The following is a 243,416-nucleotide window of genomic DNA, read 5'->3' as shown; positions in this document are numbered from 1 at the left end:
TTACTAAGACCTTGAAAATAGTAGGGGAAGAGAATTTAATGGTTTAAATCAAACTGGTTTAAAGCCACCCTAGACTTTCTACGGAGTGGGATCTGACGGCGAAGACTTAAGTCTTCTGTAATTTAAGAAAGAAGTATTAAAAATTAAAAGTCCACTTCCTTTGGGACAAAAACCCCACATATCTTTGATGCATTGGTAGAGGAAACAGTAGGTCTAATCTGGCTAAAATGTCCTTACCTTTTATTCATTCATTCATACATTCTTTCCAATCTATACTTATTGAATGCTGATTAAATGCTGGGGATTTTTTTTTTTTTTTTTTTTTTTTTTTTTTTTGGCTGCACCGCGTCTTAGCTGCGGCCCTCAGGATCTTCCTTGCCGTGTGCGGGATCTAGTTCCCTCACCAGGGATCGAACCCAGCATGAAATCTTAACCACTGGACCACAAGGGAAGTCTCTTAAATGCTCGGGATTTATTAACAGATGTTTAAATAAGATGGGATTCTTGACCATCATGAGTTACAGTTCAGGGGTAAATTAGGAAAGACAAGCATGTATTCAAATAAATGTAATAAAGAGTAGTGGATCTCTCTCTTTTTTAAATGCTCGTACTGTGTAAATAAAACGTCCAAGGGCTCACCGCTGGGGTGAAACATACCTCTGTAAAATTTGGATCGTGATATCCACTTTGCAGGACTGTAATCATGAAGCAGGTTAGTCTCATTCACATGCCAGATTATTTCTCATCTTTGTACTCCCATGACCTTTAGCACAGGGATTTGCATCTTTTAACTCAATAAGTATCTACTGAAATGAGTTGAACCATGGGCCTAAATCTGCTCTAGATGGTTTTGCATTTAGCGGATTCTAACTACAATGTTTCTCCTTACCTTTCTGATGCTATAGAAAGCTTTCAAGAAAGAAGATGTGGTATATATACACGATGGAATGTTACTCAGACATAACGAAGAATGGAATAATGCCATTTGCAGTAACATGGATGGACCTAGAGATGATCATACTAAGTGACGTAAGCCAGACAGGGAAAGACAAACATCATATGATATTGCTTATATGTGGAATCTAAAAAAAAAAAAAAAAAAATGATACAAAGGAACTTATGTACAAAACAGAAATAGAATCAGACATAGAAAACAAATTTACAGTTACAAAAGGGAAAAGGGAGGAGAAGGATAAATTAGGAGTTTGAGATTAGCAGATACACACTACTATATATAAAATAGATAAACAACAAGGTCCTACTGTATAGCACAGGGGACTATACTCAATGTCTTGTAATAGCCTATAAGGGAAAAGATCTGAAAAAGAAGTTACACATATATGTGTGTATGTGTGTGTGTGTGTGTGTGTGTGTGAGAATCACTTTGCTGTACACCCGAAACTAACAGAACATTGTAACTCAACTGTACTTCAATTTTTAAAACTAAATAAATTAAATAAATAAAAAATAAGTCAAGGAGGAAACCTGGAGGGTAGCAGACTAGGGAATTTTCAAACTCAGACCATCATCTACTTTAGAGATCCTATATGGGCTTGGAATAGTACCAATAATCACTTATTGCCTATAAATCAGCTCCTTTTAACACACGAGGAATCTAAGAGCTGAGACCAGATCCCAGGCATCCTGACTCAACCTCTACAATTATTGCATGGCCCCCTCTGTGAAAGTTTTTTTGTGTGCATTTAACATGACATTCTAAGACAGCTATTTTCCTTGAACTCTTGATAGGTCTGTCAGTTTCCTCCAGGGGATCCTACCTAGCTAGATTTTAATCACTTTGAATTGTGGCCTCAGCTATAAAAGTCTTAGCTGAGCTTTTAATGGCCAAGATTTAAGTAAATTTAACAGATACACCAGTGGGTGTTCCAATTACATACAGCATTAAGGGCTTTATGTGAGGCTTAAAAAATATTTACTATTAAAAGAGAAATAAAGTCCACTTGCTGTGCAATTAACCAGCAGGGAAGATCTCAGTGTCCTGGAAAAGTTTCATATAAAAAGGAAGCTAGAAAAATGAAAAGTCAGATTCAACACACTCCAAAGGAAGCTTGGGATTTGGGGACTCTTTGCTCTCAAACAGGTAAAATGCTTTGTATTTCTACCACTTTTTTTAGACTGCATGCTACTGTCCGTCTATGGGGCATTTTATAAGAGCTAAGGCCAGGTATGGTGTCTAAAGAAACCTTGACCTTCCTGATCCTTGTCACCTCCAGCCACAGAGATCCAGACTTTGGGGAATCGCAGCAGCTCATCAACCAATATTTGATTTTGTCTTTGGCCTCTACCCCACCAGTGAAAACTCCTTTGTGAGAATTCCACATGGAATTCAATAATTCAAGGCTGCCTTGGCCACGGAGGCAGCTGGTGTGGAACTCCGTGCTTTGAAAAGCGTGGACTCCTCTCTCACACTCACAGATGGTCCAGCCCGCGGCAATGTGTGGAAGACCAGAGGACAGATACTCAGCAAAACATAATTAGCACCACACAGGGTAGCCATTTAATGTCAAGCAACTTATATTAGCCAGAGACTCCTAGTAGGAGCCCCTTTTCAGAGCAGATGGCCCGATTCTCTTTATCTCAGGAATGAAACCAACCACGGGGCGGGGCTGGGGAATATGAAGATAAAAAGTGAATTTGATAAAGGCGGAATCCTGAGGTTTGAATAACCAAATAAATAATACACATTAAAATAGTTCAGTTCTAAACAGCACTCAACATGTGAGTTTAAAGGAGTGATTTTTGTCTCCAGTGGCTAGGAAACTCAAGGCAAGCAAAGTGCCTGCATGTGAAAACCGTAGATGACTCCCACGTCTGTATTCTGCCGGGTTAGTGGCACCAGTGTTAGGCTTTTCACCAAAGGAGTCTTTGCTCAACCCAGTCTGAGTCTATTTTTATGGTCGCATTGATGTTCCTTAGAATGGAGCCGATTCCAAAACTTCTAGCTGGACTTATTCTGCTGACTCTCTGTGTGGTGGGCTGCTCCGGCCAGCACTGGTCCTACGGGTTGCGCCCCGGGGGAAAGAGAAATGCTGAAAATGTGCTTGATTCTTTCCAAGAGGTAAGTTTCTCTCAGCTTCAAAATGAGACATGGCTTATGTGATCCAACTGAACGATGCCAACATCCTGCGTGCGTCCTACAGTGCTACCTAGGTATTCCGGGGGAGATAAGGCACTTCCAAAGTCAAGTCCCATTCCTGCTTTCAATTCAGACAGGGACTAACGGGACAAAGACCAGGAATAATTCCTAGACGAACAAGCGCAAAGGGGTGTGTCGTACTCTGAGGATATAGATTTGCCAAAGGAATTAGAAACAAATGGATGGAGCCAAGGTCTCTAGTACAAGATGATTCTTTGGGATTTGGAAAGAAAATCTTAGAACTCTGCCTATTTTTTTTTTTTCGTAATTTCATGTTTTAAAAATATCTGTGATGTTAGGTCAGCAGTACATTTTTATAACATAAATAAGTATCCTTATCAAGGGTGCATGCTCTACAATTTTTTTTTTTTAAGATTTAATTTTATTTATTTTTGGCTGCGTTGGGTCTTCATTGCTGCATGTGGGCTTTCTCTAGTGGCAGCGAGCGGGGGCTGCTCTTTGTTGCGGTGCGTGGGCTTCCCGTTGCGGTGGCTTCTCTTGTTGAGGAGCACGGGCTCTAGGTGTGCGGGCTTCAGTCGCTGTGGTGCACGGGCTCAGTAGTTGTGGCGCACGAGCTTAGTTGCTCCGCGGCATGTGGGATCTTCCCGGACCAGGGCTCGAACCCATGTGCCCTGCGTTGGCAGGCGGATTCTCAACCACTGCGCCACCAGGGAAGTGCCTACAATTTCTTTTTAATGATATGGGCACTCAAGAAAAGAAGTTGGAGGCCCCTAGAGGAGAGGAGTTAGCAAGCTCAAGGAGACAAAATACATTCTGGAAAATATGCTGGAGTTGATTCCATAGAAATTAGTTTTCAGTTCTAGGACCAGAACTCACACAGGTACTTGGGGTTTTTTATCTACAAAATGTGACTTCTTGGGGCCATGTGCGGCTCACATGAGTGAAGCCATATATCTTGGCTGCTTTAATCCAAAAAAAGTTAGTGGATTAATGAAAGACAGCTGTTATTGTTTTTTAAGTTAATGGAAAACGAACCAGGCCCTAAAGGATGAATGATTCAGGGCTGGACACTCAATACAGAGCTGAGAATGGGAAACATAGCTAGAGAAACTTAAAACCATTTAGCTTTCACTGAAAAGAAATATCTCATTTTGGAGAAATAATAAAGATAATTTAGTATGAAACAAAGAAGCCCAGAATCTGACATTCCCTCTCCACAGACTATATGTGAAGCAACACTCTTCTAACTAGGACATATTTAGTAAAAACTAGAAAATAAGATCAGCCTTAGTCATAACTATAAGCTCTTGTATTTTTTTGTATACCATCCTGTCATGAGGCTTGAAGCGCTTCATTCTCATCAACTGTAGGTAGAAAAATATTCTCTCTCCTTATTACAGCCCATTTCCTCCAGAACTGCACACCAATCCGTACAAGTGTCTGACAGCATTTCTATGATCTTTTAAAGTCTCCATCCCAATTCTCAGCTTTCTCAGTCCCACAACCCCCTTGACTTCACTTCCCCCACACAGTCTTTGGTGGAAATGGAAAATACCATTTCACTTCTGTATCTCCATCTCCAAGAATCACATTCTTTTTTTTTTTGCAGATAGCCAAAGAGCTTGATCAACCAGCAGAACCCCAGCGCTTTGAGTGCACCATACACCAGCGCCATTCTCCACTCAGGGACCTGAAAGGAGCTCTGGTGAGTTACAGTGTTAATAACATGGAGCTTTAGAGATGGATGGGCCCTGGGTACCACCACTTTGGTCATCCACTGAGGACAACCATCTCTAGCTCCTGCAGGGCTTACCTTTCCGACTGCCTGAATTCCTCCTGTACTGGGCCCTTGCCATTCCATCATAACACCCCTTTTCAGTGGTTAGACAGTACTAACGATTGGAACCCTTTTTCTTTCTTTCTTAAATTGAAATCTCTTTGCAACCTTTATCTACTAATCTCAGCTCTAGCCTATGGGATGACTGACAAAACAAGTTTCTTACCACTGCTACATGTCAGTTCTTCAAGTACGTTCATCAAGCTCTCTAGACTATTCTTCTCTAGGCTAATCCACACCTCTCCACTGGATTCTTCAACAGTTCTTGGTATAACACGGTTCTCCCTGGGAAATGTAGAAATCAAAAATGGTGCTCTAATTAATTTTCTTCCTCTTTGGAATAAAAACTCCCAAACTAGTAAATTGATAATTCAGAGCCACAGATTTGACTTCCAGTTTTCTGACTGGACAATACTAATTTTCCAAATTCCCACCCAAAATGGAACTCTACTAACCCAATGTAGGTTTTTGATTTTTAAAAATGTATAAAGAGAACTGAATATAGAAATTGAAACCTGAATTCAGTCCACTTATTTGCAGCAGTTAGAAGGCATTACAGTTAATTTTCAGCTATGTCCAGGAGCAGAAAAAGCCTGAATACGTCATATATGAAGATGAGCAAATAGTTTTTATTTTCTCCATTGACTTCAATTTCTACACCCATAGGACAGAGAAAAAGTGGACATATTTATTTCCTTTCTTTTTCTAATCTTGTTTACCTCATGATAAAACTAATAGCAAGCAGTGAAATTATCCAAACATGACATTAGAAAGACAGAATTGAGGCAAAGACTGGATTCATAACAGATGGATGGGGACTTCCCTGGTGGTCCAGTGGTAAAGAATCCGACTTCCAATGCAGAGGACGTGGGTTCAATCCCTGGTTGGGGAACTAAGATCCCACATGCCTCAGGGCAACTAAGCCCGCGTGTCACAACTATTGAGCTCGCTCGCCTCAACTAGAGCCCGCGTGCCGCAAACTACAGAGCCTATGTGCTCTGGAGCCTGCGCGCCACAACTAGAGAGAGAAAACCCACACACCACAACTAGAGAGAAGCCCACGCGCTGCAACGAAGGTCCCATATGCCACAACTAAGACCCGACGCAGCCATTAAAAAAGAAAAAAAACACACACAGACAAAAGGATCAGACCTTTCTTTCACCTGTCCTCACATCCTACCTTTAACCTATTAATGTAGATATTATGCTTATTAAATGACTTATAAAGACACGATCTAGCTCTCTAGCACTCTCTAGTGTGCAAAAACAAATGGATCTATTCTTTCTATATCAATATTTTAGAAATAAAAATGTTCAAACATAATGAAACTCAGCTCAGAAAATCAACCTTGATATATTTGCTACTCACATATTTTTCAGGAAAGTCTGATCAAAGAGGAAACTGGGCAGAAGATGTAAATCCACTGGACCAGAAAAAATGACAACACAAGTGTAATTCTGACTTTGAAATCTGTGACCCATTTAATATCTGTAAATTGTGTGAATTTCAGAAACTCTTACGCCAGGTTGCACGTGATGAAGTGCTGTGTTGGGAATAAAGTGGCATAAATGTGAAGTCTTTCTCTAACTCAGAACTCTGGTCGGGGTGGCACACTGTAAGCCCCCAAAGGGGGTCCCCCAAGTGTGTTGACAGGGGGCAGAGGACAGGAGAGATAACACAAAGGTGCCGTTATTGTTGACGAAAGGAATCTCATGGTTCACTTCCACCACCACCAACCTGCACCCTGAACCCACAGGACAATTGGTCCCTGGCCACTACTGAGTCAGTCCAGTTTTCTATGGGGTGGTAGCTTTCTCTTTAACCATACCCTACAGAAGCAAGATGGGGCCATGGCCAAAGCTTCCCCTCCAGATTGTCTCTAATCTCTTTGAGAGTCAACCGGAACCTGAGAGAGGCCTTGGGGAAAGGAGGCCTCGTCCAATGCTCCTTCCGGCTCCACGTGGTCCCTCCAAGTTCATCAGAGCGAGCGGTGCACAAGGTCCAAGGCCTAAAAATTATAGCATTCACCTGTCTGAGCTTTTTGGTATTTCTCTTAAGAAACATATGGATTGTAGTCAGTTGAAGACGGGATTCAGGCATTCCTGTGTCCCCTGGTCATGCAGCACGGCCACCACTCATTCTCCGGAATGGGCTAGATAGATGCATAAATATTTTCGTTAATGCTTGTATCGGCCTCGGAAAGTAGATATTGTCTTCCCTTTAAGGTGAGGAAACCAGAGCTCCGAGAGTTTACGAGACCCACCCGGTTCTGCCGGGTTCCAAGGTCCGTCAGTGCTCCTGTACAGCACTATGATGAGCAGCCAATGAGCTTGGACTTGGAAGCCAAGTTATTTGGTTACTGGGGCTCATATGTCAACTTAGTTTTCCTGGTGGCCATTTCTCCATGAGGTCCCAGACACTATGACACTAGGTTTCTCATTTATTCTCATAATTCCCCAGCGGCTATGAGGCCATTTGAAAAACCCAAATTTCAGATAACTTGCCTGATGTCACAGCAACAAATTGTGCCTCTATTCACATGGCAAAGATCTAAGCCTTTTTCCCCCTCTTTTAATCAAACAGATGGAGCCTTCTTCCACCCCTTCAAAAAAGGGCAGGACTTGGGCTTCCCTGGTAGCACAGTGGTTGAGAGTCCGCCTGCCAATGCAGGGGACACGGGTTCGCGCCCCGGTCCGGGAGGATCCCACATGCCGCGGAGCGGCTGGGCCCCTGAGCCATGGCCGCTGAGCCTGCGCGTCCGGAGCCTGTGCTCCGCAACGGGAGAGGCCACAACAGTGAGAGGCCCGCGTACCGCAAAAAAAAAAAAAAAGGCAGGACTTGCGCTAAGGAATCTTGAACAGGGGTCAGAAACATTCCACAGGGGAGAAAAACCCTTACTTTTAAAAACATATATTTACTACCGTACAACAGTAGATTTCCCAAGTATCTCCTATTGAGGAATCTCTAAAACGGAATCAAAGAACTACCTCAATTCCATTTTAATAAAATTAGGCAGTGATGGGGTTTACAATCTACCTTATGTTTCTTTATGGAACAAAAGGCAAACCTGCATTATTTCATTAATCAATACTTACAAGGCAGAATAAGGGGCTTGAAGTCGCCAATCACTCAGGAACTATTTTTGCTTTTATAAAAACCATCTTTGGGGCTTCCCTGGTGGCGCAGTGGTTGAGAATCCGCCTGCCGATGCAGGGGAAGCGGGTTCGTGTCCCGGTCCGGGAAGATCCCACGTGCCGCGGAGCGGCTGGGCCCGTGAGCCGTGGCCGCTGAGCCTGAGCGTCCGGAGCCTGTGCTCCGCAACGGGAGAAGCCGCGACAGTGAGAGGCCCGCGTATCGCAAAAAAAAAAAATCTTTGCGTTAGTTAACACATTACAAGAGGAAGGCCACACACCCATTTATTTAATACATCCTGTTGGGAACATCAGCTTTCCTTCACCAGAGCGTGTCTTTGGGACAATTCCTTCGGAGGAAGCTGTGGGCCTCTCGGACTGGTGAGTAAAGATGATGTTCATCCAGCTCCCCGATGCTGAAGTTAGAGGCTTGCGATGAACGTGTTGAGTATTTGACTCTCAAATGGCCCAAGTGACTAAAGGGAAGGAGAGAAAATGACCACTTTATTAAAATTATAAACACTTCCCTGAATCTGAATAACTTCTAAGTAGTCCAAAACCTTTCAAAATAAAAAATGGGGAAACATAGCTTCAAAAAAAGCCTGCAGGGCTTCCCTGGTGGCCAGTGGTTGGGAGTCCGCCTGCCGATGCAGGGGACGCGGGTTCGTGCCCCGGTCCGGGAGGATCCCACGTGCCGCGGAGCGGCTGGGCCCGTGAGCCGTGGCCGCTGAGCCTGCGCGTCCGGAGCCTGCACTCCGCAACGGGAGAGGCCACAACGGTGAGAGGCCCGCGTACCACCAAAAAAAAAAAAAAAAAAAGCCTGCAGCCTTTCAAAATAAAGGATGGGGAAACATATCAAATGATACATTTTAATGAGACGAGTTCTCAAACATACCTGGCTTTGAATGATCAAGTAACAGAGAGAATGGCTTGAAGACAGACCGTTTTTAGCAAAAGTTTGAGAAGTTGTAGTGTCCTCGAGGTGACTGGAAAAAAAGCTAAGAATCACTGCACAAGATACCAGCACGTACACATCCTGACAGTGGAAGATGCCCTAAAGGAGTATTTCTCAATGGGGACCCTAGATTCAAAAACATTCCCCAGGTGTGTTGACTCAGAGTCTCCGGGGGCCCAAGCCATCTGCATTTTTCATAAGCATTCTGGTGATTGTTATGTACACAGACAGTGGAGCATCATTGCTCTGAAAGGCAATAAATTGCGTGTTTTAAAGTACTAGGACACGTTCTTTAAAAAAAAAAAAAAAAAAAAATCTATGCATCAACCCAGGACTTAAGACAGTGGTGCTATTCTAACCGGAGTGAGGCTGCCCGCTCTTTCCAATCTGACTCATCACCAGCAGGGAGTTTAAGAAAAGCACCTTGAACACTGATTTGCTAAAGCTGTTATTTCGTCTAAGGCAATGGTTCTCAACCTTGGCCTGACATTGGGATAACATGGAGAGATTGAAAAGAAATACTAATGCTTGGGTCCCCCTCCCTTCCCTCAGAAATTCTGATCTAGTTGGTCTAGGGTGTGGCCCTTCCCGGGTTCAACCTACTTTGTTGAACTTGGTTTGAGAATCCACTCCCATCCTTTCAATGTAACTTATTTGATATACCTTTTAACCTCTTTATTTCCCTTTACCTCTGCCTAATTATCTGTGGTGAATGAGTGAAGAAATAGGACTTATTTTATACTTACTTATTTAATACTAATTGTATTAAATAAATTGTTGTAAACTGTCAGCTCAGATGCCAAGGGATGAATGGGGTGTGGGTGGAGGTGAAGTAAAAACCAAATAGTTCGCGGTTCTTATTGCTTCCAGGCAAAGATGACTCTATGACCCTACAGAACTAGTTTAAACAAATAGGACCAGTAATGAAATGAGACCAGAAGAGATGGTGGGTGTGATGTGTCAATAAGGAAAAGTCCAGGAATGAGTTCATTTCATTAATATAAGGGTAATAATCAACTAAATACACAATAACCTTTAAAATACAGTTCCATTTTTAATTTAAAAAATAAATAACAGCAAATGTGAACAAAATTTTTCTACTTCAACACACATCTTCTTAACTGTTCATGTTTGAAACCCGACGAGTTTACAAAATCAAGGCAACTGAGCTTTTGACAAAGTTTGGGTGAACAACTCACAAAATTTCACTACTGGATGTATCTGGGCAGCATAAAAAGGAGACGAGCCTTGGCTGGATTGCAGGAATCAGCCTGAAGTCATCAACTTGAAAGGAAAACTTTTTCCTTTTGTAGATTAGAACTGATGGTTCCACTCTCAACCCACCCAAAGAGCAACTTACCTTTTCCAGTTTAATTTTACAATCCTACTTAGTCATGGAGTATGGACCTAAAAGCCCTTGAAGAGAAACTTAGTTTTCTTCTGACTCTCTTTTTCATTCACTTAGAATAAAAGCTAGGGCTGGAAGGATTCTATAAATCATGTAACCTCAAATATGTATGATTTCATGAGGAAACTGAGGTCCAGGGACTGACTACAAATTGACCTTCCAGAAGGTACACCCTTCACAGTCTTGTTTTGTGTTGATGGTGGGGGTTTTCTCCCCTTTTCATTATAGCTGAGAAGTGAGAGGGAGGGAAGTATATATTGAAGGGCCTTCTAAATACCTTTTATAAAATGACAGCATGGACACGAGGGAAACTTCTGTGGGGCTGGGAGTATATAGCCTGTGGATCTGAGAGGTGGTGACATGGGTAGACACTACTGTAAAAGTGCATCCACCTGTACACTAAGATTTATGCCCTTGACTGTATGTAAGTTATGTCTCGATTTTTTTTGGGGGGGGGAGCTGCTCCATGTGGCTTGCGGGATATCTTAGTTCCCTGACCAGGGATCGAACCTGTGCCCCCTGCAGTGGAAGCACAGAGTCTTAACCACTGGACCGCCAGGGAAGTCCCAGTTATGTTTTAATTTGAAAACAAGAAATCACCCCACGATCTGGGGGCAAGCAGAGGGGCAGGACCCTTGAAGCTTGGGAAGAGTTAGCAAAGAGAGATTGTTATCTCAGATCCTGCTTTATCGCTGGTTTTGTCTTAGGGATCTGAGGGTGGCAGTTGTTTTTAAGGGGTCTCTCTGACAGGGGAAAATGACTGTAATTCTGGAATCAAGGCGTGAAGGTGGAGGAGAGGGAGGGAACCCATGGCCCAGGAGCCTGATTTAGGGTTTCCCTCTCCTCTAACCCCACTCTCTTGCCAATCCAACGGCACACCGCAGTCCTCATATCCCGGGGCTGTTCCCTTAGAACACACTGGACCGCCACAGCCTGGGAGACTAGGAAGGTGTCTGGCATTCAGTAAGAGCTTAATATATGTTGAATGAAAACAATTCTTGAAAAAAAAAAAATCTCAAAGCAAGACAAGTCACCAGGACAGAGAGAGAGGAAAAAAACAGGATTAAAAAAAAAAAATCCCATAAACCAACATCCACAAAGGTTGTGACAATTTGGGGGTCACTTCAATACTTCACAGTTCTTATCAAGCAATATAAAGACCAGTTGTTTCTTTTTTTATGCCCTGCCCCTCATCTCTCCTACGTTTAAGGTAATCCTAAGGCATTTCTTTGCAGTTTTCCTCTTTGACTTCAGGACAGACATTCCTTAGGATCTTCTGTCAAATATAACTCTTTCTGAACTAATAGTTTCCCAAAGGAGATGAACTGTCCAGTGTCCCCTGTGACCTACTATTCACAACATTACCTGGAATCCTTTGTACTCACGCAGGAGAGAGCTAGGATTTCCATGGATGTGGAAAGGGAATCCTATGGGAAAATGTTACGTTAAAAAAGGGAAGAGATTTGGGCACCGGTGTAGCCGATGTCCCCAGCCTCTGACCAAAGACCAGGCTCACAACTTATCCCTACAGCTCGGAAGGGACAGGCTTCAGGTTTGTTTCTTCTGTGACCTAGTGTACGTCCTTCTGTTTTAACGGCAGCCTGGAAAGCAGGGTGAAGCCCACGAACCCCCTCCAGCCGGCCTGCCCAGCAACTTCTCAGAAGCTGCTCCAGGCACCATGTCAGCCCTGCACACTCTGTCCCTTCCTGCTCTTTTCTTGCCACTTAAAATCTCCTCCAGGTCTTTTTTTTTTTTTGGCCGAGCTGCGCGGCATGTGGGATCTCAGTTCCCCGAGCAGGGATCGAACCCACACCCCCTGCACTGGAAGCATGGAGTCTTAAACCACTGGACTGGCAGGGAGGTCCCCCCCTCTCCAGGTCTTAATAACACTTTGTCTCTAGTCATACATAATTATATAGGAGGCCACCTTTTGGAAAGGAACTGTTGTGTGCAGAACTAACCTGCACCCACCTTCCAAATTATCTTTGAAAAAAAAGGAACATCAATCATGCTCGTGGAGAGTTCCAGATCTTACCCAGGCCCAGCAGAGACAAGAAAGGCACATTTCGTGAGGACTTACTTCATGTATTCGGTCTCACTTGAACCCCAAGGCAGCTTGCATGGTAGGGATGGTCCCCATTTTGAAAGGTGAAGACATGAAAACTCAAGACAATTTCAAATAATTTGAGGGAGTTTGCAAAGCTGAGAGAGGACATAGCTGGGTTGATTCAAACCCCAACGGGTGACTTCCAGAGCCTGGGTTTCTTCCCATTTCATCACACGCTCCACTGCGTGGCGCGAAGGAAAGAATGCAGCACTTTTAAATATGCACACTCATGTCTTGAGTAACCCTGGACACATCTCAGAGGTTTGGACTTCCCTGACCCTGTGATGAATTCACATGGCTCTCCTAAAAGGGGTGAAACAGACACACGAAGATGCAGGCAAGCAAACCCAAACTTTCAGAGGTGAAATCTCTGTCTCTTTCTTGTCTGCCTCGAAGGAAAGGGGACCTGGCCAGGCTGTGGAAGAGCCCCCGGTGAGCATACCCACAGGTTGACCCAGGGCATCCACAGTCAAAAAGGTTTCTATTTTGCCATAAACACCCAAACAGTATAGAAACATCTGGGACATTTCCACTGTTGTTCCAACTAGGGGTAGGGATTGAAGAATTTGTCAGGGTTGATTTCTAGAGATGTTATCTGGATATAACCTCAATGAGCAAGCTGGGTTATTAGAAAGAATCTGTAGTAGGATTTTCTGTATTTAGCCTCAATTTCCTTATCTACAAAATGAGGGGGCGGAGGGTGTCTGTATGAGCTTTAAGGCCCTTCCAGCTCAAAAGGTCTTTAACTTTGTGTGGCTGTTTGTGTATCTATCTGGTGGTAATACTTGATCCTCTGAAGCACCCCATTTTCTCTTCTGAAAAGAGGATTGACATGAGTACCATGAACATGTCATCATATTAATTCCACAATCAAGAGGAATAAATAATCAAAGCGAGATATTGCACTGTATTCTCCAGGGTAAAATCAGGTTGCAGACAGGGGCTGCCGAGCCATTCCCAACGGGATCTGGAAGAGAAGCAGTTCAATCCGGACTTCTAAGTCCCTTATATCCAGTGATTTGAGCTCAGAGGAGGTAACAGGACAAGAAACTATGTGCAAAAAAACAGAGCCTCGGGCTTCCCTGGTGGCGCAGTGGTTGAGAGTCTGCCTGCCGATGCAGGGGACACGGGTTCGTGCCCCGGTCCGGGAGGATCCCACATGCTGCGCGCGGAGCTGCTGGGCCCGTCCGTGAGCCATGGCTGCTATGCCTGCGCGTCCGGAGCCTGCGCTCCGCAACGGGAGAGGCCACAATAGTGAGAGGCCCGCGTACTGCAAAAAAAAAAAAAAAAAAAAAAAAAAAAGAGCCTCAGGAGTCCATGGTAGGAAGGAGTGACTGCCATGCAGTTAGGACCCTTAGTCGGGAGTGTGAGGGAACTCCTGGCGCGGGGCGGGGGGAAGGAGGGCAGCTTTTCCATGTCACAGGTGGGTGGGGGGACACAGGTGCTCAGGGCTCACGACCGAGTCCATGTTCTTTCGCTAATGATAGCCATTCATACTTGAAAGCAGCCAATCTCCATTAAAAAGATGTTCTTTTCCACAGAGGAGACACAGGAGACCTCAGAAAGATAGATGATTCCGGCTACCAAAGTACTTGATGTTGGGCTCTTCCAGTATGTTGTAAGGAACAAGGTATGTATGTCCACGTGAGAAAACTACGTCTTAAGCACAGCTTTTCAGAAGCAAAGCAAGAAATTCCTCCAAGGAATAGGTTACTGGGGTTTTCCCACCACCACTGAAGAACTTATCCAGGCTTTCGCAGAGCCCAGTGGCACTGTGCCGGAGGCTGAAATGTAATAAATGGTGAGGGAGAAACACGGGGCACGGCCGGGATTCCTCGTGCACCAGAGGAGACATGGCGTGGCCTCGGGCATCGATCAAAGAGAAGCTTTCTGAAGAATGAAACCAGTTTTGAGCTGGTGAACCTCAATCCCAGACGAGGAGAGGAGGTCGGCAGGGGACCCACGCAATGGGGGACACTGACTCCCCGAGGCCAGCTCCCAGGCATCAGTTCCAGAGAGAGGGCAAGATCCTTACTGGGATCCAGGTTCAGAAGAAAGGATGCCCGACTTCCGAACTTTTGGAGGTGGAGGGGGCGGGGCTTTGGCTTCTCTTCGGACAGGCAGTGGGGCTGCAATCTGGTGGAGCAGACATTCGAAAGGAGAAATGAGTCTTACCTTTCCTCCTAATTCTGCCTTCTACTCCACATTTCCCACATTCTGCGTTAGCTTCTCACTGATCTGAGTTTATCTACACAGCCCTTTGCAAGGAGAAAAGGGAAATTAGACTGATTTAATCTCCCTCTTTCCCTTGCATTAATCAGATATACACTAACACTGCTATATCCCCAATACTTGGCGTGGATATATATATAGTAGGGACTCAATAAATTTGTGTTGAATGAATGAAGGAAACCCATCGGAGGCCCCTTCCAGAATGACTGTGACTCACTCAGAAGGAGTAAACTCCTCAGGTGTGAACGGGAACTCCCTTCTTTTGAAATTTTTTTTTTTTTTTTTTTTTTTTGGTATGCGGGCCTCTCACTGTTGTGGCCTCTCCCGTTGCGGAGCACAGGCTCCGGACGCGCAGGCGCAGCGGCCACGGCTCACGGGCCCAGCCGCTCCGCGGCATGTGGGATCTTCCCGAACCGGGGCACGAACCCGTGTCCCCTGCATTCGCAGGCGGATTCTTAACCACTGCGCCACCAGGGAAGCCCGAGAACTCCCTTCTTATTTCACTCTCCCCGGGGCCCGGGGTGAGGTACCTTCGATCTGATGAAAGGTCTCCTTGCATATTGTTCCTTCCCACTGAAAATTCCCCTCTCTTTACGGTTTCAGGAACGAACCAAGAATCGATTAGAGGGACAAATTGATGGGGAAACCTGCCTACTAAAAATCTTAGGAAATCCAACGCTGCATCCCCCGGAATGGCAGGCTCTCGCTGGCCCCAACGTCTGCCGCCACCCCCCTACCTCTGTGGAGCTCCTCTGGCTGCTCTCGTAGGGCTTGCTTTTGGGTGGAGGGGGAGGTGGGACTGTAGCCATCATCAGCCCGTCTGTCTGCAAAGATGGCGAGCCTGGAAATGACACAAAGAAGATGAAGGCCGAGAGAAAAATTCACCAAGGGATCTCATGACACTTCTGCCGGCCGCGGTAACACCTAAACCCACTTGGTCAAGCAAATCACTACGGTCACATTCTACAGTTTCTGTGGAGAGAATGAAGAAGGCCTCTTGCGCCTTGGGACAGATGTAGCACCTTTCATTTATCGGAAAGCTTCACCAGAAGTTCTTAAGCAACAATCTCACTCTTTTGTTGAAGGTTCTTACTCTTAAGCTGAAGATGAGAATATTTTCTAGAACTTAGGGTATTACTTTGTTCTCTGATATATCCCAAGTGCTTAGAAAAAGCATCTATCACATACTAGGTAGTCAATAAATATTGGTTAAATTGAACTGTCACAGCTTTATCATTTAAAGGGTGCAATATCCACTTCCTCCAGGAAAACTTGTCTGATCATCTGACACTCGGCTGACTACCGTCTCCCGTTTGATGCGAAGATCTACCCCTCCATCATTCCTTTGTACTAAGCGGTCCTTGTAATTCTTCTCAGGCTTTCTGTGTTGCCGAGTCCCCAAGCCTGACTGTAAGTAGTCTATTGAATGGGTCTATTTCTTGTCCTTATTTTAGACCCTTCTCCATATAAAGTACACAGCTATCTGCCCAACAGTTCCAAAGTTACTCCCTTCCTATCTAGTCCTAGTCCAGATCTACCTCATTTATACCATCACAGTTGGAAAAGGGGCAGTGAAACCCCGTGGCTCCCTGTGTAGAAAACTTTCATGAGTCTCAGCAACTTAAGGATTCCTTGCCAAACCCTAATCTAATTGAATTATACCCACTACCACTGAACTGCACCTACTTGACGACACTCTCATACACCTTGTGGCTATCTTGGTTAAAAATGGCCCCGATTCATAAACATACACCATCCTCTAGTAAAAGGAAGAGAAGGGGTGTCTACAGCGAGACTTACTGAGGGTCCTGGTTGCTTTAGGAGTGAGCGGGGGTGGGCTCAGGGGTGTTGACTGAGGCGGAGAAGAGCCATGAAACGGTGTCAGCCGATTGTCCGACAGCTGCAGACTCTTTGGCCTTTGTGCTTTTCTGCCCGGGCTCTAGCAGCGGGGGTGGGGAGAAACACAGCAAAACATTCTCACAGAGAGGCACGCTGGGCTCATCCATGCTCAGCACAACCTTATCAGCAGAGAAGAAACTGTTAAAGGGCAAAATTCCAGGAGCCCTTTCTAAGCTTACCGCACTGGCACGCTGGGGGCACCAGGGCAGAGACAGCAACAGGGAATTACCGGACCATAGACAATTTTCTGGCCGGCCACAGACTTGATTTTAATCACAGTTGGGCTGTGCCATTTAGGTTGGGGATGAGCTACCCTGATTCTCAGGGAGAGCTGATCCTGCCACACTTAACAACCTGATGTGGCTTACGGAAGAATCAAGTACCTTTTATTTTTTTAAGCTAAAAGAAGGGAAGTGACAATGTTTGGATGGGGTCCTGGACCACAGTGGAGAGAACCACACCTCCAACCATTAATCCACAGGTCTATACTGTGGGTAAATCTCACGCCGTTATTGATTTAGAGGCTCCGATCTCTGTACGTGTTTTTCTTAGCACCATCTGAGATCTGACCCTACCCCAGGCTGCTGCGTCCTGAGAAAGCATGCTAGGCTTCCGTCTGGTGACTCGCAGCTGTGAAGTAAACGGTGAGAGGCCTGGCTCCAGAGAAAGCAATGGCAAACTGGCAAATCTACGGTGTTTGTTTTTACCATCAGATCAGGTTCTGATGCTTTCTCTGCGATGACCTGGGACTTGCTCAGACTCCGGTCTTTTCTCTTGAACTTGCTCATCCGGTTCTCACTGTCCTCTTTGAGGGACAGATCTTCCACTCTGGCCCCTGACGAGGCCCTGCGCTCCAAAAGGGGCTCCAGGATGGACCTATCAGGGGTGGGGGAGGGAAGGATTGGGAGTTTGGGATTAGCAGAGGCAAGCTAGTAAATATAGGATAGATAAACAACAAGGTTCTACTGTATAGCACAGGGAACTATATTCAATATCCTGGGATAGACCATAATGGAAAAGAATATGAAAAAGAATAGATATATGTATAACTGAGTCACTTTGCTATACAGCAGAAATTAACACAACATTGTAAATCAACTATACTTCAACAAATTTTTTTGAAAAAGGATTGACCTATCAGCCATGAACAAGGACAAAAGTCAGAAAACACTGATCACCTGACAGTCAAAATGGATATATGTACAACGGATTCACTTTGCTGTAGGCCTGAAACTAACACAACATTATAAATCAAGTATACCCCAATAAAAATTCAAACAAACAAACAAACAAACAAAAAACTGACTCCAAAAAGACCAGGGGACATGACTCCACAGCCGAACCTTGACCTGTAGCATTGTTCTCAGGTTGTAATCTGGATAGCTCAAGGTCTACGTGTACAGAAATGAGGCCGTCCAAGTATGGAAAGAAAATACTAGTGAACATTTATCTTATCTCAGGAAGACAAGGTCTTATTAAACTTAGAAGTAAAGACAGAGTTCACACAGTAAAAGATGAATAGGCAGCTTTATGTAGTGGATAACAGCACATTCTCTGGAGCCCTACAGCCTGGGTTCAAATCCTACCTACACTGACTTGCTGGGTGATCTTGGGCAGATAACCTTTCATACCTCAGTTTCCTTCTATGTGAAATGGGGATAATAATAGCACCTACCTTATAGGGTGATCACAGAACGCTTACAACAGGGCCTAGCATACAGGAGTACTCCTCAAGTGTTTCTTAATTGCAGTGATAGATTTTCAAGCACCACAGTGAAAATGGATTCATTCAAAGATCATAATTAGATGTTAATACATAGAGGAGAAGAGTTTGATGAGAAACAGGAGAGTCTCAAACTATCTCCCCATAAATTGCTTATTAATTAAAAAGGGAAAAATAGTAAGTACTATTTTAAAAATAGAAAAGAAAATGGACCAAATCTTAACCACAGGATCAATTAAATCACTAATAAGGGACAAACGGGTAATGTGCTTCCAGATATGATACCTGAAAAGGACATATCACACAGAAATGTATCACCTGAATCCTAAGCACAAGGAAACGTCAGACAAACCCAAACGAAAAAAAATTCTATAAAATAACTGGCCCATAGTCTTCAAAAATGTCATTATGAAAGACAAGGAAAGGCTAAGGAAATGATTTCAAATGAAAGAATAGAGAGAAATGGCTAAATACAATATGTGATCCTGATTGGATCCTGTACCAGAAATTGCTACAAGACATTACTGGGTCAACTGACAAAACTGGAATATGGGTTGTAGCTTTAAGTATTGGGTCAATGTCACATTTCCTGAATGTACAGGCTGTACTGAATGTAGTACGTGGTTACGATAAGACAATCTGCTTGCTCCACAGCCATGGTGTATGCAGCCCACTCTCAAATGGTAGACTGGGGGTTGGCGGGAGAGATAGAGAGGAATGATGTGGCAAAATGTAAAAACAAGGGGGGAGGGGTTAAAAACCTACCTTTGTGATGTATAGATTGCTTATAGCTTCTAAATGGGTATTTAATAAGTTCTGGTTTAATTAAAACTTGGTAGATTTTACTCCATAAAAATGAAAAGTTTGGGGCTTCCCTGGTGGCGCGGTGGTTGGGAATCCGCCTGCCGATGCAGGGGACACGGGTTCGTGCCCCGGTCTGGGAGGATCCCACGTGCCGCGGAGCGGCTGGGCCCGTGAGCCATGGCCGCTGAGCCTGCGCGTCCGGAGCCTGTGCTCCGCAGCGGGAGAGGCCGCAACAGTGAGAGGCCCGCGTACCACAAAAAAAAAAAAAAAAATGAAAAGTTTGGAGGGATAGGTCGGCAGAGCACAGAGGATTTTTAGGGCAGTTAAATTATTCTATATGATACTACAATGGTGAATATATTTACCAAAACTCACAACGTACAACACCACGAGTGAACCCTAACTGTAAACTATGGACTTTGGGTGACTGTGATGTGTCAATGTAGGTTCATCAAGTGTAACAAATGTATCACTTTGGTGCTGGATGCTTATGGTAGGGGAGGCTGGGCGTGTCCAGGGCAGAGGTACATGGGAACTCTCTGTACTTTCTGGTCATTCTTGCTGTGAACCTAAAATTGCTCTAAGAAATAAAGCCTATTTTTTTCTCTCTTTTTTTTTTTTTTTTTTAGAAAAAGCTTTGATATGAAATAAGACAAGAGAAAAACAGCTATCAGCTTTTAGTATTTAAAAATTAAAAGCTTCTGTTCAGCAGAAAGCATCATTTGTAAACTAAAACTATTGGCTGTACATATTTTAGATGGCAAATATCATTAATGTATAAGAAACTTTTACAAATCAAAAAGAAAAAAATATGAGTAGCTCAATTTTTACAAACTGTCAAAGGAAATAAACGGGTATTTCACGAAAAAAGAAATCCAAATAATTTTTTAAAAACTTAGTATCACTAATTATTAAATATGTAAATATTAAAATGAGATCACTAGAGGAGGCAGAGTTTAGTTTACATTTTATTATGGAAAATTTTGAACATTAAAAAGTGGAGAGAAAATAATAAATTTTTCTTTTTTTTGGCTGCACTGTGTGCCATGCGGGATTTTAGTTCCCCGACCAGGGATCAACCCTGCGCCCCTTGCAGTGGAAGCACGGAGTCCTAAGCACTGGACCGCCAGGGAAGTCCCTGAGAGAATATAATAAATCTTATGTGTACATTACTCAGTATCAACAGTGATCAACTCATGGCCAATCTTATTTCTTTTTCTTTTTTTTTTTTGTGGTGGTATGCGGGCCTCTCACTGCTGTGGCCCCTCCTGCTGCAGAGCACAGGCTCCGGACGCGCAGGCCCAGCGGCCATGGCCCACGGGCCCAGCCGCTCCGCGGCACGTGGGATCCTCCCGGACCGGGACACGAACCCGTGTCCCCTGCAACGGCAGGCGGACTCCCAACCACTGCGCCACCAGGGAAGCCCAATCTTATTTCTTACATATACCCAGTCATAGTCCTCACCCCTCACTGGGTTATTTGGAAGTGATTCCTAGGTATCACATCTCATCTATAAATATTTCGGTGCATATCTCTACAAGGCAAGGATTCATCTTCATAACAAAACTATACTCCCATCATCATTCCTAAAAAAGTGAATAATTCTCTAATTTCATCAAACATCCAATCAGTGTTCAAATTTCCTGTCTCATAATTTTTTTGGCAAGTGATTTGTTTGAATCGGGATCTAAACAAGATTCACTCATTGTATTTGGCTGATATACTTCTTAAGTCATTTTAAGCTTTTTAATACTTTAGGTCTCACTTTCTACAAAATATTTTGCCCTCTTTCATGAAGATACAGGATGAGAAAGTACCAGGAAAGTCTGGTTAAAGAACCACTGGAGCCACAATGGAAGATGCTTCCAGACTACAATTCTTCTTTCTTATTGCAAATTATTCTCTCCTTTTCTGAATTATCTTTTATTATTATTACTTTTTTTAAAGATTACATGCCTGAATTTGCAATATTTTGCTATTTTCCAATTATTAGTATATTTAAGGGGAAGCCACTCGCTATTATTTGTCTTAAATCTGCACTAATTAAGAAAATCATAGAACTAAATTCCAAAACAGACGCTTATTATTCTTAAAACCAACCAAGCCAAATCAAACAAAAAGAATCACTTCAGGGGCTTCCCTGGTGGCGCAGTGGTTGAGAGTCCACCTGCTGATGCAGGGGACATGGGTTTGTGCCCCGGTCCGGGAGGATCCCACATGCTGCGAAGCGGCTAGACCCATGAGCCATGGATGCTGAGCCTGCGTGTCCAGAGCCTATGCTCCGCAACCGGAGAGGCCACAACAGTGAGAGGCCCACGTACCGCTAAAAAAAAAAAAAAAAAAAAAAAAAAAAAAAAAGTGATAATTAAAAACTAATAATAAAATTACATAGCAATATGGAAAATGTTTATAACAAAAAGACAAAGAGGAAAAGCAAATTACCAAACTAAATCTGTGCTATAATTGCAGCTGTGTAAAGATATCTATGTCAATGGTAAAGGATAGATAAATAATTTAGAAAATAATAAATATTTGAGGGCTTACCTGGTGGCGCAGTGGTTAAGAATCTGCCTGCCAATGCACGGGACATGGGTACAAGCTCTGGTCTGGGAAGATCCCACATGCCACAGAGCAGCTAAGCCCATGCACCACAACTGCTGAGCCTGTGCTCTAGAGCCCATGAGCCACAACTACTGAGCCCACATGCCACAACTACTGAAGCTCGCATGCCTAGAGCCCATGCTCCGTAACAAGAGAAGCCACCGCAGTGAGAAGCCCTCACACCTCAACAAAGAGTAGCCCCCGCTCGCTGCATCTAGAGAAAGCCTGCATGCAGCAGTGAAGACCCAATGTAGCCAATCAATCAATCAATAAATAAAATATTTGATTTCCAGGTAGAAGGCCATTTGGACAGGTTACTTTTGTGATATGATTATTATAATATGGAATTACGAAATTATAAATAAGTGTTAAGTCAACTGACTTAACTTATATTCAACATTAAAACACACAGTGATGCTAAATACTCTTCATGTATATAAAATTAAGCAATAGGTCACAAAGTGGTACATGCCATGCTTTTCCACTTGAACACAATTATGAATTCACTTCTTTAAAATATTTTAAATGTGAACATATGGAAAGGAACTTCATGTGCCTGGCAAGAAGGCTCAACATCAAAAAGCCCTAAATTCGGGCTTCCCTGGTGGCGCAGTGGTTGAGAGTCCGCCTGCCGATGCAGGGGACACGGGTTCGTGCCCCGGTCCGGGAAGATCCCACGTGCCGCGGAGCGGCTGGGCCCGTGAGCCATGGCCGCTAGGCCTGTGCGTCCGGAGCCTGTGCTCCGCAACGGGAGAGGCCACAGCAGTGAGAGGCCCGCATACCGCAAAAAAAAAAAAAAAAAAAAAAAAAAAAAAAAAAAAAAAAGCCCTAAACTCAATCCATAAATTTAATATATCCCAATAAAAATAACAGGATTCCAGACAAGTTAATATGAAAATAAGCTATGTAAAACTAGCCAGACAAATTCTGAAAAAAAATTACTAGAAATTTTAAAACCTTTAAAATCTATAGTAATTAAAACTGCATTAGAACAAGTGCATGAACCACACAGGTAGATCTAAGAAATGGGGGAAGAGTCTACAAACAGACTAAAGAACATATTGGAATTTGATTTTTTTATAAGGCTGACATTTCAAATCAGTAGAGAAAAGATGGTTTGCTCACTAAATGTTATAGGGAGAACTGGGTAGCCAAGTAGGGAAAAAAAATTGGCTCTATGCCTTACACTTTATACCAAAATAAATTGCAAAGAATCACAGATTTTATTATAAATACTGAAAACCTAAAATTAGTCTTTTTGTAGTCTTAAAGTGAGGAAGGCCTTTATGATATAAAATCCAGAAGCCATAAAATCAAATATTAACTTATTTGACTGCATAAAAAAATCAGCATAACTAAATAAAAAATTAGAAGCAAAGTCAGAAGACAAAGGAAAAATTGGAAATATTTCAACTCATATCACAAAGGGTCAATATCCAACAAAAAAATGTACACAAAATATCTGACCACAGTTCACAGAAAATACATACAAGCTAAACAAATGAAAAGATGCTCAACCTCACACAAAACAAGAGGGATGAAAGAAAACCAATATGCAACCAAACAAAAGCCCTAGGCCAAGAAAATATTTTCCACCTATCAGACTGGTAAAAATTAAAAGGCCTGGTAATACACAATTTGGTGGCAAGATGTGGGTGAACTGGCACCCTTGTGTGTTGCTGATGGGACTGTAAATGGTGTACAATCTCCATGAAAGTCAGTTTAGAAATAATTTTGAAAACTGCAGCTACATATGTTTGACAGAGCAATTTCACTTCTGGACTTTTTCTCATATTGATATACTTGAATATTAACAAAATAATATATTTTTAAGGTTACTCATTGCTATCACTACTGTGATAGTAAGAGGCTGAAATCAAACAAATGTCCATCAACAGACAATGATGGAGTGTATCACGTGTAGGGAAATCATGAGATGTCTACAACTCAAAGGAAAGAAGAGGCTCTCGCAGTTCTGAAATGGAATGATTTTCAAGATCTAGTCAGTGAAAAAAGCAAGGCAGGACTTCCCTGGTGGCGCAGTGGTTAAGAATCCGCCTGCCAATGCAGCAGACACGGGTTCGTGCCCTGGTCTGGGAAGATCCCACATGCCGCGGAGCAACTAAGCCCGTGCGCCACAACTACTGAGCCTGCGCTCTAGAACCCATAAGCCACAACTACTGAGCCCGTGTTCCACAACTACGGAAGCCCACATGCCTAGAGCCTGTGTTCTGAAACAAGAGAAGCCACCACAATGAGAAGCCCGCGCACCGCAACAAAGAGTAGCTTCCGTTCACCAACGCAGCCAAAGATAAATAAATAAATAAACTAAGTTTTTAAAAAGCAAGGCAAAGAGTATTATATGCTGTTGTTTATAAATAAAAAACGTGTGATGAAGGATATATATTTAAGAACTGCTTCTGTACAGATAAAGAGCTGCTGGAAAGGCAACACGGACATGAAGCTGAATGCTAACATCACTGGCCTCTGGAGAGTGGTACTGATGAGCTGGGAGTTGGGCGCTGACAGGAGACCTCTCATGACATGTCCTTTTGTACCTTTGAAATTTCATATGTGATTACATTGCCTACTCATAAAATAAACTTAAAAATTACTTTTAAAAATTGAAACCGAAAAAGTCAAGCGATAACTACAAATTATTCTGAAACAAACAAGTAGGATATGATTGGCTGGGTCACAGGGTGTGATGGCATTATGGGTGATTTTTTTTTTCCGTTTTTCATAACTGTTGCTACTATCACGTAAGTAATGATATGCCTCATGACGAAGACGATGAGAAAGACCCAAAAACTAACAACCCAGGTACTGTGAATTATTTCCCTTACGAAGATAATGCAGCCACACTGACCAAGTCTCACTTTGGGGACCAAAGGCAAACATTAGGAAGCAGTTACCTCACCCCTCCTGGCAATTAAAGATCGAAGCCTTACCCATCAGATCCTGGTCTGGAAGGAGCATTATCAGATGAGTTAGAAGAGCTGGAGATCACCGAGGAAGTCACCGAGGTGATGGACAATCTCCGCAGTGTGGACGACATGATGTAGGGGAGCACCATAGACCCTGTGCGGTTTTGCTTCCTCTCCGTCAAGTTGGGCGGCTAAAGGAGACACGACCGCTCATGGTTAGCTGGCCGGGAATTCAGCCCCTAGAAACGGGCACAGCCCCTGTTGGTTTGTGGCGAGTGCCCACCTGTACTGGCGTTGGCACCCCATTCTGATGGGTTGGTGCCTGTGTTACGTCGGTTGTTAAATATTGCAAATACTTGTATTCTTTTTTTGTAGTTCGAAAGATTTTACTGACATTTTGTTTATTATAATAGGACATACAAGATATTTTGTAACTGCGTATCACAACATCCTGACATTTAAGCATCTAGGTTGTGAGTGCATTTTCTGTATATTAAGCAACTCTCCATTTTTAAAAAATTTCTTCGATTGAAGTATAGTTCATTTACAATGCTGTTTTAGTTTCTGCTGTACAGCAAAGTGATTCAGTTAAATATATATATATTTATTCCTTTTCACATTCTTTTCCATAATGGTTTATCACAGGATATTGAATATAGTTCCCTGTGCTCTACAGTAGGACCTTGTTGTTTATCCATCCCATATATACTAGTTTACACCTGCTAATCCCAAACTCCCAATCCATCCGTGTCCCCCAATCCATCCCTCCCCCACCCCTCTTATATTCTTAGTTATAAACACAACTTCGGTTAAGCCTACCTTGTTTCTAAAACTAGAGAAAAATTCACCCTAACTTTCTGCCAGCCTCATGAGAGACGGAAACCGAGATGTTCATTACTCATCAATAAAATAGCAAACCCCTCTGTCTGCTTCTCCAGCTTAGCTTCCACCGGCCATTTAAAAAACGGAATACTGGCCTAATGGAAAAGTTTTAGATTGAAACTGGACACCTGATGCTTATCCTGGTGAATCTTAGGAAATAAAGGAATACGAATATACTCTCATAAGAAATGTCTCCAGTAGGTCACCATATCAAATCCAAATGGTAATTAATATTGGCCTGGGTCTCATAAAAACTAAACTCATTGAGTGAAAGCCAAGTCTTTGCCATCTAGGAACTTGTGTAAAAGACAAATGTTCCTAAAAGAAAAGTCTTAACTGGCAACAGGTTAGGAGGTAAATTCGTAGGAAAGCATGACTGAACACTCGGGTGACTGAGAGAGATGATCAAAAAGATACTAGGGAGAAAAATGTAGCAGAGATGGAGGTATGGGAATAGGGGACAGGAATACGTGAAAAGAAAGGCAGAGCTTTGATTTGGAGGAAAGAGGATTTTTGAAAATCTGGGGTTCAAGAACACAACATTTGGGCTTCCCTGGTGGCGCAGTGGTTGAGAATCCACCTGCCGATGCAGGGGACGCGGGTTCGTGCCCCGGTCCGGGAAGATCCCACGTGCCGCGGAGCGGCTGGGCCCGTGAGCCATGGCCGCTGCGCCTGCGCGTCCGGAGCCTGTGCTCCGCAACGGGAGAGGCCGCGACAGTGAGAGGCCCGCGTACCGCAAAAAAAAAAAAAAAAAAAAAAAAGAACACAACATTTGAAGAGAGCAGGATGAACTCATGTTCAAAAGAGCGGCTAAATGAAGCTGGAACCAAGCACACCATCAACTGTGGGAGAGAAGAGGCTGAACCATGTATCGCTCCACCCAACTTCTTGGGAGGAAAAAAAGAAAACTGTAGCTGGGAGAAATGTTACAACTGTCCAAAAAAAATCATGACATCAGCTACATGCATTGTCAAATGTAATTCACAATTCTCTGTCCCCTTCGAAGGTGTGTTGAGTATGAACATTTCACCAAAATAAAAAAATAAAGATTAGGACAAACTGTAGGAGTTGGGCTAGACAGCACAGGGATAACCGGTGTCTGGGATTAGGAAACCCCGATTTCTAGTAGTGTGGTTTTCACAGTGTGGTGCCTAGCCCCGCAGCACTACCCGCTGGCACGTTAGAAATGCAAATTCTTGGGGCCCATCCCAGACCAAGTGAATCAGAAACCCTAAGGCTGTGGCCCAGCAATCTGTTTTCACGAGGCTTCCAGGTGGTCCTGACGGTCATTCAAGTTTAAGAGCCGCTCTCCAGCGCAACAGTTGAAGGTTAACAAGGGCGGACCACGCCTTCTCCGAACTGCCCCAGTGTTTGCATGTCATTCCTCGGCTACTTTAACTCATTTGGCATCTGAAAAACGGATCCATATCATAAACGGTAGAAGAGACTAGAAAAAGCTCATAGGTTGTTGAGACAAAGCCTACCAGTGTTATAACCCCATAGAGCTTTTCCACTTTCTCCTTGAGTTCCCGGAAGCAAGAAGACAACCGGTTGTGCAGTGGCTTCAGCTGCTCTGTCAGCTTCTCCCCGTGGATGCGGATTCCCTCTGTCAGCAGAGGCATCTGGGAAGAAGGGCATGAAACGAATAGGATATTGTTTAGGAAGAGGGAGAGTCCAGATTTGGATGCTGGGGAAGCATGGAAGGAGGGGGATGGACAGGTAAACCGGTAGACACAGCATGTTTCAAACGGAAGATACTGCTTCTCGGTGTGAAGCTTGGGAACTGGATGCTCTTGGGTCAAAGGTGCAGAGGAATCTGCACACGGGGGATACAAGTAACCAGGGGAAGGGCTGACAGGCAAGGCAAGTCCACACGAGCCTGGGGGCCTTTCTAGGCAGGAGTAGCTGATAAGTTTCACCTTGGACTGAGCTGTATGGCTGCGTTTCCTCCCACTGTGCACAGAAGCAGTGAGAAAGAGAGAGCAACTGAGGCCGACATCTCTCATCTGGAAACACAAGCCAGCAAACCGATTTGGGGACTTTAATCTCCCCTCTAAGAAGACCCCACCCAACACTGTGCAGTCTAATGGAATGTTCTTCCTATGTTGCTTCGCCACATAAATAGGTAGGTTGTGATTCCAAGGGTTAAAAAAAAATGCAACCCTAAACGTGCGCTTGGAGATGGATGCCCTAGAGAACATCTTGGTGTTGTGTGCGGTGGCCGCCCACAGAGCCAGGAGAGCTGTCCAGCCACACCTCCCCCGGACATACCTGCAACGCTATCAGTCGCTTTAGCAGCTCGATCTTCTCCTGGTCTTCAGGATGCTCCTGCAAGTACTTTTCCGTAAAAAAAGCCTAAAAGCAAAGCATTGGCAAGTATTGATTAGAACACATTCCTATCTGTGTATCTGACCCTAAGAGGAAGGGGAGGGAAGCCTAGAAGGGCGAAACACATCTTCTGTTCTGTCTGATGAACCAGGAATGATTAAGTAAACATTCGTTCCTTGCCTGGGAAGCCCTTAAACCACTGGAGTGGACAATTCAAACAGGAAAGAGTTATTCTGTAGTCTTCCTGGAATCATGCAATTCCCAGCAAGAGTACGTTCTCAACTGCTACACACACACAAATCAAATCAGCAGCAGCAGCAGCAGAGCAGAATGTCATTCATTAAATAACTTCCCCAAAGAGCTAAGAAAAGGCCAAATGGCACTATCAAAAGGTTATTCATTAGAGTAAGTGCCTAGATCTTATAAAGGAAAGAGCAAAAAATTAATAGGCCGAAGATGTGGCTGAGAGTTTTCCTGTCCAGCATTTTATAGGCTGTATCACGATTCCTGAAGATTCATACTGGCACTTTCTTACTAATCTCCAAAAGGCTATTTTGAGGACAACATGAGAAATGCTATAGATGTGAAAGTCTTTTGAAAATATTAAATGCAGGTTGAATTTATTATGCCATGTCAAGACCATGTCACCCACAACATCAATAAACATTCGTGGAAAGGTCCTATAACAGGGACATAAAACTCAAACTCAAACTATAAATAGAGGTGTTCCATAGGAGACCATTTTAAAGACAGAATTCATTAGGAAAGAAAAACTAAAGTCTGTAGTGAACATTTGAGCTCCAACAGAGTTCAAAACGGGAGTTATCTATTTTCTCCCTTTACCATAACCATCATTTCTGAGAGTGCTTTTGAGGACCAGCCTTCAAAGTTCCCCTTCACTCTTTTGCTTCACTAGTAGGAAAACCACCCCATTACATGAAACCCAAGAGTTCCTGAAACTACAGGATACAGTTATAAAAGGGATCAGCCCATTTTGTGTGGAAAACAGAATATGTGCAAACTCTTTACTTTGTGGGAAGATGTTATGGGTTAAACTGTGTCCCCCGCTACCCCAAATTCAGAGGTTGAAGTCCTAAGCCCTGGGACCTCAGAATGTGACCTTAGATGGACACAGACTTATTGCGGAGGTAATTAGTTAAGATGAGGTCACATGAGAGTAGGATGGACCCCTAATCCAATCTGACCGGTGTCCGTGCAAAAAGGGGATATGAGGAGACAGACACATGTGCACAGAGAGAACATCATGCGAAGAGCCAAGGAGAAGACAGTCATCTACAAGGCAAGGGATACCAAAGGTTGCCAGCAACCCAAAGAAGCCAGGAGAGAGGCAGGGAGCAGACTCTCCCTCAGAGGCCTCAGAGGGAATCAACGCTGCTGACACCGTGATTTCAGACTACTGGACCCCAGAACTGTGAGACAATCAATTCCTATTGTTTTAAGCCACGCTCTCTGTGGTACTTTGTTATGGCAGCCCTAGAAAACGAGTACAACAGAGAATATAAATATATGGAATCTGGGCTTCCCTGGTGGCGCAGTGGTTGAGAGTCCGCCTGCCGATGCAGGGGACGCAGGTTCGTGCCCCGGTCCGGGAGGATCCCGCGTGCCGCGGAGCAACAAAGCCCATGAGCCACAACTACTGCGCCTGCGCGTCTGGAGCCCGTGCTCCGCAACAAGAGAGGCCACGATAGTGAGAGGCCTGCGCACCACGATGAAGAGTGGCCCCTGCTTGCCCCAACTAGAGAAAGCCCGCACACAGGAATGGAGACCCAACACAGCCAAAAATAAATAAATTAATTAATTTAAAAACAAAAAACCCCTTTAGTGACATTCTCATTATCTACAAAAAAGAGCTTTAAAAATATATATATATGGAATCCATGCGTGCATCACACAAAGGAAACAGGACAGCACGTTTACAGAGCAGCTCATTCTGGCAGATTCCTATTTAGAGGGACTGTCAAGATAAATGAAAACAAAGGATTTGCTTAAATCTTCAGCCACCTTTACCTTTCAAAATACACACAGTTTAAATTTGAAAGTTAAAAAAATTTTTTGACCTCTGATAAAACGCACTGAAATTCCCAAAGCATCAGTTGCGTCAGGGCACATCAGAGCAGAGTCCCCTGAAATTAGTTTTTCTAGCAGACTCCTGCCTCCCAACAGAATGGGCTGATGAATTGCTGCACGCAGCTCCTGTGTTCCGATCACTCTGGCACCGATTAAAGAGCTGCCTTAAAACAGGTCGCCTGTATCAAGTAGGTAATGATGGATTCCCCACCTGATTGCAATAGTTCAAGGTGATCAACGAGTTTACCTTTTTCTTATGTTTAGAAATGTACAGTCATACATATTAAAAGTAAAAACTAACAGTTTTTAAAAGTTGCTGAAATAAATTTGTTTATATATCCTTCCTTTCCTTCCTTCTTTTTTCATTTTAATTAGAAGATGGTCACACTGGAAAAAACTTCATATAAAATTATATAATAGTCACAGATATTGGCATATATAAATCAGAGTTTAGGAGCATTCTGGAAAAAAAAAAAAAAAAAAAAGAATACTTGGAAAGACACATCAAAATTAGTACCAGATAGCTTATAGGAAAAAACACACACTGAAATCATTATAGCATGAAAAAAGTATTGTATTCTGGGCCCTAGTATTGAATTCCATTATAACACTAGAAATTATTACTGAAACCTAACATGGGCAAACGAGAGTTCCTCTGGTGCTTTGCCAGCTGCTGAGACTAAGAAGACTAAAAAAGGTTGAGAGGTTGAAGAGACGACAGAAGCAAGAAGATCACTGTAGCACGGGTAAGCCCCACTCATCAACAACGCTCAAACCGGGACATCCCTGGTGGTCCAGTGGCTGAGACTCCGTGCTTCCAAGGCAGGGGGTGCGGGTTCGATCCCTGGTTGGGGAACTAAGATCCCTCATGCCAAAAAAAATTAAAAAAGAACACTCAAATCACACATTCTGTTCCAAGTAGACAGGAAGAAAACCGACCCTGATCAAGCCACCACTACATGGCAGGCGTTGTATGATGTTCCCCATATACAGGAGGTCTCCCCTAAGCCCCACATCTCTCCTGTCAGTTATGTATTTTCCTTACTTTTTTCAAATATGAAAACTGGAGCTCAGAGAGATTAAGTATGTCACCCGAGAGCACACAGTGGCCAATGGGAAGCCAGAACTGGGTCATAAGAGAGACTGATTCTGAAGCCCCTGCTCTTCCCAGGACATTGTGTACAAATGGAAATAAGAGAATCAGCCCAGTTAACCTCTCTCATCTTCCCCATCCATCTCCTTTTCTTCCCAATCACTCTCCATGTTACTCAACAGGGGTGTCACTTGTTTATTTATACTCAAGAAGAGGACCCCCAAATGATTTAGCCACTGAAAACATACCTAGCAATTAAAAATCCTGCTTCGGGCTTCCCTGGTGGCGCAGTGGTTGAGAGTCCGCCTGCCGATGCAGGGGACACGGGTTCGTGCCCCGGTCCGGGAGGATCCCACATGCCGCGGAGCGGCTGGGCCCATGAGCCATGGCCGCTGAGCCTGCGCGTCCGGAGCCTGTGCTCCGCAAAGGGACAGGCCATGGCAGTGAGAGGCCCACGTACCACCAAAAAAAAAATAAAAAATAAAAAAATAAAAATAAAAATCCTGCTTCTATTGATTATATGTAACCAAATTCTACTGAATGCATTACCTCCACTTTAAGTGATGCTACCTCCAAACCCTGTGTGTGCAATGGAGTCCCATGTGATGAGCATTCCATTCATGTTTTTCCAGAGCAACAGATACGACACTTAGCTGAATTAATTTAATTGCAGAGCCAGGGCCAGCGTTTGTCCATACAACCAATGGCACACCGTGTCAGGGTTCCAAATAGAGCATGGCTCTGTGTTTCCCACAGATGCTGCTTCCCTTCCAGGGCATCCTCAGGTCTGGGGTCCACTTGTATGCTTTCTACCTTCCAGGGGAGAGAGGGAGTGGGAAGGGAATTCACAGCTGCTGAATCAACCAGAGGTCTATCAGATCGATCTTTTGGTGACTCTACCAACCAGACAGTGGCCTAACCCTGGCTGGGTGGCTGATGGGGTCTAGCAGCTATGAGGTCAGGGAGAAGCCTGTCCTTAATTTCATTTGCCATTCGCCAAGAGGGGAGAATGAAAATCTCTCAGAGAAGTTGTAAGAAACGAATTCACCAGCTGCCACCGGAGGAGGCAGGAGGGACACGCCAGACCTGGTGGCCCCGTGGGGTTCCCGGGACGCAGCCCACCTTCTCGTAGTTGGAGTAACCCCCCATGACAGCCGGGTCCACGATGCCACTAAGCAGCATGGAGAGGGGATGCACGGAGAGGGACCGGTCCCAGGCGTGCTGCTGGACACAGCTGCTGATCTTCTCATTGGTGAGCTCCATGGTTTCAATGGCGTTCTCCAGAGGGCTGATTTCCTCCTGTGACAGAGAGCACGGCAGAGGAGAGACGCTGAGCTCCACAGCCAAGACTGGAAAAAGCCTAGGTCTTCCCCTCAAAAGGCATACAGTTCCCACCAAGCTATGGAGGAGTGATGTTTTACTTGTCAAAGTCGTGTTTTCTTTTTGGCCGTACCGAGCGGCACGTGGGATCTTAGTTCCCCGACCGGGGATAGAACCTGTGTCCCCTGCAGTGGAAGCGTGGAGTCCTACCCACTGGACCGCCAGGCAAGTCCCGGGGTCGTGTTTATTAGTAAGGATAGCACACTTATTTGAAAATGGTGTTGGTAAGCTGCTAAATAAGCTATTTAAAATCTCAGAAAGTACAAGGATGATTTAAAAATTGGAGCTATGGTAATGATTATTTCTTGGAGCACAGTGTCTATGGAAATTTTGAGAAGATAAAATTGGAGCTGTAATAATGATTGTTTCTTAGTCAAATCTTCCTTACATATTTTTGAGAAGATCAATGACAATAGAGGGGCAATATATCTGACCCAAGACACCTCTGCACACCAAAAATGTTTACTGGTAAGAGGTTTGATGCTCCTTCCGTGAGAAAAGGTAAGTGATCTTGGAAGTCACACGTTCAGACCATATATTAAGTCTCCTTAGTATGGGTTCTACCATTTACGGAAGTCAGAAATAATAGGATGTATTAGAATATTCAAGCTGGATTTTGAATGCGAATGAAATAAGATGCAATGCAGGTTCAGAGAGAGCTCCTCCTGTGGAAATGTCTTCCAAACCAGATTCAAGAAAAATTGTGTCCTTCTTCATTTTACCCTGATCAACCAGCATGATCTCCTACTCCAGACTAGATTCCAAAAGCCTCTGTGCAGGGCTTCCCTGGTGGCGCAGTGGTTGAGAGTCCGCCTGCCGATGCAGGGGACACGGGTTTGTGCCCCGGTCCGGGAGGATCCCACATGCCGCGGAGCGGCTGGGCCCGTGAGCCATGGCCACCGAGCCTGCGCGTCCGGAGCCTGTGCTCCGCAACGGGAGGGGCCACAGCAGTGAGAGGCCCGCGTAACGCCAAAAAAAAAAAAAAGCCTCTGTCCAAAATCATATTCATACTTGAAGAATAATAATTTATCACTAGTGGTATGGAACACATCAAACTTTAGATTTGTTCAAGACATATTTCTTGATTACTTATTTTAGGCAAGTAGTGTGCTATGCACCATTGTTACAAAAGTGATTAAGATATAATTCATGGCTGGGCAGAGCATACGGTTTTCACAGGGTCAGGGTGGGGAGGTTTCAAGATATGTAAGCATGGTAGGTAACTCTTTAGAAATAAGCCAAGGTTGTGACAGGGCACAGAGAAAGGGCATCTAACCCAGCTTGGGAGTTTCAGAGATGGCTTCCTGGAGAAGCTGGTACCTAAACTAAATCTCAATAGGAGTTAGGTTGAGAAGTGGTCAGAGGGCATGCCGGGCAGAGAAAATGACCTAATGTCAGAGAAGGTTGATATAGCATGGAATGAGCAATTTAGTTCCAGTAGATTCCATAGAAGATGAAGTGGAAGAGCTTAGTCACACAGACCCTGTACGCATGTGCTAGGAGCATGGGCTTTCTAGTCTAGGCGCTGGGGGGGCCACAGCAAGGTTTTAAGCATGAGAATGATACAGCCAGGCTTTCACTATGGAATTCACACTCTGAGGCAGAGAGGAAAATGGACCTAAGAAGCCAATGCAGGGAGGCCAATCGGGAGGCTTTTTCAATGGCATCAACCAGAGATGAATGAGGGACTAGAAACAGGGTACCTCAGTAGGAGGGCTGGGGGAAAAAAAACTACAACAGATTTAATAAATATTAAAGAGGTAAAACAAACAGCTTTGGGGAGTGATGAAGATGGAAGGGTCTCGGATGAATGGTGATGTGACTAGCTGAAAATAAGAGGAAATGTTCTTGGAGAGAAGAACGTGATTGATAGGAAACTCATAGGAGGAATTCCAAAAATGTTTTTGGGCACTGGCTGGATCCTTGAGGAGACAACACCCATTTGGTCATAAAAGAGCCATTCACTGGGAGTAATCTTTAGGGTTGATGTTGTAACATCAGTTTTACAAAGGAGTTCTATTCTACAAGCATGTCTTTTATTTCTCTTTTGGAAAATAAAGTGGGCCAGAGGAGCTAGTGAGAAATGGTGGGGGGATTTAACAAAGGCTCTCATTCTGTTTGGAGACAGAAAGATTTTTTTCTGAGTTCCACTTTCAAATGACTTACTGTTGAAATCTGTTTGACTTCAAACCACTTGAGAATCCCAGGGAAGGTATAGGCAGTCGTATACGTGGTCCTTTCAATCCACATGGTCTGGTGGAAGGAAGGAAAGTAGGAAATGTTGGTCAGTTCCCAGGCAAAACAGCAAAACTTCCAGGTTTATGAGATCCTCTTTTTAAAATTTTTTAAAATAAATAACAATTAAAATTATTTCATATCAGAGCATAGTTGATTGTTAGTTTCAGGTGTACAGCAACGTGATTCAGTTATACATAATGTACCTATTCTTTTCCAAATTCTTTTCCCATTTAGGTTATTACAGAATATTGAGCAGAGTTCCCTGTGCTGTACAGTAGGTCCTTGTTGGTTATCTAGAGATTTTATTTTCAATGCCTCCTTAGTGAATGGGCCATACTTTCTCCCAAACTTTAAGGATTCTAAGTGTTTAAAGCAGAAAGGAATTATCTATTGGGGCTCCCTCGCCCTTTTTGATGGGAAATTTGAGGTCCAGAGAGGTGTGACATGCTCAAATCAAGGTCATGGTGGTGGCAGGCCCAGGAGTGGAGCTCAGTTCCTGGATCACTAGTCTAGAGTTTTCCACTGAGACAATAGTCTGCTGACTAGGTAATAAGCACACGGAAACTCTATCTCCAGGGCTGCCATCATTTCTGCTGTAGATGCTGGTTGAATGGAAGGCCTCCATTTTGGATGTCAGTTTCATCTTGTTTTAGAGGATCAACGTGGTGGACTCACAGCAAACTCATTGTCGGGATCCTTTTCTCCTTTCCGGAATGGCCGAGAATATCTGAACTGCTGTACTTCATTGGCTCTGTAGTAGCTGGGAAAGACACAGCCATATGCTTTCATTTCTTTCTTACAACAAGCACTGCTCCAACAAAACCTGAGACACATCTTACACGGACTGAGTCTTATCCACTAAACTACCTCAAAACTGACATAGTCTCCACAATGAAGGCTGGAGATGATGCAGAATTTGATTTTTTTAAACTTTTTTGGCCATGCCACGTGGCATGCAGGATCTTAGTTCCCCAACCAGGGATTGAACCTGTGCCCCCCTGCAGTGGGAACATGAAGTCTGAACCACTGGACTGGCAGGGAAGTCCCCAGAATTAGATTTTATTGCACATCTTAGTTTTATTATTGATGAATCTATCTCACAGCTCACAACTTTGAAAGGCATATGGATTTATGTCCACGTTTGTGATCTCATTTGTATAGTTTTCTAACAGTTTTATCAATCCTACTAGCATTTTAGCTTCTCAGGAGAAGGAATTCAATCATAGGGGAACTCACTGATTGAAGGCAAGGTGAGGTCAGTCGCTACTGGCCAGTGAATCCTTCTGAGTGGAGAAAAGAACTAGGGGATCTGAAACCTAAGAGTGAAATTCTCAATTTCCTTCCCTCTTCTTAAAAAAAAAAAGAAATCTCCAAATCCCTTGAGTTACCAAGCTCGCATCTTATACTGGAAATGGAAGGGACAGTTGTTACAGTCTGAATATTTGTTCCCCCAAATTCATATATTGAAATCCTAATGCCCAATGTGATGGTGTTAAGAGGTGGGCTTTTGGGGTGGAGATTAGCTCATGATGGTGGAGCCCTCATGAACGTGGTTAGTGCCCTTATTAAAAAAGAGACCCCGGGCTTCCCTGGTGGTGCAGCAGTTGAGAGTCTGCCTGCCGATGCAGGGGACGCAGGTTCGTGACCCGGTCTGGGAGGATCCCACATGCCGCGGAGCGGCTGGGCCCGTGAGCCATGGCCGCTGGGCCTGCGCGTCCAGAGCCTGCGCTCCGCAACGGGAGAGGCCACAACAGTGAGAGGCCCGCGTACCGCAAAAAAAAAAAAAAAAGAGACCCCACAGAACTCTCTCACCCCTCCCACCATGTGAGGACACAGTGAGACCACCTACGAACCAGGAAGTAGACCCTCACCAGACAATGAATCTGCCAGTGCCTTGATCTTGGACTTCCCAGCCTACAGAAATGTGAGAAATAAGTTTCTGTTGTTTATAAGCCACCCAGTGTATGATCTTCTGTTACAGCAGACCAAACGGATGAGGACAACAGGAAGTCTTCCAAACTGTAATGAATTTTGATAGACTTCTATGTAAAGAAGTGTGTGAGACACATGGTTTAAAAAACAAACAAACAAAAACCCCACTTACTTTAAGATCTGCTCTGGAACTGGTTTATCTTTGTAGCTGGGCGGCAGGCTCATCACTGGCTTTACGGTGAAACACTGCATGTCTGAGGAGCTTGTTAAGGAAGGAAAAGGGCTGGGCCACTAAGCTGTCACAGCAAAAAGGACCACCTGTTCCTCCTGCTTTACCGACGGAAATGGTACCCACACCGATCATTCCTTGGAACCAAATGCCAGGACTGCATTGAAAATGGGGTTCCCTCAGATAGTGGCAAAATGCCTTATTAAGTCATAATCTTGGGACATTTTTTGGTCAGACACGTGGCAAACAACCTCGTCTTAGGGAAACAGATGTTAATGAAATTTCAGGAAAACAGGTGACTAGAAATTGTCTCTGAAAATCATTTCTTTTGGACAAGCATCCCTCTGAATTAGCCAGATTCCAGAGCCCTGGCAATAGGAATTTCTTGTTATCTTTGGATACCATTTGTTTATCAAGCACCAGAGCCAGGCACTGTAATAGGTGCTTTGAATATGTTATCTCCAATAAAGACAACAATTTCCTGGTGGATGTTATTAATCCCCTTTACAGATGAAGGATCTGAGGGTCTGAGAAAGCCCAGATCACACAACTGATAAATGAAGTCAGACGTCAAACCCAGCTCAGGGGTAAGGTCTCCCTCTCTAACTTAATGATCTGATCTTAGGCATGACTTTTTTTTGCCTTTACCAACAATGCTTCCAAATCTATAGCATTGAAACTAGAATTTAAGGCACAGGGTCTAGACCTAACATTCACTCCCAGTATTTCTCAACGTGAAGAGTGCCATCCACTGGCACCAGAATCATCCGGAGACTTACTCAAAATGCAGAATTAGAATTCACAGCTGCTAAATTAGAATATCTCCATGGTGATTCTTAAGTATAATAAAATCTGAGAACCACTGGGCCATGCCTTAAGCTATTACAGCTTACAAAACGTTTTCACATAAATGATCTTTTAAATTTGATCTTCACAGAAATGCTATTAGATGTTTGGGAGAAACAGAGCTCCCCTCACACTTTATAGATGAGAAAACCTAGGCCTGGAGAAATTAAGCAAACTGCCAAGGTAAAATGGCTATGCGGACGTGACTCCGGCACTCCTGTTTCTACATCCAATTTATGAAGACCTCTTTTCGTTCCCATCCCAAGGAGGCCCCGCAAGCATTTTCTGAATTCCTACAAGTGAAACAATTTTTCCCAGAAAACCTTTCTTTTCCAAGCATCCACTGTGTTAAGAGGCCACTACACTCTCCTCTGAAAGGCAGGTCTGCCTGCTGATCTACTGATTGCTGTGTATCTTTCTATAGCTACTGACCATTCTATAATAATTAATACATATTGAACTTTTATTATGTATTTACCAGGCACTGTTCCTAGTATTTTAAAGATACTCAATCTTTGCAAGAACTCCAAGGGGAAGAATGATCATTGTCCCCACTTTACAGGTGAGAAAACTGAGGAACAGAGAAATTAAATGAGTTGCCCAAAGTGACACAGTAAGTGACAGCACTGGAACTGGAACCCGGGCAATGTGTTCCGGAGTCCTTTTTCTTATTTACCTACCATGCCACACCAGCTCTGTCTTACCAATCTCTTTTAGGATACTGTTTACTTCTATAACATCTTTATTTTTTAAAAAGCATGCGATTGGTTTTTCGATGACATTATATGTTACCAAAAAAGAGCTACACATCTTTATCCAGGATCCAGAATGCAGAACAGGAAGTCTATTCGCCTCAGGCCCCGCTTGTGGCTATAACACACATCCCATCATATTCAACATTTGCTTCTCATCTCTCTCCTTTAGTTACGTCACAGCCCTGAGCTAAGGACATTAGGTTCCCGAAGCTTTTACACACAATGGGGCACTGAGTCAGGACGGTTAAATGAGTCTGAGGCCAGGACCTATCGGCGCGCAGGGATGGGATGGAACGCCTCAGCTTCTCTGGCTGGGCTGGGGCTGCTGCAGGTTCAACAGCCCCTGAGCCATGACCCCAGGATGAGGATACGCTGCTTGGGGGAGGACTTGATGTCCTCTCCTGGGGGCGTGGTGCTGGTCATCTTCTCGGCGTTGGGAAACTGGGTCAGCAGCCGCAGGCTGAAGTCTTCTCGCCTCTCGTACTCCTTCCCCCGGTAGATGAAGATCTTGTTCTGCAGGTCAGGAGGGCAAGGGAAAGCATTAAATATGAAGAGTGGAGGGACAGCTGGGGAGCCTGGTCCCGAGGAAGCCGCTGTCCTCCCCAGACCAAGTGCAATACCCCCCACCGTGTTCCCACTGAGCACCTGCTAGGCGCTCCACGGTAGCCATCGTATCTGAAAGAGCTCACAGCTTATCTGGGGAGTTAAGTCACAGGCATGAAAATGCTTCATGCAGTGTTTCTCAGAGTATGGCCCAAGGATGACAACTGGTGTGCAAATAGCCTACACCGATCTACAAGGAGATAAGGAGTTTGCACCCTAATGGAAATCCAGGATGTTACCAGGCATGCTGTTTAGTTTAGCTGATACTTTTCATGGCAAGAAGTTCTCAATGAAGGAAGGAAGTACATTCATTTACTTTGAGGTGCAAGCTCCTTTCTCATCATGATCCAGTAACAGTTAGGGAACCAGCGCTCTGAGCAGCACTGCCTAGAGAACTCGAAAGTACCAAGCGAATCAACACAACAGGTGAGACAGGAACAGAGAACAGGATTAATCTACAGCTGTCCCAAGCCAATCCTGGAGGTCACCGTGGATGGCCACATTGAAGTCTCATAGAAAATAACTGCCCTCAATACTGTTTTCTCCATTCCAAACTGCAGCTTTTTCTCTTTAATAACATTAAGAAAGTTGGATGTTTTGAAAAGAAATTTTCTAGGCCCCAGGCATGGAAGAAATTCACCTCACAGCTGTTGCAAGTTCAAATGTAGCCATGTTTTGAAGGTTCCTGCTCCTCTGATGGTCACTCAGATGAGTACTTAGTATTTAAGGCCCACACGTGATCCATTTTTAACTAAAATCTGGGCCCATATTGTCCTGTAAAATGTTTTTTTTTAAATCACTTGTCTATTCACACAACCAATATGTATCGAGCAAATGAGATATGCCAGACGCGAGGGACAGAACAGTAACTCTGCTCTGGCGGAGAGAAATAGAAAACAAGTAAACAAATGAGCAAGTAAGAGAATTGAGATAATTTAAGTACCTTGAAGGCAATATACCTTCTATGCTCAACACGGAGGGCAGTGAAAATTGCCAGATCTTTTGGAATTGATGATAAAATGTTTCCAAGCTGGGAAAGATTTAGGTGGCTGACACATGCATTATGCAATTTCATCATTCAGGCAAAACTGTGGCAGGTTAAGGGATCGGGGTATAAGAAAGCATTAAGTGTACGATGTGGACCATAACTGTGGAAGGAACCAGACAAGCAGAACAGCACAAAGCAGCTCAACCTGAAGGAAAGGGTTTCCAGGAGGACACGAGACTTGATTGGATGTAGATGGATGGATAGGGTCAGGAGAGGAAAGGAGAGGCGAGGTGAGGACAGCCAGGCACGGAAATGAAAAGAAGGAGAAGGCCCAAGGCAGAAAGTACGGAGTGCAGGTAGAAGAAACACGCTTGGATGAGCCGGAATCTGAAAGGCCTGGAAAGGCAGGTCAATGGTCCAAAGGTCTGGACATTCACTGGAGGTTCTAGAAGGAGGGAGCAATGGGATGAAGGAGGAAGTGTAGTCAACCTAATCTATCCAACTGTAGGGATCCCTGGCAAAACGCTGTGCGGGAAGGAGGAGCTACAGGGACTGGTGTTTGAGTCTCTGGTGTTTGGTAAAGAGCAAAGGAAGGGGAGAGTCGGTGAGGATTCTGAGGTAACGGCCCTGGAGCAGGAAGAACAGTGATGCCGCTGACAAAAACAGAAGAGACGGACGTCTGCTTGGGGTCAGGGGAGAGGATATAATTTTATACTTTCTAAGTCTGGGGAAATAGTCCGTAACATGCAAGGGCATTTAGGTTACGTAATTCACGTGGATTCTCTACTTTTCAGTACACGCTGACAACACATAACATCTACAAACTCCTGTACAGTTTATAAAGCATTCCCATCTGCTATTCATTTCATTCTCAAACCAGCCCTGCAATTTCCCTCAGTTCAAGGTCAGAAAACCAAGACTTGGTGGTCATGTGATTTGGCCAAAATCACAGTCACTCAGCAGATGATCTAGACCCCAATTTTTCAACTTCACTGAACCACTGATTATCTTCCGGTTCATAACCATCATTCCATGTGACACAATAATCACATGTAACGAGTGTGGTAGCTGTCAGTATCTTATCATGAACGATAGCAAATTTAAGACCAGAACCTACTGCAGACCCTCTACTCTTATTACTCCAGTCTCCCTTGGCCACCTTATCTACAACCAGTGTTAACGACACGTAAATTACCCAACTTTTATCTCCGGCCTAGAACTTTCCTTTGCGTTCCAGACCCAGAGAGCAAATTGTTGACTCACATTTTTTGGATGTTCCAAACCTACCTCACATAGAGTATGTCTAAAACCAAACAACCTATAAAGATCCCCAAGGCCCTCTGCAATCTGGTACCCACAGCTCTCTGAGCCCGTTCTCTAGCTGCCCTTTTGTTCATGCATCTCCAGCCTCATGGCTTTTGAACCTGCTGTTCTCACTGCCTGGCCCCCTCTTGAGAGCTGCCTGGCTTATTCCCTCACGTCCTTCAGGGTTTGGCTCAGGTGTCATTGTCTTACCGAAGTCTTTCCTATTCACTCCGTTTAAAATTGCAACTCCATCCTCACCACATGCCTCTCCATTCACCTCCCCTGACACATTTTTCTCTAGGATACTTGCTGAGTGTCTACCCTGTAGGAGGCGCTGTTCTAGGCCATCTGACACACTCACTATTTTACTTATTTATCTTAGTATTTATTTATTTATTTGTCTCTCCAAGCCAGAACAGAAGCTCTACAATTGCAGGGATTCGGGTTTGTTTTAGACTCTGCCCCCAGGCCTATATTACAGCAAAGTCCATAAATATGGGTCTGCGGTAGGTTCTGGTCTTAAATTTGCTATCATTCATAAGATATTGATAAGAGCTCAATAAATATTTATTCAGTGAGTGGATTCATCCTCTCCTCCATGATTCTGTCCTTTCCCAGTGTCGCCATCTTAGTGGATGGCTCCACTGCCCCATCAATTATGCAGACCAGAGAGCGAGGAATCATCCTTAGCACCTCCCTCTTGCTCATTGCCATATCCCATCAATCATCAAATACTGTTACTTCATCTCCATCACACTAAGCTTTCCCTTCCTCTCTAAAGCCACCTCCCTAGGCCAACCTGTCATCTCTTCGCTGAACATCTGCCACGGTCTCTAGGGGCTTATCTACACGCACGTCCCACCCATTCTCCGTTCCAAAGCCAGATGACCTTGCCAACACAGAAAAATCTACCACGGCTCCCCAGCTCCCTCTCTTCCCACAGCACTTGTCTTTCACTCCCAGCCCCTACCATACCCTTGCCTGCTGTTTCCTCTTCCTGGAACGCCTTTTCCTATCCCCTTAACCTTCTTGACTCCCAGTTCACCTTTCAAATCCCAGCTGAAGCAGAAGTTCCCTGGGAAGTCTTTCCCGATTCTTAAAAAATTCAGGTATAACTGACACACAGTAAAAATCTACCCCTTTTAGTGTAAAATTCTGCAAGTTTTGACAAACATAACCATGACCACAATTAAGATATAGCACAGTTTCATCACCACTTAAAATCTCCCCGCGTCTCTTTGCAGCCCAACCTTCGCCCCACCGGCTCCAGTGACCAGATCCAATAACCACAGACCTGCTCTCCATCCCTATGGTAAGTGTTGGCTTGGCCAGAATGTCATATCAATAAAATCACAGAGTATGTAGCCTTTAAGGTCTAACTGCTTTTACTCAGCACAATACATCTGAGATTCGTCCCTGTGGTTATGTGTATCGGGAGTTTATTCCTTTTTTTTCCTGAGTAGTTTTCCACTGCATGGCTGGCTGTCCCACAACTATGCCTATCCCTTCACCAGCTGAGGGAGATGTGAGCTGTAGCCAATCTTTAGTGATTATAAGTAACAGTGCTATAAACAATCACGTACAACTTTTATGTGAACACAGGTTTTAATTTTGCTTGGGTAAATACTCCTTGCTTAACCAACTCATCTAGCACAGAATTCCTGTCTCGGTCAGTTTCGATTTCATATTTGTTTGTGCGACTATTTAATTAACAACTCACCCATTAGGTTGTAAAATCCATGAGAGCAAGGACCACATCTGATTATTACAGCACTGTATCGCTAATGCCTGGCACACAGTAGGCCCTAAGCAAACAGTTATGGAATGAATGAATAAACTACTTCCTTACTAGGCGCCGTAAAGGAATGTATTTTCCTTTCCACTTTTTTCTTTCTTTCTCTTTTAATTAGGGGAAGGAAGATGGATAATATATATTTAAACATAGCTCGGCACTAAAAGAGGCTTCTTTTCTGTGGGAGAAAATAAGAGGGCTTTTTTTTTTGAGGGCGGGGGTTGCTTTTTCGATTGTGAAATCAGTATTACATTCTAAACAATGTTGAGAAAGAAGATAAACATGGTCCTTCTCATTATTCCAACAAAACTGTTTTTATTTTTGTGAACCTTTTGCAGTCTTGTCCTGGGGATATTTGTTTTCAAACTAGCTCTAGCTGGAAATAAAATAAACAATTAGATACATCAATCCACACACCCCCACCCCCCCACCCCCCGGCTGACCCTCAGCAGCAGACCAGCTGAGGGAATGGTTTTGTTTTTCCCTTTTTCATTCCACCTGGGAGAAGTCATTTTACAAAAGAGCTGCCAGAATACCAGAGGCGACCGGGGGTGAAGAGACCAGCCGCTCAGGAAGCGGTTTCCCTCCCTAACCTCCCACAGTGAGAACAGGGGTCTCCAGCTGCTAACACACTAGACCCATCTGGAAAAGAAATGAAGACCTTCCCTCCTGCAGACTGCAGGGCTTAATGGCTGGGGAGACCACCCTCAGGCTTCTTACCCGTAGGAAAGAAGGAAAGCCCTGTCCATAGTAGCCAACAGCAAAGTATTCAGGCTGAGGCCTCATTGCCTTAATGATGTTCTCATAAAATGAGGCTCTTTTTTTCTGGAAAACAAAACAAGACATTCCATAGGGAGGTTACAAGGGCACGGCTGAAAAAAAAAAAAAAAAAAAAAAAAGCTCAGACTATTTGCTTTGTTGTTTCTCACGTAACAGAGAGAAATGAAAGGTCTTTATAAAATATCTTGTGGGCCAAAGAATTATCCTTTCCCTGGATGGGCGGTTTTGGACCTGCATCTACGAATGCCCCGGGAGGGTCTGGGAATCCTTGCAGTTACATGTATTAGGACAGATGTGTGTGCATTCACCTGTGGAGGGAGGGACGGTTTAGCTTTCACCAGTTTCTTGAAGTACTTTCAGGACCCCTTAAAGGTTAAGAAGCACTTTCTGAGATTCAGGTGGGTGGCTGCACTGGAACAGAGACATATGAGGAAAGAAAGAGAACTTTCCAGTTCATGCAGGTGGTTTCGATTGAAGGCCTCGGTTCAGCTACAGGTGCCCAGAAGGTGGTGGTGGTGTTCTATTTTTCAAATCTGGTATCACCCCTATCTTTTTTTTTCGTAATTGAATTTTTATTTTATTTATTTATTTTTATACAGCAGGTTCTTATTAGTCATCCATTATATACATATTAGTGGATACATGTCAGTCCCAATCTCCCAATTCATCCCACCCCCGCCCGCCACTTTCCCCTCTTAGTGTCCATCTGTTTGTTCTCTACATCTGCGTCTCTATTTCTGCCTTGCAAACCGGTTCATCTGTACCATTTTTCTAGGTTCCACATAGATGTGTTAACATGCGATATTTGTTTTCCTCTTTCTGACTTACTTCACTCTGTATGACAGTCTCTAGATCCATCCACATCTCTACAAATGACCCAATTTCCTTCCTTTTTATGGCTAATATTCCATTGTATATATTGGTACCACCCCTATCTTTAATGCTTCCTGTGGGGAGAGGGTTCCCAAGCAGGGCATAGAGCCTCAGCCTTAAAGGAAGCAAAATAGGTAGCCAGACCTGGGGGGCTTTGACAGCTGGCCTCCCACAATGGTCAGCACCAAGGTGATCACTACATTACCTCAGTGAAGCTTTCTATCACAATGTTTTCTTGGAGAGGTGACTTTTTACATTGCTCATGCCTCAGCTCAATTTAGTTTGTGAAAATTGATCTGAGACTTTTTGCATGATGGCAGGAGCTGATACCATACAGGGGCAAATTCTTTTCGCAGTGATCTTGACAACTATCTCCTCCAATTATTACATGACAATGGGTGACCTGACCTTTTGTGACTCCTCCACTGAAAATGACCCAATGTAATATTGTGTTGGCCTCCCACTGGGCATGGAAAAGGTTATTTTTGTTTCGCTTTACTGTTTTGAAATAGGTGATCTGTGCCAAGAGCCAGGTGTAATACACAAGGTCAGGATGACTCTAAGAGCTGAGAAGTGCAGGGACATTCAGAGCAGGAGGAAGGCAAAATTGGAGAATCAAGATGAAAAACAATAAAAAACAAAACAAAACAAAAAGACAAAAACAAAAAAACACAGAAAAAGTAGAGCAGTTCAGGGACATTTGGAGCAGGAGGAAGGCAAAATTGGAGAATCAAGATAAAGGACAATAAGAAACAATAGAAAACAAACACAAAAACAAACTAAAAACAAAAATTTTTTTAAACAAAAAAAAAAGATTTAAAATTGGAAAATAAAGATAAAAAACAGAGCTCAAAGATGAGCAGTTCATTCATTCAGCAGAGCCCTGAGGATGTGGACCACAGGACAAGTAATTCTGATGAACAAATGGTCAGAAAACATCTGGAACGTGGAAAGGCTTCCTGGAAGGCGGAGTAACTGAGAGGGGAAAGGGGTGCTGGGCCTGGGATATGGAGGGTCCACAGAGGAGCAAAAGGCACAGAGGAGAGAGGGCTGTAGACAGGGATCCTGAGCCCCCTATCAAAGATAATCTGGAAAAATAGCGGTAACGGCTTTTAGACCTCATTTCTCTTCATTTTTATTCTAAGCAAGGTGTACTTTTCCATTGTAAAGAACATCAATTATCTTTTTTAAACTTACAAAACCATTTTCACAAACACTACGAATAGCACCCCTGCCAGAGCCTTGATGTCTTCTGACCCAGACTCACCAGGAGATCACCCAGGCCCTCGTAGTCGAATACTTTGCTCTCATAATTCTCAGCCAACTCTTTGCTCAGCTTGATTGCCTTCTCCCACATCTTCAGAAAAAGAAAAGGAGGGTTACTAGTGGAGAACAAAGCAGTCATTGATCCAGTTGCAAGAGCCACTGGAGAGTCACTGGGCAATGACTAGGGAGTCAGGTGGGTTGAGTTTCTGCGGACACTCGCAATGTACCTCACGGCTTGGATCAACTAACCCTGTTTTCTGACATCAAAAATCTACTGTACCTTAGCCGCTTTGCCAGGGGGCATTTTCTGTTAATTGTGTTTGTAAGAACATGAAGAACACCACGTGTCCTCAAACAAAGCAATGCTGAGTTTAAAGGGCAATGAACTAAAGACCATGGAAAGTGGAGTGGTACCAGTTCCAAAGACCTAGTCTTTGAGAGCATGAAAGTCTTGCTGGAGGGGAAAGGAAGTTGGTGTGGGCTCTTGTTCTGGTTTTGAGATGTGTGTGTGTGTTCCTTCTGAGTCAGGTTGTTTGGGAGGAGCGGAGGTATGAAAGAGAGTCTGATCGTACTGTTGTGTGGAATTTGGGAAACGATTTCTCCAAGTTAGGGCACTGATTTCCTATTTCTAACTAAACTATCTACATAGTCAACGAGAGCTTCAGGAAATGCCTTACAGCATTTATGAACAGGTAAGTTACAGCCAAAGGCACATATCTGGCATCTGAGGCTAGCATCTCAGACTGATGAAACTCTGTTCATTTTGGTATTTCATAAAATGTCTCTTAGCTGGATACTATTAATAACGCAACATCTGGAAATTTCCTACTTCAGTCTTGTTAACCACATGCTGAGTTCCACTGTTTCTGGCTGCCGAAGGAACATGTGTACAGTTCACATACAGTTGTAAAAACATTTTAAAATTAAATAATCTAATATCATTTGCCAGATTTGTCCCTTCTGAAATTTCTGGCCCTGGTTCATGGAAAATTCTTTGAAATGTGCCACATGGGCCTCAGCTGGGCCTGGTGCAGGAGACCAGTCAACACCACCATGGGGCCCAGTTCACTCCTCATTCACCAAATGCTAACTCAACGAAAGAGAAAGGAAGACAGACTAGCACAGAGGTTCTCAAAGTGTGGTCCCTGGTCCCTGGGAGTCCCCAGGACCCTTTTGAGGGGTCCATGGGGTCAAAACCATCTTCTTAATAATACTAATATTATTTGCCTAAAATTTTTCAATGCTCATTCTCTCATAAGTCTACAGTGGAGTTTCCCAGGGGCTATAGGATGTGTAATGTCACACCACATTGGATGTAGAAGCGGATATTCGAATCCTGCTGTTTCTATGGAGCCAGATGATAAAGAGATTTGCAAAAATGTCAAACAATGCCACTCCTATTGCTCACTTTTTGGAAAATATGGTCATTGTTCATAAATAGATATGACTTATATTAACAGGTAATAAGTTTGTTATTATTAAAAGAACAAGCAAGTAAATATTTTAAAATTTTGTTTTAATTTCTAAGACTAGAAATTAATAGCCATCAATAGACATAATCCATGTGAACAACAGCTCTTGGCGGTCCTCAACAATTTTAAGAGGGTAAAGGGATGCAGAGGCTAAAAAGTCTGAGCAAATATACTTGCTCTCTGGGCCTCAAATTCTTCCTCAGTAAAATAGAGATAATATCTACCTTATAGGATTATAGGGAGAATTAAATTAGAAAAGCAGCTTGAAAATCACCCAGAACAGTAACTTGCACTAAATCGATGGTAGCTATTTTATCGTGATGATTATTTATTTAATCAACAGGTTCCACTGGTAAAACAGGAATGGTGGCTGGAAGTGGCAGGCCCTTGAAAAGAGTCAAATCTGGAATCTGTTTTGTTTCAATAGCACACACTTTTTTTTTTCTCCCCCTACCCTTTCTATGCTTTTCTTCAATTTTAAATTTAAAAGTCTTCCAGCTGGAATGCTTTCTGCAGCTAATCACAGATTCCATGACTTGGTGGCCCAGTTTACATGTTTATTTTACTTTCTCTTCCTCATAGGCATTTAAGTTGCCTGTTACCTATAGCCTAAGGTGTCAGGCAGGCAGTGACCTGGGGATGGGATGTGCCCCAGGTGTTAGCTAACAACCTCTAAAGAATGCACTGGAGCTGGAGGAATCAGGCTCCCTGACTTCAGACTATACTACAAGGCTACAGTAATCAAGACAGTATGGTACTGGCACAGAAACAGAAATATAGATCAATGGAACAGGACAGAAAGCCCAGAGATAAATCCACACACATATGGTCACCTTATCTTTGATAAAGGAGGGAAGGATATACAGTGGAGAAAAGACAGCCTCTTCAATAAGTGGTGCTGGGAAAACTGGACAGCTACCTGTAAAAGTATGAAATTAGAACACTCCCTAACACCACACACAAAAATAAACTCAAAATGGGTTAAAGACCTAAATGTAAGGCCAGACACTATCAAACTCTTAGAGGAAAACATAGGCAGAACACTCTATGACATAAAGCACAGCAAGATCCTTTTTGACCCATCTCCTAGAGAAATAGAAATAAAAACAAAAATAAACAAATGGGACCTAATGAAATTTAAAAGCTTTTGCACAGCAAAGGATACCATAAACAAGACCAAACGACAACCCTCAGAATGGGAGAAAATAATTGCAAATGAAGCAACTGACAAAGGATTAATCTCCAAAATTTATAAGCAACTCATGCAGCTCAATAACAAAAAAACAACCCAATCCAACAATGGGCAGAAGAACTAATTAGATATTTCTCCAAAGAAGATATATAGATTGCCAACAAACACATGAAAGAATGCTCATCATTAATCATTAGAGAAATGCAAATCAAAACTACAATGAGATATCATCTCACACCAGTCAGAATGGCCATCATCAGAAACTCTAGAAACAATAAATGCTGGAGAGGATGTGCAGAAAAGGGAACACTCTTGCACTGCTGGTGGGAATGTAAATTGATACAGCCACTATGGAGAACAGTATGGAGGTTCCTTAAAAAACTAAATAGAACTACCATACGACCCTGAAATCCTACTACTGGGCATATACCCTGAGAAAACCATAATTCAAAAAGAGTCATGTACCAAAATGTTCATTGCAGCTCTATTTATGATAGCCAGGACATGGAAGCAACCTAAGTGTCCATCAACAGATGAATGGATAAAGAAGATGTGGCACATATACACAATGGAATATGACTCAGCCAAAAAAAAAAATGAAACTGAGTTATTTGTAATGAGGTGGATAGACCTAGAGTCTGTCATACAGAGTGAAGTAAGTCTGAAGGAGAAAAACAAATACCATATGCTAACACATATATATGTAATCTAAGAAAAAAAATGTCATGAAGAGATTAGTGATAGGATGGGAATAAAACACAGACCTACTAGAGCATGGACTTGAGGATATGGGGAGGGGGAAGGGTAAGATGTGACGAAGTGAGAGAGTGGCAGGGACATATATACACTACCAAATGTAAATTAGATAGCTAGTGGGAAGCAGCCACATAGCACAGGGAGATTACCTCTGTGCTCTGTGACCACCTAGAGGGGTGGGAGGGAGGGTGACGCAAGAGGGAAGAGATACGGGAACAAAAAAAAAAAAAGAATGCACTGAAAAGGATTATACTAGCTCCTGGCCCTTAGCAAACTTTAAAAGGTACCATTACGGTTACAGAGAGTGAGGCCCTGGGCTGCCCACCGCAGTCTCCCTTGGGTTATGTGTCCTCAAGATAACTGATCGCTATTTATTGCCTTTCTTACCTTAATTAATCTATTCATTTTCTCTCCCATTACAAATATCAGAATTCAAAGATCCACATGGGAAAAGTAAAGTGTAAGTTATGAGTCACTGTTGCGTAATAAAGAACTTGTCTGGTCTTTGTCCTGAGATCCTGGGAGGCAGCTTCTTAACTCCTGGAATTTCCTCAGGGACAAGAGTGTCATTGTTCTTCATGGTGGACCTCTCAGACCACATGGGAGTTGATACTAACGGGGTGACTCATAGTGGGCAGGACAGTCTTAGGATGGGGGCTCGCCTCTGCCAGAACCACCAGCCATTTGATTCGAGGGTTGGAGCCTTGAACTATACAGTATCAGCCAGACCTCCAGGGAAGAGATGGGGGCTGGAGATGGAGTTTATTCATGTGGTTTATGATTCAATCAGTCCAGCCAATATAACGACACCCCAGTAAAAACCCTGCACACAGGACTTCCCTGGCGGTCCACTGGTTAGACTCTACGCTTCCACTGCAAGGGGCGTGGGTTCGATCCCTGGTAGGGGAACTAAGATCCCGCATGCCGTGTGGTGCGGCAAAAAAAAAAAAAATTAAAAACCCTGCACACAGAGCTCAAATGAGCTTCCTGGTTGGTGAGCACATCAGATTGTCAAGAGTGTGATGTGTCTGAATCCACGGGGAGAGGACACAGAAGCCAGGCACGTGGGACCCTCCTAGACCTTGCCCTGTGTATTTCTTCATCTGGCTGGTTCTGATTTGTATCCTTTATGATAAAACTGTAATCGTTAAGAACAGCATTTTACCAAGTTTTGTTGGTTGTTCTAGTATAGTATCAAACCTGAGGGGGGCGGAAACCATAGGCACTCCCTCCCCAGATTTATAGTCAATTGGTGGCCTGGGGATCCCTGAACTTGCAGCCGGTGTCTGAAGTTTGGGCTGTCTTGTAGGGGTCTCTGCGCTAACTCTGGCTGGTGAAGATCAGAACTGCAATGTATAAGTATTGCGGTCATTTCCTCCTTTGCCTTCATACAAAAACAAACCACCCAACACTCACCTTGCCTTTGTCAAAATACGATATGATTTCTTGATACAGCTTCTCTTTAAGCTCTTGCTGGGTATACACATAGTAAGTGTCCCTCTGAAGCAAATGGGGTACACAGGGCTTGTCAGACCACTGAAAAAACACACAAAAGCAACACAAGAGATTGCTGCAACCCATCAATTCATTTAAAGGAGATGAATGTAACAAATATTCAGCTGCAAAAATTCGCAGAAATATTTGTATATATCTTTGACTCAATCATGTATTTTTGATGATTTATTAAACACAAAAGTTGCACACGCATATACATATACACGCCAGCTTCAAAACAAGTGTATGCCAAATGGACACTCAAGGTGTTCCCATGAAGGTCAGGAATGAGGTGAGACTGCCAACCATCATGACTGGTTGTACTGGTTACCACTCAGTACAGATAAAAGAGGGAAATCAGAAGTATAAAAATGCAAAAAAAGGGGGGTAAAACTATCATGTGAAAGCAACGATTGTATTCTTCATAATCAATCCATTCACAAAGGGTGCCAACTGAAAACCTACCACAAATAATGAGAGAATTAAGTAGTGGGGTCAAAATTAACATATTTGGAAATAAATTAGAGATAGATTTCATATAAATAATAACCGTGCTGAAGATAACAGAAGAAAAATGACCCCTACAAGAATAAACCCCAAACGATCAGTTACCGAGGCACAGCAATGTGAATATACTTAATGCCACTAAATTATACACTTACAAATGCCTAGGATGGTACGTTTAATTTTATATGTATTTAACCATAATTAAAATAAAAAGAAAAGATATCTAGGGATCAACATAGCAAGGAATATGCAAGACTTCTACACAGAAAATGTTAATACGCCACAGGAGGGCACAAGAGCAGACCTGAACAAATGGAAAGTCACACCATGCTTTTGGATAAGAAAATGCTATTTTATAAACATGGAAATTCTCCCCTAAATTAATTTTTAAATTTCATGATTCCAAAGTCCATGTGAAAAAATAAACAAAAAGGAATAAGGTGGAAAACTCTGAAAAAGAAGAGGAATGAAGAGAAACTACTAGGTCATAAAACATACTGATAATTGAAACAGTGTGGTCCTGGTGCGAGAACTGACAGAGACCCACGCAAAATATGTAAAATCTAGAAAGAGGTTCCCCCCGACCCTCCATACAGTGATTTAGTACATGATCAAGATGGGATCTCATACCAATGATGAAAATGTGGACTATACTTAATGAGCAGCATCCCTACTGAGTAGCTCTATGGGGAAAAAGTAGCATCCACACCTCATACCTTATGCCAGGATAGGAGAGCTGAATTTTCTGAGCAGCACAAACGAAAAGACCTACAGTCACTGACACTGGTTTCTTTCGGATCGTCCCACAGTCAACAAGCCCTCCTCCCTAACCCATATACAATAAGCTTTCTGGTGGCCCAGTCTTGAGTATGAACTGTGAATGGTGGACTTAGGGGAAGTGATGAAGCAGAGGACTCCAGTTTTTAATTCCAAAGCTTAGAACAATATACATGTATTATTTAGGTATAAAATAAAATTTAAATTATACAAGAAAATTAATTGCTAGGGACCAGAATGGAGGCAGGGAGATGTAGTAGGAGGCTAAAATCGATAACTTGGACCAAGATGGTAGCAATGGAGATAAAGAAAAGTGGATAGGGTGAGGCTATCAAAGAGACAGCTGCACCCCCGTGTTCACTGCAGCATTATTCACACTAGCCAAGATACAACCTAAGTGTCCATCAATGGATGAATGAATAAAAATGTGGTATATACATACAATGGAAAATTATTCAGCCATGAGAAAGAAGGAAATCCTGCCACCTGCAACACCAAGGATCGACCTTAAGAGCATTATTCAAAGTGAAGTAAGTTAGACGAGAAAGACAAACACTGTACGATCTCACTTATATGTGGCATCTGAAAACCTCTGGGCTTCCCTGGTGGCGCAGTGGTTGAGAGTCCGCCTGCTGATGCGGGGGACGCGGGTTCGTGCCCCGGTCCGGGAAGATCCCACATGCCGCGGAGCGGCTGGGCCCGTGAGCCATGGCCGTTGAGCCTGCGCGTCCGGAGCCTGTGCTCCGCAGGGGGAGGGGCCACTGCAGTGAGAGGCCCGCGTACAGCAAAAAAAAAAAAAAAAATTAAAAAAAAAAAAGAAAACCTCTGACTTGTAAAAACAGAGACTAGAACGGTGGTTACCAGGGGCTGTGGGGTGGGGGAATAGGAGGAAGAATGTTTAAGGGTATAAACTTAAAACTAGTAGATAAATAAGCCCTGGAGGACTTCCCTGGTGGTGCAGTGGTTAAGAATCCGCCTGCCAATGCAGGGCACACGGGTTTGAGCCCTGGTCCGGGAAGATCCCACATGCCATGGAGCAACTAAGCCTGTGAGCCACAACTACTGAGCCTGTGCTCTAGAGCCCGCAACCCACAACTACTGAGCCTGCGTGCCACAGCTACTGAAGCCCGCGCTCCAAGAGCCTGTGCTCCGCAACAGGAGAAGCCCCCACTCACCACAACTAGAGAGAGCCCACGCGCAGCAACGAAGACCCAGTGCAGCCAAAAATAAATACATAAATTCATTTTCTAAATAAATAAATAAATAAGCAAGCAAGCAAGCCCTGGAGATCTAATGCTATAGCACAAACTTTCTCAATTAAAAAAAAGAAAGAAAAGTGGATGGGGTGAGGGAGGGTTTTGGACAGAGGGTCCCCGATTCTTGTTTGTTGCTAATGTGGGAGAGGTGAGTAAAAGATGATGACGACCAGTATCTTTTATTAGATGCCAGTGCCCTTTAGTGAAATGGGGAGAAAGGAGAGGAAGGCACGGACCCAGGAGGACAGTGGAGGGAACAGCTTCTGTTACTGTCACGCTAAGTTTGAGTTGTCTGTTACTCATTCAGAGATTGAGGTTGACAGAACAGTAAGTTGGAGGAGTCGTCAGAGCTGGAAATAATTATTTGGGATTGATGATGTAGAGTTGTATTTATATACATGGCACAATATAATTTCCTCAGTGAGACAGTATAAATAGGATAGTACTTCTACAGTTCTATATTTACTTACAGCTCACTTCTCTACAGTTTTACACAAATTGATTGACGTGGTTTTTCTCCTTTTTAAAAATAAATAAATTTATTCACTTAATTTTAATTAATTTAATTATTTAATTTAATTAATAATGGCTGCATTCGGTCTTCATTTCTGCACGGGCTTTCTCTAGTTGCGGCAAGCAGGGGCTACTCTTCGTTGAGGTACGCAGGCTTCTCACTGCGGTGGCTTCTCTTGTTGCAGAGTACGTGCTCTAGGCTCACTCGTGGGCTTCAGTAGTTGCAGCATGCAAGCTCTGTAGTTGTGGCTCGTGGGCTCTAGAGCGCAGGCTCAGTAGTTGTGGTGCACGGGCTTAGTTTTTCCACGGCATGTGGGATCTTCCCGGACCAGGGCTCGAACCCGTGTCCCCTGCGTTGGTGCATTCTTACCCACTGCACCACCAGGGAAGTCCCTGTTTTTTCAATTAGAGTTTCAGTATTAGCAGCCTGTAAGTTGTGCTCTGCTTCCTCAGGATTTTTAAATAAATGATATGCACCCATATGTTCAAAGCAGCACTATTTACAATAGCCAAGACACGGAAACAACCTAAATGTCCATTGACAGATGAATGAATGAAGAAGATGTGGTACATATGTCGTGGAATATTACTCAGCCATAAAAAAGAATGAAATAATGCCATTTGCAGCAACATGGATGGACCTAGAGGTGATCATACTAAGTGAAGCAAGTCAGGAAGAGAAAGACAAATACCATATGACATCACTTACATGTGGAATCTAAAATATGACACAAATGAACATATCTACGAAACAGAAACAGACTCACACAGAGAGAACAGACTTGTGGTTACCAAGGGGGAGAGGGAGGGGGGATGGTGGATTGGGACTTTGGGACTAGAATGGATAAACAACAAGGTCCTACTGTAGAGCACAGGGAGCTATGTTTAATATCCTGTGGCAAACCATAATGGAAAATATGAAAAAGAATGTGTATATATATATGTACAACTGAATTTGCTGTACAGCAGAAATTAACACAACACTATCAGTCAACTATACTTCAAAATAAAATAAATTTAAAAGTAAGTAAGTAAATAAGTAAATAAATAAATAATAATGGAAATTTTCCCAACCTTGGTCTAAAAACTAGCTGTGCCTATTTAGAAGGTATAAAAACATTCTTGGATAAAAGGGTCCTCCTTGAGTAGGGAACATTCCCATCACAATCATACAGGGTGCGGTCCCAAAGGGCTGGATGGCTGACATACCGCATACCTGGTCCACTTACCTGCAGGAGTTCAGCGTGGAGGAGGAGTGTGTAGGCAGCTTCGGTGTAGTTCTCACAGTCCCGGTGTAAATCCCGCAGCTTGTACAAGTATCTGGTCAGAACGGGAGAAAGGAGGCATTCTGCTGCCAGGGAGTTGATGGGACATTTGGCTAATTACGCTGCCAGGCGGCAGGAATAGTTACTTCCTATTCCTTAAGTCTTTGTGCTGTTTCCTGCCTGTGTGTCTTTCCTACTCTACCTATGCTACTTTGTACTCTTCGTTTAAGGCAGTGATGTTTAAAACAAATTTTTAACGTCACAGACCCCTTTGGGAAGCTCATGAGAGCTAAGGAATGTTTCCCCAGGAAAATGCACATAGTTTACATCCAAGTTGGTTTCACGTTCAGGGCTTCCTGCACGCCGGGCTAAGAGTCCTTGACAGAGGGTGAATTTCACGTCTTTCCTGTGCTGTTTTCCCTGGTTACCTGGCCACAGCCCTCTATCCTTTCCTGGAATCCCGAAAGGATCCTCCCTCTACACTTCCTCGTATTGTACTTACTTGTGTATCTGCCTAAAAAGCGTTTACCCTTTTAGGAAGAAGGGAGCATATCACATACTTTCTGGTGTCTCTCGAAGCAGCAAGCACGGTGTTGGGGCTTACTGTTTTCAGTTATTGGAGAAATAAATCATAAAGCCCTGACATAAACAGCAAAAGCAGAAATTTCTTTCAGCTTACCTTATGTAGATGTCCTCTCTCTTCTTTTCTTTGTAAAAATTCTACAAAAAAAGTCACAAAATACCAACACAGAGCCATTATTGATGAGCTTGCCACAAAAAGGGACAAACCACTGCTTGCACTTTTCAAGTGTCACCTTTCCAAAGACTTTCTTCTTTCCCTTTAACAAATACTCCCAACAAAATAAGGAAGTGACAATTTACAAAGCAGAAAAGTTGAATTCTTTTAGGACCATGCTTCTGGGAAATGTGACGGAACCTTCTAGGTGAATAGACAGCTGGGTCATAGCCAAGTCACCTGATATTCTGTTTTCTCAGGGAATCAGAGGTGGTAGGTTCTTGATTTATATGAAGAGGAGTGTATGGCAGCCTAAACATCTGAGGTCTCTGGTCCCAGTTACAACTGTCTAAGGAAAGGCAAGACCACAGGGTTCTACCACCTAGAGGATTTCATGGACTAATTCTCTACTCATGGTATATTGTTTTCAATGCATTTTCGTCTGTGTCGAATAATCCCAACAATAAAGCAACCACATAAAAACAAACAAGACAGAGAAACAGGCTGAGGATGCCCTTCGGCAAGAGAGTTGAGTCAAGAGCTTATGTTGCATTTTCCATCCCTGTTTCCACATTTATCCTCGAGGTCTGAGGCAGCTGGCGTCTGAGAGTTCAAAGCTGAGTTAGCCAACAGCCATCAAAGCCATTCCAATTAGACTCAGCAGGACGCGGACTCTGGAAAGGTGGTCCCAGGGGACCTTTGTGTCTGCCGGATCTACTTAGAGCTACGCCATGGGGTGCAGGGGCGGCCGGGCACTGCCCTCTCGCCATCCCAGGGGCGTGGCACGTACCAGCACGTTAACGGTACAGCTCATGCGGTTTTCCTTGCTCTCGTCATGCATGATAATGGTTCTGTAGTCCAGGAGATTCTCTAAGAGGCTGCTGACCAGGAGCGCGAATACTTCTCCGGAGCTGGAGAGGTATTTATGTTTCCGGCAATGTTCTAGAAGCCTGTGGGGCAGAGATGGAGACAAATGCCCATGTCCCACCCGGTGACTCCAGCACCGCCTATGAGCGCTGTCCATGGTCCTGGCAGCAGGTGGCGCCAGACTAGGAGACATACACCCTTCTTGTAACTCCAGTCTATGCTAGCCTGGGTCCTTCACTTACAAGGCTCCTCGCTGTTACTCAAGTTCTACGTTTTCTTTAGGTCTGTAGCTCAAGCCCTATCATCCCTGAGGATCCCAGTCCAGTATGCCCTTCTTAGAATTTCTATTTCTATTTGTTTTTGTCTTCTGTCAATACCACAGAAATGAGAACCTTTGCCCAAAAGATTTGTGTGTGCTATCCAATAGCTCTACTCATTTGAAAGGACCATCTTTTCTCCACCTTCATTCTCCCTAAGGCCTAGTACTTCAGGGCATCCTGAGGGAACTCTGGAGAATCTTGGACTGATGCCCAGCCTAGAGGAACCTAGGAACCTACTGCACTTCTAAACATGTGGCTCTTTGGATAAAAGTGGGAGACACAAGAGAGAGGAGATATGGGATATATGTATATGTATAGCTGATTCACTCTGTTATAAAGCAGACACTAACACACCACTGTAAAGCAGTTATACTCCAATAAAGACGTTTAAAAATAGTGTTATTTTCAGGAAAAAATGCACAGTTGTAAATAGGTAGATGGGGGTTAAACTTTTTGGTCTAAATCCTCTCCGTCTGGACCCAAATAGAGCAAAGCTTCTATAGGAGCTTCTCAGATTAGACAATTAGAAGAAAACCTTGGGAACAGGCGAAAAAAATGGGTTCAAAGCATTAGTCCAGACTCTAAAATTATTCTTGAGCACTGGAAATTTGTGCCGTCATATCTTTCTGCATTCGTGATCCGAGAAGAATGAAGGAAAAATAAGATCTGTATGTGAAAAGTCAACTGTAGGATTTTTTTTTAAGTGTAGTTTTATTATCACTTGTAAATGTGTGTGTTTGTATGTGTGTGTAACACCTGCACTTCATTCCCGTATGAGATCAGGACTGCAGAAGTGATACACTGAAAGGTCTGAATCTCAAACGGGCAGACCAAATGGATACAGGATGGAAAGATCAACAAACGATCTTATCCATTACAAACAAAATAAGACGGACTTCTAGTTCTTTAAAATACAGACGAGTCATCAGTTCCATTTCTGAGTACCCCGTGGGCTAGTTCCTCAAAAAAATCTTTGAAAAATGAAAAACAAGAGTTGGGAGTGTGCCCACCCTCAGCTCAGTCTAGTGCCCGCCACGTCCATGAAGCAGGTAAATCCTAGAAAGACTTAGGCACGTACCCAATCAACAGGTGACAGAGTTGGCCAATATCATAAAAGTTCAGAGAACACAAGAAATGAACAGTCTAGGGTAGTTACAACCCAGGATGCTGGGAAGATCCTGCAGATGTTAACAGTAACAAACACCAGAGCAGCCAACATTTGTCCAGCCTGAGCTCTGTGACAGACACTGTGTTAATGCATCATCTCATTTAATCCTCACCAGAATACAGATCTTATCATTGTAGATAACGAAAAAAAAAAAAAAAAAAAGAGGTGCTGTATAGGTTAGAGCATCTGTCCAAAGTCAAAATCCTAGTATGTGGAGAAAGCGGGATTTGAAGCACAATCTCTCTCTCCAACATCTAAGTGTTTTTAACCACTCTTGTTATACTGTCATTCCATACATGCAAAGAAGAGTACGAGGGACAGAGGGTGCCAGGCAAAGGTCTGTCAGGCTATGGATGGGGAACAGTAGGATAATGTGAGCTCAGGGAGGGAATGAATGCGTTGGCTTGGGGTGTGGGGAGGGCAGTGAAAAGGGCTGGAGCTGTACCTGGTGTTCTCAGACATCCTTCACAGGGTATAAGGCATTTTTAAACGTAAGGTGGACCTTGAAATGTTTTTCCCTTCTCCTTTAAATTACTGCTTCGAAGCCATAATTAGAAGTGCCAGCACTTTTGTTAAAGTTCAGCATTTCAAACACTGGGCAAAATGCCACTACTCTGTCCATCTCCCTCTCTCCTCCGTCTGCTGTGTTCTTGAGGGCCGGGCTGGCCAGGAAAACATGAACATTTGACTCACAGCAGATAAACAAATGTCAGCAGTGGATGGTGTAAACTCCATGAACCCCCCCAGCCCCTGAGAACCATTCATGGTGGTGACCCCCGGGGATACTGAGACCACTCGACTGGTCTGTAAGGGCAGCAGAAGCCTGTTTTTCTCCATCGCTAAATGATGCAATCAACGTGAGATTTTGTTTCTGCAATACTCACAGTTTTTCCAGAAGGACCTTGTATTGTTCATCTCCTCTTCCCCCTTCCACCTCTTGGTCCAGCTTCGTGATCAACTCATTCTCAAACTGAAAGCAGAGGCAGAATTTCACAGGAGAATGCCACATTCTCAGAAGAGGACACGAAAGACATCCAGCCAACTTTTCTAGATTTGACCCAACCCCTTTACTGAATTGTAAACTCATTCCAACATACATAGAGGAAGACCCCACTTCACATCATCCATTAGTATCAAAACTTTCTAAAAGCAGCCTCGTGCTACTCTGTCCTTTGCTTTATATTTCCGGGAAAAAACTACCCCAAACGTTATGATCCAATCACAACTGTGCATGCAAAAATAGCTTAAAGATTCTAATTTTCCATTTTATTTTTGGTTCTTGTCGAAGTCTTGACAATGGGTTTGCTTTTACAGAGCTTCAAAGCTGCAAAATCTTCCATTCAATACTAATATACTGTATAGATAAGGAAATTGAAGCATAGGAAAAATATATCAGGCAGACTAAGGTCTCAAAGCTAAAGACCCGGGCTTCCCTGGTGGCGCAGTGGTTGAGAGTCCGCCTGCCGATGCAGGGGACACGGGTTCGTGCCCCGGTCCGGGAAGATCCCACATGCCGCGGAGCGGCTGGGCCCGTGAGCCATGGCCGCTGAGCCTGTGCGTCTGGAGCCTGTGCTCCGCAACGGGAGAGGCCACAACAGTGAGAGGCCCGCGTACCACCAAAAAAAAAAAAAAAAAAAAAAAAAAAAAAAAGCTAAAGACCCCTGCACCATTCCCTCAATCCACTGCAATATTTGCAAGAGATAGGATTAAACTGCATGAAGTCAAATTTTAATTATCCAGAGATAAGAGTGCTTCTTTAGGAAACATACGCAGCAGAAAAGGCTGCTCCTAGGGCCTTGGTTGGAATATCTGATCCTATGCCTAATTGCTTTACAAAACAAAATGCAAAAAAAGAAGTTTCTAGATCACCTTTGATTTGTTTTATTCAGGCTACTGCTTCTCTATATAGAAAGAAAATAAATAAGAGTTGACTCTACGTGCATTAGTAAGATGACAGGTCCACCACTCCTTACCATATGGAAATTGCCATTTCCACTGAAATTGAACTCACACTGCATCATATCAAAGAAAATGGGGATGGTGGCTTTCCGGAGCTCTACTTCGGGGGTCAGTGTGACCTCCAGAATGGGACCCACCATGGATGGGATGAATTTGATTTTGTGGGGACCTGAAATGAAAGTAAGTGAGGACATGAAAATAATAATCTCACCGGAAGTAAAGCGCTACAATCTTCCTCCACAGGGCCCATAAGAAAAGAAAAAGTTTACGTGGGTAAATCAATTCAGACGTGAGTGACTAAATATTGTTTTCTGATAACATGTGATGTCATAAGAGACCGACAAGTCAACTTGTACTTCCAGACACACAGAGAAATCAATCTCGGGATACTTGGAATTAAAATGGAAAAGAATTCATCGTGGGATGCGTGTCGCCCAGGAGTGGTGTGTGGGCCTGTTTGGGTTATACACTCACCCAGGTTATACCACATGTCCCGGATCCTAAAGCCGATTTCCTTTCTCATGTCCCCGTATCTAGGAAGAAGATCATAAACCAGGAGAAAGATGTGCAGTGGAAACGAGAACACATAATACAATGATGAGGGAAGTAGAAGAGCCTGTGTTCCTCTAGGTCACAATTAAGGTAGGTCTTGAGGCAAAATCACATTAAGAGAAGCGGTCGAGGGACTTCCCTGGTGGTCCAGGGGTTAAGACTTGTGCTTCCACTGCAAGGGGTGAGGGTTCAATCCCTGGTCAGGGAACTAAGATCCCACAAGGAGATGTGGTCAATACCTAAAAAAGCCCCCAAGAACTGAGCCACATAGAGGTGAGGGGACTTTCACAGCAGGAGGAAGACCAAAGTAAGTGTCAAAAAATCACTGAGAAAATGAGATTAATAAACTTTATTGAAGAGGGAAGAGTGAGAAAACAATCTGGTTGCTCTTATGCAAAAAAATAAAACACCACAAACACTAAAGAAAAGGAAGATGAATGAGGGATGAGTTAAACAGAAATGTGGCCGGCCTTTATATACTTATATTTGAGTCACACTTATCCACACCAGGACGCTCTTCAAAGCACTTACATTGGGAATCTCTAGACATACATTCTCAGTGGGGGTGATAGTGTCCCTGAAGGGGTGAAAATTGGTCCATGGGTGCAAAAAAAAGCTTCCTGTTTTTATATATAAAGTACAGATATACATTTAGTGCATAAACTGATATATGGTGTATCTGTGGTATTAATATTTCATGGGGGGTGTGATTAGAAAAACATTTTCTAAAAAGGTTCCTTACAGGAGTTGACAATGGAGGAAAAAATAATAGAGAAGCATTGATCTAGACAGTGATTCTTGGGCAGAGGTGAATCAGAGTCACTTGAAAATCTCTTAAAGAATACATATGCCTAGGGCTGCCCGACACCATATACCATATCAGAGGCTGGAGGCTTAGAAAATAGAAATAGGGTGGGTCAAAAGTAGATGCTGTAAATGTTCCCAAGGAGTTAGAATATGGACTTATGACCTACCCTGCCAGCACGGTTCTATGTTTTCTACTTATGATACTATTGCACCAAACATTTTTTTTTTTCAAATTCTTGCTTTGGAAGTGTCTTCAGAAGCCAGTATAAAAATCATATTGAAAAATTTTTCTTACTATTCCTATTTAACAAATGTACCTAAGCTAATTTTATTATTATTATATAAGCATATGTGGTCCATGTCTGGCCCATAATAGATAATAAATGATAACTATTCTTATTGCTTATTAATACTACTGTTGATGCTTTTACTAAAAATCAGAGAAGTCTTGAAAAACAATTCATTTACATTCCTATAAGCTTAATATAAATGTTTTTATTTCCTAAGGTTTATCTTTGTCCATATGCATACATATTTTTACATGGATTGTACTTACAGTCACACTTTCCTTTGACCAAAACCAGAATCATTAATCCTAACTAGCCACTTTATTTATCAGACTTGGTGTCAACTCATTTCACTTATGGTCATTTAACCAAAATCAAATACATCCTTGAATGAAGTTATGTCATTTAAAGTATTCTAAAGAATAAGATTAGGGTGTCCATCTTAAAAATCAAATATCTTGGGCTTCCCTGGTGGCGCAGGGGTTGAGAGTCCGCCTGCCGCTGCAGGAGACACGGGTTCGTGCCCTGGTCCGGGAAGATCCCACATGCCGCGGAGCGGCTGGGCCCGTGAGCCATGGCCACTGAGCCTGTACGTCCGGAGCCTGGGCTCTGCTACAGGAGAGGCCACAACAGTGAGAGGCCCGCGTCCCGCCAAAAAAAAAAAAAAAAAAAATCAAATATCTCTTGATACCCACCCCACAAGGAAATCTACAAAACAGGTTTTACTTTTATCTTTAAAAGTGCAATCACTAAATTTCAATCACTTAGCCACCAATCTTAGTATTTTAGGGAGGAGCTAGAGGGATGCTAAATAATTTGCCTAGAGTCCCAGACATGCTAGCAGGGGAACAGAACTAAAATTCACAGCTTTCAAATGATAAATTTCTCAAGTTCTATTTAACTACACAGCCTTTGAGTTCCCAGGCTCTCAATGAACTTCGAAACAGACTTGAGGTAAAAGCAATGAAAGTCTTCCCTAAATCTCTCATCACTCTTGCACACAGGTCTATTTTGAATTCTGAGCCAGGAATCTGGAGGGTGTTTTTAGGTGATGTGTTACTCTTGGCTTCTCTGCTAAAGTGACTGAAACTGGGAGGCAGACCAATGGTGCCAAAGGAGTTTGCTCTGTGAAGCATGAGACAGAGGCACTATGCCTGCAATTTGGACAAGCTGCCAGCAGATGGCAGCTGTTCCTGGTGATGGGAGGACTGGCTGGCTTCAGTGCCTCTTTATGTAGAGATTCTATAATAGAATGTGATGGTTGATTTGAAAATGAATGGGCCCCTGAGAAGAGATGTGAATCTGGGGAAATCTGAGGTCTATTAAATGATTATTTTAAGACCTATCTCACTAACAACACGGGTAGCCACTGAACAGTAATTTCTGTGATACCAAAACTCCTGCTCCATATAGAAATGGAAGAATCGCCTTCCCAATCATAAGCAAGTTTAAGAGGACACTTACTTTTTTACAATTTTGTTGCGCTTGGCTTGCGAAAAGGTTTCAAGCTGAAGGGACTCATGGGTGAGAAAAGCAACTGCCAAATGGAAGTAATTGTTCCAGAGCTGTTCAAAATTAATGGTGTGGGTGAAAAGAAACAGAAAATAACATTAATATGGGTCATAATAAAACAGTGCCGCATGGTACAAATGCACTCGCCAGAAATTAATGGGAAAAAAATCCAAAATAAAATCCACGGGACTTCCTTTTCTCTCCTGTGTTTCAATTATTCATCTCTGAAAGTTTTAATGCTTTATTAATATCAAGCTTTTAAAAATAATCTAAACTATTATATTTGTCTTTACTCCTGGGATAAAGGAAAAATTGTTGCCAAGAAGTGTACCTATTTATAGTAAGTAGTTTGGCAATACTTATCAAAAGCCCTGAAAATCTGCCAAATTTCTGACTAGTAAATACTTTAGGACTTTATCCTGGTAACATATTTACGGGTATTTAAAAAAATATTTAAAACAAGGAATGCCCTCACACTGCTATTGAACAAGATAACACAAAATGGAAACAATCTAAATGCTCATAAGGAGAATTCGGTTAAATAAACCATGGTCCAGCCATACAATGCACTGTATTCAGCCATTAAAAATACTGTGAAAATATTTATTATCATCGAAAAGATCACAGAAAAAGTAAATAAAGTAGATTAACAGGTTACCAAAGAACTGTACAGCTTGATTCCATTTTGGCATAGGTATATGTGTGTGTGTGTGTGTGTGTGTGTATAAATACACATACGTATATAACCATTTTGATATATATACACACATACACATATAAACACATATGTATACACACACATAAACATGTATATGTATATGCAATATGTATATATAATCTCCTCTGCTTATGACTCTCTACTTCCAAAGTTCCATAGATACAAACACAGGCCATATCACTGTAAAACCACATCACCAACAAAATGTACCCTGTTGGGACTTCCCTGGTGGCACAGTGGTTGAGAGTCCGCCTGCCGATGCAGGGGACACGGGTTCGTGCCCTGGTCCGGGAAGATCTCACATGCAGAGAAGCGGCTGGGCCCGTGAGTCATGGCCACTGAGCCTGCGTGTCCGGAGCCTGTGCTCCGCAACAGGAGAGGCCACAACAGTGAGAGGCCCATGTAACGCAAAAAAAAAAAAAAAAGTACTCTGTAACGGAAGCAGGACCTTGTCTGCCTTCACCAGGGCCTAGAATAGTGCCCTGTATATATAACTCTCTAATATTTGTTGGATGAACGAATGAATGAAGATGGAGCTAGTGATCACCAGTTTTGCTATCACTTTGGACTTTCAAACAGGTGTTTATACAAACTGCTCTTTGGACACCAAACCGTTTGTAGGTAGAGGAATACCTGCGTGCCTACCTGCAAGCAGGTGTGTTTGTGTGTATTTCTGTTATGATACAAAAATCTGAGGTGATGTTTTCCAAAGTGAAACGGTTCTCTTGCTTTGGCTGAGAGCTCAAGGAACTCCTAGGTGAGTCGCATGCTTACCTGAAGTTCAAAGCTTGCCTGATCCATGAAGAATCTTGTGAGAACCTCAGCAAACTGATTGATGGCACGGAGGAAAACCCTAGGGGAGGAAAAACACACTGGATAAAGAAGGCAACTTCATGCTCTTTGAAGCATTTTCCATCTATGTTAAAAGCCAAAGCAAATCAAACCTGGACTTGGCAATCTAAGACCTTTAGATCTATCAAAGTCCTTTGAGACCAACGACGGCACATTCTACAGAGAAGGTCACTGAAGGTCAGTTTCTTGAACTGACTACGAGCACAGCTCAAGGCTGCATCACAATTTAGCCAGTTCAGAGTACAGCTCAGAGGACAAGCCAGGGCTCCTGAGCCTCAGACCAGGGCTCCTTTTGCTCCATCGTGATGCTTATGTTTTAAAGTCTAGGACTTCGGATGCAACTGTTTCTCTAATCTGTACATAGTTGGGAAGGGTTTTTCTAATCAGGTATCAGGACCACGGAGAGGTAACAATAATGCTTATCATAATGATTTACTTTATTTGGCTCTTTAAAAATCCTGAAACTCTTTTAGTATCTGTATTCAGTCCATTTCACTTTCATTCAACAAGTCTTTGTTGAGGACCGGCAACTGCAAAGCACTGGCTCAGGTTTTCCCTTGAAAGAACGGTTCCTGGTCTTGAGAAATCTACAACTTGGTGGAGATTATTTGCAACCTGAAAATCAAAACCATGACCCAACAAAGAATATGGAAAATTCTAGGAGGGGGTATCAAAGAGGTATGGGGAAATCAAAAGAAGAGAAGATGACATCCAGATCAGAACGGCTTCCTTTGGAGATGGCATTAGAGAAGGACCTTAAGGAATGGGAGGCATGTTGATGGCCAGAGACAATGGGGCAGACACTGCAGGTGGAAGTAGTAGCGTGAGCAGAGGCACAGAACATGTTCAGGGTCAGGGTCAGGGTTAGGAGGGAAGAGGCCAGTTTGATTGGAGGGCAAGTCGTGTAAGGAGGGAAACAGTGGAAGACGAGGCTAGAAAAGCAGGGTGGGCCGGGATGCAGAGGCCTTGAATGTCAGGATGGTAAAGGCCCTATGGAGACACTGAAAGACACCTTGCAGAGCTGATGCTGACAATCAACATGAAAGCAATGAGGAGGTTATAGCAGAAAGAAGAGAGTAGAGAGCCCGAGTCGGAGTGACCACAGTAGCCTGCATGGAATCGAGAACAGGAGCACGTAAACCAGGACCACAAAAGCGGGAGGACCCTTACTTTACAGATGGTGGACTTGAAGCAACGAGATTTAACATGCTTCACAAGGGTCAAAACCTAGTTTCCAGACCCAAGTTTTCAAATGCTTTCGGCCCTGCGATGGTCGGTCTCACCTGCTCTGTGTCATATTCATGACCATCCAGTCTTTGGCGTAGACGTTCTTTCCAATTAGATCCTTAAACATGATAAAAGTTTCCATGAGGAAGTCCTGCAGAAAACAAAGGAGGAATGGTTGGGGGAAAACTGGGTTACACTTCAAAAGCCTTTCCTCCAGCACACTGGCGTGAAGGAAGGAACACGATGGCCCAGGTCCCATAACAGTCTATTTTTTGAGTAAGGTTTATAGGGATAACAGAGCATTTTTTAAAAAAATTTTCATTTATATTGGAGTATAGTTGATTAACAATGTTGTGTTAGTTTCAGGTGTGCAGCAAAGTGATTCAGTTATACATACACATGCATCTATTCTCGTTCAAATTCTTTTTCCATTTAGGTTATTACGGAATATTGAGCAGAGTTCCCTGTGCTGTACAGTAGTTTCTTGTTGGTCATCTATTTTAAACATAGCAGTGTATGCAACAGAGCATTCTTACAGGTATCCTATGATTTGATGTTTACATCATATAATCTGATAAGGAAGAGAAGGATTAAAAAATTGTCTGCATTTTATAAATGATAAAACTGAGACTGTTGAAAAATGAAGTGACTAGCTTAAGGCCATAGAAACCAAGAAGCTGGAGAGCTGGGAAGAGACCTTGGGATTCTGGATCCCAAGTTCAGAGCCATAATATCTTCAGTCCTCGGCTGCCAATGTTGTCTGAATAGATCTACTGTACTTCAAATGAATTCACCAACAATTGTGAGAAAACTGGTACCTTTTTTTTTTAAACTTTTTGGTGTCTTTTAAAAATTGAGTTACAATTAACATATTATATTAGTTAATATTAACATAATATTATATTAGTTTCAGATGCACAACACAGTGATTCGATGGTTTTATACATTAGGAAATGATGACCACAATATGCCCAGTTACCATCTGTCACCATACAAAGTTGTTACAACATTGCTGACTGGATTCCCTATGTGTACGTTACATCCTGGGACTTATTTGTTTTACAGCTGGAAGTTAGGATCTCTTAATCCCCCCTTCACCTCTTTCATCCATCTCTCTACCCTCCTTCCCTCTAGCAACCACCAGTTTGTTCTCTGTAACTGAGTCTGAGAAAACTGATACTTCTAATAACTCTGAGTCCAATTCTCCCTTATTATTATTAGAACAGAACAAAAATGCTATAAATAAGAAGCAGAGTCATGATTCTTCCTCTTCCAGGAACGTTACCATGCATAGCCTGGGGGGAGGGTCCTAAATGGTCCTTAGAACGAGATTATAGCAGTGGATCATCATGTCTGTAAAAACTAATAACAAAAGCCCAGTATTGAAAAAAACAGCTATTCTACTCGAAAGAGGGCTAAGAGGAAAAAGTAACTCAGAACAATCGGGCTAAAAATCAAAGCTAAAAAGTTTGGAAAGCTTTTTAGTTTATTAGTTAGTTAAATTTAGACATTTTCCGCTCAGATTCCTGAAATGAAAATCCAGTCCAATGTCTCTGGCACTAAAGCGTGTAGTTCTAGCTCATGAATGACATCATATACAGAAAGAACACGGGGCTTGGGAGGCAGGGGGCCTGGGTTCTATTTCTAACAATATTCCTCTGAGACCCCGGTCCTGTTGGCTGACCAGTACACTTCGGAGGCCAAACAGCATAGGAAAGAGAGCAATTCCAGCTCTCAAGTCTGCGCTACTTCCTTCTGGCTCAATGGACACTCAAACTTGTCTACCCTCCATTCTGAAATCATAGACATAGTTCACATGTTTTTCAGTTTTTCGTCATCCATTTTAAGTGCATCCATTACTTATTAACTGTCCTATTAACTTTTTTCCCTCAGGTCGACAGGAGCTGACGGTTTGTGAAACAAGGATGTAGATGCTGGTTAGCCTGACGCCAGCTCTATGTTCAACTCTAGTGCTCTCGGTGAACTGTAAACAGTGATGACATAATAAAGGCAGTTCACAGATAACCCCAGGCCTCACTTTCTCTACCACTTCTCGAAGTCTTTCAAGTGATTTTTTCAGAAGCAGCAGGAGTGAGAGAAAGGACAGTCCACTGGAGGTCAAAGGGCTTAGCTGTACACTGCACTTCTGCCACTGATGACCACTGTTCCCTTGGAGACAATAATCCTCTTTTAATTCGATGGTGCAGGGGAAGAGCTCACCACTGTCCTGGAAAATAGGAGTTAAATCTGGTTTGTTTGTTTTCTTCTTCTTTTTGCTTACTTAAAGGAGCCAAATTGTCAAGAGTGTGAATTTAGTATAACTTTCTTTATTCTTCCTGCCTTCAGAAGGAAATCTGAAAACAAGTCACTCAACTATTTTTTTATTAATTTTATCTTACATAATAATAATATAATATTATATATGTAATTACAATGTAATATCATTATCATTATTATAAGTAGTTGGTTCTCATAGCTAGTAACCCATGCCAGGCACAAAGTGAGGCATTTTCCACATGTCCACTCATCAATACTCACATTAACTACCTCCTGCCCCCAGGTAGGTACCATCCTACAGAGGAGAAAATTGAGGCGTCGTGAGGTTAGACAGCTTGCCCAAAATTTCATAGAGGGAAGCAGAATAGCCAGAATTCAAACCCAGATCCGGGTGTTCTAAAGCCTGTGTTCTTAAACCCACTACGGAGGAGAAAACACGGCTACCCTCGGCTTCCACCTCTCCCCACCTCTCCCCTCTTCCTAATTCTCTCGCCCAGATCTCTGCAAGCACAGCTACAGATCGCTACAGATTCCTGTACCACGCTGCCAGCCAGAGCATGGCCTACATGGAGGTCCACATAGGACTCCAGACTAAGCTCCATTAAGTCCTTTATTGTGGTCCAGGACAGTGCTCTGAGGGTTCCTCATTGGATCAATTACAACTAATAATAATAAACAGTACAATTCCTTGTGTGTTTTTCCATCATGTAGACCTCACAGAAAGGAGAGCGACTGGAAGAGAAAGAGCTGGATATCCTTGGGTGTACTGGCCACAGGCTATCAGTATAATAAAGGCAGAAAGTGGAAAATCTAGAGCATAAAGAAAACTGGAATACGCACAAATGATGCGAAGTTACCCAGAGCAAAGATGAGTGCAAGCTGGACTCATCTTTGAGTCCAGCTGGACAGCTGGACAGCTCCCTGTCCAGCCCACTACTTCACAAGATAAGACAATACCTTCAGGGATATATATATATATATATATATATATATATATTTTTTTTTTTTTTTTGCCATGCAGCTTGTTGTATCTTAGATCCCCGATAAGGGATTAAACCCAGGCTACAGCAGTGAAAGCATCAAGTCCTAACCACTGGACGGCCAGGGAATTCTCATCTTCAGGGATGTTTAACAGCCACTAACAATTCCCTGAAGGGAAGGATCCTGGGGAAGCAGCCAGAGACCTAACTTAGCCTCTTGGGCCACCTTCGGCTGTATGCTTAATAGTAACTATGAGAACAATTTTCTTGTTTAAAACAGAAGAGAATGGAATATTTTCAACGGACGATAACTTACCACTGTTACCTGGGGCAGGTATTACCTCTTTTTGTTTCCCTCTCCAGGGAACACTGAAAAGGATGACACCAACCACATCTTAAAAGACCATGAACACCCCTGCCTCCTAAAATCCTTGCCAGGGCATGGGTGACTATTGTCCCTGAAAGTGAGACACTGTCCTCTTCTGAGAGCAAAAGAGGTCACCCAAATGTTTCTAAATATGGGCTCTCTCTAAATCCAAGAGACTTAGGTGGCTGCACGAGGACCTCCTGGTATATGTACTGTACTCTTCTTCAAATCCTGTGGCAGAGAAAAACTCCTCCTCTTGTAATCACTGTGGAAAGCGACACAGCATTCGGAGGTGTGTGGGAAGAGAACCTTAGACTCATGATGCTCTGTTCTGCCCAAATATGAGAAGTCTTAAAGTTACCAGGATCCAATGAAGACAACTTACAATAATGTCTTGTCTGGTCTTGAAAGTGCTGATGTAGTGGCTGTAGTGGCTCTCGTCCATCTGCCGCAGGATGGCAATCATGCAGGCAATGAAACTCCCCTGGAAGGAGACCGAAAACACAAATTCCAGCTCCTTAGACCACCAACTGACAAAGCAAGATTTGGGTGCATGTACTTTGGTTTTCCCCACCCAATTAACTATGCAGGGACCCCAGCACGCTGGAAACATACTACATTCTAAAGGTCCAAAGGCATGTGCTGTGCAGTTTCTGCTAAAAATAAGCTCCTTCCAGGTTTGAGTGAAGCGGTGTGGAGGGCTTCACTCATCCTACGAATAGCCATGACCTCCGAAATCCTGTCGGTCAGGGGATACTGACTGTAAGGTCTCAGCTAGATGACTAGTTAAGCTGTAACAACTTGTAGACCCTGAGTTGCTTGTTGAGACAGAGGTGTAATAGAGACGTCCAGGGAGAAACGTCCAAAGTATTTAGATCATTTAAATAAATTTGAGCTTGGAGGAGAGCAAAGAGGAAAAAGAGAGGTCGTAAAACTGAGTGGAAGAGCAGAAGAGAGGCTAGGATAGCTCCCTGCTGGACCACTTCAGTGTCATTTCACCAGCTCTAGAATCCTTTGGCCAGTGATTCCTAGCATGTTATGCTGTGTAACTGTGGACCTGGTTTGAAGAAAGGGATCGGATAATTAGACGATTACCATCATTTTCATTTTTGAGGCCAGGAATTACATATTCAACTTGCCTTCCCCTAGTCCAACCATATTTGAGCCACAGACTTAATTTTCTAGCCGGAGGGCAAATATCTAAGGTAGTATCCTCTTGTATTCATATAGTTATGAAAACAACACAAATTTAAGTGAACTTGGCACAGAGGAGATGAAAATACAGCTGTTCCTGGGATGCAGAGAATAACTTCTTAAACACAAAAACAGTGAAATACTATCCATGTACACCTCTCTCTGAATGAATGTCTGTCTTAGGTCTCCTTTGTTTAAAAAAGTTTATTTTTCTAATTATAAAGTGATGTAAACTTATTATACTAAGGCTTTGATATATATTGCCAAACCAGCATACAGTTTGCATTACCATCAGCACCTAACACTATTTGTTTCTCCAGGCCTTTGCCAAGTGTTTGTCCAAATTTTGCTCTTTCAGGAAAGCCTGTTTTTTATTCTGGCTGCACCACGTGGCTTGTGGGATTCTGGTTCCCTGACCAGGGATCGAACCTGGGCCCCTGGCAGTGCAAGTGTGGAGTCCTAACCTCTGGACTGCCAAGGAGGACCCAGGAAAGCCATTCTTAATCAGCTTACATAAATTGTAACTCTTTTACCCTAACTCCCCTTATCCCACTCATTTTTTTCTCCATAGCGCTTATAGCCTTCTAATACTCTGCCGTTTATTTTTTTGTTATTGTTCTTGCTAGAACGTAAGCTTCTCTAAGGTAGTGATTTTTGTCTGTTTTGTTTCCTGATATATCCCCAGCATCTAGAACAGTGCCTGGCTTACAGTAGTTTCTTAATACATATTTGTTGAATAAATGGTTTTTATTTACCATAGCAATTTGGGATAGTTCTTTTTCTATGTCCTCTGATTAAAATCGAATCAGATTTTAGCATCACAGAATATGCACCTTTAGTGAAAGATGCTTCATTTTAATGATGATACAACTCGGCCTTTCAACAGTTACCTCTGGTCTCAATCACACTTTTTATCTGACTTTTAATAGACATAACAGGCGGAGAATAAGAGGCCAGGGCAACACTGGCATTTCTAACAGCACGCTAATCCCAAGTTCTTTAAATGGTTTCTCCTTGAACCACAAGGGCTGGATGGTACCACAGGGCACCAATTTATAAGCACACTAAAGATCATGGGGAATATGATGAGAAGGGGAAAACTGAATTTATCAGAATTCCTCTCATGGTGACTATAGTGCATAGTTGGGAACATAACTTGGTGAGCTGCTGGGGGTGGGCACGGCTGACAGCATGCAAGGCGCTGCCTCCAGGCTGGTTGCCCAGGGTCAAAGCCCACCTCCATCACCTGGTGGTTGGGTAACCTTGCTCAGGTTTTTGCACGTTTCCTCATTTGCAAAAGGGAGCTTGGTGTGACCTTTCAATGAAATATAAAGTGCTTAAGATAGTATCTAGCACACACACAAAAATGAGCTAACAGTGACTACTACCATTATCATCACGCTGGCTAGACATACTGATACTATTACTGTTATCATTCTAACAAAGGCGGATCCACACAAAGCACGCGTACATTGAGAATTATAACTAAACTGCTTGAGACAATAGAGGACATGCTAAATGCAGTCAGCTAAACCCCTAATTTGCTGCTCACCAAGGCTCGTATTTTCCTGAAATAAAATATTAAGCAAATATTTAAAGAGCATTAGGTCGAATGGGTCCCAAGTTCTCAGTCCACCTAGGGTGCCTGCATATCTCAGTGGGCCTCTGCTTTAATAATATTATAAGAGGCTTTTGTTTCACCTTCCACATGAGCAAGACTCCTTAAGAATGGATCCACATGATTTGTATTGGCAAGATCCTTTAAAATTATCCCCCATTCGCCTCCCCAACCTCCTTGGTGGATCATTTTCCCTCAAGAGAAAATCAGCATCAGATCTACTCACACTTATAACGAAGAGTCACTCATCCAGAGGGGCTGTAAAGTTCTAGACCCCATTCATTTCCCGAGGGAGCTATGCCACCCAGCCCGCAGCGCAGACTGGAAACTGGGATGGGAGGGGCCTACGAGAATTTGGTTTCAAGACACTGCTCCCCAAAGCCCCTCAATGGGCAGGTGGGATGGGCCACTAAGAAGCTGCGGTGGCTGTGTGGTCCCCTGGGTGACACTCACGATGTGGGGAGACTGTCGGCTCATCCCAATCACGGTCCGGTTGACCCTTCTCAGCAGCCGTTCCATTATCAGCTGTACGTGCAGCGCCGTGGGACCCTGAGGGGGAAACAAAGGGATGGACACCACTTCTTCTGACTCAGCTTCATTTTTCTTAAAGAAACCTTGGACTGCTGAGAGTTCTCTTTTAACTCTCATTCTGGTTCTTCAGTACAAAGCCATCTCTTGTCCAAAAGGGGGAAATATTGTCACAGAACGATACATAATGTTATTAAGGAATCTGCTGAACATAATTGGTTCTAACATTTAAAAGATGAACATGGAGATAGATGCAGGGGAAGAAAGCTTCTCTAATGACCCAGGTCATCTGGGCTCGCTGAGAGCTCCCTAGAGCCAGCAACTCAATAGTTTATGGGGACTCCCACTAGCACGAGGTACTTGGTCTTGATGATGAGTAGATCAGGTTACCCAGGACAATTTGGCACATGAGTTGGGAAGAAAAAGGCAAAAACATGAAGTTCTTGCTACCTCCTCTCTAGGATGTAAAACAACAAGAAATTCAAGTCAAGGAGATTGTTATGGACTGATCACTCGCATTCAAAATTCCTGTGTTGAAGCTCTAACCCCTAATGTGATGGTATTTGGAGATGGGGCTTTTGGAGATAGATAATCAGGTCATGAAGGCAGGGCCTGGGACTGATAGGTTAGTATCCTTAGAAGAAGAGACACCTTAGAGCTTGCCCAACCAAGGAAAGGCCGTGTGAGGACACAACGAGAAGGTGGCCATCTGCAGGACAGGAAGAGGGCCTCACCAGGACCCAACCATGCAGGCACCGTGACCTTGAACTTCCAAGCTCCAAGAACTATGAGGAATAAATTTCTGTTGTTTAATGCACCCAGGCTGCAGTATTTTGTCTCGGCAGCTCGAACGGACTAAGCCAGGGATTTACTCTTCTGACTCCGTCATGTGTGACTGTGAGAAATTATTTAACTTTGTGGAGCTTCAACTTTCATAGCTGCGAGAAAAGAAAGAACAGATCCCGTACAGGAATGAGCTGGCCTGATGCACCCAGCAGTGCCTCATGAACGTTCAGGCTTTCTTTCCTTGTGGTTTGATGCTATACTCCTTCAGCTCCAACTTATCAATATTCAAGTTGCCTTTCCAAAGCCTTTACCCATTATTGCTTCTTGACAGATATTCGAATCTCCTGCTTAATGCTTCAAACAACTAGATCACTGCTCTTTATGTAATTTTATTAAAACACCAAGTATCGTTAGCGTCCCCTCTCTCCCACTCTCCCTTCTTTCTTTCCTTGCTTTTTATTATTTCTCTGCTGCTTCCTATTTCTTTAAATGAAAGTGATTCATAACACCTGCCTCTCTGTAGGAACATAGGTGCCGTGTAGCCATCATGGGGGGTAGCGACTATGGTTTGTCTTCGACTGAAAACATTCTGCAAAGTTCTCCAGCCTCTTGAGTGGAGGCTATGACAGGTCTATCTCTAGAACATGGAAAATCCAGGCAGTGTGGCCCCAGGTTTTTGGAGGGGGAGGACATGAGGTGAGACTTAAAAAAAACACACACATCATTTCTACGAGGCTCCACACGGAAGGATAGTTTCAGAGAGAACATAAAATGAGAACTTTTCAGAAGCTCCGGTAGATCTACAATAGTGCTGTCCTTATACAGGAGGTATAAGAGGGTAGAGGTTTCTACGTAACAAGTCTAAACAGGGCTCTGGATCTGAAAAGAACTCAGTAGGATCTCAGTGATGGGCAAACTGGGCCAATAAGGAAAATCAGCCAGCAGTAGTAGGTGGATCTCCCTGGACCTAGATTTGCATGACAGATTCTAGCCGGGAGAAGCCTCTCTAAACACCTCTAAAATGGGTGCAGCCTGCCCCAGCGCCCAGGTTCTCAACTGCCTGGGACTAGGAGAGCCATGCAGTGGTTCCTGTCCCAGGCCATCGGACCAGTGTACGCTCTGTCCTGCGTCAGCGACTCTTTGACTCACCACATCCTGCCTGTCCAGAACTTCCAGGATGTAGCTCAGAAGCTGTGAGCTGGCCTCATGGTCAGGCTTGCTGGAGTTGTCGTCTAATTGGCCGCTGAGCTGGTCTATCAGCAGAGGCAACAGCACGTCTCTGCACTCTGAGGGGGAAAATGCAGACCACTCACCAGCTGTAGGAGCGCCCCCCCCGCCCGAACTGCCTGGCTCCTTCCTGCAACTCCCTCTCTGCCTGTCCCCCCAGCTCCCAGCTCTGCACTCAGCCCTGCAGGGGCTCCTCCAGGCCACCGAGGAGCATGTGGTTTTAGGCACGGAACTTTAGCCTTGTACCTTGACCTTAAAAACAAAGAAAATTCCACCTATTGTGGGTCCACGTAGCCAAATGTTTAAAGTATTTAACAATTTCTTTAGCTTTTTTTTTTTAAAAAAGGCCAACTTGGGAATTCCCTGGCGGTCCAGTGGTTAGGACTCTGCGCTTCCACTGCAGGGGGCACGGGTTCGATCCCTGGTCAGGGAACTAAGATACCGCAAGCTGCGCAGCACAGCCAAAAAAAAAAAAAAAAAGCCAACTTGATACTTGCAAGCTAACTCATATGAAACTAATAAACTAAGCAAGTTATATGCTTTTAATTTTTTTGAAATGTTCCACCTGATGGAGAAAATGTCCTCAAAAATTCCTATAAATACTGAGTTTCACCAGCACATCTCAGTGTTTCACAGACATTCTGTTCATGCTTTCGTCGGCACGTGGACTTCATAACGTAAGGTATTATCTTCCTACTATGTCTTCCTTCTGAGATCTTCACAACGATAAAATATCATTCTGATGAGTGCAGACATTCTGGGTACTAACAGAAACGACTGTGAACAGTGATAACACTTCCTCTGTTGGAATCTTCCAGGGCTCCCTTGCTCTTCTGCTCAAACAACGCACCTTTATTGTCTCACTTATGCTTTATGCATCCTTAGAGGCAGGGGGAAATCATAGCATAGTAAGAGGTTGACTAGTATTAAGTGTTCCACTTAAGAGCACTCACTAGCTTTCTGCACTGCCCCTGACTGGGTCCTTGGAAGAGCTGAAATGTCTAAGCACAGATTCTGAGGCTCAGAAAAGTTCAGAGCCAAAAGACGTGCTGACATAATCTAGTTCAAGTCCATCCTTCCATAGAAACAGAAGCTGAGACTTAGAGAAGGTCCCTCATTCGTCCAAAGTTACATAACTAGCCAGGGGCAAGGCTAGAAGGGTTCTCCCACCAACAACTCATTCAACTTTTCCTATTTTTGAGGTGTCCTGCTAGCCCTCAGACCCTCCAGCCAATACACACCGCATGAGTCACCCTCCGGGCCTCCCTGACCTGGTGGTGGCTTCAAAAGAAGACTCCCACAGCGAGTCTTGGGTTTGCTGGGAAAGAACCAGGTATTGGACCTCTTTCCCACGTCAACTTTGGGACAGGAACACAGTGATTTCCACCTGGTAGCTACGTGCTTGACTCTAGTTACTAAATGAAGAGTCTCTTATCAGTGTACAAGTGTTCTCTCCGCTCCTAGCAGTATGATGGTAGTCTGGCTCTCCTACAGTTCCCCCCAAAACCTCCCTGATTTAGAGCGATTGCCAATTTCCATGGTGTAAGTCCTTCTTCTATGGTCACTCTTCAGACACTAAGATGACATGACTGGGCATGGAGTCAAGAAGAGATGTACATAACCAGTTCTGCCGAGCCAGTATAAGTGGCACACAGTCCATCGCTGCCCTGCAGCATCACGGCCTGCCCCAGCCCCTGGTTACTGACGTCAAACTCTAAGTCAAAGGAGATGCATTTGTTTAAAAGGACCGTCTTTACTGCTTGCCTGTTACTTTATGGGGTTCCTATTTTGAGGACAAAGTTTGCTAATTAATGAAACACGACTTCCAATTAAAGATTAAAGAACACATGATTTTGCTCTTTCAGGAACTACGGGAATGCTGAACTAGTTTCACCTTCTCCTTAAAACCAGTTTCCTGGGAGGTCCTCAAGTACCAGCAAACGATTGGCAAGGACATTATTGACATTAAAAAAAAAAAAAAAAAAAAGGCAGTGTTGGCTGAAGAAGACACAAGACTGGGATTTCTGTAAGCAGCAGTTTTTGGTGGAGACTCACCCGACTGCCGGAAAAGATTGCTCTCTACTATCTTGGTCATGCAGTTCAGTTTCTGGCGAACTAACTGATTGTCAGGGATGCTCTGAATGAACTTGCAGAAGAGCACGCTGGAAGAGAAACCCCAGTAGTCACTGTTTTCATTCTGCCGAGTTGAAGGGAGCATTACGCTCTTCCCCTCTACTGGGAAATTATTTGGGCGTGGACAGGTTTACCTGGAATTCTCTCCCCAGTGACCTGACAGTCTGTCTCTAGGAAGCAAAGGAGAGCCTGTATTCCGTGCTCACTCCAGGGCTCAGCCTGGGAGCTAAGTCAGCCTAAACTGGCAAATTAGTCAGGTCCATCACTGCTTTGCAGACCTATCTTCACCCTCAATTTCTGCAAAAGTCTTTTCGGGCTACCTCCACCCCAGTGTGTCAATCACCATCTGACTCGGCATTTCGGGGGTACTTAGGTATAGGGCTGGAAGCATATTATCATGTACTTTTTTCTGTAGTTAATTTTATGTCTGTGAGTCTTGTTTCCCTGGAAAAAGTGCAAACCTCTCTGAGGGACTGGCTTTGTGTCTTCTTTTATGGCTTCCACAGAACTGAGCACAAAAAGGTGTTCAGTCAATACGTGTTAGAAGAATCAAAGCACGTGTAGCCGCCTAAGCTCAAGACAGCAGGGGAGCTTCTTCTCTGTTCAGAAACATAAGTTTTTGGCTGTTTACCTGAGCTCAACTGGATCGAACACAAGTTTGACGTCATTAATGATACTAGGAAGGTACTTCAAGGCTGCCCCCTGCAAGAAAAAACACCGAAGGCAAATTCAGTTGCCAAGCAGGACATATACAGAATTTCCTGCTTGATCCCAGGGAGAAACGATTGATGCTGGGATATTGAACAGGGAACTGGACACAGACACTCTCGCAATGAACAAGAAAGCTGATGTTGCTCTACACGATCTCCCAAGATCTTTTTCCCGAAAAGCCCAGAGGCACAGCTTTCTGCCCTCACCACCCAAGAGCCACTGTCCATTTAGAATTCAGTTTTCTATCCAAGGAAGTAGTTAAAATCTTGACATCTCCCTCAAGTTCGAGCAAAAAATAAAGCTCGAACTTGAGTCTTTGGGGATTACATATTTTACCTCAAAAAACTGATAATGATAAGACGATGGGGACGATGGGCTTCTGGGAAGAAGGGGAGCCCTAAGAATAAAGCCTGTCGCTTGAATCATCATCAGGATCAACTGGCTGAATTCACAGGGTCCAGAAATGCCATTCAAGGCACGTCTAAAAGGGTAGCTTATCATCTTTGGTGAAACGTCCATTTACATCTTCTGCCCATCTTTTGATTGGGGTGTTTGTTTTTCTGATATTGAGTTGTATGCACTGTCTGTATATTTTGGAAATTAACCCCTTGGTGGTCGCACTGTTTGCAAATATTTTCTCCTAGTCTGTCGGTTATCTTTTTGTTTTCTTTCTGGTTTCCTTTGTTGTGCAAAAGCTTTTAAGTTTGATTAGGTCCCATTTGTTTATTTTTGCTTTTATTTCTTTTGCCTTGGGAGACTGATCTAAGAAAATATTGCTACGATTTATGTCAGAGAATGTTTGGCCTATGTTCTCTTCTAGGAGTTTTACGGTGTCATAGATTATATTTGGGTCTTTAAAACAGGCACATGAAAAGATGCTCAACATCGCTAATTATTAGAGAAAAGCAAATCAAAACTACAATGAGGTATCAGCTCACACTGGTCAGAATGGCCATGATCCAAGAGTTTACAAATCATAAACGCTGGAGAGGACGTGGAGAAAAGCGAACCCTCTTACACTGTTGGTGGGAATGTAAATTGGTGGAGCCAATTTTTATGGAAAAGAGTATGGAGGTCCCTTAAAAAACTAAAAATAGAGTTACCATATGATCCAGCAATCCTACTCCTGGGCATATATCCAGAAAAGATGAAAACTCTAATTTAAAAGATACAGACACCTCAATGTTCACTGCAGCATTATTTACAATAGCCAGGACATGGAAGCAACCTAAATGTCCACTGACAGGTGAATGGATAAAGAAGATGGGTATATATACACAATGGAATATTACTCAGCCATAAAAAAGAATGAAATAATGCCACTTGCAGCAACATGGATAGACCCAGAGATTATCATACTATGCAAAGTCAGGAAGAGAAAGACAAATACCATATGATATCACTTATATGTGGAATCTAAAAAATAATACAAATAAATTTATTTATAAAACAGAAACAGACACGCAGACATAGAAAACAACCTTATGGTTACCAAAGGGGAAGAGAAGGAGGGATAAATTAGGAGTATGAGATTAAGATATACACCATGGTATATAAAATAGATAAACAACAAGGATTTACTGTACAGCACAGGGAACTATATTCGATCTTATAATAACTTACAATTAAAAGAATTTAATATATATATATATATATACACACACATATATATATTTGAATCACTTTGCTGTACACCAGAAACTAACACAGTATTGTAAATCAAATCTACTTCAATAAAAATAAAAAATAAATAAATAAATAAATAGCTTGTCTTTGGCAAACCAACATTCGAAAATACAAATGTACATAAAAGTTAAAACAAAGGGATTTCCCTTTACTTTCTATAAGTCATTTTAAACTAACAAGTGTTCCATGAACTAATTAGGATTAATTGTTTTTTTAATCTCCGGCCATGGCCAGTTCTATGTTGCCCCAGAACATCCTCACCGACAGCATTAAGAGTTACTCAAGCTGACCTTGATCTTGACAGCTTCCTCCAGCGGCCTGTCCATCAGCATATTGAAAGCGAGAAATAACTGGCGGATTGAATTACTAAATTCATCTCCATCTTCACTTTGGCCATAAAATCTTCAGAGAAAAAAAGAGAAGGCGGGGAAAAAAAAAAGAGAGAGAGAGAAGGCAGTCAGTTTCTCCACCTTTAAGAGAAGTTTTGCAACAGATCTGTTGCCTACACAATGCTGGAGGCCCATGCCTCACTGGTCACCTCTTTACACCGTGCACAGAGGAGTCACACGGGCTCTTAGGTGGTTCAGGAAGGGGCCCAGTAGCTGGGAAGTTACCCCCACCTGGACAAAAGGAAGGCAGTGCTTTGTACGTAAAGTCCTACAACAGAGCTCTCCCATTGGCCCCCTGAAGCTGTCTGAAGGCCGGTCTTGGTGATGTCCTCCATCCTAGTGGCATGCGGGCATTTCCGGCACAGTGCGGGGAACGGCCGGAAGCAGCTTTGCCTCAAGTAGCAGATAAGCCCTGCATGCAGACCTACCATCCTCAGCTCATTAGCAGAATGTCCAGCAAGGCAGGGGACTCCCCGCCCAGCTACCTTCCCTGACCGCCCAGTCTTGCCACCTCCTACGCCTCCCCTCCTCCCTCTCTCTCCTCTTCTAATCTTTGTGTCTAATCACTCTGCCATTTGAATCATTCTGTCTCACCGCAACAAGCCCTGATCATTTGCATTCAAGTTTCAAACAAGGGGTAGAGAAGCTGCTCAACCTAGAAACGTTCTGAGCCCAACCCCGTCTGCAAGCCCAGATAGCATCCTTCTATCCACTGAACTGGCCACGCTGGCGCCAACCTGCCTCCAGGACTGGGTCCTCCCAGGACACGGGCCGCCTTGGTCTTTGCTTATTCGTGCTTGTTTGATTAAAGTACCCTATCAACTAAAAAGTTGATTCTTTCTCATAAGTAGAAATCAGAAGGTCTTTGGCCCGTTTCTCAGAAACACAAAAGTCCCCAAATTGTAGTCCAAGTGCATTTACACTGGGTGGCAATCTTACCACCAACTGTCAAGAGTAGGGATGGTCTGAACTTAGAATTTTAAACACACACTCAAATACATACGTACACGCATATACATATTTACATTAGTCTCCTCCGTTCACCTATATCTTGTATGGTACTCATGGAATACGAACTTCTCAGAAAACTATTCAGTCAGAGGGTTTCTTCTAATCCTCAATTCATCCATTTTGCAGAACTTGAGAAAAGAACTTTATTTGCAATTTAGTCCACAAAGTATATCAAAATTAACACACCCAGAACAGAACTCACTTGATTTTCCTGTTCATCTTTAAATAGTCTACGTCTCGGCAAACAGCACCCCAAACCTAGAAGTTATTTCCAGTTCTTCTCTTTCTCCCATTCTCCCACCAAACCGAACAGCAAGTCCTATTATCTCCTCCCGCTATATCAGTCCGCTCTCTGCATCTCCTCAGAGACAGAGCCACCGTATCTCACATTTGAACTATAACAGCCTATTAAGTGGTCACCCAGGTTCCACTCTTAACCCCTGATAATCCACTTTCCACCCAAGAGATGAGATGATTATGTAAAATATAAGCCAGATTCCACTACTTCTCTAAATGAAACCCTTCAGCGGCTTCCCGTGACACCTGGAACGAAATCTGAACTCCGTGCTATGACCTAGTACAAGGCCCCCATCACGCACCTGCCCGCCAGGCTCCGTCCTCCCCTTCCCAGTCTCCACGGTCCAGCAACACTGGCTTCTCTTGATTCTTTAGCTGTCCCTGCTCCATGCATTTCTCTTCCCTGAGATCTTCAGAGGCCACCCTCCTCACCTGTCAGTCTCAACTCAGACCCCAGCTCCTGGAGAGGCCTCTCCCACCAGCTCAGCTCAGGGAGCCTTCCCCGGTCCCTGTCACATCAACGTCTTCCCTCCTAGCTCTTAGCCATCTGAGATGATCTTATGGGTTTCTTTCTTTGTTATATGCCTCCCTGGCCTCGATGTAACCCACAAGCACCATCAGAGCACGAACCTTGTCTCATCTGCTGCTAGATCCCAAGATCTAGTAGCAGATCCCCGGATCTAGGGCTAGGAGGGAAGGAGATGATATGACAGTGACCAGGGAAGGCTGTTTGAGCTGAGCTGATGGGAGAGGCCTCTCGGGAACTGGCATCTGAGTTGAGGCTGAAAGATGAGGAGGTGGCCTCTGAAGACGTCAGGGGAGAGAAGTGCAGGGAGAGCAGGAACAGCTAAGGCAGGTACTCTGGGGGGGGGCACCGAAGGGTGTGTGGGAGGAATCAAGAGAAGCCGCTCTCTGTTGCTGGAGGGCCTAGAGCAACACCTGGCACCCTATCTCTGTGACTTTAAAAAAGGGACTAATGTGACTGAGCTTCTCAATGTCCTATTGTGTCTATCAAGTCCAAGCAATCAGAGAACGCAGACTACCAGACTCTCTATCCCAGACCAAGCTCTTCTTTACAATGAGAAAACATCAGGGGGCAAAATAAGCATAAACAGGCCATTAGGGACTAAGTTCAACAGCCACTCTCTTAGTTCATCTCATGGGTTAATTAACTTGGCTTTTCCACTGTTATCATGCAATCTGACGGTGAAAATGATGGCCCATAAGCAACGCAACATGACGAGGGGTAAAAGAGCTAGTGGATCATACATGGAAAATATTTTTTAAATTTCCTCAATTAAGGTTTTTTCTTTTTATGTTTTTGTTTGTTTGTTTGTTTTGGCCGTGCCCCGTGGCATGAGGGATCTTAGTTCCCCGACCAGGGATCGAACCCGTGCCCCCTGCAGTGGAAGGGCAGAGTCTTAACCACTGGACCCGCCAGGGAAGTCCCCCTTTTTATGTTTTTATGAGGATCTTTATTGCTCGACATCAGGGTTTGCTATATAAACTTTTAGGTAAGGGAATATTCCCTCAGTAGGACACCCTAACTGAATACGTGGAAATTCAACATAATTACAAAACACAAAGATCCAACTATAAAAGACCACCTGGAGAGAAGCGGCGACTACAGAGGCTGCGTATATGCTCTGAGTTGGGCGAACACTGCCTGCTTCTACTACGGAAGGAGGAGCTGTCATTTGTCCAACTCAAGTTTTAAGTCATTGAACATGTTTAAAAACCATAAAAATGTACAAATTCATTGTAGAAACTTTAAAAATGCAGAAAGGATAAAAAAATAAACCTACTTAAAGCCCTCTTATCTACAGTTTACTTATATCTAACCAGTTTCCAATCCTGAAATATTTTTGAAATGAGATCACATTACACGTATGTCTTCTACCTTAGTTTTATTATTTAAGAACCTATCAGGGTTATCCTGCCTCATTAATATACCCTACATTTGAAAGGGCTGAATGTACCTACTTTAACATTCCTCTTTGTTTATACTTGATGGATTTTTTTTTTCCATTAGATAGATTTTTAGATGGGGTATTACTGGACAAATGTGATATCTTCCTTTGCTCTGTGTGTGTTTGATTTTTATTCACAGTGCCAAATTTCTGTCCTTAAGAATTTATCTTGCTATCAGCAATAAAACACAGGGCCAATTTTTGTCCAATCTCACCAAAGGATAAAGGTTTTTCATCATTATCAAATGTGCAGGTAAAGATGGTGTGTGTGTACCACATTTTAATAGTATAAATTTCTTTTTAAATTTAACTGACCATTTGAAGTTTTCTTTTGTAAATTATATTTTTATTGTGTAGGGTGTAAGGATATTTATCATTCTTTAGTTGATTTTTTTTTTTTTTTTTTGTGGTACGCAGGCCTCTCACTGTTCAGGCCTCTCCCGTTGCGGAGCACAGGCTCCGGACGCGCAGGCTCAGCGGCCATGGCTCAGGGGCCCAGCCACTCCGCGGCACGTGGGATCTTCCCGGACCGGGGCACGAACCCGTGTCCCCTGCATCGGCAGGTGGACTCTCAACCACTGCGCCACCAGGGAAGCCCTCTTTAGTTGATTTTTAAGAGGCTTTAATTAGTAAATCTACTGACCTTTGAACTGTACTATAAGTTACAAGCTTTTTTTCCATGTTGTTTGCCTTTAATTTTATGATTTTTTTAAAAATACACATGCTCAAATCACAGGCTTGAAATCCTCTTACCTACAGCTTTACTCGTATTAACATATTAGCATGTTATCGATCTAGTTTCCAAACCTGCCTTAGAAAAATATTTTAACAGTTTGGAAATCCAGCTATTATTGAAGGGTAGAGATGGCACTGGAGTTGTGGGCATTCCCAGAAAAGTTATTTCCTCATTCTTGACTTCTATTGTTTTTGATGGAACGATTATTCTATAAATCCAAACAGGGAATTATCGTATCTCTGGGGCTTAGTTTTACCAGGTACCTAAGCCTGGTGTCAGCAAAGAAACACACACCTCAGGAAACAACTCCTCCAAACAATTGTCACTACTGTCCATCTACTCGCCCAAACAGCTCATGATTTCTACACCCAGCATCTTCAGAAGCCCGTTGCTGTATTAAAGACAGTCTCATGGGCTTCCCTGGTGGCGCAGTGGTTGAGAGTCCGCCTGACGATGCAGGGGACACGGGTTCGTGCCCCGGTCCGGGAGGATCCCACGTGCAGCGGAGCGGCTGGGCCCGTGAGCCGTGGCCGCTGCGCCTGCGCGTCCGGAGCCTGCGCTCCGCAACGGGAGAGGCCCCAACAGTGAGAGGCCCGCGTACCGCAAAACAAACAAACAAACAAACAAAAAATACAGTCTCATCACAGGAACCTGACTTCCTAGTTATTGTCACCAACAAAGACTTTCAGTAAGTTGCACATCGTAATCACCTGCATCCCTAAGTCCTGCTGTCACTACTGCCCTAGAAATTCTGCGGATCCAAAAGGACATCACAGGAACCTTCTTTAACGGTTGCATAGTCCACCCTCATCTTCACCCTGAAGTTCTGAAATTTGGCAGTTCCAGGACCCAGCTGCTCACAGAGCTGAACGGGAGCGTTAAGGATTAAGGAAAACTACGGGAAGAGAGGATGGAGAGCGTCAACACTGTATTACAGTCGCCGTTACCTCAAGTAGAGCACTCTAGATTGGATGATGAACCTGAATAAGTACTTTAAGGCTTTCAAAGCAGCAAAACGCAGCTCCGTCTTGCTGGAGTCCTCTGCATTCGCCACGTAAAAGTTCAGTACCTTGGAGAGTTTCCTGAAAAGGACAAGAAGGAGAAAAATGTCAATGGGGCAAAGTGGTACTCTGGGGTTTGGGGTAAGCTACATAGAAGGGAATTTGACCTCCTGGGGAAGTAGAAATCACAACTATAGTCATTATTTCTTCTCGAATATGCCCTGAACAGGGAAGTAAACTCCTTCATAGTTTAGTTTTCTCATTGCGGTCTAGGCTTGGAGCTTCCCTTCTGCTTAGAAATAAGGGATGATTTCTTTCCCTTTGCAGGATTCTACAAAATGAGCAAGAAATCAAAGAGATGAAGGGACTCGACTCATGAGTATATGTTAATCTCTAGCATGCTACACAGACGTGTTCAGGTGTTTCTGTAAGGGAGGGAGTGTCTGCCAAAGGAAGTCACCTGAAAAGAAGTCTAATTCCCTCCAGTCTACCCCAGCTGCTTGCGATCCACAAACTGGAGCCAGATGGAAACTTCACTGAGTGCGGGAAGAAGAGAAACCCATGGTTCTGAGCATCTGAACACATGAAACTGATCTGGGATTTTTAGGTTGTTCTCTGTGTCATTCCAGAGTCTTTGGACTAGGCGTTGTTGTAATCTTGGGCTATCTCTCATTTTTTGAGGGCACTGATATTTTGAACTTTCCTTCTGGGAATCTCTGAGTTTTCCTAATATTAAGAAAAATTCACAGGAATCATGTGCAATTGATCCATTCTTGCAAATAAACCCAGATTACCAGAAACACACCACCTGGAGTGTTGCACGTGGCTCTGTGTCATAAAGACCCAATGATAGGATTTCATCTCTTGTAGCTGCTGCCTACTTAGAAAGTGAGGCTATAGGGTGGAAAGAGCCCTATCACGGGTGTATCTGCTGCTTCCCCCAACCCAGGGGGCAGGCATTATATCCATTGTGTTAATTGGGGATTCTGCTACATGACACCTCTTCTAGGTCACTTAGGTTTTATCACATTTCTGGACCTTTATGCAAATAAAACGGAGAATTGTCTTGTTTGGTTCAGAAAAAGACATGCGGGATCGATGATCTGAATGACAGAGCAGGTCAGCAGCACTCGGCACGATCGGGCATAAGCCACTGTCAGAGCGATCTCTGCCATCTCAACTCTGTTCCAGTCACCGTCACGCTGCTCTGCACGATAGCCAGAATGCAAGGCGCGGGGTGACAGGCCACACCCAACGGTATGATAAACTGAGCACTGCAGGGCAAAGCTCAGAGTGAACGTGAGTCAGGGGCTCATAAACCAAAGACACAAAGAAGGCTGCACTTTGGGAAAGGTGGAGACCATTCCCTCTTACGTAAAAGAAAAAAAAAAAATCAAATCTTCTCATAACCTCTAAGTAATATATTCTACAAAGCACTTGCGGTGTACAGTTGAGGGAATGACCCTCAGTTCTATCACATGTCGTCCTGCTTCATCCTCTGTTTGATCCCATTGGGGCCACGTGTTTATCCCAGTGACCCCTGCCTCCTAAGATCCTGGATAGGGTCCTCTGTCCTGGACTGTGCTCCTAACAGCTTCAACTCCTCACCTATAGATGCTCTGGATTCTTAAAGAAGTACAGCCTTATCTCTCCCGGAACTTCCCAGAAAGCAGGGCCCGAATGTAATCCCTTTGCCACGGTCAGAATAGTAAGATGGTTCCCGCTTTCCCCAGGGAAGCTTACAACAAGGTTCTGCACTTCGAGGCAAGGATACTCAGCTCACGTCCCTCTGGTTTCTCAACAAGCCGGTCCCAAGAGCACAAACCCGACAATCCAGCCACGGGCCCTGCCCGGGCCTGGTACTTACACGTAGGCCAGAGTGGCACTGAAGTGCTTGTAAATGTAGGTCTCGAGGACGGGATTGAAATGCTGGAACTTGATGTCTCCTATCAGTGAAATAATAAACACCTGCCAAAGGTTAAAAACATAAATAGCAGCATAGCACAACTCCCGGTATTCTGTCAACAAGCTGGAGCTGGACGTCTGGGGCCTTCTTTTCCTTCTTGATCATTATGGTAGCCATGATACTATTCCAGAGCTGAGGTCAAGTGTTGGGGTTTCTTTTTATTTAACACGAACAGAGAGAGACCAGTAAGTGTCAGGCGCTGTGCTAGATGCTGTGAGGAAACCAGTATAAGCCAGCACCCCGAGCCTCGGAGAGCTAACTGCCTCAGAGAGAGGGCAGTGCACAGGTAAGCGAGTCAGGGAAGAAAACGGGATGAGAGGGGGAAGGGGGTGGGAAAGGGTTTCCCCTGGGAATAGGAAACACCAACCCAAGGGTGCGGCTAATGAAATACTCCAGGACATTTGTCTCCTCAGTGCAGTGTGGGCGCCCCTAATAACTGAACTCACCAGACTCTTGAGTCTCAATTTTCCGCTCATGTTAACTCTTATCACTACTGGACACAGAGTCTACTGATACAAATAACCACTTTGCACCTACTTGTGATAGAAGAGAGCAAAAGAAGGGGCACCTGGGACTTCCACACATGCCCGTTGCCAGCTGCTCTGCCCCACGGGAATCTATCTCCAGACCTTCTCCCATGGAGTCATTACCATAGACTCTCTTGCCCATAAACCTGGCCAGGTGTGATCGCAGCTGGGGGCATTTCTCTCTTTGTCTTACATCCTTAAGTGTCAACATCCTAAACTCTTCTTGAATCTACCAGTCTCTCCAAGTTCATGAATGACCTGAAGCTGCAATTTACCTTCCTCCTTCTTTGCTGCAACATTCAGGGAAAACTCTGCCCTGAACTTTGACCCCCAACAATCAGAAAACGATGCTTAGTTTGGATGTGTCAGCTTCCGCCACTCCACTGCCATCTCTGACCTTCCCAGAGTCCTATATCCCCTCTCCTTCTTTGGATTTCCGGTCTTGGAATGGGTTGCACGTTTTAGTACTTTGTGTGACAATTTGAATTGTCTGCTGGGTTGCTCATTGCACATAATGAGACCAAGACTCATCTCGGACTTGCAAATTCACTCTCCCTTGCAAGAACGCACAAGGACACGCTTACACAACAAACCACAATCGTCTTTGTTAACGGTATCTCCTGGTTTAGGACCAGACAGTTTTAAAGCAAGTTAAAGGGATTCCTGATTTCAAATGTAATAAAACAGCTTGTTTTCCCTAGTGAGAAAGAGAAAGCTTATCAAAAGGGAAGATCTAACAGGAAACAAAGCCATAAACGTCTTGACTATAAGTCAATTGTATCTAATGTTACTTGTGGGAATGTAGCCTCAAGAAATCATCAGAGAAATGTATACAAATACATACGCAGGAGCCTATGCATCACAATTATTTATAATACTGAACTATCAAAAACCACACAGTTGTGAGAACAAACACTAGATAATATGTGTAACTGCTTACCAGTGCATCAAACACAAGGAAGTCATATGTTTCATCGTCTGACATTTCCATCATTATGTTAAAAAGTGCGTCTAGCGTATCTTGCAAAAACTGAAGATAAGAAAAACAGAGAGGTTATTTGGCTCCAGACTGCAGAAATTCGGGGATAATTAGGTTTCAACAGAATAGGTTTAAAAATAGCATTTTCCTAAAAATTGGCACACTTGCTTCCCAATTTAGACAAGTTTTATGTTTACACTCATCGGTTTAATTTAAAATATTGAACTAAGGATGCAGTGGCTGTAGTCCTAACTGTGAATATATAAACATACCTTAACAATTTCTCCTCCATCCACCTCCATTAACTTCTTTAAGTTGTGTTTAATGTTCTGAGGGTTCGAACGCCAATTTAACAAGCCTAACAGGTCAACTAGGAAGAACAAACACAAACCATAAACGTTAGACACGGATTAGCGAGCAACGCACACCATTCCAGGACACAGTGACAGAGCTCTCTAGAAAAGATCATTGCTCCTAACGGTGGCTAATACCTTATGCAATCTTTTAATTTACTGTCTCCTACCTAAATCAGAGAAAACCTTGGGGTCTTCTCTCCTTCTTCAGAAGACCCAACCACGAATGTACAAGAACATAAAATGATGCCCAAATAGAACTCACGTCTCTCATATAAGACATCACAGCCTTACCGATGAAACACTTAAATAACCGTCCTACCTTTAATTTGCTGCACTGCTTAACTTGTCCCTTGTCACTATGTGCGTCTCGGTGGAGGCAGAGGGGAAAATAAAAACGTATATATGTGCATTGATTCATTTAAATATCATATGCACACTGTAGAGCAGATTTTATTTATTTATTTTTACCTTAAAAGAATTTTTTTTATATTGGAGTATAGTTGATTTACAATGTTGTATTAGTTTCAGGTGTACAGCCAAGTGACTTAGTTATCCATATACAAATGTCTATTCTTTTTCAGACTCTATTTCCCATATAGATTATTGCAGAGTATTGAGTAGAGTTCCCTGTGCTATACAGTAGGACTTTGTTGGTTATCTGTTTTATATATAGTAGTGTGCATATGTTCATCTGAACCTCCTAATTTATCCCTCCCCCTGACCTTCCCCCTCTGGTAACCATAGAGCAGATTTTATTTGTTCCATTTTTGAGATGAGGAAACTGAGGTTTTGACTTGTCTTAGGTCACACAACTGCCAGGGAGTGGTATGAATGGAATTTAATGAGATTTATGTGATTCCCCAAAACCATGTCTTTGCTACTCTGTCATACTGCTTCCCCAGAGTTCTTCAAAGAAATAAACAGACGAGCAGATCAGATGGGTTGCTATCTTGAAAAGGAGGCAGAACAGATGAATCGTCCTTAGGGTAGGTCTGGGACAAAAGTCTTGATGTGTTTTTGGATTTAAAAATGCAGAATTTGGGATCTTTAAGTCCCTTACGGCGTTAATGAATGTCTAGATACCAAAAGTGAAATAACAGGGAAACAAAGCAACTGTTACTACTTCATCATTTTGTTTAGTGCATCATTTTACTATTTACAGAGCATTCTCTAGTAAAAGTGTCAATATGTACTTTTTAACCAATGGATTTGTATAAATATATATTTATAAGCAGCTGAAAATGTATGCTGTTCATTAGAACAGTCAATTTGCTTCAGTGTGTTTGGTTTACTGGCTTGCAGACTGTTTAGTCCCTGGGAAGCCTCCAAAGCCTAGAGACTTCCCGCTGTCAACTGAATAAAGTGCCAATATTGGTCAGAGAAGGCAGTAGGGCCCCTCCTATGACCCTCCTGCCAGCCCATCGCAGTCAGACAGATCAACTCAATACTCCCCAAGCTATGGCATGCTGCGAAATCGCTCCCTGTCTTTGCATATGTCTTCCCTTTGTCTGAAATGCCCAGAAGCACTTACAATACTATGTATTCAGTCAGCTGCTACTTCTACTTCCAAGACCCATCTCAAACATTATTCCCTCTGGGAAGACATAACCCAATCGTTCTCTGCCATCTGCGCTCCTTGTCCACATCCATATACATTAGGGCAAATGATTAACAACACACTTGGTATCTCTTTGGCTCTTCCCATAGATTGAGACATTTCAGGGAAGGAACCTTATTGCATTCCTTCTCATACCGCATCAAAGCACTAGCCACCTAGTAGGTATTCCATACATGCTGCATCAAAGATTGAACAGATAGATGGAAACAGAACCAGGAGTCCCAAGGAAACTGGTAGTGAACTCAAGACAATTCTTCACTTTCTTCATTCCTGAAGTGAGCACTTAATAATAGGCACTGTGCTAGGCCTATCCACTAGGCACTGTCCACTTCCACCTTCCCAACTCCTATTTTTGCCACGTGCTAGTCAACCGTACCGCTGCATTCGTTGCCTCACTACACGCGTCGCTGCCTAAGGAAAAGGATTTGGATACTTCACCATGCTCAAGAGGCACGCAGCAGATTTAAGAATCTGCAAGGAACCCACTAATCCGTCTAGAGGTTTACTCCCTAGAGATATCTGCATGCCCCATCACTGCTAATATTAGGAATAGATTTGGCATCTGGTGAATCATAAAGTCTTAGGGCAAGAAAAGCGGTGACACGGTGTTACAGAAACAGCCCTAGACTCGCCGCGTTTCTGGGATTCACAAAGGTCGATGAATAGCTCTGGTTAATTTCATTTGCTTGCTGTAGAGTATCTATCCCATCGTATGGATGTACCAAAATTTATCCATTCTACTGTCGATAAACGACCAGTTGGGTTGTGGTTTTGAGCTGTCACAAACAATTCTGCTGCAAACATTCTCATACGCCTATCTGGTATCAGCAGCTTCTCTGAGGTATAAAACCAGACTCCCTTTCTGGATTATCAAGAATGGCCACCTCTAACCATATTAGATACTATCTAAATGCTATCCAAAGTCGTCCCAATTTACATCACTGTCAAAAGTATGTAAGAATTGGGACTTCCCTGGTGGTCCAGTGTTAGAACTCCACTCTTCCACTGCAGGGGGCGCATGTTTGATCCCTGATTGGGGAACTAAGAGCCCGCATGCCTCGAGGCAAAAAAAAAAAAAAAAAAAAGTATATAAGAATTCACAGTACTCTGAATGATAATCTCCAAATTTAGGGTAGTGATTGCCTTTGGGAAAGGGTTAGGGACCATCATGTTTAAAAAAGAAAAGAATGACAAAGAAAAACCCTAAGTTTTGGAGTTACAAATATCTGTTTTCGGACCCAAGTCCACCACTTATGAGTTTCGGCAAGATATTTCAGCACCTCAGCTCGGCGCTCTGATCAGTAAACTGAGGCTCGTAACGACAACATTGGTGTCTTCCCGTGCTCGGCTGTCGGTGGGCAAAATGAGATGTCTGTGAATGGCCTGGCACAGGTCCACACCTGCAGAGACTCGACTCCTCTCTCCCTCGCCTCTACCCTCCCCTCCATATGGGCCCGGCAACAAGATGATCCCATATACATCCGTCTGTTCTAGTTTTGAAATAATTCATAAAATGACGAAGGTGCCTACAGGCTCTGTTTGTAACAAAGTCCAGGGGCTTTTAACGTTGGAGTCTGAATACCCCTCCAAAGGCGAAGGAGAAACACCTTTGGTCATGGCCTCTGAGTGAAAGGAGAACAGCTACCCTCCTCTTGATCAACAAATGCCCTCATAGAGTTGATGATTTATTCATGTTGCTTAGCTTCTTCTCTCTCAGAAGAAACGTAATTGGTTCTTTATCCCTCCCATCAAATTAGAAGAAAGCACCCACACTTATTATCTGTCACTGGGGATGCCCCATTTTCTCTGATGCTCACGATGTCACCTCATCTCCCCCAATCTGTCCCCTCTTCCTACCCCCATCCAGGCTGACAGCAGGTCACCCCACTCTGGTTTAGGTGAGTTTGCCTCTTTAAGTCTTCTTTGGGACAGGATATTCTTGGAGACTTTTTTTTTTTAAAGTATGTTGAGTGTTTTTGAGATCTAAACACTAGGAACGGGGTGGCAACAAATGGAAGAGGACAGTTCTACCCGATGGAAGTTTCTGTGATGATGGGGACACGCTGCAACCTGTGCTGTGTCCAGTAGGAAAGTCACCAGGCACAGAAAACCACTGAGCACTTGAAATGGGGCGAATGCAACCAAGGAACTGCAGTCATACCTTCACTTGACTTTAATTAATTTAATTAATTTAAATTTCGCAAGCTACATAAGGCGCGGGACAGCACAGGTTTGGAACATTTAGAACATGCGCTGATGTTGGTATCAGCACATCAAGTTGCGTACTGCTACCTGTCAATAAGCTTCCTAAAGTTTTGCCTGGGAGATAATGAACAACGTAACAATATGGTCATCTCTAACCATTATCTCTAATAAGTTAACTTTACAAACTTGTATTACTTGTTTTCTCCAAACCTAGTCTCTAGGAAGGATAATCTAGCAGATGTTTGGTAAACCCTGTCTCTTTCGAATATCCCTTTAGAGTCCCAAAAGTACATCGATGCTTTCTATCATCTACCATCAGAACTAAAAAAAAAAAAAAAAAAAAAACACTGACATTTCACAGTTAAAAATTTGGAAAATAGCAGAAAGAATAAAGAAAATAAGAACTATCATCCAAACTTTTTGTTTTGTTTTGTTTTGCGGTACGCGGGCCTCTCATTGCTGCGGCCTCTCCCGTTGCGGAGCACAGGCTCCGGACGCGCAGGCTCAGTGGCCATGGCTCACGGGCCCAGCCGCTCCGCGGCACGTGGGATCTTCCCGGACCGGACCACGAACCCGCGTCCCCTGCATCGGCAGGCGGACTCTCAACCACTGCGCCAGCAGGGAAGCCCCATTTAAGATCTTTGATACACCTTGTAAATCATCTCCCATAAACATTATACTACTTAACCTCGTATCAGCAGTTTATTTATGTTTCCTTTTTCCTTAACAAGGGTTATATCATTGATACAGTTTTCTCGTGTCTTCCATAAAGCTCAGAATGCCTTCTGGCTTAACTTTTAGTGTTTTTGTTTGTTTGTTTGTTTGTTTGTTTACTAATTAATAGACTTTATTATGTTTGTGAGCAGTTTTAGGTTCACAGAAAAATTAAGCCCAAAGTACAGAGAGTTACCATATACCCCTTCAAGGCTCCAGAGTTTCCCCTATTATTAACATCCTGCATTACTGTGGTACCTTTGTTACAAATGATGAGCCAACACTGATAAAGATTATTAACTGAAGTCCATCATTTAAGTTAGGGTTCTCTCTGTGCAGTGTATTCTGTGGCTTTTGACAAATGTATAATGGCATGCATCCATGCACCCACTAGGGTATCATTTAGTATATAGTTTTACTGCCCTAAAAATCTCCCTTACTCTGACTGTTCATTCCCCCCTCTCTCCCCGAGCCCTTTGTAACCACGGATCTTTTCATGTCTCCACAGCTTTGCCTTTTCTCTGGCTTCATTTTTGGTGTCTGCTTTTACTTTTCCATATGTAACAGCTCTGAACCTCACTCTATTGAGTCTAACCAATTGTCCAAGTTGAAATACTCTCCATATTCCCTACGCAGCCAAGATTCATCAAAATAAACAATACTGACCCGTTCTAAAGATCAACCACATGCTATCTGATCCTCGAGTGTACCTTATGTCTCAGCTGTTTTGTCTACCTTATCACTTCCCTAAGGCAGAGCCCCCAAATCTTCTCAGAGGTCAAAGGGACTCATCCTCCACATAGCACAGGGGCCAAAGAATTTCTAAAGCAAGTCCCCAAAGCAGCTATTTCTTGGATCACTATGTTCAGCAGGACTCCTTACAAATTACATACGTTAAATGAATAACAAGCTGTTACTGGCTATCAAATGTCATGATATACACAAGAGGAGTGAAAATGGCTATCAGATTTCATGAGGGGACAAAACGAAGCCGCATTTGAACTCTTCAGCTGATGTTATGGAAAATCTGACTGCCTGGGAAAAAATCAAGAAAGAGGACTCTGTATGGGGGACAGATGAAATGCTAACAGGACACCCTCCCTGTTCTTTGCCATACCTTCTTGGACAGGAGACTGATGTTCCTCTGCCAGTGTCCTCCCCTTACTACCAACATTTCTTGTTATATACATCATACAGAGCACAGTATTAGAGTTCTTTGCTGCCTTGAAGGAAGAAAACATAAGACTTTCGAAATTCACAGCCTCTGTTAATGAATACATTTATAGGTTTTACCATATTTAAAAACCACCAAAATGCTTTTCATTCTAGTGGAAAGATAGACAAAGAAGCCTCAGGAAGAGCTTTAGCTAACTAATCAGCACTACCCAGAACATCATGTGAAGAGCAGAGAGCAGAATCCAGATAGCCCAGGACCCTACCTCAGAAGACACAGCCCCACAGCATCCAGTCCCCTGAGTCTAACAAAGAAGCCTAGGAGGACCAAATAGAAAACTCATTCTGGTGTCACTGAGGTCACCACACCTACCATTCTGAGTGAGCTTTGTGGAGCAGATGAGGGTGGCAATCTGAAAGCTATCTTTCGTGCTATCCTTGTTTGGCGTAAAGTTGGCTAGGGTTTTGGATGCTTGGAGCTCCTTTTCCTCCATCTCCACTTTGGTTCCAGGCAGGGTCAGGTAGAATTTAGCATCTTCCATTTTCTTGTTGTCACCCTGCAAAGGAAGCATGTTAGGGACACCAAGTGGTGGACAAAATCTCTTATGTGCAAATAAAATAGTATCTATCATAAGCGTAGTGTATTTCCAACCTGGGAAATGAAGTTTTATCAAATTAGGTCCCTTCCAACTCCGAGATACTGTGATACTGTCCCAGAGTTTGAGTCCAGAAATAATTTCAACATTGAATGAAAACAGAATAAGTTATGAACTAGAAGTCAATATTCTAGTCTCTGCTATAAGTAAATACATAAAGAATAAGGTTGGATTTCATTTTCTTGAACATGTAAATGGTCACAATGACACTTCACTGGTTCCTTCGAGAAGACACAGCTTGCCACGGCTTCCAACACTATTTCTGAGCTCAGGAGCTGCTAAGGGAGATGCACATCAAGTAGATTCATCTCAAAAAAGCTACCAACCGTGTGAAAAGCCTCCTGGATATTGTTGGACAAATGAGATCTTCCCAACATCTGCTTTCTGCTCTAAAATCTCAGTGGAAGCGATAGCTCTGCAGCAGTTGGAAGGAAGAATAAGGACACAACTGATAGGAAAGGAAAGGAGGCCACAGAACGGAGAAATGGTGTCTGGCTCGCGCTGATACGAAAACCACATCCTACCACATCCACCACACTCTAACCCAGCCCAACAGTGCAACTATCAACGCTCCACACAGGCTGATGAAAGCGTGGAAGAAGAGCCCTTGACTGTTCACCTCCACGGACGCCATTTGCACGAGAGGGAGGGACCACCACTTAAAAGACTAAAGGGATGGGAGGCCACGCAGCTCGTGTGACCGCAGTCCCCTGGTGTTCTAGACTTGAAGGGGCCAAACGTGTACAGCCCGAGAGAAGTTTCTGGTATTTATACACGTAAGTCTGAAAGGAGCTTTCAGAACCCATTTCGGGGGGAGTAAATATGTCCTTAGCCACTTTCGGAGCCTCTTTCTTTAGCACCACCTTATAAAGCACCAGGTCATGCCTCCCGTCCTGCAGAGTGGTGCCGTCCGGGTTCATGAGCTTCACGAAGGCCACCCCGAAGGCTCGCTCCGATTTATCTCTGGCTGAAAAGACAGGAATACGTGTCTGAGCAGGGCAGCAAGATACCAGGGGGTGATGGCTGTGAGAGCTGATGGCACATTTTGCTGTGGGGTTTGGTGTTCAATCGTGCTATAATCAACACAGTTGAGCCAGCCCCAACAAGCCGTACGTCCTGTCCACATCACAGACTCCTTGAAGGAAATAGTTCCCTAACTGAAATCTTCCGGTGCCCCCAAGTAGGCGCCTTTTCCTATATTTGCGAATGAATGACATCAGTATCGACTCGGTCATCCAAATCAGAACTGTGGGTGTTGACACTGACCCCACCCCCATGCCCACTCCGCATCCTGAGCGCCTCTGGAGGCTGTGCCTTTTCTCTCCATCCCTGCTGCTCCCACCTGAGGCCAGGCCACCCTCACCTCCTCCCTGTATTCCCACAAGATCTTCATAACAGATCTCTCTGTCTCCAGCTCTTCTCCACCCTTTGGGGATCTCCAAAAGCAAGTCTAATCAAGTCAACTGCCCTGCTCCAAAACCTTCCCATGAGCTCTCTCACTACTGCTGTTCTAAGACAGACTCAGTAAGTATTTTGTTTATTATCTTCCAAGGTATGTGATGCCATCTAAGATTTCTATAACTCTCTTCTTTCCAAGATAGTAGCCCCGGCGCCAGGAGAAGTGGATATGTGCGTCCTGCGGCATTTGGGGGAGGAGGGTCCAGCCTCCTGAGGAAGCAAAGGGCCTCTCTCCTGGCCTTCAGGTGTTGGCCTCTGAGCTCACCATGTCCCCTGCTTAAATGTCTACGGCTGGGGTGACCACGGCCTGTTCTCACCATAGGCACACCTCTAAGGTCTGCTGTGACTCGTGTTACCCAGATTGGCTGAGCATAGCATTATACTACAGTTTGTTCACCTGTTCTCCTGTTGACGGCCAATTTGGGAGTACCGTGACTAAAGCTGTTATAAATATATACGAAATCACGACCGCCAACACCACCCATACAGCATTCTTTAATGGCTCCTCCATAACAGAGTTCAAAAGAGCCTTCATCTTTCACGATCTGGCTCTAGCCTGCCTGGAATCAGACCACTGACATGTCAGTCCAGGAACTTACTAGCCCTATGACCTTGGCACATACCTAACATCTCTGTGCCTCAGTTTCTTTACCTATAAATGTGGATTAAAATGTGTATGGGTCTTACTGACTACTGTAGATACTAAACAAGACGGTGTATCAATGGAGCTTTGCATAGTGTCTGGTACAAACTAAGAGCTTGACAAATGCTAGCTTAGTATGATGGAGAACTGTACGAAATCGCTGATAACTGACTGTTTGCTGATACTTGACTATCTGATACTGACCTACAAAAATGGCAATTTCAGATGGTTCAATCTAATATCATGATGGCTCCCACTTTAGCCCTACCGAGCCCACTTTGCTTTTCAAACACATTTCTCCACCAGCACCCTTCACTGGGCTAACCTCTGCTCACCTTCAAGTCTCGGCTAGGATGTAGGAAACCTTACGCATAAACCCCCAGGCGGGGTTAGGTGCTGTGCTTACTCCTTGATGTTTGCTGCTGTAACACGTATCACGTTGATCTGAACTTCATCACCTGTTTTCTTGCTCATCTTTCTAACTAGGCCACAGAGACTTTTCAGAGCAGTGACTGTGTCCTATTTGCTGTTCTCTACCCGGGGCCTAGCCTGCAGTCTGGTAGGTAGATGGCATTCCAAAAAATTCAGTTTGGAAGGAAGGACTGCATTTTTATGCAGTGCTGAATGAGAACAACACTTCCAGAAATGTTATGATCAATCTGAAAATAATCAATATTCTCCTCTGTTCACACCTTAGGAAAGTCAACTCATAAACTGTGATCTAAGACTTGAAACAGTTCTTTCATGAAAAAAAAAATAATTTGGGAAACAACAGATTGAACAGTTTTCTTGCTTCAGGATTTCTCAGCAATGTGGCAACATACACGGTGAATGTGTAAGAGGGAGATATAATACACAAGCACTTTCTATCCCTATTCAACTGGGAAACTCTTTTTGTCAGACAGCATCTATTAGCATTGTAGAACTTTAGTATTCATAGAACACATTTCAGGGAAATTCTGATATACAATGATAAACACAGATCTTGGAAGCCTAGAAAAATTCATTTTAAGATTTCCTTAGCTTCAATGAATCTAGAAATAAAGATGCCAAGTATCTCATTCTACAGACCCACAAGAGTGCTGGCAAGCAAGAGTAAACACTGTTTTGATTGAAATGTGTCGTAGACCTCTTAATACTCACATTCCTGAGATGACCGGTGTCGGAAGGTAAATCTTATATGGCAGCGAGCAACTTCTTCTATAGCAATGGATACCTGCACAATAATAAGGAATATCAGTACAGTCCCCTGCACTCATAGTTCATTTTATAAAATGAGGCACATTTCAGTATCTGATCACAGGAGTAGGAGTAATTCCTACAGAGTTAGATTTGGTGTAGGGTTTCATTCAAAGGAGATTTAGCTATTTTTCAAGACCAAAAGAATCTCAAGAGAAGAACATCTTTGCTGTTTATCATAGATTCTGAAAACGGAGATATTACAAATTTCTAGTGCTTTCTCAAGTGTGAAGGAGGAGATACTTCAGGGGGAAAAGATCAGTACTTTCAGGTCTGTGTGCAAAACTGCAAGGTGTACATGGATATGTTAATAGTTAGGGCCTATAATAGAAGGAAAAGATATATACTAGGGACGAGGTTTTTGTTTTTTTTCTGCTTTCATATACAGAAGAGACAGGGGAAACAGAGGCATGGAGCAATGTACAGAGCAGAGAATTTGTAGCAAATAGTTAAATAAATTATGGCATGATTATATAATGGAATATTATGCAAGTATCTAAAAACATACTTCTGAAGGCTTTTTAATGCCTCAAGAGAGTTTGAAAAGGCACAATATAAATTTGTATGAACGGCATGATCCAAAACCTATGAAGTATATAAAATTGTGGAAAATGGTTATTTCTGAATTAAGATATTAGTGCAACTTTTATTTTTAGTTTTCTTTGGAGAGCTCATAAAACTTTGACAATCAGAAGAAGCCAATGTGGATAAAGAACAAGGTCCTACTGTATAGCACAGGGAACTATATTCAATATCCTGAAGTCAACATAATGGAAAAGAACATAAAAAAGAATGTATATATATGTATAACTGAATCGCTTTGCTATACAGCAGAAATTAACACAACATTGTAAATCAACTCTACTTCAGTAAAAAAACCAGAACAAAAAAAAAAAAGGAAAGAGTTGAGGAGTCTGGGGCTCAGAAGAAGTGGAATCCAGTTTAGGCTCTGCCACGAGCAGCTAGAGGAACTCGGTCACTTTCACTTCTCTGAGTGTCAGTTACGTCATCAGAAAATGGGCTACTGCAACTCGGGCCGTTTGTCGCAGAGCTACTGTGAGGCTCACACGAGCAGACTGATCTCAAGAGCACTCTGGAATTTGTAAGACACATATTTAAATTGAAAAGAAGCCCAGCTAACTTGATTAGAGGCCAAGAAGGAAAGAAATGTTAGGAAACTACTTGCAGAGTGTGAAAATTTCCATTTGGTTCTGGACCATTTTGGCAGCCTCTTACATCATTACAACATCAAGTTTCTCTTTTCCAATTTCAACACGTTTGCAAATGAGAAAGTTACTTAAGATTTCTGAAGTTGACGAAAAAGAAATGAACTTCTGCAGAGTTACGATGATCAATTCATTTCTTTTTTTTTTTTTTTTTTTTTTTTTTTTGTGGTACGCGGGCCTCTCACTGTTGTGGCCTCTCCCATTGCAGAGCGCAGGCTCCGGACGCACAGGCTCAGCGGCCATGGCTCACGGGCCCAGCCGCTCTGCAGCATGTGGGATCTTCCCGGACCGGGGCACGAACCCGTGTCCCCTGCATCGGCAGGCGGATTCTCAACCACTGCGCCACCAGGGAAGCCCAATCAATTCATTTCTGACTGCACACCACAGGCAACCTATCTAAAACTTGAGGATAGAGGAGGAGCGATTTCTGGGTAAAAAGAAGAAAGGAATCTAAACGAGGTTTCATATATGATAGGGGTTACGGATGACACATTCTCACCTTGACAGTCTCATACCAACAGGGCTGCTTGACTTGGTAATAGACCACTGATTTGTACTCGGAAATGCCTTCGTATCCAGCACCAGGATGAATTGCTTTCTTCGGATGGAAAGAAAAAATTAGGAGGGGGTAGTAATATCTAGAACACTAAGGGTATTCCACATGGCCAGCACATGCCTTACACTGGCATCCATAAGCTGATTACATTTGGGGGTGAACAGCAGAGTGAGAATGAGTTTCCAAGAAAATATGGTGTGTGTGTATATATATATATATATATATATATATATATATATATATATATATATATACACAATGGAACACTACTCAGCTATAAAAAAGAATGAAGAAATAATACCATTTGTAGCAACATGGATGGACCGAGAGATTACCATACTAAGTGAAGTAAGTCAGACAGAGAAAGACAAATATCATATGATATCACTTATATGTGGAATCTTAAAGAAAATGATACAAATGAACAAAACATTCCTATTTACAAAACTGAAACAGACTCACAGACATAGGAAACAAAACTTATGGTTACCAAAGGGGAAAGGTAGCAGGGAGGGATAATTAGGAAGTTGGCATTGACATATATACACTACTATATAAAAAATAGATACACAACAGGGACCTACTGTATAGCACAGGGAACTTTACTCAATATTTTTTAATGACTTATATGGGAGAAGAATCTGAAAAATAATATAGACAGATAGATGGACGGATGGAAAACGGAACCACTTTGTTGTACACCTGAAACTAACAGAACATTGTAAATCAACTACACTTCAATTAAAAAAATAATCAAAAAAAAAAAAAGATCGAGTTTCTAGCACTTTGAGGGTCCCAGTGTCTCAATGTGTAGTAGCTGAGGCACCCAGCACAAGCTTAACATTCCTCTTTGCTGGAACTTTTCTTCTGTCTTCCATCCCAGCCATACACTGTGCTTTCTTTCTTTCTTCTTTCCTTTCGGGTGACCGGGGAGCTCCAGCACGTGGGCAGACACACTGCTGTGCGAGGTCCTGTCTGTACTCTGCTTCAAGGACCTGGTGTGTAGGTGTGGCATGTTCACTAGAACTTAGGGTTGTGTCTCTTCCTAGAAATGAACCACTGAGTTCAGTAGCCTCAGGCCTCCATGGGGGCACTTCCAAGCTAGTTAGCAGAGCCGTGAAAATGTGTACTTGAACTCCTGAGCAAAAGGACTCTCTCAACAGCACAAAGCAATCACTCCCGTACCGTGGCCCACAGTATTCTGCTATCCCTCTATGCAGAAGACAACTTAATCAACTGAGTCCTTGGAAGATGATCGTATCCACGGGGAAGTGCAGGGGTTGTGTACTCAGCTGTGCCCCTGCCGTGAGGGACTCAGTGAACAGGTAATTATGGCTCATACAAGAGGAGCCAGATGTCAGCTGGGACAATGAAAGCCTCCCCTGCCTCTCCTTCTCCTTGAGGTCAGAATGAAGAGTCACTTCTGTTGGAGGAACAGTGGACCGGAAAGCAGGACACCTGTGTCCGTTCCCAGTGCCATCACTAAGTCCTGTGCTTCCCTGAGAAAAAAGCTTAACCTTTCTGGGCTACAGTTTCCTGATTCCCAAAACTAAAGAGCGTGGTAGTTGACCTCGAACCAAGAGCCTTTCTGGGGTAACGGCTCTAACGGGCGCATCTCCGCTGGTTCAGCTCATCCAGGGGGAGGGCGTGTGCCCTCCACATGACCCGGGCAGGAACGCCACTCCATGCCAGCCCCGGAGGACCTTATCAGTCTTGAAAGTGGCTAAATAACTTGAAAATGATACAGAATCTCTGCATCGGAAGGGTACACCTGAAATCCCTGGTGGCTTAAGGTCTTTCTCAGCACAGGAGAAATCATGAAAATAAGAGTCTATATGAATTTATTACTACAATTGGTGATTGCTAATCACAAGTTTAACAGGTTTCCTATTTTTTCCTTGTAAAACACCAAATGCACTCTACAGTGGAGAACAATTAACATCATGCCGCAAGTCCTGTTGTTGTAAAGGAGCGCGTGATGGCAGCAGGACTGCTGGGGACGCCACCTACCTCCAAGAGCCCGCCCTCCTCATCATACACAGACATGGTCACCTCCACGTTCTTCGGTGTCTTCTTTTTCCCTTTGTCAAACTCCCCATGGATCAGGGTGACGTAAATATCATTCCGAACATCTCCTGCAACACGACAACCCAGCCTGTGAGTGGTGCTGTGTGGAGTCATTTTTAAATTTCAGGATGTAATAAGATGCAAATTATAAGTAAAATATAAGATGTTCTGACTTGGTAATAAACTATTCATACAGCAGAAGTTTCTATGTGCATTGTTCCCTGTACCTTACCTCATTCTACCTCTCTATATATACCACAGTGTCTTTAGAGTACAGTTCAGTGTCTATCAGCAGATGAATGGATAAAGATGGGGTGTGTACAGAGACACACACACACACACACACACACACACACACACACACACACGATGGAATACTACTCAGCCAGAAAAAAGAATAAAATTTTGCCATTTGCACCAACATGGATGGACTTGGAGGGTATGGGTGAAATAAGCCAGACAGAGAGAGACAAATACTGTATATCACTTGTATGTGGAATCTTAAAATTAAAACAAACTAGTGAATATAACAAAAAAGACACAGCCTCACAGATATAGAGAAAAGCTGGTGGTTACCAGTGGGGAGAGGGAAGAGGGGAGGGGCAAGATAGGGGTAGGGGAGGAAGAGGTACAAACAACTATGTATAAAATAAGCTACAAGGATATATTGTACAGCACAGGGACTATAGCCAATATTTTATATTAACTATAAATGGAATATAACCTGTAAAAATTGTGAATCACTGTTGTACACATGAAACTTACCTAAAATTGTACATTAACTATACTGCAATAAAAAAACATGAGCAATGATTTATCCAGAGGGATATTCACTGTGATATTGTTTGTGAATGTGAAAACTTGGAATCATCCTCAATTTCCAACCACAGAAACAGTTGAATAAATTATGGTACAATAAAATGAAATAATATTGATTTACTCACTTAAAAAATGGACTGAGCACCTACTCTGTACCAAGCACTGTGCTAGGTGTTTGGGAAATGACGGTAAGCCATGCACTCATGCAGGTGTAAGTCTGTGGGCAAGAGAAGCATTCTCAGACAATCACCTGATGAATGTTAACATTCCTCAAAGAGGAATGTTAAGCTTGTGCTGGGTGCCTTAGCTACAATCACCTGTAATGATCATTACAAAAGAAGGGAAAGGCCAGGCTCGGTGAAAGCATCACACTAAGTCCCAACCTTGTTTGGAAGGTGTGGGAATCTCTCCTTTGAGCTGATATTGGAGGCACAGGAGGAAGAGAGAATAGCATGTGCAAAGGCCCAGAGGTAGCAGATATATGATGGAAGTCTTCAAGTGAGGGGAAAGCTGTGGTGAGATGAGGCTAGAGACAGACACAAGACAAGTCTCCCTGAGGCCTGCAGGCCAAGTGAAGAATTTGTACCTTCATCCTAAATATAAACAGAAGTCCTGTTTTCAGCAAGGAGCGAGTGGGACGAAATCAGATAGGCATTTATAAACGATCATTCCTGCTATAGTGGGGAGAATGAGGCAGAAAGAGCAGAAACAGGAGAAGCAGTTAGGAAGCGCTGGCACTCCTCCAGGGAATTGATGACAGTAGCTACAAGTTGGGTAGCAGTAACAGGATGGAGAGAAGGGGGTGGCACTGAGAGGCCTTTGAAAGGGAAAACTGGCAGGTCTCCTCCGTGGATTTTGTGTGAGATGTAAAGGAAAGGAGCGTCAAGGGTGATCTTCAGTCTTCGTGTTTGTGCAGCTGGATGGATGAGGGGCTGTTCTCTTAGATAAAACACAACAGAAGAGTCAGGTCTAGATGCCCAGGATGACAAGTTCCAAATGCGGATTTTGAGTAAGAAATAAACAAGGAGAAGAGTGATCCGATGGGAAGAGGACCCACTCAAGTCCTGAGGCAGGAAGCAGTTGGATGGATGGTTGTGGAGTTTAAAGGAAGGGTCTTGAGCCTAGAGATTAAGATTTGGAGGCAACTAACACACAGAAGCAAAATGAGTGGATGAGGTCACCAAGGGAGGGAATAGAGGGGAGAAGGAAAGAGGTCCTGTTACAGATTGAATTGTGCCCCTCCCCCCAAATTCATATGTTAAAGAGGTGAATAAGGTAAAATGAGGTCATATGGTGGGTCCTAATCCAATATGACTCCTGTCCTTAAAAGAAAAGATTGGGACGCAGACACACACAGACTGAGGGGTGATGGTGTGAGGACACAGTGAGAAGGGGGCCACCTGCAAACCAAGGAGAGAGGATTCAGAAGAAAACCCTACAGATTCATGGATCTTGGACTTCCGGCGTGCGGAACTGTGAGAAAACAAACTTCCGTTGTTTAAGCCGCACGGCCCGCAGTATTTTGTTATGGTAGCTCAAGTCAACTAAGACAGGGCATAAGGACCAAAGGCTGAGGAACTCCAACATTTAAAGGTGAGGTCGGGGCTTCCCTGGTGGCGCAGTGGTTGAGAGTCCACCTGCCGATGCAGGGGACGCGGGTTCGTGCCCCGGTCCGGGAGGATCCCACGTGCCGCGGAGCGGCTGGGCCCGTGAGCCATGGCCGCTGAGCCTGCGCGTCCGGAGCCTGTGCTCCGCAACGGGAGGGGCCACAACAGTAAGAGGCCCGCGTACCGCCAAAAAAAAAAAAAAAGGTGAGGTCGAAGACGCTCAGGTGGCAAAGGAGTCCTGGGAGAGGCCTCAGGGGAATGGAGAAAAAGAGGAGTGTGTGGGATCACCGACAGCGAGGGGGAACATTTCATGGAGGGAGAGGTCAACCTTGTCACATACTGACCCCAGACGACCATGACGCTAAAAATATCCAGTGGACTGGGTGACACTGTAATCTTTGGTGACTAGTGACAGCCATTCGAGACAGGATAGAGGGAGACTGGCAGGTGAGGAAACAGAGTATATCATCTCTTCCAAGAATTTAGCCACAGGAGAAAGTGCAGGAGAGGGAGGAGTTTAAAATGAATCTGCAGCCTGTTTAAATGAGGATGAGGAGGAGCCCAGGTGAGGGATGTTAGCCCAGATCTATATTCCTCAAACCTGGCCGATTACCAGAATCCCCCGCAGAGCCCTGGTCATACAAACTGCATCAGAGTCTCTGGAAAAATCTGGGAATCGGTATCTTCATATTTCCCAGGTGATCCTGATTGGCTGATCCAAAGACTAGGATGTTTGGGAACCATCATCCGAGATGATCTGTAAAGTCTGTTATAGCCCTGGAAGTTCATGAACCAATGCTACTGAATACAAAAATCTTTCCAAGCCACATTTCCAAGATAAATGCACTTCTGTCCAAAAGATAAACTTCTCTATTTTATTGTTTCAGATTTCGGTCTTGCTGTAGCAATAAAACTGGCTTCAGTTATAGGAAGAGTATCAATACTTATTTTTAGAAACAACAAGAAGACAAAACATTTTCCTAGAATGTTCATGAATATGTATTAGGGTGAAATGGGCCTGGAAGGGATGAAATCAGCAGGTGAAAAGCTACTTTTCATGAGAAAAGAAGAAAAAGATAATCTCAATTTTAGAACTCATTCATTCATTCATTCCACAAATATACATTTTGTGTGTGTGTGTGTGGTACACGGGCCTCTCACTGTTGTGGCCTCTCCCGTTGCGGACCGCAGGCTCCGGATGCACAGGCTCAGCGGCCATGGCTCACGGGCCCAGCCGCTCCGCAGCATGTGGGATCTTCCCGGACCGGGGCACGAACCCGCGTCCCCTGCATCGGCAGGCGGACCCCCAACCACTGCGCCACCAGGGAAGCCCCACAAATATACTTTTAATATCCACCATGTACAGAAATGTGTGAGGCATCAAATTATTACTGCTCCTTAATTTCCCAAAGGAGGAACAAGATCTTGTATTAGTTTAAAAGAACCTGAATTTTTATGCAATGGATAATAGCTTGGTTTTTGAGAATTTTTCTAACATGCCAAAGATGGTTTATTCATACATTCTTTCTTCCTATCTATCAAATATACAACATACTTATATTTTAATAGTTATGACACATATATTTTATATAATACACATATATAAGGTTCCTCGAGGGGATGATTTTCTTTTACCACTATAACAATCAAGAAAGTAAATGGGGGCTTCCCCGGTGGCGCAGTGGTTAGGAATCCTCCTGCCAATGCAAGGAACACGGGTTCGATCCCTGGTCCTGGAAGATCCCACATGCTGCGGAGCAACTAAGCCCGTGCGCCACAACTACTGAGTCTGCGCTCTAAAGCCCATGCTCTGCAGCAAGAGAAGCCACCGCAATGAGAAGCCCGCGCACCGCAACGAAGAGTAGTCCCCGCTCGCCGCAAGTAGAGAAAGCCCGCGGGCAGCAACGAAGGCCCAATGCAGCCAAAAATAAATAAATAAATAAATAAAATTTATTTTTTTAAAAAAAACAAGGTCAATGGGTTAAATCAGTGAATTCACAAGAACACATATGCAGATTACCAACACGCAGTGGCAAAAAAAGATGAAACTAAAGTAGGAAACTGCAGAATGTTTACATTCTTGTCACCACAAGTATGGGGAGAGCCGAGAAAATTGGTTGGAGCTTAAGCCACTGGAGCAGAAGGTCCAGTTGAGTCTGAGCTGAGTGGGCACCTCGCTGGAATTTCCTGGCAAGGAGCTCACGGTGCTGGTGATGTCATCATGAGAAGAGGTATGTGCAGATGAAGCAAACTATTCTCGGGACAGAGAACCTGTGCTATTTAGCGCTACTTAATGGATGGTCTAGGAAGTATTTCAGAGGTGTTTGTGCAGAACATAAAGGAAGAGAAAGCAAAGAGAAATTTCTGCGTACATTTAAAAGCGTTCTCTTGGGCTTGCACACTGGGTAGTTTTCTAAGGTACTGCAACCCCGTCTCTATCTCCCACTGTATCGATATCACCAAATGCAAATAATGAAATCTTGTGGATCCATGTTGCCTCAAGAGTCCCATTAGAAGTGATGGCTGCATGGAACAAAGTCCTAGAGGATGCAGAACAGGTGAATCAAGCAAAGTGTTTACCTGGAAGGATTATTTCAGGAAAGCCCATTTTCCGGGCGATTGCTGTGGATCTATCCACCAAGTGTGAAAAGTTTTTCTGAACCTGTGTGAGGTCCCCCGGCAGTAGCTTCAAGGACACCCAAAGTCCTTTAAAGGAAGAAAAGATAAACTTTTAGCTCTTTGTTATGATCCATATAATAAACACACACAAACGCTGAGAAAAATATATGTGTGGTATTGATACAAAAACACATTATTATAAAGATGTAAATTCTCCCCTAGTTAACTTAGAATTTTAATGATACTCCCAACAAAATCACAGTAAGATTTCTTTGAGAATTTGACAGAAATGTGAATGGATGTTTACTTTGGGGAAAAAAAATAAAGATAGCCCCTCTCAGATATCAAAATACTGTAAAGTTATAGTAATGAGTGATATTAGTAGTAGAAAAGATATATAAATCAGTGGAAACAATGAAATCAAGTACTATTATATACAGCAATTAAACATATAGCAAAAGAGACATAACAAATCATGAAAAATGGAACAATTCGATAAACGTGCTGGGATAATTTTCTAGCTACTTAAAACAGAATCAATCTAACCTCTCTCGACACATTTTCACTAAAATAAATTCCTAATATAACAGAAAAGTAAACAGAAAAAAAGACAGGAAATTAAAGGAAAAAATAAGTGTATCAATATCAAATCTCTGAGTACAAACAATTTTTCAAAGTAGAGAAAAAAAATGAAGAAATCACAAAAGCAAAAGAATTATCTATACAAACTGAAATTTTTATATTCATAAAAAGTAAAAGGTATACTTCATAAACCATATACTACATATGCCTATAAAAGGCATAGTGAAATACTTATAAGAAATTAGGAATTCATACTCATTAGAAGAACATTCAGATCCTCACAAATAAACAAAACATGAATATACAATTCACAAAGAAGTACAAAAAGTTTATAAATATTTGGCAAACCAGAAATTGAAAAGTATGTGTCCTAAGTAAGACAAATTGTTATCTTCATTACACAAAGAGTTCACAAAAACTTTAGAAAGGAAGGAAAACTTAGAAAACTCCTAAATATCAATACATATGAAGGCCAGATAATTCACTATCACGTAGTTTTTAAAAATGCTTACGGTGGTCTACTTTTCACCTTTCAAACAGGTAAAGATTTTTAAACATCAGTTTGCAAAGTGGGCATATGGTAATTAGTGCCCACAGGAAGAAACCTATGGGAAGTATTCTGGAAATATGTACATCTCCGGGTTTAAGCTCATTCCTGTCATTTGACCCAGAAATCCTACTTCCGGGAATTTTCTTGGGGAGGCAGTCCTAAATATGGAAAAAGATTCATGTATAAAGACAGTCATAGCAGAGTTATTTAAATTTATAATAGTAGCAAAATAGAAAGCATTTAAGTGTTTACCTAGGGATTCCATGCTCAAAAAATATCCCAAGCAATGGAATATTACGCAGCCACAAAAAATATTTATGAAGAGCATGAAAACATTTGAAAAGTGTATTGCTAAGAAGGAGGAGAAGGAATGGTATTCCTTTTTCAGTTTTGTTAAAAAAAATTGTACAAACATTTTCTACTCTAACAAATTATATCCTTAGGTTAGGAGTTCCAAAACAACAGAAATACATTTAGTTATTTATTTTCAGATTCTATGATTTCTCACATGTATTTACTACTCAGGATAACTGTGAACACATGGCAAATTAAATATGCTGAAAATGTTTCCTAATTGCTTCCACTTCAGAAAACAATTACAGGGTGGTTAAAAAAAAAAAATTGACTCAATCTTCAAAATTATCCCCAAATCATCACCATCTGAATTTTAGATTTTAAACTATTTTCCCTTATTATTTGAGTTAAAAATGCAGTTTCAATAAGCAGAACTCCTCTGAGTTAAAACTATGTCAACAAAATGATATATGGAGGTACTAGAAACAACTAAAAATGTTGTGCTAGGTAGCCCATTCGTTTATATTAATACATATTCATTTGCATTACTTTGGTCTCCTTCCTCTCAATTTTAGGAAACGTATTGGGAGAAACATATTCAGAGAATGGAACATAATTATCCTCAAAACTCTTTTTCTTGGGCTTCCCTGGTGGCGCAGTGGTTGAGAGCCCGCCTGCCGATGCAGGGGACACGGGTTTGTGCCCCGATCCGGGAAGATCCCACATGTCGCGGAGCGGCTGGGCTCGTGAGCCATGGCCGCTGGGCCTGCGCATCCAGAGCCCGTGCTCCGCAACGGGAGAGGCCACAACAGTGAGAGGCCCTCGTACCACAAAAGAAAAAAGAAAAAAAAAAAAAAAAAAAAACTCTTTTTCTTTTTCTTAACTAATGAGAACCTACTGTATAGCACAGGGGATTGTACTCAATGCTCTGTGGTGTCCTAAATGGGAAGGAAATCCAAAAAAGAGGGGATCTATGTATACGTATAACTGACTCACATTGCTGTACAGCAGAAACTAACACAATGTTGTAAAGCAACTACACCCCACTAAAAATTAATTTTAAAAAAATTTTTTAAAAAAAACCTTTTTCTTTATGCCTTGAACTGTGGAAACAACACGGGGATTATAGGTCAGACAAAAGTGAGGAAAGACTCATGGGATGAGAATCTGTTCTACAGAATTTACAAAATACACCTGTGATCCAACTCTCTTAAGTCTTAACTGCCTTTAGATGGAAACTGAGGTGGGCAGTCCCCAGCAGTGTCTGTTTTATATCAGAGAAAGATAGTGAAAGGGCCAGAGTCCAAGGACTCAGCTCCGAGTGCCACCCCTCCACCCCCACCAGAGTCCCCTCCCAGCTCAGTACAGAGGGCTGTGTACCTTGTCCTTTGTGATTCACTTCCTTGGCTGCTATCACTTTATTCAAGACTGAAGTGAGTGGTTCATTCTCCCCAATCACATGGGATGTTATCAGGGGTGACATGATTAGCTGCCTCTGCCGGATATAGGTTTCCATGGCAATTCTGGGAAAGTCAGAAATGATTGGTAAGGAAAAAAGAGGAAGTCTCTGCAGCACAGCTTCAGATAGTGGTGGGTCCGATGCACGTCATTTGGAAACACAAACAGTAAAGGAACCTAACTGCAGGATACTTTCCATCTTTATCTTCCCACTGGGGGCCTATCTTAGACACCGAATTCATCTTGAAATGACTTGGGGGAATGAGGGGAAAAATAAACCCCAAGAACAAACAAAACCGATGGTCAAATGTTAACAACTAAATCCAGGGGCGATGCTTGATGCACTTTATAAGGTGGGAGAGGCTGCGGGAATGGAATGGTAGATGGGCAAAGAAGGGGCAGAAAGACCCAGCCTCCAGTTCTGGCTCTACTTGCCAAGTGAGCTCTGCTAGAGTCTCCCCTCTGGGCCTCAGTTTCCTCATCTGTAAGGAAATGGGCCAGGATCACATGCCTTGAAGGCCCACATCTAGTGACAACACTCAACGTACGAGAGCGGTATGTACGCAGCGGCTTCGGGATGGTGTTCGTAGAACCTCACGTGATGAAGAACTATGTTTAGGGTTGCAATGGCACAGCCACCAGCAAACAAGAGCCACTTTAAAGATCACATCAGGCTGAGGCTCGTACAGCGGGATCAAAGAGCCAAACACAGCCCCCATTCTATGGAAAGCACAAGCGCCATCAATAACTACATATCAGCCTGGCGCGGAACAACAGTGGCCAGTCTTCTCTGCTGTGGTTTTGTTCTCTTGCCCACGACACACAGGCCAGCTTTCTCTGCAGGGTGCAGCCCTGTACCCTGACAATGGGGGGGAAGCATTCTGCAATATGTTCCTGAAAAGTGGGATTGCGACAGTCTGAGGTGTTTTCAAATGACTCCCTCTTAGACTAGCAGGATACACGCGTAAAACTCTCCCAATATATGATCGCTATAAAGCTTTCGAGGTAAGTTATGAAAGCCTTTGCCATAAATCTTAGGAGTTCAATGCCAGAGGCTGTCATTTGCATCGTGAAAGCTGTACAGTGGCTGTTGGCCACACAGTGAGTGGTAATCAAATTAGGGCCGGGCTCCTTGGAGACTCAAAGCTTGTATTATTATACGGTGGAGACAGTCTGAAAGCTCACTGTTTCAACACAGCTGCCAGGTAAGAGCTGGTTCAGAAAGTAAGTGGGGAGGCACATAACCCAAGAAGAAACCCACCTCAGAAAGTGAGACAAATACAGAGAAACACGTTTGAGATAACTCATATCTATAATGTGGCTCCTATTTTATATATATTTATAATATTATTTGTATGGAGTAGAATAAATTTCATATCCATGAACGCTGCCCTGATAATTCACATATATTGAAACATATATAATATTATATGTTATTATATAATATTTCATATAACTCCCACATCCATGAATGCTGCTCCTAGTACATATATACATATAAAATATACATATATTATACATATATACATAGGACATAATTATAATATATGTATATATAACAGAAACAACATTCATGGATATGAAAATTATTTATATTATCACAAGTATATTTATATTTTATGTATGTATATATTCACATTTATGCTATGTATTTTATTTAATATTTATTATATTTACATAAGATATTGTAATATAGTTGGTTTAATATATGAAATCATTTAATTTAATGCATTAATATAAAATTATATATTTTAATATATTATATGTATTAATTTAATATATCACACATTAAATATACATATTTACATTGAGAGCAGCATTCATGAATTTGAAAGTTGTGTCATAATTCACACTAGCACTAAGCTACATGAAATATTTACCTCACCGTATTCTTGGAGGGTCAGTGTATAGGTGGTAGGATACTAGATAAGTACATATTTTGAAAATTATTAATAGCAGCTTCTGGATGAGAAGGGAAGTACTACTTAGCACAAACTATTTATACTATCATACTTAGAAACTTATCCAAAAGTGCTGGACTTTAAAATGAAAGATAAGGATTTTTATATTCTAAATAAAATTACATATAATACCTATTTATTGTAGAAAGAATAGTAAGCAGAGTTAAACCAAAAGAGGGGCAAAATCAGCTAGAGTTACACCAACAGAAATAATCACTGTTAATTATGGAGTATATTCTTTGAAATTTCTAAATTTTAAGGTTTTTAATGCATTGTAACAATTTATATTCTTATAAGTAGTATTTATACCCACTGAACGTTGGATATCATATATTTTTAAAACTTCGTCAACCCCAAAACTAAACCTCATTGTTTCATTTGCCTTTCATTGATTGTCAATGAATTTATAGGACATTTCTTTGCATGTGTATGTTTCCTTGTTACTTCCTTATGAACTTGTATTAATTCCTTATAATTTAGAAATATTTATTCTTTTTCATAGACATTGCAAAGATTTTATTAAATTTTTTCTGTGTGTAAGTTGTTTAAAATTTCTGTGTGGCTAAACCTATCAATTTTTCTTCTTTAGTCGAATCTTTGGTGTCTGACTCAGAAAGGCCTCCCACACATCACATCGTATAAAACTTCTGTTTTCCTATAGTACTTTAAGATTTTTGGCTCTTACACTTATATATGTTATCATCTGGAATTTACAGTGGTATAAGTTGGGAGATGAGGATCTAACTTATGTTTCTTAAATGGTTAGCTAACTTTCTCAAACACTATCTTTTGCATAGTTTATCTTTCTCCACTGATTTTAAAATTAATATTTTAAAATAATTTTTAAAAATATATAACCATATTACTTATTACTAATAAAATCACATATTAACTCCAATATCCTTGGGCTGGTTTTTGGAATTCTCGGTTTGTCATACTGATCTGTTGTGGTGGCCGCATACTGGCCGAGACAATCATTTTTTCTCACTGACAAGACTGCCCTGTTAGGAGTCAGATCCAGCAACGTCCCAGCCACCTGTGCGAGGTAAGTGGCGCAAGCTTGCTAGAGTATGAGCCAGTCATGATGTTCACACGCACGCTCCTTCAGCGTTACGGGGATAGAGAGTAGCTCTCCAACATCCCCCAGTGGCCCACCCAGGGCTCCAGCTCCTAAACTCAGTATGGGAAGCTGAGTGCAGCTCTGCGGGGAAAGCTTCCATGCATTCCCAGGCTGGCTGTCCTCCGCTTGCTAGAAAACAAGGATTAGTCTACCCTTCACTCTCGCATCTCCTAAACCTTTGTTACTCCAAGTGTGAGCCCCAGACCTGCAGTAGCAGCATCACCTAGAAGTTTGTCAGATGCAGACTCCAGACCCACCAGATCGTGTTTTGCATTCTAACAAGATCCCAGGTGCTTCATGTGCAGGTTACAGTCTGAGAAGCCCTGTGCTATTCTGCTTGACCTCGTCCTCTGTGATACCTGTTCCATAGGACAAAGTACAGATAAACTTTGGCATTTCTGGCATTTAAATGGCACCATCATCTGGTAGGTTTGCCCCTTACGTTCCTTTGGTCATTTCTGTAGAATCAGGAAAGTTCAGTTACCCTCTTAATGGAGTGCAGTGTGAAGGACTTTGAATAAAGTCTTCTGTCCGCTCCGCTCTGACAATTTTCCCGCTTAAGAGCTTTCCTTTTCTAACTGGGCAAAAGGTTCCTAGCACCTGGTTCTAACACACCATCCAAAGGCCTAATCCAGGTCTCAAGTCACCTGGGATAATGCCAAAGTACTTACTGCTGAAAGGGAATAAAATGCTGCTTTTCTTCATCATCCACCTTCCCATGTATGATATCGGTAATATCCATCACTAGGAAAAAGACAAAACTTAATTAAAGAAACTAATTGCTTCAGGCCTCAGTGAGGAACTATGGAAAATTACAGTATCAGCAAACATAGAACCCTGGACGAAGAAAGAGAGTGAGAGCAAACAGGGACGTTTCTCTTATTTCTTTGCCAATGATGACTCCCAGCGTCCCCAGCCTAGCAGAAGATCTATTCATCGGGGCTGAGGAAGGGGCTTGGGTATTCTTGGATCAACCCCGCAGACTACCTCCTTTAAAACATTCTACTGGGCTTCCCTGGTGGCGCAGAGGTTGAGAGTCTGCCTGCCGATGTAGGGGACACGGGTTCAAGCCCCGGTCTGGGAAGATCCCACATGCCGCGGAGCAACTGGGCCCGTGAGCCACAACTACTGAGCCTGCGCGTCCGGAGCCTGCGCTCCGCAACAAGAGAGGCCGCGATAGAGGCCCGCGCACAGCGATGAAGAGTGGCCCCCGCTCGCCACAACTAGAGAAAGCCCTCGCACAGAAACGAAGACCCAACACAGCAAAAATAAATAAATTAATTAAGGAACTCCTACCCCCAACATCTTCTTTAAAAGAAAAAAAATTCTACTAGACCAAGTTGGTGAATTCTTGAGTCACGTGACACTGACACTTTTTAGTAAGCCTGCGTTCCAGGACCCAGAGAACACTCTTTTTTTTTTTTTTCGCAGGAGTGTCAATAAAATAAAAGACCTGGGAGAGGAACTCAAGACTTGCAGTGGTCCACTGTCCCTCTGATTTGATATTTTCTCACCTGGTTTCCACATAAATGAAGGGCAGCCAGGGCACCAACAGCACAGACTAGAAGACCTTAGAGTGATTTGGTCTTTGATGCCCAGGAAGAGCTATGAAGGAAGCGCTGTTGTAACCCTACTGCATGGAGTATCTTATTTATACAAATATTAATATTAGCCCTCCTTTAAGAGATGAGGAAACTGACTACAGGAAAGGTAGGTAATTTTCCCTAGGTCAGAAGTTTAAGTGGTAAAGCCAGGGTATGAACCCAACAGCGATTACAGGGCCAAACCATTTAACCTAACTACGCCTGCTGCCTAGAGAACTAATAAGTAGGCCATTCACTCTACAGCTGCTGAGGTTAGGCAGGGGCCATGGCAAGAAGCCATTCCTTGGTTAATAAATTACAATCTAGCCATAAAACACACACTAATGATCCACGTCACAGGTAATCCATTTGGCGATTAAAAGAAATACTGAGATACGAGACAATAATCATAAGAAAAACTAAAGAAAAGGGAGGAAATGCTTTCTCAAATCAACCCGAACATATAGTGCATAAGGCTTGGGAATGAATAAAGTTAGTGAAAGGAAGCTGTAGAAAGCAGGGCATGACATCAACTTGCTATCAGCCCTTAATAGACCCCTGCAAACACTGCACGCACGCACGCACGCGCGCGCACACACACACACACACACACACACACACTGGAGAAATTCTATTTGAACCCCCAAATAGGCAGTTCATTTGTGAATGACATCATCTAGTTACTCCTAATTTCTGCTGATACGTGGCGTCAAAGCTCTAAGTAAATTAATCTCCACGCCCTGAATGAACACACGTACACCCTGAAATGGAAGAGCAAATAAAAGCCTTGAGCTTGATGTTGGAACCTCTATGGCCCAGTTTGAAAGACAACGACCCGGAATATTCCTTAAATATTTTATGAAAGAATAGACTGCCGCGTAGATGGCTAAGCAGTCCTAGGCCAGGGTTCCGTGCCTTTTCTGGGCTTTTATTTTAATTCACTATCAGGAAGTAGTGCTGTCCCCTCGAGACAGAGCCTGGTCAACCTTGAGAGCAGGTGCAGTGCAAAGGCCGTTCAAGGGATGCACGAGGCACACAGCTTCCTGGGTACAGAGGCTGCCTCCCCAGCCACGTAACCCACAGGTCAACCCTGACAACGTGCAGTTTCTGGGCCCTCGTTCCAGGGCCAGAAGTGATGGCTTTCAAAACTCCTTAGGGACCAAAATGTCAGTGCAAGACCAAAAATATATTTCCTCCTTTTAACAAACTACAGAGGAAAATGGAGGGCCTCCTGGAAGGCTGTGGAGTTTGATTTACGCCAAGGACCCTCTTTGAAAGCAATGTTGCCTTGGAAGAGCCAATTTCCTAGACATACAAACCACTTTCCCAGGAGAATTTTATTCAATTAAAATCAATACGCAGCCGCAGTCAGGGAAGATTACAACAGTCACACGGAGGCTTTACTGAGAGGGCCCTGCTGTGTACAAGACACAGTGCTGGGCAGTGAGGGAGAAACAAAGCAGGGGCATCTAGTTGAGGACACAGAACCCACAAAAAGCTACCTGGCAGTTCCAGGCAGTAAACGCGGTGTGTCTGATCCTAACACTAACAACCAAATTCATCTTGCACTGTCTCTGGGTCTCCTCTCTCCTTCCTCCCTCTTCTCTATATTTCTTTTAATTTTTTTTTTTTTTACTGTGGAAAAATACACATAACATGAAATTTGCCATTTTGACCATTTTTAAATGTACAGCTCAAAGTGGCATTAAAAACATTCACAGTGGACTTCCCTGGTGGCGCAGTGGTTGAGAATCCGCCTGCCAATGCAGGGGACACGGGCTGCTTAAGGCTGAATGACATTCCACTGTATGGAAAGACCATTTTGTCTCTCCATTCATCCGTCAACAGACAGCTGGGTTGCTCTGGCTATTGTGAACAGCGCTGTGGTAAACCTGGGTGGGTGTGACAACATCTCTTTGAGACCCTGCTTTTAATTCGTTTGGGGATACAGAAGTGGGATTGCTGGATCCTAATCCAATTTTTTGAGGCCCCCGCCATACTGCTTTCCCAGTGGCCATACCACTTTACATCCATCTCGGGTTCTTTCTGTACCTGCTACTCCAAAGGGTCTTCGGAGTCCACATGTGTGCTTCTTCCCCTCCTTCAGCTCCATGTGGCCAACCCGGACAATTTGGCACACGAGGCTGATGCGGGGCCGGATGAGGTCTGTGCTGCTGAGGTCCTACAGGGGCCAAGAGGACAGAAATGGAGGTCACACTACATCACCTGGTCCCATGCATTTCTCTTTTCTTTTCACTCTACAATAAAACACCGTCCAGAGCATACTTCCTCATGCTGAAATATCAGAAGGACTCCTCTCTTCCCCCTATCCACCCAAGAACTATCACAGCATCAGAGAAAAATGACTGTATTCAAAAAAAAAGAATTTTTAAAATTCCCCAGCTCCTACTTCAAATTTATAAATCAGATCGTATTCAATCTCGAGTGTCCAGTTTACGCAGGGTATTTAAAAATGGGGTCCCTTGTCATTGCTACCTTATATCCTGGCCAGGGCATATCTGAGCACCAGACGCGTTTCAGTGTCAAATGAAATTAAAACTTACAAGACACTGACATTTACTGGGTATCTACACATGCTGGTGATATTTCACTTCACCTTCCAAATAATCCTGTGAGGCAACTATAACACAGAAATTTACATGCACTGCTTTCTGTAATTATTCATCTGTTTTATGAGAGATACCCATGGAGAGCTTCTGGGTGTGTGTTGACTAATGAGAAATGTGTAGATGAAATGTCTCTGTCTTTTTGTGGCTCATGCCCTGTGCTTGTTTGTATTCCTAAGGATATTCCTTAGGAATATCCTTAGTATTCCTAGGTAAACCCACAAAAGAGCTCACATATCTCATTTACTTTAATATCAGAAATGATTTAACTGCATCTCAAATTCTTTTCATGAAACAGCTATCCAAGGCCTCTTTACTGAATCAAGAATTACTTTTTAAACAATCAATCCATATCTATCCACTATAATCAAATTAACTCAGGTCTCCAAGATAGGAATATATACCGATGATGATATTCACCTTGAATTTCTACTCTAGGTTTTGTGAGGCTCCTGTTAATATAAAGATAAAGACTTTAAGTGACTGGTTACATAAACTGGGGCACACTGATATTATTTAATAATATGCAATCATTTATAAATGAAGTTTCTGTAGAATGCTCAATGACCAAAGAATCAGTCACCACATTTTATTTAATTGAAAAAGCTGGACATGAAATTTGCATATAGGAAGGGCCTAATTGGTGGGGGGAGGAGGGGAGGGGGTGAATTGCAGCTATTCTGAAACGGTATTGATTAGAAGATGGACCAATGATTCAATAACACCTTTTTAAATGTGTTGGTTTTGTTTTTTGTTAAATAATGTACGCATTGACTGATAAATGCCTGTTGATTTCAGGGGCAAAAAACCTCACATATCTTAGAATTGAGGAAATACTCTGCGTCTTGGGGAGAGATTTGCGCAAGAGTTCTAAGCTCTTTTCTGTCGATGTTTACGAGGTGGTGAAGATGTGGATGGGTCAGTGCAGGGATAGTAATAGACCACTTTTGTCATAGGGGTAGGAGGTCAATAGATGGAATGAATAATAAGAAGCAGAAATGAAGGCAGGCAGGCAGGCAGGCAGGACGGAAGCAGTGGACCAATGCTCCTTCCTATCACTTCCTTTGGTGCTTTACCTTAGACTCTGTTTTCCTTACTGTAAGAGTGGTAAGAGAATAAGCAGACAAAATATGGGTGTGGCTTAAGGGAAAAAGGGAGAAAAGGAAGCCAGTATCTCTTTTAGGCTTGATGGGAGCTGGAAAACCTGCCCACCAAGGCTGCTCAGAGGAGGTGGCAGCAGCTCCAGGGCATTTCAAGCACTGATGTCAAAAAAAAGGGAGAGGGCTTCCCTGGTGGTGCAGTGGTTGAGAGTCTGCCTGCCGATGCAGGGGACGCGGGTTCGTGCCCCGATCCGGGAAGATCCCACATGCTGCGGAGCGGCTGGGCCCGTGAGCCATGGCCACTGAGCCTGCGCGTCTGGAGCCTGTGCTAAAAAAAAAAAAAGGAAAGAATCCCAAGAAAGTTCCTAGCCCATGAAAAAGAGAGTCACCAGGCCCCAAGCTCTAGCCCAATACATTTCCTGGCACTTGATCCATTTACAGCAGCACACCTCCTCCTGCCTCGGGGAAGTGGAGAAAGAGAGGGAAAAGTCCATTCAAATATAAGCCAACAGAAAAGTCTAGTCCGGTCTTTGCCCCGACTGTAACCTGGCTCTGGAAGGTTCCCCCCTTTATCTGCACAGCTCACCCCCTCGTCAACTGGAAGTTCTTGCTCAAAGGCTCCTGTTCATCAAGGTCTGCCCTGACCCACCTATTTAAGACAGGAACCCTCCCCCAGCCCAGAAACTCGCAATCCCCCCAAAGCACTCACGACCTCTAACATTCTATACAAGTCCTCATCTATCTGATTACTGCTTATTACTGACTTCCCCATTAGGACAAAAAGCTCCTTGAGAACCAGGACATTTTATCTGATGTGTTCACTGATGTATCTCAAGTGCCTGGCCTCTGACAGGTGCTCAATAAAAAAAATTTGGTGAACAAATGAGTGGGTCCCTCCTGCTAGAGGGATTACGATGATTGTTATTTTCATGTGTTCATTTTTAAATTTTCCATATACTTGTCACGTGCACCTGTGAATATCACAAACAAAGGAAAGGGTTAAACATAGGTAGGACTTACAGTAAAGACCGCTTGAAGGTTATTGAGCTTCTCGATTTCCTTGGGCATTCCATTGCTGCCCCAACGAATTAGGTAGTTTTCACTGATGAAGGGAAAAAAAAAATTCTCAGTGAGCACCTCAGTGGAGAGGAAGCTGCTCTCAGTATAGACTTATTAGGGTCGAAAGGTGGCCCAGAAGAGCCCAGTGAAGTTCACCAGGCAGGTCTGAGATCACACCAATGACTGCCCTCTGGTCTCCTGGCTGTAGACTGGCTCTCCGAGGCACACCCACTAGAGCCCCATGACAAGCACTGCTCAAGACGGGCACAGACACAGTAGATTCTACCAGATTCTATCTGGGGTCTATCTTCCATCTCAAATCCTTTGTATAAAAGTTTCAGTTTTGCTGAATCAGGAAAATAATATTGTAAGAATCATTCCAAGTCCATCCCCTGGAATCCACAGCACCACACTGCAATAAGCTTTCTATTTTAGATAACAAACAATTTTGGGGCTCCCCTGGTGGCGCAGTGGTTAAGAATCCGCCTGCCAATGCAGGGCACACGGGTTCGAGCCCTGGTCTGGGAAGATCCCACATGCTGCGGAGCAACTAAGCCCGTGCACCGCAGCTACTGAGCCTGTGCTCTAGAGCCTGTGCTCCACAACTACTGAGCCTGCGTGCCACACCTACTGAAGCCCGTGTGCCTAGAGCCCGTGCTCCGCAACAAGAGAAGCCACCGCAATGAGAAGCCCGCGCACCGCAAAGAAGAGCAGCTCCCGCTCGCCACAACTAGAGAAAACCCGTGTGCAGCAATGAAGACCCAACGCAGCCAAAAATAAATAAATTAATAAATTAATTATTTAAAAAATTTATTTAAAAAATAATAAATAATTTGTCAGTAATTACTTTTAACCATCTTCTCAAGAATAAACCTGTTTTCTTAGCTGCTCAGTGGCAGCATGACTGTAGGGTTGAACAAAGCCTATAATCACCTGCTAAAGTCTTTAATTTAGAGCAGTATTGGGTTCACAGCAAAGTTGAGCCGAAGGTACAGACTTCCCCTAGGTTTCCCTCCATGCCCAGCCCCCCCCCCCTTTATCAACAACCCCCAGCAGAATGGTACAATCTTATAATCATTGAATCTACAGTGAGAGGTCATTATTACCCCGAGTCTACAGTTTACATTAGCGGTCACTCTTAGTGTTGGACATTCTATGGGTTTGGAAAAATGTGTCATGACACACAGCCACCATGACAGTATCATAGAGGATAGTTTCATTGCCCTAAAATTCTCAGTGCTCTGCTGAGTCACCCCTCCCTCACCCCTCTCTTATACTCCTCTGAATTCTCTGCTCCTGTCACCATGTTCAGATGAGTTTTCTGTGATTTCTAAGACCCAGGGAGTACACAAACTGTTACTACTGCACTGTTTCAGCAGCTATTCAGAGTGGCTTAGTGACCCAAAGGGTTTTATTTTCTACTGCCTAGAAATCCTCCCCTTCTTCTCCATCTTCCCCTCTCAAACCCAGCAAAGAAATCCTCAGGAAGGAGACAGGTGAAGGCTGGGTATTTTTGCAAGGTTGACGGAAGATGACCTGGGTCTCTACTACCTGATGAACGTGGACTGGTCCGGGTCGTAAAGGGCCATGAACAACTCTGCGTCTTCCCCAATGTTGCAGACAAAGTTCTTGAAGTTCACATAGAGGCCGTAGGTATGCACGGCACTGAAGATGGACTGGCCCCGCAAGTCCAGGTTCTGCAGAATTGACTGAACACAGAGGACAAGACAGAAAAGCATCTTGGTTTCAGCAAGTGGGAAACACTAGCAAAGACTCTGGCCTGCAAACGGGAGTCAAATATAATTACCACCCGAGAGAAGCACTTACTGAGAAGAAAGTGTGTGTGAGTGGAGAAGTGATCAAGTGAGAAAAAGAGAACCATTATTATTTAGAGGATCAAGGTGGCCCTGTGAAGAGCCTTGAACCCCAGTAATTCAATAAATGCTGTCTAAAGAGCATATATCTAAAGTTTATGATAACTCAGGGTTTTAGTAGCTTTAAGAAGTTCTCATCTCTCACGACAGTTTCTGGGTAAACCTCAAAAGCATAAACATCATGATTCATTATTCTTCTTTTGGGGACTAACTCTCATTGCAAATAAGAGATTCCACTGGACGGGTCCACCTTCAGGCATGATTAGCCATTAGATCCAGAATCACAATGGAATGTTATTACAACTGTGCTGAAGAAATAAAACCTACAAACTAAACGAAATAAACAGAAACCTCTACTCATTAGAACAGAAAGACTGGAAGAATATATACCTAAACATCAGTATGTCAGGGCAGTCATAATATAGGTGACTTTTTTCTTTTTCTCTTTTTCTATACCTTTTGAATTTGTATTTATTGTCCAATTACTGTTTTTAAAATCTTTCAAACACTTTATCTGTAAATATTATTTTATTTAGTTTGGAAATCACGATCTATGTATTAAATACAGAAGTTTACAGAGTCAAGAGGCTTTTCTCCCGCCCAGTTCTCCTTCCCAGAGGCATCCATTAATTGTCAGTTTCTTGTCTATCACTACAGTTAGTCTTCACACAGGCAAGTACAGATGTATGTATATTCTTTTTTGAAACACAAATAATAGTCTTTTATACACACTGTTCTGCATCTTGCTCTTTTCTGCTTAATATATTATCTTTGCAATCTTCCCAGGTCAGAATGTACAAAACTGCCTTGTTCTTTTTGTCATATTTTGCTTCTAAAATGAGGAAATGAATGATTTTCTAAACCACGTTTCTACCTCTGTTGTCTTAACTCCTTTTCCTTCATTAAAAACAAAAGCAAAAATGGAACCTCTGTGGCCAAAGTCTGCACATTTGAGGAAGCTCACCTTCTCTTCTTGGATCTTTTCCTCAATCCTCTTCGAGGCCACTTCATGGGCTTTGAAGAGGGCGATGGTGCTGGTTTCATCTGGGTCCAAGATGTTCCCATTGTCGTCTCGCACAACCAGATCCAACCCCAGCATTCTAGAAAGAAAGAAACGGTCAGTCGGTTCTCCTCGTCAGGAGCAGACACTTTCCTGAAGAGTCTTCAAGGAAGAACCCAGAGGATTCAGCTGAAAGGCTGGGTGCCAGACAAGTCAAGATAAGAAGAGTTCACTGGCTTTTCTCCTTTCAATTTTTGCTTCCTTTCCATACAACAACAATGCTAAAAAAACTTATGAAAATGTTACCCAAACTCATATAATATGCAAAGTAATTTGGTCTGCAGAACCTCAACAGGAAAGGCAAAATTGGTGCTAGTTCTAATCAAAATCGTCTGACCAATGCTTCTTTCCCCTAATCATCTGTAGTTTGCTATAGGAACTACGAAAGACGAATGCTCAGATACTAGGGAGCTTGCCCCGATTTCCTTAAAAGCACAGGCCTGGGGGACAGTGCTTAATTCAAGACTGTTTTTTGTTGTTTTTTTAAATTAATTTATTTAATTTATTATTTTTGGCTGTGTTGGGTCTTCGTTCCTGCACGCGGGCATTCTCTAGTTGCGGCGAGCAGGGGCTACTTTTTGTTGTGGTGAGTGGGCTTCTCATTGCGGTGGCTTCTCTTGTTGCGGAGCTCAGGCTCTAGGCATGCGGGCTTCAGTAGTTGTGGCATGCAGGCTCAGTAGTTGTGGCTCACGGGCTCTAGAGCTCTCAGGCTCAGTAGTTGTGGCACACGGGCTTAGTTGCTCCGTGGCATGTGGGATCTTCCCGGACCAGGGCTCGAACCCGTGTCCCCTTCATTGGCAGACGGATTCTTAACCACTGCGCCACCAGGGAAGTCCTTTTCAAGACCATTTTAAAGGAGATCAAGGGAGTTCCTTGGTGGCCTAGTGGTTAGGATTCAGGGCTTCCACTGCTGTGGCCTGGGTTCAATTCCTGGTTGGAGAACTGAGATCCCACAAGACACACGGCGCGGCCAAAAACAACAACAGCAAAAAGAGGAATCAAAGAAGTTAAGTCCTGGCTGTTGGTATCACAAAATCTGTCTCAGAGAATGGGCTCTGGTGTCAGCTGGACCAAGATTTGCATCCTGGTTTTAATACTTGCTAGCAAGATGACTTTGGTCATCTACTTAATTTTGCAAAGGCATGGTTTCCTCATCTGTAAATTATTCCCTACCCTTCAGGGCTGTTGTGTGAATTTAATGAGATAACGCATAGAAAGCACACAGTACAATATCTAGCATATAATGGGCTCTCAACGAATGTTAGCTCCTATTGGCACAAGAAAACCCCTGGCTGTGTTAAGACGGAGCTCTGGGTGCTGCAGGGGAATAGTAAGGGCCATATGGTCCCTGCATGGCACCATCCCAGCAAGGCTTTTTATGCCCGATGTGCACAGAGAAGCAGAAACAATTGTGCTTAGCTCTAAGACATGGGACTGTGGTGGAAACAGGATACTGCAATCTGAACACCCAGGTCATTCCAGGCACTAGCAGTCTAGGAGTGAGGATGTCCACAGGGCAAGAAAGTTCAGGGATAACGGTGGCAGGCGCCAAGTCTTTGGCAAGAAAGGAAAAATGCCTAATTTCCCGCCTCCCTGATTTATAGCATCTCCATCAACTGATTCAATCTGGCAGGTCCCTTGCCATGGCAGCCAGATCCACAGGCCACCCAGACTATGAGCAATGAGACTTGTTGGCTGCTCAGAGACTGGGTCACGGATGCACTGACAGAGCAGCTTAATTTCTTGAGCTGCTTCCAAGGGCTGAAATGAAAAGGCCAGCGTGGTCTGCTGTCTGTAGGACGTTACCATCCTTTGCCAGAGACCGGAGGCCTCCAGGCTGATGCCACAGTGTGCCAAGACCCAAGAATACAGAGGCAGCACACGTGCCAGGAGGGAGCTGCTTTATCCCATCTTAGCTGTTTTTTAAGAGTCTCCCCGGGACTATATGACTAGCAGTGCAGCTCCTGTGGTTATAGTCCTATGAACAGACAAGGGCGGAGCAACTGAGCCTGTGCGCCGCAACTACTGAGCCTGCGCTCTAGAGCCCACGAGCCACAACTACTGAGCCCACGCGCCTAGAGCCCGTGCTCTGCAACAAGAGAAGCCACCGCAATGAGAAGCCTGCAAGCCACAACAAAGAGGAGCCCCCGCTTGCTGCAACTAGAAAAAGCCCGCGTGCAGAAAAGAAGACCCAACACAGCCAAGAAAAAAAAAAAAATTAAATGTCAAATGAATCATCAACAAAAACTGAGAAACGAACCCAGTGTTTTAAAAAGAGCTGGTCAGGAAGGGCGAATCATCTCTGGTCACCATCAATTTTGATGAATCGACTAAATTTTTCATCTTCCAGAGGGCGGTGACATCTGGAACCTACATATCTGACCGAGCCAATCGGAAGATGAATGATGTGATTCACTCTTTAGAGGTTTTGGAGACAGGCTAAAAACATGCTCTACTATTCCGGCAAATCTGGTTTTTACACAATGTAAGCAATGGTCCCACTTAGGGGAAGACAGAAAGAAAGAGAGAGAATGAGTCTGATGCTGATTTAAAATCCTCTGTTAGAAGAAAGATAGCAGGGGGGAGGGATACATTATGGTTTGGGATTAACAGATACACACTACTATATATAAAATAAACAACAAGGACCTGATGTATAGCACAGGGAACTCTACTCAGTATTCTTTAATAACCTAAATGGGAAAAGAATCTGAAAAAGAAGAGATACATGTATAACTGAATCATTTTGCTATACACCTGAAACTAATACAACATTGTAAAGCAACTATACTCCAGTATAAAATAAAAACTAAAAAAAAAGGAATAAAGATATAGTCCCAGGTCCCTGAAATTGTCAGCTTCTGATGCTCAGACCCTCTGAGTTTGTCTGGCAGTGGAGTTGCTTCCATTCAAGCCCCCTATCCCCTGATCATCCGTCATCTCCTTGAGACCAGAGACCCAGCACAGGATCTGACCCATGAAGGGCATTGCCGAATTTTCTTCTACAAAATTAAATGTTTTCCAAGGCAGAAAGAGAAGAGTTAAGCATTGTTCTTTGGCAACTCCAAGATCACAAGCTCGTGGTGAGCTGTGTCCTTAGCATGAATGTGCGTGGTTTTTTTCCAAGTTCTCAGTGAAAAGTCAGTCATCCCTGGTTTACCTGTTCCCGTGATCTATTTTGGCTGTGACCTTCATCTTGAGCTCTGCCAGCTCATCCTTGGGGAGGGTTCCAGACAGGATCTGGGACCGCCACTCGATCAGGCTGTACGTCATCTGCTGCAGCTGGCGGAAGAGCGTGACCTTGTTGTTCTAAGGTGGGAAAATGAGGCAGAGGAAAGGACCAAAAAAAGTGAAAAAAATAGGTGTGATGGAAGATGAGAACATCTTTTGACCCGATCCTTTATGAGGTGTCATTTAAGCAATTAATTCTGCCATGCAGTGAGCTGTGCACGTTGAGGCGACCTTGTTACATCACTAGGATGGCTTTGCCCTGACCCATTCCCACCTCCTCTTTGGTGCAGCTTTAGAAACAGATAAGCACTTGTAGGATGGATAGGATGGATGCTTAGTCCTAACTCAGAAGTGTACCAATCATCCACGTCCCCTAAAATTCTGCCCACGTCCCTCCTTTACTTAAAACCCTCCAGTGATTTCCACTGTCCTCCAGATACACTAGATCGCATGTAAGTCCTTCCTATCTTGGCTCCTACCCACATTCCCAGATGCACTGTACACCAATCACTACCTGAAAAACCTACGCTCCTTCCACGCAAAGCAATGTCCGTTTCTCCCAAATGCTCCAGACTCTCTCGGTAAGTGACTCCTCCACCTGGAACCACTTTTCTCCTCTTCCCCCACCGCCCCCGAACGCTCCCCACCTCTCGCTCACACAGCACACCCTCCTCCAACTGCTAATTCTGACATCTAACAGAATCTCAGAAATCCCTTCCTCCAAACCCTAACTCTGGGTTGGCCGTCTGTCCCACAGCTGCTGGAATTTATTCCTATGCCAGCACTCAGAACCTGGACCACCTTGGCTTGCTGTCCTCTCCCCTCAGATGGTAAGAACCTATAGGACAAGGAGCTTGTTCAGTTTTGTATCCCTAGGAGCTAGCAGGCACTTTATAAAATGTACTGCATCCGTGAATTCTAGATGGAGAAAGAATTGTAATTTCAGAGATAAGGGATAATCGAAAAGAGAATGTGAAATATTAAAGTCCCCACTGAATTGTTAGACCATCCGGAAACTGTTAGACCTGGAATAATGAAACCATCATTCTGGGCTTCAGTAAGAACTTCCTGACTGAACTAAAATTAACTTACGACCAGCTAATTATTTGTGCCTCAATCATATTAAGAGTCTAATACTTGATATCCATGCCATTATGACCTTGGTTCTACCTAAAGGATTCATTCATTAAAAAAAAAAAAAAAAAAAAAGTCAATAAGCATTTACCACGTGCTGGAAATAAAGTTCCTGCACATTCCAGAAGGAGAAGGCAGCAAAAAATAAGTACACTTTTGTATACGTATATGTAAATATATTAAAATTATATAGTAAATAGAAATATATCAATATCATATATAATATTACATACATATACTATATGTATGTAATATTTATGTATACATACACAGGATAATTTCAGATTATAAAAAGTGCAAGAAGGAAATAGGGCAGCAATATGTTAGGGTATATCTGGGGGAAGGAGGCCACTTTAGATAGAACAGTCAGGAAAAACTGTTTTGTGCATTCCTTTTGATACACAAATATATACCACCACCCCCTATATACCATGAGACCACTTCTTTTTTATTTATATGTGAAAAGTCATGATATATTTGTATAATCGTACACTTCTAAAATGATAGGGAATATTAGGATCTGCTATAAAAACAACGCAAAAAAGAAAAAAAAAGCCACACAAAGAAGTGGCTATGGCCGTCCAGCATGTTCTTCAGTGATGCTCTTCTACAGAAATCCCAGGTACAGATGCCTGGGTCAGGTTATCGACTAGAATCAGGGCTGAAAATATCCAAGATACTCGTGAACAACAAGTAAATGTGAACAGCCCTCAGCCTAAGTGGGGACAGTGGAGACAATTGGATTAGCAGATGTGGTAAGAGCCCTACAAGAAGTTCAAGGTTCTGTGAGAACACAGAAGAAAGAGACGGAGAACTCATTTATCTGCGATTGCAATACGCTCTGCTAATACCATTGATGTGAAAAACACAGACCGGGAAAGCTGATTAAAATTCTGAAACAGCCTACATTTTATGTTTTTATTGTTTTCTGAATTGCCTCTTTCTCATCAGCCAGTCTTTAGAAAAACATAAACGAGACTTTTAAAAACAAAGGTAAAACGACCCTGGTTTTTTTTTTTTTTTCATTCAATTCCATATAAAATGTTTCCAACTCATTGCCCTTCTAACTGAGAAATTAAGCCCATAAAACTTTGCCTTTCAAAGCTGCCAGGCAGAAAGGGATCTTTTTTTCTTCTTGCAACCTATTTTTCTACTCCTAGTTAATTTTATTTTTTTTCAATGTCTTCTCATTTTAATTAAGATATTAGGTCTCATAATATGGTAAAGAAAGGGCTGCGAGACTCAGAGGATCCTCTATGAGACAGCGCTTTGTTTGGGGCATATATTCACAAGTTCTTGGTCTCAGTTATATTAGACACTATCCAAAGCAATTTAATTATTGCCTGTCCATATCAGCCTGCTTTGCCAAGAGTTCCCCCCGAAGAAGGATGAAGGTGGCCATTCTTTTCTGGTTCACTTTGCCAAATTGATTGTGAGCAGACACGCTGGAACACACCAAAGGAAGCGACTTTCCCATTTACTTTAAGGAAACAGATTCTGTTGCCACATTCCTAAGACTGTTCTACGTGGATGTTCTATGCAGTGGCCGGCCCCCGACACTTTCTGGATTCCTGGGGAAGCACATGAGGACAGGTGAGGAGAAAATCAAGCTCTCCCCATTAACACCAGGAGCCAAGGACTCAGGTCTCCATCTTTCCTCCGTGTTACACCCAAGCCTGCCCATTACAGAATGCCTTTTCTCCTGTCTCTAGCCTTCACTAATCTCAGTCTTTTTTTTTTTTTTTTTTGGTGGTACGCGGGCCTCTCACTATTGTGGCCCCTCCCGTTGCGGAGCACAGGCTCCGGATGCACAGGCTCAATGGCCATGGCTCACGGGCCCAGCCGCTCCGCGGCACGTGGGATCCTCCCAGACTGGGGCACGAACCCGTGTCCCCTGCATCGGCAGGCAGACTCTCAACCACTGCGCCACCAGGGAAGCCCAATCTCAGTCTTTTTTTTTTTTTTTTTTTTTTTTTTTGTGGTACGCGGGCCTCTCACTGTTGTGGCCTCTCCCATTGCGGAGCGCAGGCTCCGGACGCGCAGGCTCAGCGGCCATGGCTCACGGGCCCAGCCGCTCCGCGGCATGTGGGATCTTCCCGGACCAGGGTACGAACCCGTGTCCCCTGCATCGGCAGGCGGATTCTCAACCACTGCGCCACCAGGGAAGCCCAATCTCAGTCTTTTTATACTAGCAGCCATTGTCACAGAATTCAGGAGGGCAAGGAATGTATTTAATAATTTCTTTGATCCTCTCCGCAGAATAAGCCCGGGACACAGGAGCGACCGAAAAACAAACTGTGACTGCTTGAACTCAAATAACACTCTGGTTTCGGTTTGAGGAATAGCTACACAAAATAGAGAAATCTAAATATTCTTCTAACTAGACAGTAAGGATACTCCTGCATTTGCTTAGAGTTTATCCCTCTTTTCTACCTGACTATCTTTGAGGTCTCACTTTTTACATTTCTATTCTGGGTGTCTTTTTTTTTTTTTTTTTTAAGAATTTCTAAAGAGAAGAAAAAAGGGACAAGAAAAAAAGAAACAGCTTTATCTTCAATAGTGGGAGAAATACAGAAGCCATCCTTTGAGTAATTTAGAAATTCTGAGGGCCATTGAGACAATGGCACCGCCCCACTGGGTGTCAGAAAACCTGGATTCTATTCTTCACTTTCTTTCCCAAAGAATGCAGACCAGAGTCAAAAACCTCTTTTTCTGGTCCTCCACCTCACCTCTCCCTCTGCAAAAGAATCAATATTTCCTCTGTTCACCAACCTCTCCTCTTCCATTGTAAACCTTCTTTGCTGAAAGTACAGGGGACTTGGTCTCTATCTCTAATTCCATCACTAACTTGCTAAGTGACTTTGAGCAAATTATTCCCTCAGGGATACGCCCATCTGTAAAATCAGGGGACCAGCAATGAGATCCATTCCCAAGGATAAGAGTCTTGAAGTCTATGGCTGAGACATTAAATTCAATTACTCCTCCTGATTAAATATATCTTGACTCAGGACCATCTCAGTCCTGATGTACTCACACAGTGTGGTGGCTCTATATCAAATTTCCCCTGTATATAGCTCTTCGCAATGAATCTCATGTCTTTTCTGAGTATCTGGACCTTCCGGGAACCAGGATGGTTGGTGTCTTGGTCTTTCTGTGTCCTGTGCTGCGTTGACCCTTAGCTCTGGGAGGATGTGAATCCGCAGGGGCCCTGACTCTCTTCCCATCCATCCTAGTGCTTTTTCTCTCTGTCGGCTAAAGGCTTGGCCTGACTAGCAAAAGCTCGATTTTTTTAAAGAGAAGATTCCAGTAAAAGACAGTTTTTGCCTCTGGAAGTAGTACAGGAAATCCTGGAAGCCAGGCACCAAAGTCAGAGGAAAACAAAACTGGAAGAACACCCAAAGCGCCACCTCTGCCCTGTTCTGGCCGTCGCCCCATCTCCAACTGCCTCTCGTGAGAGCCATGCACCAAACCAGGGCTTGCAACTCACAGGTGAAAGGCCCTGACACCAGGACGAAGCTTTCTATAGGAATTTTCTGTCCCTAGTAATAAGCGATCAGACGCCAGTTTCAACTTTGAGATCAGCTTAATTACACTTCAGAGCATATGCGCCAGCAGCCAGCAATAACCATTTCAAAAAGATTAGACTTGAGTAGCTTTAATCGGCCTGGATATGCAAAGATGGGATGAAAGGGCAATTCGTGGTGTCCGGCAAGTCTCCCCACCCCACCCCCCCACCCCCACCCCCGCCTTGGTGACAGGCACTTTCTCTGCTCTAGATTTTTACAGGACTGTAGGCCAGTCCAAGGTTCTCTTTTGCTGGTAAATTTTCAATGAGAGGAGATCAATCCTTTCAATGAACTGCATTTTAGCCATTAAGTTCACCTGATTCAGCAAGCTGTATTAACCACCTTCCACCATCAGGCTCTTCTGCAATGTCTTTTCCATAAGAAAATCGGATCAGGATTCAGCGTGCCCAACTTCTATGAACAAAACAGCCTGGCTGACTAAACCTCACCAAACCATTTCGCCCACTGGAAGGTGGGAAACAGCACTGCATTTAATCTCAGGGTGCGGCATTAGAGAGTATGTTTATGATGACCAAACACCTCAGAATTCCTGGGACAGCTCCTTTTCCAAAAAGTCTTGTCCCGACGTCCCCACAAATATACCTCCAACTTGTCAGTTTTCAAGACCTGATTTTTAGTTGAGAAAATAGGATAAGTATGACGTGGGGTGCAGATTTGTGCGTATTCAAAAAGTATAATTGGGTTGTCACTGGAAAGGTAAACTTAGAAATTACATCCAACCATTGTGTAGAAATCAATGCATAGGGGTCCGCCCTTCTAGCTGAGGCAATTCGCATGGCAGGGAAGAAGGAAAAGAAGCCAAGTTCAGCTCACCGGATCTACTTTTACGGCTGGGGAAAACCCGCAAGACCCTGAGAGGCAACAGAAAACAATGAATGGAATACTTAAAGACTATCCACCTAGCATAGCTAAGTAACTCTAGGGCTGGAAGGGAGCCCACCCGGTAGGTGGCAGGTACACCCTTAAACTACCTTAGGGCAAAATTCCATGTGGATCTAGTCCTCCTAACACTTTTCAACATGAATCAGCTCTTTGCTGAAGCAGTGTAGTAAGTCAGGGGCTGTCACATTTTGACGACAATGTGCAGGCACTGTCCCAAGGAATGTGACACAGATTATCTCATTGAATTCTACGGCAAATCTGCAAGGCATGTGTAATATACAATTACCACTGAAGCCAAGGAAAGGAAAACTTAGGAAGTCCTTTGACTTGTCTTAACCAAGATCCCTGCCTGCAGAATCTGTGTTCTTTCTGCTTGGGTTTGTTTGTTTGTTTGCACTAACTATTACTGGGTTCGTTATTTTTTTCTGAATATAAAAGTGCATACCAAGTAAGGGAGCAAGTCAGAATTTTTTTTTTTTTTTTTTGGCCACGCAGCCCCGACCAGGGATTGAACCCGGGCCCTCAGCAGTGAGAGCACGGAGTCCTAACCACTGGACCGCCAGGGAATTCCCAGCAAGTCAGAATTTAAGAACCAACCGCCTGTCCGACCCCAATGCCCCCAGTTTTGCCATTTCACCAGGCAACCACGTCCTCCTTCACAGTGTTCCCTCCTTTCCTGATCAAGCACTGAAAATGCCCGGTACATAGGTTCCAATGGAGGAAGATCAGCAAGCAGTGCAGGCAAAGCTCGTCAGAAACTGCAGTGCATTTGCATGCAGCATCCGCATGCTTCCCTTTTCCTTTCCGGAATGACCCCTGTCTCTTGGACTGGAACCTAAGCTAAGGAGGCTCACTATCTATGGGGAGAAACACATAGACTAGCTACTGAGTGCCCAAGGCCGCTCCGCCTAAGACCACAACACAAGACAAAGGAAGTGACCTTGGATAAGGGGGGACAGGGAAGGGAGCTTCAGAGTCTCCCAGGCTGCCCATAGGGAGGACGTCCAGGGCGCGACTCTTTCCAGCTAAGACATCAAGACTCTCATGCTCACGTTTGCAGAGTCCTTGAGGGTCTGCCTGCACGATGATTTCTTTTTATACCCTCACAACGCTATGGAGTAAACAAGGCAGATTTTGCATCGTTTTAACAGATGGGTAAAATCCAGCAGACACTTGGAGACTTCAAGCACTTCGTCCAAAACCAGAGTCAGTTAGGGCAGGGCCCTAGTCCCCTGTCTGTCCCCTACAGCTTGCTTCTTCTCCAAAGAATACAGGAAAGATAATAAATTCATAAATAATACTAATATAACAAAGAGAAAAAAGGAACGTGCGGGAATTACCATTTCTTCTTTCTACTCTGGATGGGTGGGTTCCTCTCTCCTTGGCATGGCCGCCACATCCCCACTTTAAAACATATTTATGGTAATTTCACAAGGTTATGGTATGACTTCTAAAAAGAAATCACAGCTATACAAATATCTTTCCCTTCTAGAATAATTACCTGTGTCTACATGGCTGGGCTTAACCTGGTTAGTGGACTGCAACTTCCTCTCACTTAAGACTCTGTACCTACCTCCTAAATTTCTCATGAACTGAGACTGAAAAGAAGAGAACTAAGAAATGTGGAGAAAGGCGGAGGCGCTAGGATGTCTTTAAAGACACCAAACACAATGCCTGGTTTCATAATCTGTGGGAGAAAATGCATGAGAGATAAAAGTACTGATGTAGATTAGGAAAGCCTGTATTCACCTTTACACAGACTGAAGGAACTTACACACAGAATCAGAAGGCAAACACCGATAAAAATGCTTGTGTGGGGCCTCCCTGGTGGTGCAGTGGTTAAGAATCCACCTACCAATGCAGGGGACAAGGGTTCGAGCCCTGGTCCGGGAAGATCTCACATGCCGCAGAGCAACTCAGCCCATGTGCCACAACTACTGAGCCTGCGCTTTAGAGCCCGTGAGCCACAGCTACTGAGTCCGTGCACCACAACTACTGAGCCCATACGCCACAACTACTGAAGCTCGTGTGCCTAGAACCCATGCTCCGCAGCAAGAGAAGCCACCGCAATGAGAAGCCCGCACACCACAATGAAGAACAGCCTCCTCTCGCCGCAACTAGAGAAAGCCCGCGCGCAGCAACAAAGACCCAGTGCAGTCAAAAATAAATAAATTAAAAAATTTAAAAAAAAATTTTTTTTTTAAAGTGTGTGTGTGTGTGTGTGTGTGTGTGTGTGTGTACACGCTCACATGTCTCCGGGAGGTGGGGGGAGCGATTGAAACCTACAGATCTGGGTTCTCTTAACTTTTTTCCCAGTGAACCATAATATTTAAGGCTTGTTACTTTTTAAAAATAATATTTATTTATTTATCTAGGCTGCGCTGGGTCTTAGTTGCAGCATGCAGGATCTTCATTGCAGCATGTTTATTTGCAGCACGTAGGCTCTGAGTTGCGGCATGTGGGATCTAGTTCCCCGACCAAGGATCGAACCTGGGCCCCCTGGATTGGGAGCGTGGAGTCTTACCCACTGGACCACCAGGGAAGCCCCAAGGCTGGCTACTTTGACATACAGATTTTTGAGAAAGCATTTCAGAAATTCTGTCTGAAGTGAACTGTCAATGCTTTAGGAAGGGACAGAAAAAAAAGCAAAAGCCAAGATTTCCATTTGAAATGGATCATTTCTGAATGGGTGAGCATGCTATCAAAAGCAGCAGAGTTTCAGCCCTATCAACTGATTAAGATCCCCACAATGAAGGCCTGTTAGTCCACCAATTGCAGCTATAAGACATCTAAAAAATAACTCACAATAACAAAATAATTATTTTATGAGACGTCAAGATTAAGATGGGAAATGTGCTGCCCCGCGAGAGGAGAGTGGAATTTTCTTTCTCTCTTTTTCTTTTTTTTTTTTTTTTTTAACTTAGAACTCAATTCTGCTAATAAATAGTGGAACTTCCACATAGGAAATCCTCAACCAGAGCTTAAAAGATTTTAGAAGCCCAAATACATGAATCATATTTCTTCCTCCCTGTCTCACTTATTTCTCATTCCTAGTCAATAGCAGACTTGGCACAATTATCTGTAAACATGTACTAGACACAGATCATGAACTAAGCACAAGAGTTGTGTTTTAGCAGGAAGAAAACTCTAGCTCATTCATACTCTCCACTCTTGTAGATTACAGCTATAAAAATCTCATTTCCCAGTACTTATTAGCTAATACATTTTTCACCACTCGCCAATTTCCAGAAAGACTATGTTAAGGAACTAACCCATCCATCAACCTTGTTACACCCACCACTAACCATCAATTAACCGGAACCAGAGAGTGCTTTCAATAGAAGGACAAGATGATCGATGTAGGCCAAAGGGCTTAAAACAGCATCTCTCCCCGGCTCATGATTTAAGAATTTACAGGTTAGCTCTCTCCTCGATGAAACATAAAGAGATCAAAAGATCACTTGCATTACAAGGCACTGTGCCCCAGGGGCCAGATGATTGGTTCAGGAGGAAGTGCTCCCACAGTCCAGAAGGAAACATTATGGATTGGTGTGTTTAGAGACACATTATGAAGAAAAAAGGACTTCAGTGGGGCCTTGAAGGATGTGCAGGCAGAGAAAAATCACGTGCTTTTCCACAGAATGGGTTGGTGATTTCTATTGTTATGCTCCACCCTGGGAAACCAAAGCCCTGGGAAATGAAATATCTTATACTAACTGCTAGAAGTTATGCTAGAATGAGTTTTGTTTTTTTTTTTTTTTTTTTGCGGTACACGGGCCTCTCACTGCTGTGTTCTCTCCCATTGCGGAGCACAGGCTCCGGACGCGCAGGCTCAGCGGCCATGGCTCACGGGCCCAGCCGCTCCGTGGCATGTGGGATCTTCCCAGACCGGGGCACGAACCCGCGTCCCCTGCATCGGCAGGCAGACTCTCAACCACTGCGCCACCAGGGAAGCTCTAGAATGAGTTTTGATTCTTGTTTTTAGTATGAGGGTCTAGAGTGAGGTGCTCCCAGTTACTTAGTAAGATTGGCTTTTGAGAGTTAAAATGTAGAATCAATATATGACTGAAAAAAACTTAGATGAACTAAGCCACATAAGAGACTGGCTGCCGGGCATTGAGTCGAGTCCTGACTAATCTCATTCACACATTGGACCAGGGAATATATCAGTACATTCATAGGAATTCTTAGTCAGCCATGGAAGCCTGGAAGATGCCTACAGAAGGCAAGACCTAATGATGCCTACCTACAAGGTCTCCAGGAAAGAGGAAACTTCAGAAAACGCTGTCTGTGCATTCCAGTGTCTGAGAAAGGAGCTTCCTAAAGTGGACATGGGTGCAGGCTTCCTGACGCCAGACTCAGAGTTCTTGGCCTCCTGCAAGATGGCTGCCCCAGGTGTTCTCAGCCTGATAATATTATTAAGTGCTAGATTTACCTGGCCTTGATTGCAAACCCACACACAAAACTTGTGTTTATGGTTTATCAGGGAGAGAATGTGTTGGTTCCTGTGTCATTTCCCACTGACCTGGCATATCTTATTAGCATCCTAAGGTCAAACCATTGTTGTGAGAAATGGTACTATGAGTTGGCCTCAAAAAGAAGACTCTTCAGAGCATGGTTTAACGTGATTCATGTTTCAGCATCGGTAAGGTACACAGAAGGTAGAGAGTGCACCCTCACAGGAGCCCTCATGGGGCTGAGCACTGAAACAGTGACAAATGTCTATTCACTGGGATACACACAGAGGCTAAGAGCAGGTCCCTCAATTTCCCCATTGATAAACTGGTAATAATTACAGCTACTTTATAGGAGTGTTATGAGGATCAACAGTTCCCGGGACATAGTAGGGACGATGTGTTTGCAGCTCTTATTATCCTTATAACTTTACAATCAGCATGCGAGTTGGGAAAATACTGACCTAATGATTATGCCCACCTCCTCCACCACCCACATCATCAACCGCTCTACAGGGTGAAAATGGGAATCTGCTGGTTATAAGCCATTGCGCTGTCCAGGTAAGATACACCCACTCCATCCAGAGAGCTAATGAGTGGCCGATCCCTGGCAGCAGAACAGGCGGGCTGAGGGCCCAGGAATAATGCCACAGGCTCCACGCACCAGGGGCAAACTCACCACGTAGAGCTTGCGCCAGATGACGGCCCATTCCCGCAGTGTCGAGGTGAGCTCCTGTACCAGTGGCAGCTCCCCGGGAATCACAGTCTCGTGCTGCCTAAAGAGAAAAGACAGATGCTCCCTTCACTCTGGGTGGATCACCATGGCTTTTCTTGATGGGGGTCATGACCCCCACAACTCAAAGATGGGAATGGGCTGGTTGGGCTTCCATCAAAAAAACCCTTGTCCATTTAGGGAAGGTTTGGGTAGAGAATTTTTATCACATCAAGCAGCTGAGAAAAGAGAAAGAGCTTAACACACCACGATTCTCGTAATGAACGGGTATACAGCCCAGCCTCTATCTCCCCATTCTGGATTTTTACAGGAGCTTCAGATACCAACCAGGCTGGCTGCAGCCACTGCCAGGGATGGAAGCCCAAAGCCACTACTTTCGCTGGTTCTGCCAAGGAGCCATTTCATTCGGGAGGGTGGGTGGGTGGAGAAGTGTTCATGGCCCAAGGGTCCTGGGGCTTAGAGCCTCACACAGGACCTGCTGTGGGACTGAGGTGGACCCTCTTTTGCAGTGGTACTAGGTTTGCTTCTCATCTGCCGTCTCACTGCACAGAAAACGTACATATACCCAAATCCTCACTTACAGCAGACTCTTAACAAGGCAAACCTGACACTCATGCGCATAAATCCCGTCTGGTACTTTTATGATTAGCAAAAGGAGAAAAGAGAGAAAGCAAGCAAACAAACGGGGATTAGTGGTGGGATTGCCAGGTGTAAAAAAGAATACAAGACACCCCGTTAGGTTTGGCTTTCAGACAGATTAAAATAATTTTTAAGCCTAAGTATGTCTCAGGAAATATCTGAGACATGCATGTAAAAAATTACTTGTTATCTGAATTTCAAATTTAACTGGGCATCCTGCATTTTACCTGGCAACACTAGTTGGTGGGAATATGCCCCCAACCCTGCCCTTCTACCAACGTGGCTGTAAGTGACCCCGGAGGCTGCCTAGGAATCAGAAAGAAGATTCTCCAGGAGGGCAAGACACCTGCTTTTCAGCCCTGATTATGTGCGAATTTGGGCACGTCTCCATCTCTCGTCTATAAAACGAGGGTGCAGAACTTATGGCTGAGAATGTTCTCTGCAGCTGTTAGCCAGAGTGCCTCTGTGACCCACTCCACACTCTCTAACGGCCCCGGGATTCCTGCTCCAGGCTCTCTGTATTCCCTCCTTAACTCTCCTGCCTGCTCGCTCACCAGCTAAGTGGATTTTCTCTGCAGAGCGCATTGGCACACATTAGTTAGTTCATAATTTCATATCAAGTTCATGACCTACGTGGGGACAGATTTGTTTTCTCTGATTTGCAGGGGGAAAGCCCCAGGTGCACTGACTTGTCCAAGGTTCAGAGCTGAATAGTGCAGGATGTTGTATGCTCACCTATCAAACCCCAAGGTTCGCGAACAGGCGGCTCTCAGGTCTTAAGGGCCAAAGAGCACCAAATATTCACGAGCGTGGACACTCAGGCGTGCACGCGCGCGCGCACACACACACACACACGCACACACACATGCATGCGATCAGTGAGCAGCCAGTGCCAGAGGAAAGTAAAGGCCCTCTCTGTTCATTATCTGTCTTTACTGTTCTGGGGAAGAAATAAGTATCAAAAAAGAAGACAGAAGAAGGAAGGATGTCAGGAAAAAGTTTTTATTCATTTCCCTTTCATCCGAGAAGTGCAATTGATGAGCTGAGGCAATAATGCACAAAATGATATTTTCTGACTTCATAAAATCTATAAGGATAGTTTACATCTTCCTCACCTGTTAGGAGTCTTCCTACGTTAGAACTTACCCACGGTCTTCTACAGTGGCCTCTTTCAAATGGATATACGTTTCAGGGAAAATACCCTACGGAGAGAAGAACTTGGGTTAAGTGGCCGTGAAAATCTCAGCCCAAAGTAAAGAGCACAGACAGCAGCAAGGATGAGTGGGGGAGGGGCAAGGACGCCTGGACAACAGCTACAGTTTGCAGTCAAGGTTGCAGGACATCAATTACATCACCTGCCTACCTAAATGAAAGCAAGCCTGAAACACTGAAAAGGTATAAATTAATCCTTGGGTTCAGAGAGCATAAAATAAATGCTCTGTAAATGACCAGGTACACGTGTCCGGGTCAGCTCAGAGCTGCCATAATGGTAAAGTGTTTAACAGTGAGATCCTAAAACCCCTCCAGGTCCTACATGCCATGATATGCTTCCCTTAAAGGGTTTCATATAATTAGTGAGATGGAGGGCTATGTACTTAGTGGCCCGTAAAATTGTAGTGATTCTTCTAGAGTCATTCCCCTCAGCACTTTCACTTAAACAAAATGCATGGACTCAATTAGGACTTGTTATCTGGTTATTTTGAGCACTTTTCGGTCTCAAATTGCTCTCCATTCTATGTCCCTAAGAGGCAATTCGTCGGCAGTATTGTGACATTGCCCACGGGAAAACTAAGCCCAGAAAGACCTAAGAGAAGCACTGAAAAGCGGTGGGTAAAAACTGCAGAACTGAAGATTGGATCTAAGCAACAGGAAGCAAGCCATGGATGTGAGTTTTCTTAAAAGCCGAAAGCTTCTGTTATTCAACCGCATGATATGCTCCTCAGTAAACAGAGACGCTGCCATCTAGAAAAGCACTGCTGGTCCCTGTTTTATGGTACTTTTCAGGCCAGACCAGGAGAAGCAGAAGAAGCTGTTCAACGGGCCCCACTGGCTCAACTGCTCATAGCCCTGAGCCTGTAGAAGTGCGACCACGTGGGCACCCAAGGTCAGGGGAGACTGACCACAAGGTGGGAGAGGGATAGCTCACTCCCTGGGAGACTGGGTCAGAGATGCGTGTGTACCCAGCGATCCTTAATCCATTCAGAGCCAGAAAACTAGTGCATTTCAAGCCGGGCTGGTCTCGCGTCTAGTGTTATGTGCCATGTTTATCTGAGCGATCCTCTCCTTTCCCTCTTTTAATCCTTTGCCAATGAAACAGGAAACAGCAAGACAATTTGAGAGTGTGCTGCTGCCAGCATTGGTGATGACAAAGGTGGATCCTGCCACCGCCTGAGTCAGAAGCAAAATGGCCACCCTTTCCCGCCAGGCAGGAAGAACCAAAAAAAAGTACAGGCGTGCCCGCCCTTCCTCGCGCTGAGAAACGGGCAAGTGTGCAGCACATGAGTGAGAAAGCATTATCCCAACCCTCTTCCTGATGACGACCCAGAACACACATAGAGACAAGGTAACACGGACCTCTTTCATTATTAGGGACAGGATTCAGAGTGATTTTGGAAAACCAATCCAAGAGTTACATACAAACAAAAATTCAATGTGTGTGTAATTCCTTTGGGGCCAGGTTAACGGGGTTCTGGAGCTCCAGATCTGTCCTTAGGATGCCTAAGAAACCTTGGGTGTTTCTTCTCTCCGCTAGGTTGAGGTAAATGTTTTGTGGACGATGATCTTTGTGGAGAAGGAGGAGGCTTGGGTGCTTAGCACTCACCTTGATGACAGGATGCTGAGTGAAACAAGACAGACACAGAAGGACAATTACTGCCTGATCTCACTTGTATGAAGGACCTAGAGTAGTCAAATTCATAGGGACAGAAGTAGAACCGGGCTTAACAGGGGCTGGAGGAGGGAGGAAGGGTAAGTTAGTGTTTAATGCGTACAGAGTTTCAGTTTGGGATAATGAAAAAGTTCTAGAGTTGGATCGTGGTACGGCTGCACAACAATGTGAATGTACTTAGTACCCCTGAACTACTGTACATTGTGGAAGAGTTAAAGTAGTAAATTTTTTATCAAGTATATTTTACGACAATAAAAAAAGTTGTCCAGAGATCATAAAAAGGTGGAGCGTTGAAACCACTCAGCATAGCGGTTATCAGGAGCCATGTTTGCAGGTTAAAACGAGACGTAACACTGCTGGTCCCAAGGAATATCCTGGCAGAAGATTTTTCAAATCAAAAAGATAAAGCACCAATTAACTGTTTCATACATCTATAATCTGATGACTGGTCTCCTCATAACTGGGAGAAATCCAAAATAGAAACATTCGTAATACAAGTGGTTTATTTTGTGATGTCTAAGCAGATCATAAGCAGATAATTTATACTGGGTATACAGACATGATTTTCATATTAAGAGAGTATCTATTTTGTTGTATTTTCACTCTGTTACTTGCAGGTGTCATCCTTCCATGACAACACATGTCCACTTAACAGCCATTTAATTGCTCTGGTAAAACTGAGGCTGTAGGCCTTTTCCTACACCATTCTGACACACAGAAAGCCAGAATAAACCTATATTTCTGATTTACAGCCTATCTCTCAGTTTTGCTTGTGCTTTCTCAATGCAACCTACCCACTTGAGGGGGAAAAAAAAATGAACTAATTATTTTCCAGATATTGCCCGTATCCATAATTCCATAATCCTGCCAGGATCAATAATCAGTTTCTGCAAAGCTCTTGGCTTCTTCCATTTGTAAAACCACTAGCATGTTTTATCACCACTCTAACCGGTTAGGTCTGCTTGTAAATAACACCAAAAATTTCCATTAAAACAATAGGCTTTTCAAACAGCTCTTCCCCTAAAGACTGGCAAACAAGGAAATAGCATTAGGAAAAGCATTTCAGCTAGGCTGGATTCCCTAATGAAGGGGTGTCAAAGTTGAGTATAATTCGTGACAGCTGACTTGGAATTCCTTGTTTTTCCTACTAGAAAGATATTGCAACTTATAAGTCAACAAGGAAATGCATGGCCCTTGTCTGTACTATTATTTCACTGAACTACGAAGTTTAGTTATCAAGAACTAAGAAAAGCTCTTACTGAAATCATTCTTTTCAAGAGTGAGATTGGAAGTTTAAAAGGGTTTCAAGAAAATTTAAAACACACCGAGACCTTGTCATTTAGATCTTAGTGAAGCACCCCATCCACCCACTTTCCAAAGCAGACAACAGATGGATTCTGATGTATATCACAGGGTGCCTTAGAGATGTCCGAAAGACTCTTAGAGGCTGCATGCAGATTCTTACTCTCTGAAAGGGGAAACTGTGGTCTGGGGCCTCCTTTCAACACAATTCACATTCACCAGTTAAAAAATTCCCTTTGATCTTAAAGTTCATATGATCTTATCTGAGAGTGGATTTTTGTTTATGTTTTTAAATTAACTTTTTTTTTAAAGGATTGGTAATTAGGTGACATAAGTATTGCTGCTCTTGACGAAATTTAGAACTTCAAAATTGTTCACTCTATTCATGCTTTGAAAAGTAACTACCTCCATAATTATGAGTAAAATAAACACTATAGGGTTAAACCCAAACCAAGAAGCAGAGGTGGCTGTAAACTAGGTTCTCTAGCTAACAAGCATCCCAGAAGAAAAGGTCTTCTGCTTTGGTCCTATCATGCTCTCATTCACCCCAGAACGTCTGCTATCTTAGGTCCTTATGTGAAAGCCCGGGGAAACTTAAGTCAGCAAGAGATTATTCACTTAATCAAATAATTTATAATTATTTTCATTATAATTAAGCTGCAAATGAAGACACGGGGCACAAGCATCTAACTGTGGGTAGAAAAATTCAGCATCAGGATTTGGGGAGGGATAAAAGGATCAAAATTGTGGGAGTTGATAGCTGCATCAAAAGCAAATACGCCTTTATTTTGGTAGATTATTAAATTGTCAGAGTTAACAAACTGTGTGTGTACACACACACGTGTAAATACTGAGTGTTATCTGAGAGTTAACAACATAGAAAGCTTGAGTAGGACAGTCCTGTTTTGGGGGTTGTTTGGCCGTACCACGCAGCACATGGGACTTTAGTTCCCTGACCAGAAATCGAACCCAAGCCCGCTGCATTGGAAGCACAGAGCCTTAACCACTGGACCACCAGGGAAGTCCAGGACAGTCCTGGTTTTAAATGGCCCTACACCTTGTGGGAAAGTGTTTTTCTGGGCCCGTAGCTCTTTTGAGACTGTGTGCTAGCGCCACTTCTGTATTGTGCCATATCTGAAGAGTAAAACCTGTGGATTTGTGAGGGGTTTTTTTGTTTTGTGTTTTTTTTACTTAGCTGTTGATAAATTCTGAAATGTTTCTCTCACCCCTCCCAATTCACTATTTTGCATGTGAACTAACTGTGAAATAGTACGACCCTATCCACTTTGTTCTTTTCAAAAGAAAGTGCTGACAGGCTATGCTGTCCCAACGCGCAGTGTCACAGCAAAAGCGCTGACCTGACCTAAAATAAACTGAGGGGGTATTAACCTAACTCACAGATTTTCTTTAGCTTGATGATTAGCAGCTTTGGCACTGCCGAAAGGAACCCACGAGGGTCAGTATTTTTCAAACTCTTTGCCCATGATGAGACAGCAACCCGGCACTACTATCATAAAATATCATGAAAAATACATAAAATACTGTAAAATATACACCTAACACAAAAGTTTCCTGAAACACTACTTACTGTCGCATTCTATTCTCTTTCTATTTTTCAGTGTTGTTTTTAAGAAAATGTTGGTTATAACCCACCCTACTGATTTCAGTTTGAAAACGACTACTCTGATTTAACCATTTTTTTAATAAAGGAAAGAGTCAAGTGGAAATGGGGAGACCCTTTGGTTCTGGGATTTCAGCACTGGAACTAAAGAATAAAGGGAGAAGCCCAGGTTCCCCCCGCAAAACAGAGCAATGTCCCTGTGTGACCGAGAAGTCCGCAGAGGCCCTACCTGCGGTGTCAAATTCACCTCTGGCCTTTATCCTTGAGTTGGCTGGCGGGAAATATGGCCCAGGTCAGAGAATTTGCTTTCAAATCTAAAGAGGAGCCGTCAAAGAGAAAGCAAGCGAGGTCTACAGACAGCAGATAATGGAATCAGATACGACCACACAAAACTAGCACACAGATGTCAAACTAAAACGATAAGCCATACCTTTTTAGATTTATTTTGGAGGGTATATCCTCTGTACCAACCTGTCAGGGTAGAAGAGAACACAAAATCTTTTGTTATCTGGGACAATATAAAGACATTAGCAATATACGTCCTCATCTTGTTAGGATACTGGGATGGAATCCAGGAGACATTTAGCGGACAATATGAGCATTCTGGTTTATTATGCAATAAAAATCTAGATCTATTTCAGAGCTTTATTCTCTTGATAACTAAAGGATTTAAAATTCACTTAGAACCATGCCTCTTCCCTACTCCTTTGGAGAAAGGATAGAACAACAACAAAAAAACAAGACAGAAGGCAGCCCAACCTCTCAGCACCTTAACACCTCCCAGCATTCAATGAATGTTTTTGTATAAGTGAATATGAACTTTCATCCATTTATATACATTCTGAAAGTCACCTTATACTATTACAATAGATTACACTATTAAAATAGATATCTTAAAATAATTTTTATATATGCTCTCCCTCTTGCTTTCTCTCCTACTCATACTTCCCTCCTCCCCAAGTTCCCAGGCTAAGAACCAATATTCTGGAACAATTTTAAATCGGAGTAGCAAATCTTATATATATAAATATTTACACCTAAAAACAAACTGAAATAAATAATGAAACAACATTTTAAACAATTCTTGGCAATGCTACAATACCCCCTACAATGAAAAGATTTTATGTGTTTGCTTAACGAGGCTTTAAGTAAAGTCTTTAACTTCCTTTTAAAAACTCTGATCAGGGGCTTCCCTGGTGGCGCAGTGGTTGGGAGTCCGCCTGCCGATGCAGGGGACATGGGTTCGTGCCCCGGTCCGGGAAGATCCCACGTGCCGCGGAACGCTGAGCCCGTGAGCCATGGCCGCTGAGCCTGAGCGTCCGGAGCCTGTGCCCCGCAACGGGAGAGGCCACAACAGTGAGAGGCCCGCGTATCGCAAAAAAAAATTCTAATCAATACACATATTCCTCCAGATGTTTTCCCCACCCTTTATCCTGTAAAGGGAGTATACTAATCTAATCTGTCCATAAACAGATATTGTATACAAAATATTTATTGAGCACCTACTATAGGTAATTCACTGTAATAATTTTCCTCATTCCCCATGCCCATGAGGCATCAGTGTGGTCATCTTGCTTAAGTAAACCCTGTTGTCTGTGGTCCAGATGTGTAAAATAGCCATACACACACAGTGAGCAGACGCAGGCTGTAATGAAAACTTTAGACATCATATTTCTGGACAAAACTATTATATAACTGGAAAATATACACACACTCCAATGTTCATAGAAGCACTATATAGAATGGATAAACGACAAGGTCCTACTGTAGAGCACAGGGAACTATATCCGATATCCTGTAATAAACTATAATGGAAAAGAATACAAAAAAAGAACATATATAACTGAATCACTTTGCTGTAGACCAGAAGCTAACACAACACTGTAAATCAACTACACTTCAATAAAAAAAAAATTAAAAAAATATTTCAGGCAGCTGTTAATAGCATTCTAGAACTCTCTTGTAATTTGTTCTATATAAAATCATCCAACACTGGACACGCAATCTGTTTGGGATATGTTAAAGCAGAGAGTTGAATTTACCTTCTTTGAGCATGGATTTACTAATAATTTCACAAATTTTAAACTGTCAGTATTCACACATGTTAAGGATTTTGCTATATTTTACCAGTTAGAATGGGGTATTATGCTGCGAACTGGTTATAGGTTTGCATCAAGGCCCATGGTTGACAAAAAGATATCTGAACAGGAAAACACTGCTCCTAATTTAAGATGCCAAAATGCACGCGAGACCCAGTTATACCCACACCAAACAATTCTTCCAGGCCTCAAGAGTCTTCACCCATCTACACACACTTGCTTGGTTCTGCTAACACGTGAAAATGACTTTTGCGGGACTTCCCTGGTGGCACAGTGGTTAAGAATCCGCCTGCCAAGGCAGGGGACACGTGTTTGAGCCCTGGTCCAGGAAGATAGACCCCATATGCCGCGGAGCAGCTAAGCCCGTGAGTCACAGGTACTGAGACTGCATTCCAGAGCCCAGGAGCCACAATTACTGAAGCCTGCGAGCCGCAACTGCTGAAGCCCGCGCACCTAGAGCCCATGCTCCGCAACGAGAAGCCACAGCAATGAGAAGCCCGCGCACGGCAAATAGAGAAAGCCTGAGCACAGCAACAGAGATCTAACACAGCCAAAAATAAAAAATAAAATAAACTTATTAAAAAATAGTAAAATGACTTTTGCGTGAATAAGTGGCTTCAACTCCATCCTGGGCTGGGGAGGGGGAGGCAAGCTGAGAAACAAGACTTTAGTCTCTTCCAAGCAGTTTTCATCTCTCTACGTCCTATAAACCCAAGATGTTACAACACAGACTGGGTCCACTTTCAGAGGAGAATTTATCTGTACTTTTGTCAATAATGTTTTTGCACAGCTGTCCATCACAGAATTATACTTCCGAAACCTGTCATTTTTGAAAACTTTTTTTTTTAACCCCCTAAGTCTTCTCTAGAATTGTGGTGTGAGCATAACCTCTATCTAAAGGCTCAAATTACCACACTGAATTTTACAGAAGTGAACGTTCAAGTTCCTTGGCATTAGGTAGTAACACAACATTGTCTATCTCTGGAGTTTTCATCATAGACTGTCAGGACTCCATAAATTCAATAGCTTAAATGCAAGGGATTAGTAATGGTTCAAGAGTAGGTTTGCTCATTTCCACATTACCAACCCGGGTTGTGATACAAGCAAGAACATGATTTTCCAATTAATCCCAACATTTAAAGCAAGATAATTACAGTTAACTATGGTATGCTAGTGAATGCATATCAACAAGCAGCTATAATCAATGAGTTGTGTGAACTGGTCAGAGTCTCAGATGCTTTCTTAAGTTAGAAAATGAAGGAAATGGTGGGGGGACGGTTGAGTCCAGAGGACTAGTCTCACTTATAATTAGGTGAAATGACCGTCTCGAAAAGTAAGCTTCCAGTAACCATGTGGAACATCAAAAGCGACTCTACGCTAAGGGTTGCTCTTCGGTTCAGGAAAAGTCATTTCTCTTTTCCTGGGACTGCCCCATTCCAGAATAAAAATCTGTCCTCTCCAATTTAAAAATATCAGAGAGTCCCTAATTCCATTGTCAAAGTCGCTTACTTTACCTGGTTTCTCAGATCGTCTCCATCAGCCAAGACTCCATCACCTGCTCCATTTCACCTCACCTGTCCAGATGCATCTCTGGCCACTGCCCACTTGCTGGCTCCCATAGCACAGGTCCCTTACTCGGCTCCCCGCCCCCTCTACATGCAACCATTCAACAAATATTTATCAAGCACTAGTTTAGATACCATGATGCAGTGGAGAGCAAGAGTTACCATGAAGATTACACTCTAATGTAAAACAAATACATATAGATAGACAGACGATGATCTCAGAGAATGACAGTGCAAGGAAGAAGCATAAAAGGAGAGCACATGGCAGAGAGTGATTAGTAAACGTGGGGCATGATGTCACATAAGGTGGCCAAGGAGAGGCCACTGTGAGAAGCTAAATGGAACCAGTCACGAAAGAGGAGACGGCAACAAGGTGGTTAGAGGAAGGTAGGATTCTGGGCCCTGACTGCCTATCAGATTCAAAATACCAATGCCTGGGCCACATCCCCAAATACTCTGATTTAACTGGATTCGGGGGGGGGGGGACGGCATGTTTCTAAAGAGTTCCCCTGGTGATGCACCACACACATAGGTATCATGGACCATGGAGGAACTGGGGTTTGATCCTGAGCACAAGGGGAATCCCCTGGAAGGTTCTAAATGACGTCATGCCTCACACTTTTAAAAGATCATGCTGGCTGCTCTATAAGAATGGATTGTCGAGGTGAGACACAGTGGAGAAAGGACACCAGTGAGGAGACTGGCAGGTACAACGAAAACGGGGAGAGATGAAAAGACGCAGGACCTATTTTGAATCGCTAAGAGTTGCTCATGACTCAGCTGGGACTAGCCATTAACTGGGGGAGGAAAGGCTAACACTTAAGGGGCACTTAGGCCTCGGGTGTAAGCAAATGAGTGGACGGTATTCTTCTTTGGTAGGAGGAGACTGAAAAAAGAAAAACTCTAGGGAATAGGAGACAGAGTCAGGAGACCTACCTGGTCTTCTGCTTCCCATCCTAACAAGTGAGCCCTGAGCTATTAGGTGGGGTGGGGCAACTCAGGCATCTGCAAAGGTGTGGGCGGCAGGACCCGCACGGCACCAGGCTGGCACGGGTTGTCAGGGCCCAAGCAGAACAAGGTGCGCATCCATGTGGGTGTGTGGGGCTCACAGGGGGAGTCAGAGCCTGAGTGGGGTGAGGAGAAGGCCGTCCACACAGGACTTGGGGCGGGGGTGGACTGCCACGGGGTATCAGAGGTGAGGAAGCCGTCCACGTGGGAGAAGGTGGTAATGAAGATGGGGAGGGGTTACACGCGGGGGAATGGATCCAACACGCAAACATATTAGAAGTAGTGGAAGCCAGGCTTCCTGCTGTCACAGAAGGGAGTTACAAGTACAGAAAGCGAAAGCACGAGAATGAACCCTGTGATGCCGAGTTGGAATTGAAGGTATCCCCATGTACTCGTGACTTTTAAAATGCGTAGAGAGGGCAAAATTCATAGAGGCGTTCATCTATATTTATACACACATGCATATTAGCCCTAGCTCTGCTGACATACCTGTTTGGTTTCTATTTCTCTGACCCTGATAACAGCTGACGGAGATCTCAGAAAGAAGCCCTGGAGCTGGCCCAGAGAGCATCCAGGCCAAACTGAAGCCAGAGGACAGAGGATTCCATGAGGAACAAATCCACGGAAAAAAATGGAACCGTGAAATTATCTCAATTGTCGGAACATATTAGAGGGAGGCAAATGATTTTGTCAGGAAGTCTGGCTATGAAATAAGAGGTAGGTCCACAGACAACCAAGAAAAAAGAAATAACACTTCTAGAAAAACCCAGTATTCAAGAAAGGAAATGTTATCAAGGTACACGGATAGGTTCTGCTTGCTGATACCCCGTGGGCACAATAATCTAAATAATAACTATTTTTAAAAAAACAAAAAAATTATGATATATCTATATATTGGGAGAGCTCCATTAGGGACAAATACGTATATGTGTGCTTGGTGAGTAGTATAAGAGAACAAACTCCTTACCTTCCATAAAGAGCAGTGAATAAATAAAAATGGAAATAGCCAAGTAATACAAGCATAGTTATTTGGAAATGAAAAAGGCATATATCACAAAATTGGCTGAAGGAGATGAAAATGGAATCAGAAACCAAGAAGAATTGGGAAAGGACTGTTGATTTTCATTATAAACTTTGTAGAAATGACTTCACTTTTAAAACTATATCATTTATGACAATGACAAAATTTTTTTTAAATACACTGCATTAAAAAAAAAACCAGGGCTTCCCTGGTGGCGCAGCGGTTGAGAATCCGCCTGCGGGTGCAGGAGACACGGGTTCGTGCCCTGGTCCGGGAAGATCCCACATGCCGTGGAGCAACTAAGCCCGTGAGCCATGGCCGCTGAGCCTGTGCGTCCGGAGCCTGTGCTCCGCAACGGGAGAGGCCACAACAGTGAGAGGCCCGCATACCGCAAAAAAAAAAAAAAAAAAAAAAACCAAAAAACCACTGCATACACTTCTTGGTAAGCCAGGACTAGGCAAACGCACAAAATAGGGAAAGAAAATAGATCAAGGTTGAGGGTGCCGTGGATTTGACTATAAAGGGAGACAGGAGAATTCTGGGGGGCCGACAGAATTGTCCTATCTCTGGATTGGGGTGGTGTTTCACGATTGCATGCATTTGTCAAAAGACCTGCTGAACTACACTCAATGGGTGAATTTTACTTAATGCAAATGATACTTTTAAAAAAAGACATGAGATACTATTATACACCCACCAGAATAGCTAAATTTAAAAAAGACTGACTGGATATGGCTAATTGGAACTCTCTTACATTACTGGAAGTTTCTTTTAAGATTAAAGATACACATGACCTATGACCCAGAAATATCCCCACACTCCTAAGTATTTCCTCAAGGTCAATGAAAACCTGTATCTGTAAGAATACTTTACGAGAATACTTATCGAAGCATTCTTAATAGCCCAAAACTGGAACCCATCAATATGTACATCGATAGAGTATCAACAAACTGTGGATATTCATATAATGGAATATTAGTTGGCGATAAAATGGAATGAACTGCAGTTATAAGCAACATCATGGGTGAACCTAAAAAACATTACGTTGAATAAAAGAAACCAAACACAACAGACACGCATAATTCCATTTATATAAAGTTGAAGAGCAGGCAAACTAATCAATCTGTGGTAATCTAAATTAGAAGAGCAGTTGTTTTTTGGGAGTGGGAATTATATGAAGAAGGGGATAGGGAACTTCCTGGAGCACAGGAAATATTCTATATCTTGACTGGAGTATTAGGCACATGGGGTACATTCATTTGTTAAAACTCCTTGAATTGTATCCCTAAGATGAGTGCATTTCACTGTATATACATTTGACTGCAATTTCTAAAAAACCATGACAAATGTACACTGGCAAATGAATATGACAAAGTATCCAACTCAAAGTGACACAGAATTCAACCCTAAAGGCACTGCTCAAATATTACTGAACATTTTTGTTGGAAACTACCTTGAAACCAGTTTGAGTCCCATGTGAAAAATCAGAGCTTTTACTCCAATCTCTCCACTGCTTCTACTTTGTTCTGTGCCTCCCCAATGATAGTATTAATCTTATTCACTTTGTGCTCCAGAAGTGATTCTGAACGAGTCCTGCTATTTCCAAAAGTTCAACACACGTCGGAGATTCATTTATTCATTCAACAAACAGATGCTTAGGAGAACAAGACCTACAACATCTCCATCCTTCTTGGTCTTGTTTTATAACAGGAAGAGAAAAACGTATACATGTGAACACACACGGCTACGAAAAAAGTCATTTCATAAAGGGCTAAAAGGGATGAAAGGAGGGACAATGCACCCCAGCGTTCACTGCAGCACTATTTACAAAAGCCAAGATGTGCCTAAATGTTCATCGACGGAAGAACGGATAAAGAAGATGTGGTATTTATATACAAAGGACTATTACTCAGCCATAAAAAAAAGAATGAAATAATGCCATTTGCAGCAACGTGGATGGACCTAGAGATTATCGTACTAAGTGAGGTTAAGTTAGACAGAGAAAGACAAATATCATATGCATGTGGAATCTAAAACAATGATGCAAATGAACTTATTCACAAAAACAGAAACAGACTCACAGACTTAGAAAACAAACTTATGGTCACCAAAGGGGAAAAGTTGGAGGCAGGGATAAATTAGGAGTTTGGGATGAACATTACAAACTACTATATATAAAATAGATAACCAACAAGGGCTTACTATATATCCCAGGGAACTCTACTCAATATTTTATAATAACCTATAAGGGAAAGGAATCTGAAAAAAGAATAAATACAGGGCTTCCCTGGTGGCACAGTGGTTGAGAGTCCGCCTGCCGATGCAGGGGACGCGGGTTCGTGCCCCGGTCCGGGAAGATCCCACATGCCGCGGAGCGGCTGGGCCCGTGAGCCATGGCCGCTGAGCCTGCGCGTCCGGAGCCTGTGCTCCGCAACGGGAGAGGCCACAGCAGTGAGAGGCCCGCGTACCACAAAAAAAAATAAATTAAAAAAAAATAAATACATACATAAGTATATGTATGTGTAAATGAATCACTTTGCTGTACACCTGAAACTAACAGCACTGTAAATCAACCATACTTCGAGTTAAAATTAAAAAAAAAAAAAAGAGTGACAAGTGGAGGTGGGCTTACTTCAGTGTATGTGGTTAGAGAATTCTCTCTGCGGACAAGCAACTGCAGCTCAAGATTCACACCGCTAATGGGGTCACTCATTTATTATACATAAAAACACTTATTCAACCCCAGCTGCCAGACACTGTCTTCAGGGAGGAAGGCAATAGATAGTAAACAAATAATGAAATACAAAAGGCCCTTTTTTTAACATCTTTATTGGAGTAGAACTGCTTTACAACGGGTGTGTTAGTTTCTGCTGCATAACAAAGTGAATCAGCGATACATATACATATATCCCCATATCTCCTCCCTCTTGCGTCTCCCTCCCGCCCTCCCTATCCCGCCCCTCTAGGTGGTCACAAAGCCCCGAGCTGATCTCCCTGTGCTGTGCGGCTACAAAGGGCCCTTTAACGGTAATGCTTGGAGACTGGCACACAAAGCGAGGGTAAGAATATGCTGAAGGCAATTACTGACTGGGACTCTGAAGATCTTTTTGAACCATAAAAGCACCATTTAGATGTGTAAGGCACGGAGCATTTTGCAAAACCTCTCCTCATTTTGCAGTCCCAGGATAAATTTGTTTCCTCTCCGCCCCCTCCATCAATAAGTTATTTTTTATGGTGGTAAGTTATACATAACATAAAATTTAACATTTTAACCATTTTTAAGTATACAGTTCATTGGCATTAAACACGTTCACACTGTTGTGTGATCATAAATAAATGACGTTTGACCTCCCGGGAATTAAAAGCAAGAAACAGATAGGGAGCCGTTGTTTCTATGTACCCTCACTGTGTGTGTGTGTCAGGCGAGGGTCCACAGAGGAGAAGCAGGTGCTAAGTCCTGTTGTTTCTTTAAGTGTCACTGGCCTGGTAGCTACCTGGGTGAAGCACAGTTAATTAGGCCAAGGTCAAAGTTCCATCCCTCCTGCGCCAGGTAAGCCTGTCAGGTTTCCATGGCCACAGCCTGCCCTCCCCATCCCCAGTAAGTGTCCCTCGGAGAGATGGCTGAGGTCCCTCCCTCTAGGGAAGCTGAGAAGTAGCCACACTGGGTGCAAACCCCTCCCGGGACAGCCGGCTTGGTTGCTGCATCTTTATCTGAAGGCAGCACAGAGCCCTGGGGGGGTTCAGGATGTCCACTTTCTGAATGCAAGGACCATCTCAGGGAGGCTTTTGAAACTAAGTTCAAAGGCAGAAGGTGGAGGGATGCAAAGACAGTAAAAGACGATTCTATTCTTCGATAACTTTTTGTGAGACAAATCAGTCATCTGGGTTAATGATCTGATCCATTTTGTGCCTCTGAGACAGGTACATCCAGTAACCGCTGGAAGTCTGAGCTCCAAAGAACTCAGAGTTCACGGAAACTTAACACCCTCACCTCAAAAAGAGGAAACACAGGCAAGGAACTGAACAGGTTGTCCAAAGTCGAGCAGTGACTTACTAGCTAAGCTGGGGGTCCGAGCACAGGTCTCCTACTGCCCAGTTCATAGTTCGCTGCCCCCTCAGCTCCCCTGCTGGGGGGATGGGAGGAGGGAAGCCTGGCCACAGAATCCTCTCAATATAAACCCCACATGCATAAGCACGGCAAGGCAGCAGAAAAGAAAGAGATGTGGTTTCCATCTTTTATTTCTTGAATGAACAAGAAAGAGACCTGTCTTTGCGGTACCTGGCACACAGCAGACACTCAATAAACTTCTGATGAATATATTAATGAGAAAGAGGACTTCCTGGAGCTAGTGGCCATGGATGGAATAGACTGATGGAAGGTCCACTAAAATCTGCTCCTCTGGGCTGAGATCTGACTGCAAGGTCTGAGACACCCTTCGCCTCTCTCCCGGGAATCCTATGTCCAGTAGGCAGAGTGGGGTGGGGCCCGGGCACCTGCCCAGGAGGCCAGAAAAGAAGAGGCAGTGCTCCTTATAAGGAAGATTCATTGAAATCAAAAGGCCTGGGTCTCCATCCTGGTTCTGCGCTCACTAGCTCTGCGGAACTCCATTTCTTCAGCTATTAATTTCAAGTCATGAAGGCTTTGATCTGTCAAACATCCTTCCACCAGAACATTCCTTTTGCCTCCCCCGTTTCCTCACCTCGTAAAATCTAACTGCATAGCTAACAGGCGGAGGTTTGCTCTGGTTGCCTACCATAGATGGTGATGGTAAGACTTCTCCTTTCAAGCAGCACACACCTCCGCAGACAAACGGGGACACCTGGTCCAGGCAGTGGGCCAGCGGGAGGAGTGGGAACCAAGTCACAGCCGACAGAATGGAGGGGTCCCACAAACGTCCCCCACAAAACTGGGAAATCTCTCTGTGACCTCACAGACACCCCTGAAGCTCAGTGAGAGGGAAGAAAGAACCTCCTCCAGCCTAATCAACCTACTGACTCTGGTTTGCCCATTCCCTTTCAACTTTCTAGCTATGGCCTTTCCTTTCTTTCTTTCTTTTCTAAAGCAAAGTAATCCTGGCAGCCGTTCGTCCTTCTGGCTCTTGGCTCTAATTCCCCTCTTCTGTGGTCCGTTTCTCTAACTTATACAACCAGTTCAAGCAAGCCCAAATGAATGGATGCAACACGTAGCTTTCTCAGCAGCAGCAATTAATTTGCCATACCTTATTCTTCTATTGGTTTTGTTATCATCACACCAATATTTGCAAGATGGATGAGAAAGGGGTACAGGTTTGTGGCTGAGGAATCATCTCATCAAACAAGATACACTGAAGGGGGCTTCCTTGGTGACGCCGTGGTCAAGAGTCCGCCTGCCAACGCAGGGGACACGGGTTCGAGCCCTGGGCTGGAAAGATCCCACGTGCCACGGAGCAACTAGGCCCATGTGCCGCAACTACTGAGCCTGCGCTCTAGAGCCCGTGCGCCACAACTACTGAGCCCACGTGCCACAACTACTGAACCCCCCATGCCTAGAGCCCACGCTCTGCAACAAGAGAAGCCCTCATGCAGCAACGAAGACCCAAAGTAGCCAAAAATAAATAAATAACTAGATAGATAAATTTATTTTTTTTAAAAAGATACACTGAAGGAGCCTCGCTTTTATAAGGAACTACGCTGGGCTCTGGTGGGGGGCCTCACTCAAGGAGTTTGGGCCTCTAAAAAACCCCAACCCCTGATCTGGAAGACTTTCTAATTTAATTGCTAGTAAAACAGAGACACACAGGTGAGGGGGGAGATATAAACTTGCCTGTCTAGTTAACCAGGATTTCTGGAATTTCAGTACAGACTGCTTTTTCCATGAAACCACCTAAGCTGCCTGAGAAGGACACTGAGATCAGAGACGACAGAAGTCGGGAGGGAGGCTCCAGTAAGATAGGAAACTCATCCCGAGCAGAGGCGCTGGAAATGCGTGAGCCTCCGCTCAGAGGACAAATCAGCTGAAGGGAGGAAAGCCCTCCAGTGTGACCCCGTCCCGAACCTAAGACCCCTTCCACCTGGTCCCCTAGAAACCTGCTCCAACTTCCTCAGTGGAATGCCTCTTAAAAGTGAAAGTGAGGGCTTCCCTGGTGCCGCAGTGGTTGAGAGTCAGCCTGCCGATGCAGGGGACGCGGGTTCGTGCCCCGGTCCGGGAAGATCCCACGTGCCGCGGAGCGGCTGGGCCCGTGAGGCGTGGCCGCTGAGCCTGCGCGTCTGGAGCCTGTGCTCCGCAACGGGAGAGGCCACAGCAGTGAGAGGCCCGCATACCGCAAAAAAACAAAAAAAAAGTGAAAGTGTGAGACTACAGCATTAGACTCCAAACGTGAACCCCAGGGCCCCACTTTGTGGACCCAGACAGCCAGGGGTGAGGAGACACCGTCAAGGCTGCAATAAGACAAGCAGTGACAGAAGCAGAGGTGGAACCCAAGAGTGGGGACAGCATTAAGAGTCCTGGTGGCAAAACATCAGAAACAAGAGGAAGAATATGAACCACGTGGGACCTCCCCAGAGCGTCAGAGCCAAAGACCAGTGGGTCCCATCCACGTGCCCTATTTACTAACTCACATGGGAGGGCACAGCTGCGGACCCGAGCTACACATCCACAGACACGCAGAGAAGGAGAGACTGCCACCGGCTGGGGGGGGGGTCAGAGACACTTCCAGAGACCTCTCTGCTTATCTCATCCCAGACCCACCTGTCAGACCTAAGGGGCTTGGACAGACTGTCTGTAACGGTTGCCCACCGCCTCTGTCATGCTTCCCTGGAGCGTGTGGATTGCAGGAGGGGGACCAATCTCTCTGTGTGTGTTGGGGGGGGGTGGATATTCTGCTCTGCTCCCCGAAAACAGACATGGCTACCTGCTCAGAGGAAGCCAGCTGTTGAAAACTGGCCGGGGAGGAGGTGTGTGTGAAGGGCAAACGAGGCACCCAGCACTGGGGGTGAAGCGGGTCCAAGCACGTAGTGAGCTCGGAGGGCAGGGAGGAGATCGCTGGCCAGAGTGACTGGTTTGCATGGAAAAGCCATGGAGGGAAGTAAGTCCAGTAAGAGCTGATACATTTGGGGTGACGGGAGACTCGTCTGATAGCCATTCAAAACGCGAGTCCGCCTGCCGATGCAGGGGACACGGGTTCGAGCCCCGGTCGGGGAAGATCCCACATGCCGCGGAGCGGCTGGGCCCATGAGCCATGGCCGCTGAGCCTGCACGTCCGGAGCCTGTGCTCCGCAACGGGAGAGGCCACAACAGTGAGAGGACCGCGTACCGCAAAAAAAAAAAAAAAAAAAAAAAAGCGAAAGAACCTAACCCACTGTGGAAAACTGTCCGTTATGTCCCAAATAGAAGTGTTATTTCCTCAAAGGCCTTGGGACGTGGAAAGCACACTCTCCTTGGATTCCATGGGACCCTGGGTGGGAATCACAGCTCTGCCATTTCAGAGCTGTGTGAATGTCTTCAAGTTTCCTAACCTTGACATTCACATTTATTAAACAAGCATCAGTAACTCTGATCTCCCAGGATTGTAAGCACCGAGATGCAGTACATGAAAGCCCTTCGCTCAATGCCTGGCACGTAGAGGAATGGAAAACGCCAAGGCTGGAATGGTGAGGACCCCAGGACATAATCCAGGGACCAGCTCCTACTCTTAGGGCCCTCATCTGCTTCCTATGCTGATGACAGTAGGAGACTCTAGATGGAGTTCTCATTCATTTGTTTTCTGAGGCACGTATGTGTGCTCTCTGGAAGGGGGAGCAGAACCTCTCTAAATTATTATTAAATTACCGATGACAAACACAGCAGAAGCTGGAATCGTGCTGGGGGTAGCTTCTCCCCAGAGCCCTTGGGGCTGATAAGAAGACATACTTTTATTTTCCAACAGTAAGTTCCCTGCCCCAAGAAAAGGGTAGAAAACATGACTTTAAGGGAACGAGAACAAGAAAAAGTAGAAGAAACAACTTGGGCGATAGAAAAACCATATGACAGTGGCCACCACAACCAAGAAACACGGTGCCGAACACCCCAGGGCCTGAGCAGAGACTGGATACAGCCTAAGGAGAACTCAAAGGTCACCAGAATAGGTGACTCTAAGGCCTGGTGAAACACTCAGTGGGCAATGAATCTGCCAGGAACACCACATATTAAAGAAGAAAAAGTCCCCCGACCCATATCCTTCGTTTCCAACGATAACAACAGATTCTTATTCCTGCATGGTGAAAACTAAACAAGCATTCAAGGTTAGGAATTTCGTGGACATTGTTCCTGTCATTTAAAAGACAGGCTAAATTGCTAGGTACAGCTATTTAAAATCTATTTCGGGCTTCCCTGGTGGCGCAGTGGTTGAGAATCCGCCTGCCGATGCAGGGGACACGGGTTCGTGCCCTGGTCCGGGAAGATCCCACGTGCCGCGGAGCAACTAAGCCCGTGAGCCATGGCCGCTGAGCCTGCGCGTCCGGAGCCTGTGCTCCGCAACGGGAGAGGCCACAACAGTGAGAGGCCCGCGTACCGAAAAAAAAAAAAAAAATAAAAAAAAAATAAAATAAAATAAAATCTATTTCATTTGTCAAAGTGAAATGCACAGACATTTAATACTCTTGTTCAAAAGACAATCATTGAGGATGCCTATACAGAATATAAGGGTTAGACGAATAATCTTTAAAGAGAACCTTTCCTGTCTTGCCTGGTCCCTCCCTAGGTAAGGCCAGGAGAAGAACTGATGTTCTCGAGCTTTTGTAAGACCCCTTTGTAGCACATACGTTTTACAGGTAGCGTGTTTTCTGCTCCTACAACACTTTCTATTGAATGATTTGCCTCCGTGGGTTGAATAAAATGGGGGCGCTTTAGCAGAGGGTTAATATTTATGATGCCTAGGCCTCCTTATATGCTTTTAAAGATCATGAATTACTGACATCACCATGAGCAGAAAAGAGGCATCTATTTATCCTTCTCTCTCCAGATGTAGGCAAGAGGAAAAATATCTAATTCCAATTTACCCTCAATCAATTTCAAACTTTCCTCTAGGCCTTTTTCTTTCCAAGAACCCTTCAGAGTCTTACCCAGTCCCAGGATGGTTTGATGGGCTATATGTTGCAATGGGGATGAAACACCTAAGGCACTCTTGATAAAAGTTATATGCCAGTGTGTGTGCATACAGCTGATTTGCTTTGCTGTGCAACAGAAACTAAAACAGTACTGGGAAGCAATTATACTCCAATACAGATCTATTTTTTAAAAAAAGTTACATGCCAAGTAATGTGAACGGCCAGCATTCAGAGGTGAGAAGACAGCCTGAGTGGGCGTGTACGTGCCTGGGACGCAAGGAGCCTGCTCATCACTTTTCCGCCTTCTGGACCCCTTGATCCCACCAAGATCCCTTGGAGACCAAATCCAGAGGCTTCCTCACGAGAACCTTCCCCTACAGCATCCCCACTACATCTCTGCTTTCAGGCTGAGCTTGCCTCCTTCAGCACGTGGGCCGCGGCCCAAATGGGCCAACGCCAAGTACCAGTTCACGACGAAGTAACCGAACGAAGGCTCCACTCAGGAAACGGTTCCGAACCTGATCCTAGAAGATTCTACGCTTGCCTATACGCAAATAACACGAATTTTCAAGATGGAATTTTAGAAGAACATTCGAATGTATCTCAAAAGGAAAAACAGGAGAAGGCATTCTCTTTTGGATAAGATTAAACCTGAGTTGGGGGGAGGGATAAATTGGGAGATCGGGACTGACATATACACACTACTATATACAAAATAGATAACTAATAAGGACTTACTATATATAGCACAGGGAACTCTACACAACACTCTGTAATGACCCATATGGGAAAAGAATCTAAAAAAGAGTATATAGGGCTTCCCTGGTGGCGCAGTGGTTGAGAGTCCGCCTGCCGATGCAGGGGACACGGGTTCGTGCCCCGGTCCGGGAAGATCCCACGTGCCGCGGAGCGGCTGGGCCCGTGAGCCATGGCCACTGAGCCTGCGCGTCCGGAGCCTGTGCTCCGCAACGGGAGAGGCCACGACAGTGAGAGGCCCGCGTACCGCAAAAAAAAAAAAAAAAAAAAAAAGAGTGGATATACATATAACGGATTCACTTTGCTGTACATCTGAAACTAACACAACATTGTAAATCGACTATACTCTAATAAGAATTTTAAAAGATTAAACCTGAGATGAGACTTTTCACCAGCTCTACTTTTTAATTAGTTTTTTTTTTTTTTGTAAACACCCTCCTACTGCCACACACGTCTATGGAAAAACACATCTCGGGAACATGTGTCCTCAGGAGTAGTAGCTGACCAGCTGTCTTTAAGGTAAAGGTCAAACAGATGTGGGAAGTCACCGGCACACTCACCAAAATGCCACAAGGCCTACCTTGCGTTCAAGGCTCGAGCCAAAATGTTTGCACGCAATGCTTGTCGTAAAATCCAAGCTGTTGGGCTCAGTGCCATTTACGTTTGAGAAAGGCAGTTGTTTTTCTAACCGGAACATGGTGAGGTTATGGATTCCGAATTACAATAAAGTTTCAATTGTCTTGACTAATGGGGTAACAAAAGTAAATGAAAGTTACACATACATCGAATGCCTTATTTCAGCTTAAACCCAGTAAACTTTTACACATGCTGTTAAAGACTGATTTTTTTAAATCAATTTTGATTTTGTCTCTCACTAGTTTTATGGTCATTGGGCATGGCTGAGCAAAGAGAGAAGGAAGTGAATAGAAAAGAGGAACGAGGACGGGATGACAAGACTGCCAGGCCGACTCACTGTTGCACAGGATAGTAGGAGGTGACAACTTCTCAAATCAGACGTTTTGAAAAGGTTTGATAGGGCCTTACTGTATCATATGATCCAATGGAGGGTTCTTTTTCTGTTTTAATTTTATTGAAGTATAGTTGATTTACAATGTTGTGTTAATTTCTGCTGTAAAGTTATACACATATAAATTCTTTTTGCATATTCTTTTCCATTATGGTTTACCACAGGATATTGAATACAGTCCCCTGTGCCCTACAGTAGGACCTTGTTGTTTATCCATTCTATATATAATAGTTTGCATCTGCTCACCCCAAACTCCCAATCCTTCCCTTCCCCCACCCGCCTCCCCCTTGGCCACCACAAGTCTGTTCTCTATATTTGTGAGTCTGTTTTTGTTTTGCAGATATGTTCATTAGTATCATCGTATTTTAGAATCCACATATAAGTGATATCCTATGGTATCTGACTTTGTCTTTCTGACTTACTTCACTTCATATGATAACATCTAGGTCCATCCATGTTGCTGCAAATGGCATTATTTCATTCTTTTTTACGGCTGAGTAGTATTCCATAGTATATATGTACCACGTCTTCTTTATCCATTCCTCTGTCGATGGACATTTAGGTTGCTTCCATGCCTTGGCTATTGTAAATAGTGCTCCTGTGAACATAAAGGCGTGTGTATCTCTCTGAATTATAGTTTCGTCTGGATATATGCCCAGGAGTGGAATTGCTGGATCATATGGTAATTCTATTTTTAGTTTTTTGAGGAACCTCCATACTGTTTTCCATAGTGGCTGCCCCAACTTATATCCCCACCAACAGTGTAGGCGGGTTCCCTTTTCCAATGGAGGGTTCTTAATGCCACATCTCAGAAAGATGCCTATTAAGCCTCTTCTTGGAAAAAAATCCTCAGATACACTCTCTTCTTTCTTATGCCTCTATTAGAAAGTTTTGTCAGCTATGTCAGCTATGGAGCTAAAATTTAGTGCCATGTAACTTTACCTACCCATCACAATACTGCCCTCTGTACTTACTCAAAAAAGCTTGCTTTATAAAGATGAGACTCAAAACATGTATAGCCCAAGTCATAATCCAGGTCTATATCTTTTCATATCATAAGGTAGTGGATTTCTTGATTAAGGTGTATTTCAAAACTGGCCTCATTTCACACAGAAGAAATATATATGTTGGGGACCTCCTGTATACAGACAAATGCTCCTTTTTATTTCAACTTTTCAGGATTGCCTGTTTCCTCTGGTTCCAATACAATCATTTGTGCTCTCCTCTGGGTCTTTAACAAATTACACTGAAATAATATAAAACTTTATGCTGTACCTGCTTCTGCAGAGCTTGGAACGCCTTTGAGACATTATCTCATTTTGTTATTTCCAACAGGAGCCAATTGTGTTATGTTTACCCCCAGAAATCACTGTTAACACCAGTCACCCTCTCTCTTAAGCTTGTGAGTGGTTTACGGAGCTGAAAATGAGTTAAATAATGGATATGAATCAAAGGCAGGAAACCAGTACCCATCGGTGAAACAACAAACCCTGAGCCTGAAATCACCTGTGACTGGAATTTGGATACTTACAGGAGAGGAGAGGTTCATGGCAGCAGGGATCCTGAAACCTTACTTTTCAAGTCACTTTCATTTAATCACTTTCAATTCAACGAGTGATCCGATTTTAGACGAAAGGACCATGACACAAAGAGAGTTCAAATGTCTTGCCCACGGACAGTTACCCTAGATAAGATGGGGACAAAGCCATCCAAACGAAAGTGGTCCTTCTCCTTTCGCTCTCCACCACTTTCATATGCCTCTGGTCTATATAACACCATCCTTTTCTCCCCATAGCACTTATAAGCATCTGAATGCTTTTGTTCACATATTTTGTTCATTTGTTTTGTCTACCTCTCGAATGAAAACGCTGTGAGAGTAGAAACCTTGCCATTTTTTCACTCAGGTGACCTCAATGCCTAGAACACCTCTTGTGGTCAACAAATGTAGTTGGCACAGAAGAGCATAATACTTGCTCAGCGAGTCCTGTTGAATGAATAAATGACCACAACTGGAATCTCCCCCAGGTTATCAGTGCTTTTTCAGTCATGCCCATGGATCTGGGGTGGGAAAGAACACGGAGAACGGCTGTCTCACTGCCAACTCTCTTCTGGTTAAAGAAGCAAAGACATGGCAGTGACTACAGGCAGGCCAGTGCCAAAGAAGAAGAAAGGCAAGGACACTTGTTTTAGTCCTTGAGGATTTCTGTTCCCTGAAAAAGTTTCTGAAGGCAAACAGTTCTTGGTGGTCTATAAAAAATGAGCAATATACAGCTTCTCAGTCAATTCTACTCCCTTCCCTTATTTTTAGTAACAAATGACGTTCAGGGGCAAGGTTACAGAGAGAAACGGTGATAAGGGATGAGGAATGGTAACTCTCTCATGTGGACCGTGGTCTCCTGTTTTGGAGCCAAAGCTCAAGCAATCAGCCTGGCGGTTCCCCAAAAGGTTAAACACAAGAGTTACTGTGTGATCCAGCAGTTGCACTCCTAAGGATACACCCAAGAGAAATGAAAACATATATCCACACAAAAACTTGTAGTTCATGGCAGCAGCATTATTCATAATAACTAAAACTTGTAAACAATCCAAATGTCCATCAACTGATGAACAGATAAATACAATGTAAACTATGCCTACAATGAATATTATTTAGCAATAAAAAGATAGGAGGTACTGACACATGCTACAACATGGGTGAGCTCCCAAAAGATCATTTTAAGTAGAAGAAGACAGTCACAAAGGACCACACAATACATGATTCCACTTACGTGAAATGTCTAGAATAGGCAGACCTACAGAGACACAAATTAGGTTGGTGGCTGCCTGCAGCTGGGGGGTAAAAACCACTTATGCGTAGAGGGTTTCTTTTGGGGATAATGAAAATGTTCTGAAAGTAGATAGTGTGATATGGTTGCCCCACTTTGTGAACAGAGTACTTTGTAAATAATTATTGAATTGTGTACTTTAAATGGGTCAACTGGATGGTATTTGAGATCTATCTCAATAAAGCCGTTATTGGAAAAAGCAGCTCACGCGGTAACCAAACCCATCATGCAGTCTGCACAGGGCAGGGCAATGCTGGCGTCTCATAGAAGGAGAAAAGCAGCCCTGCCCTGTACTATCGGGGGTTCTGTGGAGGTGGACTCATCCCCCTTACTCTCCACACTACCTTGCTTTGCTCCCACAGGCTTGCCCTGATCTCCCATTTATCTTCACTCATACAACAGGCTTGCTGAGCACCTACTGTATCCTGGAAGCTATGCCAGGCACGGGCCCTGCCGATGAAGGAGGAGCGGGCCTTCAAGGAGCTACCACTTTGGGAATCATTCATTCAACCACAGGGCGGAAAACAGCAAAAGGAGAGAGTCCTAAGTGGTATTCTGTTGTGGGCAGAAAAGAATTTTTCAAGTCTGGGTTCCAGAAAGGTGAACTCATGTCCACACCAGAAGAGCCCACCCAGGTCTGGTACGCAAATATCTCAAAGGCAGGGTGTCTGGCGGGGTGGGACCCCTGGAGTCAGCGCTGACAGGAAGCTGAAAGACACAACCCCCGCCCCGCACGCCAGGGCCATGAAATGGTGCCAGCACCACCCTTCAATTCCATCTGGCAGTACTGTGGGTGTTTCCACTTTGTTTATTTTTCTAAAGGAAAGAGGAGGTGGGGGAGGAGGGCTTGAACACAAGTTATTACTCAGCATTTCCATCATGTTTAATGTCTGCAAAGCCCTCCTGCCCTCACTGCGTCCTGAACTGCCTTGAATAATCAAGAAACTTGAGAACCCAGCCAAGAACTCAAAGTACTTAGCAGACAGAAGTACCTATCGCTGCGTCTGGCAATGCACGCACCATTAAAAAAAATTAATCCCATAAAATAAACACTAGTTTAAACCTTTAGCCAGTATAATCATCTCTGTAAAGCTGACCTGCCACTTGGCAGTTAATGAAGTGAATAAGCTCATGCTTTAAATCTCCCCATTCACACCCTGACACATGTCCACTTTTACAGAACAGGCACTGACATCCTTCTTTTTTAAATTTTATTATTCATTTATTCGTTCATTCATTCACTTATTTACTTTCAGCCACGCCTTGTAGCGTGTGGGATCTTAGTTCCTGACCAGGGATCAAACCCGTGCCGCCTGCCTTGGAAGCATGGAATCCTAACCACTGGACCACCAGGGAAGTCCCTGATGTCCTTCTTTGAAATGAAAGAATTCTATGGCTGGCCCTCCAAGCATTGTATGGTAACAATTAACAAGAAAATTGTCTTCTTGCTGTCAGGACCTACAGCACCTGGATCATCACAGTCCAGATGCAGAAGTGATCAAGTAACAGTTTTTTCTATGACTGTCAACTGGGCCAGCACTTCTGGCAAGCGTACCGCTGTGTAAGTTGTAATATATTAAGCGCACTGTGGCTTTTGGACTCAAGCTCCGGAAGGTATCTGAAACAGACGTGTTTGTGTGTTTACATTTATATTCTACCAAGCTTGGTCCATAGGAGTGCTACTTTTAGGAATGCTCACTGGTCGATTGGGAGATTGCGCAATAAAGTAAAAATAATACACACGCTTAAAATTACCATTAATATGAATCATGTGAGGACAAAGTGTTTCAATCAACTATTTCAAGAAACCCTGGGGTCACATAAAAATGAAAAAAAGAATTTTTGAAAATGTATTTAAAAGTTATCATCTACTTGATTTCAGATCAACTCTGTGCTCTTCCCTCCCACACTCTGCAGGTCAATTAGAAAAGCCTGACAATACAACACACACACACACACACACAAACACACACATACACACACAGAGGAGCTAACATGGTAAAGTAAAGAATTGTCAGGTCTAGATCTGAAAAAGAACAAACTCAGAAAGATGAGGCCAGCATTGGGGGTTGCTTTCCTCTTGGGGCATCTGATGAATTAAGAAAAGATTCCTGAGCGGCTAAGCAGCATTTCTGACTGCCTTGTGGGGTCAGGAAAGCCCTGGCACTGCCAGTGAATTGGCTGCAATTTCAGACAAAAAAGACCAAGGAAAAAAGCATTACTGCAGAGGAAGATAATGATAAAAACTTTTACAAACAAGAATTAAGAGTTGGAATTGTCTAATATAACAATTCTAAAATTGTATGCACCTAAAAACAGTTCTGAGAATACAGAAAGCAAAAAACGGACATCACTGTAAACTGACACAAACTGCAATCATGGTGGAAGATTTAACACAGTTCTCTCAGCAACAGGAAAAGCAGAAAGATGGTTAGCATACAGCAAATTTGAAGAAAAAAGAAGGACAAAAATCACAATCTAATTGTCATCTATAGCACTTTGCACCCAGTAATCGTAAAATATACATTATTTTCAAGCCCATGGAAACTGAACATGTGCATTTTGCCAGTATAATGGAAAAATGTGTGTCCATAAAGACTAGGTAGATTAATTTGGCCCCAGACAAAGCTGTATGACCTAGTTAAGCTTGAAGAGACTATGATTTCAATACGTAAAGGAGTTCAAGAAGGTAAGTAGGACTTCCCTGGTGGTGCAGTGGTTAAGAATCCACCTGCCAATGCAGGAGACACGGGTTCCAGTCCTGGTCCAAGAAGATCCCACATGCCATGGAGCAACTAAGCCCGTGCGCCACAACTACTGAGCCTGAGCTCTAGAGCCCACGAGCCACAACTACTGAAGCCCACGCACCTAGAGGCCATGCTCCACAACAAAAGAAGCCACCACAATGAGAAGCCCACACACCGCAACAGTAGCCCCTGCTCGCTGCAGCTAGAGAAAGCCTGTGCACAGCAACGAAGACCCAACACAGCCAAAAATAAATTAAAAAAATAAACAAACTTATATTTAAAAAAAGAAGATAAGTAGATGATCCCTAGTGTCTTGGTGATGCCATGGAATCAATGTTTGGCTGGACCTAAGATGGTGAGAATAAAAATAGAAGAGAGGGGCTTCCCTGGTGGTGCAGTGGTTAAGAATCCGCCTGCCAATGCAGGCAACACGGGTTCCAGTCCTGGTCCGGGAAGATCCCACATGCCGCGGAGCAACTAAGCCCGTGTGCCACAACTACTGAGCCTGAGCTCTAGAGCCCACGAGCCACAACTACTGAGCCCCACGCACTGTAACTACTGAAGCCCGCGCGCCTAGAGCCCGTGCTCTGCAACAAGAGAAGCCACCACAATGAGAAGCCCGCGCACCACAACAAAGAGTAGCCCCCACTCGCCACAACTAGAGAAAGCCCGCACACAGCAACGGAGACCAAACGCAGCCAAAAATAAAATAAATAAATTTATTATTACTTTTTTTAATGGAAGAGAAAGAATAGAGTGGGAAGCGTCCACACAGCCCTCCCTCCCTTCCCCTGCCCCTGGAAGCTGCACGAAGACACTCTGAAGTGTGTGAAGGGGAGAAGGATAATGCAAACCACCAGCCCTCTGCCTAAAACTAAAGGGAGGAAGAGTAAAAGCACAGTCTTCTGTGCGATGCAGCAGACGGCTTAGCGTTCCTATGGCCGAGCCCTACTTCCTTTCCTCCGGACCTCCCATCTCCTCTTCCCCATCCTGTGTCTGTCTGCCTTGCCCTTGGAAGCCGCACTAGGTTCTAGACGACCACCCTTGCCATGCCATCATCAGAACCATTTACATGGCGGGGGGGGGGGGGGGCAGACCCTGCAAATCCAGAGTTCTTGTCCTAACAAGCCTCACCCTATGAGAAAAATCTGCCTAGCTTCCCACCTCATTCCTGCCCCGATCTTCAGAGAGAATCAATGGACCCTCAATGTTCTTTGCTTTGATCTTCAATGTTAGGGGCCTAGAGAATGTTTGTTGTGCTCTAGGCATTTGGATTAGAAACGTGGACACGTGGATGAGTGCCGTTAGGATTTAGAGAGCTTGAGTTGGAGCGAGAAGCCTGGAGTGGGGTGGGTGCAGACATGACCTGTGCTCTTCAGATGACCCGGGAGCCCTGGGTAACTGCCCGACAGCCCACTTACAGGCTAACTGGGACCCCCTCCCCAGCCTGACCTAGTTGCAGGAAATATACTAGTAGGCTTTCCGGACCTAAAGTCGTCCTGACCTAATTCTCTGAAGGAATCTCAGCGACACCAGTTAAGTCTCTCCCTCATTTCTCCCCGAGTCTGGGAACTTTTCGTGCTGAGAAGAAAGAGCCACTTCAGCAGCTGGGCTTCCTTCGAGCTCCCGCCAGACCAGAGCACACATGTCTCCTCTGGAGCCAGTGCTGCGTCAGGCCCTTCCGCATCCAGTCACATTTTTTAAAAAAATTTTTATCGGTTTATTCAATTATCTTATCTGAGAGAATTTTACAAAGAAATAAATGTTTTTGCCTTTTAGAATATGAGTTGAATTATATGCTTTTCCTATTTATTTTCAGTTCCTATGAAGAGACAGCATCTCTCGTGTATTAAGGTCTTGCTTCATGAGAAGCCACTGGAAATCAACACTGCTTCATCTCATTTGGCTCTGTCACTAGTTGTATGACGTGAGGCACCTTATCTACTCTGAACATCAGTTTTCTCAACTACGTTAAAAAAGTGAGCATGGGTTAACTTGTGCAATTTTAAGAGTTCTATTTTTTTGTGTGTGGTTTTTTTTTGGCGGTACGCGGGTCTCTCACTGTTGTGGCCTCTCCCGCTGTGGAGCACAGGCTCCGGACGCGCAGGCTCAGCGGCCACGGCTCACGGGCCCAGCCGCTCCGCGGCACGTGGGATCTTCCCGGACCGGGGCACGAACCTGTGTCCCCTGCATCGGCAGGCGGATTCTCAACCACTGCGCCACCAGGGAAGCCCTAGAGTTCTATTATTTTTGAAAGTCAATAAGACATAATTTGCCTTAATTAGAAAAACACCCTTGTCCTGCCACCCTTAGAGGACTGCCGTAAGAATTAAATAGGATGGCATACGTATAACAGCACTGAAACCTCACAAAATGCAGAGTCACATATTTTGGTTTTGGTTTTTTTGGCCACACGGCACAGCACACAGGATCTTAGTTCCCCAAGCAGGGATCGAACCCGTGACCCCTGCAAGTGGAAGCGCGGAGTCTTAACCACTGGAGCACCAGGAAATTCCCCGGTCACATATTTTGATTCTGGTATCTGGGCAAGTCTGCACTCATGCACTCAGCTGGTTGTTTTGAAATCACCCACAGTCCCAAACTGTGTGCCCTAAGCACTTCCTGGATTTTTACTAGCATCACTTCAGAAGTAAAGCACGTTGATATGTGCTCTAAGTGCCTTATGAATAACTAACTTCTACTGTCTGGGCCTTGCTCCGTGTCTGGCAGAAGGCCATCCAGACTTACCCTCATACATCTCCAGGATGTGAACCGTGTCTCCAACCTGCAAGGACAGCTCCACATCTTGAGAGGCACTGTAGTTATAGATCGCTGGAAAGGAGAAATAAAAGAGGGAAATGATGGCGTCAGTGGCAGTTAAAATACAAGTCACCAAACGCATTAAAAAAAAAAGAGAGAGTCACCAGAGAGCACATTCAGTGGTTAGTGAACCACTCCTCTAAGAAATAACCCTCTCTTTAATCATTTCAGGTGAATCCCCCACTGGAAAGCAGAGAGCATCCTCCTGGACTCCCATCACTGGTATGTTACAGTCATATTTCCATCCAACAAATATTGGTTGGTTGCCTACGATGTACCACATACTGTGCTGGAGGCTGGAGACAGAGTGTTGAAACCCTCAGAGGTGGTCCCTGTACCAGGGATTTTTTTTAATAGTTTAGTACAGGAAGAGATACAGTAAATATATTATTACTGAGACAACTCCTTAATTAAAATGGTGGCAAGAGCTATCAGCCTACAACGCCACTGAGCTTATGATCTCTAGGGCATAGGGCGAGCCGTCTCCCGGCTTCCCTGACCCAGTAAGTGGCAGTCAACGGACCACGTGTGAGTCCACCTACCCCCCCAGTAACAGACGAACCCTGGGTGGCTGCCTCGCCCCAGCTCTAGGTACCCTGGGGAAATGGGGTGCCCCAGCCCTTCCTTATCAAGGTGACCTCCATCACCACGGTCCTTAGGACTGGCAATGACTGGACCACAATCATACGAAACAGTAGACTAACTCTCGTAACTCCAAAAGAAGAAGGCAATCCCATTTTAAGATAGGTAAGAGCTCTGAAGAGACATTTTACCGAGCATCGTATATGATGACTAATAAGCACCAGAAAAGACGTCCAAGAGCAATTAGTCATCAGGGAAATGCAAAGTAAAACCGCAACGAGATACAACTTCTCACCCACCGGAATGGCTATTAATTTTTAAAAGACAGACTTGGCAGGAATGTGGAGAAACTGGAACCCTCATGCATTGCTAGTAGGAACACAAAATGACACAACCTCTTCGGAAAACGGTTTGGCAGTTTCTTAAAAAGTTAAACATAAACGTACATGCAACCCAGCAATTCCGCGCCCAGTTATCTACAAAGAGAAATGGACACGTGCTGACACGGAAACTTCGTGTGAATATTCATAGCTGTTGTGGTAAGGAGAATAATAGCCTCCCAAAGATATCCACATCAGATTTTGGAATCTGTGAATGTTTCCTCAGTGGCAAAAAGTGTGAGTTAGTTAAGGATACGGAGGGGAGGTTACTCTGGAAATTCAGGGTGTGGTCCAAAGACAATCACACGTATCCAGAGGAGAGGGAGACAGAGGGAGGTTCGAGAGTCTCCCAGAAGAGAAGGCAACATGAGGATGGAGGCAGAGGTGGAAGGAACATGACCTCAAGTCAAGGACGTGCACGACCACTAGAAGCTAGAAAAGACAAAGGACGGAATCTCCCCTAGAGCCTCTAGAAGGAGCACAGCCGGTCAAGGCCTTGATTTTAGACCTCTAGCCTTCAGCGCTACAAGAGAATAAAATCCTCCTGTTTTCAGCCACCAAGTTTGTGGTAATTTGTTAGGAGAGCCACAAGAAAGCAATATAGCAGCATTATTCACAACCGCTGAAAGCTGGAAACAGTTCATCCACTGAAGAATCGGTGGATAAGTAAAATATGCTCTGTCCACACAATGGAATATCAGTCAGCAATAAAAAGGCATGAAATATGAACACATGCTACAACACGGATGCTTCAAAGACATTATGTGAAATGAAAGTCCCATGCACAAAACATACGTTAGGCTTCCACTTCCTTGTAACGTCCAGAAGAGGCACGTCTTTCAGCGACAGAGGGCAGCTGATTGTTTCGTGGGTTGTGGGTGGGAATAGCCACAGAGCACGAGGCCCCAGGAAGCTTTACAGAGCTGTAAACAGCCTAAAACGGATTGGATCGTGGTGATGGCCACATAACACTGCACGTTTATTCAAACTCAATCAACTATATGCTTAAAACGGGTGGATTTTATGGTATATAAATTAGACTTTGATGAAGCTTTTTTTTTTTTTTTTTTTTTTTTAAAGGTAGATTTATTTCTTGCCCTCTCTCATGATGAGTGAGCTGCATCCTTTCAGGGAAAAAGAACCACCTTAGAGATTCAGTTCTAACCCCTGACCATCCAAGGAACCCCACGATGTTCCCCATCTCTGCAGCTCTTATGAGCACATGAGGCTGGTCACTCAATCCATCAAACCATCTGCCAGATCCCACAAGGGTCATTAAGAAGGGAAGAGGGCTTCCCTGGTGGCGCAGTGGTTGAGAGTCCGCCTGCCAATGCAGGGGACGCGGGTTCGAGCCCCGGTCTGGGAAGATCCCACGTGCCGTGGAGCAACTAGGCCCGTGAGCCATAATTACTGAGCCTGCGCGTCTGGAGCCTGTGCTCCGCAACGGGAGAGGCTGCGATAGTGAGAGGCCTACGCACCGCGATGAAGAGTGGCCCCCGCTTGCCACAACTGGAGGAAGCCCTCGCACAGAAACGAAGACCCAACACAGCCAAATATAAATAAATAAATAAATTTTTAAAAAAAAAAAAAAAGAAGGGAAGAAAGGTATCCAATCCAATCATGGTACCTCCCGCTCTTTCCTGAGCCTGCGATGTACCGAGATCAGCAGCCTGACTGCAGGTCCCTCACAGTCAATCTATCCCAGAACAGGAGAAGCAGACCTCCAGCCCCACGTTTTTCAAGTGGCCTCTCTTTTTGAAGAGAATCACCCAAATATGGGTTCTTCTGTAGTCTTGGCACAGAAGTCTAGACAGATGATACTGGAACTGGTTTACTATTGAGCTCGTGGACTATAATATGAATTCAGAATAAGATAGGGCTGATGCAGTGGGCTAGCAGAAACTGCACAGCATTCAGAAGGAGTTAGTTCCTGGTTCCTAGACTTCTTCCTGGGCCACGAGGCCACGGCTACTGATCCACTGAGGGTCACTTCCTTCGTCTAACTGCTACTTGATTCAAATGTTTGGCGCCCACTAGGTATACTGCTGGGTCTCCACAGAAAATGTAGAACTCACATCCCTGAGTCCCTCGAGACCCCATTCACTGCCTGCTCCCAAACTGGTTCCTCGCACTGACCCCACCAGCAGATGGAATCAGGAAGTAGAGAGGTTGCCGTGTCACAATGTGTTGTGTAATCACCAAACCAAGCTTCACCTCTTCCTCATCCTTAGTCACCAGGAAAGTAAGCAGAAGCTCTCAAAGGCAGCACCTGGCACTGTAGCTCCAAGCTACAAACACCTACCAAGGACTGCTGTAAACACACACACACACACACACACACACACACACACACACACACACACACACACACACACACACACACACCCCATAGACTATTATGTTTCCTTAACTCCTAGATTCCCGAGCCTGACAATCAAAGCGCTCCCGAAATTATCCTGGCCTTAATTATCCACCTTTGCCTCCATCATCTGCCAAATTCCACCCTCTGCTCCAGTCAGGACTCATAACCTCCCCTAAATTCTGTGCTCAGCTCACCGTTTACCTCTGCCTGGAACAACAGCTTATCTGTTTTCTTCCTCGCACTGTAAAGCTCACATTCACCATGCAGTTCGCCAAATGATTACTGACTCCCTATCACCCTGCAAGGATCTCTCTTTTTCCTCCGACGTCCCGCAATTTTTCCTTTAACACAGTTTGGGCTTTAAATCACAGATAATCTTGTGTTATCATCTGCCACCCATCAGAAGGCAAAGCCTTCATGAATGGGGACCTGGTTACACATTACTTTGTGCCTTTCACGTTCCAAGGCACTGGATGAGGCCCAAAGAAGATGCTCAAGGCACAAGAGTGGCCTTTATAAAACCCACCGATCGATTCAGTTATTCATCACTTCTTCCCCCAAACTTCAAGGTACTCCTGCTTCCCTCAGAAGCAGCAGCTGTGGTTTCCAACCACTCATGAAAGGGATGATCAAATCACCTCCTCTGGCCTCTCTTTTGCTAATTACACGAGAGAATCTGCCTTTCCAACCCAAGCCTTCAAAGAGCTTCACGTGGGAAACACATTCTTCAGCCATGCCTTTCGCTGTTGTGACTAGTCACCAGGTAGAGGGCATTTGTACTCTCTGTTGCACGTCTTTGGGCAGAAGTACTAACAAGATTTCCCGTCACTTATAATGTCATCTATTTACACCAACGACTTGCACTTTAGAACCACGCCCTTCCCAACCCCCTCCTTAATCCACTTCATTTCCCTTGTAGTTTATGATTTCACTTCCATATGGAATATAATAATTGTATGGAGTGGGTGCCAATTATCGTATTATTTAATGAGGAAACTCAGAAGGGATCAGCCCCTTGCCCCGAGGAACCCAGCTTTACCAGCAGCAGAGCTGTTACTGACGCCGTCCTGTGAAGACCCATTCATCCCATTTTACCAGGCTGGTCCACGATGCCAAAGGGATGCCCTGGAAGAGCCTGGCAGCAAAGAAAAGAACCTGATAGAGGCTCAGTATGTTGTCTGCCTTAGAATTCTCTCATTAAACGAGACCCCTACTTCCCCAAATACTCTTTATCATACTGGGTTGGCCAAAAAGTTCGTTCTGTTAGTGAATGCATTGTTCAACGAAGTTCTTGGTGAAAATGAAAGGTGTCTTTTATTTTTACTTAAAACCAAACAAACTTTTTGGCCACCCCAATACAGGCTGGTGATCATGTTGTCTGCTCGTCTGGTGCTATTTCAAAACCAGGCATACAACTAACATGCTCCGTGGATCATGTTTTCTCCCCAGAATGTGAATAAACTGTTACAGAGGAAGACAGAGAAAGAGGAGAAGTAAAGGAAACCCTGTGGGTTAAACAAAGCAGTTACACATGCATGACCTTGGATGAGTTCGTCTGGGCCTCAGTTTCTCATCTGTAAACAAGGCATGGATGGACCAGATGACTCTAAGGGACCCTATGGCTCCAACAGCCTCTGATTCACGAGGTTATGATAAGAGGCAAGAGAAACAAGTTGTGTCGTTTCGAATCAGCAGGCACCACTGCAATGCCTTGTTTTGTCTGAGGAAATTAAACAAGAGAAAGGGAGTCGCTGTGTATGAACCGCCTTGCTGGCTGCTACGTGCAAGGTTGGGAAAGACAAGCTGCTGGAATTCTGCCCTGAGCAGCTTACTGTTTATATCACAAAAGTATAATTTTGCAGAGCCAACTAGATAAGACAGTATGTCTACAAGTGTAAAGTAGTTTGCATTTTACCAAATCTTTGATTTGGCCTGGCCTTTTCTTTTAAACCAGACTTTCATGAGAGAGAGGAAAAAAGAGAAGAAATTTGAGGTCTTAGCATTATGCAACAAGAAACCAACAGAATAAGAATAGTCTGATAGGCCCCAATACGAGGATTGATTTTGACAATGAAAAGTCGATGGGTTACTAGTAGTTAATCTTTCTGATACACTAGGCTTTTTCATGAATCCTCAAATTACAACCCCCTGAAGAATAACTAAAACATGACGTTTTCTATTAGGCGTTTGGTAGCGGCTATGAAAGAAAGATACAGCAAACACAGAACGAGGTCCCGACTTGAGTTGTCTGCTACTTAGAATGTTATCAAGAGGATCAAACTTCCTCTTTTTCATTATTATCTTGATCTGCCTACTTTCAGCCATTAGAACTATTAAGACTAAAAAGGCACATCAGTGTCTTTATCTTCACCCTGGGGTCAATGCAATAATGTCCTAGAAGGCCAAGTGGACTTTTTTCTTTTGCTCTTTAATTCCAGTCTACTACAAGGACGAGACAATCAGATTCAACAGGAAGTATGACCCCAGGAGTTTAAAAAAAAAAAAAATGTGGTTTTATGCTGATCATTCCAATTAGACTCCAGACTGGTCATCCAGGTCAGGGGCTGTCAGATGAGGACAACAGCTTCTACTTGTCACCAAAGGTACTGCACAGGAGCAGCTCTTACAGGATTCTTAACTTCATTTTCTAGATCTTCAGGAGAATTTAATGACTAGTTAGGAGACTTCATGACCGGTTCATTGGTTATTCTTTAGAAATCTCTATTTTAAGGATTATATCTATTTGTGGCTAGAACAGATAAATATATCTTTAATGGGAGAGATATTTCACAGATATAAACTCCACTATGGTTTGTTTATTTCCTCACTGGTACCAAAGGATTACCTCCAAGCCATCTCATTTAAATTAATATGAGGGCTTCCCTGGTGGCGCAGTGGTTGAGAATCCGCCTGCCGATGCAGGAGACACGGGTTCGTGCCCTGGTCCGGGAAGATCCCACATGCCGCGGAGCGGCTGGGCCCGTGAGCCATGGCCGCCAGGCCTGCGCGTCCGGAGCCTGTGCTCCGCAACGGGAGAGGCCACAACAGTGTGAGGCCCGCATACCGAAAAAAAAAAAAAAAAAAAAATTAATATGAAATTAAATTTACATGAAACATGTAAAGCTAAAACAAGGCAACTCAAAACTGCAGAATAAAAGTCTTTGTTCTACAAACACCAGGAGTTTCCCCACAGTTAGTCTATGTAAGAAATTGAGGCACCAGTATATGCTTCCAAAGAGGAGAACGTAGCAGAGCCTCTAGGAAGATGACAAGCCCTGGTAGACACAGGGTAAATGGCAGTCAGCTTCCCTTTCCCCCTTTCTTGCCCTGTCTGGCTTCCCACTTCGGGCATGACGGCAAGCACATCCTCACAGATGGACACCACTGCCCTCACCAACAGGACAGTGGAAGTCATTCAGTGAAAACTGGGGATCATGAAGGTCTGTACAGGTAACGGGACAAGCTAGCCTCAACAGTCCTGACAAGGGAAAGCCGGACAACAAAGGGAAGATGTCCTTAAGGACAGCAAATGCATTTCATTGCAGGCAGCTAAGTGTAAAGCTCCCCTTAGAAACAGCATGAGAATCGGGGAATAGTTCAGTATTTTAACCATTTTCTTGCTGCCCCTTCCAAGCATTTCTGCAGTGATTCAACTGAGGAGTCAGGGTGTTATTCAGAATACCAAGGATTCATGGACTCACTATATCACTCAATCGTGGACTCACTATAGCACTCTCAATCTGGGTATAACACCGAAAGTACACATTCTAATGTTACCATGCTTATACTTCTACTAGCTTCTATTCTTTTCAACCGATCTCTTTCTTGTTAAGGAAAAATAAAAGAGAAAAAAATCAGAGGGCAACTATGGCAGGGTTTTAATGAGGAAGTAAAAAAATTAACTTACTAACAAGTCCAGAACACCTTCCCCTAATCAAATAAGGTATTAGTATCAGGTTCTTCTTGGTATGCATTCTTATTAAATAAAAATGAGACAGATCTAAGATAAAAATGGTCAGATCTAAGATTGGGCTGAGTTTGCGGCATCTACCTTATGGACAGAAATCATAATTGAGGAATAGAGAATCTAAAAATAAAAGCCGGGACTTCCCTGGTGGTCCAGGGGTTAAGCATCCATGCTCCCACCACAGGAGGCTCAGGTTCGATCCCTGGTCAGGGAACTAAGATCCCACATGTGGTGGCAAGGCCAAAAAAGAAAAAGAGAAGATAAAAGCCACCAATTATTGCAGACTCTAGAACAAGCACTTTAAAATGACAGTCAAAAATGTTAGTTATGATTTTCTCCATATGTACCTGAAATGTGAGACAAAGCACAGATAAACTGAGAAAATGAAAGATCCCCTACTAGGCTGGAAAACCCATTAATTTAATATCACCTATCTGAAAATGCAAATACAAAGGCAGCAGCTTTTACATCTGTCTCCACAGGGCCTGTCCCAGGACAAGCTCAGTTGGTCGCCCTTAGCCCCCGGGGCGGGGCACGTTCAGGAGGGTCTTAGAACAGCTTCTCCCGTATTATGTACACCAGAGTCACGTCCTACTGAAAGCACCATGAGAAAACAGAATGTGTACATGCGGCTGGGAGCAAAGGGCAAATCGGAAAAGCAGAGAACTGAGGAGAAGGCCAGACACTGAAGAGATCTGGGAAACCTCCTTGTTTCATAAATGAAGAAATGGAAGCCCGGTGTGTTCCAGACGAAGATGACACCAAATTACAGTCAGGCTACTGAAGGTACTTTCTGCAGCTTGGCCAAAAACCTACCATTGCAGACTCTCAGGAAAGTCATTGAATTTGGGGGGCTTCAGTTTTCTTATCAATAAAGTGACATTTGTAACCTGCTATTTTGCCTACCTCAGGGTTGCTGTAAGAATAAAATAAGAAGAAACATAAAAACGAGTAAGTATTGGTAATGTCCCTGGAAGGTTCTTCACCATAACAGAAAAGAGAAGTATGAAATCACAAAGACACATAACGCTGGGCTAATCGATTTGCATTGGAAATTCAGTCTGAATTTGGAATCTTTTTCTCTCTATTCAACTTAAAAATACATATTCATTTAGACTTGTGGCCAAAGTGGACCACAGGGATCAGATGAACTATCATCTTGAACATCTAAAAAATGGACAAAAATATGACAGTGGTTTTCAGACACTGAACAGCATACAACACAGGAGGGTGACGTCTGAGAGAAGGGAAACAGATGAGGGAAATCTACAGTTGCATCTCCAGGCAAAAGTGCAGGGAGGAGAAGCCGAAACACAGCCCAGGAGTCACCCTAAGGTGAGGGAAGAGAGTTGAGAATTCAGGGAAGTCAAAGTGACTAGAACATACAGAGCAGAGAATCAGAGAGGGGAGGGCTGCATAAGTTTCCCTACTAGCTTAAGCTGATTACAGATCAGCCCATGCGTGTGAAGAAAATTCCCGAGGGCAAGGAAAAGAACCACTGGGAAAGAACAGGAGGAGCTATTCCCAAGCCTCACACAGAGCTGGGAACAGTTCACATTCTCCACAGCCAGAGACAAGAAACCTTATGGTATGTGGCCACTGGCTTCAGTACTCAGAAGAGTATTGCCCTGGTAGTGCAACCAAACTGGCCCCAGACTACAGGCTGTGCTGATCCCACCTAATAAAGATCAAATGCAAACCTGGAGAGAATGAAAGTTTCCTCATAATTCAAATCCATCCCAGAACAAGGCTCAAACTCCCAACATAATAAAATTTACAACATCTGACATTCAGTTCATGATTATAAGACATGCAAGGAAGAAGGAAAATAATCACCTATAGTTAGGAGAAAAAGAAATCAATAGAAAAGGACCCAGAAATGATGCAGATCAGGCAACAGAAAAAGTCCCAGTTAACTGAAAAGTATTCAAATCATACAAAGTATGTTCTTTGACTACAATGGAATTAAATTACAAATCAATAACAGAAAGACATTTAGGAAATCCCAAGATATTTGGAAACTGAACAACACACCTCTAAACAGCTCCAGGACCATTAAAAAAATCAATGTAACTCACCACATGAAGATAAAAAGAGAGAAAAAATATGATCATCTCTATAGATGCAGAAAAAGCATTTGATAAAATCTGATATCCACTGATGATAAAAAGTGTCAACAAATTATGAATATCTTTAATCTGATAAAAAGCATACATGGGGCTTCCCTGGTGGCGCAGAGGTTGAGAGTCTGCCTGCCGATGCAGGGGACACGGGTTCGTGTCCCGGTCCGGGAGGATCCCACATGCCACGGAGCGGCTGGGCCCGTGAAGCCATGGCCGCTGAGCCTGCGCTCTGCAACAGGAGAGGCCACAACAGTGAGAGGCCCGTGTACCGCAAAAAAAAAAAAAAAAAAAAAAAAAAGCACACATGATGCACCTATAGCAAACATACTGAACCGTAAAATATTAAATGTGCTTCCCTAATACTGGGAACATGGCAAGGATATCTGCTCTCTATTCTACATTTTAATGTGGCTGTAACTAGTGCTATGATGCAAGAAAGAAATGAAAAGCTTACTAATTGGAAAGAATGTCATAAAGCTGTGTTTATTAGCAAATGATTTGGTCATCTATACAGAAAATTTTAAGGCATTTACAAAAGTTACTAGAACTAATGAGTGAGGTTAAGGAGGTTTTAGGACCCAATTTTGGTCAATATACAAAAAAAAAAAAAAAGTCCACTGTATTTCTCTATACTATAACAAGCAAGCTGAAATTGCTGGATTATGATGTAAAGTGCATTTCTTCCTATAGATTTCAGGTCAAACAATTCCCAGAGAAACTCTTGCACAAGTGTACCAAGAAATATATATAAGAATGTTCATAGTAGCAGTGTTTGTAGTAGCAAAAACTGGAACCAACCCAACGTCCATTGAAAGGAAAATGGGGAAATAAGTTATGTTATATTCAAACATAGAATACATCAGGGAAAATGAATACATTCTTTGCACACATACCACTAACAAAATGTTGAGCAAATTTTTTAAAAATACAGGAGCGATATACACAGATACCTTTAGACAAAACTCAAAATCTTGGAAAACTAAATGAATTAGGTTTTTAAAATATACATATATATGTGGTAAAACTATAGGAAAAAATTATGAAAATAAAACACACTCATTTCAGAATACTTTTACTTCCAGGGTGGGGCTGCGATGTCTGACTATTAGGGAGAAGCGTGAGGGTGGGTCTAACATACAAAGAACTTTTTATTGCTATTCATTAGATGGGGATACATGGGGGGTTTTGTTAGTTTCTTTTTATACAAGTGTTGTAAATATTCTTTTATGAATTCAACATTTAATATTTCAGTGGTTCACAAATGTTAGCATGCATCAGAATCACCAAGAGGGCTTGTTAAAACACAAGATTGCTGGGCCCCATCTTTAGTTTCTGAGTCAGAAGGTGAGGAACGGGGCCCCAGAATTTGCATTTGAACACGTTCCCAGGTAGGAATGACACTGCTGGTTCAGGTCAACACTTCAAGAACCTCTGCATTACTTATTTGAGCCTCACACAAACCAGCAAAGAAGAGTGAACATGGGCCTCATTTTACAGATTTAAAAAAGTAATCTCTGAGCGATTAAGGGGTCAGTCGACAGGATTACAATACTACTAATTATACCAGCTCTGGTCTCAGACTACCTGTGTCCAAACACTGGCTCTGTATTTACTGATTCTTATTGGAGGTAATTTAAATTCTTGATGCCCCCGTCTCCTCACCTGTAAAATGGGTACAATTATAGCAATTCACATACAGGGTTCTTGTGAGCATTAAGGGATTATAAAGGTAAAGCACTTAAATTTGTGCCTGGTACATAGTAAATCCTGGGTAAACGTTAACTAACTTTACTACCACTACGTTAGTTAAGTGGTAGAGCTGAGACTTAAATCTAGGTATTCATATTCATTTTCAATCATTGTCAACACAAATGCCTTGTGGTACCACAAAACAACACTGGTGAGTTCCACAAAACTTATCTTAAAAAAATTTTTTTAGAAACCTTTAAAACTGGATAACGTTAATGGAAATTCTAGATTCCACTGCTCTTTCCACTTACAAGAAAGCTAAGAACCCAAGACCATACAGCTAGTTAGATTCAGTCTGGGATGAGCAAGCTGGAATAGCTTTTTCCAAAGGCCACATAAGTAGTCTTTATAATAAATTTCACCCTGTATTGAACTGTACTTCTAAGGTAAACAATGAAAACAATGGAGGATTAAAAAACAAATGATCAATTACCATTTCTGGAATGAATGAATGAATCAAATAAGCAAGCAAGCATCAGGCCTATGAACCTGAGGAACTAGGTTTCTGACTTGTTTACCTTCTTAATATATTTATTTTAGCAACCAAATAAAAATTTTACCCAATACAATTAGCCAGAGTCAATTCAATGCAAAGATATGGAAATGTCCTTTCAATCTCATTTCTTCCTCTAGTCTCTAGAAAAGTAAATACAATATTTCTATGACTTAATTTAAGGACAAACGAAAAATCTAAATTTGATTTGTGTATCACCATGACCACTTTACGTTTTAAAAAATTCACCAGAATTCCACTTTTTTTCACGTACATTCGAAAATAATCAAAAGTAAAGTAGCATGCAAATTCGAAACACCTCAAGTTATCCCCAAAGCATTAAAATATTTTAGGCATGAAAGTTCATAAAAAGAAAATATTGCTCATAAAATAGAACAACCTAACTTACAGCACAATCTAAATGTTAATAGCATAATAACATTTTTCCAACCAGAAATCTAGCCTTGCTTGTTTTCTGGCATTTAAAAATAGAAATCGGGGACTTCTCTGGCAGTCCAGTGGTTAAGACTCCATGCTTCCACTACAGGTTCGATCCCTGGTCAGGGAACTAAGATCCTGCATGCCACATGTGATGCAGCCAAAAAATAAAATAAAAATAAAAAATAAAACTAGAAAGCACGCTAAAGCTAGTGAAAAACATATTTCCTGGTCTTCCACACTAGTACATTATACTTTATTTCAGTATAACCAATTAATCAATAAGCCGTGACCTACAGTACAGATAAGGAGTAAAAACAAAGAGAGATGCTTGGTGACTTTGCTCTTTTGAGTCACTTAGGCTTGATACCCATAGAGCCATCTTAGACTTGTTGCTCTCCGTTTCCAGTCCTACGGTTTTAGTCTTTCCTTCACGATCTAGAACTCAGACTACTACCTTTGGATCTTAACTGATCACCCTGCCTGCAGTCTCTCCTCTTGTGCAAAACGGGATGTTAAAAACCACAGGCCCCAAATGGCGTCACTTGTGCTAAAGCCCAAGATATGAAACCTAGATTTAATACCTACCACCAAAAATGTAATCTTAATCAACCAACCTGGAATTTTCTGGTCAGCACCAATGAGGTCATCTGACAAGTGCACCCTATCCATCCTCCAGAGGAAGAAGAGGAAATCCACGTGGTGAAACCCTTACTGTTCTCATCCTCCCACAAAAGAAATCCTGGCCTAAAAAATAATCCTTTCTTTCCTTTTGCTAGTAGCTCCCTTGCCCTACCCTTCTTCCTATAAAAACCTTCCAGTTCATACAACCTTTTAGAGCACGCTTCTAGTTGCTAGGTGGGATGCTGCAGGATTCATGAATCACCTAATAAAGCCAATTAGATCTTAAATTTCCTTGGTTAGATTCTGTTTTTCAACAGGGACAGACAGATAATAATAATTAAATCACAGGGCTACTGTGGAGATTGAATAAACAAACACTTACCAGGGGAAGAACTAGGTATTACTGGTATTATAACACTACATTGTATAATTGTGCCACTCTAATACTTTTTAACACTACTTATAACATCTTATTCCCCAGTTCAAAAATCTTCTGCTAGTTCTCTATTTTCTACTGATGCATGTGATTTAAGAACTTTCAAAGCTCAGTTCTATCTGAGTCTTCTTTTGTAATCCCCTTTCTTGAATGGCCCTCTCTACTTTACTCCATTGGACCAAATCCTATCCCATAAATTAAGTTTACAAAAGGCCAATTCAACCACAAGCTCATCCCCAATTATCCCAGCCTTCCATGGTTTCACCTTTTCGGAGATTATACACCTCAACCTATTCTGCATAATTTAAAGCTTAACCAACTCAACCTAGTGTGACGGGACCTGCCCAGGTCCCTCCTGGTGCTCCATGCAAAGAGGAGCCCCACAACCAGAGGGTGACATCAGGCATGGCCCTCTGTAACCATGGTGATACTGAACCAAACTTGGGTCTGCTCGCCAGCTGCCCAGCAGAGCCAATCTACTGACACTGGGTTCTGGTGAAGGAAAGTGCAGCGTTTATTGCAGGCACCAAGCAAGGAGAACAGGCAGCTCATGCTCAAAAGTTCCGAACTCCCAGATGTGTTTTAGGGAAGGGCTTTTGAAAGCAATATTTGGGGTGAGGGTTACAGGGGGCATGATTTTCTTCTGATTGGTTGGTGGTGAGGTAATCGGGTGGTGTTTCAAGAATCTTAATCCTCAGCCTCCTGGTTCCAGCCAGTCTGGGACCTATGTGCTTGTGGTCAGCACACAGTCACCATCCTCCACCAGGGTGGGGGTCTTAGTTACTGCAGAAAAAGATATGTGTCCGATTGTTTTGTATATCCCTTGAGGAGGAATTAGAACTCTGTTTTATCACTGAACTATTGTTTCTTGACTGCTTTTCCTCTGTTTCTGCATTCCCTTACCTCCTTAACTAGGAATTGCTTGAGTCTCTGCTCTTTGGAACTCAGGGAAGGCCTAGGAGACTAAAGCCTTTTTCTACAAACAAAAACAGGGGACACAGAGGAGCTTCTGCACCTGGGAAGGTCCCACAGGGTCCTGCTCAGTTTCAAGTCCCCCTTTTCTTTGATACTCTGCAATCCTGAGGGGAACAGGGGGCAGGACAGGAAAGCAAATAAAGTTTTGGATAGAAAGGTTAATCATAAACTCAGTAGGGGAACTCAATTTTAGGGGGACTCAGTTTCAGTGAGCTTCTTGGTACACAGGCCTTCCTGAGATGGCTGCTCAACAGCGACAAAAGAGGACTTGTGTTGGTTACTCTCTACTTCCCTAAATTATAAGACTTCATTAAATCATTAAATCCCTTCATTAGATCTCCTCAAAAGGGAGCCAAGAGCGTTCCTGGCAGCATCCTTCAGTCAGGTCCTGTCTGAACACCACTGTAGACAAATCTTTGTCTTTTCTCCTTATTTATACTATGCTCTGACACCGTGAAAAATTTCCTCTGCGGCAGATGGTGGGTTGGGGAAGTAATTTGGAGTGTGGTGTGTGTGAGTAGAATACGTGATATATGAAAATGTGCTGAATGGGGGGGAGGGGGTATGGTTTGCAAAGCTCCCTAACAAATAGGGCTGATTCTAGGTTGCCTCTATCCTGATAGTTCTTTGGCCCTTTCAAGAAATTTCAGGAAGGGAAAATTTAGTTGCCTAAACTTGGCGCCATATTTTTCCTCTCAAGTCTCCGTCATTTAATGGAAAGTTTAACAATATTGTTATTGTTACAAATAGTTGCATCTCATTTTTATCATCTTACTTTGTGCTTTCTATCTTCTTTGTTTTGTTTTATCTCTTGCTCTGTGGACTCTGCTTTCCTTTTCCCCCTTCTGGCAATATAATAAGGTAATTCTCTGTACAAATAGAGAGGTTTTAATTGTATTTGTCAAAAACTAGAAACAACCCAAATGTCCTTCAACAAGAGAACGAATAAACAAGCTGTGTTACATCTGTACACTGGAATTCTCCTCAGCAGTGAAAAGGAACAACTACTGCTACAACATGATGAATCTCACATGTGTTATATCAAGTGAAAGAAGCCAGACTCAATAGGGTACATACATACTGTATGATTCCATTTATAGAACATACTGGAAAAGGTGAAAAGTACAGGGGAGGAACACAGACCAGTGGTTGCCAAGTGCTGGGGTTGAAAAGAGAGCTGACTACAAAGGAGCCCAGGAAAACTTTTGCAGGTGATAAAAGTATTCTACATTTTGATTGTGGTGATAGTTGCACAGCTAAAGGAGTTTGTCAAAATTCACAGATTTATGCACTAAAAAAAGGTAAATTTTATGTATGTAAATTATACCTTAATTTTTTTCATTTTAGTAAAAAAAAAAAAAACAAAAAATTCCACTCTATTCGTGCTTGCTTTGACACTTAAAAAAAAATCTCTTGAACCTACACTTAATTATCAATACCTTTAATTAAACATCAATCAACTGACCTAAGAGAAAATCAATCACTATATCCTCAGACTCCTCCTCAAACTGCTTCCTAGTTTTTGTTCATACAACCTGGCAGTTTCACTGCATAACTTTATAGTTAATCAATAATTTTTATAGTATTTATCTGCTTTTTGAAAAATTACTGGTGCCTGCTATTTTGCAGCTATATTTAAATTAATTAGTTGCATGTATTCATGTCTAATTGGTTTCTGATTTACCACTGATCTTTTTATAGCATTACTTCCTTATTTCTGCATTATTTAGATGGATCTTTAGGTTGTCTAGAGTAAAATGCTTCTGTTCCCCACGCCCCCACAAATTCATATGTTGAAATCCTAACCCCCAAAGGTGATGGTATTAGTAGATGAGGTTTTGGGGGATGATTAGGTGATGAGCATGGAGCACTCATGATGAGATCAGTGCTGTTATAAAAGAGATCCTACAGAGCCACAAACCTCTTCCATGCAAGCATCCAGGGATAAGTCTGAGACCTGGAAGAGGTCTCACCCAACCATGCTGACACCCTAATCTCAGACTTCCAGCCTCCAGAACTGTGAGAAATAAATTTCTGGTAGTTATAAACCAACAAGTCTGTGATATTTTGTTACAGCAGCCTGAATGGACGAAGACAATCTCCAAGTAACTTAAGTTGAACATGTGTGGCACTCTTTCTTGGCTCTTGCATATGCAAATCTTATCTTTTCTTTTCTTTTTTTTGGCCATGCAGCCCAGCTTGCTAGATCTCAGTTCCCCAACCAGGGACTGAACCTGGACCACAGCAGTGAAAACACCAAGCCCTACCCACTGGACCACCAGGGAACTGCACAGCATCTGCAAGTTTTTGTTGCCTTCAAGTTCAGCTGAGTTTAGAATTATTGGGTCAAATTTTTTGTTTGTTGTTCAAAAGATTACAGGATACAAGACTCAAGGAAATAGAAACATATGATGTTCCTATAATGAAAATTTAATATTTCTCAGTAAAAATTTCAATGCTCTACATAAAACATATACTCAAATTCTAATTAAAATCCCAATGTATGTTTAAAGAGTTTGATACAGAAACAAGTTCAACTGGAGGAATAAATAGTGAAAAATATTAAAAATATTATGAAAATGAAGAATTACCACAAGGAGACTTGCCCCAACACATTTTTAAATTACCCTAGGGACTTCCCTGGTGGCACAGTGGTTAAAAATCCACTTGCCAATGCAGGGGACATGGGTTTGAGCTCTGGCCCGGGAAGATCCCACATGCCGCAGAGCAACTAAGCCCGTGAGCCACAACTACTGAGCCTGTGTGCCGCAACTACTGAAGCCCATGTGCCTAGAGCCCATGCTCCACAACAAGAGAAGCCACCATAATGAGAAGCCCGCACACTGCAACGAAGAGTTGCCCCTGCTCGCCACAACTAGAGAAAGCCCACATATACCAACTGAAGACCAAACAGAGCCAAAAATAAAATAAAATAGGGCTTCCCTGGTGGCGCAGTGGTTGAGAATCTGCCTGCCGATGCAAGAGACACGGGTTCGTGCCCTGGTCCGGGACGATCCCACATGCCGCGGAGCAACTAAGCCCGTGAGCCATGGCTGCTAGGCTTGTGCGTCCGGAGCCTGTGCTCCACAACGGGAGAGGCCACAACAGTGAGAGGCCCGCATACCGCAAAAAAATAAATAAATAAATAAAATAAAATAAATTTATTTTTTTTAAGTGATTAAAAATTACCCTAAAGCTTCAATAATGAAACCAAGGTGACTGTTTTGGAATAGACAGATAAGTTGAACACAATTTTATTTATTACTTTTTAAATTTTTGGCCGCTCTCCATGGCTTGTGGGATCTTAGTTCCCTGATCAGGGATCAAACCTGTGCCACCTGCAGTTGAAGTGCAGAGTCCTAACCACTGGACCTCCAGGGAAGTCCCTGAACATAATTTTTAAAACCAAGAAATATAGACCTGAATACAGGAAAGTAGTAAATGAAAAATTGGCATTCAAATAAAATGGAATAGAAATAATTTATTTAAGAAATGTTGTCAAAAGAATTGCTTTGGGCAGAAGGCATAACCCTCCCAGATGTCAGACGATACTACAAAGCTACAGTAATCAAAACAGTGTGGTATTGACACAAAAACAGACATATGGATCAATGGAACAGAATAGAGAGCCCAGAAATAAACCCACATACCTACAGTCAATTAATCTTCAACAAAGAAGGCAAGAATATACAATACAGAAAAGACAGTCTCTTCAGCAGTGGTGTTGGGAAAGTTTGACAGCCGCATGTAAATTAATGAAGTTAGAACACACCCTCACAGCACACACAAAAATGAACTCAAAATGGCTTAAAGGGGGCTTCCCTGGTGGCGCAGTGGTTGAGAATCCGCCTGCCGATGCAGGGGACACGGGTTCATGCCCTGGTCCGGGAAGATCCCACGTGCCGCGGAGCGGCTGGGCCCGTGAGCCATGGCCACTGAGCCTGTGCGTCCAGAGCCTGTGCTCCGCAACGGGAGAGGCCACAGCAGTGAGAGGCCCTCATACCACAAAAAGAAAAAAAAAAAATGGCTTAAAGACTTAAACACAAGACATGACACTATAAAACTCCCAGAAGAGATCACAGGCAAAACATTCTCTGATATAAATCGTACCAATATTACCTTAGGTCAGTCTCCCAAGGCAATAGAAATGAAAACAAAAATAAACAAATGGGACCTAATGAAACTTAAAAGCTTTTGCACAGCAAAGAATACCATAAACAAGACCATTTCTCTCAGAATGGGAGAAAACAGTTGCAAATGAAGCAACTGAAAAAGGATTATTCTCCAAAATTTATAAGCAACACATGCAGCTCAATAACAAAAAAAACAAACAACCCAATCCAAAATTGGGCAGAAGACCTAAATAGACATTTCTCCAAAGAAGATATACAGATTGCCAACAAACACATGAAAGAATGCTCAACATCATTAATCATTAGAGAAATGCAAATCAAAACTACAATGAGATAGCATCTCACACTGGTCAGAATGGCCATCATCAAAAAATCTAGAAACAATAAATGCTGGAGAGGGTGTGCAGAAAAGGGAACACTCTTGCACTGCTGGTGGGAATGTAAACTGATACAGCCACTATGGAGAACAGTATGGAGGTTCCTTAAAAAACTACAAATAGGACTACCATACGACCCAGCAATCCCACTACTGGGCATATACCCTGAGAAAACCATAACTCAAAAAGAGTCATGTACCAACATGTTCATTGCAGCTCTATTTACAATAACCAGGACATGGAAGCAACCTAAGTGTCCATCAACAGATGAATGGATAAAGAAGATGTGGCACATATATACAATGGAATATTACTCAGCCATAAAAAGAAATGAAACTGAGTTATTTGTAGTGAGGTAGATGGACTTGGAGTCTGTCATACAGAGTGAAGTAAGTCAGAAGGAGAAAAAACAAATACCGTATGCTAAAACATATATATGGAATCTAAGAAAAAAAAATGTCATGAAGAGATTAGTGATAGGACGGGAATAAAACACAGACCTACTAGAGCATGGACTTGAGGATATGGGGAGGGGGAAGGGTAAGCTGTGACAAAGTGAGAGAGTGGCACGGAAATATATACACTACCAAATGTAGGGTGGATAGCTAGTGGAAAGCAGCCACATGGCACAAGGAGATCAGCTCCATGGTTTGTGACCACCTAGAGGGGTGGAATAGGGAGGGTGGGAGGGAGGGAGATGCAAGAGGGAAGAGATATGGGAAGATATATATATGTATAACTGATTCACTTTGTTGTAAAGCAGAAACTAACACACCACTGTAAAGCAATTATACTCCAATAAAGATGTTTAAAAAAAAATTCTGGGTAATCTAGGAACAGAGGGGAACTTCCTCTATTTGATAAAGAATATCTACAAAAGGGGCTCCCCTGGTGGCGCAGTGGTTGGGAGTCCGCCTGCCAATGCAGGGGACACGGGTTCGTGCCCCGGTCCGGGAGGATTCCACATGCCGCAGAGCGGTTGGGCCCATGAGCAATGGCCGCTGAACCTGCGCGTCTGGAGCCTCTGCTCCGCAGCGGGAGAGGCCACAGCAGTGAGGGGCCCGCGTACCGCAAAACAACAACAACAACAAAAAAAGAATATCTACAAAAATCCTACAGCTGGACTTCCCTCGTGGCACAGTGGTTAAGAATCCGCCTGCCAATGCAGGGGACACAGGTTCGAGCCCTGGTCCGGGAAGATCCCACATGCAGCAGAGCAACTAAGACTGTGCACCACAACTACTGAGCCTGTGCTCTGAGCCCGCGAGCCACAACTACTGAAGCCCGCATGCCTAGAGCCCGTGCACCACTACAAAGAGTAGCCCCTGCTAGCCACAACTAGAGAAAGCCCACGCACAGCAACAAAGACCCAACACAGCCATAAATAAATAAATTTTTTAAAAAAGAAAAAAAAGTCTTTGTTTGCAGATGACATGATCATCAACGTAGAAAATCCTAAAGAATCTTAAAAAAAAATAAAAAGTTCCTGGAACTAATAAGCAATTAGTTATAGCAAGGTTGTAGGACACAAGGTTAATACACAAAAGTCAATCAGTTTCCTATTTACCAAAAATTAACAAGTGGAACTTGAAATTAAAGCACAATGCCATTTACATTAGCACCAAAAAAAAAAAAAAAAAAGAGAGAGAGAGAGAAAGAAATACTTCAGGAATAAATCTAACAAAATATCTACCTAATGCACCGTGGTGACCTAACTTCGGGGAAGTCCAAAAGGGAGGGGATATGTGTACGGCTGATTCATTTTGCTGTGCAATAGAGGCTAACACAACTTTGCAAAGCAACCATACTCCAATAAAAATTAATTTTTTAAAATAATTAATTAATTTTTAAAAGAAAGAAAGGAAAAAGAGGCAGAAGAGAAGGGAGGAAACAAATATGCTTACTGTGAAGTTGAGTGATTGCTGTAATTAGGCCTCAGTTTGGTTCTGAGCTTCCTGGTAGCCCAGGGGAAAAGAGAGATATTATGAATAACATAGTTTTTATAATCAGGAAAATGAATTCATACCATTTCTTATAAAGAGATAGAGCTGATCCTGAGTGATCAACTGCAGTGTTCATCTTAATATTTTTATGGCAAAGGCAGAAGCAGAAATCATATAGCTGTCTGTGATAGTGATCAAAATAAATGAAGCTATAACACTGAAACACTTGTAAATCAAGCTAATATTTCATACGGTGAAGTTGCTGTTAATCTCTGCAGAGGTTTAATGAACCCAAGGACAGAAAAGCCTTGCATACCCTGAGGACTGACTGGATTCTGAATCCCACAGACTGGTCATTCTCAGTTTGAGTGTTCATATGAATCAAATAAGGTTCTTGTTAAAAAAAAAAATCTAACAAAATATGTACAAGATCTTTATGAGGAAAACCACACGACTCTGATGAACAAAATGAAAGAATAAATGGAGAGATATTCCATGTTCATGGATAGGAAGATTCAGTATTGCCAAGATGTCAGTTCTTCCCAACTTGATCTATCTAGATTCAATGCAATCCCAATCAAAATCCCTTCAAGTTACTTTACGGATACTGACAAACTGATTCTAAAGTTTATATAGAGAGTCAAAAGATCCAGAATAGCCAACACAATATTGAAGAAGAACAAAGCTGGAGAACTGACATTACCTCACTTCAAGACTTACTATAAAGCTGAAATAGTGGGGTATTGGTGAAAGAATAAACAAAGATCAGTGGAACAGAATAGAAAACCCAAAAATAGACCCACACAAATACAGTCAACTGGTCTTTGACAAAGGAGCAAAAGCAATACAATGGAGGAATGATTCCTTTCAACAAATGGTGCTGGGAGAACTGGACATCTACATGCAAAAAAAAAAAAAAAAAATTTAGATACAGACCTCCCACTCTTGACAAAAATTAATTCAAAAGGGAGTTTTGTTGGCAAGAATGTGGAGCAACAGGAACTTTCATTCATTGCTGGTAAAAATGCAAAATGACACAGCAACTTTGGAAGACAGTTTGACAGTTTCTTAAAAAATTAAACATACTTTTACCATATGCTCTAGCAATTACTACTCTTTGGTATTTATTCAAATGAACTGAAAACTTAAGCCACACAGAAACATGCACAGGGATGTTTACAGGAAATTTATTCATAGTTGCCAACTTTTGGCAACTAAGCAACTAAGACGTCCTTCAGTAGGTGAATGGATACATAAACTGGTCCATTCAGACAAAGGAATATTATTCGGTGCTAAATGGGAGTGAGCTATCAAGCCATGAAAGGACATGACGGAACTTTAGATGCACATTACTAAGTGAAAGAAGCCACTCTGACAAGCCTACATACTGTAGGATTCGAGCTATATGACATTCTGGAAAAGGCAAAACTATGGAGAGAGTAAAGAAATCAGAGGTTGCTAGGGGTTGAGGTGTAGAGAAGAATTAATAGCTGGAGCATTAGACAAGTGAAACTATTCTCTATGATACTATAATGGTGGATACATGTAATTATACATTTGTGCAAACCCACAGAATGTACAACACAAAGAGTAAATCCTAATGTAAACCATGGACTTAGGGTGATTATGATGTGTCAGTGTAGCTTCATCAATTGTAACAAATGTACCACTCTGGTGGGGGAAATTGATAATGGGGGAGGCTATGCATGTGTGCGGGCAGAAGGTATATGGGAACTCTCTGTACCTTCCTCTCAATTGTGCTGTGAACCTAAAACTGCTCTTTAAAAAAAGTAACAACATATATGACAAAGATAGAAAAATATGTTACCAACCATGAAGATAAAGGAAGGTTTGGGGACTTCCCTAGTGGCACAGTGGTTAAGAATCCGCCTGCCAATGCAGGGGACAAAGGTTCAAACCCTGGTCCAGGAAGGTCCCACGTGCTGTGGAGCAACTAAGCCCGTGCGCCACCACTACTGAGCCTGCGCTCTAGAGCCTGTGCGCCACAACTACTGAGCCCGTGTGCCACAACTACTGAAGCCTGCGTGCCTATAACTCGTGCTCTGCAACAAGAGAAGCCACCGCAATGAGAAGCCTGCTCACCCCAACTAGAGAAAGCCCACGTGCAGCAACGGAGACCCAACGCAGCCAAAAATAAATAAATAATAAAAATTTTTAAAAGGAAGGTTTTTACCTGAGAGAAAAGTGAGCAAACAACACAAACAGACCAAACAGAAGAAATATAAATGTCCAGTAAAAAATGTCCATTAGAAATAATAAAGTGGAAATTTAAGCAGCAATTTTTTTTCTATCAAATTAGGCAATATTTTAAAATATGGGAATTCCCAAGGTTGGAAAAGTATGGAGATTGGTACTCTCAAACACAGCTAGTGGGAATACCAATGAGACATTTTTTGGAGGCTATTTTGGAAACGTGTTACCTTTTAAAAGAAACATTTCTCTTGAAGTATAAGACAATCATAGGCATACACGTTGATTAATCATTAAGAAATGAACATGTGAGGGCTTCCCTGGTGGCGCAGTGGTTGAGAATCCGCCTGCCGATGCAGGGGACACGGGTTCGTGCCCCGGTCCGGGAAGATCCCACATGCCACGGAGCGACTGGGCCCGTGAGCTATGGCCGCTGCGCCTGCGCGTCCGGAGCCTGTGCTCCGCAACGGGAGAGGCCACGACAGTGAGAGGCCCGCGTACCACAAAAAAAAGAAAAAAGAAATGAACATGTGCATGGAACCACCTCCAAGGTGAAGAATTTCTCAATTTCCTCCTCAAATGTAACCACTCTTCTGACACTAGAGATACCTCTTGTCCATGTTAAACATATATATAACCTGAATCACACAATAGATGTATGTAATTCATTCATGTTGTCACCTTGACTCTTAGTTTGCTCATATTTGTCCTTAACAGAATTCCATTTTATGAATCAATAATTTACTTATCCATGTGGGATGTTTCCAACTTGAGGCTACTGGGCTATATGTTTCTATAAACAAACATTCTTACACCCATCTTTACTATGCATGCATACTCAGTTCTGTGGGGTATTTACACAGGAATGTAATTGTTGGATCAGATGGTACGTGTATGTTCAATTTTAGTAAGTACTGTCAAACAATTTTCAGTAGTGGTTGTATCAGATTACACTCCCAACCCAACAGTGGGTGAGAGTTCCGGTTGCTCCACATCCTAACCACATCTAAAAGCACTTGCTTTTAGAACAGAAAAGATGAAAACCCAGTGATGGAATCACCCATTCAGGAAGCTTGGAAAACAAAACAAAAACAAATTAAATGCAAAGTAGAAGGGAGGAAACAGAAGAAGAAAATAATAAAACAGAAAGTAAACATTCCAATAGAAGGACAGACAAAGCCAAAAGTTGGTAGATATTAAAAGCTTAATGTCAATAAATTTGAAAATTCAGATGAAATGAGAAATTGTTTTGAAAAATGTAACTTAACTAAATTGACACATGAAGAGAGAAAATATGAACAGTACTATTAAATTATTAAAACTTTCTAACAAACAAAACTCCTAGCACAGATGGCTTCACTGGTGAATTCTATCAATACATAATCTTTCAGGAAAAAACACTACCAGTCCTACATAAAAAAAGAAAAACATAGAACACTTCACAACTCTTTTTATGCATGAAATTTGGAAATGTTTGTAAACTCTGACGTAGCAATCCCATGTATAGGAATTTATTCTACGATGTACTGACTTCAATGCACAAAGATAAATGTGCAGGAATGATCACTGTGGTTCACTGTTAATGCTTGAATCATGTCTCCCCAAATTCTTATGTTTAAATTCTCAGCCCCAGAACCTCTGAATTTGACCATATTTGGCGATAAGGTCTTTGCAGAAGCGGTTAAGTTAAAATGAGCTCATAGACCAGTGGGCCCTAATCCTGCTAATATAGCTGGTATCCTTTTAAGAAGAGAAACTGTGGACACAGACACACACAGAGTGAAGATGATGTGAAGACACAAGGAGAAGACAGCCATCTACAAGCCAAGGAGAAAAGATTGGAACAAGTCTTTCCTTCACAGCCCTCACAAGGAACCAAGCCCTCTGACAAACTTCCAGATTCCAGAACTCACACTTCAAGCCTCCAGAACCGTAGGGAAATAAATGTCTGTTGTTTAAGCCACCCAGTCTTTGGTACTTTATTATGGCAGTCCTAGCAAACTAATACATTCATAAAAATGGAGGAGGAGAAAGCAATCAATATATCTACCAGAAAAAATTATTCAGATAAATTACAATATACCTGTACTATGAAATAGTATGGAGCCTATAGGAAAAAATGAAGTGTGTGTATGTATGGGTATGGAAACAGGGTTACTGATAAATGTCCATAATTTTTCCTAAGTGGAAAAAAAAAGTATGCTGTAACATCTGTGTATATTATGTTCCACTTTTGTTAAATAAATAAATATGTTCAAAAGTACAGAAAAATGTCTGGAGGTTTATACAATAAATTGTTAACACATTCAGGAGATTAGAGAAAGCATTATTTATTACTTTATTGTTTTGTTGAAAATGATGAGTATAGTTTCCTTAATCATGAACATTTGGGGGGTATACAAATACACACACAGACCACATTATATGTAAAAGATATAAAGATGATCAGAATCTCAATTGGACTTTTTGAAAATAACTGAAAAAATGATTTAAAAGTTCATAAGGATGGAAAAATATCTGAGAATGAACAAGAAAATTTTGAAAAGGGAAAATGGTAAGGGATTTTTCTTTTGACACATTAAATTGTATGCCTTCCATTTATACACTTATGTCAACTATTTCTTAATAAAACTGGAAAACAATGATAAAATGTGTATACACTCAAAAAATTTAGCACTGATACAGAAGTGGAAAAATAAATCAGTGGAATCAAATAGTCTAGAGAAATATCCAAATACCCATGATAATGGCATTTTAGTTTAGGGAAAATGATTTAATAAACAGTGCTGGCATAATTGGCTGTTCACCTGAAAGAAAACAAAATTAGACTTCCTATCTTGTCCCTTATACCAAAAAAAAAAAAAAAAAAAAGCAAAAAGCTAGTACATTTTTAAAAGATACTCAACTTCACAAGTTTGAAAAATAATAGCAAATCATTATCCACCAGCAGATTGCAAAGTGTGATACCAGCAGGGAGGTCAACAAGCTGACATCTCCTAAAGTACTGTGTGAATGTGAAGTGCTTTAAACATTTAGGAAAATAGTCAGAGGATACTCTTGACTTCGCATTTATTTTTGGAGGTCAGCGGAAATAATTCAGCAGTATATAAGGAAATACAAATCAAGTTGTTTATTACAGCCTCTCCTGTAGTGGCAACCACACTGGAAATAACTCAAAAGCTCAGAAAAATGAAACATTAAATAAATCCCAGTACACACATCCTATGGATAATTAGTCATCCTTGAAAGACACATGAGTCAGATCAGTGCTTGCTGACCTGGAAAGCTATCCATAATATGCCCTTAAATGGGTTAAACAGGAAAACAAGTTGCTGAGTAATGTATGTAATATGATCCCCTCACCTTTTATTTTAATTATTATTTTTTTAAGCAAACAGGAAGCAAGAAGTGCCCTGTACGCTTTGGGTTTCTATGAGCAGGGAGCCAGGTGTGCATGATACAGACTACCTTCTTCTTTTTTTGTTTTCCTTAAATTTTGTCTTAACTGTGGTAAAATTCATACAACTTAAAATTTACCATTTAAATCATTTTAAGTGTACAGTTCAGTTATGCTAAGTATATTCCCATTGCTGTGCAACTATCTCCAGAATTCTTTCATCTTGCAAAACTGAAACTTCGTACCCATTAAACAATAGCTCCCAATTTCCCCCTCCCCCCCAGCCCTGGTAACCAACAGTCTACTTTTTGTTGCTATGAAGTTGACTACTCTTAGGTACCTCATGTAAAGAGAATCACACAGTATCTGTCTTTCTGTAATTGGTTTATTTCACTCAGCATGATATCCTTAGGTTCATCCATGTTGTAGCATATGTCAGAATTTCCTTCTTTATAAAGGCTGAATAATAATTCATTGTATGGACAGACCACATTTTGTTTATCCATTCATCCACTGATGAGCACTGGGGTTGCCTCCACCTCTCGGCTATTGTAAATAGTGCTGCTATGAACACGGGTGTACAAATGTCTACTTGAGACTCTGCTTTCAATTCTTTTAGGTACCTACCCAGAAGTGGGGTTGTGGATCATATGGTAATTCTCTTTTTAATTTTTGAGGAAATACCATACTGTTTTCTAAAGCTGCTGTATCATTGTATATCCCCATCAACAGGGTACAAGGGTTCCAATTTTTCCACATTTTCTCCAACCTTCTTTCCGGTTCTTTTGATAGCAGCCATCCTAATGCTTGTAAGGTGATTATCTCATTGTGGGGTTTTGTTCTTGTTGTTTTTGTTTTTAAATTTATTTCCTTTGGCTGCGTTGGGTCTCTGTTGCTGTGCGCGGGCTCTCTCTAGTTGCGGCGAGCAGGGGTTACTCTTCGTTGCAGTGCGTGGGCTTCTCATTGCAGTGGCTTCTCTTGTTGAGGAGCACGGGCTCTAGGCACGCAGGCTTCAGTAGTTGTGGTGCATGGGCTCAGTAGCTGTGGCTGAGCGCAGGCTCAGTAGTTGTGGCGCATGGGCTTAGTTGCTCCGCGGCATGTGGGATCTTCCCGGACCAGGGATAGAACCCGTGTCCCCTGCATTGGCAGGTGGATTCTCAACCACTGCGCCACAGGGAAGCCCTCACTGTGGTTTTGATTTGCATTTCTCTAATGATTTGTGGTGTTGGGCATCTTTTCATATGCTTATGGGCCATTTGTATAACTTGTTTGGAGAAATGTCTATTTAAGTCTTTTGCCCATCATTTGTTAGTTGGGTTATTTGGCAGCTTTTTGCTGTTAAATTACAGGTCAGGCTACCTTCTTAACATTGTCACCTAAGAGGGGTGCCAGAGTGGCCCAGATAGAAATGGGGGCAGAGAAACCAGTTACTATTTCTTCATACATCTCTATTATATGCATTGTTAGAAAACACATAGATTGCCTTTCTGATTGTTTGTCTGTTTGTTTGTTTTGGCGGTACGAGGGCCTCTCACTGCTGCGGCCTCTCCCGTGGCGGAGCACAGGCTCCGGACGCGCAGGCCCAGCGGCCATGGCTCACGGGCCCAGCCGCTCCGCAGCACGCGGGATCCTCCTGGACCGGGGCACGAACCCGTGTCCCCTGCATCGGCAGGCGAACTCTCAACCGCTGCGCCACCAGGGAAGGGAAGCCCTCTGATTGTTTTTATATCTAATGAATTATAGGGAAAAAAGATGAAGCTCTGTCCCCCATTGCAGAGGAGCCTCAAACTGACCCTTGCAAGCTCTTGCCCATCTTCTCTCAACTTATTTTAAGTTCAAGTTTCTCTCTCCGAGTTGAAGAAAGATTTGTTTTTAGTTCATTTGTACCTTTTCCAACTGCAAGGGAGTGAGGTTCAGAGTAACCCACTTCTTGGTCTTTTTCTTACAGATATAAAAATATCCATAACATTTGCCATAGGGTGAAAAAGAGTTATTTGTTCTTTTATAGATATTATTAAAATTACTAAGAACTCAAGGATATTATATAAATGTAGGAAGCATAAAAAATGCTAAAGGTAAAAATGCCTTATTCATTGCTTTAACAAACCTTAACTGAATGCAACTTGGTCTTGATCCAGTTGCTGGAGATATAGCAGTAAATGAAACAAGAAGAAGATGGAAAGTGATAAGTGTAGTACAAAGTAATGCTAGGTCAGGAGGATGGGGTCATATTTTGGTAGAATGGTCAGGGAAACTTTCTTGTACAAGGAGTCTCAGTTGTGACAGGTGCTAAATGTCCATGCTTTGTCCACAAGGGACAGGGTCTCCCTAATTAACAGAAATTTAATTCTCAGAAGGATTTTGACAAATTTAAATAATCATCTACTGAAAAAGGCCTAAATCCATCTTAATATATAAATATGCACTTATAACATTTTTTAAAAAAATAAGGTATTGGTCATGGAATGAGTGTGTCCCTCCCAAAATTCATATATTGAAGTCCTAAACGTCAATGTGATGGTATTTGGAGGAGGGCCTTTGGGAGCTAATTAGGGTTAGATGAGGTCATGAGGAAGGGGCCCCCATGATGGGATTAGTGCCCTTCTAAGATGAGGAAGAAACCAGACACAGCAAGAAGGCAGCCATCTACAAGCCAGGAAGAGGGCCCTGACCAGAACCCAACCATGCCAGTATCCTGATCTCAGACTTTCTAGCTTCCAGAACTGTAAGAGATAAATGACCACTGTTTAAGCCACCCTGTCTATGATATTTTGTTACAGCAGCCCAAGCAGCCCAAGATATTACTTCTTGACAATAATTGCAGTCCATTCTTATCACTCATTCTGACTTCATTTTATATGCTTTGTTGTTGAGTATACGGAAAGTCCTTCACTTAGTCATTTTTTCAATCATAAAACAATCCAGCACATGTGCTTTGTTTAATCGACTAAAACTGAAAATGCACATTCCAAATCATGGTCCCTGAGTAAACTGCAGAGCCCTAGAAGGATGGGTGAGTTAGCACACAGTTCCAGGCCTTTCAACGGAAACACTCAGTTGACCAGAGCTACGGGCCCAGCGCAGGAGTCTAAGTGAGCAGTGTTCCAATGGGTAAGACGGAATCAGTGGATGGGGTTACACGGGGTGTTGTCTCCAGGGCAAGTGGTTGTCCGTGGTTCCAAGTGTGTAAGACACTTTGGTAAACTTCCTCCAATGTTTCATGCTTCCTGCAGATGGGAAAGTCTGCTTATAGTAAAGGAAATACTGATGGCCCACAGCCTTTATAAGAGTCTTTTTTAGCAGACTAGGCTATGTGCTTGCTAAAAATAAGCAAAATCATCCCAGGGTTCACCAGGAGCCTCTGCTGAAAGGTAGGAACAGGTGAAACAAAGAGAGGTCAGACAGAAAGAAATGCTTTCTAATGATTTCCACCTCGGTGTGGTAATGTGGCAATAATTATGATTCCTGGTCTTCATCCTATCTGATTAGAGGGGGAAAAAACCGAATTTACAGAGATCCTCTTTCTTATTCTCATGGAACTTCTGTGAAACAGCTAGAGACAGGGCATATCATTCTTTTATTTATATTTGAGAAAATAAAGGACCATCTGAGTCAAGGTGAGATTCAGAGCTATCATATCCACTCATCCAGAAGCGAACATGATATGACCAATTGAATTATATTTCCATTTATTTTAAAGATGGGGTTTGGGAACTATTCCTACGCGATAAGGTAAAGGCTCTCAGGGGTACGGTCTGCCTCTCAGATCCCCTCTGAAATAATGGTGGAAATTATCAGAAGAAAGAAAAATCTGCATCCATCCTAGAAACCAAGCCAAAGCCCTTTCCACATGCCAGAGCCTTGGAGATATTCTTCCTACACCACAATGCAGAATGGAGCTGTATGAGGAAACTGAGAACACCGATTCACAGTTTTTTGTTGAGAGAAAATACAGTGTCCCCAGGAACAGCAAAGACCCCTAGCAAAAGCCAACGCTCCTTGCTAACTCGGAGGGATGAAGGAGAGAGGAAAGGTAAGACTGTGAGCACATTTCTTTACTCCCAAATGCCCTGAAGATGAGCCCTGATAAGAAGCACAGGGCAGCCCTGGGGATGGCGGGCTGATAGGATCAGCATAACTATGCAGTCAGGTGGGTCTGAATATGAGTCCCAGCTCTACCACCTACTAGTTCTGGAACCCTGGGCGGGTATTAAACTTCTCTAAGCCTCCCTTTTCTTCTCTGCCAAACTGGCTAGTAACTGTGCCTTTTGCACAGGATTGCTGTGAAGATTAAATGACATAAGAGTGTAAAGTGCTTAAACTAGTCCCTGCCAGTGCTCATTTAGTGATGATGATGGTGGTGGTGGTGACGGTGATGGATAGGATGGTGATGGATAGGATGATGGTGGTCATGGTGACCATGACAGATATGTTTATGGTAGTCACGGTGATGGTGAGGCGATGGATGTGTTGATGGTGGTCATGGTGACGGTGATGGATACAATGATGGTGGTGATAGATATGATGGTGATTAATTGTGAAACTGGAATTTAAGATTTGGCCAAATACAGCTAAAGCTTTTGAAAAGCTTCAAATACTTTAAATACTCTTACTCTTTCATCCAGTAATTCCACTTATTGGAAATATTCTTTGGGAAACAGAAATAGCCAAAGGAATTCAAAGATCAAGTTTAGTTGTAGTTGGAAAAACAGTAAACAAGCTAATAAATACGTAACAACAGCAGAGGTTTTGTGGGGGGAACCTGTAGAAATAATGGGATCTACAATAGATAGATTGACCCCCATTATGGACAGACTGGAGACACAGGCTGTCAGGACCAGGAAATCTGAGAGGCTGGATAAAATGAATGACATCCCCACCCCCTCCACACTTCCAGAGAACAATCCCTTCTCCACCCCCACAGGACACAGGAAGTCTATACTCTGTAAAAAATGAATGAGAGATGTTCCCAACTCAGGGACACCACAGAACAGAGAGCGACGGTGGCATGAAACAGGACAAATGGATTTACATATTAAGTTGAGCTGATGACCCCAGCCCCCTCCTCCCACTGATGTCTCAGAGCCCTGGTGGCCAGGTATGTTCTGCCTACGTTGGAAATTAGAAAATCTTTTCTGGGAGAATCTCAACTGCCCAGAGAAAATTCTACAGATAAAAGCATTCAAAGTTTTTTGTTGTTTTTTTTTTTAAAAAAAAGAGAGCTCATGGGCTTCCCTGGTGGCGCAGTGGTTGAGAGTCCGCCTGCCGATGCAGGGGACACGGGTTCGTGCCCCGGTCCGGGAAGATCCCACATGCCGCGGAGCAGCTGGGCCCGTGAGCCGTGGCCACTGAGCCTGCGCGTCCGGAGCCTGTGCTCTGCAACGGGACAGACCACAGCAGTGAGAGGCCAGCATACCGCAGAAAAAAAAAAAAAAGAAGAGCGCTCAGAGTTTCTCATTCTCCTATATGAACAAGAAGTCAAGAGATCAGTAAACATTTGGGGGCAATTCTCCAACATGAAGACTACAGCACAGAAAAGAGAAGGAAAAAAAAAAGAAAAAGAACCTGGCAGAAGGCGAGGTAGTACAAGTATCAGAATCATAGCAGCTACAGTAGCCAGCAAGATTGAGACTGCAAATGTTACAGGTGTTACGAACACGCTACCCCTGAGACTTTCTATGTGGTGAAACCAGAGGTATTGAAAGACAATTCAAAAGGAATCATTTCCTCACTATCTGAGTCACTGTTACGTTCATACCATGTACTGCATCATCTAAAATTCTCTCTCTGAAATCACAGACATGGCCCCTTTCTTGCTGGCTTGGGCAATAACATTCCCTCACAGCCGACCTTGAACCACTGTTCCCACCCCACCAAGCATCCAAGCTTGATTTCTGTGAACTGGGTCACTGGAACTAAAGGCACTAGGACTCTATGCCCAGCATCTGGCATAGTCGATGCTGAAATCAGCTGACACAGAAATAAGAACCCAAAACTCTCAAATAAGATAATCCCACAGATCAGGACTAGCCCCATGAGTACTAAATTCAGAAAACTGATGGTGACTCAAATATCTATTTAACTTCGATTGCTCCTTTTTAAGATGCCCATGACTTAGGAGTCCAGAGATCATCAATATAATTAGTTGTTTTAAACACAAAAGACTTTGACAAATCCCCTCTCAATTATTATATGAAAGTGTGCGTGCGTGTGTGTGTGTGTGTGTGTGTGTGTGTGTGTGCAGGGTTTGAAAAGATTCAGAAAAATCTGAGATGTTATTTTTAATAACTTAATATAGAAATTATAATAAGCTTTTATGCTATCCAAATGGGGGGGAAAGTGATATCAAAGTTAATCGTTGTCACTTTGCATTATTGTAAAGTCTTTAACAATACGATGACACTGCTTTAATAAATGGCCCTTTAATAAATGGTCCTATTTATGGTTTTTAAAAAAAGCCTGTGTTCCAGTGTTACACACTGTAGTCAGAAACAACGCTTGCCAGAAACAGAAATAACATAAAGTCCAAGAGCTTGAGTAGGTTGCGAATTGCTCTCCTGCTCGGGAGGAACAATTCCTTTCTCCCCCCGATCTCTGCACTGTTCCTCCCTCAAGATGAATTACTACCATAACACATCCCACAAGTAGCCGTGGAGACCCTACCCAGGACCAGATAATAGGCTGGATGCTGGGGGAGGGCCTAGAGGAAGCAATCCCTGCACACAAAGAACTGAAATTTCACCTCCCTCTCCTCAGTGTCTATGGATCCAGGACACGGGAAAAGAGAAACCTCCCCACCCCATACACAGTGACTCTTGTTTTGTTCAAAGGTGCTCTGTTCCCACAGTATACGCTGGCTTCCAGTGACTCTAGCTTATCCATGTTTTTAAAGCTGAAATCAAACTCACCACCCAATTCCCCCACGCTTTTCAGACAGACACAAAGAGTCCAGCTGGACCATTGTGAGGGTGCCCCCTGGTCTAAAGAACCGTATCCCCACGGTGGAGAGGCTGACTCCCTCTCGGAAACAGACTCCAGGATTTCCCCAGCTCGACGGCTCACACGTTTTCCCAAACTCCCGCTCACAGATCACGTCCCTTCCTTCCAGGACTCACTGGGTGGTGCACGGGAGAAATACATCCAGCCGGAATCGTGTGAATTCTGTCATTCGAGTCACCAGCTTGCTGCTGGTTAGAGGCAATTTGGAGGTGGCCAGTGGAGGGCAGACACCAAGTTGGGGTTTGGACTCCGGTTCAAGGCGGCCCATTCTGGTCCTCTGTGCCGCGTCATCCGCTGAGCTGGGCGGCCTGCGACACGACGGGGCCCCTCCCTGGGCCACAACCCGACGTCTCATTCATCTCTGTCCCCGTCTCACGTACACAGGACACAGCTGGCCGGAGAGCAAGCGACCAACGTCCACTGAATTGATAGGACCTGCTTCCACTAAGAAAACAGGGGCGAGGGGCTGGCGTGCACCACGGGCTCTAAGGGACCAGAGAACCACCTGAGCTAAGGAGCCCTGAGAGCAACCGTGCGGGTGGGGTGGGTCGGGGGGAGGGGAGCGGAGCGGCTGACAGAGTGTAGGGAAGGCTCTTCTCAGACCCTCAGACACCCCCGCAGAGAGAATCAGCGTGCAAAGTTAGAGACGTTGACCATGAACGTCCCACCTGTGGAGGTGGAAGAGACAAAGATGAGATTGAAATCAGGAATTACTGGATCGGACGGAACTCTAAGTTCAGGTGTGAAAACGCCACTCCCCCTTTATCAGAGGTGCTCAGAAACAAACGTCTGCCCCATCACGCCCCCTGGATTACTGAGCCCCAAGGCACTTCCCACTCATCCTTCTACACCCTCCTGTACACCAAACTCATTAGGAAGCAGGAGCAAAGCACTCAAGGTTAAAATCAAAAGAAGAACGAACAAAGTGAAGCGAAGAATGCGTTCTCTCAAAGCAGAGGGGCAGGTGGCGGAGCAAACAGGACCTGGGAGCAGCTTTGCCCATCCCAGCATCAGCCTCCACCCTCTCTGAACATCCATCCCGTAGGGCCTCTTTGCCACAGTCAGAAGCGTAATATCTCCCAGTTTCACTGCACTCATTTTCAAGAGTAAATGTGTTTACCATGTCAGGATTAGAATGCCTGTAATTCTGGATGTGCATTTAATTTGCCTGCTTCCTTCTCCTTGGGGTGTGGGGAGGTAGTCACAAAGAAAGTTTATTCCTCCTGGAAGGCTACTCAAAAGGATGCTCTAGTTAAGCCCTGATAAAGCGCAAGGAAAACCCAAACTAGAGTAAAAATGAGCTCTGCCCACCAGGTCTCCAGCTTCTCACCTCTCGAAAACCTTCAGAAAAGAGCACAACACACTCAGGACACAAAGGAGAAGCTATACTCAGGACACAAAGGAGAAGCTACACTCAGTTTTCCCAGCCAGAAGGGGGACAAACAACCTAGAGATTATCGGCTTTGTTTTGCTACATTGATGCCTTGTTTTCCAGGCAGCTCCCGACTTTTGTGTGAAACGAAACAAACAGCTGGGTCTAGGTGAGCTGAGCGCTGAATGGGAGTTACCCCAGGGAAGTTGCTGGAATACCTACCTCCCCCTTTTCCATATTGCCGGCTCATTTCAGGCCGGAAATAGAGAGGCCTCCCCCCACCTCCCACCCCCCACCCCCCCGGGTCTGGCCTGATCCACAGGAAACTTCTCTCTTGATTAGACTCCCATTGAGCCCGGGGTTCAACTTTCCACCTTTCATTCCAACCCATACATCCCACCACTCCACCACGGCCCAGCCAGGGGGCCTTTGCAAACAAACTCGCCCATCCGCATCCACTGTGGGCAATCTACAAAGCTCAGGCTAAGAATCAACCCTGCCTTTTTCTTGGAATCAAGACATTATCCTTTGAACGGCCAGGGAATACACTCCAAACAGCAGATTAATCCTTATTTGCTTTTGGCAGTCACAATCCAGGGGTCAATTAAACAGAGCCAAGCCCTAATGCTTAACCTCTTTCCCGAGCATTTTTACATGCCATGGTTGAAGAGGGCATAGCATTCTCTCAGCCCCATCTAGATGACAGCGCTGGAGATCACACTGGCCTTCCAGAGCCTTCTTTTTCCTGGGTTTTCCTCCAGTCCAGCACAAAGCGGGTTTCAACGCCCTCTCTCACTTGCAGGCATAGACAAAAGCAAAATGATTTAGACACTACTTTGGATGAATGGGTGACAGTCACATGACACATCTGGATATTTCCTTTTAAAACAGACTTTGCAACTGAAGTGGGATCCAGATGTTGTAAGGGCAGACATGTATCCAGTCCCCTTCCTAGGTGGTACCTACAGAATGAAGACTCAACTTAATATGACTTTTATGTGTACTTCTTGTTTCCCCCACTACGATGTAAGCTCCTCCGGACCTCGGGCACAGAGCACTTGTCTGCTACGGGGAGCACAATACTTAGCCCGTGGTTGGTCCTTAAAAGCTGGTTCGTCCAATAAATCAAACAATAAGTGAATACAGTGAAGAAGGTGCAAATGTATCAGACTAAACCCCAATCAAAGTTCAGGAACAAAAGGTTCCCTGTACAAGGTTATGCAGATAGATTTAGATTTGAAAAATCTTGATCCCCTTGTTTACTAGGACTATCCATCAAGCTAACAGCCAGATTATGTTCCCCCCTCTTTTGTAATATAGCTGGTTATTCGAATGTTCCTTACATGGAAGCTCTATTTATAAAATCTTTATTAGATGATAAACTACATAGACAGCATTTCGTATTTCAGAGATGCTAACCATTCTTTAAGACCCAACTCCAATAACTGGTGACATTTATTGAGCACTTACTATGTGCCAGACTGTGTTTGGAAAGTTCCTGGCACTTGCTCACTTTGTCCTTACAACCCACTGATTCCAGCCCCATTTCATGAGTGAAGAAACCGGCTGGGCTGTTCCTTGGGCCTCCCCTGTCTCCTCCAAAGGAAAGTATTCATTTCCTCTTCTGAAACCCTCCTTAGCACGTTCTGTGCTTCTCTTATGAAACATACATTCTCCCACGAGCATGGAGCAATTCCGGCATCATCCTACCCCCTCTGCCCCACTACAAATGGGGCTACCTTATCCCAATGGTACTTATTCCCCAGGCAGATCCAACAACTGCTTATCAGAATCACCCGAGAAGTTTTTGAAACAAAACGCAGCAGGGGCCTGGGCTTCACTCCCTAGAGAGTCTGGTCTTGGTGCTCTGGAACCTTTATTTTTCAGAAAGCTGTCCAGGTGCTACTGACACACAGCAGGTTTGAGCGCCACTGTCTTATTCAACAGCTCACGGCCTTTCACTTTGTGAGGAATGAACAAAATTTATCCAATGAATGGATGGCTTAATGAATAACCCATTATTATGAGATGTCGTTCAAGGTATTTCCAGCTGTTTTCCAAGTGGACACAGAACTACCCACACCCAAACTCGGCCAAGCCCCCCGACCTAGCCCCTACCACTCCCTCCCGGGCCCCTTTGCTCATTCAGCTCCAGCCACACTGGCCCTGGGTACTACTCCTCAGTTGTCCCAAAACATCTGCCTGGATCATTCTTGCCCTAGATTTGCATGGCTCCTTTCCTTTTTTTTTTTTTTTTTTTTTTTTTTTTTTAACGTCATGCGGGATCTTCCCCAACCAGGGATCGAACCCGGGGCCCCCTGTGTTGGGAGCACGGAGTCTTAACCACTGGACCACCAGGGAAGTCCTCTTTTCTACTTGTATTCAGATCTCTTCCCAAATGTCACCTCCTGAGAAAAGTGACCTCTGACTGCCCTCACTAAACTAGAGCACTCACCCCGGCCCCCCATCTTTCTTTACGGTATCACAGTCCTTTATCAAAATTCTCATGGCCCTTAACACGAACTGACAATATATTACATATACTTTAAATGTACTGTGTGTTTCTTTCCCTTAGAACACACATGTCAGGGTTATGGATTCTTCGAGGAAGACAGACAAGCTTCCCCTGCTGTTTAAGTCTTTTTCTGTCTGAAGTGTTTCAGGGGAGTCTTATCTCTCGTGACAGAAAGGAGGGGCGTAGCTGACTTTCTGGGTCCCTTCCAGGATCCAAAGTCTTAGAAAAAGGCATTTTTACAGATAGGAAAAAAGGTCGGACACCATCCAATGCCAAGAGCTCTTCTTAATCTGAGGTCCAGGAGTCCTTGAAGATGTATAAACTTCCTAAAACTGTGAAATTTTGTCCGCGTGCATAAGCACAATTTTCTGTGGAAAGGATCCACGGCTGTCAATGGAGTTTCAAAGAAGCCTGATTTCCCAAATGAAAAGTTCAAATTCTCTAGGCAAAATCTTTCATTATGTAAGAGGAAACTGAGGCACCCTCAAAGAAGCAACTTACATAAGGTCAAACAGCTGGTAAGTGACAGAGTTCTAAGAAGAGTCCACATTTGTTGATTCCCAAGCAGTCCCCCACCCTCTGTCCCCAGCCCCCCATGGGATGTTGCCATAGAAAGAGAGGACCTGTCCCTCACCACGCCAGATTGCCATTCTGGACCACTGGACTCTCAGAGTAGCTACTCTCATGACTAAGCCTCTGGGCAAAAACACTGAAGCATGCCTTCCCCTTCCTAACAATTTCATTATTCACAAATTTATGTATAGTGAGGACATCGGATGGCTCAAAACTGCCCTAAGCCCCTTTCAAATGGCATTTCATGTGAGGCAGTACAGGGCATCGTCACATACCCTCACTCACCAGACGCCCTCAGCAAAGAAAGAACTCCTTTTCCTTCCCTACTGCTCATGGCTCCAATTTTCTCACGATTTTCTATAATGGTGAGTGCCAATGAAATATCACCCCCATCACATGTCCCACTGGCTATTCTTTCAACATTGTGGCTTCTAAACCAGCCCCGCTGGAAGGAAAAAATAATAACATTCACAAGCCATTTGGGAGGAGCGCAGAGAGGGAGGGTGTGCAAAGAAATAAAAGGGCAAGGGCGCACTGTAAGCTCAATCAGAAGCACATGATCTGTCCGCTACTCTGAAGAGATTTGCTGTATTCACGAAAGCCCTGCAAGGTACTTTGAGGTGCCACAGAAACTTTTACAGTTAGGTCACTGCACTGCAAGGAACAGAGACCCTCTCAAGTTACCCCCGGAAAAGGTCTGTTTTAGACCTGGAGTTGGAAAGCTGCTGAGAGCGAGGACAGCTCCAGGGCCTGGATCCCCCCCTGCCTCCACCCTCCAGCATGCTGGAGGGTTTCTTTCCACACCTGTTTCCTTCTATCAATCAGCTTCCTCAGTTTCCATATGGTTTTTTCATTCATAACTTTGGCTGCCTTGTGACTTCAGTCTGCCGTGGATCCAACTCTCTCAAATGATAACCTTTTAGCTTTCGCCTACAAGACAGGGAATCGGATTGTTTCTACTTATTTCTTTGGGCCAAGATCTACGTAACGGTCCAGACTATGGAACGGCCTCCCCGGCGCAGTGGGCGCACCCAGGCACCAATCAGCGTGGCCCGGAGTTGGATACTGAGCAAAACTTGACTTCCTCGGCCTCCCCCAGGTCTTCTGCAGCGGCTGTGCCCGGACAGGTACCGGAATGACTGTCACACAGGCACTAAACCAGGCTGGTCAACAGCGTGCTTGGACTGGCATGTGAGAGCCAAATGTTAAATTTTCAAGAATTCTGAGAGCTCTTTGCTAATTCACCGGTAGTTGGAAATTGGCCACAGTGGGAGTATTTACACCGCAGGCATTGGCAAATGCCACAAAAATGGCGGATTTTTTTTGGTTTTCCTAGAGAGCTCATTTGCCAGCGCACCTCTGCAGCATTAATGGTTAAAGAGGAAGAAAAACAAAATCAAGGTAAACAAGGCTTCCCAACAATCTGGCATAATCCACGTCACTTCCCTCTTCTCTTCAGCCAGCCTTCGCTGCAGCCAGAATGGACGGCTTCCTCATCCTCCACCTGCTACAACGACCTGCCTTGCAGCCAGCGCTCACGCTACGTCACATGTCAGCCTTCCCAAACGGCAACGCCCACCTCTGTCAAGTTCAACTTCTTCCCTGAAGCCTACCCATTTCCCTCTATTAGAACAACCTCTGCTTCTCTGAACTCCTGGAACCCAAAGTGTACTTCTCTGCACCCCTTTTCATGTTCAGCCTTTTACTATAGTTATTTCTGGCTTCATACTTTGAGTCCTTTAATTCATTTCAAACTTCCCAAGAATGGGATCTATGTCCATTTCTCTGGGTCCTTCCAAGAGCCAACCATATACCTGCTCCTCACTTAGCTACCTGGTAAGCACATGGTGAACGAATACAGAACACTTATTTCCACAAGTCTGCCACTTACAGTTCCAGGCCTGCTAACCCACGAGTTCCCCCAACAGATCTGAGCCCCGACAACTGAATCAGCAACAGGAGGATTCAAGTCTGGTAGGTGGCTAAACGCATGGATCTGGCATGTATGTGAATTATGTTCGCTAGATCCAAACTCGTGTAAGAGAAGGGAAAAGTCAAGGATTAAATACGGGGATTAAACTTTGATCTGACAACATCAGAGTCACACTTCAAACCACATTCAACCCCCATCTCCCTTTAAGCCTTTGGGGAAAATGACTGGGAGCATTAGGGGGAAAATCTCAGAACTAGGAACCAGATGAAAAAGATCACAAGTTCACTGTCAAGTGGAGAACATTAGTTCTTCATGTCATGGATCACTAACAGCCTGAAGAGTATATAAAAGCTGCCAAGAAGTCAGAAGCAAAACTATCAGATTACAACTGGCATGTGAAGAAAAAGACCAGGAAGAAATGGGCTTCTTTGCCCCAAAACTTTTTCTGCACAAAACTTCCTGAATAAGTCTTCAGGCAGAAAGTTCAATGGCGTGTCAACTTTGTATCCTGGCATTCTGGGGTCCATGAATGTGGCCTTACCAGCAAGGCTTAATTTGCAGAAGTATTCACAAATTGAAAATTCTTCATACTCTGAGAATTTGGAAGGTATAAAATATTATCTTAGGAATTCCCTGGCAGTCCAGTGGTTAGGACTCCATGCTTCCACTGCAGGGGGCACAGGTTCGATCCCTGGTCGGAGAACTAAGATCCCACAAGCCGCACGGCACGGCCAAGAAATAAAGTAATTTAATTTAATTTTAAAAAGAAAAGAAAAGAAAATATTCCCTCTAGTTTACAGATGGAAAAACTAAGCTAAAGAGAGGCAAGTCACTTGACTGTGTCTGTAACAGACACTGAAACACAAACCCAGCTTCCTAATCCTGGTTTCAGTACCTCTCGGTTCACTTCATTCCACCCATCATCCCTCCAAACCCTAATGCCCCAGAATATAAAAAACAAGTGACTTTTGTGAAATGGATAATTCCTGAAGCTTAATCCAAACACACAGTGTGAAAACTAGTTTAAAAAAAAAAAATCTCAGAACTAAGGCAGACAAAAGAACATGGTAGGGTGACCATTTCAGCAAGAAAACAAGCTCTCTAATCTTCCCCAGGTATAAAACCCTGCCACTCAAGGCTGCTGATAAAAGCAAGAAGATAAAGACATATTATGGCAGAACACATGTTTCATTTTAGATATCATCTATATTTCTTCCATCTGTCTTTTCTTGATAGGAGTGGTTTTAGGAAGATAGGACCACAGAGATGCTGTACTTTCCTAAGACTTTATAACTGGTAGCTAAAGCCTCCTCAACGTGGAATTTTGCCCCCTGGGATCTAAAAGAAATCCATCTAGAAGTAAAGAAGGGAACAAAGAAAACAAATGAAAGAAAAAGTTCACCGATCCAGATGTCCTCCCTAACACACTCTGATTTGATCCTTAAAAATTTAGTCCTTTGAGCAACAAATGAGGGGTTGTTTTCCTGGTCTAAAATCAGCTTTAGGGACTTCCCTGGTGGTCCAATGGGTAAGACTTCATGCTGCCAATGCAGGGGGCCCAGGTTCAATCCCTGGTCAGGGAACTAGATCCCTCATGCATGCTGCAACTAAAGATCCCACGTGCTGCAACGAAGACCTGGTCTAGCCATTAATTATAAGTAAGTAAGTAAATAAATAAATAAAACCACCTTTAAATCAGAATCAAAATGTCCAGAGAGAAAGGTGATGGGATTATGGTTTGCTTCAAGGAGTGGGCCATTTGCTTCTGAAATAAGCTGTGTTGTCACATATGAATTGACTGAGCAGGCGCATATCTAATTCAGGAAAGGAAATAAGAGACAGATTCAAAATTTCCAAGGCTCTTGGCTTAGATCAGAGCTCAAACATGAAAAGAATTCTTCTACAGGCTCAAAAGCATTTCTGAATTTGTGAGCTTGCAAAGAGACCTCCCTGAAGCTATCAAGTAGTTTGAAAACAAGCTTGAGTGACAGTCCTCAAGCTGCAAAAGATGAAGCAGGAAGCAGCCTCTCTCAGGGCATGCAAGGTTCTTGAAAAATGATTCCAGGGACTCTCCTGGTGGTCCAGTGGGTAAGACTGCGCTCCCAATGCAGGGGGCCCAGGTTCCATCCCTGGTCCCGGAACTAGATCCACATGCTGCAATGAAGATCCCGCATGGCACAACTAGGAGTCTGCATGCCACAACTACAAAAGCTCCCACATGCCACAACGAAGATCCCACGTGCCACAACTAAGACCCAGCCTAGTCAAATAAATAAATATTTTTAAAAATAAAGTACATTAGGTCTCTAAATCATTATATAATCGCTTTAAAAAGAAAAAGAAAATTGATTCCAGAGTATTCTAATGCAGACAACTCTTCAACTGAAGTAGCTACCAGTCTTCTTTAAGGAGGGCTACAGGTCCACAAGATAGTCATTCAGGATTCTGTCCTCAATGGATTCCTATTTTCAGACTCTACGATAATCTGTGTGGTAGGACCAGAAATGGCTAGCCTAGGGCTACTGCTCACAAATGTCTCTGAGTTCACGAGGCTGGAGATGACGTATATTGTGGCACTCTGTCAGGCCAAAGCGAAGGCAACCAGCCGGTCTGAAGCCCTGTCCACTCCATGGATTTTCTATACGTTCCTTATCTTATATAATAACCACCCCCATGGGCCCCTGGAACACAACAGGTGCTCAGAGAAAAGTCATAGGGAGTGCAGATTCAAATTCCAGTTGGCCTGAGTCAAAACATCCATGTTAATGAGTCCAGTTGGTTACGTGTGAATTTATTATTTATTTATACCTCTTAGGATCCCAGACTATTCTAAGCCAGTAAGAGAGTGCTACCTAAAAGTACAGGAGGGAACTCTCTGGCAGTCCAGGATTAAGACTCTGTGCTTTCACTACTGTGGCCCGGGTTCAATCCCTGGTTGGGCAACTAAGATCCCACAAGCTGTGTGGCATGGCCGAAGAAAAATAATAGTAAAAATTAAAAAAAATAAAAAAAATAAAAGTATAGGAACAGAGACAAAAGTCCTATCACCCAGAGACCCCTAGGAATTCAAACATGTTCCACGGAGATTCTTGCAAGTCCAGGCCAGGTCCAGCCTTAGGGGCTTTGAAATTGGAAATACTAGAATCTAGTCTGGACCTTTGAGTACGGGCTCAGCACAAACCAACCTTCCTTACTTAGGAATTAAGCCTGCTCTGCAAACAAGGGCACCTGATTGCCAGGCCAGGCTACTGTCGGGCAGGTTCCCGCCTAGTGAACTTTCAGATAATGATTACATACTGCCCACTGCACCAGGAAGTGTGCTAATCTTATTCCTACCTTCTCACTTGGCTGAGAGCCTTCTATGATTTCACAAATGCAAAGAGTAATAAAAGTTAGTAAGCTTGGACTTCGAAGTTCCAAACCACTAGAAGCTGCTCTCCAAAACTTCACTCTGTAGCAAACAGCTTTTGCCTCTACCTTGACGATTCTAATTTTAAGCATGGCTTGGCCACAAGGCATAAACTATGGTCTGCAGGACTGTAAATAGTAACCTTGGTTCTGATGTCAGCTTACCATGTGTCCCCGAGCAAATCAACATATGCATCTCAATCTTCTTCCTTAACTCAAAACATGATTTACTTTTTTTAAGGCATGTCATATTAGTGATGCTGTTAGACTACAGAAATTATACACACACACACACACACACACACACACACACACACACACGTGTTCTGTTTCATTAGTGAAATACTTTATTTTATGTAACATAAGACCAAGCCTTGTGTCTGCACCGGAATGTCCATTACCTTAACAAAATAGGACTGTGGCATCATATTTTATTGTCTTCAAACAGATAGAGGAGTCAAAGTCTGAGATTTTACCCACCATAAAATAGCCATTTAGATCCTAAAAACAACCAGCAAATCAAAATGAGATGTGATTCCACAAGTTTTAAATTTTAAGATTATAAAGAGATGAGACTGGTATAAACATGAAAATTCCATTTTGCCCTTAACTGAAGCAAAATCTTGGATTTGGTTTTGATGATAAGCAGAGAGAAAGAATGTGTCACAAGTAATTAATTGAATTGTAGAAAGCAAAGTGTATTCAATTATGGATAGTCATCAAGAATACAGGAAGGGGGCTTCCCTGGTGGCACCGTGGTTAAGAATCTGCCTGCCAGGGCTTCCCTGGTGGCGCAGTGGTTGGGAGTCCGCCTGCCGATGCAGGGGACACGGGTTCGTGCCCCGGTCCGGGAGGATCCCACGTGCCGCGGAGCGGCTGGGCCCGTGAGCCATGGCCGCTGAGCCTGCGCGTCCGGAGCCTGTGCTCCGCAACGGGAGAGGCCACAACAGTGAGAGGCCCGCGTACCACAAAAAAAAAAAAAAAAGAATCTGCCTGCCAATGCAGGGGACACAGGTTCCAGCCCTGGTCCGGGAAGATCCCACATGCCACGGAACTAAGTCCACGCACCACAACTACTGAGCCTGCACTCTAGAGCCCGTGAGCCACAACTACTGAGTCCACGTGTCACAACTACCGAGCCCACGTGCCACAACTACTGAAGCATGCAGATGCCTAGAGTCCGTGCTCTGCAACAAGAGAAGCCACCGCAATGAGAAGCCCGCGCACCACAACGAAGAGTAGCCCCCGCTCGCCACAACCAGAGAAAAGCCTGCACACAGCAATGAAGACCCAGTGCAGCCAAAAATAAAATAAATTTATAAAAAAACAAAACAAAACAAAGTGCTGCACCAATTTACACTCCCACCAGCACATGAGGCTCCCTACTGCCACACATCCTGCCAACAGTTGGAATTTCTGGTTTTTTGGGCTGTTTGTGGGGTTTTTTTTCCCCCCAATTTAGCCCTTCTGGTGGGGTTGTAGTTGTCTAGCACTATGCATCTCTGTGATGACAAATGGAGATCAACACCTTTCCAAATATTTATTGGATTTTGGATTATCAATTTTTGTGAAATGCCTATTCAAGTCTTTTTCCCATTTTTCTATTGGGTTATTGTTTTCTCTTATTATTCTTCACGTATTCACAATAGGTTAGATATGTGTATTGGGACTGTCTTCTTTCTACTCTGTGCGTTGTCTTTTTAATCTCTTCTGAAGGGTGTCTTTCAGTGAATAGAAGTTCTTAATTTTAATATGACTCAGGATAATTTGTTTTGCTTTTAAAGTTAGTGTTTTTGGTGTCCCTTTAAGAAATCTCTGCCTACTCCAAGGTCAAGATGTTCTCTTATGCTTTTTTATTCTGAAAGCTTTCACTGTTTTACCTTTCAGACATTTGGAATCAGTTCTTTATATGGCATTAAGTAAGAGTCCAGTACATTTTTTCAATATAGATAACCAACTAACTCAGCACCACTTTTTGAAGAGATCAGCCTTTAATCACTGCATGCCAATGTCATCTTTAGCAGACACTCTGTCACTGAGTCTGATTCTTTTTAATGGCTGTATGGTGTTCCATTGTATGCATGTTTCATAAGTAACAACCCAGGCCCAACTGATTCCCATTTAAGCTGTTTTCACGTCTTTACTATAAAGAATGCTGTCATGAATAATCCTGTCCATATACCACTGCTCACATGTGTTAGTATATCTGTAGGACAAACTCATAGAAATGGAGTCGCTAAGTCAAAAGGTGTGGGCATTTTTAAATCAATATTTGACAGAGGTTGTACCAATTTTAACTGGATTTTCAGATCACAGTTAACTGCGCACACAGTATTATTATAAGACCCAGTACAGGGGCTTCACTGGTGGCGCAGTGGTTGGGAATTCTCCTGCCAGGGGAGGGGACACAGGTTTGAGCCCTGGTCTGGGAAGATCCCACATGCCACGGAGCAACTGAGCCCGTGCGCCACAGCTGCTGAGCCTGCGCTCTGGAGCCTGCGAGCCGCAACTGCTGGGCCCGCGTGCCACAACTACTACAGCCCGCGCACTGCAATGAAGAGTGGGCCCCCGCTCGCCGCAACTAAAGAAAGCCCACACACAGCAACAAAGACCCAATGCAGCCATAAATAAATAAATTTATTTTTTTAAAAAAAGACCCAGCACATTAGAACTTCAATTATAACAAAGTTCCCAACATTTTTGAGCCTTAGGATCCCTTTTTAAAAACCAATACGTGTGGACTTCCCTGGTGACGCAGTGCTTAAGAATCCGCCTGCCAATGCAGGGGACACGGGTTCGATCCCTGGTCCGGGAAGATCCCACATGCCGCGGAGCAACAAAGCCCGTGAGCCACAGCTATTGAGCCTGCGCTCCAGAGCCTGTGAGCCACAACTACTGAGCCCACGTGCCACAACTACTGAAGCCCGTGCGCCTAGAGCCCGTGCTCCACAACAAGAGAAGCCACCACAATGAGAAGCCCACGCACTGCAAGGAAGAGTAGCCCTGGCTCGCCACAACTAGAGAAAGCCCACGCACAGCAACGAAGACCCAATGCAGCCAAATAAATAAATAAAATAAATAACAAGTAAAATTTTTTAAAAACCAATAAATGTTTAACTATGCTTCTACTACCCACTGACTGAAAAATATGTATATAACCATGTCATTCATAGACACTGTACCTCAGGACCTAAGAGATGGAAACTAAGCAAAGTGAATCATGCTGTCATGCTCTGAGGCACAGGCTCCTCTGCTTAACACAGTAAAGAGCAAGGGCACCTGCTATGTGCACCTGGTCTGAAGGAAGCTCAAAGCTCAGGGCAGTCAGGCCAAGGAGCCTTACCCAACCTGCTCCCAGGTCAAGCGTTCAGAACAAAGCATCATCATTTTGTTCAAAATACAAGTCTAAAAGAACACCAATGGGCTTTCACTTCCAGGTCAGCACTATAATTATAATCCCTTATGATCAATACACAATCCTCCCTTTACCCATCAGCACCTTGTAAACCACAGTAACACTTGTTCTCAAACATACCTGTAACATCATGAGAATGTCACGCTACTTATTGATTTTGTGACTGACATCATGTCAACACCACAGTGCTGCGGACCAAAGACACGGGGCCCGCTGCCGGCCTGAGACACTGTGGCCACCATGGAACGCACAGCATGACTTCCACTTTGCAGCCTCAAACCTCTGAACACAATCCCTTCCCAGAATGCTTCAAAAGGGGGAGGTGCTCGGCAAAAGAAACCATCAACAAAATGAAAAGGCAACCAACCGAAAGAAAGTATTCATAAATCATACATCTGATAAGGAGTTAATGTCCAAAATAGATACAGAACTCATACAATTCAATATCAAAAGCAAAACAAAAAAAACCCAAACAATCCAATCGAAAAATGGGCAGAGGATCTGAATAAACATTTTTTCAAAGAAGACATACAGATGGCCAAAAGATACATGAAAAGATGTTCAACATCACTAGTCATCAGGGAAATGCAAATCAAAACCACAAATGAGATATCACCTCACACCTATCAGAATGGCCTATCAAAAAGACAAGAGATAACCATCATTGGAGAGGGTGTGGAGGAAAGAGAACCCCTGTGCACTGCTGGTGGGAATGTAAATTGCTGTAGCCACTATGGAGAACAGTATGGAGGTTTCTCAAAAAAATCAAAAATAGAACTATCATATGATCTAGCAATTCTGCTTCTGGGCATTTACCTGAAGGAAACAAAAACACTAACACAAAAATATGGAATAACCATAAAAAACAAGGAAATCCTGCCATTTGCAATGACATCAATGGACCTTGAGGTCGCTGTGCTTAGTGAAAACAGTCAGAGAGTGAAAGACAAATACTCTATAATATTACTCATATGTGGAATCTAAAAACAACAACAACATAAATACAGAGAACAGACTGGTGGTTGCCAGGCGGACACGGGGTTGGGGGAGGAGAGATTGGTGAATGTGGTCAAAAGGTACAAACTTCCACCTGTAAGATAAGTAAGTCCTGGGAATGTGATGTACAGCGCAGCATGCTGACTACACTTAATAATACTGTATTGTGGGGCTTCCCTGGTGGCGCAGTGGTTGAGAATCCGCCTGCCGATGCAGGGGACATGGGTTCGTGCCCAGGTCCGGGAAGATCCCACGTGCCGCGGAGCGGCTGGGCCCGTGAGCCATGGCCGCTGAGCCTGCGCGTCCGGAGCCTGTGCTCCGCAGCAGGAGAGGCCACGGCCCGCGTACCACCAAAAATCAAAAAAAAAAAAAAAAAAAAAATACTGTATTGTATATTTGAAAGCCACTAAGAGAGTAGATTTTTTTAAGTGCTCATCAAAAAAAAAGAAGGTAATTTGTAACTCTGTGGGGTGACTGATGCTAACCAGAGTTACTGTGTGATCATTTCACAATATAAACAAATATCAAATAATGATACTGTACACCTGAAACAAACAGAATGTTATATGTCAATTATAGCTCAGAAAAAATGGGGAGAGATGATTTAATAGCTGGATCTTATTTATAACAAAACCTCCACCTAGAAAAAACCCAGGGATGACACAGCCTTCCTCTTGTGTGTTGAGAACTTACTCATCAGAACCTTAAGTAGACATGATAAAGAAACTTGCTTTCTCCAGAGTTATGAAGAAAAAGGAAGCAGCTAGAAGACAAGTTAAGACAAGCAAGACATTTGCTACTAGCTCTGGGATTTTGCTGAAGTCATTTTATGCCTCTGGGGTATATTTTTCCAATAAAATGAAGTGTTAGCCAAGAGGTGATAACATACAGAATCTAGCTCTTAATCTTTTAGGATTCTAGACACAAAAGGGCAAAGAAGTTAGATTTCTATGACTTATTCTTATAACTGGTCTCTGGCAGGAAGGCTGGGGAGTGAGAGCCCTCTGGTTCCAGGCTCACAGAAAGTACAAATAAAAGACAACGTATCCTGCCACAGGTACACAGGTAACAAACCGGTCAGGGGGATGCATTCACCTTGGGTGAGTCAGCAAAGAGCTATTTGCAAGAGGGAGTCAATCTGCTGTAATTTCCTTCCCTCGAGTGTGTTTTTTTTTTTTTTTAATTTTTATTGAAATACAGTTGATTTACAATGTTGTGTTTCAGCTGTACAGTAAACTGATTCAGTTATACATATATATACATATATCCTTGTTTTACATTCTCTTCCATTATAGGCTATTACAAGATATTGAGTATGGTTCCCTGAGCTATACAGTAACAAGTTGTTTTAAAGGACAAAAAGTAGACAACCAAGATTCTTAGAGGGTATCTTGGGCGTCTTCCAGTCCCACAGGGAGCATGGAAATGTCAGAGAAAATGGCACAACCCAGACAGGTGGACGCATCTGAACGACAGCAGCTTTGTGATGCCACGGAGGTTTGTGAAAAGACAAAGATCACTTTTGCCTCTTGCTTAGGAACTGGCTGCCAGCGATTCAGACAACCGTTTGAGTGAGCTGACGGCCAGCCCAGGCTCTGAGAAGACGTGACCTGGACATCACTTGGAGAAATTAAATTAACACAAGCACCCTCTGCTTTTGCCCACCCAAATCTCTGCCTCAAAAGCATTTCTTGGGCTTCCCTGGTGGTGCAGTGGTTGAGAATCTGCCTGCCAATGCAGCGGACATGGGTTCGAGCCCTGGTCTGGGGAGATCCCACATGCCGCGGAGCAACTAGGCCCGTGAGCCACAACTACTGAGCCGGCGCGTCTGGAGCCTGTGCTCCGCAACGGGAGAGGCCCCGACAGTGAGAGGCGCGCGCGCCACGATGAAGAGTGGCCCCCGCTTGCCACAACTGGAGAAAGCCCTCGCGTAGAAACGAAGACCCAACACAGCAAAAATTAATTAATTAATTAATAAACTCCTACCCCCAACATCTTTAAGAAAAAAAAAAAAGCATTTCTTAGCCTGATCTCAAAAGCACTTTTTTTAGCTTAAAACTAAAACCCTATTATTCCTGAAGTATGCTGGAAGCTAATACTTATAAACCAAGGTCAAAGGACTCCCAAAGGACTTATCATAGCCTTTAATGTCCACACATAGTGGACATTTCATAGGTGATTTTACCTATTTGATGAGGGAGAAAACTATTTTTCCCTCCTTTTAAATATTTAGTGAAAAACAAACTATGTGACCATACTCAAGTTCGTGGGCCATAGATAGGGGTCAAATTCTATTATAATTCTATTCTATTACAACTCATTTTGAAGAACTGAAATGAGTTATAAGAGATTTTGACCCGTATTCCTCTTCCTATTCTTTTGACAGTACTAAAATATTTTATACATATAAAGTTATTGTGTTATTATATTGGGTATTGCTGGAGAAAAAACTAGAAGTTGGAAAATTTTTCCTTTATGGAAAATAATCGTTGTAATGGGATTTGATTCTTTACCCTCAAACCTCACTGGTTTGTTTCCGAAAATTTAGATGAGGAGAAAGCACAAATTAAGTTTCAGCTAACATGAGGGCAGACAGGGCCACTACAAGAAGCCTTCTGTAAATTTGGACAGACTAAATTTTGAGTAATTACTACCTTTGCTTCAAAGCTCCTTGCCAGTACTCTAAATTACTGTTCTTCTCCACACTACTTGTGATCTCATATTTTTTGTTTAATTACCCTGCGTACAGTATAGATGTGCTTATCATAAGGCATCTCAACTCCTTTTGGGTAATGGGAAGTAACGGATGAATTTAAATGCCTTGTTTCTTCCATTAGATTGCACTGTTCCTTTCCAACTCGTGCTCAACACACTAATCCAATGAGTCAGAACCTCCTAAACCCTATTCACCACCGTGGTCAAGCCTTTTCTTTCCATTCAGCCAATCCTACAACACATCTTCCTCCAGGAAGCCTCCACAAATAATGAAGAAATAAAAAGGAACAGCAGCAAATTACCATTGTTCCCTTCCCAAGAATGCATTATTTAGGATTTCAATTCCTTTCCCACCCCACGATGCTCACACAATCCTTTGCTTAAACAGTTATTAAATCTCTTTTATCTATTCTTTAAATGTTCCTTTTCTCACAGCATTTTTTTAAATTTTTATTTATTTATTTATTTGGGGCTGTGTTGGGTCTTTGTTGCTGTGCACGGTCTTTGCTTGTGGCAAGCAGGGGCTACTCTTTGTTGCGGTGCACGGGCTTCTCATTGCAGTGGCTTTTCTTGTTGCGGAGCACGGGCTCTAAGTGCACAGGCTTCAGTTGTTGTGGCTCGCAGGCTCTAGAGCGCAGGCTCAGTAGTTGTGGCACATGGGCTTAGTTGCTCTGCGGCATGTGGGATCCTAATGATTTTGCTATTTAAATGGCCCCCAAGCATAGTGCTGAAGTGCTGTGTCCTGTTCCCAAGCCCAAAAAGGCTGTGATTTACCTTATAGAGAAAATGCATGTGTTAGATAAGCTTCCTTCAGGCTTGAGTGTACATAGAGTGTTGTGGGCCGTGAGTTCAACGTTAGTGAATCAGCGATGTAAACCTTCTGTTTAAGGTCTTTAAACCTTAAACAGAAACACACATGACATATGGTTATATGTTGATCAGCTGATGAAAATGTGACCAGAGACTCACAGGAACCTGACCTTGTATGACCCCTAGGAGCAATGGTAAAATATTAGCTAAGTCAGTGTTCTTGGGGACTTTACAGAACATTAACTACCACAAATAACGAGAATCCACAGTATATTGAAGAGAAAGTTTCAGTTGGGCACCAGCCTCCTCCCTCTTTAATGGAGAAAACGGTTTGAGGGCCAACAGCATGGAGCCAGAATCCAATATACTGCTATTTTATTTTTCTCGCCTTTATTTTTAAGGCTGCCACTTTCTGGAGCAAGTGATGCTGGTTCTCCTTTAATGGTAGGAATGTAAGGTTTTCTTTTTCAATCACTGTTTTAAGTAAAAACAAAAAACAGGCAACAGAACTTCCCTGGTGGCGCAGTGGTTGAGAGTCCGCCTGCCGATGCAGGGGACGCGGGTTCGTGTCCCAGTCCGGGAGGATCCCACGTGCCGCGGAGCGGCTGGGCCCGTGAGCCTTGGCCACTGAGCCTGAGCGTCCGGAGCCTGTGCTCCGCAACGGGAGAGGCCCATGTACCGCAAAAAAAAAAAAAAAAAACAGGCAACATAAAGAAAATATTAAGTAAAAAAAATAACAAATTCCACTTATATGTGGAACCTAAAAAAATGATACAAATGAACTTATTTTCAAAACAGACTCACAGACTTAGAAAACAAACTTATGGTAACCAAAGAGGAAAGGTAGAGGGGGATGGATAAATTAGGACTTTGGGATTAACATATACACACTACTTTATATAAAATAATCAACAAAGACCTACTGCATACCACAGAGAACTGTACTCAACATTCTGTAACAACCTATATGGGAAAATAACCTGAAAAGAAAGGATATATGTATATGTATAACTGAATCACTTTGCTGTACACCTGAAACTAACACAACATGGTAAATCAACTATACTCTAAAATAAAATAAAAATTTAAAAAATAATACATTCAATGGGGAAGAAAGAGATGGTTCATTCAAAAGTAAGTCTCCAAAAGTGAGTATATAAGATAGTCCTTTGGGATTCAAGAATAAAGTATCAGAACTTTTACTTATTTTTATCTTAAAAAAAATAAAGAAATTAAGCTCTAATACTTAGGAACTAACAAAAAAAATAACAGAGAAGGCAAACGGGTAAGGCAATAGGCATGAAGCAGCTACACAAGGGTACCTGGTGTAAAAATTAATACAGAAAGAGAAACGTCAGTTAAAATAGAGTCAGGAGGCCAGAAGTGGAAGCCCTGGCACCCTACAGGATAACTGAGCCCAACAGGAAGAAAGACTTCCCCTTCTTGCCTGGCAAGAGCTCAGCCAGTGGGAGCCTGTCACAACTCAGCCAATGAAAAGCCACTATACTTCAAACACTCAATTCCTCCAATGGACTCTTTGTTTACTACAGCCCTCCCAACTTCCTTTTCCCCTCTATAAAAGAGTTCTCGGGCTTCCCTGGTGGCGCGGTGATTGAGAATCCGCCTGCCGATGCAGGAGACACGGGTTTGTGCCCCGGTCCGGGAAGATCCCACATGCCGCGGAGCGGCTGGGCCCGTGAGCCATGGCCGCTGAGCCTGCGCGTCCGGAGCCTGTGCTCCGCAACGGGAGAGGCCACAACAGTGAGAGGCCCGCATACCGCAAAAAAAAAAAAAAAAAAAAAAAAGAGTTCTCCTCTCCTGGTTGCAGGGATTTGCATGTGGCTTGCAGATGCACTGAGAGTTGCAAACCCCGAATTGCAATGCTTTGCTGATTGTGAATAAATCCATTTTTTGCTGGAGAACTAACTGGCAGTCTATTTGTTTCAGGTCAACACAGGACATGGCAGAGATCAAGGTGACAGATGAACAACTGAAGTTTGGGAAACACATATGGAGTTGATTTTTGGCTTAGGAGTGAGATTATATGCATATGGATGAAAAATTTATCCTGTATGAACCTAGTTTTCTTATCTGGAAAGGAGACAATATATGAGAATTACAGCATTATCACAATGATTTAATGAAATAATGTGTAAAGCAGCAGTGTTGAAAGTTTTGAGTCTCGGAACCCCTTTAACACTCTGAAAAGTTACTGAGAATTCCAAAGAGTTTTTGTTTATGTGGGTTATATCTATCACTATTTATCATAATAGAAATTCAATCTGAGAAATTTTAAAAATACTTATTCGTTAATTAAAGTAACCATAATAAACCCCAATACATGCTAGCAATAATATATATATACACATATATATATTTTTTTAGATCAAATTACTTTTCCAAACAAAAACACTTAGAAGAGCAGCACTGCTTTGCATATTTATAAATCTCTTTGATGTCTGGCTTCACAAAAGGCCTTTGGATTCTCATACCTGCTTCTGCATTCAATCTGTCCCAGTATCACACTCAACGTAGCCTCTGGGAAACTATACTGTATACTCACACGAGAACAGAGTAAAGACAGGCCAATGACATCTTAGTACTTTACCAAAAACGTTTTAACCTCATGGGCCACCCGAAAAGTGTCTCTAAGAGTCCCACATGTACCTGGGACAGACTGAAATAAAGGGCTCAGAACAGTGCCTTTCATGAGGTAAATGCCTAATAAATATTAATTCTCTATTCCTTTTATTCTCAGCCTCAAGGTTGTTAGAACATGAATGTATTAGGGCAAGGACTTCTTCAATTCATTACAATTGTATAATATCTAGCTTGGTCATGTGACTGACTGGTTCTGTAACTAACTAGCTGTGTGATCTTCACAGCCAAGGATTCTTTTTTTTTTTTTAATGTCGGTTCATTGGTTTGTTTATTTATTTATTTTTGGCTATGTTGGGTCTCCGTTTCTGTGCAAGGGCTTTCTCCAGTTGCGGCAAGCGGGGGCCACGCTTCATCGCGGTGCACAGGCCTCTCACTGTCGCGGCCTCTCTTGTTGTGGAGCACGGGCTCCGGACGCGCAGGCTCAGTAGTTGTGGCTCACGGGCCTAGTAGCTCCGCAGCACGTGGGATCTTCCCAGACCAGGGCTTGAACCCGTGTCCCCTGCATTGGCAGGCAGATTCTCAACCATTGCGCCACCAGAGAAGCCCATAGCCAAGGATTCTTAATCTGTGTTCAAATTCAGAGGATCCATGGACTTGGAAAGGGAAAAAAGCTACATCTCTGTTTTCTGACACTCAGCATTTACTTCAATGATGGCCAGAGGCAATAAACCACAGGTGTACTACTGATGCTGGCCTCAAGTGAAATCACAGGTGTCATATATAAAATAGATAACCAACAAGGGCCTGCTGCAGAGCACAGGGAACTATACTCATTATCTTGTAATAAGCTGTAATGGAAAAGAATCTGAAAAAGAAAAGATATATATACGTATAACTTTGCTATATACCTGAAACTAACACCATTGTAAAGCAACTATACTTCAATTAAAAAATAAATTAAACTCTCCTACACTGTTGGTAGGAATGTAAACTGGTACAAACATTATGGAGAAGAGTATGGAGGCTCCTTTAAAAACTAAATATAGAACTACCATATGATTCAGCAATCCCACTCTTGGGCATATATCTGGAGAAAACAGTAATTTGAAAGGATACATGCACCCCAATGTTCATTGCAGCACTATTTACAATAGCCAAGACATGGAAGCAACCTAAATGTCCATCAACAGAGGAATGGATAAAGAAGATATAGTATATATACACAATGGAATATTATTCAGCCATAAAAAAGAATGAAATAATGCCATTCGCAGCAACATGGATGGACACAGAGATTATCATACTAAGTGAAGTAAGTCAGACAAAGACAAATATCATATGATATCACTTATATGTGGAATCTAATAAAAAATTATACAAATGAACTTTTTTACAAAACAAAAACAGACTCACAGACCTTAAGATCAAACTTACGGTTATCAAAGGGTAAACGTTGAGGGGGAAGTGATATATTAGGAGATTAACAAATACACACGACTATATATAAAATAGATAACTAACAAGGACCTACTGTATAGCACAGGGAACTCTATTCAGTATTCTGTAATAACCTATATGGGACAAGACTCTGAAAAAGAATGGATATATGTATAGGTATAGCTGATTCACTTTACTGTGCACCTGAAGCTAACTCAATATTGTAAATCAACTCTACTCCAATAAAAAAATTTTTAAAGAAATCACAGGCGTTTTCATATATTATGGTTACTACGGTTATCTTGAAAAATTGTATATGCTCATCACTAATTCAAAAGTATGGTAGTTATTACGCATTAATAAAGAAGCACATATATTACAATATCACAAATTTTTGAAAACTATCTTGACAGCTGTAGTTCAATACAGGTGGCTTCAATGTTCAGTCCTTCACATTTGACTTTATGCAGTTAAGAACATTGTTCTGAGAAAGGGGGCCACCTTAAGGGTTTAACCTGATTGGCCAAAAGCATCCATGTAACCAAAAAAGTAAGAACAACTTATGTTAAGCAAATCACTTTACCTCTTTAGGCATCAAGTTCCTCTCTTTAAATGGGAACTGAACTAATCACTCTCTGAGACCAAATTCCACCCCTCCAGCTAGAGTCTATGGAACACGGTGCCCTTGGTGAGAAAGAACTGAATAGGGACCCACAGCACACCTCAGTGCATTAACCAAGCGCTACAAGAATCCGGTTTGGGGTTTTACACTAACCTCTGAGAATCTACAAAGTTAAATGCTCTGAGACTAACTGGGCCTAACACAGCAAAATATTCGAAAAGCTAACAGTGAAGCAAATATTCCCCCAAACTACCTTTTATCACAATATAAAAAACATATAGGACAAATCCCACCAAAAACAATAATGAATGATTTTGCAAAGGCTCCATCATCAACATAATCTGGGTCTGTTCTTAATAGAAATAGCTTGTTTGGGAACAGACTTAAGAAATGTTTCGATAAATGTATCACTAATGTTTGCTTAACATCTAAATAAAAGTTTTCGACTAAAACACACAAAATGAAAGAAAGAATAAAGGAAAAGAAAACAAGGAAAAAAAAAATGAAGGAAGAAAGAAAAGAGTTTTCCATGGCTGTGGGGCAGCCCCCAGCACTTCACATCAGGACACTAATGGCCCAGAAGTTCAAAGAAGCAGCCAAGTCTGTGGTCCTCTTACCCAATAACCAACAATAGGTCATTTAAGCCCACCTGATGCTAGAGGTTGAGTCAACAGTTGAAGATCTAAGAAAGCGCAGACAGGTTGCATTTCAGTCCCCGTAGAAAAATCTAGCTGTCAGGGACCACCAATAGTGGCACCAAGATGAGTAGAGACAGCTAGCTAGCTTCACCGTGCACAATTCCAACTGAGATCAAACACTACCCTCACACAGAGTACGTGTGAGTCATTAAAATGCCTCAAAACGGCCATCACATGGTTTCCTTCACCCAGAAACGAAATCTGTCCGGCAGACCCTCAGAAAGGACAATAATCCCCCCCCCACCATAAGTCCAACAAGCCAGTTTTCCCAATCATATTTGAGCAAGTCTGTCTACTCCATGCCTGTTTTCTCGGCAGCACATCTCGTTTTTTTTACTTGCAAAGATAAAGACAGACCGAAGGCTCTCACTTCATCCGTCTAACAGAACAAAATAAAAGTCATATTGGATTGAATGAGATGCTGAAACCTAATGGGGAAAAAAACTGCGTTAAATCATCACAGAAATTAGAATGGCGCTTTAGAACGCCACCCCAACGCCAAGGACAACCAGTTCCTGAATGCGTGCTCCATTCTGGTATCCTTCTCGAGTCACAGGAATACAAAACCATAACCTTCTGATTCACTGAACCAAAGGATAAGTAATAAAATGTAGGAAAGGTGAGGAAGAGGCGTGAAGGTTATGAAGTCTGGGGAACACCAAATCTGAAGGAGACAGTAGGTAGGGCTTTGAGGTCTGGGTGAAAGGCCAGATTGTGGGATGCAGAGGTGGGAGGGCACTCTGAACAGGGGACAAGCACAGGGGAGCAAAGTTCCAAAGGAGGGACTCTCCATGGTATATTGCACAAGAGGGAGAAGGGCAGTGTCTGCGCCGGAGGGTTGATGAAAGAAGCTGTGAGAGATATGGTTTGTGAAGATATTGCTGAACTGGATTCTCAGAACCTTGAAAACTGGGCTCAGTTTAGACTTTACCCTGTAGGTCAAGGAAGGCTTCCAAGCAGGGAGGTAATATGAACAACCATCTGTTTTAGGAATAAACAATGGACATTGATCTGATCAGCTCATCTGTTCTAACAGTGGGCCCTTGTGTCAAATCCAGATTAATCGGAACCTACTGTGTTCAGTGAAATAAATTTCCCAAATTATATCCTGGGGCAATTTTGCTACCACCTATGCTTTGGAAATACAATTCACTTTTCTTGTCTGATGATAAATAACAGACTCCAGAACAGGAAAAAAAAAAAAAATTAAAAAGAAAATATCATCCTTGTTCCTATGACTATGGCAATAAAACCCACATTTTTTGGATATGTTTGCATTAACTACACCAAAGTCATAATAGTTTTGGAAAGCGTTTCTCCTGTTAAACAAAATTAGAATTGATAACATTTTTGTGAGTAGTATTTATTGACTAGGTATTGCTAAATCTACTTTAATTTAGGAGTTAGTACCCAATAACACTCACAAATAAAGAAACTGACTCCATCTCATTTCCACAACTACTGGCTACTTACTGGCACCTGATGAGGAGCCCCTGTCTGACCAATTCATGAGGGGGGTGGTCTGGAGCAGAATTAACAACATGCACCCATTTCTGAGTTACAACCATAGGAGAGTGCAAGGATTCTAAAAGAAATTTAAAGGAAAGGAAGTTTTTGCAACAGAGGGAAAACAAGGAATTATATGCATGTCATTATACACACACACACATATACAAATATACATAAAGGATCACAATTTAAAAGTAATCAACGTGAGAAGGTTGGTTTGTTTTTTGTAACTGACTACAGAGCTGAAAAGCACCTAGAGATGTTAAGACACAGTATCTCTGAAACAGACATAGTCGTCAGAAAGCATAGAACAGGTTCAGGGACCGCTCCCTAGTAACCACTGAGGTGAGGGAAAAAATGGGGGCGGGATGGGAGTGAAGTCGAAGACTAACTTACAAATAGGCCCAATGAATGACCCTGACAGGAAGTGATAAAATTCTCAACACACACAAGTGTGTTTATACTAGGGAATCGCACCCACGCCTAATAGCCACTGTACTCGCCCCGCTAAGTGGCAGTCTGCCCCCAAGACCTCAGCAACCTCACCCCTTGATAAAAAGTAGGACCAACGTTTTTCACCTGGGTCAAAACCCGCTCATCCACTGTTTCGGACCGAAACTAATACAAAAGCAATTCCCCACACATCCTGGGGGCCCTCCAGCACCGCTGTTACGAATGCCAAGTGCCTAGCATGGGACCTGTCACAGTTTTTCTTAATAAAATGTCCTCGATCTTATCCCACGACGGGATCGGAATTCAGAAGGCGGTCTGAAATCCTCTCCATACACGCTCCGGTAGGGGATGACTGTCCGCGCAGCCACCCCCGGGGGCCAGCCACCCCCGTGCCCATGCCACACGCTTCCTGTCGCTCCCATCACCTCCACACCACAACTTGAGTTTCCCGATCAGTTTACAACTGCTATCGGGATCCCAGTGCCTGGGAGGAACGAGGGGAGGGCGGCTTCCTACCCCCAACTCTCCTCTTTAGGTTTCAGAGAGAACCTACGAAGAGGGAGGGCAGATAGCACTGGGGCAGCCAGCCGACTTCGCGTTCTGCCGGCCTCGGCTGCTTACAAAGTACTGAACGAAGCCACACGGACCGGGAGGAGGGGGGCGAGCACCAGAGCTGGGTGCCCCAAATGAACCACAGGCGAACGCCCTCACTCTGCACGTTTCTACGCTGCAGAGCGCTGCAGCTTTGGGCTCGGGGGCAGGATTGCCAGTCCCGGAGCCCAGCTGCACTTTTAGCCACCCGGATTCCCCAAACCCAGGTGGATTTCCCCCACGGGGCTCCCGGAGAGGGCTCCGACTCCCACCGCCCGCTCGGCGGCACGGCTGCAGCTGGGGCCGAACCCTCTCGGCGCCCCCGCGGGCAGCGGGAGACGGAGCCGGGTCCCGGGCAGGCGGGCACCTAGTGGCCCCGGCGTCCGCCGCCCAACTTTGCGCGGGGCAGGGCCGCTCCCGCAAACTTGGCGGCGGCCGGGTCGGGGGTGGGGTGGGGCGAGCACTCACCAACTCCGTACTTCTGCCTCTTGGTCGGGATCCAGCGGGCCATGGCGGCGACCTCGCCCCGCGGCAGCAGCGACGGCGGCGGCGGCGGCGGCGGCGGCTACAGCTCCCAGGGCTCCGGCTGCCACCGCGCCGCGCTCCTGCGCGCCCCGGACTCCTCCGCCATGTTCCGCCAAACTTCGCCCGGCCCCGCGCGCCGTCTGCTCGCGGCGCTGCCCGCGACCCGCTCCGGCTCCAACCCCGGGCCGCGGTCACCTGGTGGGCCCGGCGGCCGCGCCGCAGTGCGCGCCCCTCCCGGCGCCGCCCCGGCCCCTCCCGCCGGCCGCGCCCTCCGCCCGCCGAGGCCGCCTCCGCGCCCCGACCCGCGGGCGCCCGGCCTCTCCCGCCGGCCCGCCCCGGACTCCGCGCTCTCCCCGGCCGGGGCCGGCTCCGCCCTGCGCACTTCCCGGGAGCAGGTCCCCAGCACAGACTGGGGTACAGTTTTTTCCTTCTGGTGTTTTGCTTTTTTCCCCGCCTTCCCGGAGGGCTGCTCTGGAGGCACCCCCAGGCGGGGCGGCCGAGGATGCGGGGTCCGCTCCCACCGCGCGCGCCGGAGCATCTGGGGGAACTAGGATGAGTGAATAAGGAACTAGGATCTAGGATGAGTTGTTTCTCGCCCCCGGGGCACCCGCAGTGCCTGGCACTCAGCGGGCGCTCAATAAATATTTGTTGAATGAATGAGCAGTTGACTACTGCGTTCACCCCCTAGAGCTTTAGCTGACACCACGAGAGCCGGAAGCTGGACTCCAGGGCAGACATGATCTCCTGTGGCCACTGTTTATAGCCTTCAAAGCAGGAACATTTGTCTTCTGGTAAATAGGGAACTCATGCCAGGGAGCCGGGCTCCTCAGAAGTATCAAATAGTTTCCGAGGGGAGCCTCTGTGGGAAAATTATGTAGAGCCCTGCCTTGGAAATCCTGTGTCCCCGAAACACCCGGACTCTTCCCCAGCTGAAGATATTCAGACCCAGCTGAAGAAATTCAGACCCTCATGCTCAAGGGAAAAGCCCGCCACGAAGACCTTTTCCAACAGCCCAGCAGCCCAAAGAGCGTCCCTGCGGAGAAGGGAACCAAGCACATCCAAGCCTCTCTCGTTCACTAGCTGTATTGTTGGGACAAAGAGCCAAACGCAGGGACTGCTCATTTGAACTGCCCTAAACTGTTAGCGTCCTCTGAAAACTCTCCTCCTGGAACTCACTGCCTCCTGGAGAGACTTCAAGGATGAAGATTGGATCTGAATCCCAGGCAGGGGTAGGGCCCCTTGCCACCTCACCCCTATAAGTAAAACCTCAGAGTAAATTACCAGCTGATTTATGTTCACCGTCTGAGAAAGTGCCTCTTGAAAGACACTGTTTTGTCCTTGTAGTCTATCTATTCGGAACACGAAAGGAAAGGAAGATGAAATCAACGTGTAGTATAACAGAGTGAAACTTCATTGAAGACTTTGTGCACTTAACTTTGGTAACTTTTTGCAGAGTCAGATCTGAATTTTTTTTTCAAGGTCTTGTTCATGGTGGGTAACTCCTAGGGCTTCCTTTCTTCTCCATCACCAAATTGGTATTTATTCACCAAGTGCAATGATAATTTAAGAAATCAGTCACTTGAGACTTAACATCCAGAAGGAATTCCACCATCTCTCCCCCAAATTTATTTTCCTCTGCCAATGACATCATGATTAACCTAACTCCCCAGGTTAGGTAATTTCTTTTTCTTTCCATAAATATTTATTAAGTGCCGACTAGGTGTCAAGCATTGTTCTAAGGATGGAGGCACAAGAGTGAATAAAGAAAAATCCCTACTCTCATAGAGCTTACAGTCTAGAAGAGGAGAGTAAGTCAATGAACAAATTATGCCAAATGAAGCTAAGCCTGTAAAGAAAAATCCAAAGTGAGGAGGATCGGATGTGTGTGTTGGAGGGGGTGGTGCACTGCAGTTTTATATCAAGTGGTCTGGGAAGGCATCTCTGCTAAAGTGACCTTGAAGTGTAGACCTGCAGGAAGTGAGGATTTCAGAGGAAAGTATTCAGACATCAAGAACAGCAAATGCAAAAGCCGGGGGGCATATTTGGCTGGTTCCAAAACCAGGGAGGAATAGCAAGGATTCCTGGGTGTCAAGAGGTGTTAGTAAGGGGCAGAGTTTGGGAGGAAACTTGTTCCAAGAGACTTAGAGTGAGCCAATAAAGCAGGACCCTGAAAGGCATAGTGAGGACTTTATATATTGCTATGAAAAAAGTTTGGGGGATGTTGAACCAAGCAAGGACATAATCTGATTTGCCTGCTGTGGGATGAATAGACTGTAAAGACACAAGGGGAGATGCAGGAAGATCAGATGGTCGGGGCTTCCCTGGTGGCGCAGTGGTTGAGAGTCCGCCTGCCGATGCAGGGGACACGGGTTCGTGCCCCGGTCCGGGAGGATCCCACATGCCGCGGAGCGGCTGGGCCCGTGAGCCATGGCCGCTGCGCCTGCGCGTCCGGAGCCTGTGCTCCGCAACAGGAGAGGCCACAACAGTGAGAAGCCCGCGTACCGCAGAAAAAAGAAAAAAAAAAAAGATCAGATGGTTGGAAGGCTATTTCAGTTGTTCAGGCAAGAAATGAAGGTAGTTGGGCCCAGGATGTTAGGGGTGGAGATGGAAAAGAGGTTCATGACATAGACTGAAGGTAGAAACAACTGGAGGGTAGTGTGGACAGAAGGGGATTTACTGAGGCTTCTAGACCCCTCAGTGTACTTTCATCAGCATATGTTTTTCAAAAGTTTGGTGGATCTATCTATCATCTATTTATCTATGATTGTATTATTTAAGAGCCTCACTGTGTAGGCTTCAGGCCCTAGAAACTCTGGATCTTGCCTCCTTGTGTGAGATACCAGATGGGTCAAGGATAACCCTAAGGAGATAGGAATGGGTGATCCTGGGTCTGTTCGCCCATGTGCAGTAAAGCAATCTGCTGAAACCGGGTCGTGGTGAAGGAAAGTGCAGCATTTATGGCAGGGCACCAAGCAAGAAGTTCAGGACAGCTAGTGCTCAAAACACCTGAATTCCCCATGGGTTGCATCGAAACATTTTTAAAAGGCCACATTATCTATCTATCCTTAGGCTCCAGTAGGCCTGGGGGCTACGTGCTCTTGGTCATCAAGTAGTTAACTTCTTCCATTTGGTGTGGGTTTTAGCATCTGTAAAACAACTCAGGAAATGTGCATCAGACACAATTATCTGGGTACTTCAGAGAAGAGCTATAGCAGGGGACCTGGGGGAGGGGTCTGTCCTGGGAAGGTCGGTTAGACAACTTCTAAATAGAGCTGCCATTTTCTTGGTCATCTGTGATACCTGCCTGTCTTCACCTTTTATATCCAAGTTGTCCTGGATTGAAGTTTTCCTTTGATAGTTCCTTAGGACTCACTTTACACCTTCCTCAACTCCAGGTGGACCGTTTGGAGCTTAAGTATTTTGCTCTGCGGAATAGGGGCATCACAAAGTTACTTCAGTCACCTGTGTCTGAGAAAATTGGATGACCACGTTCTGTAACCACTGGTGTATTTTAAGTTTAATACCTGTCGGGGTGTTAATGCTCATTCAGTAGAGCTGGATTTCTACCAAAATGATTTCAGCTGCCTCACCCCTCCCCACCAAAACACACACACTCCACCCTGCCCCTGCCCCTACCCCACCACCTTGAATTGGAGGCTTTTTGCAAAACTTGAGGTTTGAATTGGGATGCTGGATATTTCAAGTGTGACAATAATTGCAATAAAAGGATTGGAGAAAAATGGAAATTTTTAGTTACAGCTTTCAGGATGTTTATTCTTTTTCCTCTAAAGACTGAAGTCCACCCACTTTGTTATATCAGATGGTTAAATCGCAATTTGAAAGTCCATTTAAATCATAAAAGCAGAGCTATTCAAAGTCTTTTATTAAAATGTGGCTTAAAATTAGAGAGTCAACTAGATGAGTAGGTGGAATAACAGCAGGATTCCCAGAAATATCCTTTTCTTTTTCCTCTGATATCTTTTCAGAAGAAACATTAAGCATATTCCACAAGCAGGGATGTTCAGACTCCAAAACCCACACAAATACACTTAGGCACTCACAAGTGCTAGCATGCTCTGTTAGAAGGTGCCTTGGAGAAAGAAATGAGGATAAATGAATTTGGAGACTAGTTTGACATGAATATTGTGACTCTCCCGGACAGTGCCTAAGAGAATAGATGGATATGTAGACAATTGTCAGGAGTCTGGCTTTTGGGGCTTCCCTTCCCTGGTGGCTCCGTGGATAGGAATCTGCCTGCCAATGCAGGGGACGCAGGTTCGATCCCTGGTCCAGGAGGATCCCACATGCCGCGGAGCAACTAAGCCCCTGCTCCACAACTACTGAGCCTGCGCTCTAGAGCCCGCAAGCCACAACTACTGAAACCTGCGCACTTAGAGCCCGTGCTCTGCAACAAGGGAAGCCACCGCAATGAGAAGCCCACGCGCACCACAACGAAGGGTAGCCCACGCTCACAGAAAGCCCGCATGTAGCAACGAAGACCCAACGCAGCCAAAAATAAATAAATAAATAAGTTTTAAAAAGAAAAAAAAAAGAGGGCTTCCCTGGTGGCACAGTGGTTGAGAGTCCGCCTGCCGATGCAGGGGACACGGGTTCGTGCCCCGGTCCAGGAAGATCCCACATGCCACGGAGCGGCTGGGCCCGTGAGCCATGGCCGCTGAGTCTGCGCGTTCGGAGCCTGAAAAAAAAAAAAAAAAAAAAAAAGAGCCTGGCTTCCTCCTTTATTACCAGGTTTGTTTTGCCAAATCTGGCTGACTTAATTGCTTCTCTCAAAGAAGCTATGGATTCTGTTAAAATCTTTTTTTTTTTCGAGATTGAGGAAGCTCATCCTTTGATCCTACATATGAGTGAGTGTAGTTACTAGAACTATTAAAAAAAAGGGGGGGGATATATTTGACTCTAAACACCACTTTGCAATCTTCTAAGGGCAAACGCTTTGGGATGGGGTAAGCCAGGGATGGGGTGATGCACTGTAATTTGGGACTCATGAGCTAAACTGGACAAAGGAACAGGTCTCTACGGCCCTAGAAACACCTTTTTCATATTCAGACTCACATCACTATCTATTCTCTGCTCCCAAATGACTTGGTGAGCGTCTCTGGGTCTGTCCTTGGCTCTGCTCTGTGGCTTTGGAGGTCCAAATGAATGGGGAGATGATGGTCAGGGTCTAAAGCTATTCACATCCTCATCCCCATCACTGTGAGACTGATGCTTGGTGAGCACTTTCGTAGCAGAAAGCTTTTAGCTTTGTTTCTAGAATGTTCTTTGCTGCAAATATCTAAATGTGCTTCAAGCCCCCCTTTGGGAGAAGTTGATGACATGAGCAATTTTGCAGCCATTAGTTTAATGAAAATTGGGTTGATCGATAGGGAAGAAAAAATGAAAACTACTTGACTTAAAAGAAAACTATATATATATCTTGAAAAACATATATATGTTGAAAAATTATCTCCATAAAACTGTTTAAAACAAGAGATGATGAAAACTAAGAAGCAAAATGGAAAAATTAAGATGTAAGCTTAAGTAAAAATAATTCAACTGCATATACCATAATATGATTGTAACTACATAAAATTATATATTTACATGGAAAATGACTGTAGAGAAAAATGGAAAAAAAAAAAGAACATTTTATTCAACCTTCCTCAGAACAAAATAAACAAAAGAAAACTGCTTGGTTGCTGAGATTCCCTGGACTATGTATTATTGAAAAGCAGGAAGTTAAATGCCTAAATTTGACTTTTATTTGGGACAGGAGAGAAGTTTCATTCTGCAGCCCCTTCGTAAGAAGGACACTATTCTTGTATTGTTGAGGTGACTCTCATATTCAGCAGATTTTTCTTTGAGGTCAGTTAAGAAACAAATGTTTGATCCAGAATTTTTATTTAGTACCAGACAGATTTTCCACAGTCACCAGCTGTAGTGTAACAGCAGTAATTAACATGTATGGCCTGTGCCTGGTACTATTCTAGTTCAACTTGTTTAATCCCCACACAACCTAATGAGGTAAATAGAACTGTTGTCATCCCCACCTTACAAATGTGAAAACTGTGGCTCACGACACGTTAGGGTATTGCCTACATAGTTAGTTAGTTAGTTAGTTAGTTAGTGGCATTCAAACCCCAGGCAGACTGGCTCCAGGGTCCATGGTCTAAACCAAGGGTCAGTGAACTTTTATTGTAAAGGACCCATACATGTACTTTAGACTTTGCAGGCCTTGTGGTTTCTATGGCGACCACTCCACTCTGCAATTGTAGCAGAAAAGCAGCCATAGACAATACATTAAAAAATGAGTGTGACTGTGTGTCAATAAAACTTTATTTGTAGACTTGGCATTTGGATTTCATGTAATTTTCATATGTCATGAAATATTATTCCTCTCTTGATTTTTTCCAATTATTTAAAAATGTAAAAACCATTCTTGCAGGCTGTACAAAAACAGGTGGTCGTCAGCTGGATTTGGCTTGGGGGCCATAGTTTGCCAAACCCTGCTCTACACTATGACTGCCATCCTTCAAAGTGCATGGGAAGGTGGGAGGGTGGGATGTGGTGGGGGCGAGACGTGTCGGGAAGGGGGCTTCCAGGAGAAGGAGCGGGGAATGAAGGAGACACCGATGTGGGACTTACCCACCAGAAGTCTGTTACATAAAGATTTGAGAGAAGCTTCTGGGGAGAAGTCATTGGAAGAGAAGAACTTCAAGTAGCAAAAGTTGCCTTAGAAATCAGAGGATGGGGCACTTCTGAGAACAGTTGAGTATCTGTTTTGGGGAATTGTCTACTGGCCTAGCCCTTCTGAACTCTATTCTAAATGATGGAAACTATGAATAAAAAAAAATAACTAAATCTCTGTAAGACAGTAGCACATAAACAACTGCTTTGGTACCCATTGAACAAGCAGACTTCTTAAGAGGGGAGGGAGGCAGGTTCATTGCAGCATATTCACAGTAGCCAAGACGTGAAAATGACCTAAGTGTCCATCGAGGGGTGAATGGATAAAGAAGAAGTGGTATATACATACAATGGAATATTATTCATCCATGAGAGAGAAGGAAATCCTGCCATTTGCAAAAACATTGAGGACCTTGAGGGCACCATACTAAGTAAAATAAGTCAGCCAGAAAGATAAATACTGTATGATCTACGAACTCATAGAAACAGAAAGTAGAATGGTGGTTGCCAGGAGCTGGTGGGATGGGGGTAAGTGGGGGGGTGGGTGGGGGAATGAGGAGGTGTTGGTCAAAGGTTATAAACTTGCAGCTAGAAAATGAGTAAGTTCTGAAGAGCTCATGTACGGGCATGATAACTATAGTTAACAATGCTATATTATACACTCGAAAGTCGCTAAGAGAGTAGATCTTAAATGTTTTCACGGAGAGTAGGTAGAAAAGGGTATGGTAATTAATTATGTGATGAGATGAAGGTGTTAGCTACAGCTGTGGTGGTAATCATTTCGCAGTATATAAGTATTGAATCAACATGTTGTATACCTTAAACTCATACAATGTTATGTGTTAATTATATCTCAATTAAGCTGGGGGGGAGAGTGGAGGGAGGTGTTCTCATAGATGTCCTAGTGGAAATGACAGTGCCGCCTGGCTGAAGTCATGGTGCTAGAAGGACATGTGAAAACATGTGTGAAAAGATTTGCAAGGCCTTGTAGATACCGGTGACACCACCTGGCAAAGGTCAAAGGAGAAAATAAAAGAAAACTGGCCAGAGTATTGTAAGGACTGAGATACATTCTGGGGTTTTCCAGAAATACTTGAAGTGGGTCTTGTCAGGGAAGTGAGAGTGTTGAAACTATAGAACCAGCATGAGATAGGTAATCTTTTTTTTTCAGCTTACTGAGATATAATTGACATGTAATTGTACATATATGGTGTAAAATGTTAAGATTCGACGCACATATACATTGTGAAATGATTCCCACAATAAGATTAGTTAACACCTCCATCACTTCATGTGATTACCATTTGTGTGTATGTGTGTGTGTGTGTGTGTGTGTGTGTGTGTGTGGTAAAAACATTTAAGGTTTACTCTCAGCAACTTTCAAGTATATAACACATATAATACAGTATTGTTACCTGTAGTCACTATATTGTACATTAGATCTCCAGAACTTATTCATCTTATAACTGGAAGTTTGTGCCCTTTGACCAACTTCTCCCCATTTCCCACATCCCCCAGCTCCTGGCAACCACCGTTCTACTCTCTGTTTCTGTGAGTTCATTTTCTTTTTTTGTGATTCTACATATGAGTGAGATCATATAGTGTTTGTCCTCCTCTGTCTGACATATTTCACTTAGCATAATGCCCTCAAGGCCCATTCATGTAGTCAGAAATGGTGGGATTTCCTTCCTTTTCATGGCTGAGTAATATTCCATTGACTATATATACCACATTTCCTTTATCTATCCATCTGCTGATGGACACTCAGGTAATTTCCACACTTTGGCTATGGTGTATAATGCTGTAATCAATATGTGCAGTGCACATATCTCTTCACTATCCAGTTTTCATTTCCTGCAGATATACACATGGGTAATATTTTTAACTGCTTTTATGTTAATTAGCTCATTGAGATTGGGACAGCTATTTGCTGTCTTCTACTGGTCCGTGGCCTCAGAATTCATGTTTTAAAATGTCAAATCTTTTTATCCTCTTGGGAGAATCTGCATTTAGCATAGAGTTGTTGCCACGATGAAAGTGACTCAAGGTTTTAGGGATTGTTCATTTGGATGGTGAGTTTTTTTTTTTTTTTTTTTGCGGTACGCAGGCCTCTCGCTGTTGTGGTCTCTCCCATTGCGGAGCACAGGCTCCGGACGCGCAGGCTCAGCAGCCATGGCTCACGGGCCCAGCCGCTCCGTGGCATGTGGGATCCTCCCGGACCGGGGCACGAACCCGCGTCCCCTGCATCGGCAGGCGGACTCTCAACCACTGCGCCACCAGGGAAGCCCGGATGGTAAGATTTTAAATTTGGATATTTTGAAAGTTATTCTTTGAATCAAGCAAATATGTGCTTGCAAAGCCCATGAATAATAAATAGCTCAACAACAAACCTTTAATGTTAACTTGTAGGCAACATTATGGAAGTAGTTTTTCTTGTAGAGCCTTCAATCACAGGGTATGGCTTCATCTCAGGGTTCTTTTGCATCAAATTTGGGCAATATTCCTGAAATCACTTCTTTCACAGTAACAAGTTATCTTTAAATACTTTGCAGCAATCACCTGGCCCAGCTGGATCAGGACAGCACCCTGGGGTTCCTTATTTACACATTTTCTTAGTCATGTTACTGTGGCATACTGTTCTTATTTAAACAAGCCCTTCCCTCTATAAAATGATGCCTCAGGGTTTGTTTCTCAGAACGACTCATACCACATACGCAACAAGTCTCTTAGGAAGAGAAATAAATTCACTTATGTTCTTTCTGGAGGCAAACTCCATTTAGAAATGATCTGAGTGTTCAAGTCTGTCCTTACTAACTTTGGGCTTGGCCCACACTTCAAGTGCCAAGAGAGAGCTTGGCCCTGGGAGTTGTGTTTTGTTTTTTTAAAAATAAATTTATATATTTTATTTTTGGCTGCGTTGGGTTTTCGTTGCTGCATGCGGGCTTTCTTTAGTTGTGGTGAGCGGGGACTATGCTTCGTTGCAGTGCACGGGCTTCTCATTGCAGTAGCTTCTCTCGTTGCAGAGCACGGGCTCTAGGCACACGGGCTTCAGTAGTTGTGGCACATGGGCTTAGTTGCTCCGCGGCATGTGGGATCTTCCGGACCAGGGATCGAACCCATGTCCCCTGCGTTGGCAGGCAGATTCTTAACCACTGCACCTCCAGGGAAGTCCAGAATTGTGTTTTGATTTCTCCTGTAATTTGCCAAAAAGACCTCACTTGACTTCCTATTTTTAAAATTGTCGTTGTAATTCATGGTCTGGGTACAAATGTTAGAATTCTTTGGAATGGTGTATTATTTGAAGGTTGGAAAGTCTTGTTTACATAGAATGTGAACAACAGGAAAATTTAAATGGCCATATATTTTACTTAATGTTCTGTAAGCCATTTTAAGTAGAAGTATACTGATAAAAAAGAATAGATCTGGAGTGAATCTAGTCAAGAGTAAAAGAAAAATGTAAATACTGTACACAGTATTCCTGTGTACACTCTACACAGGAATACTAAAGGATACAGGACCACAAATGTAGAAAAGCAAATTTGTAAGAGACTATGCTGTATAGTTCTTAATTAATAAACTGTAAAAGTCACAATGAAAGACAGAATTCATTAAGAAAATGCAGGTGAACAAAATTGAGCCAAGAAGTAGAAAATCTGAGCTGACCAAACAGCATAGAAGGCATGGAAGATATGGTCCAAATATTACATCTAAAAAATGTGCCAGCTCTGGATATATATACTTCTGTATATTAAAAGAATAGATCAGTTGAATGTAATATTAACTATTCCATAGAAAAAGATGTAATGCTTCCTAATTTAGTTTATGAAACAACCAAACCCTGGCAGAAAAACTCGTTAAAATGTAGAAGAAAAAAGTAAATGCAAATTTATATTTGCACAAAAACAGCTATAAATAGAGGTGCAAAATAAAATATTAGTGAATCTCATTATGCGCTCAATGAAAAGAACAATGCAGAATGACTTCAGTTTTATTCTGAAAGTAGAAGGGTGGTTCAGTAGTGGGAAATTTAGCTACAGAATTTATCTCATCAAAAGGTCTCATGGGGGCTTCCCTGGTGGCGCAGTGGCTGAGAGTCCGCCTGCCAATGCAGGGGACACGGGTTCGTGTCCCGGTCTGGAAGATCCCACATGCTGCGGAGTGGCAAAAATTAATTAATAAATAAATAAATTTAAAAAAAAAAAAAAAAAAAGGTCTCATGGTGGGGAGGGATAAATTGGGAGATTGGAATTGACATATACACACTACTGTATATAAAATAGATAACTAATAAGGACCTACTGTATAGCACAGGGAACTCTACTCAATACTCTGTAATGGCCTATATGGGAAAAGAATCTATTTATTTATTTTCTTCTATTTATTTATTTATTCTTTTGAGGCATGTGAGCTCATCGTTGTGCTGCATGGGCTTCTCTCTAGCTGTGGCGTGCGGGTTTTCTCTCTCTAGTTTGGCACACGGGCTCCAGGGCGCGTGGGCTCTCTACTGGAGGCGTGTGAGCGCAGTAGTTGTGGCGCTTGGGCTTAGTTGCTCCACGGCATGTGGGATCTTAGTTCCCCGACTGGGAATTGAACCCACATCCCCTGCATTGGAAGGCAGATTCTTTACCACTGGACCACCAGGGAAGTCCCTGAAAGACTCTGAAAAAGAGTAGATATATGTACATATATAACCAATTCACTTTGCTGTACACCTGAAATTAACACAACATTGTAAATCAACTATACTCCAATAAGAATTAAAAAACAAAAAGGTCTCAGAGAAAAACCGAATGATCATTCTGATAGATGTGCAAAAGTATTCAATAAAATTAACATTCATTCTTGATCCAAACTCTTAGTCAACTAAGAATAGGGTATACATCCTTAATTTGATGAAGAATATATATTGGAAACCAGCAGCTTGCATCACACTGAAGTGCAAATTGTCAAGTCCCATTCACCTGAAATAAGAAATTAAGTCCTCTAACACCATCATGAGATCAGTATTCAGGACTGCTCCGTCCAACGCAGGGAAATGTGAGACAGGAACTGAGGACACTAAATTGTCATTATTTGCTAGTAGTGTAACTGGCTAACGGAATCAACAGTGAATATTTTCAAATAAACCTGAATTTTATCATAACTCTTCTCTCTTGTTTTGATGTCCATGTGAGGAGACCTCATGGGAAAAAAAAAAAAAAATTAGGGCCATTTCATGAAATTTACTACTTGACTCTAACACACATGACATTTCAATTTCTACAAAGTTTAGTTTTCTCCTCAAACTTATCTGTCTTTTAACGCAGAAGAGAATTTAGGTTTAAAGTGATTTCACTTGTTACAGAGAAACTTAAATAGGTCAACTCAGTTGCTGTTATTTTGTCACTAGTGTATGCTCTTGGAGGAAATGAGCCTTTCAGTGGGCTGCAGGATGTCACTGTGAATTCCTCCCCCAAAGCTGGTGTCACTGTTCCCCTAAAAGGCATTAGCAGGATCCTCAGAGCTCACCTCCCAGCCGGGTGTGAGCTGACAGCTCTGCCCTTGTGGTCGATCTTTCTTAATACCACGATTTGTGCTCTGACCACAGAATTATGGTTGTGAACGAGACTCCAAGGCGTGGTTGCACGAATATGTTTTGCACAGAGCCTGTGTTTGCCTTCAGTTGGCTCTGAGTGAGCGTCTTGCTGTGAGGGACTGAGTTAACTCTTAGAGGGTCTCTAAACGCTGTAACGCAAGCGAGCTCGGGACCATGTCACAGTTCAAGCCTGATGCAACCAAATAAAGTCAGACCTGTGGCTTCCTAGCTGGGCTAGAGAATGACCTGCCGTTAGTTAGCAATGACAGCAGCATAGGAAATTACATACACCAAGATATTATGACAGCAATGCAAATTGAATTGGAAAATATAATGATCACTGCTGCTGAATGACCTATGAGAGTATCCATCAAAGCAATTTAAAAATGATTTCAGAATCATTGGTACTTTTCCTTTTGCCACGCTCAAAGTCTTTTCTTCAAATATTCCTTCTAATAAATGTATATCCTATGGTAGTCGGGGAAACGGGGCTTGAACTTTTCTTAGGGTTAAAGGAGACCACAGATGTAAAATATTCTTATTTCAATGCCCATAGGAAACAATACAGTCAAACTTAGAGAATGAATTAGAAAGAGGGCAAAACTTCAAAATAAATTTAAAAAAATTTCATGAAATCAGCCCACGGCAATTTGTGTCTGCATTAAAAATACTAGGGCTGGACTTCCCTGGTGGCGCAGTGGTTAAGAATCTGCTTGCCAGTTCAGGGGACACAGGTTCGAGCCCTGGTCCAGGAAGATCCCACGTGCCGCGGAGCAACTGAGCCTGTGCGCCACAACTACTGAGCCCGTGCACTTAGAGCCTGTGCTCCACAACAAGAGAAGCCACCACAGTGAGAAGCCTGTGCACTGCAATGAAGACCCAATGCAGCCAAAACAAAACCGGCACAAAACCAAACCAAAAAAACCTAAAAATAGAAATAATTTACTTTGCTATGCTACTGAATAGCCTACTAAACCAAAGAGGGATAACAAAAATTAAAAGATCAAGGGGGAAATGCTCCTATTTCTGGAAAAGAAAGCTGAAAATGAATACTTAAAAAAAATCAGGGGACATGTGGTCCCAGATAAATATGGTACTAGTGCCACCTGCTGTTTTAAGTATGAATTGCAGCTACCCAATAGCTGATCTGTTCTGAATATTCAGAATTTTTAAAAAACCTGCTCTCTCATGGCAAGAACGGGGGTTTTATGTTGCTTTCAATATTACCAGTTACCCAAATCTTACTAAGCTCTAAGAATAACTGTGATAAGACACATAGACCCTCTCATTTACTTGTTGTAGTAACTCTACCAGGTAAGTAGTATTTTTATCCCCATTTATATAGGTGAACAAAATAGAGCTTGAGAGTCACTAAGTTACTTATCCAAGGTCAGGTACGTGGTGAATGGCAAAGCCAAAGTCAGAACTTAGACTATCTGATCAGAAGCTAACCTTAAGGTCGTTATTCTGCCTTTTTATCCTATGTTGCTTTGTATTGGGAGCTCCCTTTTGGGAGATCTTTCAGAATATGTTTCCGTCCCTTCAGCCTTGGTTTACCAACTTCAAAAGGGTTCATACAGAGAAATGAATTATTATGAAACATGATTAGAGCAAAGGAGAGGGTCTTTTTCACTTTCATCAAAATTGCTTATCAAGTTTCAGACCTTTGTATGCCTTTGTGCAAATTTGCTGTCTGACACTCATAACTTGTACATTTTCAGAGTACCACAGTTTAGCTATAGGAAGATGGGTCAGATTTTCCCTGCAAGGAGCCCCTTAGACTGAGGATTCCACAACCATTGTACTTCCATCAGGAGGACAAGCATGGCTTTTGGTCCTTATTCTGTATATACGGCTTATTATTATCAAACCTTCTTTGGTTATTATATGCAGATGCTAAGAACACTTAGCACTATCTTCTAACAAATCCCAGAGTTTCTGGCTAAATATAATGTATTCTGTGTCCAAGTTTTAAAAACAGAAAGCAGAGAGGGATGAAGCCAATGGAAAAGTATAGCAGTAGATGTTGTCCAGTCAGCAGAGGGGAAACGTGGAGGGAGACACCGGCAGGGCAGCAAATCCAGTGAGAGGAAAGGAGCAAAATCGGAAGACTGTACCAGGAGCCAGTTACCGGAAGAGTAGAAGTTGGAGATCCAGTGCCAGCACATACCCACAAGCAGCACAAACAGCTGGAGTGATGCAGAGTCCAGGCTGGTTAGAGGCAAGTACCGGGGATGCCATGACAGTGTGTGTTGTTTCTTAGGAGAACATCTCTGAAACCAGATACTATTAGGGTTCTCCTTAAAAAAAAAACCCCAAAAAACTCCCCTATAATTCTGAATATATAAACTTTTCAAAATAGATAAAATAGTAAAACACCTATTTTTAATGTTTATTACATTTTTTCTTTTCCATTCGAGTTTACTACAAGGTATTGAATATAGTGCCCTGTGCTGTACAGTAGGACCTTGTTGTTTATCTGATTTATCCCTTCCCCTCTCCTTTGCCGTTAGGTAATCATAAGTTTGTCTTCTACGCCTGTGAGTCTGTTTCTGTTTTGTAAATAACTTCATTAATATTTAGTATATTTTAACTCACACATTTAAAATCACATTATCTGAAAATATATTAACTAGAAATATTGCTTTTATCCATTTCCACTTTACCTGAAACAATATTCAAACTCTACATCAATGTCTCTGGTACTACTAGAGCCACTTTGGAATACAGTTTGTCACACAATTCAGCTGTAAAGAATTGAATAAAGATTTATCCACTGTCTTCGTGTGAGAAGGACTGAGCTAGCTATGTACTACTGGGAGTAACCATGGATCTGCGTCAACCCACCTCCTCTCCTCTGCAGGTTTGGCACTGGCAGCATTTAATTCAATCCACCCGTAAAGAGTTGAAAACCTCAGCAGCTCAGTTCCAGTCTGATCAAGCGTGCTGTACCCAAAAGCTATGGCTTAGTTACTTAGTTACAATTTAGATTGGCATCTCAAAGCTGTGTAACTGATTCCTGGGCCAGCATCTTACTTTTCTTTCACCCGGAGAATTTTGCTTCTTACGTGTGTGTGTGTGTGTGTGTGTGTGTGTGTGTGTGTAAAAACACGTAAAATGTACAGACCCACAGATATAGAGGACAAACTAGTGGTTACCAGTAGGGAGAGGAAAGCAGGGGGAGGAGCAAGATGGGGGTAAGCCATTAAGAGGCTCTGTATGAAAGAAATTAGCTACAAGGATGTATTGCGCAGCACAGAGAATATAGCCAATATTTTATAATAACTTTATTTATTTATTATTATTATTTTTTGCGGTACGCGGGCCTCTCACTGTTGTGGCCTCTCCCATTGAGGAGCACAGGCTCCGGACGCGCAGGCGCAGCAGCCATGGCTCACGGGCCCAGCTGCTCCGCGGCACGTGGGA

The 243,416-nt window shown here is 43.3% G+C and overlaps 2 protein-coding genes across 3 annotated transcripts; one reads left to right on the top strand and one right to left on the bottom strand.

Annotated features, from left to right (window-relative positions):
• Positions 1 to 2,926: 2,926 nt before the first annotated feature.
• Positions 2,927 to 6,374, top strand: GNRH1 (gonadotropin releasing hormone 1). Its single transcript, XM_059070954.1, has 3 exons — positions 2,927 to 3,079; positions 4,728 to 4,823; positions 6,336 to 6,374. Exons 1-3 carry the CDS (start codon positions 2,927 to 2,929, stop codon positions 6,372 to 6,374), a joined length of 288 nt encoding a protein of 95 aa, XP_058926937.1.
• Positions 6,375 to 8,357: 1,983 nt separating this feature from the next.
• DOCK5 (dedicator of cytokinesis 5) lies at positions 8,358 to 227,878 on the bottom strand. Of its 2 annotated transcripts, none has more exons than XM_067039910.1 (52): positions 227,672 to 227,878; positions 168,295 to 168,378; positions 143,866 to 143,906; positions 138,772 to 138,827; positions 136,933 to 137,029; positions 126,126 to 126,274; positions 122,870 to 123,005; positions 121,583 to 121,740; positions 119,993 to 120,074; positions 117,298 to 117,427; positions 114,334 to 114,406; positions 110,504 to 110,646; positions 107,659 to 107,784; positions 102,596 to 102,720; positions 100,529 to 100,627; positions 98,708 to 98,780; positions 96,327 to 96,430; positions 95,181 to 95,364; positions 89,014 to 89,111; positions 88,703 to 88,792; positions 87,137 to 87,237; positions 85,216 to 85,350; positions 80,156 to 80,267; positions 78,100 to 78,170; positions 77,391 to 77,497; positions 75,258 to 75,394; positions 73,248 to 73,343; positions 70,368 to 70,466; positions 66,415 to 66,509; positions 65,054 to 65,132; positions 63,514 to 63,614; positions 60,878 to 60,936; positions 60,418 to 60,572; positions 59,329 to 59,414; positions 56,880 to 57,039; positions 56,033 to 56,073; positions 55,318 to 55,408; positions 50,958 to 51,077; positions 46,123 to 46,212; positions 43,923 to 44,027; positions 38,886 to 39,027; positions 36,857 to 36,938; positions 35,428 to 35,512; positions 34,681 to 34,767; positions 32,257 to 32,433; positions 27,897 to 27,980; positions 27,110 to 27,247; positions 24,768 to 24,934; positions 17,396 to 17,564; positions 16,590 to 16,728; positions 15,527 to 15,630; positions 8,358 to 8,563 (listed from the first exon to the last, which is right to left on the bottom strand). In XM_067039910.1, exons 1-52 carry the CDS (start codon positions 227,712 to 227,714, stop codon positions 8,510 to 8,512), a joined length of 5,559 nt encoding a protein of 1,852 aa, XP_066896011.1. In that variant the 5' UTR covers positions 227,715 to 227,878; the 3' UTR covers positions 8,358 to 8,509. The 2 variants fall into 2 exon arrangements, with proteins under 2 accessions (XP_066896011.1, XP_058927690.1); XM_059071707.2 differs by lacking the exon at positions 8,358 to 8,563 and adding an exon at positions 14,527 to 14,693 and having other exon boundaries at positions 227,672 to 227,720.
• Between the last annotated feature and the right edge of the window lie 15,538 nt (positions 227,879 to 243,416).

Source organism: Kogia breviceps, chromosome 8 (assembly GCF_026419965.1).
Source record: "Kogia breviceps isolate mKogBre1 chromosome 8, mKogBre1 haplotype 1, whole genome shotgun sequence".
In the NCBI taxonomy this organism is placed as follows: Eukaryota; Metazoa; Chordata; class Mammalia; order Artiodactyla; family Physeteridae; genus Kogia; species Kogia breviceps.
Note: the sequence above shows the minus strand (reverse complement) of the source record. Positions and strands in the feature narration are given on the sequence as shown.

Excerpts from the sequence above, each read along its gene's own strand:
- GNRH1 (XM_059070954.1), top strand. The coding sequence starts at position 2,927 with ATGTTCCTTAGAATGGAGCCGATTCCAAAACTTCTAGCTGGACTTATT. Across the intron at positions 3,080-4,727 it reads TGCTTGATTCTTTCCAAGAG|ATAGCCAAAGAGCTTGATCA; the intron begins GTAAGTTTCTCT and ends TTTTTTTTGCAG. Across the intron at positions 4,824-6,335 it reads GGGACCTGAAAGGAGCTCTG|GAAAGTCTGATCAAAGAGGA; the intron begins GTGAGTTACAGT and ends CATATTTTTCAG.
- DOCK5 (XM_059071707.2), bottom strand. The coding sequence starts at position 227,714 with ATGGCCCGCTGGATCCCGACCAAGAGGCAGAAGTACGGAGTTG. Across the intron at positions 89,112-95,180 it reads CACAAAGCTCACTCAGAATG|TTGACCTGTTAGGCTTGTTA; the intron begins GTAGGTGTGGTG and ends TGTTCTTCCTAG. Across the intron at positions 60,573-60,877 it reads GGACATGTGGTATAACCTGG|GTCCCCACAAAATCAAATTC; the intron begins GTGAGTGTATAA and ends CTTTCATTTCAG.